Source organism: Rhinatrema bivittatum, chromosome 8, assembly GCF_901001135.1.
Source record: "Rhinatrema bivittatum chromosome 8, aRhiBiv1.1, whole genome shotgun sequence".
In the NCBI taxonomy this organism is placed as follows: domain Eukaryota; kingdom Metazoa; phylum Chordata; class Amphibia; order Gymnophiona; family Rhinatrematidae; genus Rhinatrema; species Rhinatrema bivittatum.
The window spans coordinates 186,344,496-186,558,319 of record NC_042622.1 but is presented as its reverse complement, the minus strand read 5'-3'; the positions used below and the strand labels follow the sequence as shown (position 1 = coordinate 186,558,319).

The window sequence follows — 213,824 nt, the reverse complement described above, 5'->3', positions numbered from 1 at the left end:
AAGCATCCAACTAAGCATGCACATAAAACCACCTCCCTAAGTATGCATGTTAAATAATCTCCTAAATATGCAGACTAAAAGCACTCTCCTACTTGTGAAGGTTAAGCACCACCAAGATATGCAGGCTAAAAGCACTCCCCTCAGTATGCATGTTAAAGCACCCCTTAAATATGAAGGCTAAAAGCACTCCCCTAAATATGCATGTTAAAGAACCTCCTAAATATGTAGGATAAAAGCACTCACCTAAGTATGCATGTTAAAGAACCTCCTAAATATGTAGGATAAAAGCACTCACCTAAGTATGCATGTTAAAACACTCCTTAACTAGGAAGGCTAAAAGCACTCCCCTAAGTTTGCATTTTAAAGCACGTCCTAAATATGCAAGCTAAAAGCACTCCCCTAAGTATGCATATTAAAGCACCTCCTAAATATATAGGATAAAATCACTCCCCTAAATATGCATGTTAATGTACCTCCTAAATATGCAAGCTAAAAGCACGCTCCTAAGTATGCATGTTAAGGCACCGCCTAAATATGCAAGCTAAAAGCACTTCCTGAAGAATGCATGTTAAGGCATCTCTTAAATATGTAGGATAAAAGCACTTCCCTAAGTATGCATGTTATACCACCTTCTAAGTATGCAAGCTAAAAGCACTCTCCTAAGTGGGTATGTTAAAGTACCTCCTAAGTATGTAGGATAAAAGCACTCCCCTAAGTATGCATTTTAAAGCACCCCCTAAATATGCAAGCTAAAAGCACTCCCTGAAGTATGCATGTTAAAGCACCTCCTAAATATGCAAGCTAAATGCACTCTCCTATGAATGCATTGTTACACTTTCCTCCTCCAGAGGGGAGGAGTTAGCAATCTGTTATTGCTCACCCTGCCAGGAGGGCGGAGCTAGCAATCTCTTCTGCTGTTCTCCTGAAAGGGGGAGGAGTTAGCAATCTGACATGTCCTGCTCCTCCAGAGGGGAGGAGTTAGCTATCTGTAGATCTGTTAGCGAACTGCTGTTAGATACTCCTGTAAGGAAGGAGGTAGCAATCTGTTATGGATCAACTCTCTCAGAGAAGAGGAGTTGGCAATCTTGTTCAATGATACTCTACTGAGGAGATGAGCTAACAAATAGGTATATTGTACTTCGCTACTGAGATAGCAATCTATCATGCCTCCACTATGGAGTAGCAATCTGTTATATATAGGCTGCTGGCAAGTCCCATAGAAAGAGAGGTTAGCTATCTATATAATACTTCCGTGAGCGGTGTTAGTGGTCTGTAGTGGTTGGCTCCCACAGAGTGACAATAGTGTAAGGAATGACCACTTAGAGGAAATGGTGAATCCCTGGGCCGATGGCAGATGACAGTGCCCCCAGGAGGAGATCCTGAGAGGAACCACCGGCTAGGCTAGAATATGAAATAACACAAATAGTTCTTTATTAGGCTGGAAGCTGGACCACCAGTGGTGGCAGTAATGAGTCGATGTGTTCGGCAAGGCTGAAGTCCTTCTGATACTGGAATATAATCACTGGGTTGTTGAGCTGTAGAGAGAGACTAGAAGGAGTGAGTAGACAGGGTATACTGGATACAAGATGGTACACTCACAATAGTAGATGTCTGCAATGATCTCTATGCCACAGAGAGTCTTCAGTATATTCAGGAACAGGAGCCGTAGGCGAGCACTGGTTCCTATAAACAATCTGTAATAAGAACTCACAATAGCTGTATATGAAATGGCTTCTAGAGTAGAAGAGAGTCTGTAAGGGATTCTAGGAACATGGGCCCTCGTGGAGTGAGTACCGGGTCCTATCTGTAATCTTGCCAATGTAACTCTCGATCTCCGTACCTGCGAAAATGTCTTGGATGGAAGGGAGTCTTCAGAGTTATAGGAATGTAGGCTCCTGTGGAGCGAATACCGATTCCTATCTACAATAGAACTCACTGTGTTCACTTCCAGGCAATGAGGAGTCTTCAGGAATGAAGGCCCTCGAGGAGCGAGTACCGGATCCCATCTTGGCAATCTGAAATCAAGAAGAGAGAGTGGAGCCCCCGTGGAGCGGGTACTCCTGGTAAGTTTGAAAAGGCCGAGCAGTGGAGAAGGATTCCCCTGGCTGACTCGGATCATTGTTGCAAGTAGCGTGGACTGCCAAAGCAAGTCCTGTTGGAGTTCCTTGCTAACTCGCCAGAGGTTAGCAAACAAAGACCTTTTAAAGTGAAAATAGATGTCGTCACTATGGGGGGACGCCCCCGAGGTTCGCTGGTACAAAGTCTGGAGCGCACGCCCTTATGTCATCAGGAACATGGTGGATCCGTAGCGTCAAGCCAGCCCTGGGACACCGGGACCAAGAGGCAGGGAGAAGCCGTGGCTGCATTTGTTCATCAGAGCCGAAGGGAGTCGCTTCCAAGGTAGAGAGGGTGGAGCGAGGGGCGAGAAGAGGCACAAACACAACATGCATGGTAAAGTACCTCCTAAATATGCAGGATAAAAGCACTCTCCTAAGTGTGTATGTTAAAGTACCCCCTAAATATGCAAGCTAAAAGCACTCCCTGAAGTATGCATGTTAAGGCACCTCCTAAATATGCAGGATAAAAGCACTCTCCTATGTATGCATATTAAAGCACCCCTTAAATATGCAAGCTAAAAGCACTCCCTGAAGTATGCATGTTAAAGCACTCCCTAAATATGCAGGCTAAAAGTACTTCCCTAAGTACACATGTTAAAACACATCCTAAATATACAAGCTAAAAACTCTCTCCTAAGTAGTCATGTTAAAGCACGTCCTACATATACAGGCTAAAAGCACTTCCATAAACAAATAAGCATGGGTGTAGCTTGCTTATTGTGGCAGTTACTACCCCTAACTAATTAAGCTAGTTATTTCACTTAGATACAGTTCCAACACTGCTCTCTACATTAAGGTGGGGGTGGAAGGGAAATAGAACCAAAAGGTTACTAAGAGCCAAGAGAAACAGATAAGTATGAGAAAAAAAAAAGTGCGAAAGCTTGCTGGGCAGACTGGATGGGCCGTTTGGTCTTCTTCTGCCGTCATTTCTATGTTTCATTTCATTTCTATAAGTTTGCATGTTAAAGCATCTGCTAAATATGCATGCTAAATGGACTCTCCTAAGTATGCATGTTAAAGTACCCCCTAAATATACAGGCAAAAAACACTCCCCTAATTATGCATTTTAAAGCAACAACTTAAGCATGCATGCTAAATGCACTTTAGTAAGAACACATGCTAAAATCCTCTCCCTAAGTATGCAAGCTAAAAGCACTCTCCTAAGTGGGCATGTTAAAGCACCCCCTAAGTATGTAGGATAAAAGCACTCCCTGAAGTATGCATGTTAAAGCACCCCCTAAATATGCAAGCTAAAAGCACTCCCTGAAGTATGCATGTTAAGGCACCTCCTAAAAGTTAAATGCACTCTCCTATCTATGCATGTTAAAGTACCTCCTAAATATGCAGGTTAAAAGCATTCTCCTATGTATGCATATTAAAGCACCCCCTAAATATGAAGGCTGAAAAGTACTTCCCTAAGTATACATGTTAAAACACATTCTAAATATACAAGCTAAAAACTCTCTCCTAAGTAGTCATGTTAAAGCACGTCCTACATATACAGGCTAAAAGCACTTCCATAAGTCTGCATGTTAAAGTACCCCCTAAATATGCAGGCAAAAAGCACTCTCTTAATTATGCATGTTAAAGCAACAACTTAAGCATGCACGCTAAATGCACCTTAGTAAGAACACATGCTAAAATCCTCCCCCTAAGTATGCATGCTAAAAGCATTTGTTTACTTTGCACCTGCCATTTGTGTAGGTTTCCCTTCCTCTTCCCTTCCTCTTCCCTTCTTTCTTCCCCCCCCCCCCCCCCCTCAACCTAAACAAGCCTCCAGGAACCTTCCTCCCAGTGCAGCCAATTTGAGGAGAACAATTTCTGGACTGACCAATGTACCTGGGTAAATCGCTATGTGTCCGAGGCAATTACATTGAAATTTTCTCTCCAGTTACTCCAATATCTTTTGTTGCCATTTAAAGACAGGCCTCCCTCTTACCAGATCGCCATCCGATGAGCTTTCCACTGGGTGACCACATTACACTATACAAATGGGCCAGACCTGTGCTTTTGATTTCCAGAATACAAAAAGGGAGTTGAAGTAACTCAAATTTGAAATTTGTGAGTGGTAGCGCTAATTGTCAAGGCATCAACCTTGTTTACTGTCCTTTCATACATCTTTCCTCTTTATTCATAATTCAATGATCTTAAAAAAAAAAAATCTATCTAAAGCGAAAATGCATCTTACATTAATCCATAATAGCATGCCATACTGGGTCAGACCAAAGGTACATCAAGCCCAGCATCCTGTTCCAACAGAGGCCAAACCAGGCCATAAGAACCTGGCAAGTACCCAAAAACTAAGTCTATCCCATGTTACTGTTGCTAGTAATAGCGGTGGCTATTTTCTAAGTCAACTTAATTAATAGCAGGTAATGGACTTCTCCTCCAAGAACTTATCCAATCCTTTTTTAAACACAGCTATACTAACTGCACTAACCACATCCTCTGACAACAAATTCCACAGTTTAATTGTGTGTTGAGTAAAAAAGAACTTTCTCCGATTAGTTTTAAATGTGCCCCATGCTAACTTCATGAAATGCCCCCTAGTCCTTCTATTCGGATAAGAATGTGTTGGGTATTCTAACTGCAAACTCTTAAGGGATCTCCTAAGGAAATTTAAGTATCAGGTTTTTAGGGGGATTTAAGTGTCTATGGAGGGAAAGGAGGTGGAGGCTAGGAGAGGAGACATTTATAAAGAAATGCCCTGATGACTACTTACCAGTAGAAATTCTTATGCTAACTCAACCCTTCTTTCTGTCTCTTACCATATGTCCAAGCAATACGCATGCATTTTTCTGTTTTCAGATTACTAATTTGACAGTTTCAAAACTCTGCTGGATCCCTTCACTCCATGAGCTCACAAAGGTCAATATTCAGTAAACTGGTGACTGAAAATATAGCCAGATAATGTTATCCAGCTACAATTAGGACTGCATTTTCCCCAAACAGACTCACCCAGTTAAGTTTATCTGGCTAGTGCTGAATATCAGATAACTTGTAACCATGCCCTCACAACCCCGTTTCCCACTGCCCTGCCTTATTTTATCTGAATACATTTAAGCTGGGTTATGACTTAACTAGGTACAATTTTGCCAGTGAGAAGGACAGGAATTTCAAATCTCAGGGTTTCTCTGGCTCACTTAAAAGATAGCCAAACAAACTTTTGAATATTGACCTCATTAAGCTTAGCATGAAATCTGCACTCAGGGCCACCAGTTACTACAGGCCATCAAACATTATGCTCAGCCTTCAGTTGCATTGATGATTTACCCTATATAAACCAGGCATGTGTCATCTATTTACAATGTATAGCTCACCCTACTACTTTAAAAAGTGCTCAAGGCATGTAACAATACAATTTTCATAATCATAAAATCAATAAACTAAACAAAATAAATAGCATTACAATATTTATTTATTTATTTAACGTATTTATATACCATTTACCAATACAAATATCGATCAAAACAGTTTACAGCAATTTACTTATAATCAAGGTTATTTAAAATAAAACTGAAATATAAATAAAAATTAAATATAAAATTAAATTAAAGTAAACATCTAAACAAAGTTTGAATAAAAATAAAAATACAATTAATGACATGATCAATAACATAAAAATGTTTTATGAACTAGGATAGTAATTAATTGGCTGCTACGTTACAAAACTAAAAGAAGGAAAAATGAAGAAGCAACTATGGTAATAAGGGTAGTAGTTAGGAAGAGCTAATTTCATGGCTATAAGATTATTAATTCATAGTTTCTATGTTCACAAATGCTTCCTTAAACAGATGAGTTTTTAAAGCTTTCTTAAACTCTTTTCGATTCGAAATTAGTCTCAAAGCGTCAGGCAAGGCATTCCACAGGATAGGGCCCACAACCGAAAACGCTCTTTGTCTTGTTATGTTTAAAACTGATCATAATAAAATATAAAAAAATCGCACACTTCAGTCATAAAATCATCAAAACCTGATAAGAGCTCATAAACAAGCACTAAAACCAGTAGAAAATGTGGCATTCTAGATAGCCTCAGTTCAATCCCCTCTCCATTCATTTTGTATAGAAAAGGGCCAACTCTGCCCCGTCCCCACTCACCAGCTTTGAAAGGCAGACAAGCCTTATGTCCCCACAACCATCTACCTTCACAAAAACAGGCCGATGCAGAAAGGTGCATTCAATTGAACGAACCTATCTGCCTGTACTTCAACATGCATTTTCTGCATGCAAAACTAACTACCAATGCAGCAAGGACATTTGCATGTTTGAAAAGGGAGTACTGCTTAGTGCCATCACACAGAAATCGCATGCAGATGAGGGCATTAAGCAATACTCCCCGATGCAGAGAGACTGCATCTGGCCAGAATACCGTTTTTAGCACTGGAAATTTAACTCCTGATCAGAGATGGAGCTAAATTTCCAGCACTATAAAAAAATAGTTTAAAAGTTTATAAAATGTTAATTAAAATGGTCAGAAACTCTCTGGGTAAGCGCCAGCAGGCAGCTGCCACCACGTAACCAGATAATCACTGCTTTATTCAGGTAAGTGATGGCAGCTGTCAGCACTTAGCCATAAATTCTGATTTCTCTGTCTATCTGGCAGCAAGAAGCAGCCTCCAGATAGCCAAATAAGTTAGCTCTTACATCTGCCACTGGTCACCGCTACTTAACCAGATAAGAACTTTATCAAGCTATGTGGTGGTGCTGGTAGCCTGTCAGGGATGCCTCCTCCCTTCCTGAGTTAAAATGTTCTTTTGGCCTGTGCCCAACGCACATTTTACAGGTTACATGCTTCTTTTAAGTCCCGCTGCATTAGCATATCATTAGTTTACTGCATTGGGAGTTAAAAAAAAAAAAAGGTCTGGGTGTTAAAAATGAGCGCTGAAGACCAGCACAGATTTTATTAGTGCCCAGATTACTGAATTGGCCTGTAAGTTTGGTGGAGCGATTACAAAGTTATAAGGGAGACACACACACCTACACACACACACACACACACAGACTGCAACACACACACACACACATATATACATATACATATATTCAGCAGCATCTGATAAGCCTGTTTGATTTGGACTGCGGCTAATATTACAAAACTGCCAGATCTGGGAGTAAAAACTCAGAAGTTCAGATTCATTGCTGTTGTCAAGGTTCAGACTTAACTGGACAAATGGCTGGATTTCAAAATCCTGTCATGCTAACCGGTCCCAAGATAGCCAGATAAGTTTTTATCCAGTCAAAAGTTTATCCTACTAGCTTGAGGCAGGGTGAGAGCATTCTGGAGTGGAGCCAGTTATCTGGCTAGGTTATAGCCGTATAAATGCTGATGTTCAGCATTTTCCACCTAACATAGCCAGTTAACTTTAGGTCTTCTGAAGAAGTGACCTAACGTTAGCCGGATAAACTTACCTGGCTAACTTTAAGATAACTGGGTATGTTCTGCAGTGTGGGTGTGCTGCTGAATATCCCAATAAAGTTAAGTTCCAGTTAACTTTGATGGTTGGACAGCAGCTGAAAATGGACTCCTTAATAAATAACAGCAATAAAAGTGCAGGCACAAATACTAAATCAGTGGTTTAAAAAGAGGATCCATAGGTTTGATAGAATAACTAGGTTTTCACCAGGCATCAAAACACTAGAAGATCCTTCATTTGACTAGCCAGTCACGTAGATTGCAGATTCAGGGCACAGTAGACATGTTCACTAGGCTTTTTTCCTCATCTCACCACAAGATGGCGCTAGCATATCTTACATGTAGAACGAAGCCGTTTACCTTTAATAATAGATTTAAGCCAAGCTCCTATGTCCCTTCAGTTAAGCTTCACAAGTAAAACCATCTCCAAGAGATTCTGAACAGTTTGAAAATGCTATCGGGAGGATTCCAAATAAATCTGACATCATCGCAAACAGAGCCGGGCAGTTTGAAAGGCACCAAGCAAGCACCCCTTCCTGCAACCCTTTGTGTTATTTCTTTAATATGCTCCTTGTTATACCTTTTGCTTAATTGTTAAGAACTTTGATTTTGATGGTTTTATTTTTGTAATCTCTTAGCCTCAGGTACAAAAATTTTAGATTGTAAGCCCTATTAGGGGATAGTGAATTACCTATTGTACCTTATTGTAAACCGATGTGATATCTCTTTTTGAAATGAACATCAGTATATAAAAATCATAAATAAATAAATAAATAAATGTACCTAATTTATTACATCACTATTACTACTGCTGTTTATCATTGTTTAAGCCCTACTGAACATATACAGTGCTGTACAGATATGCATAAGAGACAGTCCCTGCCCCACGGAGCTTATTCTCTAGTCAAGGCATGCATGACAAGCAAGCCTATGGGAGGCCTATTTATTGTAGAGAAGGGCTTAGGAGTTAAAAACAGCCTCATAGAGCTGAGTTGTTTTTTTTTAAAGTGGATTTGAATAGAGCCAAAGAGAGGCAGCAGGAAGAACTGAGTTATGAAGTTCATTCTAGGCATATGCTGCAGTGAGATGGAAAGCACAGAGTTGGGAGTTGGTATTGAAGGAGAAGGGTGCAGATAAGAGCAATTTATCTGATGAATGGAGTGTTCGAGAGGAAGGGTGTAGAGAGAGAATAGAAGATAGATGATGAGGAGCTTGGGTCTGAATGCATTTATAGGTTAAGCAAGAGAAGCTTGGACTATATGCAGAAGCGAACAGGGAGGCAATGTGCCAACTTAATGGATGGGGAAGTGATATCTCTTTCAGGAACACAAAGCCCAACTGGGCAGTGCTTGTCCTTATACAGCACTGGTCTCATGGACAATCATGGCCAGGCAAACAGAAGCAGAGAGAGAAGGCAAAAGACACGCTCTGTACTGACACAACATGACTTAAGTCAAACAGGAACTTTCCTATGAAACAGAGGAATTAACACCTCACCTGGACTGCCTTGTGAGATGTGATGGCAGATGCAACTTGAAGATCTTGCTGCTAAAATTAACCTGAGTATCAAAGAGACTCAGCAGCTTCCTGCACAAGGAGTAGGAATGAACCATCTGAAAAGGCCCTAAATTACCTCCTTAGCCAAGTCAGCAGGTCAAGATCCCATATGACAAAATGGGGAATCTCTACCAAACCTGAGACCTGCAGCTGGGGTGAGAAGAAGACCATGCAACACCTTTTGGTCTGCCCATTGCTTGAGGACAGCCCCTGCATGGTGCAGGATTTTGCCGAGGCCACCTCACGGGTGCTGAAAGGTGCTCACCGGTGGACAGAAATATGCCTTTGCTGGATGGACATAAGAAGAAGCATTCTGAAGAGTCAGCCTAAGAAGGTCAATGGGATGACTCTAGAAAGCAAAAGAGAACAGTACTGTACTAAAGGTAAGTAACTATTTTAACCAGCCAAAGACAGTGAGGAAAGAGGTAGTCCAGTATTTACCTACTGAAAAAGGAAAGCCCAGCTCTGGCTCCCTGATTCAAAAATTATAGAACTGGGCTTTAGGTCATGCAGCACGATTCACACTCTTGAAACTTTCAACGTATTTTATGCATGCGTACTTCCATTTGGGAAAACAGGAGCATGTTTCTCCTATTCTTAGCACTTAGAATGAATGCTGCTTTCCGACTGGCTGACTGCATTTGAATAAATGCATGAGATGGAGAGAAGACAGTTTTAAAACACTGTAAGTAGTCTTGACTGTGGAGCAAAAGATGTGATTTGACCAGCAAACCTTGCAAATGCAGCTACGATGTAAACAACAGAAGGCAATAGAGAACATTTAGTAATCCATAAGAACTTGCCTGGGTCAGCTGACCCTGAGCAAACCAGCCTGTAGCTGTTCTTCAGTGATCTATTGTGTTCAGAGTTTATGGGGAGGTTTTGTGATTAATCAGATAATTGCATTCCACTCGGATAAGGTGACCAGATGGCTCCCTGTTCAGCTTGACCATTTCTAACCAGTGCTGGGTTTTAACTCTCATCTCAGGGCATTCTGGGACTTGATGTCCTGCTGTTCACACTGAGATAACAGCACTAGGAACCTCGGAATGCCTAGAACTGGGCAAACATCTGATTCCCCTGAGCTACAGCAGTCCCTGAAAGAAGTCAGCACTTAGCAGACTGACGTGCTGCCAGAGGCTGTTACCAGTTCTGCTCCGTCCAGTCATCATTTGTTATAAAATAATTTACAAGGAGCTTCCAAGGGTCCCAGAGAGTCCCCTCCAGCACATCACTCACTGCTACCTTCTGTGCAATGCACAGTATTAAAAAAAAAAAAAAAAAAAAGTAACAAGTAGTACTTAGCATGTAAGAATGATTTTTACAAGTTGCTTTGTAAAGCTTCTCTTTTGTGATTTTCCTGCACTCTCGGGAGCAGGAACGTTTGGAACACATATACACTGGTCCGTACTAACTACACAAGCATAACATGTTTGATAAATGCCATTACACAATGGGGATGACATGAGTTATATACACCCCTGATGTGAAAAAACATTATGAGAGAAAGACAAGTGATTTTCCTGAGTGGGATGAATGAATATAACATAGATTTACCCACGCTACCACGATGTGCCATGACATGATAGTGGTCGGTCCTACCTTGGGGAAGGAGAAGACAGTATTAGGAGATGAAGAAGGATGCTGTATCTGGTACTGGTAGCAGCCACGAAGCAAAGTCCTTAGGGATTTGATGTTAACATCAGCAAAGAGTGATAGATATTAACATATCCTCTGCTGCCCAATCCAAGCCATCTTGGTATACAGGCAACCTGATAACCGAGAGTGCTCTACTACTGGCTCATTCTGACATTCTTCCTATGTGTCAGGCCGATACAGTAAACTGCGCGGGAGACCGGTGCTCCGAGGTGAGCGCCCGCTCTCCTGACGCGTGACTTTGTATTCAAATTAGGGCCCGTGCTAATAAGGAGGCGCTAGGGTCACTAGCGCGCCCCTAGCGCCTCTTTATTGGCAGAAGCGGCGGCAGTCAGCAGGTTTGACAGCCGACGCTTAATTTTACCAGCATCAGTTGTCGAACCCGCTGACAGCCACAGGTTCGGAAAACGGACGCCGGTAAAATTGAGTGTCCGTCTTTCAACCCGCGGACCGCGGGCAGATTTTTTTTTTTTCAGAAGATTTTATTTTTTATTTTTTGGGCCTCTAACTTAATATCGCTATGATATTAAGTCGGAGGGTGTACAGAAAAGCAGTTTTTTTCTGCTTTTCTGTACACTTACCCGGTGCCATCAATGGTTAATGCCTGCCTTTGGGCAGGCGTTAATTTCTGAAAGTAAAATGTGCGGCTTGGCCGCACATTTTGCTTTCTATATTGTGGGTGAATAGCTAATTTATTTATTTATTTATTTATTTAGAATTTTTTTTTTATACCGACATTCTTGATAAAAATATCAAATCATATCGGTTTCCAATGAAACAGAACAATTGCAGTTGTGGCGTTACATAGAACAAGTCGTCAAAAACATTAAATAACGGGTGAATATGAGTAAGATTATAAGTAATTATAAGTAAGCAATTCAAATAAACCACTATAACTATTATAACTGACAGTTAGTTATAAATAAAAAATAAAACATGTCATCTAGGCATTTGCATGTGATGAGCACTATTAGTTTCGGGGGAGTTGGCTGCGCGTTTTCCATGCGCTATTCCATGCGCTATTCCATGCGCTATTACCCCTTACTGTATAAGGGGTAAAAATAGCGGGTCGAAAACGTGCGGCCAAACGGGGGCTAACTGTGCGCTCAGCCAAGCACACCATACTGTAATGGCCTGACAAGTCTACAATAGTGTAATGTCCTGGAAGAGTGCAACCTGGTGTGCATTAATGCTACTCAAATTGGGATTATTAATGACATTCTTGATTTCATTTGCTTTTACATTTTTTTGGGCAGCGCCCAAAGTGATAGCATCTGCCCAAGACCTAACCGGTGTGCATTTAAAAGAAGCCTCACCAGCTAATTACAATGCAGCCATCATCACATCCTAGTTGATATTATCATGGGAATCCAGAACCTTCTGTGCTGTTTGCTATCATGACTTACAGCTTATTGCCACAAAAGGAAATCTCTCTTCATGGGATCTTTGCTGTGGTTCATCCATGGCAATAGGACAGGGTGGCCAATTCTGGACCTCAAGAGTCATAAACAGGCCAGGATTTTAAAATATCCATAATGAATATGTATGAGATAAAATTTACATACAACAAAGGCAGTGCATGCAAATCTATCTCATGCATATTCATTGTGGATAACCTGAAACTCAGACTTCTTTACGGTTCTTAAGGAGTGGAGTTGGCCACCCCTGAAACTGGAGATCTAATGCATGCTTATATAGTAGAAGCAGACAAGAGATATAATCCTGGGGAACTGCTGATGCATTCTATCCAAGGAAAGAGATCCTCAAATAATGAGAAAAATGCTCCCCCAGACCAGTGATGAAAACCTATGACACAACAAGTGCTCAAAGCAGGGCTTCCGGGCAGTTGATCAGAATTATTGATAGCAGCAAGACCTGCTTATGAATGCATGTGTTTGTTCCTAGTCAAAGGAAACAGAGTACAAAAAGCAAGCTTTAAAAAAAAATAAATCTCAAATCAACCATTTTATTTTGACATAACACCCTTCACTGAAAATATCCCCAAGTGTTTCACACTGGGCTTACAACATGCATAGCAGTGCTTCCAGCAATCCAGGCCTCTGCCAGCTACTTCTGCCAGTTTCTGCTACTTCACCATCACTCATAAGAGGGATGGGAAGGAACTTTCATGCCCTGGGCTGGAGTTGCCTGCTCGATGGTGATTTCTCGAGGATGATGCAGTTTCTCACGCGTTTTATGATTGAACTGTATCTGATCATGCCCGGTACCAATATTCTCATCCATTTCCTCCTGCTGCTCATTACTGGAGCTTGATGCAGAACATGGCTGGTGGACTCATTCTGATAGGCAATTTTTGTCTCAAGATCCTTGCTTTTCCAGCAGCTAAGCAAGAGTTAATCAGTTTAGTGTTATTATTTAAGACTGGAAACACCAGATTTATTTTTTTTTTGTTAAGTTTGAAAAGCTCCACAATTAGGGGCAGAAAAGCCCTGAATGAGGTGCAGAGGCATAGCTACATCTCACACCCATCCGCCGGAGGAGAAGTCTCCTTGATTCTTCCATGCTCGAATGAACTAACAGAAAGCTCAAGAAAGCTGAGCACAGCTTCCCTACTCTGAGGAACCCTCTTCCTGAAGAGGCCTTGGTAACCAGGATTTTGAGTAGACGCATTAGTTTGGTATCTACAGTCCACCTAATTGGGAGAACAGGAGGGAACGGGGAGCCCCCCTCACTTTATTCCTTTAAAATGTTCTCTTTCTGGGGTCCTGGTGTGCGTCATTTCCCATCATGGGGTCCTGAAGAGCTTTTTGTTTGCCATTTCCTGCAAGATCATTTGTTAAGAGAATATTTTGCTCTTTTCTCTGACATCATAGGCTCAGTAAAGTGCAAATTAAAAGAATGTATTTTGTCTTGTTTAAGACATGCCTGTTTGTTTGCAATCTACCCTTCTGTTGTCTTCGATAAACTGTTTTATAGTGCATGGGGGTGGGAAGGGACTTTCCCACGATTCAACTTGTGCTTCTTATTGTTTTTCGCTGCTTGATGCACATAAGGAACAAATGTACGTCAGGCGTTTGATGCTATGTTATTTTTATTGCTCTTCATACAGACGTTTAAGGATAAAATACTTAGAAACATCAGCCTTCAGATGTGAAATGGCTCCAAAGGGGGAAACAAATGACTCAGTGAACTGGCAAAGGGATGTAGAGCTTTTTGGTCAAACTCATCTCAGGTCAGGATTCCCAGAAAATTCGGCGAGTAATCTATGTGCAATGATCTGGAGACCTCAGTTCAGTTCACAATGAATAGAGGTCTGTCTAACCACAAAACCAGCATCCACAGCTAGTATCCTTGTTGGTAGCTTCAGCAGAGAAATCAAGGCTTGAACCGAGAGAAAACAATGAATTATTATCCCGTCATTTTTGAGCATGGAGATGCACTGAAAGATTAGTGTGAGGACACCTACTTTGAAAGAACCCTTGTTGTATTTGCTCTGTGGATAAATGGAAGAGCTCTCTACTGTTTCCCAGCCTTCATCACAGTGAGGTGGGTCCTGATCCAGTCATGCTGAGCAATCAGCTTTATTTCTGGGCTATGCACCTTGCTTTAGACAGCGTTGGAATGGACATTATTTGCCATTAATGTTGTACTTAACATAAGGATGGGCATCATCTCCCTTCTTATTTTACTTGGTATCACTTCTCAAATCCACACTCTTTCCACACCCCCTTATTTGCTTGGGCAATGAAAAATCCTGCTGAATTCATACAGTGAATTTTTGTGTCTAACTTCAAGGTAAAGCCAGTTCTGAGAAATAAAATGCAGTAAATATTGGGAGGGGGGGGGGGGATGGGTGGTGTTTACCAATCTCTCTTCTCCCCTCTTCTAAAAAACCTTGCATGCAGTGACCTTGTTATTATCATGATGTCTTCATTCCGAGAGCTGCATGCACTCCAAACTCTGCCTTGCTGCTGCTTTGCTTAGTGAGCATTCATTAGGGTGGTTACCAGGCTTTTAATACTTACTCAAGAAACAAACACGCTGGCTTATAGGTAAAGCTCCTGAGGGTACTCAAGGAAAGTAGCTTGGATGATGTTCCCTAGAGAAGGACTTGATTTACCCACAGTCAGGTTCCAAATGTTTCTTTTCTATATATACAGATGGGTAGGCACAGGCCTCTGGCTCCCTTGAAATTCTTGGTGCTGTGTCCCTAAGGAAGCTAACGTGTGCCGCATCCCCTCCTGCAGAAAGCTCCATTGCCAGATGCTGTTTGGTTTTAAGTAGGACAGCACTAAAAAGAGGCAGGCGGGATGGATCGTGTAGGAGTATTTACAAAATCCACCAGGCCGTCTGTTTCATTGCACAAAGCTCAGTTTAATTCAGGCTTTTAGCGTTACACATTTTCTCCACGCAGCCCTACTTTCTGTTATCTCATGATCTATTGATAGCAGCGGTGCACTACGGAACAGGCGGTTCCTGACAGGCACTCTGGCAAGAATTGTGCAAAAATAAATAACTCACTTATGCCTGGAAAAGAAAAGGATTTGGAGCCAAAGCAATATATTCCTCCTCCTCAGAAAAAAAAAAGAAAAGAAAATTTTATAAGTCTTGCAAACAAACTTTTATATTTGTCAGTAGACCGTGTCTGGGAAGGGGAGAGGGGATACTGTAAGTTTGAATAAATACAGAAAAGATTTAACATGGTGCACAGAATCCTTGCAGGGCAATTTGGCTGCATTATTTGGAGCCAATATAAACTCTGCTGCAACAATGTTCATAAAACTACAACACAAGGCAGCACAATATACTTTTGTTATTTGCTCGGATACGACCTGGCTGCTGGTAGCCTGATTGGGTGTACTGTCCTGAGAAGGTTATGCAACCTGGCTCTAGTGCTCGAGTACTACCAGCACACAGTCCTCCTCCTCCTCCTCCTCTTTAGGCTGCACCGGCAGGAGGCCACTGGCTGTGTGCTATGATGGGGTAGAATGGCAGAAGGCCGGCATCTTTGGGACAGTGTGACATAGTGCCTGGGGCATGGACTCTGCTTTACTCAGGAGTCCATTTCTTGGACTGTTCACAAAAAGCTGCAGGTCGTTCTGCAGTGGCAAGTAACCCAAAGGCCTGGGTTTCTTTCCTTGCCCTTCTTCCTTTGTCTTTCTTCTGTTTCAGGTGTAATATGCGTTCCCCTCAGAGTGGGCCTCCACTAGATGGGGGGGGGGGGGGGGAGGGGAGCGCTGTACCCCAGAGTTCAGCAAGAAGCCAGTGAATGCCACCTCCACCATGCCTTTTGCAACGTCTCCTCCTTGATTGCCTCAAGATCTCTGGCCCATGGATGAGCTGGAAGCACGGAACTTGTTCAAATAGTATTTTGTAATCTTTGACAGTGCTGCTGCTGTGACTGGCAAGAGAACCAAAGGTCATACTGGCGAATGCTAGCCAAGCCCTTCACTGTGTTATTTTAATGTAATGCCGTCTTTGTTTCAAACCTTGTCTAGTAGACCCACATAAGAAACGTGAGCCAACACCATCTGTTTGACATACTGCATGACAGCACAATAAAAGCAACATTTTGCTTTACAGAGCTTTAGTAGTACAGTGCAGTAAATCAAAAGGAAAGAGTCAAGCAAGAGAAGTAATTTAGACAAACTAGATGGACCCTCTGATCCCTACCATATTCTAAGTTTCCATGCTTGGGCATTCCCAACCTACTAAATAATAAAATCCAAAAAAGAAAGTTAAAACATTGTGAAAATAATTAAGAAAATCAAATACTAACTATACTGATAAAAACTCCATCTATAACAGCTGCATTTGCAGAATAACAAAAGAAAACAGATACATTATTTCTTACCCCACAGTGACTTGCAAACATCGATAAGGCTGTTCCCATTGGACATTACCAATAATATTACCAATGGCATATAAGGGATAGAAAATGCTCAAAGCATCCCTACTTGTATTCCATGCCAGTGGTCTTGGATTTGGGGACTTTCATCCTGCTTCACGGAAGAAATGTTGCTCACACTTAAAGTGCATTCTGCATCTGGCCACCCTGTCCAAATATTTACAAAAAAGCAATCTTGGTATTAAAGGGAGGGGATATCAACGGGCTTAGGCAGTAGCACGACTCCTTGCAATGTGGGTCCGGTAGGGTCCCGGGGCTTGGGTGTGCTCAGGCCTGGGTACTATGGCAAGACAGCCGCTGTGATGTACGAGTTCTATGCTGATTATAGAACTGTACTGAGGGATAGACTTCCCTCCAGCCATCAGGGCCAGCAAGGGATCCCTGAGCTGCCTGGGCATGCTCTTTAAATAGGAAGGTAAAATGGGGGAGGGGAGATAAAATAATGTTTAAAATGGGAGGGGGGGGGGGGGGGGGGAGAATCCATAGCATGGTTAGGGCACGTGGCTGAGAGGCAAGACTTTTCTTAGCACTGTCCCAACTTCTGCGTAACTTGCAGTAAGTTCCTGTTATGTGAAAGCCTGTTGCTCAACAGTTTATTAATAAAAAAAAGAAAGAAACTGCTCCTTCTCCATTCTCCACACTACAGAAACTGCTGTGGACAGCCCTAGCACTGGAATAGCAACAGGCTTTCACATAACGTGAACTTATTCCCAGCATTTTCAGCAGAATTGCCAATGAGGATGAGCAAGGGTGAGCAGACTACAATCTCAGTCTTTTACATAGACAGGGCCAAGAAATAAGCAACCAGAAAGTCTGAATGTAGCCGTGTCTGTGTTTTTCAGTGTCTGGTACTGCACATAAGAACAAATTATTATTGTTAGGCTGATACTCTGAGATGGACCTGACATTTCTGTCTTGGTGAGACTTACAAGATGAAACATAGAATACAGGGCAAGAGAAGCATTTAAGGCACTCGGAGGGAATTTCCCTATTTAAACTGAGATTTGCTGCTTAGTGATCTTATGGTGATGGGTGTTCTTTTAGTTATCAGGAAATGAAATCTGTTTAGCCTATTTAGAACTGCAATCAATTCCACCACCAAAAGCTCTATTAGAAATCTACATTAATATTCTGCAATAGCAGAAGAAATACCATGGTTATCACTAAAAAAGGTTAACTTTGCTTCACTTCCCCAAGACAAGATTATTCTCTTTTCTATTGATTGCACTGCAGCAAAACCAATACACTTAAAAAGCACAGCTCGTAAAACAAGAAACTACACATCATCTAACCCTGCGGACCCGGCTAGATTTGTACCTCCTCCAGCCATAAACAAATCAAACAAGCGAAAAAAAAACAAAACCCCAACAACTACAAATGGGGTATAAAGGGGATACAAAGAGGATGATGGCATGGTAGAATGGAATCAAAGCATTACTGGTTGTATTTCTATGCAAATATCGGTCCACTTTTGCCACTTGCAATTTTCCCATGGCAAACAGAATCTATTAATTGCTAACTATGGAGCAAGATTGTATCAACACATTGAGAAAATTACTCCCAATGTTTGATGATCTGTTGCTGACTTAGATAACATCAAATGGATAAAGGAGGAAGACCTAGAGGAAATGCGAAATGTGAGTTGTAAGTATTCTTCAAGTCTTGCAACTTGAAAACTGGATGGGCCAATTCTGCTCCAAACAGGCCTGATTTTCAGGACATCCACAATGAATATGGATGAGCTAGCCTTGCCTGCACTGCCACCATTGTATGCAAATCTATCTCATGCATATTCATTGTGGATATCCTGAAAACCAGACCTGCTCTTATTTTCATTATTTTTCAAGTACTGTTCAGGTTCCCAGATCCATTAAGGAGGCAATTTTGAAAAGCCTGCAGTGATGGAAATATACAAGGGTGCTGTTAGCACGTGTTATTGAGGCAATTTTCTACAAGAAAGGAGCTGGGTAGTTCCCCTAAGAAAATTTCCTATACAGAGGTGACAAAAGCACCTGCTAAGTGGGGAGAGGTGTTTTAGATACGTGCGAATTTATTTAATTCCCTGACCTAAACACACCCTTGGAAATTCCCCTTTATAACCACGTTAAAAGTGGTGTGCCATGAAAACTATCCCTTTCCTTAGCTGTATTGTGAAGGGGGATTTCTAGACTTTTATTTATTTATTTATAAAATTTTCTATACCGGTGTTTGGAACCGAGACCATCACATCGGTTTACATCTTTTACATCAGAAACATGAAAAAAATCTAAAACGTTCAGTACAAATAAAATTCAATCTAAGAACACAATAAGATACAAAATCCATAATAATGTTGACCTCAATCTGTCTCTACCATTGAGTAAAAAACAATCTAACAAAAATAACTAAAATAGCAGTAATAACAAAAAGACTAAAATTAACTAAAATAGCAGTAATAACAGAAATCGTTGGAGTTATTTAAAAGAGAGGAGAAAAGAACCATTTAATGATGCCTATATGACCCCAAGTTTGCTAGCCTATGCCCTCCTTAAAAGCTTGGTTAAAAAGCCACGTCTTCAACAATTTTCTAAAATCTTTGAGTTTTATTTCCAGTCTTAACTCTTGGGGCAGCATGTTCTATAGCTTCGATCCAGCCAGGGATATTGCTCTATCCCTTACAGAAGTTAATTTAGCAGGTGACACAGACGGTATAGATAACAGGCCTTTGCTCGCTGATCTTAGGTTGCGCTGTGGTGTGTGGAGCCGTATTGTGGCATTCAGCCATTCCGCCTTTTCTCCGTAGATTGTTTGTGTAGTAGACATAACGTTTTGTATTGTACTCTCTTCTGAACGGGAAGCCAATACAAGTCCATTAATATTGGGGTTATGTGATCTTTTTTGCTAGAACCAGTTAATATTCTTGCTGCGGAGTTTTGGAGTAATTGCAAAGGGCTGATAGTGGAATATGGTAGACCGAGGAGGAGAGAGTTGCAGTAGTTGATGCCGTTAAAGATAAGGGCTTGTAGAACAGTTCTAAAATCGCTCAAATTAAGCAGTGGTTTTAATTTTCTTAGTATTAATAATTTGTGGTAACCTTCTTTGGATTTTATGGCAATGTGGCTTTTGAAGTTGAGTTCTGGGTCTATGTAAACACCAAGGTCTCTTATTTTTGTACAGAGATTTATTTGAAGATTTTCATATTGAAAGTACTGCTTATTATCTATCATTTCTATATACTTTCTCTCCAAATCATGGGACTCAAAACGGTTTACAGAAACTTTCAACATATATCATTAGAACAAAAATATAAAAAATATACATTACAATATAAAAGCATGCTGGCCCACAGTGATGCTGTTAGAAAGACACTTCCACAGTGGGCACAACTGAATAACATGACCACCAAAACCGTGAGTTAACTTTGACTTCACCTCTGACCAAGGAGTTAAATTTCCATCGTTAAAAAATGTGTGCTGAGCAGTCCGACCTTTAATGCACATCACTGCATAGCTAACAGCTAACACCTTCATTAACATGAGTTATTTTTTTAAACTTCATTTTTATTGAGTTAACGGAAATTACAATTGCAAGCAATCATAACATAGAAAACAGGGGTAAAATCATATTAACTTCACAACAGCAACAACAAGCAATAGCTTCAAACGAGTACGCCAAATAATCTTCAAATTTTCCATTATTGCTGCAACAAATTAAAAAGGGAAAAAGAAAAGAAAACCCCCCAAAGCATCCATACTCACATCCATACACATTCACACCGAAACACCCACAACGCACAAAGAAAAGACGAGTGTTCACTGCTTCTCCAGATCAGCCAAAAGGGAAAAGGCGAAACAAATACCCTCCCCCCTTTTTTTTGGTATATTCTGTTTTTTTTTTTTGTTTTTACATTGGAATTTACTATTGGGGTACTCTATATAGCAAGCAAAACTTTGTACCATAAATCATAATAGCCCCTCCTGGAAGGAAAAGACCTCAATGAGGCAGCTTCCTTTTTCCGTATCATTTCCAGTTGCGCATGCTGTTGCATCCAACTTTTCCATTGGGCAAGTAGTGGGGCCTCTTCTGACGGCCAGCACAACAAAATAGCCTTTATTGCTAGGAGGAAAGCCACTGCTATAGGTTTTGTGCATCCGAAAGCAGAACAAAGCTGCCGTCCCAAATACACAAATATGCAGGTATCCCAGACCAAGGAATTTCACACCCAACAACCTGTTCCAAAACTATCACCTCATTCCAAAAAGGCTACAATTTTTAGCACCCTCTGAACCAATGACAAAAGTAACCCGAAAGGACCATACATTTTAAACAGAGATTAAAATCCCACAATTTAATTATCATTCCCGGGATTTTAAAGTTCGCGCAGAAAAGATCGACATAAATTAAAACCTATGCTAAGATTAGCGGGTTTATTATATCAGCTTCTCTATGAGGCACTCTTTGCTTCTATAAATACAAATTTAATGAGGATATCCCGGGAGCCCCACGTCGGCCCGAACTCACACGTAACTACGTCACAGCTTGGCGCAATATACCGCGACCGCGCTGAACCAACGCCGCACCCGTGACCTCCCCAAGATGGCTCCCCGCAAGCGCCGCCCTCCCTAAGATGGCAGCGACCGGCGCGCACGCCGTCACGCACAGTCTAGCTGTTTCTGAGACTATAACAGCGCATGCTCCAAGTGGCCTTAAGTGCAGTGAAATTCTTGAGGGGGGTAAAAAGACAGAAAAAAAATAAAAGCGAGAGGCGCCGGGCGACTGCGTTCGCTCTGAGCCATTTTTTCTTCTTACAGCTGTTTAACGGGGTGCCCTCCTCCCTCCCCAGCTGGGGCAGAGGAAGCGGGCTTTGTTTTCCGCGTTAACCCCCTCCCCCTCCCTTCCCTCTCCCTCTCCGGAAAAGTCCGTCTGTTTCTCCCTAAAGAAGATAATGACGGAGCTCCAGTCGGCGCTGTTACTGCGGAGACAGCTGGCAGGTAAGAGGGCAGGGGAGGGAGGGAGGGGGGGCCGTGACCTGGGGCGGCCGAGCTTGTCTGTGAAAGGAGGACTTGGAGGGAGGGAGGGAGGGGGGGGGGCGACTGGCTGCCTCAGCTCGGAGATCCCTTAACAAAAGGGAGACCTGGCGCTGAGGGAGCGCTCCGGAGTACCTCTCCCTCTTTCCCTCCATTCGGGGGTGCGTCCTGAACCTGTAACCCCCCCACACATACTTTTTTTTTTTAAATTTTACTTGTGCGTGTGTGTATATGCCGCTGCTCCGGGCAGTTGCGTTGGTTGCCAGGGCTCGAGCTCACACTCTTTGTGTGTGAGATTGGGTCCTGTGGCTCTCCTGTGTCCTGGGTTTGGGTGGGGGGAGGGGAGGGAAGTTGGGCTGAGGTGTTTATTCGGGGGTGGGGGAGGGTTAAGAGGAGGACAGTGGCTGCCCAGTGTTGCCCTCCTCCCCCCCCCCCCTCATGACTCGCCCTCGGGGCTTCCTCTGCCGGCTTTCTCTAGCCCTGACAGGGACGCGGAGACCAGCACGGTTCAGTTTAGCTTGGCCTGGTGCCCTCCCTCCCCCTGGCTCTGGAGGGCGCCGCGCGTGCGCACTGCGGGACTGCTCGCGCGCCGGCCTCACAATGCGGACCCATGTGCTGCCAGATTTAAAGCGAGACGAGGCGGCCTCCTGTTTTGGTCGCAGTGTGTGCACCGGTGGGGGGGCGGGAGGGTGCTTGCGCCTCCCTTCGGAACAGATCCAAGTAGTCAGCTGTTGGAACATGCCCGGCTGCGCTCCCCTTGTCACTGAAACCTTACCCTTCTGCCGGTCAGTTATCGGCCACGTGATGATAAGGTTAGTGTTGCACACCAGAATTTCTTGTTGTGCCGGGATAGTGACGATGGAAAGAAATGCATGGGGTAGTGCCTTAGAATAAGTGTTTTATTTACTTTTTTTTTCTAAGTAGGACTTATTCTTTGCCTTTGAACACAAATTGCCCAGTCGTATGTGTCTGAAAGGTGTTGGATCTTTTTACTGACTCATTTCTCTCGTGATATCAAATGATAGGAAGGACATTCAGTGTTTTTAACTTGCCTAGGCGCATTTTTTTGACGTTTCACAAACGTTTTAGTGATTTACACAAGGGAAGTTGCCTCTCAAATTTGCTACACTTTTTTTGATGGGGTTAATAAACGTGGATAAAGGTGAACCAGTAGATGTAGTGTGTTTGGATTTTCAGAAGGTATTTGACAAAGCCCCTCATGAGAGGCTTCTAAGAAAACTAAAGTCATAGGGTAGGGGTTGATGTTTTTTCGTGGCTTGTAAACTGGTTAAAGTCAGAAAACAGAATAGGATTAAATGGTCAGTTTTTTTGACAGTGGGAAAAGGTAAACAGTGGTGAACCTCAGTGATCTGTATTTGGACTGGTGTTTTTTTAATATATTTATAAATCTGGAAAGGGAGACGATGAAGTAAAATTATTCAGAGTAGTTAAATGGCATGCAGATTGGGATAAAGTGCAGGAGGACCTTGCAAGATTGGGCATCCAAATAGTAGATGAAACTTAATGTGGGCAAGTGCAAGGTGATGCTCATAGGCAAAAAAACCCCATGCTGTAGTTACACAATCGGGCTGATACAGTAAAATTTGTTGGAGAGCCGGCTCTCCGAGGCGAGCACCCACTCTCCCAACGTGCGCCCAGGTCACTCTCCTGGGCGCGCGATCAAGTATGCAAATGAGCACCTCCTTTTTGACAGGAGCGGCGGCTGTCAGCGGGTTTGACAGCCGATGCTCAATTTTACCGGCGTCTGTTCTCAAACCCACTGACAGCCACAGGTTCGGAAAACGGACGCCGGCATAATTGAGCATCCGTCTTCCGACCCGCCGGCCGATTTAAACTTTTTTTTTTTTGATTTTTTTTTTTAATTTTGGGGCCTCTGACTTTCCAGGTGCTGGCAGAAATTAATTCCAGCCTTTGGACAGGTGTTAATTTCTGAAAATAAAATGTGCGGCTTGGCTGCACATTTTACTTTCTATATCGCCTGGGAATAACTAATAGGGCCATCAACGTGCATTTGCATGTTGTGGGCGCTATTAGTTTCGGGGGGAGGGGTTGGCAGTGCGTTTTCGACTCACTATTACCCTTACTGTATAAGGAGTAAAAATAGCACGTCGAAAATGCGTGGCCAAACGCGGGCTAACAATGCGCTCCACCGGAGTGCACTGTACTGTATCGGCCTGTCAGTTTGGTTCCATGTTAGGAGTTACCACCCCGGAAAAAGATCAAGGTGTTATAGTGAACAATACATTGAAACTGTCAGCTCAGTTTGTTGCAGTGGTCAAAAAGCAAACAATGTTAGGAATTATTAGGAAAGGAATGGTGAATAAAACAGAATATCATAATGCCTCTGTATCACAGAATGGTGAGACCGTACCTTGAACACTGTGCAATTCTTGTCACCACATCTCAAAAAAGATATAGTTGTGCTACAAAAGGGTACAGAGAAGGGGAAATCAATCTGATAAAAGGGGATGGAATGACTTCCCTCTGAGGAAAGGCTAAAGAGGTTAGGGCTGTTCGGCTTGGAGAAGAGATGGTTTAGGAGGGATATGATAGAGATCTATAAAATCATGAGAAGACTAGAACAGGTAAATGTGAATCGATTATTTACTCTTTCAGTTAATACAAGGACTAGGGGGCACTTCATGAAGTTAGCAAGTAGCACATTTAAAACCAATTTTTTTTTTCACTCCGTGCACAATTAAGCTCTGAAATTCATTGCCAGAGGAGGATGTTAGGGCAATTTGTGTAATTGAATTTAAGAAAAAGGTTTGGATAAGTTCCTGAAGGAGAAGTCCATACTTAAATTACTATTAATGAAGTTGACTTAGAGAATAGTCACTGCTATTACCGGCATTAATAGTATGGGATCTATTTCTTGTTTGGGTACTTGCCAGGTACTTGTATTCTGGATTGGCCACTACTGGAAACAGAATGCTGAGCTTGATGGACTCTTGGTCTGACCCAGTATGGCAACTTCTTATGTTAGTTTTTGGACTGTCTGAAGGGGGATGTAGTAGGGATGTAATATTTAAGGCATTACTGTGAGATGCTTTTAACTGTGTAAACTCTAGTTGGAATCATGAGAAAATTCGCTAGCGGCAAATACTAGTATGGTGCCCTGTTAAGTAGTTTAACCTCATTTTGGGCCTAATTTACTAAACTTTATCCCATAGATATGGAATGGGGAAAAGGCTTCAGTAAATTAGGTGATTTGTGCTCTTGGAACAAATTATTAGAGATTCAAGCTATATAGCTGAACTGATCCCACTTTTAAACTTCTGATTTCTTTTGGGTTTTTTTTTTTTTTTTTAGCAGCTTCCACTGAAGAGTGCTCTATTGTGCTGTATTTTAATAATGCAAAGTTTTTTGGGTTTTTTTTTTCTCTTCCTTTTTAGGTGGCTGAGAAACCAAGTGAAACTATTTTTTATTTATTTATTTTTTTTAGTTCCATAGTTAACTGTTTAATGCTAACATAATTAAACAAAGTTTCTATTGAGATGGCTCAAAATTGTGTCTCTCTGTGTAAAAGACAGAAGTTCTAGTTCTTGTAAGCAGGAAGATAATTTTATTCTAAATCTAAAAAATTAGGTTGGTTTTGTGGGTGACATGCTGGATGAAAGAGGCACAAAATATTTCCTTTACTTCCTGGGATTTTAAAGGGCTTGGTTGTCATTCCTTGATTGTTACATTTTCAGTTACTTGGGGCCTAAATTTAAGGTTTTTCTCTTGTTTGTATTAATAGAAATACACTTGACAAATTAAGCTCTTTCTTTTTCAGTACTGAGTGTAAGCAGAAGGTTTAATTTTAATACAGTTTTATTGCAAGTATTTTAATTTCTAGACATACTAATAACTTCTTAACAAAACAGAAAGCAACTTGGAATGTTTTGCTTCAGTTAGCAGTTTGAATGTTTGAAAAGGTATAACTGCTTTGTGTTTTATCTACATAGGTAAATAGCCAGGGTAACCCACAAATGTTGAATTTTACTTTGAAGTAGTCAAAACTGACATCACTAAAATCCATTGGAGTGTGTTTACCACTCCCACCCTTGACCCTGTTAATCGCCCCTTCTCCATCCTGACCTTTCATCACATCAGTCCTGTCCTGGTCTCTTAAACTTCCACAGCTGCTTCCTCCCTGCTCCAGGCAGTGCAGAAGGCAGCCTTCACATTCCCCTGTGCCACCCCTGCCTTTGCCTCCTTGCTGCGAGCCCCCCCCTCCGGCATTGTTCTTTTGCCTCCGGTCTCATAGCTTTGCAAAAAATATGCTGGTGTATGCCTTTTGCAAAGTACATATGTGATGTTGCACAGGGCCTCATTGCATCCAAGCCATACCAGCATGGTACTCAATAGATGCCACCTCAAGTGTCTTACTGTATGTGGGGCAAATAATGAAGGGGAGACAATGAGCGGTATACACACTGGTAACAAACCATATGTGAGCAGTATAGCGCTAAAAGTTCTGGGATCCTTGTCAAAGTGATGATAATCAAGACTCAGTAAGGAGTATTTCTAAATCATTTATTCAAAGAAACAGTGTATGTGGAAACATGATTAGTTTGTGGTGGAACAATTGGACACTTTCAACCTTTTGCTTCTTATGCTCTCTTAATTCTGCAAGAGGATCTTGTGTACTGTGCCATTTAGTAACTGCCCGATATAGGCAATCTTCAATTTTTCATATGTTTATGCAGTGGTAATTCATATTTTAAAGCTGAGGCCTTTGAACAATTGTGGGTAGTTAGGGATGGGATAAGGCTCAGGTATTGGTGGAAAGTAGTTTGGAAGTCTCTGCTGTTTTTAGTTGTATCACTGCTTCATAGGAAAAATATCCAGGTGTGTGAATACTGTAAATAAAATAGTTGCCACTAACAGTGGATTTTCTGTACATGATCATACAGCTTAAATGTACCATTATTTTGAGTGACAATACAATAAAAATAAATACAAAAGAGATTCCACATTGTAAATTGCTGAGAGAAATTTTCTTTTCTTAGAAAGTGACCAGCAATTTACAGTGTGGGGTTTCTTTTGTATCCCTTATTTAGAGTTGCATTTATTTATGATTGTATCACATATTCAATATTTACCTAAAAAGTGTATATACTCAAACATTTTGTATTTGAGCATGTCTGAAACAGTTTGTTTACATTGTCGCTGAAAAACAGGTCAGAGAACGTGGCAAGACTTCTAACTTTGTAATATTCAAGATCATGACCCTTAATTGTCAGAAGAATAAAATATATCGTGCAGATAAACCTAAACAGCTCAGCATCTGGTGTTAGTCCTGAAAATTGTTGTCCTCATGGTAATAGAAAGTGGTTAATGCATAGAGGCTTATTTGGGTTTAAAGTAAGACACCACATATTGCATTTTAGAGAATTTGTGCAGTCTGTTTTGACTCAAAACATCTTGTACCATTACATTACAAAACAAATATAAAATAATTCAAAATATAATAAAATACATCTTTAACATAATACAGTCCCTAACCCAATTCCAGCTCCCTTCTGTCACAGCGTGCCAAAGAAAATCCCTCAAAACCTCACAAAATATAAGCAAGTTCCATACAATTTTAAATTAGTACTATCTCAAACACTCCTGTTCTTTTCAGCTCCTGGGTAGGGGGAGCTTAGACAGTCAACTGGTGTGTTGTGAGAGGAGGGTCACCACTCCCATTGCTGCTCAGCATGCTCGTAGATGTCATTGTTAAGGTAGGGGAAGTGTCACCCCTCCAATGCCAGCGTTGCGAGACTCCATGTTGCATGGAAGAAGGGCCCATGCAACAGAAGGAGTCGCTGACATTGTGCAGGCCGGTCCTGTCAGAAAGAAGAATGGGTCCTTTCATTTGGAGCTGAATCATCTCTGAAGTTCATCCGATAAACCAGTGGGAGTGCTGGAGAGAGTATGTATTTAAATGAACTGTTCCTCAGCTGGTGGAGGGGGAGAAATGTGTAGGGGATGGAGAGTAGAGAGTCTTGAGTGCGCCCACTAATCCAGCAAGGACTGAAGGGGGGGGGGATGAGTTGGGAGGGGGCACTATTGATATTTGCCCTAGAGCCAGCCCTGATTACCCCTTTGGAAGTGACTTGCATGCTGGCTGATGACTCCACGGGAGAGGTGGAGTTTGCCATTCCAGGGCTCCAAGCCTCCTGGCTGGCATGACCACCCCCTCTCCCAACTGAAAAGAAACTTAATGGTTTAAAAAGCCATTGTTTAAACAGAGGCACTCAAACTGGTTCTTGGACATTCCCTAGCTACTCAGGTTTTCAGGATATTCCCAGTGAATATGTGTATGAGATTTTCATACATTAAGTGTATATAGGTATCTCATGCATTTTCATTAGTTATAGCCTGGAAACACAACTGGGGGGGCATTAGCATCACTGGCTGAAAAAGCAAACTGCACCAGTTAACAGGCTATATTGCATGTTATGTACCTAGCAGTTTGATTTTTCACTGTTTTTTTTCTTTCTTACAAATCAGACTTTTTAAAAATGTTTTGCTGATTTCATAGACAGGCAAGAGATTAATGCAACTGCACTATATTGGTCAAATAAAATTTGGCTTGTAAAGTTGGGCCTGTTTAATGCTTGCTTCAGTTAATATAAAATATCACCTAATGTGTTCTAGAAAGTGGTGTCAGCTTCTTGGCCCTTAGATTAATGTAGGACTTTGCCATGTTGCTAGAGACCCTTACTACTTTTGTATTCCATCCTCTCTTTACATTCCTTTTTATCACCTCTATCATTTTCCTCCTACATTCCTTTCTTGTACACTGAGAAGAAAATTAAGTGGTGTTGGACTCTGCTTCTTCAAAGCTACATATTTTGAAAGTGTGAAAGGGTTTGTTGAAGATGAATCTGGATAACTTGTGATTTCAACAGTGTTCAGTATCTGTGGCTTTGATTTGTAATACATCTGTAATAAAAAAAAAAAAAATGGGATGTGTGATCTGTTACTGCATGAGTTAAACTTGATTTGATGATGCTAAATATGCTGCTCAACTCCCTTCATGTGGGCTATTAATACCTGGCATATGTGTGGTCTCATTTCTGTGTGTGTGGGGGTTTTTTTTTTTCCCCGTAAGGTATCATTGTACTAGTATACTCATTCCAAGACTCGCTAACTTTTCTGCTGTATTCTGCTTTTGTTTACTCTTTTCTGCAAAGACCAGAACTCTTCAATAGGTTTTACTTTAGAGTCCTAGAAAAAATGAAGAATCAAGCCAAAGTATGGAGAAGACTGCTGAGGGGGGAGATATGATAGCGGCCTATTAAATGAGTGGAGTGGAATAAGTAAATGTTAAGCGGTTGTTTACTCAAAGTACACTACTAGGGGACACAAAATGAATATTAGGTGATAAATTTCTTTTATTAGTTTTAAATGTTTTAGTAAAAAAAAAAATGTATAATTAAGCTTTTGAATTTGTTGCCAGAGGATATGGCGAAAGCTGTTAGTGTAGCTGCATTAAAAAAAAATTTTGGACAAGTCCCTGGAGAAAAAATCCATAAACAATTAAAGTGGGCTTGGAACCAATGTATCCTTTGGGATCCTGCCAGGTACTTGTGAGCTGCATTGGTCACTCTTAGAATCAGGATACTGGGCTTGATGGACCATTTGTTGTGACCTAGTATGGCAAATCTTATGATCTTAAGGTTATAGCAGTGAAATAAAATTATAAATGTATACAATAAAGTATAATTAAAAAAAAAACAACTTAATATTGCAATAAGGACTTCACTAAATTTAAAATATTTCAGCTTAACCATTGACATACATCTTAATTTTTCTTTCCTTTCTCTTTGGCTAAGTCACTAGGAGACCAAATGGTCACTTCTCATTATTCATTATGTTCTCTGTTTTTCCTTCCAGATTAAAATTGTGTGGCTAAGAGCTCTTCTGCCTGAGCTACCTTGAAAGCTGTTTGTTAGTGCTGTGATCCACTAGGTGACATAAAAAGTCACTCAAACTTGATACTGTGATTATTGCATGACCTTGTGCTAAAATTTCACTTCCCCAATGGTTCTTCAGTGCATTTCCCTGCAACCACCTATAAAACCATTTTTATAAGCACAAAATGTTGCTCCTCAGTGTGTCAAGTTACATCTTTTTAATATACCAATTATCGGGACGATACAGTAAATCCCGCGGGAGAGCTGGTGCTCCGAGGCGAGCGCCCGCTCTCCCAACGCGCACCCAGGCCACGCGCCTGGGCGCGCGATCAAGTATTTAAATGAGGGCCCGCAGTAAAAAGAGGCGCTAGGGACACTAGCGCGTCCCTAGCGCCTCCTTTTTGACAGGAGTGGCGGCTGTCAGCAGGTTTGACAGCCGACGCTCAAATTTACTGGTGTCTATTCTCAAGCCCGCTGACAGCTGCGGGTTCGGAAAACAGAGGCCGGCATAATTGAGCATCCGTCTTCCGACCCACGGGCACATTTAAAAATTTTAATTTTTTTATTTTTGGGGCCTCTGACTTAATATCGCTATGATATTAAGTCGGAGGGTGTACAGAAAAGCATTTTTTTCTGCTTTTCTGTACATTTTCCCCGTGCCGGCAGAAATTTAAAATGTGCAGCTTGGCTGCACATTTTACTTTCTGTATCGCGTAGGAATAACTAATAGGGCCATCAACATACATTTGCATGTTGCGGGTGCTATTAGTTTCAGGGGGTTGGCCGCTCGATTTCGATGCGTTATTACCCTTTACTGTACAAGGGTTAATAATAGCACGTCAAACGCGTGGCTAATCACGGGCTAACAGTGCGCTGCACCTGTATGTGAACTAAAATTCTTGACTTTGCCGCGTGCTTTGCACACATTGGGGGCTAGTCTTGACTTTTTGTTTACATGTTGGTTCAACCCTTCATCTAGCAACTTTGGGGCTACTATGGCAACACTGTGCCTGAACAGAGACTCAGCCTACCATTAAGGTGTTGTATACTATTTGTACAGAGACCATCTAGGTGGACTCTTTTATCAAATACTGTTATCTGTTTAAAAAGCCACAAAATATGAAGAGAAACCTACTCATCATGTAATGTGTAATATTTACAAAGTTCACGTCATCCTTGCCTTGCTTTGAAGTTTATATAAGTTCTGTAAGATTTCCTGCTGCTTTAGAGGTAGCCATGCTGGCAGAGGTCACAAACTATCACAGACCTGAGTATGGATTGAGTTTAAAAATATCCCATCAGTTAGATCTTCAAAATTCAAGTGTGTATTTAGTGCAATTTTTGATGCACTTACCAATATGGTTATTGCTAAGAAGGCAGTTTTTATTATGTCAAAGATACAAAATCAAGGACCAAAAACCTCATGTAAATTTTATTATGTTCCATTTATTTTAAATTTCTTGTTTGTGATGGGTAAGGGGATACACAATTATCCTTCCTGTGAATTCTTACTGCTTGGTACAAGGTCTTAAGTGCTCTAGAACTGGGTAATCTCCCTGTTGCAGTGGTAGACACATGCCCAGTTCTGTGTTTGTACAACCTCCTTTTGTTCTTAGCATATACAAAATAGCCTTTTTTTATGGTTCTAAAAGTAAAGTGATCCTGTCCGGTAGGAAATCCATACAAAGCAGGAAGTGAGACTAGTCATAATTGGCCCTTGAAAGTTAACAGTGATGACTCAAACTCCAAGCAGTACTTGTGAATCACATTGTAATGAGTGCACAGGACAGTTGGCTTTACAAAGAAATCCAGTTTCTCATGTCAGTTGTGAATAATAAGCATACAGCTTTGAAGCATGAGTAATAGGCTCTAGGGTCCCCAGCCTTCACCTGGGGAAACAAGGTGAAGTGTCTGTTTCTCAGTTTTCATCAGAATTAAAGGAAATGCTATTGCTTGGTTCACGGGGGGGGGGGGAGTTTGTATAAGTCCCCTGCCTGTAACATTCGTATGGTATAAAACTTCGTACATAGTGTTCCAGTTGCTTCTCAGAGGTGGATTCCCTGGCATCTTGTGCTATTTTTACATGTACAGCCACACAAAGTTAACCAGTCTCTAGTTTCATAATGTGAAAATCAACACTGTTTCCACCCTTCTTCTGAAACATGAGAATTATGTAACAGGCAGCCACCGAAGAAGATGGCCAGTCTGTAAAGTTTTTTGGCAAACTTATTGGGATGACAGGAGGTAGTTCTCTGGAGCCTGTTTGTCCCTTGCAGAGATCTGGTTATGGCTTGCTTTGCTCGGAGGCTGAAGTGCTTTCTTTGGTAGTTATTTGAGTTTTGTAAATAGCTGAGAGGAAAGCCAAACCCCAGTCCTCCTGTTTCAGACATTATTGCCAGTAATATACATTCTGCAGGTGAAACTTCACACTGCTATTTTGATTTCTCTCCTTATTAGAGGATAAGAAATAATCTTTTTCTTTTGACTAGAATACTTCCATTTATGTAGTGTGCCAAAATGCAACGCGGGTTACCTTCAGTCGTTTAGATGTACTAGAGTTGATGTATGCCTTTATGCTGAGGTTTGAAATTGGCAGTGCCTCGAAGTTACCACTGAGTATAATTTTCTTTTCTTTTTTCTTTTAAATCTGATAGCCCAGCATAGACCCTTTTGCTAAAATGGTTCCTTGACAAAGATGATGCATTACTCTTCACAGTTTTAAAGGTCTGGGGGGGAGAGAGAGGCATGTTCAAGCAAAATGCTCAGTTGGGTAAGACACGCCCCTGGCTCTAATTCAGGTAATGTCTGTCACACTGGAATAGCAATTGGGCTGTTCCACTGTAAGCTGTTCCCAGTGCCAGTACTCTTGAAATAAGAAACACCCTGACTTATTAATGAAACACTTACCTATGTACAATATGCAGATGCTTTGTAGTAAGCTAATACAACTTGCAAAGTGTTTTGTTTTTTTACATGATTGTGCAATTTTTATTTGACCAACTAGAGAGTTTAAAGGGGAATGTAAAGTACAACCACATCTGATACTTACTCTGTAGTATCAGAGTAAGTCTTCTGCCTCATGTAGGGCGTGGGGAGCATTTCTTGTAGCAGAGGCTTTGCATGATTTCCCGTCGCTAGCAGGCTGATTTAGCCATGCTATATGGGAGCGCGTCGCGATCCTGGTAGGCTGAGCTTCCTTCAGTGAGTCACAGAGTTTTAACAAATAATTCCGGAGATGGTTTTCAGGGGTGATGAGTCAGACGAACTGAACGAAATCACTGTGAACCTGGAAGATGTAGTAAGCCAGATTGACAAACTAAAGAGTAGCAAATCACCTGGACCGGATGGTATGCATCCTAGGGTTCTGAAGGAACTAAAAAATGAAATTTCTGATCTATTAGTTAAAATTTGTAACCTATCGTTAAAATCATCCATTATACCTGAAGACTTGAGGGTGGCCAATGTAACCCCAATATTTAAAAAAGGCTCCAGGGGCGATCCGGGTAACTATAGACCAGTGAGCCTGACTTCAGTGCCGGGAAAAATAGTGGAAACTATTCTCAAGAACAAAATTGTAAAGCATATAGAAAGACATGATTTAATGGAACATAGTCAACATGGATTTACCCAAGAGAAGTCTTGCATAACAAATCTGCTTCATTTTTTTGAAGGGGTTAATAAACATGTGGATAAAGGTGAACCGGTAGATGTAGTGTATTTGGATTTTCAGAAGGCGTTTGATAAAGTCCCTCATGAGAGGCTTCTATGAAAACTAAAAAGTCATGGGATAGGAGGCGATGTCCTTTCGTGGATTACAAGCTGGTTAAAAGACAGGAAACAGAGTAGGATTAAATGGTCAATTTTCTCAGTGGAAAAGGGTAAACAGTGGAGTGCCTCAGGGATCTATACTTGGACCGCTGCTTTTCAATATATATATAAATGATCTGGAAAGGAATACGACGAGTGAGGTAATCAAATTTTCAGATACAAAATTATTCAGAGTAGTTAAATCACAAGCAGACTGTGATACATTGCAGGAGGACCTTGCAAGACTTGAAGATTGGGCATCCAAATGGCAGATGAAATTTAATGTGGACAAGTGCAAGGTGTTGCATATAGGGAAAATAACCGTTGCTGTAGTTACACGATGTTAGGTTCCATATTAGGAGCTACCACCCAGGAAAAAGATCTAGGCATCATAGTGGATAATACTTTAAAATCATGAGCTCAGTGTGCTGCAGCAGTCAAAAAAGCAAATAGAATGTTAGGAATTAGGAAGGGAATGGTTAATAGAACGGAAAATGTCATAATGCCTCTATATCGCCCCATGGTGAGACCACACCTTGAATACTGTGTACAATTCTGGTCGCTGCATCTCAAAAAAGATATAGTTGCAATGGAGAAGGTACAGAGAAGGGCAACCAAAATGATAAAGGGGATGGAACGGCTTCCCTATGAGGAAAGGCTGAAGAGGTTAGGGCTGTTCAGCTTGGAGAAGAGACGGCTGAGGGAGGGATATGATAGAGGTCTTTAAGATCATGAGAGGTCTTGAACGAGTAGATGTGACTGTTATTTTCACTTTCGAATAATAGAAGGACTAGGGGGCATTCCATGAAGTTAGCAAGTAGCACATTTAAGACCTAATAGGAGAAAATTATTTTTCACTCAACGTACAATAAAGCTCTGGAATTTGTTGCCAGAGGATGTGGTTAGTGCAGTTAGTGTAGCTGGGTTCAAAAAAGGTTTGGATAAGTTCTTGGAGGAGAAGTCCATTAATGGCTATTAATCAATTATACTTAGGGAATAGCCACTGCTATTAATTGCATCAGTAGCATGGGATCTTCTTAGTGTTTGGGTAATTGCCAGGTTCTTGTGGTCTGGTTTTGGCCTCTGTTGGAAACAGGATGCTGGGCTTGATGGACCCTTGGTCTGACCCAGCATGGCAATTTCTTATGTTCTTATGTCCATTTTTCTGCGAGCCGAATACACGCAGGCTTTTTTTTCTCTCAGTGAAGTAAATATCTTCAGTCTGAATTTTTTCAATCTTTCCCTGCATAATGGAACCCAAACCGTCCGGGTTTAAATATTGCCAATGCAGGAAGATTGTCCCTCACGAACGGGCATAATTTATTGTTACTTGTGCCTTGGGCCCGATCACGACCAGGGATCTTGTCGTGATTGTGGCAGAATATCTCCGGTGCCATCGACACATAAGGGCTCTTTACACCATCTGCCTTCTAAAACTAAGACAGACTCCGGGTCCAGACACAAACACCGAAGGTCTAAAGGAAAACTGGCTTCATCCCCCGATGTACTCGGGCCGCTCCTCTCATTCCAAAGCAACCTTTTCGGATGTAGATGTGGAAGGTTTCTCTGACCTTCCGTCTCCTCCTTCATCTAAGGTGACTTCCAGTAGTGCATACTCAATATCTTAAGCATCCAAACGTAGAAGCCATTCACCGGCCTTACATCCACCTTCTAAAAGATCAAAACCTCCATCAGGTCTGTCTTCTCAAGAAATTCCACATCCCCGTCCACCTTCCGGGACAGGTCAAACCAGAACACCGCAGGGTGCACTAGCATCAAAAGCTGTCTACAATTTCTCAAGTGTTACCTATTTTCTTTCATGATCTAGAATCCATGGAAGTACCACAATCTCCACATAAGGATTCTCCACCACCAGCTTCTAAGGAAAATATACCTGAACCCCTAAAAGGAGTGGATATTCCAGAGTTTCCAGGCCTGGATCACCCCTATAGCCCCGAATCGCCAATTACATCGGCCTCGTCTCCCTCTTCCTCCACGGGTAATGCCGTCTGACCCTTACCAGAACCCTATTCGCCGCCTGCGGATCTCTCATACTCTAAATTTATTGAGAAAATGGGAACATTCCTCAATGTGGAGACCGGAAAAGTGGCTGACCCACGCTCAGAGACACTCTGTATACTCAAAATATTTGACATGCCACACGAATCCACTGCGCTACCACCTCATGCAGTTCTTCAGAGAATTCTTGAAAAGAAGTGGAAAGCCCCCTTTTCCACTCCTTCAACATCTAGAAAAATGGACTTAAAATTCCGAATGCGAAACTCAGCAGTTTATAGCTCAGCTTCCACAACTCAATTGTAGTGGAGTCTGCAATGTCCAAGACAAAGCATCCAAAATTACATGCCAACACTCTGCCAGGTAAAGACACAGATATCTGGATGAGTTTGGGCGGAAGACTTACCATGCTGCAATGCTGTCATCAAAGATAAGTACTCGCCAATTTTATATGATGCAGTATTTATTTGAGGCGCTGCAAAAGTTAAGACCCCTCTGCACAGCAGATGACCATTCCTTACCGCAACCCTTCACAGATTTGGAGGAAGGCCTGCATCATTTACTACGTTCTATATTCGAAAACTTCGAGACATCTGCCAGGACATCGTCCGCGGCAATTGCAGCTCGCCGCATAGCTTGGTTGAGAGCTAGCGCTATACGGGACGATGTCCATGAAAAACTAGCAATCCTCCCGTGCAAACCTGAAAATTTGTTTGGAGACCAATTTGCAGAGATGGCTTCAAAGTTGAAAGAATAGAACTTAGCGGTACTTTCTTTAACTTCACCAACTGACTTCCATTCTTTGTCAAAAAGATATAACCCCTCGTATCGTCATAAAATGTACCCAAAGGGTCAGTTTTGCTCTTAGCCTCTTATAGGCCACCACTATTCACTCCATTGAGATCTTCTCAGTCTTCGCTCCCATGTCAATGTTCTCGGCAGCAGCATCCTGCTAAACAAGCTACAGCACCCCCACAAAAACAGCCTCCGGCTTTTTGAGGGAGGCGACGCCATCCTCACCGCTACCAGTTGGTGGATGCTTACAATTCTTCCACAAACATTGGGAATCCATCACTTCAGATCAGTGGGTACTACAAATTATAAAGGAGGGTTACCAGTTAAATTTCATAACCAATCCCCTTCTGCCGCATATACCACCTCTACAGGGGTTCCAACATCAGATACCCTCATTACAAATAGAGGTCTCAGAACTCCTTCTAAACAAATCCATTCAGCTTCTTCCATCTCATCAAATGGATCAGGGATTCTACTCCCAATATTTCCTTATTCCCAAGAAATCAGGAGGTTTTCGGCCCATTCTCAATCTTCGAGATCTAAACAAACATTCAGAAAGAAAAATTCAAAATAACCTCTCTCAAACATTCTTCCTCTTCTACAAAAGAACAATTGGATGTGTTCCATCGATCTGAAGGATGCTTACTAACACATTCCCATGCACCTGTCCTCCTGGCGTTTCCTATGTTTGAGTCCAGAACACTCATTACCAATACAAGGTCCTTCCGTTCGGCCTTTCCTCGGCACCCAGGGGGGTGCACAAAGTGCCTAGCGGTGGTGGTGGCTCACCTAAGACTACAGTCAATCCAAATTTTTCCTTACCTGGACAACTGGCTTCTAGTAGCCTCAGACCCACTTATGCTCCAGACCCATACAACCCACCACATTGCAATGCCTCCAGAATTTGGGATTCAACATCAATTACGAAAAATTCCATCTCCAACCCACACAACTTCTACAGTTTATTGGAGCAGTGATACACACTGTGCACAACAGAGCTCTCACCCTCTCCAACCTAGCACAACATATATGCACCTGCAATCATGCTCTTCTGCACGACGTGTTCTTCAATTACTCGGCCACATGGCCGCTTCGATCCATGTAGTCCCGCACACGAGACTCCGTATGAGACAACTTCAATGGGGCCTCCAGCGTCAGTGGTGCCAGTACCAACAGTCTTTAACAGAAAGAGTCCACATTATGGCGACAATGAAAATGGACATTCTATGGTGGCTCTTCCATTCCAATCTCTCCATTGGTTCCCCACGGATGCCTCCCGGAAAGGGTGGGGAGCACACTTGACCACCCTAAAGACTCAAGGGTTGTGGCCCCCAGGGAATCAACACTACATATAAATCTTCTAGAACTTTGAGCAATTTGGAAAGCACTTCAAACCTTCTCAGCTCAAGTAGTGGGAAAGCTCATGTTTTATATGGACTCATGATTTATACGGACAATCAAGTTGCTATGTTCTACATAAACAAAGAAGGTGGGTCAGATTCATGGACCCTTTGCTGAGAAGCTCTCTGGATTCTTCGTTGGGCGGAGTCCATGCAGATATCTCTTCAAGCAACCTACTTGCCGGGATTGGACAACACCATAGCGGACCACCTCAGCAGGATTTTCCATCCACACGAGTGGATGCTCAATCCAAAAGTGGCAGCATATCTCTTCCAGGAATGGGGCTATCCCACTCTTGACTTATTTGTGACGGAGGACAATCGACGAGTCCCCCGCTTTTGTTCAATTTATCCAAGCACGCCTCTTATGTGCCAGATGCGTTTCTCATTCCATGGACGGAAGGTCTGCTTTACGCTTACCCTCCAATTCCACTAATTTCCAGGACAATTAAAAAATGTATACAAGACGTATCGGACATGATTTTAGTAGCGCCAGTGTGGCCAAGACAACCGTGGTATCCATATCTACTCTGGCTATCCATAGCCCGCCTAATTCCTCTGGAATCCCACCCAAACCTTCTCACACAGGAAGGAGGAAATCTACGCCACCCAATGCACCACTCCCTTCACTTGACAGCATGGAGATTGAGAGGCAAATATTAAGTCACCTGGCACTTACAACTCTTGTTGACGATGTCCTTATAGCTTCCAGAAAAGCCTCCACCAGGCGTAATTACAAGGAAAATGGTTTCGTTATTCGCAATGGTGAGCTCATGCAAACTTGATCCTTTCTCCACAACCGTAGCAGAGTTACTTCAATATCTACATCACCTCTACGACTCTGGTCTTGCCACTGCATCTGTACGGGTACATAGTGCGATTTCAGCTTTCCAGGATACAGATAGAGGTCTTCCGATTTCACCCCCCCCCCCCCCCAATTCTCCAGATTCATGCATAGCCTAATCCACTCCATCCACCAACAATGAAACTTCCAGTTCCCTGGGACTTAAATGTCATTCTGGAGCAGTTAATGTCCCCCCCTTCTAACCTCTGGACACCTCACACATTAAATACTTGAGTTGGAAAACAGTGTTCTTGGTGGCGGTTACATCTGCAAGGAGAGTCAGTGAGCTTCAAGCGCTAGTTCACTACCCTCCATATCTAGAGTTCTTCCATGACAAAGTCACTCTTCGACCTCATCCAACCTTTCTACCAAAAGTAATCTCTCCGTTCCATTTAATAATAATAGATATTTGTAAGGCTGCAACATGGTCCTCCTTACATTTACGTTGCACTACTGCCTACAGCTACAAACCACCTCAGATGCTGCACTAGGTTCAGCAGTCTTGCCTAACCTTCCACAATAAGACTGTCTACCTTTACAGGGATGGATGTCCTACGCCAAAGTAGACAAACCTGGACACCATCTATAGGTTGGGACTCCCATACAGCATGGCCTAAATCAGCCTGCTATCGATGGGGGGAAAAAGCAAGTTTGCTTACCATAAATGGTGTTTCCGTAGGTAGGTAGATGATTTAGCCATGCGTTCCCACCCTCCTCCCTAGACGGTCAAAAAAAAAAAAGGGGGGGGGGACATTTGCAAATGCATTCCATCTTGGATACAAAGAGACTGAAGGGAAGATGGCTGATTTGCGTGGGAACACATTGCGCAGCTGCACAGAGTTAAACTCTGTGACTCACTGAGGGAAGCTCCGCCTACCAGGATCGCGAAGCGCTCCCATACAGCATGGCTAAATCTGCTATCTACGGAAACACCGTTTACGGTAAGCAAACTTGCTTTTCTTTCTAGCTCAGTCTGTTTTCACAGGCCAAGTTTGAACTGAAGCACCATGTAAATCCTATAGTAGATTCAAATCTTTGGACTCAAATTAGTTTTTCCCTCTCCTTTCTAGTCAGTTGGCTTGATATATTGTGTTCTCTTCCCAAACAAATAGGAAAATCCCTTTGCATCTAGCTATAAATGTACCCTAGTAATTTTGATGACTTGAAAACTGGAGGGCCAGTTGCAGCTCAGAGGGCTGGGCTCCCCTTTCCCTCCACACATTTCAGGAACATGTATTTGGTGGGGCATGGGATTTTTATTTTCTCTTTAGAATACCAGTCTTGCTGAGAAGAAGTGCAGGTGTCACGTAGACAAGGAACCTTCAATAATCCAGTTCTGGAAGTGATACTCTGCACTGTATTGGACATGCTGGCTCCAGAGTAATTGCAGCATAATAAAGGGAATTGAAGAGCCAGACTATTATAATAGTGTCACTGGTAGGAACACTCTGTCCTCAGAAAATATGCCACTTATAGGCACCAACCTTTTTGATACCTTTATTCAGCACTTGCCCTGGAGCATATATGGCACAAATGCTTGTCACTCTTTCTGACCTCTGTATATTAGACATAAGCTTTTAAAACATCAGCACTTGATTTTTCTAAAGTGCCACAGTTAACAACAAAATTGTTTTGAACTGTTAAAACAGCAGAGGATTGTGAAAACCTGCAGAAGGACCTACAGATTAGGAGATTGGGCTTCTAAATGGCAGATGCAATCTAAAAGTACACAAAAGTAAAGTAATGCATGTAGGGAAAAATAATCCCAACTAGATGTACACAATGTTAAGTTCTGTATTGGGAATCACCACCCAGGAAAAGGACCTCTTCAGTCTTTGGACGGTGCCTTGACATCTTCAGCTGTATTCAGTGGTTGTCAAAAAAGGCAAATATAATGTTAGACTATTCCTTTCCAAATAATTCCTTTCTCTATAATGCTTTGTACAGATCAATGGTTTAACTGAATCTCAAGTATTGTGTGTCGTTCTGGTCACCCCATCTCAAAAAAGACATAGCGGACATAGAAAAAATACAGAGAAGAACAACAAAAGGGGATGGAAAAGCTTCCTTATGGAGAGAGGCTATACAGGTTAGGGTTCTTTAGCTTGGAAAAGACTGAGAGGGTATATGACTGAGATTTATGAAATCATGAGTGGGGTGCACAGGTAAATATTCAAAAGGGTAAATAACCATACCCTAACACTAAGACTAGCGGACACTCCATGAAACTAGCAACCAGCAGATTTAAAACAAATCGTAGGAAGTATTTTATCACTTGGAGCATAGTTAAGCTAAGGAATCTGTTGTCAAAGCAGCTAACATAGTGGGGTTCAAAAGAGGATTGGACAAGTTCCTGAAGGAAAAGACCATAAATGGTTATTAGCCAGGCAGACTTTGGGAAAGCAGGCACTTACACCTGGGAATGAGAGACAAGAAATAGGTCAACTATTGGGGATCTGATGGGTATTTGTGACCCAGACTGGCCCATGAAAAACAGGATGCAGGGTTCAATGGACCTTGGTCTGATCCAGCATGGCATCTATGTAGCTGTTGAAAGAAATAACCCAGCAGATAGTAAAAGTGTTGATGTTTACAGCCCACTTGTGTACATTTTTTAAATAAAGGTCAGACTCCTGTTTAATAGTCATAGTTTGTCATTTTCTATCTTGACTGATACACACTTGATTTCCTTTACCCTATTACTCCATTTCTTCCACCCCCCAAAAAAAAAAACCAAACCAAAAACTTATTTAACCAAGAGCTATTGCTAAACTTTCAGAAGAAATGGAAATCTTGTATGATTTGAAATATTAGAATTAAAATTTGCACATAGGGCCGACTCAGTGGTAATGCTGCACACTGCCATGCAGAGGACCTGTTAAATTCCAGAGCTGGTGCTTCTGCTCACTGTCAAGCCGCTACAGTAAAAGTCACAGGCGAGCGCCCAGGCCACTCCTGTGCACGTGATTTAGTATTCAAATGAGGGCCCGCGGTAAAGAGGCGCTAGGGACACTAGAGGGTCCCTAGCGCCTATTTTTTGACAGGAGCGGCGGCTGTCAGCAAGTTTGACAGCTGATGCTCAATTTTGCCGGCGTCTGTTCTCAAACCCGCTGACAAACACGGGTTCGGAAACTGGACGCCGGCAAAATTGAGCGTCTGGTTTTCAAGCCGCGGGCTGATTTAAAATTTTTTTTTTTTTTAATTTAAAACCATTTTTTACTTTTGGGACCTCTGACTTAATATCGCCATGATATAAGTCGGAGGGTGCACAGAAAAGCAGTTTTTTCTGCTTTTCTGTACTTTCCCGGTGCCGGCAGAAATTAACGCCTACCTTTGGGTAGGCGCTAATTTCTGAAAGTAAAATGTGCAGCTTGGCTGCACATTTTACTTACTGAATCGTGTGGGAATAACTAATAGGGCCATCAACATGCATTTGCATGTTGCGGGCGCTATTAGTTTTGGGGGGGGGGGGGGGTTAGCGCGAAGACGTGCTGCTATTACCCCTTACTGTATAAGGGGTAAAGCTAGCGTGTTGAAAACGTGCGTCCAAACGCGGGTTAACAGTGCGCTGTGCTGGAGCGCACTGTACTGTATCGGCCTGTGGGCCAGCCAGGGCTTGGGAAGCCCTAGAAGTGGAGGAGGAAACTTCCAGCCTCCCCTCCCCCGCCCCCCCCCCTCTCCTCCCAAAAAAAGAAAAACATCAATCTTAAAGGGTGGTTAAGATTTTTGTTTCTCCTTTAATATTTTTGTAGCTTCTGAAACAGATGCATGCATTTTTTCTTTCTGGGTTGCTAAAATAACACTGGTGACTGGAATTTTTGAATATATTTTAATGGTAGTGATCTACCAAGAAGTACTATTTGTGGTAGCAGTGTACCAGTGTAATATTCAGTGTAGCTGCCGAGGCCTATGGGATTCAACTATTTGGTGGAAGGTGAGCAACTTGGATTTTTAGAGAAGGCAGTTGCATGCAAAATAGCAGGCCAAAGGGTAACATCAAAGATCAGCAATGTCATATTATACACTTTATGCTTTCTTTCTGGAAAAGCAGCTGGTACTTGCATGCGGAATGCTTGTTTTTTGTGTGTGTGTGTGGTGTTTCAGGACCACAGGGCAGATCAAGCAGGTGAAGGAAAAAAGTGTCCGTACTCTGTACTGGCACATTCCTCTGGGGGGGGAGCATGATGGTGGAGGGGAGAGGAGAAAACAAGTGTTTGATTTTATAAAACAATGTTTTTTAAAATATTCAGTGAAGTATGACTGAAATGGTTAAAGCATAAGAAAAATTGTTCAAGCATTTGGGTTGACTGCCTAGAGCCTGTTGTATAAAATCCTAATATATGGATTATCCATTAAGCCCCAACTTATTTTTCAAGTATGCAATACTGCTTGTTGTGAGCATCCTCTTGCATGACATCTGGTACCACGTATAAATCTGCAGCAGTAACCTCACAATGGATGTTCTCCTAAAGTACCAGAGGGGAGAGAGAATCCACCAGTTCTTGTTAACACTACAATGAGGGACCAACTCTGCCAGGATTAAACATTATATCATTAGAAATCGGAATGCTTACATTAAGATATTAGCTTTCAAATTTGTAGCTGAGCAGATGTGGTAGGCCTGATTGACAAACTGAAGAGTAGTAAATCACCTGGACCAGATGGTATACACCCCGGGGTTCTGAAGGAACTAAAAAATGAAATTTCAAACTTTATTAGTAAAAATTTGTAACCTATCATTAAAATCATCCATTGTACCTGAAGACTGGAGGGTGGCTAATGTAACCCCAATATTTAAAAAGGGCTTCAGGGGCGATCCGGGAAACTACAGACCAGTTAGCTTGACTTCAGGTGCCGGGAAAAATAGTAGAAAGTGTTCTAAATATCAAAATCACAGAACATTTAGAAAGACATGGTTTAATGGAACAAAGTCAGCATGGCTTTACCCAAGGCAAATCTTGCTTCACAAATCTTCACTTTTTTGAAGGGGTTAATAAACATGTAGATAAAGGTGAAACGGTAGATAGATGTGCATTTGGATTTTCAGAAGGCATTTGACAAAGTCCCTCATGAGAGGCTTCTAGGAAAAGTAAAAACTCATGGGATAGGTGACTATGTCCTTTTCGTGGATTACAAACTGGTTAAAAGTCAGAAAACAGAGTAGGATTAAATGGACAATTTTTTCAGTGGAGGGAAGTGGGCAGTGGAGTGCCTCAGGGATCTGTACTGGGACCCATGCTTTTCAATATATTTATAAATGATCTGGAACGGAATACGACAAGGTAATCAGATTTGCAGATACAAAATTATTCAGAGTAACTAAATCACAAGTGGAGTGTGATAAATTGCAGGAAGAACTTGTGAGATGGGAAAGTTGGGCATCCAAATGGCAGATGAAATTTAGTGTGGATAAGTGCAAGGTGTGATGCGCATAGGGAAAAATAATCCATGCAATAGTTATATAATGTTAGGTTCCATATTAGGAACTACCACCCAGGAAAGAGATCTAGGTGTCATAGTGAATAATACATTGAAATCGTCAGCTCAGTGTGCTGTGGCAGTCAAAAAAGCAAACAATGTGGGGAATTATTAGAAAGGGAATGGTGAATAAAACGGAAAAAGTTATAATACCTCTGTATCGCTCCATGGTGAGACCACACCTCGAATACTGTGTACAGTTCTGGTCGCCGCATCTCAAAGATATAGTTGCGATGGATAAGGTACAGAAAAGGGCAACCAAAATGATAAAGGGGATAGAACAAATTCCCTATGAGGAAAGACTAAAGAGGTTAGGACTGTTCAGCATGGAGAAGAGAAGCTGAGGGGGGATATGATAGAGGTGTTTAAAATCCATGAGAGGTCTAGAATGGGTAAAAGTGAATCGGTTATTTACTCTTTCAAATAGGACTAGGGGCACTCCATGAAGTTAGCATGTAGCACATTTAAAACTAATCGGAGAAAGTTCTTTTTCACTCAACGCACAATTAAACTCTGGAATTTGTTGCCAGAGGATGTGGTTAGTGCAGTTAATGTAGCTGGGTTTAAAAAGGATTGGATAAGTTCTTGGAGGAGAAGTCCATTACCTGCGATTAAGGTGACTTAGAAAATAGCCACTGCTATTACTAGCATCAGTAGCATGGGATAGACTTCGTTTTTGGGTACTTGCCAGGTTCTTATGGCCTGGATTGGCCACTGTTGTAAACCGGATGCTGGGTTTGATGGACTCTTAGTCTGATCCAGTATGGCATGTTCTTAAATGTAATTTTAGCTGGACTTTGACAGGTATTTTCAGCAGAAATCAAGTGGAGATATTCAAGTCGATGGCAATAATAGTGCACAAATTTTATTGACATTCATTCTGGGATGAATGAATCATGGGTATAAATCTTTGGATGGTGAGATTTAAATTATTTCAGCTGAGGATTACAGTTTGAGGAGTTAAGTGAAATCTCCAGATTGGTAGTGCAGAAATTCTCCTAGGACAAGCAGGATGGTAGTCCTCACAATGGTGACATTGGATGGAGCCTGGCACAGAAAACTTATGTCAGTTTCTGAAACTTTGACTGAGCGTGCTCAGCATGCCCTAATCCATGTGTCCACATGGGATCCCTCTTCAGTCTCCTTTTTTTTTTTTTTTTGGAAATTGCCTTTAAAATAACCCCGAACAGGATGGTGAAGTTTTTTTTCCATGTAAATTTATCAATCACGGGTCCCTCTCGATTCCCTCTAGTTTCCCCAGTTAGGTTTTTGAGCGGTTTGGTAAATCTTTTTGCTTCCGTTTGCCCTCATGTGGCAACGGTGCCTCTGTGCCCACCTGCATCGACTGTCTGCTGTCAGTCTTTTGTTTTTCCCTTTTCTTTAGTTTGTCTTGGTCTTGTCCAATTTCTGTTGGGGTCCCCAGTGTCCAAGGACCATGTAATCACTGGCCCCCACGAGGCTTGTGTCCTCTGCCTGGGGGCAATGCACGACATCTGGAGTTGCTGCATGTGCACCCAGATATGACTCTCTCTAAGGGACATCACGCTCAGCTCGATAAGATGGAGAAAATATTCAAGTGGAGGAAGTGTGAGGCATCGGCGGAGTTGTCTGCCTCATCAATGCCATCGGCTGATAGGAGTGCTAGGGATCATCCCCTGCCGGTCTCTTTCAAATCGAGGACGTCGGGCTTGTCAACCTCTGCTCCATGGAAAGACCGGGCCGAACACAGAGGGGAAGCCAAGGAAGCATCAGCACCTGTCACCCTTGATGCATTGTGCCGGGCTCAGGAAGGCACCGGCTCCTTCCCTGATATCTCAAAGCGACCCCCACTGAGGAGTGCCCATCCTCGCTTGGTGCCGGGGGCCCGCAATGGCCTCCACTGATTTCTGGTGCCAGTCGCCAATCCACTTTGGGGCTCCAAGGAAGATCTGGCCACTCTTCCTGCCTCCCAGTCAGTTTTGGAAACTGCAACATTCGAGAGAGTTGGAGCGCAGGGTCCAGCAGGCATTGCAGGGCATTGAACCGGCAGCACCAGTGGTGCTGGCACTCACTCTGCTGAAACTGCTGTTGGAATGACTCAACATGCTTATCGATTTGTTACCAATCCAGTTGGCATCTGTTCCCGGGAGGCCATCGATGCCTGGCAGGACACTGATACTTCCCCCGACTGATATGGTGCTCATTGCTGGTTCCTCAGAGATGGAAGCTCCATCGAGGTCAGCAGACACAGAGGCCTGTAGGCCCTTGTCAGTTTTGCCGGGGCCACCACTGATGCCACATCCCCTGTAGGCTACAGTGAGGATGAGGCCATGTATGTCTGCTGGGGGGATGACACTGCAAAATCTTCCTCCAAGGACTTGGAAGGTCTCCTTTCAGGACAGTTTCCTCCAGAGGACCCAACCTTTGCAGGTTTTGTATGGGTGATGGCAGAGGTCATCCCTTTTCAGTTAATGACAGAGGAGGATGCCAGGCATAAGATGCAGGAGTTCCTTCAGTTCATGGAGGCCCCTAAAGAGATCGTGGCGGTCCCAGTGCATCTTTAGGGAGTTGCTGCTGAGTATATAGGAGCACCCCCTCACAGTACCTCCCATTAACAGGAAGGTAGATAGGGTTTACCTTGACATACAGGCTACTGAATGCCTATGTCCCCACTGGCAAGGATCATAGAGTGGTGGATGCGCTCAGAAGGAAAATATTCCAAGGAGCCATTATTATTGCCCACCTTGCCTCTTAACAGCTCTATATGAGCCAATACTCTCGCAGCCTCTGGATTAAGTGCAAGAGATGGCTGAACAACTGCCTCAACAGCAGCAAGAACCCCTTCTTATTGCTAGTGCTTTAGGGCCTGGAGTATGGAAAACACAAAGTTCATTCTACCTGCAATGTTTTCGAGACAGCAGTGAAGAGTCTCTGCAGCAGGAATCTGTGCCTGCAGAATGGTATAGCTGCGGGCCTCGGATCTCTGACCGGAGGTACAGGAAAGACTTGCTGACCTGCTGTACACAGGAGAGAATCTCTTTGGAGATAAGGTGAGGGACGTGGACGGTGACCCAATTGCAGGATCACCATAGGGCTCTCCACCAGAACTTCAGAACCCCTCCTCAGCCAGGAGGTCTGAGAGGCAGGGTCAGAGGAAGTCTTTCTGCCTCCAGAGAAAGTACTGTCCTCAGCTCCTTGCTTTCATTTGCAGACGGTGAGGTTACAGGGCCGTCTGAAGTAACCGAGCTCCCAAGCCCCAGCCGGTTCTCCAGCCAAATCCTGGGACAGGGTTTTGACTGGATTGTAGGGGAGTATAAACCAGCTACCTGTGCTTAAGACACTAGACCACCCCCCCTCCCCCCAAGGCTATGGTTCTTTGCAGGTAGCCCAGTATAACCTCTGACCAGCGGGTCTCATCCATCATCATCATCTCAACCTATTGGTTGTCCTGCCAAATTGCTGCCCCCCCCCCTTGCAAGCTTTGTGGGCCAGTAGTGCATCAGGAGGTACTATTTTGGGAGCGCTGTGCCCTCTTAACAAGGGCAGTCAAGCCTGTCCCACCAGGACAGACAGCAGGGATTCTATTCCCGGTATTTCCTGATTCTAAAGAGAACAGGGCTGACTCTAGACCTGAGGGCCATGAACTTTTCTTTTTTGAAAACTCTGTTCAAGATGATTTCCCTGGGCATCCTGATTCTCCTCCTGCAAAAAGGGGACTGGCTATGCTCCTTTGATGCATACACCCACATCGCGATCTTCCCGGGTCACAGGAAGTATCTGATTTGTGGTGGGAAAACAGCACTTCCAGTACAGAGTGTTGCCGTTTGGGCTAGCATCAGCCCCACATGTCTTTACAAAATGTCTGGCCATGGTGGGGGCGCACCTCCACAAACTGGGAGTGCATGTTTTCCCTTACTTGGACGATTGGTTGGTTAAGCACCTCCCAGGCAGGGACAGTTCGATCCTTGTGCTTGACCATCCGGGTGTTGGAGTCACTAGGGTTCTTCATTAACTACCTGAAGTCCCATCTCAGCCAGTCACCTCAGTTGGACCTCATAGGAGCCCTGCTAGACATGGCACAGGCAAAAGCCTTCCTGCTGCGATCCAGTGCAGTCAAACTTAGTGTCCATAGCAGCAGTGATTCAACAGAGCCTGCAGGTTTCAGCTCGGGAAATGTTGAAGCCGTTGGGCACATGGCTGCAACTGTCCATTTCACTCCCTTAACACGTTTACACAGAGTCCAATGGACTCCTATAGAGTCCATCTTAGTGAGGTTGGCACATACCACCATGGTGTAGGTGGTACACCCATCTCTGTCCAGCCTATAGTTTATATGTTTCATGTGGGGCCTGCTTCAGTTGAAGCCTCCCCAAAGGTCTCCCACTGTGTCTTAGGACCTCAACAATGTGTTAGCTGATGAAAACTCTTTTTGAGCCTCAGCACTCCTATGACCTGAAGTACCTGACCTGGAAGGTCATGTCTGTCTGGTGGCAGTTACTTCATTGCACAGGTTTAGTGAACTCCAGGCCTTATTGACTTATCTACCTTATACTAAACTTTATCATAAGGGTGGTCTTGCATACACACCATAAGTTCCTGCCTAAGCTAGTGACTGACTTCCATCTTAAGCAGTCAATCATCCTGCCAGCTTTCTTTCCCAGTCCCCATTTCCCCCCAAGGAAAATGAGCCCTGCACAGTTTAGATTGCAAGAGAGCCTTAGCCTTCTATCTAGAGCGGACAGAAGCCCATAGACAGTCCACCCAACACTTCATTTTCTTTGATAGGAATAGCTTGGGAGTTGCCATTGCCAAACATACATTATCCTATTGGCTAGCAAGACTGCATCTCCTTCTGTTATGCCCAGGCGGGACTGCATCTTGGGGGTTATGTCAAGGCTCATTCTGTCAGAGCCATGGCAATGTCTGTGGCCCACTTGTGAGTAGTTTCTGTGGGGCTGTGACGTGTAGTTCTCTGCACACATTCACATCTCATTACTGTCCAGATAGGGATGGCTGACGTGACAGGTTCAGCCAGTCTGTCCTTCATAATCTTTTTGAGGTATAGAACCCAACTCTCCCTGCCTAGGTCCCGTTGTTTGGGTTCAGGCTATCTCCCCCTCTGTTACCAACAGCACTGTGGTGGTTGTGCCTGTTGGCACCTGGTTGGTGCTTGTTGGTTCCAGTTTGTGTTGAGGAGCAGCCTTTAGCTAGGAATTCACCCACGTGTGAGGACTACCATCCTGCTTGTCCTAGGAGAAAGCAGAGTTGCTTACCTGTTACAGGTTTTCTCCTAGGTCAGCACAAAACTGTGCGTGCCTGAACAGAGCCTCCATAGACAACCCAGCGACCGGTAAGCCACCCTGCTGCCTCGCCTGAAGCCGGAACGTCGCTCCCTCGCCCCGGACCCACCTCGCAGCAAGAGATGGATCCCGTGGTGACCTCCCCCCCCCCCCCCCCCCTCCCCTCAGCAGAGGACACCAGCATGACCGCGTCATCGACCCCGAGGAGGTCAAAAGCTGCCGCTCCTACCTGTAGGTGCCACACGCTGAAGGAGCACGACCAAGGGGCCTGCCCCTTGGTTTTGCCCCTTAGTTTTTCCTCGCCTTCATCTTCATCCGAATATCCTTTGAGACTGGCTGTCCTACCAGGCAAGTCCTTTTCATACCTGCCTGCTTGCACCGCCGAGGATCGCTCACCACTAAGGCCTGCACCACTGTGTCCCTGCCGAAGCTCCACACAGCTGGCGTAGGCCCACCGGGGTCCGGTGCCGCCGCGACTGCTTCTGAGGACCACCCACACTGTGACGTCATGACTCGGCAACCAGATGGCCCTTTAAAAAACCGGCTGTCCTACAAGGCCTCACTCGCCTTGTGTTGTGCGCCCAAGGAGTGCGACTAAGAAGTTAGCCCCCTGGGCGCGCCCCATTAGTGACGACCCTTATCGGCACCCTGGAAACCACAAAACTCTCTCTCCTGCTGTTCCTCGAGCCCTTTGCACACCCATCAGGGTAAAGGGCTTCCAGACCTCGCACCGACCAACCCACGATCACAGCCGGATGCCGTGACCCGCCTCCTCACAGCCGACAAGATAGTCTACCTCTGACCTTAGCATCTCACTTAACTTGCTCAATCCCTCCTCCACTCTCAACCATCATTCCTCAAACTCTCTTAATCTATTTACCTATCCCCCTTGAGCTCTACTCCCCATCTTCCTTCATACACCCTGCTCAGACACCTCTGTCTCGCCCGCTCCCCCCCCCCCCCGTTATCACATTACTGCTACGCCACACCACCATGCCAGACCCACTTCCACCTGGCAGACAATATACTAGTGCACCCCATTCCCATCCTAAAAAAGCGCACCCCCAAACTCACAAAATCCATCATAATTTCCCCCCCCCACCATCCTAGATCCCTACTGCCCATCATGCTATCCCCCCCCCCTTACTCAATTCCTTGGTCTTACAGCCTTCTCACTCTTACTTTTCAACACGCAATCCATTGTCCAAAAAAACACCTATTCTCAATGATATTCTATGCGACGCCAACCCCAACATCTGCGCTATAATGGAAATCTGGCTCAAAAAATCAGATACAGTCCTCCTAAACCAACTCCCCACACACACTTATGACATCTTTTCACTCCCCAGGCCAAAAAAAAGGAGGCGGCCTGCTTCTCACAGCCAAGAAAGAGCTAAAATTTTCCTCACAGCCTGTCATCACTGCACCCAAACTCGAAATTGGGCTCTTCCAATCCCCACATCTTCAACTATGCCTTATCTATGCCCTCTTTCCCTCCTTGAAAACAACCCTTCCCCTCTCATCAAATTTATCACTGAAACATAGACTTTGATAATCCAGTGATTATTCTCGGCGATTTTAAATTCCATGTAGTCTCCATCCCCCTCTCCCCCACATGCGATGCTATGGGATTCAAGCAACTTGTCACATCTCCTACGCACAAAGCAGGTCACTCCCTCGACCTAATTTTCACAAACCCCTATATTCTATCTGACACACCTCACTGCACCCCTGTTCCCTGGTCCGACTGCGCCCTCATAAAAACCATCCTATCAGTAAAGAAGGAACCCATACCCAACCACAAACAGCAGCACCAACCAATACAGAAAATCATGCAGCAGAGACAAACTAATTTCTTCCCTCACTAACACCCTAGAGAAACTTGATCTTACTGATACCGAATCTGCACTCAGCTCCTGGAACAAGCTCACCTCCAACATTGGTGGTTAGGGGGCAGATGGAGTCAGCAAAGTTCTTAACCCCACCAACACAAAAAAACCATGGTACACACCCGAACTTAAAACTCAAACTCTACCTATGAGCTCATGAAAAGAAATGATGCAAAGACCCCTCCCCCTCCCTCCTTGCTACATGCAAATCCTCACTGCACAACTACCGTACAACTATCCTCAAAATAAAGCGTGATTTCTATGTCCTTAGAATCCACAACCTACAATACAATGCCAAACCCTTTTCTCGTACGTATCTGACCTCACCAAATCTCCCACACCCACCATTCCTGAGGATGTCTCCAAAACAAAATTCTTCAATGACAAAATCTCTAAACTCATGCTGCGTCTTCCCCCTAACCCCTCTCCAAGAAACTACGCGATTCCTTGAACACATTTGAACCCACCTCCCCTTCAGAGGTAGAATAACTATTAAAGAATATGAAACCCGCTTTACACCCATCCGACACGTTCCCTACTAAACTGCTACTATCCATCCCCGATACCATAGCACAACCCTTAGCCAATATAATCAATTGCTCCCCCCCCCAAAAAAAAAAAAGCCATTGTCAAACCCATCCTTAAGAAGCCTAACCTTGACTCAGCTGACCTCTCCAACTTTCAACCAATCTCAAACCTACCCTTGCAAAAATACTTGAAAAAGTTGTAAACATCCAACTGTCTGACTACCTGGAAAAACACATCCTCTCCCCATCCCAATTTGGTTTTTGCAAATTCCACAGCACAGAAACACTACTAATATTCCTCAGACACCCTCCTAAAAGGACTAGACAAAGGCCACTCTTACATCCTCGCCTTGCTGGATATATCATCTGCATTTGACACCATAAACCACAACACCCTACTAAACCAGCTCTCTGAAATTGGCATCTTAGGAACACCCCTCAGCTGGTTCAAATCATACCTTAACAGAAACTACAAAGTCAAAATAGGTAATAGAGAATTTATTACCATTAACCTATCCAGAGGCATTCCCCAAGGCTCCTCACTCTCCTCCACACTCTTTAACATCTACCTTCTCCCCCTCTACTGACTACTATCAGACCTAGGACTCACCCATTTCATTTATGTGGACGATGTCCAAATACTCATCCCCATCACAGACTCTCTACCAAACGCTCTCTCCACTATCAAGCTCTTCTCTCTAACCTTAACCTCGCATGTAACACATCCAAAACAGAACTCCTCATCATTTCATCCCAACACAACACTATGACCACCTCTGACATAAAAGTGTGCCCCCCATCACAATACCCATATCGCAACACGTATGTGACCTAGGAGTCACCATAGACAATCTCCTAAACTTCAAAAAATTCATCAGCTCAGCCATGAGAGTGCTATTTCAAACTAAACACTCTCAAGAAACTTAAACCACTATTAACACTTCAACGATTTCCACATGGTCTTACAAGCCATTATATTCTCCAAACTGGACTACTGCAATGCCCTACTATTAGGCCTCCCCAAAGCTTTCACTAAACCCCTCCAAATGCTCCAAAACACCACAGCTAGAATCCTAACCAACACTCGCAAGAAAGATCACATCGCCCCCTTACTCAAAGACCTCCATTGGCTCCCAATCTCCTTCAGAATTCTCCATAAAACCCTACACAACCAGGACATACACTGGCTCAATGACTCCTTACAGTTCCACACCCCCAGCAGACCTATCTGATCCACATACAAAGGAACCCTGCGCATTCCATCTTGCAACCTCACTCATCTCATCTCCACGAAAGAAGGTGCATTATCCGTTGCTGGGCCCTCTATCTGGAATTCCATTCCCCCTGATCTGCGCCAAGAACATTGCACTCAGAAATTAAAAAAAAAAAAAGCTAAAGGCCTGGCTTTTCAAACAGGCTTTTGCATAATTCCAACCTCTCGCCTCTCCCTGCATACCTTATGTCAATTTTCTCCCTCTGCCTTTGCTCCCTCCCCCCCTCTTTTTTTGCCTGCCCCTCCTCACTGCTACCTGCTCCCCTAAGCAAGTGTAAATAATACAACCTTATTGCCTCTTGTAAAATTGTGAATAGTACAACCCTGTTGATTTATATTCAGTGCTGTTACCTGTCTAATTCGTCCTGCTCCTATTTTAACTCTACCGGTTCTATGTATCTCTTTACTTTGTTAAACCGTTATGTGTAAACCGATATGATGTGAAAACGAATACCGGCATATAAAAATTTGAAATAAAGAAATAAAACCCGCCCGCCACCCCATGGTGTTAGGTTTCTACTAATTTTTTTTTTTGTAATTCTATGTTATGAGACTGAAGAGGGACCTCCGTGGATTAGGACATGCTAGGTATGTTCAAAGTTGCAGAAACTTTGACATAAGTTTTCTGTGCTGGGCTCCATCTGATGTCACCCATGTGTGAGGACCAACATCCTGCTATCCTAGGAGAACATCTGTTACAGGTAAACAACTCTGCTTTATCAGCTGCTAAGGATTTGGCATCATTTGTTTCTAATTCATGAGAGAAGAGGGCAGTTAAAACATAGGTACACAATTTTCCTGTCTCTAGTCTATTTTTAGTTCTATATAGCAACCTTCAAGAATCTGAAGCAGTTTACAATTAACAAAATGCAATTATTACAGCATAATTCACTATGGCGTGGTATTTCATACTGCATATTTATGATCTTCAGTCTGTAGCTTGTAAATGCTTCAATCCCATTCACAAACGCACAGCTTTTAGGCTTTAATTTCTTCCATAATCCATTCACTAAATCACTTTATGCCCTTTATTTCAGTATTCCTCTTGCTTGACGAATAGTTTGTGGTGACAGGTTTTAGCTGGTATTGGTAGTGTAACTTGTAGTGAATTGTTTAAACTCTAATAGTATAGTTCCAGAGCACTTGTGTGCATGTGTGTAAAACAAAGTTGGAAGCTATATTTACTCTTCATTTGACCATGACATTTCTAAATTGACCTTTAAACTCTGAGGACCAAAATCACTCAATGCATATATTTCTAGTGTAGGTAGCTTCATCCATCTAATGTATAATTGCTTCTTTTTTTCTTTTCATTGGTTCCTGCTTGAGAGGAAATCAGAAAAGTTTCTTGGCTGACTCAAGTTTCTGGAATGCTCAATCCTTTTATTGCTTTGAATTATAACACAATACAATCCCAAAATGAATTTTTTTTTAATGAAAAATTGTTTGCCTTTTTATTTGAAACATCAAACTCAGTGTAAATCTGCCCAGGTACTGATTTTATGTGCTCATGCTAATTTTATTCTGGTTCTGGAGCCAGAAAATGCACCACATCGGGGTATTTTTGTTCGTTTTTTTTTTTTAAACCATTATTGTGAACCAGTACTCTGAATTTTTGTGTAGGTCTGTTCAAATTTAAGTGATCTTCAAATAATGGTTCTGATTCCAATTCAAGAAAACATTTTGATTTTTGGTTGTTTGACTCCCTGACTAAAATACCATAAGGGAGATGGGGTTAAAACAAACTCCAGAATCACTATTTAGCCTCCCTAAATATGAAGTTTTTCCATAGAGCTTCGGATTGTTTAATTTTTAAATAACCGTGAGTTGCTCCTTTGCCATTTGCTTGCAATTCAGAGAGCAGCCATGTTACCAATATGTGATTTTTTTTTTCACCTACACTAGAAGCAACTGGTTAGGGGGCTCCGAGGCAGAGGAGAGGAGGTTACAGCAGCTTACCTGGACCGGTGAACTTGGTGAGACCAGATAATAAGATCAGCTGTGTCCCAAGCTTAGTGCCGACGTCATCTTCCAGGGTCAGCAGGCCCTTTAAAGCCCGTGGCAGAGCAGCGCACAGCTGCTGCCGGTGCGCTTCCTAAGCCACGCGCGCCAAAGAGGCGCGTGGCTTAGGAAGCCACCTTTGACCGAATTTGATACGCCTGAAGATTGTGTGGGTGTTTTTTTTTTTTTTTTTTTATGGGCCAGAAACAAAAGGCTAGAATAGTTACCTCATCTCCAGCCACACCGAGGTTAGGCCCTATGGACGCCCATGTTAATAGGCTAGAAATGCCATGAGTGGGACGGTGTTAGAGACATATCAGATGTCTCGTTGAGTCCGGGCAATGGCCCAACCCCACCCGCAACCTCCAGGTGCATCAGCGAGAGGAGGATTATCTGGAAGTGATTCGAGAATTAAATTCTCCAATGATGAACTTTGCATTAACATCTTGCCTCAGTACATAACTTCATGAGGCAGAAAAAGGAATCATCGCTGGCATGAATGGGGACTCTGGAGGGTATTCGTCAAATTAGACTCAAATTTGTCACAAGTTAATACTTTTCTATTTTCCTTGGTGAATGTCAATAGACTTTCTATTGAGGATAATGGGCAAAGATTGAGTTAGACAGTTTTAACTAAAGATTCTATGAAAATGCAAAATGTACAACATACTGAGAATATGCATGTAACAGTTTGATGTTACACAGTTAGAAAATATTGAGAACTTGATAAGGATTTAAGATTCGTTAATTTCCCAATAACAAGATTATCTCCATTAGAAATGTTTGAAGTTTTTACGGGAGAATTTAGTGTATAAAGATCATGAAATTCCATCTATCTAAAAAATCTTCTGTTTCTCTCCCCAGCCTAATAACATCTCAGGCAGGGTAGAGGAGAATAGCCCAGGGTTAACTACTTTTCTTGAAGAGTCAATTGATGTTATAAATAGAAGAGCAACATTGTTTCTTTTTCTTTGGAAAAAGAGGAGTTGGTGTTTTGAAAAATGTTTTTAAAAACAAGGATCTACTTTTCTGTGGCCAGAAAGTGTTTGTATTTCCGGATGTCTCTAGCCTTACCCAGGCCTGAAGAAGGCAGTTTTTAGCCCTGAAAAATAAAACCCTAGAAATATTATTTGAAATTTCCCTGTAGATGTTTTGTTAATTTTCAGGGTAAGAAGTTGCCACCCCACCTTGAAACTTTCCTAAAAAATAAAGCTGAGGTAAATTTGAGCCAAAGAGTACCAGATGAAGGCCTGTAAGGAATTTGTTAGCCCCTTCCTCTCTGATTGCTATAAACTCAAGTTTTTCCTTATGAAGGGCCCCCATGATTATATGGTTTTGTAAGTTGATAATGACTATTAGGTACTTCCTTTACTTGGAATTATGTAAACTTAAATACAAGATTACTTTTATTATGTGATGTAACATGATTTTTTGTTAAAATATCGAAAATCCTTAATAAAGAGAAAATTAACCATTGCTTTTTTTTTTTTTTTTATGATAACAGTTTCTCAAATGACATCACTACATGAATCGGCCTTATATCACTATGTAATATAAACTTTCTTCCAAACCTGACTGGTCCCAAGCTTATAGGAGATTGCAGTGGAGCAGCTTGAATTGTAAAACTCTTTATGCTAAAGGGATGGATTGTGAGAGCCCGAGTTGGATGTTGGGCTTCTGCTTCTCAGGTCATCGGTGTCTAGGAATTTTGCATGCAGAGAAGGCATATTCCATCTCTCAGGAAGGACTTATTGTGCAACAGTAATATTGATTGATTGGATATTGGTAGTTTATGCTTACTGACTCTTTTTTTTTTTTTTTTTTTTTTTTGTGATCAGTGGACCTTGACAGTAGTTTGGCTAGAGGTGAGAATTAAAATATAGTTTTGTGTGTTTTGTTTTTTTTTTTGGGGGGGGGGGGGGAAGAATAGGACGCGGGCCTGTTCTGATTGAAGTGGAAGCCAAAGGAAGAGAAGGAATGTGCTTGACAGAGGAAAAATGACTATCCTGCAGAGGAAGTATTTATGCTAAACATTCATACTTGCTATATGCACTTTTGATCAGAGAAGTGCACTCTTTAAAAATGTGGAGATGGGTACGTGGCATACAGGGAATTTACCCTTGTTTCCTGTGCACATGGATCCCACTCCCGCCTCAATTACCTACTTATCACTAGTTCCACTTTTTCAACAATTACTCGGGGTGAAATTGGACCCTTAGCGGTTTCCTATCACGCTATGTTAAGGCTGGACTTAGAGGGTTTCCGTTCTTGTGGTGTGCCCTTTCTGTGGTGGTTCCTAGATATCTATATGTGGATACCCGATTTAGAGTTTCTTCACAAGAAATGGAAGGGATATGAATAGTATAAGGCCCACTTGTTTCCCAGAAGACCTGCTGTCTTCTGGGAAACAAGGCCATTTTACAGCTACCCAGAGGAGGAATTTGTCAATGCAGGTCTTGCTTTTGGAAAATCTGTTATGGAGGGTGAAATGTATTTATGAAGCTTAGGTGACACCAGCCAGTAAAATGAGATTTCTGGAAGTACAAACTGCACTTAACTCCCTCTTACACCAGCGAGCTCAGAAATCGTTGTTTATATTACAAGGCAAGATTTTTACCAACATGGCCACAAATCAGGCAGGTTGTTGGTTAATTTAACAAAACATTGGGAGAGGAAAAAGTATATTAGGGATCTGACAACAGGATTGGGTGTGATTAAGAACTCTTCTAAATATCAGTGCCCTCTTTTGCCTGTTTACCAACAGTTGTATTAGCAACTCTTCTGTGGTGGTCAGGGATATGGCTGATTATTTACAAAAGGTTAACTTGCCTAAACTGTCTGCCCATCAGCGAGATAAGCTAAATGCTGGCTGAGATACAGAGGGTCATTTTCCAAGTGCCATTTTTTTAAGGCCCCTGGTCCTGATGGCTACTCTGGGGAATTTTTTAAAATAATGGGTGATAGTATCTTGTAGTCCATGAGGAACACGTTGGAGGACCTTATAATACAAGGCCTTTTCCCATGGTCGCTGAATTTGGCCCACATAATGTTCCTACCCAAGCCAGGACGTGACCTGCTATTGCCTGGGTCTTATTGTCCTATCTCTTTGCTAAACTTTGAAACCAAATTATTGGCAAATATTATGACAGGTTACTTAGTTGTATGTCTGGTCTTATTGGAGACTCTCAAGTGGGATTTGTTAAAGGGCGGAACTCTGATCATTGTGCAGAAGGTTTTTTCTTTAATGGAAATTAATAAGGAGAGTAAGTTTGTCTTCTCTCCTTCTCAGTTTTGATGCTGAGAAGGCTTTTGACCGCATTAACTGGCAATTTTTGTTGGAGGTGCTGTGGGCATTGAGGGTTTATTTTTGGGCAGTTATACAGTTGCTATATAACCGGCAAACAGCATCCATTCTGGTTAATGGGGTCCCCTCAAAGTTTTGAGCTTTACAGGGGTATCCTACAGGGATGCCCCCTCTCAATCTTACTGTTCCTTCTTTCTCTAGAACCCTTACTGATTATGATTAGGAATAATATGGCTATTTAAGGGTACCTCAATGAGTAAAGGGGATGAACATATGTTTAAACTTATCTGCATTTGCCAATGATATAATGGTCCATGTTACAGAAATTCACACTTCTCTGCCAGCCCTTTTGGGGGAGTTCCAGACATATGGGATGTTATCAGGATTTAAACTCAATTTAGATAAGACGGCAGCTTTGCCAATGCTTGATGAGGTGAAACAGCTCTGTGGGTCCTGATTTCCCTTTCGCTGGGTATCTGATTCCTTCAGAATTCTAAGAATCACTTTGCACAAAGACCTGTTTAGGATACAAAAAAAAAATTTTAAATCAGTATTTCACCATACGTCCTTCCTATAAGACTCTTGGATGGATTTGCCATTGTTGCTGATGGGAAGGATAAATCTATACCAAATGTTGATTCTCCCAAAGTGGTTATACCTAATGCAAACTTTGCCTTGCTGTCTGACGTGAGGGGAGGTCATTGGGATAGAGAGGCAAATGTAACACTTTGTATGGCGCAGAGCTCAACCTCTGCTACACCTGAACTGGTTAATGGGACCACACCAACATGGTGCTTTGGGCTTAGCCAATATGAGGTATTTTAATGTAGCGTGCAACCTGTACCATGTGGGGGATTGGTTGATGGGGACAGCTTTTTTTTTTTTTTTTCCCCCACTCCTTTACCCATTGAGTTGTTTCTGGTCGCTCCCCAGGAGTTGCGCTTCCTTTTGCATGGGTCTCACTTGACCTTGCCACCTGATCTTCAATGTAGTGTTCTCAGTCAACATAAATGAGAGCCTATATTTATTTAACAACAATACAAATCATCAATATTTAAATACCTAACACTACATGCATATCCCGCATTCACACCACATATGTATAACCACCCCTCAAAACACTTCTAAGTAATATTCATATAATCCATCACATGTAAATTGAACATACCAATACAAAATGAAGGCATAAGAGTTCTCATGCAAACTCAAAAAGAGCAATATACAAAACAACAATGTAAATGGAGCATTCAGCTGCCTAATACAGATATCAAAGTTCTTATACAAGCTCAAAAAATACAATGTACAATCTTTTTTTTGCTTTTTTTTTTTTTTTTCAAATCATTCCATCACTTGCTATCTTCCTCAATTATGCCACCACTTCTATTGTATCTTTTTTTTTTTTTCAATCATTCTCATTAGTGTAATCATAAATGTTGCATCTCTTTCCCCTTTATTCTGGATTATTCAGCCTCTGCCATTCGGCTTGTTTATTCAGCCTCTGCCATTGGTATTGTAGTCTTACTAAGTAGATTATCGTATTTCTTATTTTTTTACTTCTATCTGGGAATATTGATTTTGAACCGGGTTCTTCCTCTCGACCCTTCCGGGATTGGGTGCAAAAGGGTATCTGTCTAGTTAAAAACGTTCTCACTGAGGAGGGCTTCATTATGTCCTTTGCTGAGGTGTGATCAACTAGACCAGTGGTTCTCAACCCTGTCCTGGGGACCCCCCCCCCCCCCAGCCAGTCGGGTTTTCAGGCTATCCACAATGAATATGCATGAGAGAAAATTTGCATGTTATGGAGGCAGTGTATGCAAATTTTCTCCCATGCATATTCATTGTGGATATCCTGAAAACCCGACTGGCTGGGGGGGGGGGGGTCCCCAGGACAGGGTTGAGAACCACTGAATTAGGCAAACACTTGAAGAAATGACAATCTTAAATTATGCCACAACCTTGGGTCTTTTGGATTTGACAGTCTTGCGGGGGGAACAGCAGGGTACACAATTGGATTTGTTTGACGAGGATGACCCAGATCGTCACTCTTTTTGGTACAAATAGGGATTTCTCAATCAGGAACTGGGTCTCGAGAAAGTGGTGTTGAGATGGACCCAGGAGTTAAGTATTGCTATTGCTGGAGAGTTTCCATGTCCCACTGCGGGAGACTCAATTTAGATTCCTGCTTCGGGCATTTTACGCCCAGTCTCAGGCATTTAAATATAATTCAGTGCCTTCAGCTCAGTTTGAAATGCCAGCAAACGAATGGAACACTGGGGCATAGTTTTTGGGATTGCATCCACATCCAGGTTTTTTGGGGGGGAAGTGCAGGCTTTGCAGTTGTGAATGTGACATTAGCTTGGGATGTTAGTGTTTTTATTTGATTTATGTTCTTATGCTTTCCCCAACTGATATATCAAACTGTGGTACTGGAAAGTGCTCTTACTAGCCAAGAAATGTATATTACAAAATGGACAGTTAGTGACCCGCCTACTATTGGGCAACTAAAACTTAAAATTTTTTATACCTGTCAGTTGGAAAAATGTCGAGCAAATGGAGCTCCATTGAAAGCATAGATTTTTCTTGCAAATATAGATCTCAAATTTTCAATATGTATCTCCTCAAGCACAAAGTCTACTTTTAAATGATTTGTCTTCATGAGCTACTTATCTAGATGTCTGTCTCTTATGTGAATTGGTTCAATATTTTTCTATCCTCTAAGTGCTATGTTGGGCTCTAGGGGTGGGATGGAGGGGGTTTATTTTGATTGGTTTGTTGAATAATTACCGCCGGATGTTGCAGAGTACACGCATCCTAGCTATTGTGAACTGTTTAAATTTTCAATAAACAGATTTAAACATAAAAATGTGGAATCTTGTTATATTTCAGTCTATACTGTCATCTGTAAAAGCTGTAGTTCCATGAAGATCAGTGGTTTGACGGACTGTGGCCTAATAGTATTGCAGTATAATCTGTTTGTATATAGTGCCTTATGTTGTATTACAACCTACAGGTGCATAAACCATATGCTAATACTAATCTTCCATTGGATCACACCTAACTGTTATGTATCTGCCGGATGGGCGGAGACATCAGATGAGTTAGTAATCTCTGTGTGAGCTCCTCTGGAGGGAGGAGCTAGCACTCTGTTATGGTTAAACTCCTATGAAGGGGAGGAGTTAGCAATCTTGTTAGGAAAGCTCTGTGTTAGAGCTAGGAGTAGCAATCTGTTGTGGACTAGCTCCAGAAGGAGGTTGTTAGCAAACTATTATGAATCTGCTAGGGAGTTAGCAATCTATTAAGGATCTGCTTCTGAAGACTCCTGGTAGGAAAGGAGTAGCCATCTGTTACCAGCGGAGTGCTTGGAGAGGACACTCAGCTGTAGAGGAATGTAAATATGTGAATCCTTGGGCCGATGGCAGATGACAGCACCCCCAGGAGGATATCCTGAGAGGGACCACCAGCTAGGCTTGAGTATGGAGACAGACACAGAACTCTTTTATTAGACAGGACAGTAGAACCACCAGAGGTGGCAGTAGTGAGTTGCTACGCCCGGCAGGGCTGAAGTCCTCAGGTACTGGAACCACAATCCCAGAGTGGCTGAGCATTGTCTGTATCTGTGATAGCTTCCAGGCAGTAGAGAATCTTCAGTGGGTTCAGGAACATGGGCCCTCGAGGAGCGAGTACCGGTTCCTATTGGCAATCTGAAATAGAGAAAAGAGAGCGAGGCCCACGAGGAGTGGGTATCCCTGGTAAGTCCGAGGAGGCAGAGTAGCATAGGTAACGAAACCCTTCTTTGCTAACTCAATCCGTTAGCAATTTCTGAGACCTTTCATATTGGAAGCGGATGATGTCAGTTCAGAGGGACGCCCCCGAGGTTCGTGCCCTTGCTGGTACATCATTCGGAGTGCGCACCCTACGTCATCAGGAACATGGCGGATCCACAGCGTCGTGCCGCTCCGGGGACGCCAGAGGAAGACGGCAAGAAGACGCCGCGGCAGCAAACTGTCCATCAGACCACTGTGGCGACTCCCTCCGGGCAAGGAGAGCGGAGTGAGGGCGTTGAGCAGCGATGGACGCAACACTAACCAGTTAAACTTCTGCTTGGCATTGATACAAATCTTGATATACAGGTCACGGTTGGTAATATTTACTAAATTTGCGTGTGATGGTGTTTGTGAGCTGACCTAGGAACATGCAGTTGTGACTGTGGCTGCTATTATGCATCTTGAAAAGCAGCCATCTCCTGCTAAACCATTGTTTGCTTGCACTTGTGATCAGAATGTTCGTAATTTCAGAGGGAACAGCCTGTTTTCATCCCTTCTACAAGGATATATATTTTTCAGCAGTGACTTTTTGCATGTCAGAATACTGCTTTGGAACTACTGTCTTGGAAAGGATAAAGTCCTAAGACATGTGAGTGTTCATTTGGTAATTGAATATGTATTGCTCTCTTTATATAGATGCATGTGCACTATGCTTGGAAGAAGTCTGAGTACTAAACTGTTTGGGTTATACACAAAGATCTGTAAATTACTTTACTTTTCTTTATGTAAAGTAGTACATTGCAGAATTCATCTGTAATTCTGCTTGTATTAGCTGAAAGTAGGTTCACTGCAGTAGTCTTATAAATAACCTGTGAAATTTTCTAGGAGTGGAATGACTCATTTTTCCTACCAAACTGGTTGATTGCAATAGCCTAGTCTGATATGTTCAACACATTCCAGTGGAGGTGTGGTGCTCATACTGTTGTACTGAACTTCTACTATGATTATCATTCAAACCCTTGCAATATTTGTATCCAGGCAATTTGAAAAATTAAGGTGTAGTGGGCTTCGATTTTTTTTTTTTTTTTTTTTTTTTAAAGGCATAATTTTCCTGATGTCAGAAGTAGGAGATGCTTCAGATTTTTGTAATGGGGGAAACTGGAGAACAGAATAAGGTCCAATACCTGGTTATTTGTATATGAAGCAGAATTGCGGATTTTGAGTTTGCCTTTGTCTTCATTCCTTTTTCACTGGAGTTCCATCAGGCCTAATTCCCAGTATTTTGCCCCCCCTCCCTCCCCACCCAAGAGGCATTGATTTCTATGCTGAAGGGATAACTCCTTTAGTTTCTGCTGTTGCTCTTATCTCCTTCAGGGGCTTTAAGTATTAATTCACCAGTACTCCCAGCTCTGGTAAGTCTGAATTGCTCACAGGCCGGTGAAGCGCACTGTTAGCCCACAATTGGCCGTGCGTTTTCAACGTGCTATTTTTACCCCTTGTACAGTAAGGGATAATAGCACGTCGAAAATGTGCTGCCAAACCCCCCCCCCCCCCCCCCCCCGAAACTAATAGCGCCCGCAATATGCAAATGCATTTTGATGGGCTTATTAGTTATTCCCATGCCATACAGAAAGTAAAATGTGCAGCCACACATTTTACTTTCAGAAATTAACGCCTGCCCAAAGGCTGGCGTTAATTTCTGCCGGCACCGGGAATGTTTACAGAAAAGCAGAAAACTGCTCTTCTGTACACCCTCTGATAATATCATAGCAATATTAAGTCGGAGGCCCCAAAATTAAAAAAAAAAAAAAAAAATTAAAAAATTAAAAATAAAAATCGGCCCACGGGTCGGAAGATGGACGCTCAGTTTAGCCGGCGTCCATTTTCTCAACCCGTGGCTGTCAGTGGGTTTGAGAACAGACGCTGGTAAAATTGAGTGTCTGCTGTCAAATCCACTGACAGCCGCCGCTTCTGTCAAAACGGAGGCGCTAGGGATGCGCTAGTGTCCCTAGCATCTCCTTTTACCGCGGGCCCTCATTTAAATACTTGATCGCGCACCCAGAAGAGTGGCCTGGGCGCGCGTTGGGAGAGCAGCACTCTCCTGTGGGTTTTACTGTATCGGCCTGTCAGTGAGGGAGAGCATTAACCACTAGACCATTGGGCCTGGGCCTAACTGACATTCATGAGTTGCCATTGTCATCTGGTAGCATGTTGACATTTTTGGCAGTGATTGGGATAGTACTTCAACAATTTTTCCTTTCCTTTTGGGTGAAAGGGAGAGCTGTGCACTAAATTCATCTTGAAATAGTTCTTTATTGTGGCTTACCTCAAAATACATTGTCTGTTTCAAATTAGTCAAAAGTCTAAGCCTGCTTATTAACTGGGACACAAATTTGAGAAAGCATTGCTTTGCTCCTTAAGGCAGTATGTTGATGAATTCAGTATAAAACAGCAGTTATTCACAACCTCCTAAATAACATCTCTTCACTGTGGATCAACTCAATGTTGTGAATTCACACCCAAGTTTGTATTCTCCATTCTTATAGCCAGTGCTTACTTGATGTTCTCTCTCCAACGGTGGCCCAACTGAGACGCGTGCTCATTCTCTATTTTTGGCACGCACTGTGGGAATTCAATACTTTCCAGTATATTTCCTATGAAGGATACGAACACATTTAGAAAACTCTTAAAAACTTATCTGTTGGTTAAGCCCTGATTAATATCCTATTGCAGTTGGCTTTAATATCACATTTGACTGTATTGTACAAGTCAAGGTACTTGTCTCCAATGATGATATTATCATACGTACATTTTCTGTTTGGTTTTTTTTATTGTATGTTTTATTTGACTTATGTTGTATTCTGCTCTGGACCTTTTGGAGGGGTGGGTAACAGAGATGCCAAATTTAGTACTAGATACTCAATTTTGGTCAGGCCTACGGTGAGCTAACCATTCTGACACAGGAATGCAGTCTGTTTATTCCTTATTTCTTAGAAGTAGTAAAAGGTTGCCATTACAATTCTTGTATTTAAAATGTCTTTCCAAACAGCTCATGGAACATAAAGCATGATAGGAGTAGCTGTTTAGTGGTTAGAGCAGCGGTCTTCAAACCAGGTTAAAATGCTCCTTGTGGCCTTTGGCAGTTATTTTTGCCTTAAGATGCAAATTGTAAGCTGTCTGGAGACTGGGAAACACCTATGATACCTGAATGTAATCTGCTTTGAAGTGCAGACACACAAAGAATACAAGTAAAAAAAAAAATATATATATAGTAAATCAAAATACATGCACATGAACAAATGAAAACAGATAAGATAATGCAGAATACAATAAGAATGGGGTAAGTTGTTGGACAAAAAACAGAAAATAAGCAAGAGATGACAAACAGTAAAAATGAAAAGATACTGGTTTAGGTAACTTAAGAACCAAAGAGGGAATAAAAAATCAAAAAATATCCTTTGAGGAGTATCTTCTTTTTTTTTTTTTTTCTTTACATGGTGCTTCAGTTTTGTGTGGGTTTTTTTTTTTTTAAGTTCAGAATGCTTAAGAGGTACATCACCACGAAAATATCATCTTTAGAGATATAGTATAATGAGATGGACTAGTAAGTCTTCAGATGCTTTGTTTGGTTATGCATAAAAATGTCTGTAAGAGAACCAAAATACTGATTCATGGACAGAAGCAGTCCAGTGAATGCTGATCTTAGATTTTATGCTCTAGGCTTGGCAGTTGACATACTGTTGCAGCTTTCTCCACCCACACTCCTCCTGCCATTCTGCTTGCTGCTACTTCTGTCTCCTTCTGTTCAGTGGCTGTAGTTTAGTACACACACCTTTTCATGCTGTACAATTATTGAGGTACACTTTTTTTTTTTTTTTTTAATATTTTTGACTGGGTATCTTCCATGTGCTCTTTCAGCTTTATCCAAACTGGTCCCTTCTGGGGCAGTGGCATCAATGAACCTTCATTTGTGGGGCTTTTCACTCCTGCCATTGATGTTTGATCTTTGCCGCAACAATCCTTGGTAGTATTTAATATATCTAATATATTTGTAAGATGTGACATTATGTGTTTGTATGTTGTATTGTCCTATAATATTTTATGTATGTGTTGATGTAATCCGCACCAAACAGATGTCTGCAGTTTGTGGAATATAAGACTCTAAATAGTAACCTGGTAGGCGGGCATCTTGCCTCTGGTCAGTAAAGATCTCATGTCTTTCTGCCTCTGTCATCTCTGCATAGGCAAAAGCTTGGGCATTACACTGCTGGATGACTGACACAATGCACCTTGTTGAGCAGCAGAAATATTAAGTACTGCATAACTAATGGATCATACAACAGTTACATGTCGTTGAGCCATTGGTGAAACCTTGCTTGTGCAGGCCTTTGACCAACCAATTCCAGTGTAGTCCTTGGGGCAGCACTATGTATGTTAAAACTAATCTGGACTTGGTTGATCAAAGTTGGAGTGCACAGGTGGCGGGGGGAATTTTCCAGTCGCACTGCATCTGCAGTCTTGTCTGTTCTGGAGACAATCCAAGTGACTTCAGAGACAAAGAACTTGCTTTCTGTACTTTATTTTGGGCCTTTATTTCTGTGGAGCAGTGAAGGATCAGTGGATGTCATGGACAGGTGGTAGCTCTTTTTTTTTTTTTTTTTTTTTTTTTTTTTTTTTTTTTTTTAATAGGTATAAGAATTTTCTGATACTTTCTGCTTTTTTAAAAAAAATTAAGCTGTAGGTAATACTTTTTTTTAATTTGACTATTTACTAAATTAAAGCTGAAATTTTAAAAGCATGCACAAGTCAGGCTGGCGCACACTGGCTGAATTTTAAGCCAGCCCAGATATATGCTGTGCACATATCCCAAAAGTTTTCAAAAAGGGGTGGGGTGAGGGCATGGTCTAGGTGACTTGGCCAAGAGGTGTGCATGTAAATTGTGTGCCTGGGAGCATGCCCAGGTCCAGTGGTTCATAAGTTTTTACTTCTGTGGAGTAAGTGTAAGTTTAAAAAAAACAAAACAAAAACTAGCCATACTGAGATGCTTTAAGGGTTTGGGGTAACTGGGGTGGGGGAGTGAAGGCTATTACACTAGGGGGGTTTGGAGGAGCTAGCTGTTAACTGAGCAAACTGGTGGATGAACTGGTGAAACTAGCAATCGCATGGGTGTGCGCCCCTTATAAAATCCCCAAACTTAAGGGGTGGAAGCGGAATTTGCTTGTCCACTTAATTAGGCACATGTGCATGCGGATAGGCTATTTTATAGGACAAGTGCATATATGTTCGTAAATTATAAAATGGCTGCATATCTGGGCATATACTGACACATATGTGCCAAAGAGAACCCATGCACCAGATTGAAAGTTACCATCCCTGTGACTAGCTTTCAAGAGCTCTGCTTCTTTCATCAGGTCAGTGCTGCAACCACAACTGTACCGCTTTTATTCAAAAAATGTAAAAAACAAAAATCTTGTTTTCAATTGATTAGCATATTTCCAAATGCCTGAAAAAGATCTGGTTGTAGCACAGCAGAGAACAGAATAATCAGAACTTGTGGGCCTCAATCTCTGGATTTGCCATTTTCTTAGCGTTCAGACAAGTGAATCCAGAACCAGTAGGTTATGCACCTCTACCAGCAAATGGAGACGGAGCAAAGTTGACATCAATGTGTATATGTATATATATATCCCTGCAGTGAGACATCAGCCCGCCAGTATTCTCAATCTCCAGCAGATGGTGGACATGCATCTCCCTACTGGGGATTGCTTAAAAAATTTTTTTTTCCAAAGGAGAACAGAATTATTTGCCCCACTTTCCTGTGGTGAGACTTTTATGGTCCCTCCCTCAGTTGAGAATTCCTAATGAGATTTCTTTGGATCCTTCTGAGTGCTTTGGTCTAGTAGATGTTTTTCAGTCAGCGTGGACTTAGCTGTGTGTGTGTGTGTATTTAAAAAAAAAAAAAAAAAACCCCAGCTGAAAGGCAAGCAGGTGCAGAAGTCCAAGTGTAGCAGTGAAGGTCCTTACCCTCTCCCCCTCCAGCCGGAGACCAGATTTATACTGAGCTGGGACAGGCTGAGCTCGAGTAAAGGGGTAATTTAAAAAAAACAAACTTAGAGGAAGGGGGGAGTTAAGTAGGGATTCCTCTTCCCTACCCGGTCTCCATGCTTGGCGTGCTGATCAGACGGTCATTCACGCCTCTGGGAGAGCTTAAGGGACATGGACAGCTTGGCGGGTTGAGCAGCATTGTTTGGCTAGGCCTTGCTGTTAGGCTTGTCTTGTTCGCTGCGTGGTAGGCGGCAGCACTTTTTTGCGCATTTTTCTGCACACAAGACTGCCCTCTTCAGCTCAGTCAATTTGTGCTTGGGTGTCTGGTCGGATGCTCAGTTGTGTGTATGCGCAGACACACTCTTCTTTCTGCGCACTGAGCGTTCTTGTGGGAGCTTAGTTTGTGTGCTTATCAAGGCATTTTTGAGCGCCTAGAGTGTAGCTTTGTTTTGTTTTGTTTTTAAGCACCAACATAGCTGGGCGCACTTATCAGATGCCTGCTAGGGCATTTTGACAGAATGGTGCCCATTGCAAAGAATCCTAAGTGCCTTGCCCTATGTTGCTTGTCATATTCGGGTATCCCAGCCTGGCATTCCCTCTAACTTGTCAGCGCTGTTTGGAGGCTCAGGAAGAATTACCTCCATCTGATTTTACTAAGCATGGTTCTTCCCAGCCTGGTGTGGGAATGCAGAAAGATGCCAGAGGTGTCTCCTGATTTTGGGACTCTCCTATCAGGTTCATCAGCAGGGGACATTAGTTCAGTTGGCACAGGTCCGATGCCCCCTGACATTGGCATGGATCCCTCTGCCTTTTCTGGGATAGAATTTTTTTTCAAGGATTGCAGTCCTTTCTTTAAGCGCAGTCTTCGGCCTCTGCCAATGTTGGCAAGTCAGGATTCCATGCTGCAGATTCCTGCACACTTGGTGCTGTGGGTAAGCATTAGAGTAAGCCTAGATCTGCTGTGGGCCTCCCCGACGGGGACCCAGATGGCACGGATGATGAAGCCAATACTTTCTCCCTGGAAGATGGGGGAATTCCTTGGGGTTTGCAGCCATATAGAACTATGTTGCGTTTCTTTCTTAGAACATAAGAAATTGCCATACTGGTTCAGACCAAGGGTCCATCAAGCCCAGCATCCTGTTTCCAATAGTGGACAATCCAGGCTACAAGTATCTGGCAAGTACCCAAAAACTAAGTATATCCCATGCTAGTAATAGCAGTGGCTATTTTCTAAGTCAACTTGATTGTAAGCCCTCTGAGGATAGGAAAATACCTACAGTACCTGAATGTGAAAAGTGGTATATAAATCTAAATAAAATAGAAAAATTAAAAAAAAAAAGCAGGTAATGGCCTTCTCCTCCAAGAGCTTATCCAAGCCTTCTTTTTTTTTATTCGTTTTTATATACTGACATTCGTAGGAAACATCATATCTGTTTGCAGTAAATATCAATGCACATTTAAAATACAATGAGTTACAAAATTATAATCTTAAAATCATAAAATACATAAAATTCTTAAACATCTAAAAACTATAAAATGCATAAGATTGTTTAAAATAACATCAAAAACCAATACAATAAATTGCTAAATCCAGTAATTTTTTTATAATTATCTTTATTGAATTTCTAATTTAATTACGATAAAATAAAGAAAATACAATTTGTTGCTAACCAAAATACAAATGGTAATACTTACATACCAAAAAGATATATAATACACAAATTGTATACCCTATAATCATGGGGAGAAACAAGAAAATATTAATACAATAACATCTGTTAACAGAAGAAAGGAGAACAATACCTGGGTTTTATCTAATTTTTAGTACCAATCCCCACAGTTACCTCCAAAACAGAAAAAAGACATACAAGCCCTAAACTGCCAATCCTCTCTCAGCATTCTTATTAATTATAAAAGTTTCCAGATGCAAAGGATCATTAAACATAAACTTATTAGAATGTAAAGTTATAAAGCATCTGCATGCAAACTAAGAAAAAAGGATGCTCCTAGGGCAAGAACCTTATTTTTTAATTTAATTTATTTAGGTTTATATTCCGCTTTTCACACTTTTTTTTTTTTTTTTTTTTTTTTTTTTAGCGCTTCAAAGTGGATTACATTCAGGTACTTCTCCTACGTACCTGCATAGGATGGGGAGACATCGGGGAAATATATCTTTTGCCCACAAAAGGAGATACTTAAACAAGGATATTTGTAAAATACCAAATCTTTATCATGCTCTGCTCTACTTACTAGATCTAGCAATTCCTCAAGGAATGTTGAAATTTCCAGGGCTTTCTGATGGAGTAGGCTGATTAACCTGATCTGACCTCTTTTTCCTGGGTAGATAACACTTTTGAAATATCAGGAATTTCAGCTTCTGAATATAATACCTCCTTTAAATATTTTTTTTAAACATTTCAGTTAGATAACTTAGTATAAGGAAAATTAATGAAGCGTAAATTCTTAACTCTAGCAAGATTTTCTAAAGCCTCAATCTCATTATGAAGTAGTAAGCTATCCTTAATATGCTCTGACTCTGCATTTAACAACAAAGGAATTTGTAAATTCATAGAAAATGTGTTTTCCAAATCTTGTATTCTTCTCCTGAGCTAGGATAGAAGATTTAGTCTCAGACAGACATAAAAGAATTAAACTGAGAACTAGACTGAGTCACATCCTTATCCAATTTAGAAATCAACTTCCGAAGATCAACAGGAGTAACATTTGATGGAATCTTATCCTCCAAAGGCGTTAAGGTATTAACCCTAAAATCTTCTATACCAGGATTATCAAGACCCTTAGTAGCAGAAGAAATAGTGAAACTAAATGTCTGTTGATCCAAACTTGGAACTTCACCCACCATTGTTCTCAAATTTGGGGGAGCTCCATTCTTTCATCCTCTGATGGAGGTATTGATGGGTTGGGGAGGGAGTCTATTAAGAACAGGACTCAAGGAAGCTCCTGTTGAGCTTTCACAGAGTCACTAGTGGACAACTCGCCTAACCGATGAAGGAGATTGTCCATCAGGCCTCAAATTACTGCTGGAAATGATGTAAAGATCTTGGATTTTCTTTTCTTTCCCATTAGGGTAAGCTACGTGCAGACTGCTTGTGCCGTAGGCCTAGAGTTCTTGAGTCGAAAGGACTTGTCAATTACATCAGCGCTGATGTCAGCCAAGGAGGTGGAGCATCACTGTGGTTGAAATCGGGCAAAAAGCTCACAGCGGCCCCGGGTCTCAAACACAGGCGTTTCCTCCAGGATCTCCCCCAAACCTTTTTTAAACCCAGCTACACTAACTGCACTAACCACATCCCCTGGCAACAAATTCTAGAGTTTTTAATTGTGTGAGTGAGAGAATTTTCTCCGATTACTTTTAAATGTGCTACATACTAACTTCATGGAGTGCCCCCTAGTCCTTCTATTATCCGAAAGAGTAAATAACCGATTCACATTTATCAGTTCTAGACTTCTCATGATTTTAAACATCTCTATCTTATCCCCCCTCAGCCATCTCTTTTCCAAGCTGAACAGCCCTAACCTCTTTAGTCTTTTCTCATAGGGGAGCAGATCCATCCCCTTTATCATTTTGGTCACCCTTCTCTGTACCTTCTGCATCGCAACTATATCCTTCTTGAGATGCGGCGATCAGGATTGCACGCAGTATTCAAGGTACGGTTTACCATGGAGCGATAGAGAGGCATTATGACATCCTCCATTTTATTCACTATTCCCTTCCTAATAATTCCTAATATTTGCTTTTTTTGACTGCCACAGCACACTGAGAAGACTATTTCAATATATCATCCACTATGATGCTTAGAACTCTTTCCTGGGTGGTAGCTCCTAATATGGAACCTAACATTGTGTAATTACAGCATGGGCTATTTTTCCCTATGTACATCAACTTACACTTATCCACATTAAATTTCATCTGCCATTTGGATGCCCAATTTTCTAGTCCCGAGGTCCTCCTGCAATTTATCACAATCCACTTGTGATTTAACTACTCTGAATAATTTTGCATCATCTGCAAATTTGATTACCTCACTTGTTGTATTCCTTTCCAGATCATTTATAAATATATTGAAAAGCACAGATCCTTGAGACACTCCACTGTGCACCCTTTTCCACTGAGAAAATTGTCCATTTAATCCTACTGTTTCCTGTCTTTTAACCATTGTAATCCACGAAAGGACATTGCCACCTATCCCATGACTTTTTAGTTTTCTTAGAAGCCTCTCATAAGGGACTTTGTCAAATACACGACATCTACCGGTTCACCTTTATCCACATGTTTGTTTAACCCCTTCAAAAAAGTGAAGCAGACTTGAGGCAAGACTTGCCTTGAGTAAAGCCATGCTGACTTTGTTCCATTAAACCATGTCTTTCTATGTGTTCTGTGATTTTGATCTTTAGAACACTTGCCACTATTTTCCTGGCACTGAAGTCAGGCTGAACTGGTCTGTAGTTTCCCAAATCGCTCCTGGAGCCCTTTTTAAACATTGGTGTTACATTAGCCACCCTCCAGTCTTCAGGTACAATGGATGATTTTAATGATAGGTTACAAATTTTTACTAATAGATCTGAAACTTCATTTTTGAGTTCCTTCAGAACCTTGGTGTGTATACCATCTGGTCCAAGTGATTGATTACTCTTCAGTTTGTCAATCAGGGCTACCATGTTTTCTAGGTTCAGTCCATCTGAATCATTACCAATGAAAACCTACTTTGGAACGGATATCTCCCCAACAATCCTCTTCAGTAAACACCAAAGCAAAGAAATTGTTTAAACTTTCTGTAATGGCCTTATCTCTAAGTGCCTCTTTAACCCCTTGATCATCTAATGGTCCAACTGACTCTGTCGCAGACTTTCTGCTTTTGGATATATTTTAAAAAGTTTTTACTGTGAGTTTTTGCCTCTACGGCCAACTTCTTTTCAAATTCTCTCTTAGCCTGTCTTATCAATGTCTTACATTTAACTTGCCAGCACTTATGCTTTATCCTATTTTCTTCTGTTGTATCCTTCTCATTTTTGAATGAAGATCTTTTGGCTAAAAGCCTCTTTCATCTCACTTTTTAGCCATGCTGGCAATCGTTTTGCCTTCCTTCCACTTTTTCTTAATATGTGGAATACATCTGAACTGTGCTTCTAGGATGGTTTTTTTTTTTTTTTTTTTTAAACTATGTCCACCTCTTGCACACTTTTTTACCTTTGTAGTTGCTCCTTTCAGTTTTTTTAAAAATTATTTTTCTCATTTTATCAGTTTCCCTTTTTGAAAGTTTAGCGCTAGAGCCGTAGATTACTGTCCCCCTTCCTGTCGTTTAATTCAACTTTGATCATATCACTATTGCCAAGCGGCCCCACCACTGTTACCTCTCACCAAATCCTATGCTCCACTAAGAATTAGATCCAAGATTGCTCATCAGTTCCAGCACCAATTGCTCCATAAAACTGTCATTTCTTCCATTCAGGATCTTTATCTCTCTAGCAGTCAATATTGGGGTAATTGAAATCTCCCATTACTGCACTACCAATTTGGTTAGCTTCCATAATTTCTCTTAGCATTTCACTGTCCATCTCACCTTCTTGACCAGGTGGACGGTAGTATACTCCTATCATTATAGTCTTCCCCAACACACAAGGGATTTCTACCCATAAAGAGTAGATTGTGTATTTAGTCTCATGCAGGATCTTTCTCCTGTTGGACTCTGTTCCATCCCAGTCATAATGCACCACCCTGCCTCCCAGATGCTCCTCTCTCATTGTGATATAATTTGTACCCCGGTGTAGCACTGTCCCATTGATTATCCTCCTTCCACCATGTCTGAGATGCCAATTAAGTCGGTCATTCACTGCTATACATTCTAATTCTCGCAACTTCTTAGACTTCTGGCATTAGCATACAAACATTTCAAAGTGTGTTTTGTTTGTATTTTCATTCTGCTTTCTAATTGATAGGGATAAATTGGAATATTTTAGCTCAGGTGAATTTTTAATTACAGGCAGTTGGATTACTTTTCTTATTAATGCAACCTCACTGTTGGGATGCCCTAATTCTAATGCGTTATTAGTGTCCTTTGAAGATACCTCCCTCTGAACCATGCGCTGCTGAGCGACTGTCTGCTTTCCCCTTTTTCTAGTTTAAAAGCTGCTCTATCTCCTTTTTAAAGGTTAGTGCCAGCAGTCTGGTTCCACCCTGGTTAAGGTGGAGCCCATCCCTTTGGTAAAGACTCCCCCCCCCCCCCCCTCCTTTCCCAAAAGGTTCCCCATTTCCTTACAAAACTGAATTACCAGCTGATTTCCCAGACATTGAAGATGCTGGGAGTTCTGGGAACTGAATCTGTCTGTCTGAGCCAAAGAAAGATCCCATTTTGATTTCTTTGTGTAAAGCCTCTTGTTGTCTCCCTATTATTGAGGCCATTCAAGAATCGATTGATCTTGAATGGGGTGTCCCAGAAGCTAATTTTAGAGGATGAGTCTTTGGAAGGACTGTACCCCCTGGATCCAGCTGTGAGAGAGCAATTGTGCTTTCCAAAGGTGGATGCACTTGTGTGTACAGTTACCAAGCGGATGACTATCGCTGTAGAAGGGGAGCATTCTTGAAGGATGCACTGGATAGGAGAATTGAGGCTAACCTTAGGCTTTTGAAGTAATGACAATGAATGTGCAGTTAGCGTCCTGTTTGTTCCCTGGTTGCTCGCTCTTGTTTACTTCTCTCTCAGGAGGTCGATGAATCTGTGTGAATTCTAGGACAGTGATGGAACCAGTGGCTTCCTTTTTGGCAGTTGTGGGCTGCAGTTTGTTCTGCGCTTCGGTAATAGTGACTAGGCATCAGCTATGGCTAAGAAATTGGCTGATAGAACCTTGAAGTCTAACCTTACGAAGTTGCCCTTTAAAGGCTTGCTCTTGTTTGAGAGTGAATTTGAGAAATTGGCCAATAAGTGGGGTGAATCCCAGATTCTTTCATTACTAGAGAATAAGAAACGGGCACCACACTCCTTTCAGCAAGAGAGGTCGTACTAGAGGGTTCAGACTTTTTCGACCCTACAGAGGAAGGTAGGTAGGTCTCAGTCCTTTCATCTCAGGCAACCCAGACTGGGTACAGGGTCAGGTAATGGAGCACCCCGAGCCTCCCAATGAAGGTGTGCCGACCCACCCCTGGGAACAGGAGATAGGAAGTTGATTTTTTTTTTAATCGGAGGTGGGTTGAGATCACATCAGACCAGTGGGTTCTGATGATAGATGGCTGTGTGTCTTTTGCAGTGTTCCTCAGGATGTGTTCATGGTGTCTCCCTCCTAGTCTCCGCAGAAGAGAGAGACAGTGGAGTGAACATTGTCAAAACTCCTCTGCCTGCGGGCTGTGCTTTCAGTACCCACGTCTCAAGAAAATTTGAGCCAATGTACCATTTATTTCATTGTGCCCAAGAAGGAGGGCTCTTTTCATCTCATCCTGGATCTCAAAAGGGTCAACCGTCATCTGCTTGTGACTTTTTTTTTTGCATGGAAACCTTGTGCTCGGCAATGATGGCAGAACAGTCAGGAGTTCCTGACGTCTCTGGATTTGTCTAAGGCATACCTACAAATTCCCATCCAGCTAGAGCATCAGCTATTACTACATTTCATGGTTTTGGGCTGTTATCAGTTTTGAGCACTACCTTTGGTTTGGCCACCGCACCCAGAACTTTTCCAAGGCTATGGTGGTGGTGGCAGTGCAGAGTTGAGAGAGAATGGGATCCTGGTATAGCTGTACTCGCACCACTAGCTGATTTCTCTTTTTTATAAAAAAGAGCTCTGGTTCCCCTGCAAGGTAGCTCCTTGTTGCAGGAGGGAGGTTGCTCTTGGCCAGATTCACCATCCAATCTTCAGCTATCAGTCGCTAGGGTATCTTGGTGTTCAGTTCAGCACAAAACGGGGCAGGGTGTTCCTGCTGTAGGGCCGTATTCAGAAGCTGATGGCGCAGATGTGTCGATTGATGAACACAATACGCCCAATAATGTGGTCCTTATCTACAGATGCTCAGATCGATGGCGGCAACCCTGGAGGTGGTGCCGTGGACGAGGGCGCATATGCATCCTCTTCAATGCATTCTGCTGTCTTAGTCCTGAGGCTGTGGGTTCCATTTGATTTGGCTTCACCGGCCAATGGAGGTCTACACTCAACTGCCGTGGTGGTTAAAAGTGGATCATCTGAGGGGCTTTCCCTAAGATCACCAGACTGGCTAGTACTCACGACAGATATGAGCCTCCAGGGTTGGGGAGCGCACTGTCAGGACGCTGGAGTGCAGAAGTCTCTCTGGAACATCAATCGGCTAGAAGCCTGTGCGGTCTGGTTGGCATGCTTATGGTTCGGTGACAGATTACAGGGTTGAGTGATCCAGATAATGTTGGGCAATGCAACGACAGTGGCTTGAATTAGTCAGCAGGGAGGAACCAAGAGCCAGTGAGTGTCACAGGAAATAGCTCAAATTATGGAATGGGCAGAAGTGCATCTTCAGGAGATCTCAGTCTCGCACATTGCAGCAAAAGACAATGTAAGAGCCGATTTTTGTCAGCAGACAGACTGGATCCAGGAGAATGGGAATTGTCAAATGAGGCATATCGGCTAATAGTGGATCGCTGCAGTCTTCATTTCTGGACCTGCTGGTGACTTCTCACAAGGTGAAGATGTTTCTTCAGTCGCAGGAGAGATCCAAAATCTTTGGGCATTAATGCCCTTGTGCTGGAGTGGCTAGAGGGCAAGCTGCTGTATGCTTTTTCCTGTGGCCCATGTTGGGCAGAATGATTCAGAAGATTGAAAATCACAGTGGGATGGTGGCTTCTGGTGGCACCAGATTGGCCCAGGAGACCATGGTATGCAGACCTAAAGGTTCCACGTGGACTCTCCACTCCGATTTCTGGCACAGATAGATCTGCTATGGCAGGAGCCTGTTCTTCACAAAGATCTAACTCTATTTTGTCTTACAGTTTGGTGCTTGAGAGGGCTTGGTTGCTGAAGCATGGATATTCTACTGTGGTAATTGTCACCTTGCTATGAGCAAGAAAGTTCTCTACTTCCTTTGCCTATGTGCAGGTTTGGCAAGTTTTTGGAGGCTTGGTGTGAAGATCAAGGGGTTCTTCCTCATTCGGTTAAGATCCCATCCATTTTGGAATCTTTGCAGGATGGATTGAATAAAGGGTTGTCCCTTAATTCATTAAAGGTACAGTTGGTGGCTCTTGCCTGTTTCCGAGGTCAGGTGAATAGTGGACCCTTGTCGCCTCCTCTAGATGTGGCCTGTTTCTTGAAAGGCGTGAAGCATCTTAGTCCTACTTTGTGGAGTCTTGATCTACTTTTGGATTTATTTTTTTTTTTAGTGGGCTCTACTTTTCAGCTTATGCGTAAACTTTCATTGAGGTTGCTGATCTTAAATTGTTTAGCAATTTGTTCTTCACGTCTTACCGGGAGCAGTTTCTACAAGTGACTCCAGGGGTGATACAGCTGCATACTGTTCCTTCCATTTTGCCAAAAGTAATCTCTGATTTCTACTTGAATCAGTCCATTTCCTTGTCGTGTCTGGACAGAGAAAGAGATGCAGAGGACTATCTCCTGTTACGGACCTAGGATGACAAGAGGTATGTGAGGTATCTGGAGGTTTCTAAACCTCCCAGGAAGACAGATCACCTGTTTGTTTTTTCCATGGTGGAAGTAAACAGGGCAAACCAGCACTGCTGGATTAAGGAGGTAGTCGCGTCCGCGTATGTGGATGCTGAGCAACTGTTACCTGGTCAGGTTAGGGTGCGTTCCACTAGGGCTCAAGCAATGTCATGGGTGGAGGTTAGATTGTGGTCTCTTGTCAACATTTGCTGAGTTGCAATGTGGTCCTCCTTTACACACATCTTCCATTATCGCCTAGATGTGCAGATCCAGGAAGATGCAGCCTTCGCATGTGTGGTTTTAACTGGAAGTAGCTTTTGGTACATCCCATTAGTTCTGGATTCACCTATCTGAATGCTAAGAGGAGAAATTTATTACTTTAACTGAATTTCCTTTTCTATAGTACAGACCTTCCCACCCTTGGTTGCCGAATGGTTGTGCTATGGTCCTCTTGCGTGGCTGCATGTTCCAGGGAGTACTGGTAAGTGTCAATCCACTCTCTGGGCTAGTGTTATTGCACTCCTTGTCTGAGCTCAGTGATTGTCTGTTAATCAGGTTTTCACCTGTATGGCAACCTAGCACAAAATGTAATCAAATGTTCTTTAAGTATAATGCAGTATGGGTATGTATTAAAAGAAAAAATTATTTAGCTCACTCCTTTTTCATTGGTAGCTCAAAGCAGGATACATTCAAGCACTGTAGGTATTTCCCTGTCTCCAGAGGGCTTACAATCTAACTTTATACCTGAGGCAACACAGGGTGAAGTGATTTGCCTAGGATTACAAGGAACATCAGGATCTGAACCCTGGGTTACTTGGTTCTCAGCCTGCTACTCTATTCCAGTAGATGTCTATATATGCTCTTAGCCAATACTTTAAATGAAATCTATTCACAAGTTGCATGTTTGACCAAGGGTAAGCTAACAGGCTTACATAAATTTGTTGGAATACTTTTTAAATAGGGGAAAGGAGAAACTTACAAGGCTGGATATAAATTTTCTGTTTGGGAGCCAAAAAGCCTGTTTTTGGTATGGCCCCTAGCACTTTATTTTCCAAAATAATGGGTATTCAATATATTGACAGTCCTGGGCTCCTAGAAAAAAATATTTTAAAACTAGTCTTTATTGCTGTACTTTTTCTTCTGTACTAGTTTAGCATAAAATACACAGGGATTTTACATCCATAATATAATAATACCAGCTTCTATAGAATATTAACTGCTGAACGTTAACATCAAAAGCTAAGTATGCAGATAACAGTGATACAGTGTATTCAGACTCTGTGGGTTGCACATGCCCTTTGGTAGGGGGCATTTAGAAACTGTACCTTTTTTTTAATAAAGATTTGAATCGGTGTGTGTGTGTTCTGTAAAAGCAGTCTGTCAACTTGGCCTCACCAAAAAATGTGAATATGCTGTGCTTATTTGGCTCTCTAGTTTTTTTAAAACTGTACTTCAGCCTGTCTCCCAAAATGTAGGATATAATTCTCTCCTGCTGATGTGGAATTACTAAAATGTGCACTATATTTACCCCGTGGGAAAAATAATTATCATTTTTTCATTCTTTTAGTGTAGGACTGCAGGAAGCATTTGGGTTGCCAGCTTTGGGTTGACCAAGTGGAAATTGTTTTAAAGCAAAAATATTGACTGTTGAGACAGGCTAGATCATTAAGATTCTCTTTATCATGGTGGATGTGGGTTTATTTTTTTCCCCAAGTATCAGCATATCTCGACTGCACCTTCCATGTGAATCTTTGTAAATTGGAGTTGCTTTGTGTTGACTCGCATCAGATCCCCATACAGACAGCGCACAGATCCATTAATATAGCATAAGTGATGGAGAGGATAAGTGCAGCAATGAATTTTCATAATGAGGGGTAGTTGTCAATAAGAAAAGGTGCATGCTTCTTGCCTGATAGTTTCTCCTGCCCTTGTGGGCATCTAGTGTGATTGGAACTGACTGGTGCCAGAAACCTTCTTTTGCATCCACCTGGGAGAGTGCAGCTCCCCTGTTTTTCAAATTGTTCTTCCAACACTTAGCCCAGTCGCTGCCACAGTCCTTAGCTGGGCTCTCTGAAACTCTGCCATTAGGTCTCATTGTTATACAATGACTGGACCTATGAATACCTCTCCTCCCCAAGACTGTGAATGCTACCTCTACAGCATTCCTGGCTGCATGGAAGTGAGCTGCCAGGCTCAAAAGGTGCACGTTTTTCTTTTCTTTTCTTTTTTTTTTCTTTTTTTTTTTTTTTAAGTACAATTAAGAAATATCAATACAAAAATAAACAGGCTTAGGAATAAGATGAAGCATATGTGTATAATAGAAAGACAATAGAGCAAAAAACCTCTTACAACCCACTTATGTACTGAATAACAAGAAAGAGAAGATAAATTAACACACACTAAATTAGAGGCTCACTTCCCTTGTCTCTGTCCCTAACAGGCAAGTGGTGCAGCCTTTGTGTTGCCCCCACAAGGAGTTGGCGTAAGGTTTGAGGAAGTCTCTTTGGGGTATGAGGATGAAACTGCTTTTAGTTGTGTTCTAATTGATTGGGGTTGGGGCTTTTTCCCATTGATAGCAGGGCTGAATTAGCCAGGCTGTCATGGGAACTGTCATTCAGGGCCCAGGAGGTAGAGCTTTTCTAAGCAGAGGTTAGAGCTTTGCTCTCTGCGGCTGCGCGTGGGTTCTCGAGCAGGAGAAACAGAATCTCCTCAGTCTGTTTTTCCATGTGTGGGATTGCACACGGAGCTATTTTTTTTTTTGTTTGAGAGGAAAAATGTCCAAAAAAAACCAGAGCAGGCCATCGGGGTTTAAAAACCCTGCTGATGTGGAAAAGATCATGTCCATTTCTGATGGACATGATCGATGTTACCGCTGCCTGGGACCCGACCATAATCAGGGAGCATGTGAGCATTGTGGCCTCATGTCACCAAGGGCCCAGAGGCAGCGTGCCCAGAAGATCAAAGAACTTCAGAGCGGCTTTGGAGGATCCTATGCCCCTCCGTCTGAGGCACACTCTTCTCTGGGGCCTTCCAAACAGGCCCCAGTACTTAAGAGAGCCTCCTTGTTGGATCCCAAGATCTCCAGGCCTAGAGACGACGTGGGTCCCACAGGTAAAAGAAAAGGCAGAGACCCTCACAGGTCTAAGAAGGGCCAGACAAAATCTGTACCGGAGCGAAAATCGCACCCCGCACAGGCAGCGCATAGCAGACCCCATACAAAAGGGTTCACGGACGCAGACACATACATCGAACAGAACGACTCATCCAACACAGAAAGAGGCTCCCACGGCACAGAGGTCAACGCACTCAACACTGCAATTGGCGCTGAAACCGGCGCACAGGACTCCGATGCTGACATCATTTAAGCCGGCGCACTCTGCGAGGCTGGCGCAGAAATTGGCACAAGAGCCGAAGCATTCGGCACAGAAGAGAGCATATTTGCCTCACAGTATATTCAATGCATTCGGCCTCGGAGGGCTCAACGCCAGCACATTCTCGTCAGCCACCACCATCAGAGTCCCAGGCCACTTATAATACACATCGATGACTGTCACCGGAGGATGGGACCAGTTGTCCGAAGGACAATAATACATCTCCAAAGGAATGCCGACATCGAAATGCTGACATAAGACATAGGAATGGAGCTGGAAACGGACAAAGAGAATTAGCTAGTCCACATCTCTCACATCGCTCCAGTTCATCACATGGTAAACTAACACTGAGGGCCACTTCTGGTTCGAGGAAGAGTGGGTGCACATAACCTCTTCTTCCACATCTTCTCTGAGATCATCGGCAGTCAGTTCGCGTCCTTTGGAGTATGATCTACCAGAGCCATTGCCTAAGAAAAGGAAAGTCACGAGAGAGATCCTGCCAACTGAGAAGGGATCTGTACACCCAGACTCGGGCATAGGCTCAGCAGTGCCACCTCCAAAATTGAGTCTCCCGCAAATGCCCCCACAAACACAACAGGCATTTTCGCAGTTGACTGAATCACTGCCCGATTTCCTCGAGACTCTGCAAACTACTTTCACTCTACCTCATGTCTTCTTGAGTTCTCTGGAAACTCCACAGGCCATGAGAGAACCATCACCTCAAACGCTACAGCCTACATCAGACTCCCAGGCCTCTTTCACCCAGGGACTCTGATTCCCCCTCAATCCTCGCCAAGTTCTTCCACCGAGTATCCGTCAGACCCACCAGAAGAACCGCAGGAGCCGTACTCGCCACCTGAGGATTTGTCCTATCCAAAATTCTTGGACAAAATGGGAGCTATACTACACTTGGATATCCAGAAACTCCCTGATCCAAGAGCTGAAACAGGCTTATTGAAAATATTCGATGTTCCCAGTGAGCAGACCTCCTTACCTCCTCATGAAGTACTTGAGAAATCCTGGGAAACTCAGTTCACACTCCCCTCAGTATCGAGGAAAATGGATTTAAAGTTCCGAATGCGTAAGTCCTCTTACTACACTTTGCCGCAGTTGCCCCACGCGTCCATTGTGGTTGAGTCTGCCATGCAGCAGACTAAAAAATCTAAACTGCATGCCTCTAACCCACCTAGTCGAGACAATCATTACTTAGACGAATTCGCAAAAAGAACATACCAGAATGCCATGCTAGCCGCTCGCATACAACACCATCAGTTCTACCTGGTGCAATACCTTTATGAATATATTCAAGCAACTAAAGATATGCTCACCTCCACTGTGGACCCGATTCCACAACCAATCCAAGACATGGAAGAGGGTACCAGGCATCTGCTTCGCACTATTTGAGGGCTTTGAAACCTCTTCCAGGGCTTCAGCTGCGGCCATTGCAGCTCGGAGGTTGGTGTGGCTCTGAGCAAATGCAATAAGGGAGGACCTCCATGAAAAACTGGCCAATCCAGGAGACCAGGGTTCAAGTCCTGCTGTCCTTGGGCAAGTCACTTTACCCTCCATTGCCTCAGGTACAAAAACTTAGATTGTAAGCCCTCTGGGGATAGAGAAATACCTACAGTACCTGAATGTAAACCGGTATGATATCTCAATTGAGATCGAATGTCGGTATATAAAAATAAATCTACCATACACTGGCGGCAATTTATTCGGTGACCGCTTTCAGGAGATGGTTACTAAATTAAAGGATCAGGTGGTGGCTGTACAGTCCTTAACTGCTCCAACCAGTTGTTCATCCTCTCGTCGCCAGCAGTTTTCCTGCCGACCCTACAGGTCGTATTAGCCTTATAGGCTTGCATCATACCAACCATATCAACGACCGCAACAGCATCAACCACAAAACAGGAGCGGCAAACCAAGAACCCAATGGCAACAACACCAACAGCCAGCAGCCTCAACAAAACTGGCCCTTTTTTTTTTTTTTTTTTTTTTTAGACGTACGGCCGCCACCACTACATCAAGTGCCCCTGGGAAGGATCACAGCTCACTTTCCGGCATGGGAAGTGATAACATCTGATCGCTGGATTCTAGAAATTGTACAGAGGGGCTATCAACTCCAATTTGTAACAAAACCCTCAGTGTTCCCACAGTAAGAATGTCACATTCCCAACTTGGAGAAGAGGTATCATTACTCCATCAATGGGCAATCCGACTTATTCCAACGAATGCCAGGACACAGGTTTCTATTCCCCGCATTTCCTCATTCCCAAGAAATCTGGTGGCCTTCATCCAATTCTGGATCTCCACGACTTAAACGTCTCAAGGAGAAATTCAAGATGGTATCCCTCAAATCCACTCTACGACTCCTTCAACCCAACAATTGGATGTGCTCAATAGATCTCAAGGATGCTTAGACCCACATCCCTATCCATCCATCCTCGTAGTGATACCTATGATTCAGATACAAGAATCATCACTACCAATACAGTTTTTCCGTTTGGCCTATCGGCAGCTCCCAGGGTTTTCACCAAATGTGTGGTGGTGGCATATCTCCAACAGGGAATGAGAATCCCTGCCTGGACGATTGGCTTCTAGTAGCCTTGACCCCCGATGCGCTGACCAAGCACCTTCGACAGGTGATAGTGCTTTGACAAGTTGGAACTCGTGATCAACTACCAGAAATCAACCTTGTGCCCAACTCAAGTTCTACAGTTCATAGGAGCTTGCTTAGATACCACACACAGCAGAGAGTTCCTGCTGAAGGACAGGAAACTGGAAATGTCTGCTCCTACGCTCCCTCAAGGTTACGCACAAGCCTTCAGCACGGCAAATTCTGACTATCTTAGGTCACTTGGTAGCCATATTTACGGTGCCCAACACAGAATTGCATATGCATAGTCTTCAGTGGGGGTTGAAACGACAATGGAAATACTCAACTGTTAACGACACGTCACTTCCGAGATGTTAAAGGGCATAGACTGGAGGCTCAACAAGTCAGCACTGTCCAAAGGGGCGTTGTTCAGTCTTCCTCCACATAACGCTGTGCTTACCACTGATGCCTCTCACAAGGGATGGGGAGCACATTTGGATCTCTTGGAGACACAAGGACTGTGGTCTCGACAGGAGCAGAACTTACAAATCAACTTGCTAGAACTCAGAGCAATCCGAAACGCCTTGCAAGCATTCCTATGTCACCTGCAAGGCTGCAGGGTCATGATCTACATGGACAAGCAAGTAGCAATGTTCTACATAAACAAGGAGGGTCCGGTTCATGGTCCCTATGCAAGGAAGCGCTTCTAATCTTCGATCAAGCACATCGACACTCGATCCAATTATAGGCAACATACCTTCCGGGAGTTGTCAATACCAGAACGGACAGATTAAACTGAATATTCCATCCTCACGAATGGTCACTCAACCAACAAGTGGCTCAAGAAATATTTGCCCAATGGGGAGTTCCAACGATAGACCTCTTTGCTACAGAGACGAACGCACAAGTTTCTTGTTTCTGCTCGATATGACCCAGTCAAAACAGAATGGCGCAGGATGCCTTTCTAATTCCTTGGACAGAGGGCCTAATGTACACCTTTCCAACCATACCTCTCATTACAAGGACAATACAACAATGCATAGCGGATGCAGCTCAACTAATACTAATAGCTCCAGCTTGGCCCAGATAGCCTTGGTACAACTACCTCTTACAACTCTCCATACAGGAACCAATATGATTACCAAATCGACTGGATCTTCTAGTACAACAAGGAGGAACCCTTCTCCACCCACTCCATTCGTCCCTTCATTTAGCAGTGTGGAGATTGAGTGGTTCCTCCTGACGGAATGGGGCATATCCATTGCAGCCCAAGTTGTCATATTGGAATCTAGAAAACCTTCAACTAGACGGAACTACAGTTTTAAATGGAAGCGTTACTCCATCTGATGCACATCCAAGGGAATTCACCCATTAGACTGTTCACCGGAATTGCTTCTAGACTACCTACATACGTTTATATGCATCTGGCTTAGCAATGTCCTCAGAGTTCATCTTAGTGCCGTAGCAGCGTACCGTAGACCGCATAGTGGTCAACCGATTTTCTACTCGCCCTTTATCTCGATTTCTCAAAGGTCTATTGCATCTTCAACCACTGATCTCAAAGCCACAGATTCCATGGAACCTGAACGCCGTCTTGGAGCAACTCATGCTCTACCCATTTGAATCAATGGAATCAGCCCACGTAAAATACCTCACCTGGAAAGTTGTCTTCCTCATGGTAGTAACATCTGCTCGAAGAATTAGCGAACTTCAGGCTCTGGTGCATTATGCTCCATACCTACAGTTTTACCATCACAAGGCAGTTCTCAGGACTCATCCTGCCTTTCTACCGAAGGTAGTGTCACAGTTCCACTTGAATCATCAATCAATAGAACTGCCAACATTCTTCCCTAAACCACATCACAATGATAGGGAACGTTTGTTACATATGCTGGACTGCAAACTAGCATTGGCCTATTATAAGGAAATGACACAATCTGACTCCTGTGTCTGTTATTCGCCTTTCAATCCAAACGCACCAGGTTTACCGGTGGCCAAGCGAACACTCTCAAGCTGGATTGCACAGTGTATTCAATTCTGCTATGAAAAACAAAAATTGCCTCTAACTTCCCATCCAAATGCTCATCAAGTCAGGGCAGTAGCTGCATCAGTAGCGCATCTCAGACAGGTACAACCCGTGGACATTTGCAAAGCAGCTACATGGTCCTCTCTACACACTTTCACGTCTCACTATTGCCTAGATCAGCAGACAGCTGACTACGCCAAGCTAGGGCAAGCAGTTCTGCAGTCTTTCAACATGACCATGTTGACTACCACCATGACTAGATCACGCAGGGACAGTAATACTTAAAACAAGAAAATAAGTAATACTTAAAACAAGAAAAAGCAGGTTTGCTTACCATAAACGGTGTTTCCATAGATAGGATGAATTAGCCATGCTGACCCTCCCTGGTAGTCTACCTTCTTTCTACGTCACGCACACTTAATTACAGACTGAGGAGATTCTGTTTCTCCTGCGTGGGAACCCATGCGCAGCCGCAGAGAGCAAAGCTCTAACCTCTGCTTAGGAAGCTCGTCTCCTAGGCCCTGAATGACAGTTCCCATGACAGCATGGCTAATTCATTCTGCTGTCTACGGAAACACTGTTTACGGTAAGCAAACCTACTTTTATGCTGTGTAGTATACAGACATGCGCAACTCCCAAGTCCCTCCCCCCCCCCCAGTCCAAAGCTATAAATTACATTTCCTGCTCTGTGTCATTTTTTGGTGGGGGCTATTTTGTCCCTGCATGTACGTCTAAATTCTTTTGGTCCACTCTCCCTAATCCTAATACACCAAGAAACAAGCAAGCCAATATTTCAGACAATCTTGATAATACTGCTTTGTGGTCTTTATGGGAATGCATGGTGACGGTTGAAATTTGTGGTGGTCTATTGGCAACTGCTTGCTTGTAAATGTTTTCCATTAGCCTACTTGGCCAGTAGCTGCAGGGGATAAGCAGAAAGTACATGTGCTGGTGCAGCCAAGGCATGGAGAGATGGGATGAATGACATTTGCTTGAGCTATAGGTGAGGGAGCGTGTCAGAGATGCTGACTGGTCAACCATATTAGTGGTTTGGAAAGGAGAGTTGTGTGCAATCCACTTTTTTTTTTTTTTTTTTAATTTTCTGCTACATAACCGCTCCCTCATTTTACTACTCTGGGCAAATAAGTTTATGTAGTGATCCAGTTTCAAAAATCTCTGAAAACTTTAAAAAGAGAACCTATATTATGAGACTTCATGTAACTGCATACATCTCTGCTGCTACCAAAAATCATCCAGAAGTTTTCAAAATAATTTGAACTGAAAGAAATGTATAGTAAGAAAGTGAGCCCTAGAATTATAAACTCTTGATTGGGCTAGTCTCTTGTAGCCTTATTTAGAATTAGAACTGCGTGGCTTTCCTACTTGGACCCATGAGCACTATATTCTGCCATGACCAAATGCATATCCCAGCTGCTGGTCAAGAAACCTTAGCGTCTTTTAGTTTTAAACTTTCCTGTGAAAGAAGAAATAAGAACATAAGTTGCAATACTGGGTCCATCAAGCCCAGTATCCTGTTTCCAACAGTGACCAATCCAGGATACAAGTACCTGGCAAATACCCAAACAGTAAATAGATCCCAGTTTATTAATGCCATTAATAAGCAGTGGCTATTCCCTAAGTCAGTTTAATGGTTTATGGACTTCTTCTCCAGGAACTTATCTAAACCTTTTTTTAAACCCAGCTATGCTACCTGCCCTTAACCACATCTGGCAATGAATTCCAGAGCTTAATATTGCACTCAGTAAGAATTTACTCTGATTTTGTTTTAAATGTGCTACTTGCTAAATTTATGGAGTGCCCCCTAGTTCCTTGTATTATTTGAGAATAAATGATCCAATTCATTTACCCGTTTTAGTCCTCATTTTATAGACCTATCATATCCTACCCTCAGCTGTCTCTTCTTCAAACTGAGCTGCCCTAACCTCTTTAGCCTTCCCCCATAGGGAGGCTGTTCCATCCCCTCTACCACTTTGGTCACCTTTCTCTGAACCTTTTCCAATGCAACTATATCTTTTTCTGAGAAGCGATGATCAGAATTGCACACAGAACTCAGTGTGGTTTCACCATGGAGTGATACAAAGGTATTATGACATTTGTTTTATTTGTTATTCCTTCCTAACATTGTATTTGCTTTTTTGACTGCTGTAGCACTCTAAGCTGAGGCTTTCAATGTATTGTTCATTAAGATGCCCAGATCTTTTTCCTGGGTGATAACTCTTAATATGGAATCTTACATTTGTGTAACTACAACATAGGGAAAAATAACCCATGTGCATCACTTTGCACTTGTCCAGGTTAAATTTCATCTGCCATTAGGATGCCTAGTTTTCCAGTCCCACAAGGTCCTCCTACATTTTATCACAATCCATTTGTGATAAAACTCTAAATTGTCATCTGCAAATATGATCACCTCCCTTGTTCCCCTTTCTAGATCATTTATAAATATATTAAACACCAGTCCAAGTACAGATCCCTGAGGCACTCACTGTTTATCCTTCTCCACTGAAAATAACTGACCATTTAATCCTACTCTAGCCAGTTTGCAGTCCACAAATGACATTGCTTCGTATCCCATGGCTTTTAAACTTTCTTAGGAATCTCTCATGGGGGATTTTGTCAAACACCTTCTGAACATCCAAATACACTAAATCCATTGGCTCACCTTTATCCCCTTCCAAAAAAAATGTGGCAGATTTGTGAGGCAAGACTTTCCTTTGGTAAATCCATGCTGGCTGTGTCCCATTAAACAATGTCTGCCTATATGTTCTGTCACTTTATTTATTTTTAGAGTAGCTTATGATTTTTCTTGGCACTGAAGTCATGCTCACCAGTTTATAGTTCTCCCAGATCATCCCTGGAGCCCTCTTTAAATATTGGGGTTACATTGACTGGTCTTCAGGTACAATGGCTGATTTTAATGATAGGTTAAAAATTACTAGTAATAGATCTGAAATTTCATTTTTTAGTTCTTTCAGAACACTGGGATGTATACCATCTGGTCTGGGTGATTTGCTACTCTTTAGTTTGTCTGGCCTACATCTTCCAGGTTCACTGATTTGGTTCAGTTCATCTGACTTATCACCCTTGTAAACATTTTCCAGAACAGTCATCTCCCCAACATCCTCATTGGTAAATACCAAAGCAAGGTCATTGCAGAGACACATTCTTTATCTTCCCTAAGTGCCTCTTTAAACCCTGATCATCTAACTGTCCAACAGTCTCAATCACTGGCTTCCTACTTCCGATGTTTTTTTTCTTATGACTGTCTGCCTTTACAGCCAGCTTCTTTTCAAATTCTTAGCTTGTCTTAATGTTTTACATTTTAACTTGCTAATGCTTTTGCTTTTTCCTATTTTCTTCTTATAAATCCTTCCAATTTTCAGAGGAAGTTATTTTGACTAAAATAGCCTCTTGCCTTGCCTTTTAACCATGCCAGCAGTCATTTGGCCTTCCATCTAACTTTTTTTAACATGAGGAATATATCTGGACTGTGCTTCTAAATTTTTAAACTGTCCATGCTTGTACACTCTTAACCTTTTGTAGCTGCACCTTTTTCATTTTTTTTTCTATTTGTCTCATCTTATTGGTCTCCCTTTTGAAGGTTTAGTACTAAAGCTGTAGATTTACTTATTGTCCCCAAATTTTGTGTTCCACTAAGAAGTAGATCTAAAATGGCTCCCTCTCTGGTCAGTTCATGAGCCAATTGCTCCATGAAGCAGTAATTTATTCCATCGAGGAATTTTACCTCTCTAGCATGTTAGTCTGTTGCTTGTATTCCAGCTAGATTTTCATTCTGGTTCTTCTTTCTCGCCTATCCTTGCTGTTGCAGCAATAATGGAGTTGGATAAAAAACTTTGCATCCATGTTGGTGTAGTTTCATTTTGACAAAAATAAAACATTTCTTGGAATGACATCCAGGGCTCTCTGCACCCTGAACTTGGATGTCATGTGTAGGAAGGTTTCTAAAACATTGTGGTGCTCTTCAGACATGCCCATCAGAGAAGTTACCTTGAATGACTAGCGGTATTGCTGAAACATTAAGAGACTGCCTTTTAGCCCAGCCTATAGTCATGGGCATTGAAGGCAATGACAACATAAATTAGCCGTCAGCCTAGAAATGTTTTTATTTTTCATGAAATGTAGATTGTCTCCCTAATATTTTTGAGTGGTGTCTTAGCCACACCAAATTTTCAAGATGTCAGGAGAAGCATGAAGACTAAAGTCATCTTTGGAGGAGAAAGAGAATTAGGGCAATTGTTCCAGGACTCAGATGTTGGTGGGAGGGCCATGCTGCTGCACTAGCCTTGCCGCCGCCCCCCCCCCCCCCCCCCCCCCCAGTAGTAGGTATTACTTCTCAGGGGCACCAGTGGGCCAGAAATTGCAATGAATTGTTAGGCAGAGGCTTCTGGTCCCAGGCTAGGAGATAGTGCCCCTCCCACAACCTTGCTGGCAGAATCACTTCAGCCTTGATGAGAATGGACAAGTGTGGCTCCCCCTTCCATCAAGATCCACACATGCACAGACTACAGACACAAATGTGCATATGTCCTAGAAAGTAGATTCTTTAATTCCGGGGGAAACTTTTGTTTTGTGTGTTTACCATTCCCACTGCTCCATAGTGTGCCCATGTAGATCAAGGAACCTTCACTGGCCCAGGGGCTATAGGAGTGCTTCCTTAAAGACTTTCCTTGAGTGCAACTAGTTTGACAACAGCAATTGCCTTCCCTCTGTCTCTAGGTCTGAGCACACATGCTTATGCCTGACTGACTCTGGATGGGGGAGTTCTGAACCTGGATCCCTGCACGTAGTCATTGTCCCGGTCCATAATTTTATAACACAAAATAATTTGTTTAGACTCTGTAGTAATCAGTAATGAAAACCTTCTTGCTGTTTTAAGCCTCATTGAAACAGCAACATTTCATTTAACTTTTTCCTATTGTGCATGCATATCTTTATATAGCTGTGCAACATCAAGAATGCAGATTTAAATACAATCTAACATACCACAGAAAGAAAAGGAAAATAGTACGATTGCATTTCTCTGACTGCATGCATAGTTATAGGAGTATAAATGGCTTCGCCGTTGGGCCTCAAAGTTGTAAATGAGGCAATGTATAAGTGGTCAATTCATATCTCTACTGATCTCATGCTTCAGGGCATGTGCTGTTAACAGTTGGGTTTTTTGTTTAAGTGGTGTAGAGCAGGTGTGTGAGGCTGTATATCACTCCCCAAGTGTCTTAAAAAAAAAAAAAATCATAACGAGAAAGCTAAAGCAGAGCATGTCATATATTCCCACATGTTACAGGTATTGCATCAGGATTTCAATATAAGGAAGGCAAGGTCATGTTTGTTTTGTTGCTGAGGCTGTGGAGGGGGCAAAAATTGGTTTGCTTGATTTAAGTAGAAATATTATGAGAAAATGACACTTAACATCAGCCATCCCTGCAGTTCAGTGTAGTTCTACAGTTTAAATGAAATGGCATTAAGAGGTAAATAGAAATATACTTACAGTAAAACATTTTTCTACTTCAGTTGTCTCAAGACATTGGAACACTGGACCCTTATTTATTGCTTGCTTACACTTATAAATGTGACTATCCAGCCCAGGGCTCTAGGTGATTCAGAGCCTGAGTTTGGTTCCGTACTTTCATCGTTGGAATTTAATCCTCTAGCAAAAGTTGTTTGGTTTTTTTTTTTTTTTTTTTGCATTCTACTTTCTGAGGGGGGGGGGAAGGCTTGTGAGGTCACTCTATGTGGGCCAATAACTTCTTTTTTTTTTTCCCCTCCTGTCCACACCAGATTTTCAGGACATGTTAGGGGGGACATGAGGACTTGAGGTGGGAGTCCTGCATCTGCGCATGACCTGGAAAGTAGGCTGCTTAGTTCTTGGTAGAATTTCTTGAAATGTTAGCATGGGAGTATGAGCAGTAAGTTTTTTTTCTTAAGGGGGTGTGTAATTTCTTTTGCTAGTAAAATTTCCCTGCAGTAGTACCTCCTTCCCCACTTTATTTTAAAATAAGCTTAGTGGGTGGGGAGCATGGGTGTGAGCACTTTATGAAAGTGTAAATTTTATATAAGCCCTCTGCCCTAGATCTGGGACACATCTTAGCATTTGGCATTAATGCATTGACTATAGATAGGATGTCAAAAGATTTTTATTTTAAAAATAATTCTGGAGGCTTTCAGAATCTTCAAACATTTAATTTTTTTTATTTATTATTTGGAGTTACTTGCCTTTTTCAATAAGAAATTCACTGTCTTTATTTGTGAACTGACTGGTGAAAAGGATGGGGAGGCAAAACACCCAAATGTGTTGAGCTAGCTGCATAGATGTTACTGTATACAGTTTGATAGAAATATAAAAAATGAATTCATTTATGTATAGACTCCCATCAGCTTTTCTTTAATTAAACCACAAACAGCTGAATGATTTTCATGCAATTTTTTGGTATTTGCTGGAAATTCCATGTATGTGAAAACTGATTCTGTATGTAAACTAGGTGGAGACATGTTTTATTAATATTCTCTTTGCACGCCATCCCAAAGAAATACATTGATGCATCCAGTAATTGAGCAAGCAGCAAATAGGCAAAAAAAAAAAAAAAAGATACAAGGTAAACTGCTAAAGTTGAATGTCTACATAATGAAAAGCTGCTATTTTGGTATCTTGGGTCCACGAAAACCAATGCAGAAAATCAGTGTGCTAGCAATTTCATGATGTAGTTTTATCATGTAGAATCTTAGTAGGCTATGATACATGAGAATTAAAAAAAAATAAAAAGTACCAGAGTTTTTTCAAGACTCCATAAGTATTTATTTACCATTTAGTCTGAGCCAAATTTTATTAAATAGTTAAAACAGTCTGCTGTAGGGGACAGGCAGGAGTGAGTCAGGGACAGGGTGGACCTCGGCACTTCCTGTTCATGCTTTCCAAGCCTCGATCTTGGTTCATCCAATATCGTGCCACCTTCCTGCACAGTGCTCTCTGCCAACAAAGTGCCACCATCCCTTGCTGTATTGTTTAAACAGTTAACTTGTTAAATGATATTTACATCCTTTAGTCCTATCATCTTGATCCTTGAAAAAGGGACCCATGTGGTGTCAGTTTCATACAGTGCAACATCTGATTTTTTATTTTTTTTTGGGCTCTTCATTTTCAATGAAAGTAAAGAATTTTTTAATTGAAGGAAAATCAATTTAACAAAATCAATTTTTATTGGGTTTTCTCCCCACTCTGATTTTGTAACATTCAATGCTCAGAATTTTTTGTTTGGTCCTGCAGAGTTCATGAGTGGCTTGGGCTTCCACTTCATCCCCTGCCCCATCACAAAAGTGGCTGAGAGGCATTTTAATTTTGTCCACCAAAGTAAACCCTGATATTTACCCAGAAACATGTTTTGTACTGATTTTTCTCTAATTTTTGATTATAAATGAAAATTCCATGGAAAACTTTAGAATAAAATGAAAATGAGTATTGATTTCCTTCTCGCTCCAATAAAATATCTGAGTCTAGGAAGATTCCAGTTTCCCTCTAGGATCTATGCAGCTCTTCATTACTGTTGAAATACAAAAGGAATATGGTAGCATAAGGAAAGCTATTTTAAGTGTTGATTTGCTACCTGATTGTTTTGAACATTAGGCGTATGTAAGCCAGATACCCCTTTACTGCCTTGTCTTGCATTCTTTAGTATTCCAGAGCTTTTTAATAGCTGCAACAGATGAAGGTAGTAGGTGCTAGCAGAAGATAGGCAGGCCTGGATTTGCCAGTAAGCACACTAGGCCTGTCTAGGGCATCAAAAATCAGGGGGCAGTATGCTGGTTGAAGATTTATTGCCTCCCAGCTGGCCTGAATCTAACTCATTCTCAGAGGACAAGCAGGATGGTAGTCCTCACACATCAGGGTGTCTTCCTCGGATGGAGCCTGACATGGGACTTTGATCTAAGAATCTAGAACTTTCAAACATGCCCTACTGAGCATGTGCAGCTGTAGTTATCACCCTGCCCCCTAAGAAGAGTCCCTCAGTTTTTGTTTTTTTCCACACAGCTGTAGAGTTGCAGTAGCTGTGTCTCATGCTTTCTCTCTCCTTTCAGTTTTTGTAAGTGGATTTTTTTTTTTTTAGGGCTGCAATTGTTTTCTTTCCCTTACCTTATGTTAGTTTTATTTCTTTTCCTTTAGTCTTCCTCCGTCTGCCAGCCGCATGGTAGGCTTTAGTCACTGTGCAGTCTGGCTGTCTATTTCTATCCCTTATTAAAGAAAAGAAAATAGTGCACCGGCAGTTTAGGATCTGTTTTCTCTCTTTGCTCAGTCTCTTTTTCTACCTTTGTCAGGTGCTGGCAGGACTGACTGAATGCAGTCCATGGGTGATCTCTGTAGGCCACTGAGCCTGGGGACTCGTCTGAGTTCTACCCGGGCAGGAGTTCAATCTTTTTTCACCAATCAATCAGTATTGATTGAGGTGCAAACAGTACAGATGTTGAGGACCATCCTGTTCCTGTGGGGAGGAGAGCTCATCCTCTCCATATTCTAAGGAATTTGTCTCCTTGGGCAGGAGCCCTGGATGATGCAGCCTCCCCACCTGCTTGCTGATGATAGCAGTGCAGTTTCTTTGAGAGAGGATGAGCAGGAGCCTCGGCAAGCAGCTTGCTGCTGCACCTTTAGTGCCATGCCCAGTAATTATTGCCTGTGCATATCTGTGACCAGTACATCCTTTGATCTCTGGCATCAGTCAGGACCGCATTAGGGACCAGGACTGCCAGAGCTCCATGGTCACCCCTGATGCTGTCGGTGTCTGGATGTCTTCTGTCATTGGGGTGCGTCATCACCCTAGAATGCCGTAAGGGCCTTTTGTGCTGTAGGCATCCGTGGATGTGGAGACTATATGCACTGGAGTAATTGAGCGCCTTGGACCCTGATGTGGCAGAGTAGCAGCACTGCCCTCTAGTGTCAGGGATCAGGTCTGCCATCAAACACCATGGTTCACCCTCAGTACCATCGGAGCCACCCTCGATGTTGATGCTCTTGCTGTCATCAGTGCCCTTGATCCCATTGAATGGCCGCTTCCAATGCCGTCTAGGTGCATGGCTACCTCCAATGCTGCAGTCATTCTTAGGGCCATCCTGGTGCTGTGGCTGCCATGGAGGCCATTGGGTGTGTTGGTCACCAGTGTCTTTAGTTGCCGCTCTCGACAATGTCTAGCACCACCAATGAAGCACTGAGATAGCTATTAAGCGCCCTGGTTATCCCTGAAGCTGTTGACCGCCAGGGCTCTTGAGAACCTCTGAGTGCCACTGAAGCCCTCTAGCAACAGGCATTTCAAACTTGAATAGATCAAGCACAGGGGTTGCCATTTACTCAAGGCTTTCTGGTATGCCAAGGCATCCAGGCGCAGTGATTCAGTGTCCTCTAGACTCCTTTGCGGTGTCCTGATAGGGCACTGAGGAACATTGTGCTGTCCTATCGCTGGCCTACGGCTGTTGGGCACCATGGATGCAGATTATCTCGGGAGCCCTGAAACTCTGGGATCAGGGGTCATTGGAGGCCCCGCCTGGATTCGTGCACCATCTGTTAGCCTTGCTAATGTTCATTATCAGCCATAGCCACTGGTGAGGAAGACATTGAGCTTGCAGTATCGACATCAGACAGATAGGTGAGCTGAGGGGAACAGTCGATGTTGACGGTCATCTGTTCCTCTGGGCACTGATGATGAGGCGTGTGGGGGCTGCAGATCCTTTATCTACAGATGCCCCTGGCATCTTTGGTTCCACCTGTCCATTGATGCCTTCGGGCTGTTGAGATCTGCGGGTGCCGGGGATGGCACTATATACCGTCAGACTGATAAAGATTCAGTCAAACACTGTCGAAGCCCTGGATGCAGCACTTGGTGCCCTTGATGTGATCTATTGTTGGTGAGCATGAAAGTGCTATGTGCACAGTCACCACTGTGGGCACCAGTGGACAAGGTAGGATGCTGCAGAACACAACCACATAGCACCATGGACACCGTTGGTTGCCATGGACTTCGCTGTTGTCGTTCCATGGCGGAAATAGCGGTGAGCCATTCCTGACGCAGCTTCAAGGGGTGGTGTCCAGCCTTTTGAAGTGTTAGGTACTGGAGGGGAGACTCCATAAAATACCCAGAGCCCTAGTGGTACTGAGGATGCCCTAGTCACACTGCTCCTATGCACTCCCCTGGGAGTTACTGTGACAGTGGAGTGTAGCATGCGCAGTCAGGTATGACAAGGCATCTACTCCAAGCGCCTCAGGTGCCCTATCTGTGCAGTTCTCAGCCATGTCAGGGTTCTGCCATTGTCGCATCAAGGTCTCAGCCTCCTAATTGTTGCGTCAGTTGGTCTCAGGCGGCTTCGACCTCTGTGCCTCACCTTTCTTCCTTCTCTCTCTCTTCAAGCCTTAGGAAGATGGCTGCTGCCACGACTTCATGCCGCTCTCTCCGGTGTCCCTGGATTGGCAACGGTGTTCACCATGATTTTCCTGAGGGCCTCCCACATCTTTATCCACGTCATGGCAGGAACCTCGGGAGTGTCCCCTCCGAGTGATGTCATCACATCCTGGTATTTAGCCTGCCCTTCGTTTGCTAACAAACTGAGTTAGCAAGGATTGGATTGCCTCCGGTCTAAGCTGCTCTGCCACTTTCCAGCTGCCACAGGAAGCTCTCTGCCCTTTGGGGTATTTCTCCACTAACCTAGGCACTCTCTCCTCGATGGCCCTTCTGCTCTATTTCAGGTACCTATCTTGGGATACCGGGTACTCGCTCCTCAAGGGCCTGCTCTCCCTAATCTGGTGCCTGCCACTGAACTTCTTTGCCTGCCAGGACCTTCAACAAATACAGCTCTGCTTCAGTGAGTAATAACCATTTCAGTCTCTCATCTTCAGCTTCAGCGCTCTGTGTCCACATCCAGGACCTGTTCCTGCTACGCCGCGCTGCCTATCACCTACTCGAGTGTGAGACTGGTCTCCTCTGCTGAGGACCCCAGACTACTTCATTGGGTTACCTTCACTGCTGCCCGCACCCCGGGCAGTACCATCGAGCTGTACAATAAATACAACTTCTCTGTGTCTGCATGTAAAGAGTCTAGCCTAGTACTGCAGTTCCTCATGGGGCTCCTCCCCGTGGGAGTGGCCATCTCCGCAGTACCCAAGAATTCACTTCCACCACCTCAAACCCTAACACTAATCAGTTCTGCACCACAAAGTTGTGGTGAACACTGGTGAGAGAGATGTCATCACACACTCTGTGATTTTGCCTTTTGGCAATGCACAGCCACCAATTCTAGCAAGTTGTGCACTGTCCTTGCACCTTGGGATTCTACCCACAAGCACAGCAAGTGGGGGCATAGGTATGCCGCCATCCATAGGATGGGATACCACTGAGTATTGGTTAGCGTGCTTTTACAGTGGAGGGATCTATTCTCCAGTTGTCCTCTACTATATGGAGGGTGGCTGTTTCCCTTATGGCAAGCAGCTACTAGGAATGTCCTAGCACTGTATTTCTGGTCAAACCCTAAGGGGAGTAGATACCAGGAGGGTAGTGTGGGGAGTCATATTCCTCAGAAGAGGGACTATGCCTTTCGACCCCCTTCAGTGTCACAAATCCCCTTTGTAGGGAAGCCCCTGGGGCTCCATCTCTAGCAGGCTGATCGCTGAACCAGAGCCATGATTCTTTGAATCCTAGCATCTCCTTGTAGACCAGGGCTGGGGGACAGCAGTGGTGGCTATCTGACCATTTTTGCTGGGGCCTTTTTGTTGATTACCGTGGAGGCCTTCCCCATCCAAGGGGTGGCTGCCAGTGGCAGATAGGTCACTTCTGAACCTCAGCAATCGGTGATTTGTGTCTCAACTCTCAACTGGAAAGTTGACAAGCTTTTCATGATTGGGAGACCCTGATTCCCATTGCTTTCCTGCCCCTTCTGGAAGAAGGGGATTCGACTGGGTTCCAGGGCACTTCTTATGGGTTTCCCTCTAGATACCTGGTTGTCCACCCCTGCAAGGGGTGTCCCTTGTTCTCAGTTTCCCAGAGAAGGCATGTCACTGCTTCTGACTGGTGGTTGCTCTCTGTTCCTTGTGGGATCCAAGAGCCAGTTGAGTGGTAGTACACTTCTTAGGTCATCCTAAGGCACAGCAGGTCTATTTCATGAGGGAGCCTTTCCAGAGTAGTTCCCTTGTGAAGATTAGGGGTTTCTCTTGACCCAGGAGTCTGCTTTGATACCTGCTGAGCTCAATGGGTGTTTTTTGCTAAGGACCAATATTGCCAGTTATTCTTGCCTGCAGAACCCTACCTCAGTGATGAGTGTTTTTCCTGTCGACAGCAGGGCTGAATTAGCCATGCTGTCAATCAGGCCCGAGAGGCAGAGCTTCAAAGTAGATTTCAGAGGTTTGTCTCTGAGGCTTGTGTGTGAGTTCCCGCGCAGGAAAGCAGAACCACCTCAGTCTGTTTTTTTCACGCGCGGGAACGCATGCAAAGCTTCAGTCTCCTCAGACTTTGCTATTTTTGTCAGATTTTTCAGTGTTTTTTCTTCAATTTTTGTGGTAAAAGACAGATGATGCAAAGACCTTCCGGCATCAAGCTCTGCTCCTGCGGGAAAATGTCCATAACAGATGGACATGACCGATGTTACCGGTGTCTGGGCCCCAAACCACCGGCAGGAGTCTTGAAAACACTGCGGTAGAATGTCTGAGAGCCTGCAGACAGAGAGCCAAGATGATGCAGGCTTTGAGAGCAGCAGGGGCAGGATCTTATGCCCCTCCCCCTCGGAAGCTCACTCTTCCTCGGGGCCAGTAAAATCGACACCCATACAGGTGCATAGGGCAGCGTCATTGGAGCCAACCGCCTCCAGGCCTGGGGTGGGGACGGCGCAAAGATCAAAAAACCCGGCACCAGACATCCAGAGCAAGTAGCTGTGTCGGAGCATAGACATCAGTGCCCATGAGTCGTCTAGCAGCAGGGATCAGACTCCCTCGACACACAAGCAGTCCCACACCAAGACTAAGAATCCGACACACAAAGCGTCACGCCATCACAGCTCGGGCTCGACGCAACAGGAGTCTGCATTGACGAGTGCTGAGCCGGCGCAGGCGCTGTTTGCGTCGAGCACACAATCATCGCACCCGAAGCAAGGCCCGACCCCTGATGCCAAAAGCGTTGGCGCCGATGCGCTTGGAACCCGACCCAATGCTCCATCAGCCATCTATGACGCAATTCAAGAGCTCTTCAAAGCAGACATCAGGGCATTCATCGGTGCAGGCTCGAAGAGGTCGGCGCAGTCGGAGCCACAAGCATCCAAGCGGAGAAAGACCATATCCCACTGTAGGTCTTTGCAGGAACCCCCCACAATCCACCATAGTCGGATCCATACCATCGACTCTTCCATAATAGAATCCCCAGCACTCTGCAGGGTCTGCATCCTCATCTGCACATGACTCCGTCGCAGGATCTGACGCTGAGTGGGTGAGGGTAGTTTCTCACTTGTCTACGTCAACAACTTCCTCTATACAAGTTTATTCCGATTTGTCTTCCACTGCTAGGCACCGTGCATCGACTCTTAATTTGCAAGAGCCGTTGTTAAGAGTTCGCTCGTTGCTTCCTTCCTTATCTAAAAATGTCAGTCTAGCACCTGACGCAGATATATTGTTGGCAGCATTACCTCCGCAAGGCAAATCTAGGTCGGAGAAGAAGAAAATCATACCGCCTCAAACTAGACAAGCATTCACACAGCTTTCAGAGGCCCTATCAGGACTTTTTGAGAGTATGCAATCCACCTTTGATCTAACCGCCTCATCCCAGAGTACGGGAGTTCCGTTGCCTGAACCCACGCAGGTTCCATCACCTGATAGACTGCTATCTCTGGTACCTGGCCCATGTTCCCCTCTGCCACTGCAACAACGGCAAACCCGGGAAATCCATCAACAGCCACTTACCCCACCTTCTCCACCCACATCTCCCGATACGTCCACGGGATATCCTTCAGTCCCACCAGATGAGCCTGCAGAACCCTACTCCCTGCTGGAGGATTTGGCATACCTGAAATTTTTGGAGAAACTCTGATCCATTCTTAATCTTTAAGTGCAAAAACTTCCGGATCCCAGGGCAGAAACACTGGATCTTTTAAAGATATTTGATCTTCCATCAGAGCCCACATCCCTTTCCTCTCATTGTCTTGGATAGTGTGCTGGAGAAGACATGGGAGACTCCGTATATGATTCCGGCAGTCTCCCGTAAGACCGATCTCAAGTTTAAAATGAAGCAGTCTGCCTACTATTCAGTGAATCAGTTACCACACACGTCCATTGTGGTAGAGTCGGCGATGCACCGAGCTAAAAAGACACGATTGCACTCCGCCACTCCTCCCGGGAAGGAACATCGCTACTTGGATTAGTTCACTCACCGTTCTTCTTGGGCAACTGTTGACTGCAAGAATTAATAATCATCAGTTCTACATAGTGCAGAACATAAGAAATTGCCATGCTGGGTCAGACCAAGGGTCCATCAAGCCCAGCATCCTGTTTCCAACAGAGGCCAAACCAGACCACAAGAACCTGGCAATTACCCAAACACTAAGAAGATCCCATGCTACTGATGCAATTAATAGCAGTGGCTATTCCCTAAGTAAACTTGATGAATAGCTGTTAATTGTTTACAAAGACTCAAACACCTTCCAGCTCCTGATCTGTCTCCATCCCTTCCTCAACCTCTCCTAGATATGGAGAAGGGAATTCACCATTTGTTGCGCACTGTATATGAGGTGTTCGAAACGTCATCACGAGCATCAGCCTCTGCAATTGTGGCACGTCGAATGGCATGGCTAAGAGCCAGTGCCATAAGGGAGGATGTGCACGATAAACTGGTGAACTTGCCTTGTAAAGGGGACCATCTTTTCGGGAGCCACTTCCAGGAGACAGTGGCTTAGCTGAAGGAGCAATCAGTTGCGGTACAATCACTGATGCATCCTCAATCCTATTTTACATCCTCCAGACGCTATTATGCTCCATCTTGTCAACAGTCATTCCAGCGGAGACCAATACCGGCCATATACGTCTTACAGGCCCCAACCATACCAACTGCTGCAAAGGGGGCCACAGCTACAGAACCGAAGGGGTTGCCCTCGAGCTCCGAGAACTGACAGCCACCTGCTTCTGCCCCCAAACGTCCTTCCCGAGTCACTCAACCACCACCATCGCCACAGTTCACAGCGGGAAGAATCACCTCATATATATCCAGGAGTGGAAGAAGATAACTACCGACCATTGGGTTCTGGATATAGTCCAGCATGGTTACCAACTTCAATTTATAACATGGCCTCCACTCCCATCCATATTCACCAGGGGGATGATATTGAATCAAGCACAACTGGCCGTGAAATTATCATCCCTATTACGACTAAGGGCAATATATCTCGTCTTCCCAAACTACAGGGTTCTACTCCCCCATATTCTCTAATTCCCAAGAAGTCAGGCAATCTACGCCCCATCCTGGATCTTCGCGAGCTCAACAAATATCTGGTCAAAGAAAAATTCAAGATTTCCCTCAAATCTATTCTTCCTCTACTGCAGCACAATGATTGGATGTGTTCAGTAGATCTGAAGGATGCGTATACGCATATTCCCATCCACCAGTCTTATTGGCATTACCTATCCTTCCAGTTCAAAACTCAACACTACCAATACAAGGTTCTGCCGTTTGGACTTTCAGCAGCACCCAGAGTTTTCACAAAGTGCAAAGGCGGTGGTGGTGGCATTCCTTTGACAGAAGGGTATCAAGATATTTCCATACCTGGACAATTGGCTAATAGTAGCCTCCCGGAAACTCTACGTGTTCATCTACAGGACCCCATCACTTGTGTAAACAAGTTGGGTCTCATAAACTACGAGAAATCCAACCTCACACCCACACAATTGATACAATTCATAGGAGCTCGGCTGGACTCGACCAGGAACGGAGCTTTTCTCCTGGAAGAGAGAGAAGTCATTATACGGCAGCTCCTACAGTCACTTCAGCTCACTCATTCACCTTCGGCGCACCAAGTTCTGATAGTGATAGGACACATGGCTACAGCCATTCATACCGTACCAAATACCAGACTACACATGCGCCGTCTACAGTGGGGGGCTAAAGTGGCAATGGCATCAACATTCTCAACGGTTAACATGGAAGTTTGTCCTTAACCCAGGAGATGTTGAAGGTCATACATTGGTGGCTGAACATGACCACGCTCACCAAAGGCGCCCCGTTCAACCTTTTCCACACAATGCAGTACTAACCACAGACGTCTCACACAAGGGCTGGGGGGCGTACCTCGACCACCTGGAGAGACCAGGCCTGTGGTCCTTGGCCGAACAACATTTCCAGATCAATCTGCTGGAACTCAGTGATACGGTACGCCTTACAGACCTTTTGTCTCCCACCTGCAGGGCCGATGGGTCATGGTATAGCCGGACAATCAAGTGGCCATGTTCTATATAAACAAACAAGGAGGGTGCAGTTCTTGGAACCTTTGCAGCAAAGCGATAATCATTCTAGAATGGGCAGCCCGAAATTCCATGCAACTACAGGCAACATGTCTACCTGGAGTGGCCAACACTTGAGCAGACAAATTAAGTCTGATATTTCATCCCCATGAATGGTCCCTTCATCCACAAGTGACGCAACAGATTTTTGCAACATGGGTAGTTCAGACCCTAGATCTCTTCAGTATGGAATTCAACTGAAAAGTCGCATGCTTCTGTTCAATATGGCCCAGCAGTCAAAGGACAGCACAGGACGCTTTCCTCATTCCTTGGACAGAGAAACTGCTAAACGCTTTTCCCCCCGATTCCACTGATAATCAGGACAATTCAAAAGTGCATGCGGGATGGAGCACAACTCATTCTCATTGCGCCCGTATGGCCAAGGCAACTGTGGTACACACACCTCCTACAGCTCTCCATAGACAACCCAAACCTACTACCCGATCGAGAGGATCTCTTGTCTCAAGATGAGGGAATCCTCCTTCACCTGATGCATTCCTCCCTCCACCTAACAGCATGGAGATTGTCTGGGTCCTCTTAGCGGAACAGGGAATATCATGTGAGGTCCAAGAAATCCTCATAGCATCATGGAAACCTTCGACCAGAAGGAATTACTCCTTCAAGTGGAAAAAGTACTCTGGTGCGGTTCAGAGGGCATCGATCCATTACTCTGTCCAGCCTGAACTCTTATTGAACTACCTTCACAAGTTATACGTGGCAGGCCTTGCCATAGCATCTGTCAGAGTCCATCTCAGTGCCATTGTGGCCTTCCACAGATCACATCAAGGTCAACAGACATCTGTACACACGATATCTCGTTTCATTAAAGGTCTCGCACATTTAAGGCAGCCTGTCTCAAACCGCTGGTGGCGTGGGATCTGAACATCATCTTAGAACAGCTTATGCTTTTTCCATTTGAACCCATGGACTCCGCTCACCTTAAATACCTTACGTGGAAGGTCGTCTTCCTGGTAGCAGTCACGTCAGCTTGTAGAGTAGGTGAGTTACAGGCTCTAGTTCACTATAGTCCTTACCTTCAGTTCTACCATCACAAGGTAATCCTCAGGACTCATCCATCCTTCTTGCTGAAGGTGGTCTCTCAATTTCACCTGAATCAATCAATAGAACTGCCTACTTTCTGTCCTAAACCGCATCATAATGACAGAGAGAAACTTTTGCACACGCTAGACTGCAAAAGAGCATTAGCCCATTACAAGCAACGGACCACTTCCCCATCAAGAGTCTGTTATTTGTTTCCTTCAATCCGAATGCCCCCAGCTTACCAGTGGCGAAACGTACTATTTCCAGCTGGATTGCTCAATGTATCCAGTTTTGTCACCAGAAACAAAATTCTCACCTCTGCTCCTCCCAAGGCTCACCAAGTGAGGGCAGTGGCCGCCTCAGTAGCAAACCTCAGACATGTCCAACCATTGGACATATGCAAGGCGGCTACATGGTCATCACTTCACACATTCACGTCCCACTATTGCCTGGACCAGCACACAGCTGAAGATGCTAAGTTGGGACGCGCGATTCTACATTCACTAAAGCACTAAGGACCATAGTCGACTGCCACCTGGCTAGATCACGCCTACAAAACCAATGCAACTTCAGACTACAGTGTGATCGGGAGCTTAGGACTCCCATTTCAGCATGGCTAATTGAGCCCTGCTATTGATGGGGGGAAAAAGCAAGTTTGCTTACTGTAAACAGTGTTTCCGTAGATAGGATGAATTAGCCATGCTGACCCACCCACCTCTCTGTGCAGTCAACACCACTCTGTGTTCTTCTTACACTTGCTTTCTTACAGACTGAGGAGATTCTGCTTTCCTGCGCGGGAACTCTCGTAGCCTTAGACAAACATCTGAAATCTACTTTGAAGCTCTGCCTCCCGGGCCTGATTGACAGTTCCCATGACAGCTTGGCTAATTCATCCTGCTATCAACGGAAACACCGTTTACGGTAAGCAAACTTGCTTTTACTCCATCTAATTGGCAAGTATGTCTTTCAACCTATCGTTATATCCATTGCTGAAAGAGTTGGAGGACAAGGGAACCTGCAACAGAGGTGCCTCTGTTTGGTTGCAGTGGCTTGCAAGCTATACTTCTCCATTTTAGGAATAATCTGATTGTTCCATTTACTGGACTGTGTACTTCATTAGGGGAAGTATATGCTATCATGGCTGAGGTATTACTACCTAAGCCAGGTTTGGGGCAATCTGTTCCAAGATCGCCCTTGCCCTGCCTTGCCCTGGTATCCTTACAGTTTCCAGGCCAGTGAAGAAATCCTATTCAACAGTATTTGCACTTGTGGCACCCCGGATTCCTGTTTTAGTGAAGTGTTCCCAGATTTCTTCCCTGTGGAATTTGCTCTTCCAGCTGTTCCAAGCAGGCTGAGGGCTCCATCTAGGTGGATAACTCCCTACTGGAATCGGCAGTGAGTTATTCGCTTGGGGTTGTTATACAACTTAGCAACTTATGCTTACCCCAACGGTCTACCTACTTGTGTTCTTTGCTCCTTCCAACTTTGAGTTGGAATTTCTGGGGGGAGTTGGGGGAAAGCTAAGGCATTCATGGTGTATCTTAGTGTATACCTGCAGGGAAAGAGACACCACTTTTCCCTATATTTTTGCCAAGCTCTGGCCAATATTGCCTTTAGCTTTTCTCGCTTCACTGGGTTGTCCAAAGTGCCTTCCTGCTCACCTGAACTGTCCTGTAGACAGGATGAATAGCCCTGCCCTTGTCAGGATGCAGTGTAGCTGAGCTTCAGGTCTAACTTATCTCCCTGCTCGGGAGTTTGGGCTAGTGATCCCATTCGGGATTGCCTTTCATACTCAAATCTTAATGCTTTCCTGCTGGTCAGCTGTGTCTGGTGATTTGGCATGTAGGATCTGTCACAGACTCTCCCATTGTTGCTGATTTGGTTTTTTGCCTATTAGCCAAACATGGGCCGACTTCTGCAGAGACATTCTGTCCTTTGGATGTCAGTAGACCACAGTTTCTTTCTTTGGTGTGTTCTAGTCCCAGTTGGCTTTTCGGTTGTCTTGTAACACTGAAGAAAACTCTACAGCTTTCATCCAAGAGTCATCCTCTTGTTTACCTCTATACATTTTCCTGATCCAAGAGGTTCTAGACCTACTGTCAGTGTTCACTGATCTGAAACTCTGCTTGTAATGTTTTCCATGATGCGGAGTATGTTTCTTGCTGGCACTTGCATCACTCCCCTGCCTTAGGCGCCTCTGCAATGCATTGGGGTTTTGTCTGGCTTTTCTATGATTTTCTTTCTGTAGAACCCAACTCTTCCCACCTAGACCCCTTTGTGAGTCGGCTGCCTCACAGGCAAAAGGGAGAGAGGTGATACTTTCATCAGAGCAAAGTTTCCCCTTTTGCTCTGCTCAGACAGCCTATAGCTTGGGATTCACCCATATGTGAGGACTACCATCCTGCTTGTCCTCTGAGAAAGAGTTGCTTACCTGTAACAGGTGTTCTCAGAGGAGCACAGGATTTGGTGAGAGAGGTATGGGGCCGCTTGGCAATAATCATAATATGATCAAATTTGAATTAATGACTGGAAGAGGAACAATATGCAAATACACGGCTCTCGTGCTAAACTTTCAAAAGGGAAACTTTGATAAAATGAGAAAAATAGTTAGAAAAAAACTGAAAAGAGCAGCTCAAAAGTAAAAGGTATGCAAGAGGTGTGGTCATTGTTAAAATAAAATACCATTCTAGAAGCACTGTCCAGATGTATTCCACACATTAAGAAGGGTGGAAAGAAGGCAAACTATTACCAGCATGGTTAAAAGGGGAGGTGAAAGAAGCTATTTTAGCTTGCCTATATATTTTAACTTTTTTATATTTTATATTTTGCCTATATATTTTAACCTATTTTAACTTGCCTATATATATATTATATATATTCATTATAACTTTAACTCTGTTTAAACTGTTCACCTGATTTTTCAATGTACGCGTTGTTATAAATGTAAACCGGAGTGAAGGCCTCTACCAATACTTCGGTATATAAAAGACATATAAATAAATAAATAAATAAAAGATCTTCATTCAAAAATTGGGAGAAGGATCCAACAGAAGAGAATAGGATAATACATAAACACTGGCAAGTTAAATGTAAGACATTGATAAGACAGGCTAAGAGAATTTGAAAAGAAGTTGGCCGTAGAGGCAAAAACTTTTAAAAATATATCTGAAGCAGAAAGCCTGTGAGGGAGTCAGTTGGGCCGTTAGATGATCGGGGGGTTAAAGGGGCACTTAGAGAAGATAAGGCCATCGTGGAAAGATTAAATGATTTCTTTGCTTTAGTGTTTACTGAAGAGGATGTTGGGGGAGGTACCCGTACTGGAGAAGGTTTTCATGGGTAATGATTCAGATGGACTGAATCAAATCACGGTGAACCTAGAAGATGTGGTAGATATGATTGACAAACTGAAGAGTAATAAATCACCTGGACCGGATGGTATATACCCCAGAGTTCTGAAGGAACTATAAAAATTGAAATTTCAGACCTATTAGTAAAAATTTGTAACCTATCATTAAAATCATCCATTGTACCTGAAGACTGGAGGATAGCTAATGTAACCCCAATATTTAAAAAGGGCTCCAGGGGCAATCCGGGAAACTACAGACCGGTTAGCCTGACTTCAGTGCCAGGAAAAATAGTGGAAAGTGTTCTAAACATCAAAATCACAGAACATATAGAAAGACATGGTTTAATGGAACAAAGTCGGCATGGCTTTACCCAAGGTAAATCTTGCCTCACAAATCTGCTTCACTTTTTTGAAGGAGTTAATAAACATTTATTTATTTAAACATTTTTATATACCAGCATTAGTTGTGGACATCATGTCGGTTTACAGTAAACAGGTTAAGTTTGGAAAATTACATTTTAACAGGGAAGTCAAACTGGGAGAGGGGGTGGTAACGAAAGGCAGCTGAGAAGACAGGATAACAAAACGAGGTAACAGCCTCGTTTTGTTATCCTGTCATTATATGTTATATGTCGTTATCGTTATGATAAAGGTGAACCAGTAGATATAGTATACTTAGATTTTCGGAAGGCATGTGACAAGTTCCTCATGAGAGGCTTCTAGGAAAGTAAAGGTCATGGGATAGGTGGCGATGTCCTTTCGTGGATTGCAAACTGGCTAAAAGACAGGAAACAGAGTAGGATTAAATGGACAATTTTCTCAGTGGAAGGGAGTGGGCAGTGGAGTGCCTCAGGGATCTTTATTGGGACCCTTACTCTTCAATCAACTAGATAAATGAGGCTTGACCGACGTGTCGCAAATGTGCAGTAGAGAGCCGCTCTATTGCGTATGCGCGGCACAAAGAACTCTGCCCGATGTGCCGCGAGAGAGCATGTCTGTCTGAGCGGCATACACGGCGTTTTGCGGCAGCGGCGGTATGTGAGCATCTGTCTGGCCAGCAACAGAGAGCGGCGGATGCGGCGTGGAGGAGCAGCAGCGGTGAAAGCTGAGTGACGGGCGGGCAAGCAACGAGCACGGTGGTCAGGTGTGCGCGCGATCACTGCTCCAAGAAAAGGCTCCTCAGACGTGTTAACAGCCTGAGCCTGGTCCTCCGTTGCCGGGGGAGGGAGTAGGAAGTAGGGATGGCGACGGAGGGACAGGCTCAGGCTGTTACAATGCTGCAGTTCCGTCAGCAAATGCCTCCTCCTTTAGCCTGGTCCCTCCCAGCCGGCCCTGTAGAAAAGAAAAAGAGGGGGTGGAGGAGGGCTGAGGGAGAGGGAAGGGGTTGTGGATGAGGTGATAGGGGAAGGATAGGGAAGATGAGAGGGGATGGAAGGAAAAGGATGAGTGAGTAAGTGGGAAGGGTAAGAAGTTGTGCAGAAGAGAAAAAGAGGGGGTGTGGATGAGTGGGGAGGGAGGGGGGAGGTGAGAGTGAGGGAAAGGGGGGTGAGTGACTGAGGTGAATGAGCGAGGGGAAGGGGGGAGTGAGGGAAAAGAAATGTAGACAGGTGCAGTGTCCGAAATTGCACTGAAATTTTTTTTTAATGTAGCTCGTTGTTACGGGCTTAATGGCTAGTATATTTATAAATGATCTGGAAAGAAATACGAGTGAGATAATCAAATTTGCAGTTGATACAAAATTGTTCAGAGTAGTTAAATCACAAGCAGATTGTGATAAATTGCAGGAAGACCTTGTGAGACTGGAAAATTGGGCATCCAAATGGCAGATGAAATTTAATGTGGATAAGTGCAAGGTGATGAATATAGGGAAAAATAACCCATGCTATAGTTACACTGTCGGGTCGATACAGTAAAGCGCAGCTACGGTTGCCTGTTTTTTAACCCGCTTTGGACGCGTGCTTTGAGCGCATAAGGCAGACCCGCGATTCAGTAACTGCTTTTACGTGTCCTTATCGCTTGCCAACAAAGACGCATATCCCTTTCCGCCCGCCGCATGTATATATGATATGTTAATGATTGGATTAGCTATTCCCTCCGATACAGTAATGTGCACCCAAATTATCGCCTTTTTAACCAGCTTATTTACCGTGTCTTTAACCTGAATATTTACTGCCTACCCTGACCCTGGCGTTAGTGTGTTCAGTCAGCTTCGTACTGGACAGTGCCACGGACAACATCTTATATTGGCTCTGGCGATATTTTTCATTCAGTTGAGAAGCAGAATGAGAAATGCTCTGAGAAATGCTCGGCAGATTGGAGAGGCCAACAGGGGAGCCCAGCAGCAAGGAGAACCCAACCAACCAGAGAACCCAGCAGCAAGACCAGAGGAGGTATGTGTTCTGTTTGGGTTCAACTGTACCATCCATCTCTGGGCGTCTCTGAGGCTCCAGACATGGACACCTATACGGACGCCGGAAAGATGGGAGGCACGCCAGGCCTTCATCCGGCGTCTGCTAGGCGTCCTGAGGCTCCGGGAGTCCAGCAGAGGCATGGACGCCTCTACGGAGCCTTCCTCCTGCGTCTAGAATTAGGCATCCCCGAGGCTGCTGATTGTAGTAGAAGCTGAAATATGAACGCATAGTTCATTTAAGAAAACAAACTTGATAATACAGTATTGTGTTCAGTTCTGGAGACCGTATCTCCGAAGAGACAGAGACAAGATGGAGGCGGTCCAGAGAAGGGTGACCAAAAAGGTGGAAGGTCTTCATCAAATGACTTATGAGGAGAGATTGAAGAATCTAAATATGTACACCCTGGAGGAAAGGAGGAGCAGAGGTGATATGATACAGACTTTCAGATACTTGAAAGGTTTTAATGATCCAAAGGCAACGACAAACCTTTACCATAAGAAAAAAATCAGCAGAACCAGGGGTCACGATTTGAAGCTCCAGGGAGGAAGATTCAGAACCAATGTCAGGAAGTATTTCTTCACGGAGAGGGTGGTGGATGCCTGGAATGCCCTTCCGAAGGAAGTGGTGAAGACCAGAACTGTGAAGGACTTCAAAGGGGCGTGGGATAAACACTGTGGATCCATAAAATCAAGAGGCCGTCAATAAAGAGTGGGTGGCTAGCCAGAATGACGGCTACTGCCTGGAGACAATACCCTTATTCAATAAACATACACATGGTTACTGTGACTCCAACATCACTCTAAGCTACAACAGCAAGAGGAAATGTGGAAAAAAGGATTCGCACTCACAAAGCGGGGAGTAGCTGGCTTGTTACGGCGGTTACTACCCCAAACCAAATAAGCCTGATACTTCACTTTCAATGCATATCCAGCATAGCTCTCTGCTTCAACGGCAGGGGAGAAGAAAAACCGATACTTCACGCATATCCAGCATAGCTCTCTGCTTCAACGGCAGGGGAGAAGAAAAACTGATACTTCACGCATATCCAGCATGGCTCCCTGCTTCAACGGCAGGGGAGAAGAAAAACTGATACTTCACGCATATCCAGCATGGCTCTCTGCTTCAACGGCAGGGGAGAAGAAAAACTGATACTTCACGCATATCCAGCATGGCTCTCTGCTTCAACGGCAGGGGAGAAGAAAAACTGATACTTCACGCATATCCAGCATGGCTCTCTGCTTCAACGGCAGGGGAGAAGAAAAACTGATACTTCACGCGTATCCAGCATGGCTCTCTGCTTCAACGGCAGGGGAGAAGAAAAAACTGATACTTCACGCATATCCAGCAGAGCTCTCTGCTTCAACGGCAGGGGAGAAGAAAAAGGATTCGCACTCACAAAGCGGGGAGTAGCTGGCTTGTTACGGCGGTTACTACCCCAAACCAAATAAGCCTGATACTTCACTTTCAATGCATATCCTGCTTCAACGGCAGGGGAGAAGAAAAACTGATACTTCACGCATATCCAGCATGGCTCTCTGCTTCAACGGCAGGGGAGGTGAAAAACTGATACTACAAGCATATCCAGCATAGCTCCCTGCTTCAACGGCAGGGGAGAAGAAAAACAACCAATAAGGGCTGAATGGCACGGTCTGGGTAAAGCAGATGGGCATGGGTGTAGCTTGCTTATTGCGGCGGTTACTTCCCCTACTACCCATAACTAATCAAGCTTGATATTTCACTTGGTTGCAGCTCCATCACTGCTCTCTACATTAATGGTGGGGGTGGAAGGGAAATAGAACCAAAGAGCTAAGAGAAACAGATAAGTATGAGAAAAAAATGTGAAGCTTGCTGGGCAGACTGGATGGGCCGTTTGGTCTTCTTCTGCCTTCATTTCTATGTTTCTATGTTTCTATAAGTGTTGCAGATCATGTATGTACTATTAAATAATTTATATGTGCTGCTAGTCAAACTATGTACACCAGAGAATCCACAGTGTGGCATATCCATGTATGTGCTGTTAAACGATTGGAAGGCAGCGGGGCCTCCTATCATGGATGCCCGGATACAGGCGGGAAGGTCCATGAACGGAAACCCCGACCTTGGGTGTCTGGCTGGATGCTCAGGGCAGTGGCCCTGGTGTCCATGTGAGGTCTGTAGAAAAGAACCATCTACTCACCTGGTGGAATGACATTTCAAATGACATTTGGAATGACAGGTACCAGTGCACCCTGGATACTGTATAGGCGCTGTATACCGCTCTATATAGTAAAATGGATTGCGAACGCCTACCGCTTCATTGACGTGCTTTGGATGCTCGTTTACCACCGCTTGGATTTGCGTCTAATTTGAATACTGAATCGAGCGGCTTGTGAACCAAAATGTGCACGTGTCAAACGAGCGGGCGCCCGGCACAGCCGCACTTTTTCTTACGCGTCCTTACTGTATCGGCCCGAATGTTAGGTTCCATATTAGGTGCTACAACCCAAGAAAGATCTAGGCGTCATAGTGGATAACACATTGAAATCATCAGTTCAGTGTGCTGCGGCAGTCAAAAAAGCAAATGTTGGGAATTATTAGATAGGGGATGGTGAATAAAACGGAAAATGTCATAATGCCTCTGTATCGCTACATGGTGAGACCGCACCTTGAATACTGTGTAAAATTCTGGTTGCCGCATCTCAAAAAAGATATAATTGCGATGGAGAAGGTACAGAGAAGGGCTACCAAAATAAGGGAAATGGAACGGCTCCCCTATGAGGAAAGACTAAAGAGGTTAGGACTTTTCAGCTTGGAGAAGAGACGGCTGAGGGGGGATATGATAGAGGTGTTTAAAATCATGAGAGGTCTAGAACGGGTAGATGTGAATCAGTTAATTACTCTTTTGGATAATAGACTAGGGGGCACTCCATGAAGTTAGCATGTGGCACATTTAAAACTAATCTGAGAGAGTTCTTTTTTACTCGACGCACAATTAAACTCTGGAATTTGTTGCCAGAGGATGTGGTTACTGCAGTTAGAATAGCTGTGTTTAAAAAAGGATTGAATAAGTTCTTGGAGGAGAAGTCCATTACTTGCTATTAATTAAGTTGACTTAGAAAATAGCCACTGCTATTACTAGCAACGGTAACATGAAATAGACTTAGTTGTTGGATTGTTGCCAGGTTCTTATGGCCTGGATTGGCCACTGTTGGAAACAGGATGCTGGCCTTGATGGACCCTTGGTCTGACCCAGTATGGCATGTTCTTATGTTCTTACAGCAGGATATTAGTCCTCATGAAACCCATCTGCCTCTCCTGTGTATTTGATTTCTACATGTATTAGCTATATTATGAACTGAGTGACTGCTTAGGGGGCAGGGTGACGACTATAGCTGCACATGCTCAGTAGGGCATGTTTGAAAGTTCTAGATTTTTTTTAGATCAAAGTTCTGTGCTCCATCTGATGTCACCCCATGTGAGGACTAGCATCCTGCTGTCCTCGGAGAACACCTGTTACAGGTAAGTATCAATGTTAAGTCCCACTTGAAACTGTAGTATTGCTAAAGAGACTCCTAAACTGGAAAACAGTTTTAATATTGATCTTAGTCCACTAATGCTGTATGAAAGGGTGTTCAAAACAAATTGTACTGCTTATATTCCACCCCCCCCCCCACCCCCCACACACACAATATGCATACTTTATTCTGTGACCACTGAATAAGAATGAAAACATCTCATGTGGATAGCTTTTGTTAAATGTATCATTCAGGATAAAACAGTGCTTCCTATAAACAGAACATGTTTGCATGAAATATTATTGGGAGGCACAAGTTGGCAAGTTCAGATGCCAAGCACAGCTGTTGCCTCCAGCTCACACGTTTCTTCAGCTGAGTCAGACTTGTTTATTTTGGTGGTAAGGTTGCAATTGGGACTGTTCGCGTTAAAAAAAAAAAATAAATAAAAATAAATAAATAAAAAATATATGTATGTGTGTGTTTCACTGTAAAAGTTAACTAAAATAAAACTGGTTTACAAACAAATCTGGGGTTAAACACTGGCAAAATGTATGCTGATGTGAACTAAAAAAAAAAAAGAATGGTTCAGTCTGCATAGTTAACTATGCAGACTGCATAGTTAACTATGCAGTCTGAACCATTCATTTTTGTTTAATTCACATTTTGCCAGTGTTTAACCCCAGATTTGTTTGTAAACCAGTTTTATTTTAGTTAACTTTTACAGTGAAACAAACATTAAAACTTGTACATTAAAAAAAAGCAAAAAAAAACCCCAACCCTCTAATGCATGATCATTTAATGCTGTGGCATGTTGTGCCATTTTCCTTCAATTCAGTGACTTATGAGCAGAAGGTGGACTTGAGTGTGTAATGGCACATCATCCTACCCACCTGAAAAACTCACCAAATGGACATGTTCTTTTCAAGAGTGTCTGATTGTACAATGTGCATTTTAAACCATTTTGTGTGGTTCTTTAGTTCATGAAATATGATATATGTAACTAAGAACAATCCCTGAATGCCAGGAGATATTAAAAAAAAAAAAAAAAAAAGGTGAGGGACTTTCAAATTTTATTTCTCACAGGACAAGCAGGATGGTAGTCCTCGCATATGGGTGACATCACAGGATGGAGCCCAATCACGGAACACTTTTGTCAAAGTTTCTAGAACTTTGACTGGCACCTACTGGGCATGCCCAGCATGGTACTAACCCTGCAGCCTGCAGGCATCCCCCTTCAGTCTTCTTTTTTCCACGCAGCAGTAGCCACGTGGTTAAGGAGATTCCTGACAGGAATTTTCCTCATGGAATTACTAAAAACTTTCTCACCCCACAGGGGTCCCTCCTTCAACTTTTTCAAGCCACGGTACTCCGGTAAGTTGGTTTTTTTTTACCCATTTTCGGTCGATTCCTGTCGCGTTTGGCCCTCGCGGCCACCGCGGCTTAAATATTTCAAGGCCATGGCGTCTGGGTTCCGTTGTTGTTGCCCGGATTGTAACCGCACCATGTCCATAACAGACCCTCATAAGGTCTATGTAATGTCTCAGATGTGAGCACGATGTCCTGACCTGTACCAAATGTGCCCTAATGACACCAAAAGGTCGCAAGGCCAGAATGGAGAAGATGGAACTTCTCTTCCATGCTCAAACCCGACGCAGTCTATTGCATCGACAATAGTCAGAACAGGCACCGTCCACTTCGCGCCAGTATCGACCACCAGCCGGTGACCGTCCGGCTTCGACTTCTCAGCCTTTAACTCCCTCTACTCCCCCTCAGGACCAGAGGGATCGTAGAGACACATCACCATCGATATCGGAAGTCTCAGACCAACAAGGGAGCGAAATCATCGACCTTGCCATCGTCCGAGCCGTCGTCGCAGTAACCCCGTCCACAAAAGGCACTGACCTTTTCTGCGACCGGGTCACAGAGGCAACCCTCACCCAGACGGGTATCGGGAGCCGCGACTCCGCCTTTAACGGTGGTCCCTCTGGCTATGCCTCTGCCTCCTTCTCCCCTTCCAGAGCTGGGGCTGATTGCTTCAGGTTTCCATGAAGAACTAGACCAGATGGTTCAGGAGGCCATCGACAAGGCGATGCATCGACTACAAATTCCTCCGGCACAGACACCGGTCCCAGTCGTGAAGCCGACCACTGACCCAATTCCGGCAGCGTTGGCCCCGCTGCTCTCGGATGGAAGTACATATTGCCGCTTTTCCACCAATGGATCCCGGGTCGCCGATGGCTCCAGTGCCCTTCCTGTTTGTCATCGGTAGGAGAAACACCGTTCCGCATCTCTCCATTGGGAGTCTTACTGATGCCTCAGCCATCAATGCCGATGCGTCAGACTCCACCGATCCATCCATCGATGCCCTCTATGCCTTCATCGGTGCCTCCAGTTCTTCCTTCGATTCCTTCAGAGCCTAGACTTGGACCTTCAGGAATTCCGCCCCGTCCCCCTCTGGTTCCTAGAGGGGCAGATGCTGATCCTGATACCTGGACTGATGATTCTTCACCAGACACAGATGACTTGCCTTCTCCTACTGAAAGCAGGAAGCGTTCTCCTACAGAGGACCTTTCTTTCATAAATTTTGTGAAAGAGATGTCTGAATTGGTTCCCTTCCAGTTGCAGACCGAACAAGATTCCTATTCACCAGGCTCTTCTGGATCTCCTCAAGAAGAACTGGGAACACCCTGGCTTTGTTGCTCCAGTCAACAGGAAGGCTGACACCACTTATTTGGTACAATCAGCCCTAGGCTTTCAAAAACCTCAGTTGGATCCTCAATCTGTGGTTGTAGAATCGGACCAAAAGAGGGCAAGGAGATCGAAACCCCACTCTTCCTTTCTCCCAGGCAAGGAGCAGAAATTTCTAGATGCCATTGGTCGCCGTGTCTTCAGGGCTCAATGCTCATCTCCCAAATTGCCTCTTATCAGCTCTATATGACCCAATACAACAGCGTCTTAATTAAGTAGATACAAGAATTGACAGACTCCCTGCCTCAACAGTTCCAAGAACAACTTCAAACCCTAGTGAACAAGGGCTTTGAGGCAGGCAAGCATGAGATAAGATCATCTTACGATACCCTGGTAGCAGTGTCAAAGATATCTGCAGCTGCTGTTTCGGCAAGAAGATGGGCCTGGCTCAAGTCTTCGGACCTTCACCCTGAAGTACAGGACAGATTATCCGACCTGCCCTGTGTAGGAGACAATCTGTCTGGCGAGCAGATTCAACGGACGGTGGTGGAACTCAAGGACCATCATGAGACCCTGAGACAGCTATCTGATGCCTTCTGAGTATTCCTCAAAACAGCCTCTCCGAATGGACGCTAAGAAGTCATTCTTCCGTCCGAAGAAATCCTACCCACCACCATCTAGAACTCGTTCTACGAGACCTTTCCAAAAAAAACCAGTCTCGTCAACTACGAAAACAAAAGCCTCAAGCAGCTCCTCAGCCGGGCCCTGCTTTCGGTTTTTGACTCCTGCATAGGGAGCAGCAGCCAGCCTCCACTGCCACAGATGCCAGTGGGAGGTCGATTGTGCCATTTCAACAACAGGTGGCACTCAACTCAGACCAGTGGCTCCTGGTGATAATTGCTCAAGGTTATCTGAACTTTCTCTCCATTCCACTGGATTCCCCACCTCTACAGACATGGAGAACATCCAACCACACCATCCTCCTGGAACAGGATTGTCTCCCTCCTTCTCCAGGCCAAAGCAATAGAACCAGTACCCTACTCTCAGCACGGCCTAGGGTTCTATTCCCGGTACTTTCTAATCCCCAAAAAATCGGGAGGCGTTCGTCCAATTCTGGACCTACATGCCCTCAACAAGTACCTCCATCGAGAAAAGTTCAAAATGGTTACCTTGGGTTCTCTTCTTCCTCTTTTGCAAAGAGGAGACTGGCTCTGCTCTCTAGACATCCAGGACGCATACACACATATTGCGATAACTCCATCTCATCGCAGGTAACTGAGATTTCGTCTGCACCACGCGTCTTCACAAAATGCCTCGTAGTGGTTGCACCCTTCCTCAGGATTCAAGGTGTTCACGTTTACCCCTATCTAGACGATTGGTTGATCAGGGCTCCCACTCAGCAAACGTCTGTTGTCCCTACATCTTACTCTTCATACTCTGATTTCGCTAGGATTTCTCGTCAACTATGACACATCCTACTTGGTCCCATCTCAAACTTTATCGTTCATAGGGGCAGACCTTGCAAGCAAAAGCTTCTCTGCCTCGACAACGAGCTCTCTCTAGTCTCTCTCGCACACCAGCTACAGTCGCAGCACCGCACGACTGCGCGCCTCTTCCTCATCCTGCTGGGACACATGGTGTCCTCAGTTCAGGTTACTCCAATGGCCTGCTTGGCCATGAGAGTCATGCAGTGGACTCTAAGGTCACAATGGACTCAATCCATTCAGCCCCTGTCGACCATTGTCCACATTACAGACTCACTCCGTCAGTCTCTAGCTTGGTGGAAAAATCACATCAATCTACGCCAAGGCTTGCCCTTCCATGCTCCAGACCCTCAAATAATTCTTACCACAAATGCTTCCAACCTCAGCTGGGGAGCCCATGTGGCCGAACTGCAGACACAAGGATCTTGGTCTCCGGAGGATGCCAAACACCAAATAAATTTCCTGGAACTTTCAGCAATCAGATATGCTCTCAGGGTATTTCAGGATCGCCTGTTCAATCAAGTCATCCTGATTCAGACAGACAACCAGGTGGCCATGTGGTACATCAACAAACAGGGAGGGATGGGCTCCTACCTTCTGTGTCAGGAAGCTGCAAGGATATGGGCGGAAGCCCTCTCTCACTCGATGTACCTCAGGGCCACTACTTGCCGGGAGTGGACAATGTGTTGGCAGACAAGCTGAGTCGCACCTTTCAGCCGCACGAGTGGTCTCTCAACCCCTTATTGGCGAACTCTATCTTCCAACAATGGGGTTACTCTCATATAGATCTTTGTGACATTTCAAAACCGCAAAGTAGAGAACTTTTGCTCTCTCACTCGCAGCCAACACTCTCAGCCAAGAGATGCGTTCTCCCTCTCATAGGCAACCGGTCTCCTATATGTATTCCCTCTACTTCCACTTCTCTCGAAGATTCTCATGAAGTTATGTCAGGACAAGGGAACCACGATCCTGATAACACCTCACTGGCCATGCCAAATGTGGTTTCCAATACTTCAGGATCTCTCCATTCGCAGGCACGTTCCCTTGGGAATGTGCCTGCCCCTTGTCCCTGATGGCCTGGATGTTGAAAGGTTAATTCTTCAGCCACTTATCCTTTCAGAACCAGTTTCCCGTGTCCTGATTGCTTCGCGGAAGCCTTCCACGAGAAAATCCTACCTTTACAAATGGAACAGATTTAAGTCATGGTGCTCTTCTCAATCCCTTGACCCCTTTACCTGTCCCACCACGAAGTTTCTAGACTATCTCTGGCACTTGTCAGAATCAGGTCTAAAAACTTCCTCCATCAGAATGCATGTCAGTGCGGTAGCCACTTTCCATAAAGGTATCGGGGACATTCCTATTTCAGTACAGCCCCTTGTAACACGTTTTCTGAAGGGCTTGCTCCACCTCAAGCCTCCACTGTGTCCCCCGGCCTCTTCTTGGGACCTCAACCTGGTTTAGGGTCGGCTCATGAAACCACCATTCGAGCCTCTCCATTCCTGTGATCTTCGCTATCTCACATGGAAAGTGATTTTCCTTTTGGCAATCACTTCTGCTCGCAGAGTTAGTGAGTTACAGGCTCTAGTTACCTATTCACTTTACACTAAACTTCTGCAGGACCGGGCAGTACTCCGCACTCACCCTACGTTTTTACCTAAGGTAGTATCGGAGTTTCATCTCAATCAATCCATTATACTACCTACCTCTTTTCCCAGCCCCATTCCAATCCAGGAGAGCAGGCTCTGCATACCCTTGACTGTAAACGGGCTCTAGCATTCTGCCTAGACCGTACAGCTGCCCACAGGAAAAGCACTCAATTGTTTCTCTTTCCATTCCATCAAATTAGGGCAGCCTGTGGGTAAGCAGACTCTCTCTCCTCTTGGTTAGCGGACTGCATATCCTTTTGCTATCAGCAAGTGGCCATGGCCCTCACAGAGTGTTGGCACACTCTGTGAGGGCCATGACGACTTCAGTAGCACACCTACGCTCGTTGCCGCTTCCTGACATTTGCAGGGCTGCCACCTGGAGTTCTCTCCATACCTTTACAGCCCATTGTTGCTTAGACTGTCTTGCGCAACCTATTTACAACTTGACGTACCAATACCCTTCCGCCTGCCAGGGTTCAGGATGCCCTCCGCCAAATTCCACCCCAGTCCTAGTGCCTTTGCACAACTGAGTACATTTGGTGCATATTAGGACATCCTCAGCTCTGTACTCACCCATATGTGAGGACTACCATCCTGCTTGTCCTGTGAGAAAGCAAATGTTGCTTACCTATAACAGGTGTTCTCACAGGACAGCAGGATGTTAGTCCTCACAAAACCCGCTCGCCACCTCGCAGTGTTGGGTTCGTTACGTTTCTTCTTTTATTTTTCGGCACTTCCTGTAGCTTTTAAACAAGACTGAAAGGGGATGGCTGTAGGGTTAGTGCCATGCTGGGCATGCCCAGTAGATGCCAATCAAAGTTCTAGAAACTTTGACAAAAGTGTTCTGTGATTGGGCTCCATCCTGTGATGTCACCCATATGTGAGGACTAACATCCTGCTGTCCTGTGAGAACACCTGTTACAGGTAAGCAACATTTGCTATCTGTACGTTTTATTTCAGCACAGCTGACTTTGGGAGTCAGGTTGAAATGCCTCTTTTAAAAACAATTTGCGTGTGCATGGAATATTATGGCAGATCAGACCTGTAAGGCCCATCTGTTCTGCCTGCAGCAGTTTTCATAGTCACACTTGATCTCTGGCTTTCCATTCACATTGCTTATTATCCCATCCCTTTACATATGTTGCCACAGGGAGGGTTATTTTCAAAAGCATTTCTGTGGGTAAAACTGAATTAACTGCAGAAATGCAATTTTTCTAAAATTGCCCAAAATGCAGATAAACTCAAGTGCATGTGTCCGGTTTGGATTGAGTGGAGGCACTACCTTGGATCACGCTGGGGAAGGGTTTGGATTTGCGCAAGTAATTGTGAAAATTAAAATTTGTGCATTGAATGGCAGGTAGATTGAAAATTGGTGTAACTTATGCACAATGTTACAAAATCGCCCTCAAATGTACAGCATTTAACATTTCTACATTGAGACTTGAATTTCAGGGTGATAGCAGGTATGAAACTATAAGACTATAAATCTGGCATCAGTACAGTGTGTATATATGTGCGATTGCTGATGGTTAGGCATTTGTGAGCTCTAATCCAGTCAAGGTCGTGTTGAACACACAATTCAGTCGGTAGAACACAATCTGAATGTAATATACTATATAAGGACAGTGACACATCTATTCTGAATATACAGATCTATAATTTGTGGAACTGATTTTGGGATTAAAATTTAAGATATGAGTCCAGTGTGCTACAAAGATGGTCAAGCTGCTGTGATCCTGTATTGTAATCTACCTGCGTACAGAAATGTGCTGCTGCATTTTGACAGCTAATACAAAATTGAAGGATGTTTTTGTTTCTTTTGAGCTTTGATTACTGTTTATTCTTTTGACTTGGTTTGTTTCTGTCCAGATATTTGTTATAACTTAGAATATTGATAAATTACAAATAAGGGCATTTCCTATCCCAAGATTTTGAAGATTCTAAATTTTAACACCCTTACAGTCAAAATTGGCTGAAAAAAAAATTGCAAATAGTTTAAGTTCCTTGGAAATATTCCAGAAGTGGCTTATTGTCAAATTTAATATTAAAGAGGCTTCAGAAGACAGTGTTACAAGTAGAACTTGTGTTGCATATAAACAACCAAATAAGAGAGCCCAAAGCCAGGGAAGGGTTGAAAAATTAATATAGTTAGGAATCATTGCATATAAACAGCCACACTTAGATAATTCAAAATATAGGCTTTCCCTATTTCTTGACTTGTTGCGTTGTCTTTCTGTTTCTGATTTTTTTTTCTCCAGTTTTGAAGAACGACATTTGTATATCTGCATCCCCTTTATAATTTAAAGTCTTCCGTGTCACCACTATTTACTCAAGCTAACTTTGGAAAAGAAATCTCAAATTCAGCACTTTACGTAAAACTTGATTTATGTAAATCATCTTATGCAAGCTATGCATTTTTGAGTTACCTCACTTTTTACCTCCTGATCTATTTGTATAATTTAACTTCTAATACATTAAACTGTTTTTCAGAATGTGGGTAAAGAAAAATGCATGCTAAAATTTTTGCTCACATTTTTTATTACATCACTCCTTTGGTAACAATCTGATCTTGTCATGACAAATTCCATGGTTCTATACTTTTTTTTTTTTTTTTTTGTTCCAAATGGCTTTGTTCTGTATCAAAGTTGCACTTGGAAGCTGACCAGGTTACCTAGTCTGTTGCACATGAATTTAGAATTTACCGAATCATCTGAGATTGATTTCAGTATCTAGATTGGATGGATGATCTGCAATGATATGAATACAAAAAACCCAACTCTCATGTTCAGTCTATCAGTTTGTTTTTAAATTTGTTTATTAAAAAATGTATAACCCGTGCAGTACATGGCGGTTTACGATAACACAAGCATAGGAAACATTTTAATTCAGTTTTTAGCTTAACCTTTTAATTGCCTAGTCCTCTCTATCTTTTTAAAATGATTTACAATTGGGTTTTTTTTTAATTTTTTATTTATTGAATTTTCAATACATGACAAAGAAACCTTTGTACAGAAATTAATGAAAGTTTACAAATAAGCAATATATTTCAGATTATTTAAATTATTCACCAATCGAAACAATTCTTTCAAATATTTCAAAGTAATATTGGAGAGAGAGAATTTAGGAAAACATCAGGAGCTTAAAGGAAAACTAATCAAAGAAAGAACTCCCAATTATCCATTACCCTTTCGTTTAATTCGCGAGAATATATCTTAATTCGTGGGGGTGACTACTCTGGCGTTTAGAAACTCCCTTAGTTATTCAGGGTTATAGAAAACAAAGACATTACCAGAGTATTTTATCACGCATTTTGCCGGATATCTTAAAAGAAATTCTGCCCCGATCGCTCTAGCTTCCGGGCGCATTGAAAGAAAAACTTTTCTGCGTGTCTGAGTGATTCTTGATAGATCTGGAAATATCCGGGTTAACCCCCCCATATACTCAATATTTAATGCTTTGAAGTAATATCTCATAAGTGCCTTATCTAATTCAGAAAGGAAAGACACAAACAAAACTGATCTTTCTGTAACTTCAAATCCAGTGCTTTCTAAGTATTCAGATAAATTATCCCTTTCTCCAACATTCCCTATTGGGGATATCTGAATTTGATTTTGTCTTTGTTTTAAATATAGGATCTTCTTCACGGCTGGTGTTTGTTCATCTGGAATCTTTAGGATCTCTTTTAAGTATCTTTTAAATGTTATCAATGGAATTTCTCCCAACACTTTGGGGAAATTCAGGATCCTAACATTCAGCTGCCTTAAATAATTTTCTACAGTCTCTAGACGACGAGTAGAGACTGCTTGTTCTTTAATGCATCCAATGTTCAAATCAGAAAGCTGTTTTAAATCATTTTTTATTTGAAGCAGTTCGTTCGCTTTATTTTCATTCTTAATTTGATTTTTTCCAGGGCATCCATTCTAAGGGTCTGCTCATCCGTTTTTTTTGTGTAATCATTAACGACCCGAGTCATCCCCACGATTAGGTCCCAAAGGGACTCCATAGTTGTTACTGCCGGTTTTTTTACCTCTAAGGAGAATTTCGAACTTCCACTTGCCTCCTTCTCCCCTCCTCCAGTTGCAGGCGAAAACCTTTCTCTCCCGGTGTTATCAGGGGGCAACGCAGGATTCGTGGAGTCTGTAGGGCAAGGAGTCGAGTTCTCTAACTCCAACGGGATGCCAAGCAGCCCACCATGCTGAGACGCTCCCGTGACTTCATCCACTGGCGTCTCAGCCCGCTCTGGAGTCCTTGGAGGGGTCATCCTCAGCAGCTCTCGCGGCTCTGGGGGGGTCAGCGATATTTCCCCAAGCGGCGACAAAACTCCTGCTTCCGTTCCGCTAGCGGGGCTCGCGGCCCCTGTCTGAGAAATGGGGGTCGCGTACTGTAAAATCGCTCGTTGACCGGCTGAAAGTGTAGGTACAGGTAGGTACACTCTCACTTTGCCCTTTCTTTTATGCGGCATTGTGATTACTGCGGAAATATAATTAATCTCAGGAAAATATTGCAGAGCGTTCAGCCTAGCGACCGTTCAGGGAGCCATCTTGAATCTCTCTCCCCAAAATGATTTACAATTGTATGAAAATTCTTTGATTTCTCCAACATGCACATTAACGAAGGCTGATAAGAATACCATTAAAACTTTAGTTAATTGCATTACTTTTCTCTGTGTGCTATGATGGGTCCAGGATATGAATGTGTTTTCCTATATAAACTTAAGTATCAAATCTTACTAGTCTGTGTATTTGCTTTACTAGTTCTCAAATTTTGCCAGTTCCTGGTCAAAGAAGAGCAAGATTTAATGCTTGTATATCTAATAGCATTATAGAAATTAGGGGGAACCCTTACATTTTTTTTGTTTAAAATGACATAGTGCATTCAGAAAGTTATTCAGACCCCTTCTCTTTTTCACATTTTGTTACATTACAGCCTTATTTTAAAATGGCTAATGTGTTTTTCTCTCCTCAAACTACACACAATACCCCAAAATGACAAAGCAGAATCAAGTTTATAGAAGTTTGTGCAAATTAATAAAAGAAAACGGAAATAATCACATTTACATAAGTATTCAGACCCTTTGCTCAGTTGAATCCTGTTTCCATTGATCATCCTTGATGTTTAATGATATGTAAGGTCCTACAGTTGACAGTGCATGTCAGAGCTAAATCACAGCCATGAAGTCGAAGGAACTGTATCTGCAGCGCTGGCGGAAACACTAAGCGAGCTAGACCTGGGCCATTAGGGGGGGTGAAAGCAGCAGCAGCAAAGAGGAGTGAGGATTCAAATCTCCACTTCTCTTTACTTCCACTCGCGAGAGGTAGGAACTGGGGCTGTGACGGGGGCGGGGAGGTGACTGTGCAATGCAGAAGGTGCCTAGGGTACCTAATCCCCTTGCATCGGCCCTGATTGTCTGTCTGTAGATCTCCAAGCCAGGATTGTCTCAAAGCACATATTTAGGGAAGGGTACAAAAACAAATTGCTGCAGCATTGAAGGTCCAGAAGAACACTGTGGCCTCTATTCTTAAATGGAAGAAGTTCAGTACCACCAGGACTCAGCCTAGAGCTGGACGCCCGCCCAAACTGAGCACTTGGGGGAGAAGGGCCTTGGTCAAGGAAGTGACCAAGAACCCAATGGACACTCTGACAGAGCTCCAGAGTTCTACTGTGGAGATGGGAGAAACTTCCAAAAGAGCTGTCTCTGCAGCACTCCACCAATCTAGGCCTTTATGGTAGAGTGGCCAGACAGAAGCCACTCCTCAGTAAAAGGCACATGACAGCCCCCTTGATATTTGCCAAAAGGCACTTAAAAGACACTCAGAACAAGAGAAACTAGATACTCTGGTCTGATGAAACCAAGGTTGAACTCTTTGGCCAGAATGCCAAGCATCATGTCTGGAGGAAACCAGGCACCACTCATCTAGCAAGTACCATAGAAATAATGGCAGGCAAGAACCAAATGGTCTATCCAGTCTGCCCAGCAAGCTTATGGTAGTATCTGTTATGCAGTACAGTTTACCCCCATGCTTAATGGCTTCCCAGACTGTAAAAGTCAGGGCCCTCCTGTTACTGTTTGAATCCAATTCCCCATTTTCCCTTGCCATTGAAGCAGAGAGCAATGTTTGAGTTGCATCAAAGTATCATACTTTATTGGTTAAGGGTAGTAACTGTCACATCAGCAAGTTACCCCCAAACTTACTAGTATACCATCCCAACAGTGAAGCATGGTAGTTAGTGGCAGCATCATGCTGTGAAGATGTTTTTCAGCTGCAGGAACTAGAAAAGTCGGGATTGAGGGGAAGATGAATGGAGCAAAGTAGAGAGATCCTTGACAACCAGTTCCAGAACATTCTTGGCCTCAAAATTGGGGTAATGATTCACCTTCCAACAAGACAATGACCCTAAGTACACAGTTAAGACAACACAGGAGTGGCTTTGCCACAAGTCTGTGAATACCCTTGAGTGGCCCAGCTAGAGTCCGGACTTGACCCTGATCAAACATCTCTGGAGAGACCTGAAAATAGTTGTGCATCGACACTACCCATCCAACCTGACAGAGCTTGAGAAGGTCTACAGAGAAGAATGGGAGAAAATCTTCAAATCCAGGTGTGCCAAGATTGCAGCATCACACTAAAGAAGACTTGAGGCTGTAATCACTGCAAAAGGTGCCGCCTCAAAGTACTGAGTAAAGGGTCTGAATACTTATGTAAAAATGATATTTCAGGTGACTTTTTTTTTTAAATTTGCAGAATTTTCTACAAACCTGATTTTGCTTTGTCATTATGGGATATTAAGATTGGGGGGGGGGGGGGGGAATGCATATGCATCTTAGAATAAGGCTGTAACTTAGGGTAGGAATGATCTGTTGCTCTTGACCCTGTGTTGATAGGTAAAAAAATAAATAAAATAAAGGTACCAGAAGCCCTGAGGCTAGTACCATCTTTCTGTGTCCTGCTGGGTCAATATATAAAGATGGTGTTGGCTTGGAGGTCTGCCAGTACTATCTTTATATATTGACCTGGCACGGCAGGAGCAACTGGGGATCCTTTATACCTCATTTGGAAGTCTCCACACTGTAGATGTGGGGTGGGGGTTTGGCGGAGTGAAAAGATAAGCCCTGTGGATAGGGGAAGGGCTGGAGGAACTTTTCAGTTATTTTAAATTTTGCTGGCACTGCCTTGTTTTGGAGATGAGACTGTGCAAACAAAACAAACTATCAGTTTTGTTTTGTTTTCAAAACAAAATGAAATGAAACCCTTGTTGTGACTTTGTTAGGGGTTTGCTTTTCTTTGATTTCTAAAAGAAATGTGGCAATAGTACGAGAGCTTCATAGTCTGAGAACTAAACGTTTTGTGTATTTAACACATTGTTTTCTTGTCACAGAGCTCAACAAGAATCCAGTGGAAGGGTTTTCAGCAGGCTTGATAGATGACAATGATCTGTATCGATGGGAAGTGCTTATTATTGGTCCTCCAGATACCTTATAGTAAGTACCAACATTTAAAAAAAAAAATTTCCCAAAAAGCCAAGTGTGCATGGAATAATACTATAGTTAAACCCGACGTTTTTGGTAGTTTCTTGCCCAACTTGTTCCACCTTCAAATCCACATCTGATAGTATCTAAACTAGCACTGATGTACTCTTGCCATCTAAAGATTTTACAAAACACATACAGGTGATCAAGAAGTACATGCCCATAAATGTCACATAGCAAATTTAACACTGATTTCAATAATTTTACATAGAAAAGAGAGGAATGAGATGGAACATTAATTTGCTAGCACTAGGTAGTCTAATGACTGCTTTTCTAGGACCAGACGGATGAAAACTTGCTTCAGTTTATCAGGAAGCATTCCTGCTTGGAGGGAAAGATTCAAAATGAGCGACAAAACTATGGATGTAATTATATTGTGTTTAGTAATCCGGTCATGCATTGGTCCAATAATAGGAAGAGCTGTTCATGATAGAAATGATTTGTGTGATTTCCTCTGTGCAGTTCATGGGTGAGAGAAGAGAAGGTGGTGATAATGCCAAGGGTTAGATGAGGAGGAAAATGGAGAGAAGAGTGAAAGCAGCAGTGATAGGCCAGATATCTCTCATTAGATGTTCTTCTTTTGTACTTTAACCCATACCCTGTTTATGTACTGATGAGCTCTAGCACTCCTGATCTTATGGATGTTTCACAGTGTTTTTTCACTATTTGTTTTGGAATCAATTGCTGTTTCATGGTGCATTATTGCTGTTAAATATTTTGGTTTGTAATTCGCTGAGATTTGTGGATCAGTGGAATATAAATTGTTTAGATAAATACAAAAATCTAGTTTCCTAGCATGTAGCAGATGGACTCAGGACCAATGGGTATAGTGTACTCCTGAGAGCAGTTGGAGACAGATCAGATTTCAATCTGACGTCAGCCCTAGTACATATACCCCTGCAGGAAGTGCAGCTCTTCAGTATTTTCAGTCTCCATAGCAGTTAGGGACTACCTACACGCTCTCACAGCGTTAGAACAAATTCAACAGAGAAAATCCAAATTCAGAAGAAAACCTACCTCTACAGATGAGCCCCGCTCTCCTGCAGTGACACCCTCTGGTCCCTCCCCCAGGTGAGAATTCCCGAGGTGATTTCCATGGGCCCTCTGAGGTAAGCCTCGGTCCAGTGGCCGATCCGCAGCGGGGACCTAGCCCCCAATCTCGGGCGCGGCCGAGAGGCAGCAAGTGCATTCTCGAGCGCGGCGGTGAAGGTATTTGCCCTCTCCCCCCGCAGCCGGAGACCGCCTGGAACGAAACCGGGAAGCGCCGAGGACAAGGTAAGGTAGAAATCTTCTTCATAGACTCTGGTCTCCGAGGTTCGAGGAGTCACGCAGGTCGCCGGCTGGGACCAGTGCCGCTGGGTTGATCCGCCCTAGCAGGGCCAGTCCCCGGTTAGATCCAAGGGTTATCCCACGTGGAGACCCTCAGAGGTGGTCGCCATATTGCCCGCGTGGTCGCCATCACCATCTTGGCCCTATTCGTCGCTCTGTCCGCCGTCTCATTCCGGGCGCACAAGGCTAGCTAGGCGCACAAAATACATGTGCGCATAAAGCTACACGCACAAGTGCCGTGCACATAAGATATACGCGCATCGCATGTTTACTAGGCTGGGCATATAGCTGCAACTTGGGCGCACACCTGCGCGCACACAACCCGCACGCACATCTTAGATGCACCGGAGCGCATAAGGATTTACGCACCTATATCCATGGCACTACCGGAAACGAGATCAAGGCCTCTGCCCAGCATGCCACATCAGAGCTGCACAAAACGAAGAGGCCAACACCCTGTGCGTTCAGTGCGAGGAGGCCCTGGGAGATCCATCCAGGGCTGAGTACCCTGGACCTAGCAAATTCCAGCGGGACACCCCTTCAAACGGGGACCCCCAGGGACACAGCGCCCCTTAGCTTGGACCCAGCATCTATCTCGTGGGTGGAATTCTTCAAAGTTCTACACACCTTCGTTCACATGCAGACGGAGCCTCCGGCTAAACAGCCAGAGCCTCCACCAGAAGACCTTTATGCCCCAGGCCCATCTAGGCCCAGACAAATGTTTCCACCGCCCAGAAGCCCCACCTATGGGGCCACGGACAACTCTGAAAAGGAATCAGAGCCCCTAGAAGAGGGGGAACTTCCCCCTGGGGACAGAGCTTCACTGAACCATGAGACGCTTCTTCACCAAGGACGAGCTCCCAGACCTGGTCACCCACAGCCTGAAGGAGCTTGCTATCCCGGGCACAAGTGCTTCGGGGGAGCCTAAGACGAATCCCCTACTAGAGGGACTCCGCCAGACCTCTCGCCATTTCCCTCTGTTACAAGCCGCCCAGCAGCTAATTGACCTGGAATGGAGTGCTCCAGAGTCCACATTCAAAGGGGGAAGAGCTATGGTAGCCATGTACCCCCTGGACCCGGCGGCCAAAGACCGTCTGACATGCCCAAAAGTGGATGCCATGCTCTGCGCGGTCTCGAAGCGCACTACTATCCCAGTGGAGGGAGGTGCAGCGCTCAAAGATGCTCATGACAGACATCTGGAATCCATCCTTAAACAGTCCTTTGACATCTCTGCTATGATGTCTCTGCTGTCTCTACAAATAGCGGCCTGCTGCACCGTGGTGATACATGCCTGCCTATCACAGACCAGGAGCAACACCCCTGGGGAAGCCATGGAACAAGCAGTATCATTCCTTGCGGATGCTGCTTCCGATCTGGTGCACACAGCGGCCAGAGGGAGTGTCATCAGCTGTGACAGCCCTATTCTACCACAGATGGGTCGAGAGAACTTCGGACAAGTGGGTCCTAACCATCATTCGAGAGGGGTACTACATGGATTTCCTACAAACACCTCCGGACAAGTTCGTGGAATCCCCCTGCCACGACCCCTTCAAGAGGGTGGCAGTGGAAACTACACTGTCCAGACTACTGGCCCTCGAGGCCATAACCCCAGTACTCCCACAAGAAATAAATACCAGGCATTATTCCATTTATTTTATCGTCCCCAAGAAAGAAGGGACGTTCAGGCCCATCCTAGACCTCAAGTCGGTCAACCGCCACCTGAGGATTCCCCGCTTCTGCATGGAAACCCTACGCTCTGTAATAAGGGCGATACAACCGGGAGAGTTTCTCACATCCCTGGATCTTTGGGAAGCCTACCTACACATCCTGATCCATCAGGAACATCAGCGCTTCCTACGCTTCAAAATCCTGGACCGTCACTACCAGTTCCGGGCACTACCCTTCGGGTTAGCCAGAGCACTCCGGACGTTCACCAAGATCATGGTGGTGGCGGCGGCGGCAAATCTGAGGAAGGAAGGAATCCTCGTACACCCTTACCTAGACAATTGACTGATCAGGGCGAAATCCCCAGAGGAAAGTCAACAAGCAACCAACAGAGTCAAAACCCTACTGGAGAGCCTTGGATGGGTGGTCAACACAAACAAGAGTTGTCTGCAGCCCTCATAGTCTCTAGAATACCAAGGAGTCTGATTCGACACCAAAGAAGACAAGGTCAGCCTGACTCCCACAAGGAGATGAAAACTGAGGAACCGGTTACAAATCCTGCTGAGCTAACCTCGCCCCACAGCATGGGATTACCTGCAAGTCCTCGGTCTGATGGCATCCACACTGAAAGTAGTGCCATGGGCGTGAACTCACATGAGACCCCTACAGCGCTCACTTCTATCGCGATGGAATCCACTGTCTCAGAACTATGTGCACGTCTACCACTCCCGGGCAGAGTTCGGACCCAGCTATGATGATGGCTGCAGGTCAGCCACCTGAGCCAGGGAACAAGACTATCTTCTCCAACCTGGACCCTGCTCACCACAGACGCCAGCCTACAAGGATGGGGAGTACACTGCGAGGAGCTTAACCGCCCAAGGGCAGTGGAACGCAGAAGAGTTGAGATGGAACATCAACCACCTAGAAGCATGGGCAGTCAGACTAGCCTGCCTACGGTTCATCCACAGACTCCGGGACAAAGCGGTCAGAGTAATGTCGGACAACGCCACAACAGTGGCCTACATCAACAGTCAGGGGGGAACCAGAAGCCAACAGGTGTCTCTGGAAATAGACCCCCTAATGTCGTGGGCAGAAGTAAATCTCCAGGAGATCTCAGCCGCCTCATCGCCGGGAAAGACAACATCACGGCAGACTACCTCAGCAGAGAAAATCTAGACCCAGGAGAATGGAAGCTGTCGACCGCAGCGTTCCAAATGATAGTGAACCGGTGGGGAACACCAGACATGGATCTTCTGGCAAACTGGTCCAACGCCCAAGTACCCAGGTACTTCAGCCGCAGGCGGGAATCTCAGTCCCAGGGGATCGATGCCCTGCTACAGACCTGGTCACAGGGGACTCTATTATACGCCTTCTCGCCATGGCCCCTATTGGGCGCAATCATTCACAAGATAGAGCTACACAGGGGACTAGTACTTCTGATGGCCCCGGACTGGCCAAGAAGACTGTGGTACGCAGACATGAGAAGACTACTGGCAGGAACCCCCCTGCTGCTGCCTCCACACAGACCTGCTTCAACAAGGGCCGATCCTCCACAAGGATCCAGCTCAATTCTCTCTTATGGCCTGGCCATTGAGAGGGCTTGTCTGAGAGAGCGGATACTCGGGGGCTGTAATAGACACCCTACTCCGAGCACACAAATTCTCCACATCTTTAACATACATAAGGATTTGGAGAGTATTCGAAGCCTGGTGCGTAGACCACGACATCATACCACGCTCAATTAAAGTTCCCGCGATCTTGGAATTCCTACAGAACGGACTACAGAAGGGTCTGTCCACCCCTAAAGTGGCCAGTATCTCTTTGGAATCTCAACCTGGTCCTGGATTTTCTAGCAGGAGCCTCCTTCAGGCCCCTCCATGGACTGTCTCTCCGACTATTAACTTTGAAGACAGCATTCCTGCTGGCAGTTTGTTCAGCCTGCCGCATTTCAGAACTACAAGCACTGTCCTGCCGTGAGCCATTCCTCAGGCTCACCCCAGGAACCATCCAGCTACGCACGGTCCCTTCGTTCCTTCCCAAAGTGGTGTCACACTTCCATCTCAACCAAACCACCTCGCTACCATCGCCGGATGAGTTTAAGAATTCGGAAGAAGCTCGTAGTCTACGCCACCTCAACATCGGCAGACTCCTATCCAGATACCTGGAAATGTTGGAACCCGTACGAAAAACGGACCACCTATTCGTCCTTCACAGCGGGAAGCGGCCTCGCAGACAACCATAGCCCACTGGATCAAGGAAGTCATCAAGGTGGCCTACATAGAAGCAGGTAAGCCGCCGCCTCTACAAGTCAAGGCCCATTCTACTAGAGCCCAGGCAGTGTCCTGGGCAGAAACCAGAATGTTGTCACCCGCCGAGATTTGCAGGGCGGCGACATGGTCCTCCATCCACACTTGCTCTAGGTTCTACTGCCTGGATGTTCAGGCTTGGGAGGACATGGCATTTGCAAGGGAGTACTAAGTGGGTCACGGGCAGCCTCCCACCCGGTTCGGGAGTAGCTTTTATACATCCCATTGATCCTGAGTCCATCTGCTACACGCTAGGAAATGGAGAAATTACTTACCTGATAATTTAGTTTTCCTTAGTGTAGACAGATGGACTGAGCATCCCACCCTTGGCTACAGTTACTCATGAAATTTTGAATGATACAAGGGTAAGCCATGCTTTCCATCACTTAGGACACCCATCCTACCAGGTGTCGACGCTTTCCGGTTGAGGGCACTGGGGGTCTCCAGCTATAGCCAATTCAACCAGATCAAGTTAACCAAGTTATGAAGTTAACCAAGTTATGAAGTTAACCAAGTTATGAAGTTAACCAAGTTATGAAGTTAACCAAGTTAAATCAAATTAGTCAGTCACACATATATCCAAAATGCTTTTCGAGGAGAATACTGAAGAGCTGCACTTCCTGCAGGGGTATATGTACCAAGGCTGACATCAGATTGAAATCTGATCCATCTCCAACTGCTATCAGGAGTACACTATACCCATTGGTCCTGAGTCCATCTGTACACTAAGGAAAACGAAATTATCAGGTAAGTAATTTCTCCATTATTTAATGGCCTCCAAAAATAAAAACTAATGCCACAGTTATGCAAAAATTGTAAAAGTCACTGGTATCTTAAATTTTAAAATATTAGTGTGTTAAATACATATCTAAAGCACTGAGTGGGGTGTGTTTACCTTTTCTCCCTTTCACCCTCTTTAACTCCGCCCCTGTTTAGGAATGTTGCAATCTTCTTAATCAAAAAGCAGTATACTTTAAAGTGTACTTTCAAAGAAGTGACACTTGTATCCATTTGTACAAATTGTGTTCAAAGTAGATCACTTTCCTTTGTTTACTAGGTCTCCTGATAGTACATGGTCTGTTGGTGTGCACAAAATGTATGATGTAGCTGATTTTTGCATTATTCTGGTCTTAAGCTTGTTGGTTACTAAAATAAGCAAAGTATGAACAGCTATGATATAAACTTTTTGTCCTCAGAACAAAATGCCAGGACTCAAAGACCCTGACCCTTCGTGTGTGGTTCATATTTCAAATTGTCAGATACATCCAGATTTAAGTTTCAAATATAAGATTACTAAAAGCTTGTATTGTGCTTCATGCAAGGGTGGAAATTTTTATTTTAGAAAACTTAAGCACCAGCCAGTATTTTAGTAACCCTGGGAGGATGTTCTTTATAAATGTCATGTTTTCTTTTACTGCTTTTTCTTCAGATTCTTTGCTCTTCTCTTCCTCTCCCAATATTTTTCTCCCCTACTTCTTCTGTTCACTGGCCATTACTGCTACTGTTCTTCCTGGCCTTGGCTTTGGTCCCAGTTTCTCTGTCTAGTGGCAGGCATCAAATTTTAGGTGCTTGGATGAACTGGCACCTGGTGTGGTTTGGTTCCCCCCCACCTGCCCCTACCATGCCTTTCACAGTTGTGTTATCCAGTTGTCATGTTGATGGTGCCACCCTGGTTGTTTTTGGAATCCTAGATCCTGCTCTTCTTACAAGGGAACTTGTCAACAAAATAAAGCAACAATATTAGACATGGATCTTCATATAAATGTGCTGTTGAGGAGGAAGCATATTGCTGACCTGGTGGCTGAGCAACAGTGCTGTGTGCTATTATGTGGAGAATTTGTGTTTAATTCTGGGGTCAGGTTTTCCATTCCATGAGCTGGTTGGGGATGCGGTAGAGATAGTATTCACAGCTCCTAGGGGGAGTGAATCTTGGCCATTGCTCAACAGTAACAGTGATACCTACTGGCTAGACTTAACCTTTTAGATCCTGCTCATTGAAGGAATTATTTCCTGATACCCCTTTTTATATATCTTAGTTAACTAGACCCAAATATGGTATAAAAAATTTGCAAGTAATTTAAAAGTATATGAGAGAATGTTCCACTTGTGGAACATTGGTACCTAAAAGGTTAAGGTGCACACATGTATGGGGATCCAGATACTAATAGATGTGTGTATGTAAATAAACGGGCATTTCCCTGTACATACCAGGATCATTCCAGACGGTGGGTTATGTTCCATGTCCAGCAGATGGAGTCAAACACAAAATTCCCAGGGGAGGAACCATATAACCATGCCTCCCCTGTAACAGCTCTCAGTAACGTTCTGACTCCAGCAGATGTGAGCAGGGGACTTGTGGTCCCCAGCTTGTTAGCTTAGGGCTACCTCCTCAGGGGGATCAAGTTTAAAAAAATAAATAGGAAGTTTTAAATTTACAGTTTAGGTCACTTTGCTAAGACTCCTCTTACAGCAGGGGGAGAACTCTCCGCTGGTGCTGGCTCATCGCTCTCTAGCCTGGTGACTTGCTGACAGGCTGTTGCCTGTTTTCTTTCTTTTCTCATTTTCCTCACTGAGGGCTCAGTTGGGGTAAGTGTATTTTTGTTTCATCTTCTTTTTCAGCAGAAGACTGCAATTTTTTGGACTCCGTTCGGCTCTCTGAGGTGAAAGTCGGTAGCGCCGGCCTCTCCCTCCTGACCCAGGTTTTCTCCCCTCCCTTTTGGGGAGCGACCGACGTCCCGACCTGTGGCCCCGCGAAGCACCATTCCCCGGGACCGCCTGCTGTCGGGAGGTTAATTCCCCGTCAGTTCTTCAGGTCGGTGGGGGACCGCAGCAAGCGTCAGTTGCCGGGTTGGCGCTCATTTTAGGCGCGAGCCACCTGTAGAGCCTCCCCCCCCCCTTCTCCCTGCGGCGATGCAGTCCGCGGCGCCTTGTGAGGGCTCCGACAGGGCCGGATTATTTTCTGAAGAGGGTCTGTGCTCAGGCTGTTTCCCCGAGGGGGAATGTGCGCCAGCTGCTAACAAGGACGTTCGAGCCGCAGACCGCGTGGGAAGGAAGCGCCAGGCCCCGTTCCCTCTCAACGCGGGAATGGCGGCCATTTTGTTGCAAGATTCTGATGCCGCGCTTTCTGAGGAGGACACGGATAATCCGTTCCCCACTTCTAGGCCCGTTTTGGACCCTTACTCTGAGTCCAATCCTGGTAGGCAGAGGGGGGATCCCCCGGTGGGTGATCCCTCAGGATGCCAGGCCTTTTCCCCTGAATTCATAGTCCTGATGCACAGGGCTTTTCTTCAGAGCAGAGACACAACCTTCGGGACCTGGGGACCCTTTCCCCCCAAGATACCATGTCTTACCCCCCTCCTGGGTGGGACCCTCCCTCAGGCTCGCCCCCCTGTAGTAGGCGGGGGAGTGGGGACATCTCGTGGCCCTACCGGGACACCATCGATAATACAGACTTCGGGGAAAGGATAATCCCAGGACCCTGACGTGGACGACCCCACCTTGGCGGCCCAGGTGGAGGGCAACGACCCTAGGGTCATCCGCATCTTCCAAGCGGCAGAGTTAGATGACCTCATTCCCTACATCCTCCAGGAAATGGATATTGATCCCCCTCCGGAACCGGTGGGGCCTGACCCGGCTCTCAAGAAGGGGGACCCCCTCCTAGCAGGACTGCGGCCTCTAGCAAAGTCTTTTCCCACTCATCACAAGATCTTATAGTTGATCACTCGGGAATGGGATTCCCCGGAGGCCAACCTTAGGGTCGGTAGAGCCATGGAAAAATTGTATCCTCTGCTGGCCGATTTTTTGGAAATTCTCAAAGTTTCCGCCGTAGATTCTGCGGTATCAGCGGTCACAAAGCATACCACTATTCCTGTCACCGGAGGGACGGCGTTGAAGGATATGCAGGATCGGAAGCTGGAGGTTTACCTCAAGCGTATCTTTGAGGTCTCTGCCTTAGGGATGCGGGCGGCTATCTGCAGTTCCCTCGCACAGCGAGCGGGTCTTCGGTGGGTGCAGCAGCTTCTCACCTCCCAGTCCTTACCAGACGCTGAGGCTCACCAGGCGGACAGACTGGAAGCCGTGGTTGCCTATGGAGCGGATGCTTTATATGATCTTTTAAGGGTCCTAGCCCGAACCATGGTGGCGGCGGTCTCAGTGCGTCGGCTCCTTTGGCTTTGCAATTGGTCGGCTGATGCCTCTTCCAAGACACGTTTGGGGTCCCTTCCTTTTAAGGGTAGGTATCTTTTTGGTGAAGACTTGGATCAGATCATCAAGTCCCTTAATGAGAACGCGGTGCACAAGTTGCTTGAAGATCGACCCCGTTCGTCAAGATCATATAATTACTCCAGAAACCGTTATCGTAACCAGCGGAGAGCGCGTCCTCAGAGGCAACAGCCACCTCGGGCTCCCTCTTCTCGTTCGCACTCCTGGAATCGGCCCTTTCGTGGGCACCGCCAGGGTAAGGAAGCGCAGGGTGCTGGTACATCCGCTAAATCTACCCAATGATGCCAGACGGACCCGCGAGGTGGTCCCTCGACTGGGGGGGTCGCCTTGCTCTCTTCTACGAAGAGTGGGTCCAAATCACGTCGGATCAATGGGTTCTGGATATTCTAAGACGCGGTTACGCTTTGGATTTTGTTTGCGCTCCTCGGGACCGGTTCCTGTTTTCCCCTTGTGGGTCCTTAATCAAACAGGGAGCCGTGCGGCAGACCCTCTATCGTCTCCTTCAATTGGGGGCCATAGTGCCGGTGCCAGCCGCCGAACTGGGCTGGGGGCATTATTCAATCTACTTTGTGGTTCCCAAGAAGGAAGGTACTTTTCGTCCTATCCTGGACCTCAAGCAGGTCAACTGGTCCCGCAGAGTCCCTCGTTTCCGCATGGAGACACTCCGTTCAGTGTTAGCGGCAGTTCATCTGGGAGAATTCTTGGCTTCGTTGGATCTCACGGAGGCGTATCTCCACATACCAATTTGTCAAGCTCATCAGCGTTACCTACGCTTCAAAATTTTGGGTCAACACTTCCAATTTCGTGCTCTTCCCTTTGGCCTGGCCACAGCTCCACGGGTTTTCACGAAGATCATGGTGGTAGTGGCGGCAACCTTGCGCAAGGAAGGCATCCTTGTGCATCCTTACCTAGACGATTGGCTTATCCGTGCAAAGTCACGAGCGCAGTGTATCCTCGCAGTCGACAGTGGTACAACTTCTCCTATCTCTGGGATGGATTGTCAACTTCACCAAGAGCAGCCTGGTCCCGTCCCAGTCGTTGGATTTTCTGGGAGCTCACTTCAACACCAAGAATGCCAGGGTTTTTCTGCATCCGGACAGAGCTCATTCTCTGCGTCAGCAGATTCAAGGATTTATGGCGCTCGAGATGCCCACTGCCTGGGACTACCTGCAGGTACTGGGGACCATGCCTCGAACATCGATCTGGTTCCTTGGGCATTTGCACATCTGAGGCCTCTGCAGAGATCCCTACTCTCCCGGTGGCAGCCGGTGTCGAGAGATTTCCAGGCAATCCTTCCGATTCCGAGAGGAACCTTCATCAGTCTCCATTGGTGGCTGGAACCGCGGCACCTAGCTCAGGGGGTGTTGCTGGAGGACCCGGATTGGGTGATTATCACCACGGACGCCAGCCTCACAGGCTGAGGAGTGGTCTGTCGGGACAGCTCAATCCAGGGTCGATGGACGGAGGAACAGTCGAAGTGGCCCATCAACCGCTTGGAGACCAGGGCGGTCCGTCTGGCGTTACAGGGTTTCCTCCCCATAGTTTGCCATCAAGCAGTCAGGGTGCTATTGGACAATGCGACTACAGTGACGTACATCAATCGCCAGGGAGGCACGAGAAGTCGGTTGGTCTCTCTGGAAACCGACAAATTGATGGAGTGGGCAGAGCTTCACCTCCAACGACTAGCGGCCTCGCATATAGCGGGAGTGGACAACGTACAGGCGGACTTTCTCAGCCGACAAAACTTGGATCCCGGAGAGTGGGAGCTCTCTCAGCAGGCGATGCGGATAATAGTACGGCGATGGGGGACACCGCACATAGACCTAATGGCAATCGCCGGAAATGCAAAGGCCGCCCGCTTCTTCAGCCGCAAGCGGGAGCACGGCGCCGAGGGCATGGATGCGCTGGTCCTGCCCTGGCCGCGCCACTGTCTCCTATATGTCTTCCCACCGTGGCCCCTCGTGGGCAAGGTCATCCGCAGGATAGAGGCACACCAAGGGCCGGTGATCCTTGTGGCACCAGTGGCCCCGACGACCGTGTTTCGCGGATCTGCGCAATTTGACGGTGGAGGGTCCCCTTCGTCTCGGTCAGCTGCCACGTCTTCTACGCCAGGGACCAATATTTTTCAAGGAGGCAGATCGCTTCTGTCTTGTGGCCTGGCTTTTGAGAGGCGTCAGTTGAGGAGGTGCGGTTATCCGGAGCCGGTTATTTCAACGCTACTGAAAGCACGTAAGATGTCCACCTCTGTTACCTATGTTCGAGTCTGGAAGGTCTTTGAGGATTGGTGTGCAACGAATGGCATTCTTCCCATGCAGGCCTCAGTGCCACAAATCCTTTCCTTCTTGCAGGCAGGTTTGGATTTGGGTCTTCCTTACCATTCTCTTCGGGTTCAGGTGGCGGCCTTGGGGGCTTTTCTTCGCAGAGGAAATAAGGAGTTTCTGTCCTCGCATTCGGACGTCTCCCGTTTCCTTAAAGGAGTGAAACACTTGAAGCCTCCGATTCGCCCACCTTGTCCGTCGTGGAATCTGAATCTGGTGCTCTGAGTCCTCTGTGGTTTGCCGTTCGAACCTCTAAGCTCTGCTACCATCAAGGACGTCACTCTCAAGACCATTTTTCTCGTGGCAATCAGTTCAGCAAGACGTATTTCCTAGCTGCAGGCCCTATCCTGTCGTGAACCATACCTTCGTTTCACGCCTGAAGGGGTTTCGCTGAGGACGGTTCCTTCTTTTCTCCCTAAAGTGGTTTCGGCATTCCACCTCAACCAATCGGTAGAATTACCATCTTTTGCCTCTTCTGAGTCTGGAGACCTGCGTAGACTGGATGTACGGCGGTCTCTGGTACGCTATCTGGAGGTGACTAATGATTTTTGGCTCTCCGATCATCTGTTTATCCTCTGGTCCGGACCCCGGAAGGGTTGCATGGCCTCCAAACAATCTATAGCGCGGTGGTTGAAGGAGCGATCATAGCGGCGTACCTTGGCGTAGGTAAGTCCCCTCCGCTGGTTGTCAAGGCTCATTCTCTTAGAGCCCAGGCGACATCTTGGGCGGAGAGCTCCTCCGTCTCCACACAGGAGATTTGTAGGGCGGCCACCTGGAAGTCGATCCATACTTTTGCGAAACATTATCGCCTGGACGTCGGTGCTCCGGGCGGTCAGCTTGGAGACAAGGTAATACGAGCAGGGCTGTCTGCGGCCCACCCGTGATGGGAAAGCTTTGGTACATCCCACTGTCTGGAATGATCCTGGCATGTACAGGGAAAAGAAAATTATTCCTTACCTGCTAATTTTCGTTCCTCTAATACCATGGATCATTCCAGACACCCTCCTTTGGTTTGGGGGTTTGCTTGTGGGACATCCCTGCCTACCTGTCTTAACAATCTTTTACTCTGTATTTCGAATACTGCGCGTCTTTTTTGTTCACGCACTGCTGTTCGCAAGTTCACTGTTCAGAATTTAGTTGCTGTTTATTTGGACAGTGGTTATTTCAATTCCTCCTTTGATTACTTGATCCCTCTGTTTTTAGTCTCTCTCTTTTGGGCTTTGTTAGTCTAGTTACTGAGAGCTGTTACAGGGGAGGTGTGGTTATATGGTTCCTCCCCTGGGAATTTTGTGTTCTGACTCCATCTGCTGGACATGGAACATAACCCACCGTCTGGAATGATCCATGGTATTACAGGAACGAAAATTAGCAGGTAAGGAATAATTTTCTTGTATGCATATATAAATATCCAAAAAAGCCTCAGACAATGAAGAATTGTCACTTGCCAACAGAGATTGTACATGATATAACTTGAGCGTATTACTGCTGTCAACAATTTTGAGTGCATCTGTTTCAATTGAAATATCTTCTTTGATTGCTTATTCAGAGTGCTTGCTGGAATAACCATGTCTTAAGTGCTTTCTTAAACATACCCTGATTTGGCATGATCTGTACATATTCAAGCATTGCATTCCAAAGTGTGGGCCCAGCCACAGAGAATCCCTGGTATCTAACCCCACCCAGATGGGCTTAATGAGCGATAAGAATTTCGAGAGATCCTTGCTGGCTGATCAAAGTGCATGAGAGAAAATTATAAATATGTAATCTTGGCTAAGGTACATTCACATTAAGTTTATGGATCAGAAAGATTAGTGTTGAGTCTAATTCTCCATTGGATGGATAACCAATGGTAGTACTAGTTATATGCCTATGCACGCTTCAACCAGTCAATATACAGGCAGTGGATTTGTAATGATCTGAGTGTGCTATCAGGAAGACCAAGTAATGAGGTATATATATTGGTGGTAGAGAGAGAATATTTTGATATAGGAGCTGGAAAAGGCTCTTTTAATATGTTGTTGCCTGTGGGAAGATGGACTTGATTTTTGGTGTTAATTTCAGCAATGAAATAATGCACAAAAGTTAAATATGACTTTTTGGACCAACAATTATAACGTTGCACTGATCTTCAGATAATACATTTTGGTATAAATAAGTACTTGGAATATGGTTTATTACCATAAAAGTATTTCTAATTATATGGCAGTATAAACATAGCTGTATTTTTTTAATTAAATATATGGTGAGTATTAATTTAAACATGGTTTTCCTGGCGTGTAGCCAGATGGACTCAGAACGAATGGGTATAGTATGCTCGTGCTAGCAGTTGGAGACGGATCTGACGTCAGCACGGGTATATATACCCCCACAGGAAGCGTAGCAACTCAGTAATTTCAGTCTCCAAAGCAGTTTGGAGAGCCTGCACGCTCGCTGAGCGTGTTTCCAATCTACTTTCTACTTTCTTCTTACTAAAATTTCTACTGCAACATCGAGCCCCGCACTCCTGCGGTGATACCCTTGGGGTCCCTCCCCCAGTAGAGTTTCCCGGGGTGATTTCCGTGATCCCCCGGAGGTTTAAGACCTCAGTCCGGTGGCCGAATCGTGGCAGGGACGTAGCCCCTGGGCGAGGCTCGGGCGTGGTGAGCGAGGCGCCTCGGTCCCGGCGTGTACGAGGCAGCGGGTGCATATCCTCAAACGTGGCGGTGAAGGTACTTGCCCTCTCCCACCGCAGCCGGAGACAGCCCGGGTTCCAGCCGGGAAGCGCCGAGGATCAGGTAAGGCGTACATCTCTTACTTCTGGTCTCCGAGGAATCGAGGATCGGCGGCGTGGCCTGTAGGCGGCACGCCGTGGAGGGCGCCATTTTGTGGCCTTGTTCAGGTATTGAGCGCCCGTGATAGGCGCCTGTCTATGACTAAGCGCATATTATATACATCATTGTGCATATATTGCTGACCGCTTATTGCTGAGAGCATATTGAATACCATTGAGCGTGTATTGCTAACCGCTTATTGCTGAGAGCATATTGAATATCATTGAGCGTATATTGCTGACCACATATTATTGTGCGCCTGTTATATTAAGCGTCTATTGCTGCCGCATATTGTGCGCCTGTTATATTAAGCGTCTATTGCTGCCGCATATCATTAAGCGCATACTTTTCAATGGAGCAGAACGCCTCAGCGTCTTCAGCGGGGGCGCCTCCTGCCTCCGGCATTAAAGCCCTCGGCCTCTGCTCCGCATGCCAGCTTCGAGCCACGCACAGTGAAGAGCCAGACTCCCTATGTGCCCAATGTGAGGAGGCCGTGGGACCCTCGGGCCAGGACCAGTCTCAACCACGATTTGCTGACAGTTCCCCAGGGGCTACCCCGGATTTTGCGGGCAGTCTCGACCAATCTGGAATCCCGGGGGATCTTGTACCCCGGCGATTAGAGACCGCTTCGATTTCCTGGGTGGATCTCTTTAAGGGGATTCATGCCTTTGTACAGATGCAAACGGCTTCCCGTCCAGGCCCTGCGATTCCTGCTGTTCCTGCTGTGGCTGCGACTGCGGCGGCTGCTGCGGCTGCTGCTGCGGTTGCGGCTCCAGCGGATCCTGTTCCTGGACCCTCACGCCCTTATCGTGAGCGGGACCTCCTGCCGCTAGACAGTCCAGATCAGTCTGACCAGGAGGTTTCACCGGACTAATCAGAATTCCCGGACGAGGGGGAACTTCCCCCAGGGATTGAGCCATATAGAACCATGAGGCGGTTCTTCCCTAAAGAGGATCTCTCCGACCTGGTGTCTCAGTGCCTGGCGGAGTTGGATATTACAGGTCCCAGCGCTACGGTACCCTCGGCGCAGAACCCCCTGCTGGAAGGTCTTCGTCCTACAGCCTGCCATTTTCCATTTTTGCAAGCAGCACAACAACTGATAGATTTAGAATGGGCTGCACCAGCGGCCTCATTCAAAGGGGGTCGGGCCCTGACAGGCATGTACCCACTGGCACCAGCTATCCAGGAGCTGCTGGCGTGCCCTCAGGTGGACGCCTTGATTAGCGCTGTGGTCAAGCGCACTACCATTCCAGTTGAAGGGGGGGGGGGGGGGGCGGCCCTCAAGGAGCCTCATGACCGGCGACTGGATGCCATTCTGAAACAGACTTTTGAGGTGGCAGCTCTATCTTTGCGGATCGCAACCTGCTGCACAGTGGTGACGCGTTCCTGTTTGTCACAGGTCAGGAACAACGCTCCAGCAGCAGACTTGGAGTCAGCTCTCTCGTTCCTCACGGATGCTGCATCAGACCTGGTCCGGACCACAGCCAAGGGGATCTCATCCTCTGTAGCCGCCAGGAGGCAGCTCTGGATCCGGAAATGGTCAGCCGATGCGCCTTCAAAGACACGCCTCACCAGATTGCCCTTTAAGGGCTCTTTCCTGTTTGGCAGTGACCGTGATAAACTGGCCAGCACATGGGGCAACTCTCCAGTACCTCGACTGCCGGAAGATCGGTTCAGAAGGAACCAGTGCGCTTTTCCAAGGCCCTCCAGGGGTAGAAGCTCCCAGCGCTTCATTCCCTACAGGAGTCGCTACCAGGCACCTCGTCCTCCGGCCCGGAATAAGTCCTTTCGGACCAAGCAGCGCAAGAGGGGAGCAGGCCCGGGCTCAGGTCCCGGCCGCGCCGCACAATGAGAATCCGCCGATTCATCTGGGGGACGGAGCCATAGGGGGCAGGTTAACCCTCTTCTACCCCAGATGGGTCGAGATTATGTCGGACCAGTGGGTCCTCGCCATCATCCGAGAGGGGTATTATTTGGACTTTCATCACCTCCCTCCAGACAAGTTTGTGGAACCTTCATGTCCCATACACAAGAAGGGCAGCATTGGAAGCTACCCTGGCGAGGCTCCTGTCCTTGAAAGCTATCATCCCAGTACCTGCATGGGAAGTGAATTCTGGACACTATTCCATTTATTTCATGGTGCCCAAGAAAGGGGGCACCTTTCGGCCCGTACTGGACCTCAAGTCAGTCAATTGATACTTAAGGGTCCCGAGGTTTTGCATGGAAACTCTGCGCTCCGTCAAGACCGCAGTACAGCCAGGAGAATTCCTCACAGCCTTAGACTTGTCGGAAGCCTACCTGCATATCCCAATCCATCCAGATCATCAGCGCTACCTACGCTTCAAGGTTCTAGGACGCCATTTCCAATTCCGGGCTCTGCCCTTCGGGTTGGCCACGTCACTGCGGACCTTCACCAAGGTGGTCGTAGTGGTAGCAGTGGCACTCAGACGGGAAGGAATTCTGGTCCATCCCTACCTATACGATTGGCTGATCAGGGCGAAATCACGAGAGGAGAGCCATCGGACAACCGACAGTGATCGCCCTTCTGGAAAGCTTGGGCTGGGTAATCAACCTCAGCAAGAGTTGCCTACAGCCTTCCCAGTCGCTGGAATACCTGGGAGTACAGTTCGACACCCAGGCAGACACAGTCAGTCTCACTACCAAGAGAAGGTTAAAACTTCAGACGCGTATCCGGTACTTGATGGGAGCCAGTCGGCCCATAGCTTGGGATTATCTGCAGGTTCTCTGTCTCATGGCATCCACCCTGGAAGTGGTACCTTGGGCAAGGGCCCATATGAGACCTCTGCAACGCTCCCTGCTCTCTCGCTGGAGCCCCCGTTTCCGGAACTATTCCACGCACCTACCTCTGCCTGCCAGAGTACGGACCCAGTTACGGTGGTGGTTGCAGTCCAACCACACGAGCAGGGGATCGAAGATGTCCTCCCCCACGTGGACTCTGCTTACCACAGATGCCAGTCTGAGCGGCTGGGGAGCACACTGCGAAGGACTCACCGCACAAGGACGGTGGAACAGAGAAGAGTCAGCGTGGAACATCAACCGTCTAGAGGCTCGGGCAGTCAGATTGGCATGCCTTCGATTTGCTCACAGACTGAAGAACAGAGCAGTCAGAGTGATGTCCGACAACGCCACCACGGTGGCCTACATCAACAGTCAGGGCGGAACCAGAAGCCGACAAGTATCTCTGGAGATCGCCCCATTGATGGCTTGGGCAGAGGCGAATCTTCAGGACATCTCCGCCGTCCACATTGCCGGGAAGGACAACACCACGGCAGACTTCCGCAGCAGAGAGAGCCTAAATCCGGGAGAGTGGCAGCTGTCACCCACAGCCTTCCAGATGATTGTGGATCACTGGGGGATTCCGGACATGGATTTACTGGCGGACAAGTCCAATGCTCAAGTACCCAGATACTTCAGCCGCAAGCGCGATCCGTTCTCACATGGAATCGATGCCCTGGTTCAGCCATGGCCTCCAGGGACTCTGCTATATGCTTTTCCTCCGTGGCCTCTGCTGGGCGCCATCATCCACAAGATTCAGAAACACCGGGGCCTAGTTCTTCTAGTGGCACCAGACTGGCCAAGAAGACCCTGGTACGCGGACATGAGAAGACTACTGGCAGGGGAGCCTCTTCCCCTGCCTCCTCTCCGGGATCTTCTACGTCAAGGTCCCATCCTTCACGAGGATCCAGCTCAATTCTCTCTTACGGTCTGGCCATTGAGAGGGCTAGACTGAAGAAAAGAGGTTACTCAGAGCCCGTGATAGATACACTCCTCCGAGCTCGCAAGTTTTCCACATCCCTCACCTACGTAAGGATCTGGAGAGTATTCGAAGCATGGTGCGACACTCATGGCACCAATCCACATGCGACCACAATCCCTATTGTTGGATTTCCTGCAAGATGGACTTCAGAAGGGTCTCTCCCTCAGCTCCATCAAGGTTCAGGTGGCTGCGCTGTCTTGCTACGGTCCCAGGAGGGATGGCAAGACCATTGCCAAGCACCCAGATGTTTTTCATTTCCTGAAAGGAGTCAAGCATATTCGTCCGCCACTGAAGTGGCCTGTGCCCTTATGGAACCTCAAACTTGTTTTGGATTTCCTCGCGGGATCCACCTTCAGACCCCTTCGGGGCCTGTCTCTCCGTTCTCTAACCTTGAAGATGGTGTTCTTGCTGGCGGTGTGCTCAGCACGCCGCATCTCAGAGCTACAAGCACTGTCCTGCCGAGACCCATTTCTCAGAATCACTCCTGAGGCTATCCATCTTTGTACGGTTCCCTCCTTTCTACCTAAAGTGGTTTCACAGTTTCATCTTAACCAAACCATATCCTTGCCTACCATGGCGGGTTTGAAGAAATCTGAAGAAGGGCGTTTATTACACCATCTCGACATTGGCAGATTGCTGCCCAGATATCTGGAAGTGACACAAGAAGTACGAAAGACGGACCATCTGTTCGTCCTGCACAGCGGGAAGAAACAAGGTGAAGCGGCCTCGCGGCCCACCATCGCCCGCTGGATTAAAGAAGTTATCCGAGCAGCTTACGTAGAGGCTGGGAAGTCTCCGCCTCTACAGGTCAAGGCTCATTCTACCAGAGCACAAGCTGCATCCTGGGCAGAATCCAGGATGCTGTCGCCTGCAGAAATATGTAAAGCGGCGACATGGTCCTCCCTCCATACCTTCTCCAGGTTCTACCGTCTGGATGTCCAGGCCAGGGAGGACACAGCATTTGCGAGGGCGGTACTACATGGTCCTCAGGCAGCTTCCCGCCCTGGCTGGGAGTAAAGCTTTTGTACATCCCATTCGTTCTGAGTCCATCTGGCTACACGCCAGGAAATGTTGAGATTACTTACCTGATAATCTCCTTTTCCTTAGTGTAGACAGATGGACTCTGCATCCCGCCCAGCTGCCTGTGTACATGGGTTTCACTGATTCAAGGTAAGCCATGTCATTTGTGTACATAAGAGCGTCACCTTTTGCCAGGTGTCGACTCCTTCCGGTTGGGAATGCTGGTGGTCTCCAGCTACTATCAATCGGTCAGGGGAATCCTGTTTCACTATTTCACTGAGCGTCAGTACACACATCCATAACAGCTTTTGCAAGGAAGATTACTGAGTTGCTACGCTTCCTGTGGGGGTATATATACCCGTGCTGACGTCAGATCCGTCTCCAACTGCTAGCACGAGCATACTATACCCATTCGTTCTGAGTCCATCTGTCTACACTAAGGAAAAGGAGATTATCAGGTAAGTAATCTCAACATTTTCTTTTTTTATTAGACTTAGTCTGAGGCATAGATTATGCACATCTGTAAAAACCATTTAAATATCCTCAAATATCACTGACTTACAGAATAGCTGAAAATTTGTATAAATTTTGTATAAATCTTTTAGATTGAAAAAATTTGCAAGTAATGGCATCATCTGGCTATCTGTGTGGTAGAGCATATGCAAGTATCACTAGACTATATACCAGGATATTAAAGCTGTACTCTGATACCAAGGAATGTGCAAGTTGTGCCAAATTGTCCTGTTGCACTATAAATGGAGCCTAACTTCACAGGGATCTTTTTGCAGCACCAGTTGAATCCTTTATTAAAATTATTCTAGGCTATAAACCTTAGATTTCAGGGTTTTTAAATTGAAGTTTCAAAATTATTTGAAGAAACATTGACCATGCTAGAATGGTTCTGGATTTTTTTCTGAAATAGGTAATCCATATATTTGAGTAAAAAAAAAATAAAAAAAATATATAAAATAAAAAAAAAAAATAAATAAATATAAATATAAATATAAATATATATATATATATATATATATATATATATATATATATATATATATCCTGTAGAACACGTGCTCTGCTCTTTAAAGTGGGAGGCTTGTAATGGGGGTGAGGAGGACTCTTCCTTTGGCATTAGTGGAGCTTTTAGGGATGTGCAGAGCAAAAGTATATGTCCATATGTCCAAAGGGGGTCCCATTTGCGGTCAATATGGACATAAAAAAAATTAAATGAGTTGGGTATATGTCCATATGTGCAAAAAAAAAAATTTAAACCTCCTCACCCTCCTTAATCCCCCCCACCAGACTTACCACAACTCCCTGGTGATCGAGCGAGGAGTGAGGACGTCATTTCTGCAATCCTTGGCGAGAAGCATGTGACGTCGGCGGCACGTCGAGTGACGCCGGCGTCACTTGATTCCCGGCAAGTTCGCGCCGGAAGGTTCGTTCGGCCCAAAAAGAACTTTTGGCCAGCTTGGGGGGGTCAGGAGGCCCCCCCAAGCTGGCCAAAAGTTCTTTTTGGGCCGAACGAGCCTTCCGGCGCGAACTCGCCGGGAATCACGTGGCGCCGACGTCACGTGATTCCCGGCGAGTTCGCGCCGGAAGGCTCGTTCGGCCCAAAAGGAACTTTTGGCCAGCTTGGGGGGGTCAGGAGGTCCCCCCAAGCTGGCCAAAAGTTCTTTTGGGCCGAACGAGCCTTCCGGCGCGAACTCGCCGGGAATCACGTGGCGCCGCGTCACTCGACGTGCCGCCGACGTCACATGCTTCTCGCCAAGGATTGCAGAAATGACGTCCTCGCTCGATCACCAGGGAGTTGTGGTAAGTCTGGTGGGGGGGATTAAGGAGGGTGAGGGGGTTTAAATTTTTAATGTGGCTCAATCGCGATTTCCAACATATATCCAACATAGCTATGTTGGATATATGTGGGAAATCCGATCGTATATGTCGAATCCTTTTTTTAAGTTAAAAAAAAAATATGAGTAGCGTTTTACATATGCGGTCAATACGAATGCACATCCCTAGGAGCTATATCCTTGGTACAAGTTGATACACAGGGCAGGTGAGCGGGGGCTGGGGGAAAGTTTGCCGCCTACCCTTACCCCTGCCTCTAACGCACGCAGCATGTATACGATATGTAAATGAACGAATTAGCTATTTAATGAACGAATTAGCTATTCCCCTCCGATACTGTGACGCGCGCTCCGATTATCTCCTTTGTAACCCGCTATTTTGCCGCGTCCTTAACCTGTTAGTTTACCGCCTACCCTCTACCTGTTCGAACGGCTACGTACCGGACTGCACCATGGACGACCTCCATATATACTAACATTTGGAGCGGGCGGGTGGGCGCCCATTTGATCCAGGCGGCGGCGGGAGCCGGCGGGCGTGCATTCATCCAGGCGGAGGGAGCCGGCAGCGAAAGCGGCCTCCGGCAGCCCCCGCCGGCAGTGAATGAATGCACGCCTGTGTAGCCCGTGTGATTTCAGCGCTCAAGGCAGTCACATGCCGTGATGTCACGCCTTGAGCGTATTTATATATAACACTTTATTCCCTTTTGTTTTAATTTTCGCCCTGCGCCTTGCTCTATGGGGGGAGGGGGGGGGAACCATCCACTTCCTGGTGCCTGTCATTTCAAATGTCATTTGAAATGACAGGTACCAGCGCACCCAGGATACTGTATAGGCGCTGTATTAAGCGCCTATACAGTAAAATGGGTTGCGCGGGCCTAACGCTTCGCAGACGCGGCTTGCATTTGTAAGTAATTTACATAGAGTATCGAGCGGTATGTGAAGAGGACTGTGCGTGCGGGGAACGAGGGTGCGCCCGGCACTGCCGCACTCTTTCTACCGCGGCCTTAGAGTATCGACCTGTATAGTTGCCAAATAGATATACATTTTATACCATTCTGATTGTTCATTAAGTCCATGCAGTTTGCTGATGAGCATAAAAATCCAGAATTGTTTGCGTAAATTAAGATTGGCTTGAGGGTGACCGCCCATGTTTCCAGGACATGTTCAACACTGTCCACCATAAGTTATTAATGTCTCAGAGGACCAGCAGGAAGGTAGTCCTCTTACATGGATAACATCAGATGGAGCCCCAATGTGAGAAACTTATGTCAGTTTCTAGAACTTTGACCAGGCACACTGAGCATGCCCATCATGCCTTATAACACATGTCCATGCAGGGTCCCTCTAGTCTTTTTTTTTTTTTTTTTTTTTCATGGAGCTGTAAGCCTTGTGATGTGAGTGAGCTCACTTTGGCTGTTTTTGCCTTGGGTGAAAATTTTTGCTTTTCTTAGTGTCCAGTCAGATGAATCCATAGCTAGTGGGTTATGGTTATGCCCCTCTACCAGCAGATGGAGATGGAGCAAATTGACGTCACAGTATGTGTATGTGCTGTTGCTCATAGTTTTCAGTTCGTTTTTTGTTTTGTTGGAAATGGCCACATCTGGTATTTGGTAATGCCTGAACCTGAAGACCATGTCCATCATAGATCCGTATAAGATGTGTCCTCTGCCTGGGGGCATCACATGATGTCCAGTTTTGCTGTTTATGCACCCGGATGACCCCAGGGACTTCGGCTTCAACTCAACAAGATGGAGCAGGTCTTTGGGTTGAAAACGTCCAAGCCATCAGCATCTGCAGCATCGGTATCAAAGGACCAAGGAGCCACACTGAGGCACTGACATTGGTGGGACAGTCTGTTCTGCCGATGCTGTTGGCAGATAGAGGCGCCAGAGACAGACTTAGTTTATCTTCTCCAGGCCAAGGTCATTGGGTTTCTCGTCATTGGCCTTGGCACTGGGGAAGGATTGGGCAATGCACCAAGGGAAGCTGAAGAAGCATCAGCACCTGTCCCTGTCAATGCATCCCTGTACCCAGCACCATGCACTGGATTTTGCCATGATGCCTCCAGAGCGCCCCCCCCCCCCCCCCCCCCGAGAGGTGTGCCAGGGGTTCACGACTCTCTCCAACTGTCCTGATGCCAGTCACCGATCCATCTCAAGGATCTGAGGAGGATCTGGCCACCTCTCCTTCCTCCCGTCAGTGTTAGCATTGGCAATCTTTGAGGAGGAACTGGAGCACCGAGTCCAATTAGTGGTGGACTGGGTGCTGCATGGCTTCATTCCTGTGGCACCAATGGTACTGGACCCAGTGCCACCTGCCTTGTACCACTTCTGGAAAAGCTTACCATGCTCATTGGTGTGTTACAGACCCAGCTGGCATCTGTTCCCAGGACAGCATCAGTGCCAGGAGGGGCAAAGAGGCCTCCCCTACTGATAAAGTGGTCATCGCCGAGGAGGAGGAAGCTCCACCAGGCCTGGCAGAGATGCAGAGGCCTGCTGCTCCCGTCCAGTTTTATCCATACCTGCACCTCTGGACAAAGGCAGAGCACCTAGGGATCTATGACCCCTGGGGAGATGTTTTGGAGTCCTTCTCCAGAGGAGTGAAGGAAGTCTCCGCCTGAGGACTTCACCCTCACAAAACATGCAAAGGTTATGGCGGAATCCATCCCTTTTCAGTTATTAATGGAGGAGAATGGCATGCACAAAATACTTGAGATCCTCTGGTTTGTGGAGCCTCTTAAGGGAATCATGGTGGTACCAGTACATAAGATTCTTAAGGAGTTGCTGCTGAGGATATGGGAACACCCCCTCACAGTGCCTCCCATAAATAAGGCAGACGGGGTCAACCTAGTCCAGAAGGATGCTGGATTCAACAAGCATCAGCTGCCCCATCAGTCGGTGGGGGTCAAATCCACTCTCAAGGGCCAAGTGCTCTGACTCGTTCCTTGGTGCCCCTGGAGAAAGACCATAGAGCGATAGATGCACTTGGAAGGTATTTCAAGGTGCCATGCTCATTGCCAGTATTGGGGCCTATCAGCTCTACATGAGCCAGTACTTGTGGGACATCTGGAAGCAGATGCAGGAGGTGGCTGAGCAGTTGCCTCAAGAGTAGCAAGATACCCTCATGATGTTGGTGCATAAGGGCTTGGAGTGCAGAAAACACACGGTCTGTACAACCTATGATGTTTTTGAGACAGCATAGAAAGACTCTGCAGTGGGAATAGTTGCCCACAAAATGGCATGGCTGCAGGCCTCTGATCTCCGACCAGAGGTACAGGAATGATTCGCTGATATGATTTGTACTGGGGAGAATCTCTTTGGAGATAAGGTGAGGAATGCTGTGGCCCAAATTCAGGACCACCATGAAACCCTCCAGCAACTCTCCACCAGCACTCCATACTAGTCGTCCTCTTCTAAGAGGCTGATGAGACAGAGGCCAAGGAAGTCTTTTCACCAAAGGAAGTACGGTCTTCTGCCTCCTCACTCCATCTACACCATTAGGGCTCATGTGGCAGTCCTAGTAGCAGAGAGTTCCCAAGCCCCAGCCAGATCCTCAGTCAACTCTGGGGACGGGGTTTGGACTGGGGTCATAGGGAACATAGACCAGTTCCCCTCATTCAGGATAATGAACCCTCTGGTTGGGGGCAGATTGCAGTTCTCTGCAAACCAGTGGCCCAGTATATCCTCGGACCAGTGGGTTCTGTCCATTGTCAAAGGGTAATAATTGATCTATAGTCTGTCCCACCAAATTGCCCTCTGAGCCCATCTTGGGACCGGTAGCACATCAGGAGGTACTACAAGCAGAGCTCTCCTTCCTCTTAATGGCAAGAGCGGTCGAGCTGGCAGGGTGCAAAGAATGGGGATTCTACTCCAGGTACTTTCTGATTCCAAAGAGAACAGGAAGACTCCGTCCCATCTTAGACCTAAGGGCCTTGAGCAAGTTTCTAATAAATGTTCAAGATGACTTGCTTGGGCATCTTGTTTCCCCTTTTTCAAAAAGGGGACTGGCTATGTTTCCTCAACCTAAAGGAGAGACACACTCCTATCGAGATCTTCCTCAGTCACAGGAAATTGTTATAAATCTGCTGCTCGGAGTTAGCAATCTGTTATCGAGCTCCTCCTGTAGAGGGAGGAGTTAGCAATCTGTCAATCCCTGCTGCTAGGAATATCAATCTATAGGAACTGCTTCCCAGGGGCGGAGTTAGAATCTGTAATACCTTATCCCACCACGGAGAGATGTTGGCAATCTGTTATAAGCCCGCCAGGGAGTTAGCAATTGGTTATGGATCACCCCGCCAAGAGGAAGAGCTAACAATTGTTAATACTCCGTAAGCAGAGTTAGTGTTCTGTAGTGGGTTGGCTTCCCACAGAGTGGCAGTCATATAATACTGCTCTAGTAGTATAAGGAATGAACACTTGAGATTAATTGGTGAATCCCTGGGCTGATGGCAGATGACAGCACTCTCAAGAGGATGTCCTGAGAGGGACCACTGGCTAGGCTGGAATATGGAGACAAACTCAGTTCTTTATTAGACTGGAAGTAGAACCATCAGAGGTGGCAGTAGTGAGCTGATGTGCCCGGCAGGGCTGAAGTCCTTCTGGTACTGGAATTGCGGTCTCTGGATTGCTGAGCTGTAGAGAGAGACTATAGATAGTGAGTAGCCAGGGTATGCTGGATACATAAACAGTAGTAGATGATACACTCACAATTGTAGATATCTATAATGGCCTCTAAGCAACAGAGTCTTCAGTATTCAGGAACAGGAGCAGTAGGCGAGTGTTGGTTCCTATATGCAATCTGGAATGAGAACTCACAATATCTGTGTATGAGATGGCTTATGGAATAGAAGATAATCTTTGGAGGGTTTTAGGAACATAGGCCCTTGTGGAGCGAGTACCGGTTCCTATCTGCAATCTATAATAGTAATGCACAGATATAGGTATATGATAATAGTAGCTTCTGATATAGAGAGTAGAAGGGATTTAGACATGGGCCCTCATGAGGCGAGTACAGTTATTAATAATGATTCACGATTTCCGTACCTGCATAACGTCGTAGACTGAAGGGAGTCTTCGGAGATTAGGAATATAGGCCCTCGTGGAGCGAGTACCGATTCCTATCTGTAATAGAACTCACTGTGTTCTAGTCTGCGATCGCTTCCAGGTAGTAAGGAGTCTTCTGAGCATTCAGGGACGTAGGCCCTCGAGCGAGTACCGGATCCCGTCTTAGCAATCTGAAATCAAGAAGAGAGAGAGCGCGGGGCCCCCGAGGAGTGGGGGCCCTGCTCTGCCTCCACCATCTAAGTAAGATAGTGGAGGCAGAGCAGCGGAGGATGAAGCGGGTCGGAATGATCCCCGCAATCAAACCCCTTGCTAACTCAATTTGTAGCTGCAAGTAAAGACCTTTTAAACTGGAAGCGGATGACGTCACTACAGGGGGATGTCATCGAGGTTTGCGCCCTTGCCGGTACAAACTCTGGAGCGCGTGCCCTTATGTCATCAGGAACATGGCGGATCTGCAGCGTCAGCCCAGCCCAGGGATTCCAGGAAGTATGGCGAGGAGAAACCACTGCAGCATCTGTCCGTCGGACCCGAAGGGAGTCTCCTCTAAGGTAAAGAGGGTGGAGCGAGGGCGAGAACAGGCACGAACGCAACAGAAATATCTGATTTGTGGTGGGAAAAGAGCACTTCCAGTACTGGGTGTTGCTGTTCAGGCTTGCATCAGCCCCACGAGTCTTCACAAAATGCTTCGCCGTGGTGGTGGCGCACCTCTGCAGGCTGGGAATGCATGATTTCCCATATCTGGATGATTTGACTGGTCAAGTGCATGTCTCAGGCAGGGACCACCAGATTTGACCGGGTGTTGGAGTCACTAGGGTTCATTCTCAACTACCCAAAGTCCTGTTTCAGCCCATCACTTCAATTTGACTTCATAGGAGCCCTGCTAAACAGCTCAGGCCAAAGCCTTCCTGCCTCGCCAGAAGGCCGTCACCTTGGCGACCATCACAGCAGAGATCCAACAGAGCCAGTAGGTGTCAGCCTGGAACATATTGAGGCTGTTGGGCCATATGAACTGTCCATGTCACTCCCTTGGCACATTTATGCATGCGTAGAGCCCAGTGGATGCTGAGGTTGCAGTGGCACCAGGCCACTCAGAGCCTCCAGGATTGCATCAGTCACCATGTCTCTCCAGGACTCATTGTCCTGGTGGCAGGTACTTTCAAATCTGGAATTGGGTATTTCTTTTCAAAGTCTCCCTACCCAAATTATCCTAACCACGGATGCATCCAACCTGGGGTGGGGAGCTCATGTAGATCGGCTCAGCACAGAGGGCCTTTAGTCTGCTCAGGAGCACTCTTGTCAAATCAACTTCCTGGAGTTTTGGGCAATCAGGTACGCACTGTGGACTTTTGGAGATCGGCTGTCCAACAAAGTTGTCCTGATTCAAACTGACAACCAGGTAGTCATGTGGTATGTCATCAAGCAAGGAGGCACAGGATCATACCTCCTGTGTCGAAGCAGTCTAGATCTAGTCATAGCCCTGTCCCACAGGATGGGGCTCAGGGCCATTTACCTGGCTGGGACAGAGAATGTGATAAGTTAAGTCAAGCCTTTAGACCCCATGAGTGATCCTTGGACTGGGGGTAGCAAATCAGATATTCCACCTCTGGGGGAGTCTGGACATCTGTTCGTGTCCCTCTGCAACAGGAAGGTGCCTCTATTTTGCTCCCTGTACAGGTAGCAAACCAGCCTCGGACACTCTTGCCCATCATTGGGGCAAGGGTCTTCTCTATGCAAATCTTCAGATTCCCTTAGTGGCGAAGACTCTCTTGAAGCTTCACGAGGTCAAGGGGAACTATGATCCTCATAGCCCTTCATTGGCCAAGACAGATCCGGTTTCCACTCCTCTGGGATTGTCCATCTGGAGGCATCTGGGGATTTCCCCAGATCTCATCATGCAAGATCAAGCCAGGCTGTGGCATCCCAACCTCCAGGCCCTGTTGCTCACAGCCTGGATGTTGAGAGGTTAATCCTATAGCCGTTTGATCTTTCAGAGGAAGTGTCTCAGGTCCTGGTGGCTTCTAGAAAGCCTTTCACTAGAAAGTCCTATGGACTGAAGTAGAGGAGGTGTTCTGTATGGTGTGAGCAGAAAGCCCTAGATCGTTCTACTTCCGTACACAAAAACTGTTTGACTACCTTCTACACCTGTCTGAAGCTGGCTTAAAGACCAATTCTGTTCACCTCCGTGCAGTTGGTGCATACCACCAAGATGTGATGGTACGCCTATCTCTGTACAACCTATAGCTGTATGTTTCATGCAGGGCTTGCTTCAATTGAAGCCTTCCCTAAGGCCTCTCGCTGTATCTTGGGACTTTAACATGGTGTTAGCTAGGTTGATGAAATCTCTTGTAGCGCCACTGCGCACCTGTAACCTGAAGTACCTGACCTGGAAGGTCATATTTTTGGTGGTGGTCACCTCCAGGTCAGCAAGCTCCAGGCCTTAGTGACTTATCCACATTACACTAAGTTTTATCATGACAGGGTGGTCTTGCGTATGCACCCTAAGTTTCTGCCTAAAGTGGTGATGGACGTCCATCTTAACCATTCAGTTATCCTGCCAACATTCTTTCCTAGGCCCCATTCGCACCAAGGTGAACGAGCACTGCACAGTTTGGACTGCAAGTGAGCCTTAACCATCTTTCTGGTGCGGACAGAAGCTCATAGACAGTCCACCCAACTTTTTTTTTTTTTTTAATTTCTTTTGATAAGAATAGGTTGGGTGTTGCCTTTGTCAAACAGACACTATCCATCTGGCTAGTAGATTGCATCTACTTCTGTTATGCCCAGGTGGGACTCCATCTTGGTCATATTAGTGCTCATTCTGCTAGAGCTGTGGCAGCGTGTGTGGCCCACTTGTGTGTGGCAGTTCCCATGGAGATCTGCAAGGCTGCAATGTGGAATGGTCGCTGCAAATCAGATATAGTTGCAGTGGAGAAACTGTAGAGAAGGGTGAACAAAATAAGGGGCATGGAACAGCTCCCCTATGAGGAAAGGCTAAAGAAGTTAGGGCTGTTCAGTTTGGGGAAGAGACGACTCAGTGGGGATATGATAGAGGTCATAAAAGGACTTGAACAGGCTAATGTAAATCTGTTACTCTCTCAGATAATAGGACTAGAGGATACTCCATGAAGTTAGCAAGTAGCTCATTTAAAACAAATTGAAGAAAATTATTTTTCACTCAGCACATAGTTAAGCTCTGGAATTAATTACCAAAGGATGTGGTTATGGCAGTTAGTGTAACTGGGTTTAAAAAAGATTTGGGTAAGTTCCTAGAGGAAAAATCCATAAACTGCTATTAATAAGGAGTTGTAGCTTGAGATCTATTTAATGTTTGGGTACTTGCCAGGAACTTGTGACCTGGATTGGCCACTGTTGGAAACAGGATGCTGGGCTTGATGGACCCTTGGTGTGACATGTTATGTTTATGTTGACACATTCATATCTCATTACTGTCTAGATAGGGATTGCTAACTCAACAGTAGGTTCAGCCAGTCTGTCCTTCAGAACCTGTTTGAGGTGGGAGAACGTAACTTTTCCGCCTAGATTCCATTGTTTGGGTTCAGGCTATCACCCCCTCTGTTACCAACAGCACCAATAGTTGCCTGCCCGTTGGTACCTGGTTGGGTGTCTGTTGGTTCCCTTTTGTGTTGGAGCAGCCTGTAGCTAGAGATTCACCCATATATGAGGACTACAATCCTGCTTGTCCTCAAAGTAGAGTTGCTTATCTGTAACAGGTGTTCTTTGGGGACAGCAGGATGTTAATTCTCACGAAACCTGCTCCGTATCCTGTGGAGTTGGATTTCTCCTATTTGTTTTAATCATAATTCTTTCTATGTTACAAGACTGGAGAGGGACCCTGCATGGACACATGGTATAGGGCAGGGGTCGGGAACCCATGGCTCGCGAGCCAGATATGGCTCTTTTGAGGGCTGCATCTGGCTCGCAGACAGTCACCACACTTTCCCGCTGACCCAGCTGCTCCCTGGTCCTCCTCCGCCCGGGCTTAAAATGCTGTCAGCCCGGGCGGAACGCGGCAGGACAGTTGGAGTCAGCGGCACCGGCGTGCTCTCTTCTTCCCCCCCACGGCCCGGAAGAGGAAGTGGAGTGTATCGGGTGCGTGCGCGGCAAGAAGAGGCCACGCTGGTGCGCTCGGCATCGGCCCGAAGAAAAGAAGACTGTGCAGCGCGGCTCGGAGGAAAATGAAGAGGTTCAACCGCAGCCGATGGGACTCCGCCTCCGCGAGGGCTGAAAATGAAGAGGTTAGCGTTGGGAGGAGGCTGCTGCTGCCGCGAGTTCCCGGGATGGGGGTGGGAGTGGGGGAGAGAGTGAATGAGCGAGCAAACACAGCTTGCTCACTCATTCACTCTCTCTCTCCCCCACCCCGGGAACTCGCGGCAGCAGCAGCCTCCTCCCAACGCTAACCTCTTCATTTTCAGCCCTCGCGGAGGCGGAGTCCCATCGGCCGCGGTTGAAGATCTTCATTTTCCTCCGAGCCGCGCTGCAGTCTTCTTTTCTTCGGGCCGATGCCGAGCGCACCAGCGTGGCCTCTTCTTGCCGCGCACGCACCCGATACTCTCCACTTCCTCTTCCGGGCCGCGGGGGGGGGGCTGTGTGTGTGTGAGAGAGAGAGATTGCATGTATGTGAATGATTGAGAGCCTGTACATGTGAAAGAGAGTATGTCTGTGATTGAGAGCCTGCCTGTGAGAGAGAGAGCATGAATGTAAGTTTACCATTGGGAACCTGTATGTGTAAGTTTGTGATTGAAAACCTGTTTGTGTGAAAGAGTATGTGTGTATGATTGAGATCCTTTGTGTGTGAGAGAAATCATGTGTATGTATGATTAAGAGCCTGTGTGTATAAGTAAGAGAGAGATCATGTGTGTCTGTGTGTGATTGAGAGCTGGTTTAGGTGAGGGAGCATGTGAGTATGTGATTGAGAGCCTGTGTGTAAATGAGAGAAAAAGACAGCATGTATTTATGTGATTGAAAGCCTGTGTGTGTGTGTGCAAGCGTGAAAAGATAGATAGCATGTGTGTAAATGTGTAATTAAGAGCCTATATAAGTGAGAGAGAAAAAACATGGGTATATGTGAGTACTGAGAGCATGTGTGTATAGGTGTGACATTGAGAGCCAGTGTGAGAGAGAGCGCTGGTATGTGACTTGAGAGAGGAGAAAGTTCCAAGCAAACCACCCCAACTCCTGCTAATTCAGAACAATCTCAGGACACCTGGATATCAAACGTTCCCAGGTAGGCAGAGCAAAAAATTTTTGTATCCTTATTATTTTTCATTACTGGGTCTTTGTGTGTGCTATTTTGAAATATTTTGTTGGTATCTGGAAATGTTTTATATGAGTTTTTAATTATTGGATATTCCACTCATCAGCTGTTTCGAAATATGTTCTTTTTGTTAGTACAGTTTTACTGCTGATTTTATATTTCTTGATTTGTTTTATAAGGATGAGTGATGTTTCTTTTTTCCTTTGTTACACTGCATACAGAGACTCTGGCTTGTTGCAGTTTCCAATTCAGTTTTTCTGCATGCTTCTTGTTATGCGTTTTGGTCTCTTTATTCTATGTTAAGTGAGGGACAGCACGTGATTCAGGTGAGGTTTTCTGCTGGCGTGAAGTTTCTGTGTAGGACTCTATAGCAGCCTGACTTGGTCCGTTTTCCTAATAGGAGATGTATTGGTGTCTTAAGGCCTGGTGTAATATTTTCAGAGACTTATTGTACTTTAAAAGTGTGATCTTACATAAAATGCACACATTTACTTGTATTTAGTTTTAAACATTTTGTATGGCTCTCATGGAATTACATTTTAAAATATGTGGCGTTTATGGCTCTCTCAGCCAAAAAGGTTCCTGACCCCTGGTATAGGGCATCTGGGCATGCTCAGTGTGCCTAGTCAAAGTTCTAGAGACTTTGACACTTTTCCGCATCGGGGCTTCATCTGATGTCACCCACGTGTGAGTACTAACATCCTGCTGTCCTCAGAACACCTGTTACTGGTAAGCAACTCTGCTTTTTATTTTAAAAAATGTATTAGCACTATCTATAATTCTATGTGGCACACAAAATCAAAATAAGTTTACACAAACTGATACAGGTATGGTGTTCAGTAAGGCATTTTCATATTGTGCGCTTGGTACGCCCAATATATACCCACTTGCATGGACACTGGATCAAATATACTACCCAAGTAGTGTTAGCCGGATGTTTAAATTCACCATTGTGCCTGTAGTAGGCTGAATCCACTCATGACCCTGTACCACCAAGGCACAAAACGGGCACCATTTATATGATGTCCTGGGGTTGCAAGGACATTCTTATGCCAACTCAGGGCATCCAGAATGCACATCACTGAATTTTTCGCTCCATAAGATGCACTTTTTTCCCCCAAAAATGGGGGTAAATGTCTGTGCATCTTATGGAGCGAATATTAAGCCCCCCCCCCCCCCAGGTCCCTGGTGGTCCAGCGGGGGTCCTGGAGCGATCTTCTGCACTCGGGCTGTCGGCTGCCAGTATTCAAAATGGCACCAATAACCTTTTCCCTTACTATGTCACAGGGGCTACCGATGCCATTGGTTGGCCCCTGTCACATGGTAGGAGCACAAGATGGCGCCGGCAGTCCATTGCTCCTACCATGTGATAGGGGCCGACCGGAAGCCCCTGTGACATAGAAAGGGCAAAGGCTATTGGTGCCATTTTGAATACTGGTGGCCGATGGCCCGAGTGCAGGAGATCGATCCTGGACCCCCCTCTGGACCACCAGGGACTTTTGGCAAGTCTTGGGTGGGGGGTTGTTTTTTTGTTTTAATATTCTCTCCATAAGATGGACAGACATTTTCCCCCCACTTTTAGGGGAAAAAAATTGCGTCTTATGGAGCAAAAAATATGGTAGCTTTTGATCCAATGTCCGACTTGGTGTGTATTGGGCATACTACGCATGTAATAGGAGTACACCTTACTGAACAGCGTAGTTGTATCAATACATGTAATTTACAGATTCTTCTGGTGTCTCACTATATTGATAGGGACCTTTGTATTCCGTTGTTATTGTATTTTGCCTGGGAATTTCAATGTGATGGTAAAAATCAATGGAAAAAATTATGATGCAGGAAAAAAAACAATAGAAAAGTCATTTTCCACTCTTAAAATCACATTGAAATCCCCAGGAAAAAAAAATGAGGCCCTTATATTGAGCACCACCACACATTTAATGACTTATGGTGGACAGTGTTGGAACATTTCCTGAAACAGGGGGCAGTGAATCTCAAGCCAATCTTAATTTATGCAATTCTGGATTTTTATGCTTAACTCTTAAACTGCATGGACTTAATGAACAATAAGAATGGTATACAATTATTTAGATCTATTGGGTAGCTATCCATTTGTGGGCTATCTTTAGAGATGGGATTGACAGATTAATATACAATGAATCGGACATTCTTGGTTGTGTGACTTTTTCTGGTTTCTAAACACACAAAGCATTTCCTCTTTCAGACTCAATTATAGGAAGAAAGTGTGAGATGGATATTGAAGGACTAAGTGCCCTATGATGCATGTGACCACAGCATTGCAGTAATCCTCCTGATGCAGAGGCTATTAAAACTCAGCAGATTTTGATGATTCTTGAAAAATATATTGGGAGTGGAATTATGGCTGTTTGAAAAATATTTTGTCTGCAATTTTTTAAAAAAATCTTTGCCATAAAAACAAAGGACTATTGGGGTTTGCACAAACTGACTCGAACTATATAACCTTTTGCTTCATCAGAGCTGCCACTGGTTGGTAGTGATATATATGGTCCTCCAGAAAAAAACAGAATAAGTTCCATCCAGTAATACTTATTAGATAGTATGAGGTATTTCTGGGAGTCTTTTTCTATTAGGGGTTGTCTTCTCCCCCCCCCCCCCCCCCCTCCCCCAAAGACAGGCTGATCCAGTTCTGGTTTTACTTCACTGTATGCAGAAACTTGTAGTCTTAAGGTTTTTGAGCCCAGCAGATTCCTCCTGCTTCTTTGTGCTTATAGCTTAATTGGAACTTTGTATTGGGATCTAGTACCATAAACCTTCATCTTGTAGCTACCTGGGGATTGTTCTCCTGTCTTCTCTCTCCCAGTTAGCTTACCACGGAACATTGCTGTACAGTCCTCGGTTGGGGTCCATACAGCAGGGCTCCTTCTGCAATTGTGGGCCCTAAATCTGGCCACTAAGTGGGATGCCCCTACCCCACCCCAAGGGGATGGAGGACTGCCTTCTCATTCCCTGCTTGTCCAGGGATCCTGATGACCTCATGTGGAAGTCAAATCTAGCCAAGTTTAAAAAAAAAAAACAAAACGCAAATCCAGAATGGTGCTTTTACTTGACATTTAGAAGACGTGCAAAAAAAAAAATTGTTTTGCACCAGAGGTGTGTAGTGCACGCAGCACACGTGTCCTTGTGGCTGAGGATTTCATTGCAGCTATTTTTTGGTCATTTAAGGTGAAATATGACCTTTACGAAATCTCAGGTATACAAGCAGGCCCAGATTTGGAGCCAAAATTTTGATAGGTGCTGGAGCTTTGCTGCTATTGCTGTGCTTCCATCAGGGCCTGCCTCCCAGCCACTTACCTAAAGCACTGCGGTTACAATCCCACAGCAGCGGAAGCAGCAGCAACCTAGAAAAAATTCAGCGTGGTGCCTATAGCTACATGCTCATTGCCCTGCCTCTCACACAGGTTTTCATAGTAACAGGAAGCCCAGGTGGGAGGAGGGGACAGGGCCTTGAGTGTTGGGCTGCAGGCCCCATGCTGAATTTTTTCTAGGTTGTTGCTGCCACCACCACTGCAGGATCAGAACAGCAAGGTAAGCAGTTAAGAGTTGACACTAGCATTTCAGGAGAGGGGGATGGGAAGGGGGGGGGGGCCTCCCTCCCCCCTCCATGGTGCCTATGGGCGCCAGCAGTGGAAATCCAGTCCTGTATACAGGTGAGCCCTTATGGTAGCTGTTGCAATACTTTGAAATGTAGACATGCTTTTTTGCTATATTTTAAACATTATGTAGATCCATTTTAGGAAGGATAAATTAGTACCAGATTTGATCTTAGACTCTCAGCTTCTCATTTCAGTACTCCCTAGGAATTAACATACAAATAGTAACTTTTGTTCTCTGCTCCCCAGCGAAGGTGGTGTGTTCAAAGCACATCTCACTTTTCCAAAAGACTATCCCCTCAGGCCGCCCAAGATGAAATTCATCACAGAAATTTGGCATCCAAATGGTAAGAAATGTAATTTACTAGTTTCCTGTGTGGTGGTGGGGTTGTGTGTTTTTTTGTTTTTTGTTTTTTTTTAGGTATAGATCTAATTTTGGAATATTTTAAACTGGCTGCTGCGAATCTTGACAACTAGGTCATCCGTTTTTGGCAAATCAGCAGTAGCATGCCAAGGAAACCTTCATTGCTTTTGCTTTAAAAATGAGACAACTTTTATAAAAGGTTTGGTTATGGAGGATTTGCTTATACTTGTTTATAGCAGCTGTGTTGGTGCAATAAGGTTTCACAGGGTGTGTATTGTTTGCAATTAAACATCTCAAGTGTCTTGTGAGGCAGGAGGCCAAAGAAAGTGACTTCAGCTACCTGAGAATCTTAATTATACAACAGTATGCTCTCTGAAAAGCATTATTACTTGAATACAACAGAGCTATCATATAATAGTATTTCTTTTGTGTTTTTTTTTTTTTTTTGCTGTCAGCATTCTGAGAAGTGAATGTAAGGTTTATTCCATACCTATATAATTAGTGCTACAATCACATGATTTGTAACCATTATGGCTCATGTTACTTGCAAAATTCCATTTTGGAATTTAAAAAAAATCCTCCCCAATTTGAGAATTTCAAAAATGTATAAAATATTTGCATCTATAGTGTAATCACAACAGCAAGTACAAATGAGGTATTTGATTTAAAATACCATCTTTACATTCCTTTGTAGAGCTGTCCCAGTTTTGTCCTGTAACAGTTAGAAAGAGGTCAACTAACAAGTCATAGGTGATGACTCTCAAAAGCTAGTCATAAATATATTACTTGTGAAGGGGAAGATAGATCAAGTGGGACTTAGGCAGTGCAACAGGAATTAATTTGATCAGATTAGAAGGGCCTTGACTTCCTTATCTGCTATCGTTATCACTTTCTATATTAAGTTGGTCCAGTTTGAAGGAGTTGCCTACAAGTTATTTGGGACATACAGAAATAAAGGTCAGTGTACTAATATGGCAGTTGGCAAGCACAATATTTATCTTGTAATCGGTTCAATTTTCCCAAATCTTTCAGCAGCTCAGTTGTTACAACTGATTTGTCACCTTTAATTCCTTTTGTGAGTAGAAAATCTGTTAAAACAGCAATGTTTAAATTAATGTAGAAAGTGCAGTGGTTTTATAGTTTGCTTTCATTGTGGTCACACTCAGCTGTATATGGGGAGTTTTTATTTTATAGTAAATTTCATAGGTAACCTCTGGTTCGGAGTATAAAAGCCTATAGCTGAGTTGCCCCTTTTGAGATATTTGTTAGGATAACACTGCTGATAACTCCAGATACAGCATTTCAGTCCAGTCCTGCTCCTTCTAAATTATCTCCCAGTTTTAGGAGTCAGATTTTTATGTTGCTGCATGTGTTAGGTGAATTAAAATCATTTTGAGGGTGTTCAGTCGGTAACATTGAGACTATTTTGTATTCGGTTGACTCTACATGTCTTCCATCCCTTTCAGGATCACTTTTCTTATATGTTAGTCGCTATGGTTGAAGCCTTGCCAGTTGGCACTGCCATTCAGGTTCTAAACCTGTGCTAATTCAACTGTTAACATGTTACTGTGTGTCTAATAGATGCATGGTTTCCTATAAGCACTGCCACCAGCATTGGCCATGAGCACAGTTTAGCTCAGAGTGCAAGATACAAGTATTTAGACCATAGAAAGCAATGCTGTCTGTAAAGTCTGCACTTGTATGGATTCCTCACTTTCTGTAACAGATTCTGGCAGTGGGAAAAACATTTAAACGTTTTTGTAAGAACATGAAGTAAAGCTAACAGGTGCTGTTTCTTTGTCTTTGTAGTTGACAAGAATGGAGATGTATGTATTTCTATTCTTCATGAGCCCGGGGAGGATAAGTATGGCTATGAAAAACCTGAAGAGCGCTGGCTCCCCATTCACACAGTGGAAACCATAATGATCAGCGTCATTTCTATGCTGGCAGATCCTAACGGAGACTCGCCTGCGAACGTCGATGCAGCGGTAAGATAGCTCTTGCTATTGAAGGATTTTCTTTTCATTCTTTAAGCAAATGTTGACTCAGCTAGGTTCTTTTTCAATTGGATATGCTGAAGCATGGTATTGCAGTAAAAAAAATTATGAAATGTGATTACAGAATTTGCCATAGAATATAATGCAGCTATCAAACTGATTTATCGCTAGCGCACGTTTTAGCAGTATCGTAACCAATAATGGATGTTCACGCTGTGTTTTCACACATTCTGAACAGTCAGTAAGCCATATTTAACAGGGTCTATATTGCAAAGCAACCGTTTAGCTTTGAAATATAAGTACAAGCATTGATCTGTAATCCCTACCCCTTTGAGACCCAAGTTAGGTTGGATACCCTGATCCTTGCCTGTAAGGAGTGACACAAATCAATGGGGGAGTAGAGGATTGTTGGGCAGGGTCACTTATCTGAATCCTTTTTTCCTTATCTGTCATTGAGACAATCGCTGAAATAGTTATTTAGGTTAGTCATTTACTTGGCAGTGGGATAGTAATAGATGACTTAATTCCAATTTATTTTGTAAATTTTTTACAATTTGCGTGGTACAAAAGTAATGTGGTTGGAAGTTACTAAAACTGAAATCAAACATTTAAGATGTTTGTTTGAAAGTCTCTGTAAATACTATCAAATTTTATGTAGTATGATTCCCCAGTATATCAGAGCCCACAATAGTGTCTATGCATTATCTTATTCATGGCTCTGAAGCAGAAAGCGACAGTAGGGGTTTTTCACTCTGTAACCACCTCCATCCCTTTTTCTTATGGCTCAGAAGACTCTCGCTACGTTTTTTGGGACACAGACTGGCACGGTGGGGGAGACTGCAGTGGGGAACAGCTGGGGCAGTCTGGGCTCAAATCTGTCGCTTTATCCCTGGAGTGCCAAGGTCCACCATGCCCAGAGGATAGCTCCTGCCTACTGCAAGTGATGGCGTTGAGACTTTGGCTGTGCAGAGAGAGGATGGCGTGGATGCTGCTCCTTGGGCTTTGGAGTTGCTGGATGGGCACAGTCCAGGAGGTGAATGCAATGGTTACTATCTCTTTAGAGCAGGTTCTTGTTTTTTTGGATGTGGTGCCTCCCTGCAAGTTTAGAGAGTCCCAGTAGTGATGCTTGACCCTCTGATCTGACCTGGTGAACACAAATAGTTCTATAGCCTCTTGCCAATAATATTCAGGCTCATTTATTAAAGTTAAATAGATTTGATAAGCAGTGGAAACCATCATGAGAGTTTATTACACAGGAAAGTAGAAATCCTGGAGAATTATTCTTGGCGTTTGAAGTTAAGAATTTAGATTTTTATCTTGTTCTGGTGGTTTTTACTTGAGATTTGCTCAAGCAATATTTTTCCCAAGTATTAATTTTGATGTTTGTGTTTTCCCTCTAACAAATTATATTTTCCTATTTGGGAGTAAAACTGTTTTCCTAGCATGTAGACAGATGGACTCAGGACCAGTGGGTTATGCTCCCCTGCCAGCAGATGAAGATGGGACAAGCTGACGTCACAGTACATATATTCCTGCAGTGACGCCAGCCTGCCAGTATTCTGTCTCCAGCAGATGGTGGACGTGCATCTCCGTGTGGGGATTGCTTCAGATTTAGGAAGGAGAATTTTAAATTAAGGAAAAGCCCTGCTCTCCTGTGGTGATACCAGATGGTCCTTCCCCCAGTTGAGAATTCCTGAGGTGATACCTACAGTACCTGAATGTAAACCGATGTGATATGTCAATTCGAATGTTGGTATATAAATAAATTTAAATAAAATAAGGTGATTTCCATGGTCCCTCAAATGTGTGTCTTGGTCAGGTAGCTGGGTATACCAGCGTGGACTTAGCTGATTGTACAGCTTAAAGGCAGTGGGTGCAGCAGGTTGAGTGTGGCGGTGATGGCAGATGCCCTCTCCCCACGCATGCGGAGACCATCTCTGTAGTCAGCTGGTAAGGGCTGAGCTCAGGTAAGTGGTTTCTTTTTTTTTTTTTTTTAAAGGGGATTTTTTACCTTAAACAGAGGGGTTTATAGGATTTCCTCCGGTCTCCATGCTTAGTGCGCCATTCCGATGTCCATACCTGCTTCTGTGGAGGGGTAAGGGGAACTGAGCAGCCCTGGTGGGCTAGGCCCTGAAGTTAGGCCTTTTGCCTGGGCACAGTGTGGTGGCCTATGTGCTTTGCTGCCCTCTGCAGGATATCTATGTGCAGTGTTTTGGCTCTACACATGCATTGTTGGCTCAATTTTGGGCACGCCTTTGCATGCACAAGTTTTAAGCATAGTGGTTCATTCAAGCTTTGGTGCACAAGTTGTGCGTGTGTTTTGCAGCGCTTACTTTTGAGACTCCTAATTTTTGTGTGCATAATTTTTTGAGTGAGAGCCATTTGGACACATTCACAGTCGCCTTGCACTGATGGTGCCAGTGAACAAGAAACCTAAGCGCCTTTTTTTCTTTTGCCTGTCATGTTCAGGCTTCTCAGCCTGACCTGTCTAACGTGTCAGCACTGTTTGTTTGCTTTTCTATACCGACGTTCGTTGGAACATCATATCGGTTTACAATAAAGTATATAAAACAAATTATAAAAAAGTTAATGTTACATCAAAAATATTAAAAGGCAGTTAATTAACAATACAATAAAAATTATAAAAGTGAGATTAAATGAAAGTAGATAAAATTTAAGCTATATAAAGGAGGCTCTGCTTTAAGGCTTAGAAATCAATATACGAAGCTGAGAGGAGTGCGAGTGGATATGTGTAGGCTTGCTGGAACAGCCAGGTCTTTAACTTTTTAAAAAAAATACGAGACTTAGGCTCTAGTCTCAGTTCTTGCGGTATGGAGTTCTATATGTGGGGGTCTGCTAGAGATAGCGTCTGATCTCTCATGGATGTGAGATGTGCTAATTTTGGTGAAGGTATTGGTAAGGTCCCATTGCTGGCTGAGCGAGTGATTCTTTGTGGGGTCTGGAAATGAAGGGAGGCACTGAGTCATTCTACGTTTTCATTATATAGTGTTTTATGGATTAATGTTGGACTTTTAAAGAGAATCCTGTGTGATATTGGGAGCCAGTGAAGATCTTTCAATATTGGAGTTATGTGGTCATTTTTCTGAGTATTGATAAGCACTCTGGCAATGTTTTGCAATAGTTGAAGGGGTCTTATTGTAGATGCTGGGAGACCTAAAAATACAGTATTGCAATAATCTGTTTTCAAAAAGATTACTGCCTGAACGGTTCTAAAGTCATTCAGATGGACAAGAGGTCTTAGTTTTTTTAATACATGTAATTTATAGTAGCAGTCCTTTATAGTTGTGCTTATAAATTTTAGATATGCAGGGAGAGTTATCTTCCACGGACCTCGCTAAGCCTGGATCCTCCCATCCTGATGATGGTTTGGTTTCGACACTGGAGGTATGCCATTCCTTGGTACTCCCTTGATTGGCTTCTCTGCTGGCGATGATAGTTCAGTGGGCCCCGCTCCTGTTCCTTCTGGGTATGGACTGGATTCAGCTACTCTTTCTTGGGTGGATTTTTTTCAGGATTTATATGAACATAAGAAATTGCCATGCTGGGTCAGACCAAGGGTCCATCAAGCCCAGCATCCTGTTTTCAACAGAGGCCAAAACCAGGCCACAAGAACCTGGCAATTACCCAAAGCCTTTCTTCAGGTGCAGTCCTCAGCTTCACCCAATCCTGTCAGTCGGACCCTCAGCCGGTGGCCCCTCCCTCTTCCAATCCTATGGCTAAGCTCCGGGGCATGCCTCTGTTTGCGGGGATTCCCGACAGGAGCCCAGATGGCACTGATGAGGCAGATCCAGATTCCCTTGAAGATGGAGAAATTCCTCTGGAGCTGGAACCGTATCAGACATGTTACTGTTCTTTCATAGAGATGAACTGCTGGGCCTGATTTCCCAGACTTTGAAGAGGCTGGGTCATCCGGGTATGGATTCCTTCTCTGAGCAGAAGAAGAATCCTATTTTGATTTCCCTGCATAAAGCTTCTTTTTTTTTCCCTGATATGGACACCATTCAGGAATTAATGGATTTTGAATGGGATACCCCAGAGGCAAATTTCAAAGGGGATAGGATATTGGAAGGCCTGTACCCCCTGGATCCTGCTGTGAGAGAGTGTTTGCATTTTCCCAAAGTGGATGCGCTGGTCTTTGCTTTCTCTAAGCAGACGACTATTCCCATGGAGAGAGGAGTGTTCTTGATGGATGTGCATGATAGGAGATTGAGGCTATCCTTAAGCAAGCCTTTGAGGCAGTGGTGATGACTTTGCAGATAGCTTCCAGTTGCATCCTTGTGTCACAATCTTGTCTGCTTCTTTCTCAAGAAGTTGATGATGCTGGAATGACTTTCAGAGCGGTGATGGAACCCGCTGCCACCTTTTTAGCGGGTACAGGCTGCAATTTGGTCCATACCTCGGCCAGAGGAGTGGCTTTGGTGGTGGCAGACAGGCGTCAACTATGGTTGCAAAATTAGTCAGCTGACACAGCCTCCAAAGCTAATCTTACGAAAATGCATTTAAAGGCTTGCCCTTGTTTGGGAGCAAGTTGGAGAAACTGGCCAGTAAGTAGGGCGAATCACCATTTCCTTGGCTGCCTGAGGATAAGAAGCAAGTGTAGTGCCCCTTTTTGCGAGGGGGTCATCTCCAGGGTTCCCAGTGATTTTGTCCTTACAGAGGTAGGTCTCAGTTCTTTTGACCCAGACAGCCCAAGAGGAGAAAGCTCAGGTGATTGGGTCTTCCTGAGCTTACCAAATAAAGTTTGCCAACCCACCTTCGGAAACAAGATAAGAGGCACCCCCTATCAGAAGTGGGTCAAGATAACATCTGAGGTGATAGGATATGTGCTGGAATGTTGCAGTATTCCTCTGGGCATGTTCATGGTGTCTCCTTGCCACTCCCTACAGACTAAGCAGGCAGTGGAGTTGATGCTTCTAAGGCTCCTCAGGCTGAGGGCTGTGTTTCCTGTGCCCACATCTCAAAGTATGGGGCAATATTCCATTTATTTTGTTGTGCCCAAGAAGGAGGGTTCCTTTCATCCCATTCTAGATCTCAAGTGTCAAGCATCATTTAAGAGTATCTCATTTTCGCATGGAAAATGTGCGCACTGTGGTAATGGCTGTGCAGTCAGAATTTCTAACCTTCCTAGATCTGTCACAGGCCTACTTCATATTTCCATCCATTTGGAACCGTTTTCTGCATTTTGCGGTGTTCGGGCACCATTATCAGTTTCAAGCACTGCCTTTTGGTCTAACCATCATCCCCAAAACGTTTTACAAGGTTATGGTGGTAGTAGCGGCGGCATTGAGAAGAAAAGGGATCCTGGTGCACCCATACTTGGACGACTGGCTGATTCGAGCCAAGTCTCAGGAAGAGAGCCGCCTGTGATCTCCTTGTTGTAGGAGTTTGGTTGGGTGGTGAACCTGGTCAAGAGGAGTCTTCAGCCATCTCAGTCAGAATATCTGGGGAAAGTTTTCCTGCCAGAACTTCGTATTCAGTATATCAGTTGGTGCACACTATATACACCCGACAGTGTGGTCCTATCTACAGCTGCTCGGCTTGATGGTGGCAACCCTGGAAGTGGTGCCATGGGCGAGGGCGCATCTGCGTCCTCTTCAGCGCTCACTGTTGTTTCGTTGGAACCCGCAGTCTTAGGACTATTTGGTTCGGCTCCACATATTGATGGAAATCTTCTCTCGCCTCCAGTGGTGGTTGTAGGAGGCTCATCTGAGAAAAGGAGTTTCCTTGTCCTCCCTGACCTGGTTGGTACTCTCAACAGATGCGAGTCTCCAGGGTTGAGCTCACTGTCAAGTGCTGATGGCCCAAGAGCATTGGAATGCCAAAGAGTCCCTCTGGAACATCAATCGCCTGGAAGCCTGGGCTATCTGGTTGGCATGCTTGCAGTTCAGCTGCAGGGTCAAGCGGTCCACGTGATGTCTGACTATGGCCTACATAAATTGCCAGGGAGGAACCAAGAGCCAGCAAGTGTTGCAGGAAATAGACCATTGGGTGGAAGGACATCTACAGATTGTGGCCTCCATCCTGAGCCATGTGACTTACTACGTCTCTTGGTTTCAACAGAGACCAAACGTTGTACCACCAGAGCCTCAGCCACTCTTCACGAACTATGGAATTATGAACCTCTGAGTATCCAAAATTTATAATCTCCTAATTTCTAATCTTGTTATGTTCTTGGTTATTTGCCGCCTCCTACTCTTTTTTTTTCCGGTTACCTATGCCTCCAAGTTTATCCACCTTGTTGATTGTAACTTTGCTCCTTTTGTTAAATGATTGTTTATTGTTAAAGTTTCTTTCCCCGTTCTATGTAAACCGATTTGATATGGTTATTACCATGAAGGTCGGTATAAGAAAAGTGTGAAATAAATAAATAAATATTGCAGGAAAAGACAAGAGCAGACTCTCAGCAGAGGGAATCTGGACTTGGAAGAATGGGTGTTGTCAGCTGAGACATTTCAACCAGTAGTGGATCACTGGGGCCTTCTGTTCCTAGACCTGCTAGTGACTTCTTGCTATGTGAAGGTTCCTTGATTCTTCAGTCACAAGAGAGATCAGTGGTCCCTGGGCATAGATGCTCTCGTACAGGTCTGGCCGGAAGACAAGTTGCTTTATACCTTTCCTCTGTGGCCCTTGTTGGGCAGGGTAATTTGCAAGATCGAAGGCCACAGGGGGCTGGTACTCCTAGTGGCACCAGATTGGCCCAGGCAGCCATGGTATGCAGATCTCTGAAGACTCCTGGAGGAGATTTCCCCCCCCCCCCCCCTTTCATCGTTCGCCACACATGGATCTGTTGCAGCAGGGACTAGTTCTTCATGAGGATCCGACTCTGATCCGGCTTACGGTTTGGCCCTTGAGTGGGCTCGCCTGTTGAAGCATGGATATTCATTTTTTTTTAACATTTATTTATTGAGTTTTTCTGTAATAAACATAAGAACAGTGAAAATGTAATAAGATCAATACACAATCCAATAATACCTATAAACTAGTACATAGAAAACCCTGAGGCCCGTACTTGCATGTATGTGACCTGCACATAATGTTACATAAGAACATAAGAAATTGCCATGCTGGGTCCATCAAGCCCAGCATCCTGTTTCCAACAGAGGCCAAAACCAGGCCACAAGAACCTGGCAATTACCCAAACACTAAGAAGATCCCATGCTACTGATGCAATTAATAGCAGTGGCTGTTCCCTAAGTAAAATTGATTAATAGCCATTAATGGACTTCTCCTCCAAGAACTTATCCAAACCTTTTTTGAACCCAGCTACACTAACTGCACTAACCACATCCTCTGGCAACAAATTCCAGAGCTTTATTGTGCGTTGAGTGAAAGAATTTTCTCCGATTTAGTCTTAAATGTGCTACTTGCTAACTTCATGGAATGCCCCCTAGTCCTTCTATTATTCGAAAGTGAAAATAACCGAGTCACATCTACTCGTTCAAGACCTCTCATGATCTTAAAGACCTCTATCATATCCCCCCTCAGCCGTCTCTTCTCCAAGCTGAACAGCCCTAACCTCTTCAGCCTTTCCTCATAGGGAAGCTGTTCCATCCCCTTTATCATTTTGGTTGCCCTTCTCTGTACCTGCTCCATCGCAACTATATCTTTTTTGAGATGCGGCGACCAGAATTGTACACAGTATTCAAGGTGTGGTCTCACCATGGAGTGATATAGAGGCATTATGACATTTTCCGTTCTATTAGCCATTCCCTTCCTAATAATTCCTAACATTCTATTTGCTTTTTTGACTGCTGCAGCACACTGAGCTGACGATTTTAAAGTATTATCCACTATGATGCCTAGATCTTTTTCCTAGGTGAAGGTTCCATATTAGGAGCTAAACATCGTGTAACTACAGCAAGGGTTATTTTTCCCTATATGCAACACCTTGCACTTGTCCACATTAAATTTCATCTGCCATTTGGATGCCCAATCTTCAAGTCTTGCAAGGTCCTCCTGCAATGTATCACAGTCTGCTTGTGATTTTAACTACTCTGAATAATTTTGTATCATCTGCAAATTTGATAACCTCACTCATCGTATTCCTTTCCAGATCATTTATATATATATATATATATATATATATATATATATATATATATATATATATATATATATAAGCACCGGTCCAAGTACAGATCCCTGAGGCACTCCACTGTTTACCCTTTTCCACTGAGAAAATTGACCATTTAATCCTACTCTCTGTTTTCCTGTCTTTTAACCAGCTTGTAATCCACGAAAGGACATCGCCTCCTATCCCATGACTTTTTAGTTTTCGTAGAAGCCTCTCATGAGGGACTTTGTCAAACGCCTTCTGAAAATCCAAATACACTACATCTACCGGTTCACCTTTATCCACATGTTTATTAACTCCTTCAAAAAAATGAAGCAGATTTGTTAGGCAAGACTTCCTGAGCTTTTCAAGGAGTCTTCTGTATGATCCTCCGTTTGCCCTCTCTTCCCCCCCCCCCCCCCCCCCCCCCAACTGTTCCTGAAAATCCATGTTGTCAAGTTAGGCTGTCTTCCTATGATAATGATGTCGAAACTGGCATGATACTAGTCCCAGCATGAAGTACAAGTGTTCTTAGTCCGTGGCTGCAAGTCCCAAGTTTCAGTTCGAAAGGTCCAAAATTTTGCTTCTAGCCTGCTCCTGGAGAGATAGTAAATATGCATTCCAAATGTCCAGAAACCTCTCGTATCTTTGCGGAAGCTGAGGTTTTTGCCGATAGTTGCTCATAGATAACCAACTTATGAAGTTGTAGTCGCCATTGTATGAAAGACGGGCTTTCTTTGCTGAGCCATTGCATTAGGATTACATGAATTTGCCAATAGAAAACTTTTGATCAGGAAGAAACACTGGGCCTGTGACTGAAGTGTTGGCATACATAGAAACATAGAAATGATGGCAGAAGAAGACCAAACAGCCCATCCAGTCTGCCCAGCAAGTTTCGTACTTTTTTTTTTTTCTCATACTTATGTTACTCTTGGCTCTTAGTAACCTTTTGGTTCTATTTCCTTCCACCCCCACCATTAATGTAGAGAGCAGTGTTGGAGCTGCATCTCTGATCTCGGAGCTACTAGTAGGTTGCCAATCTCCAAAGGCTTAGACCAGTCTCACAATAGGTCAGCCGGTATGAAGGTATGCGTGTCTCCGACCCAGTCTCTAATATGGCACTTCAGATTGGTTACGTTATATAAATGGTTATCAGGGCAAACCAAGCCCCCTTCTTGAAGAGGTCTCATCAGTGTCACCAGGCTTATTCTCGCTTTTTTATTTCGCCAGAGAAATCCCCGCAGTGCCTTATATAGTTCGGTGATCTGATGCTTTCGAATCCAGAGGGGTAGCATGTGCATAACATACAACCATTTTGGCAATTCAATCATTTTAAATAATTGTATTCTCCCGGATAGAGATAGGTAAGTTCGCCCAGTCCTTTAATTTCTGTTGAGTCTTGATGAGTAAAGGATTGATATTAACCTCATACAGATGACATATATCTAGGGGGATATGAATGCCCAAGTATTTCATTTCTGAGGTTACCCATTTTAATGGAAACTCCCCCAGCCAATTCTTGTGGACCTGACCAGTAACATCTATTGCTTCCGATTTATCTGTTTATTTTTAAACAGGAGAATTGTCCAAATTGCGCCTGTAGATCTAACACCTTGAGTAATGAAATACAAAAACCAGCACATCATCAGCAAATGCTGCAATTTTGAATTGAGAATTCCCCACCTGGAAACCTGCTATGTCTGGGTGTGCATCTATGGCCCGAAATAAGGGATCTAATGAAAGGATGTAGAGTAGCGGAGATAATGGGCATCCCTGCCTGACTTCCCTATGAAGCTCAAAGGGAGCAGATATCAATCCATTGGTTACAGTATGGACTGTGGATGTTGATAAAGCTGTGAGATACTTTGCAATATACTCCCTTGAAACCCATATTTCTTTAATACTGAAAAGAGGTAATCCCAGGCCACCCGGTCAAATGCTTTTTCAGCATCAAATCCCACAGCTAAGGCCAGGAGATTCTGGGTTTGGCAATGCATCATTGCCATCCAAAGGCTGAGTATGTCGACTAGCTTTCCTGCTTTTTACAAACCCTACTTGGCTATCTGACATTAACTGCGGCAATACTCCACTAATCCTCGTGGCCAGTATCCTAGCAAACAATTTCACATCGTAGTTCAAAAGGGAGATAGGTCTGTATGAAGCGGGACTGAGTGGATCTTTACCACTCTTTGGGAGGACTGTAATGTAAGCGGTGGTGGCTTCTTTAGGGAACCCATTTAAAATAATTGTAGAAAAAGTTCCGTAAGGGGTCTCCCACTTCGACTTTTAATAATTTATAGACGTCAGCATTTAGACCATCTGGACCAGCAGCCTTATGGGACTGACTAGCTTCAATCCCTTCCCAAATTTCTTGGTTGGTGATGGGCGTGTTCAGGGTGTGTAACTATTCTTGCATCAGCTGAGGGAGGGAGATATTGCTAAAAAAAACCTAGCTTCCTCTGTGGACGCTTGTGGGTGTGACTCTGCTTTAAATAAAACTTCATAAAATTTCCAGAAGAGTTCACATATTTTGGGACCTGATGTATGCCTATTTCCTTAGGTATCTTTAAGGGCCGCAATAAAGGCCATTCCTCTGTGTGCCCTGACCTGGTTCACTAAAAGGTTACCCATGTACAGGCCTATCCAGTACCGAGCGGTAGGAAGAGCTGCGTTAGTGCCTATGGCACCCGCGGTTACCGCCCGCACAGTGCAGCTCACCTACCGCTCTATCCTGAACACTAATTATATGTAAATGTAAACCGCGTCCGTAATGCCTTAGTCCCGCGCAACCCATTTTACTGGATAGAGCGCCTATACAGTATCCTGGGTGCGCGGGCCTAAGGCTTCACGCCACGCTGGTATCTGTCATTTCAAATGTCACGTCACGTCTTGAGCGGCCAATTGTACGCTTCCCCCCGTGCAGGCGGCCATCTTCGTCGGGAGGAGCTACGATCGCATGTGTTCCTGATGATGGCTTCAGAAAAGTAAGTTGGCAGGCGTCCAAAAGCGACTTACTTTTGGGATCTGTCAAGATCCCAAAAGTAAGTCACTTTTGAAAAAAAACCAAAATTGCTTTTGGTTTTTTTTTGCTTCGCCGCTGTCTTCGCCGCTGTCAGTGTCTCCCCCCTCCTCTCGGAGCAGGGCGCGAAAAGCGGCGAAGCAAAAAAAACAAAACGAAAAGTCGCTTTGCCGTTGCAGTCTCCGTGGCAGCCCCAGTCCGGACATCGGAGGGGGGCTGCAATGTTTTTTTCGCTTTTTTTTTTGGCTTCGGGAGCAGGGGAGAGGACTGGGGCTGCCACGGAGACCGGCACCCATGATCGCGGCCGGGGCAGGTGAGCGGGGGCTGGGGGAAAGCTTGTCATCTACCCTTACCCCTGCCTCTACCGCAGGGGTCAGGGTAGGCGGTAAGTTTGCAGGTTAAACGCGCGACAAAACGGCAGGGAAAACTAGCGATAGTCGGGGCGCGGGTTACAGGATGCTAGGGAATAGCTAATTCGCTTGTTTGCATGCAATATCGAGCTAATTCGCTCGTTTGCATGCAATTTACATGCCGCGGGCGGAAGGGGTTGCCCGAGGAATTTAGGACACGGTAGGAGTATATTAAAGGGGATTCGGGATCGCAGGAAGGGCTAACGCGGCTGGAACGTGAGTAAAAAGCGGCTTAGGAGCAGGGTAAACGCGGCCGCACTACAGGATAGGCCTGTTTGTTACCAAATCGATATAGTTGATATGAACGACAGAGTAGATCATGCTGTGTTCTATGGTGGATGTAACAGTTTAAAGTGTACAGCAGATCCCTGTGCTCCTGTTTAGATTTGGCAGTAGGTTGTGCTATTAGCCTTCGATTTGCTTTTTGAACTGCCAGCCCCAAGTCTATAATCTGCTTGCTAGCCATCTTTTTCTGTCTTAAGGACATATGCTGTTGTTTCCCCTCTCATCGTGTGGGGTTATCTTGATGTTGCGAGTTATGGTGGACATATTCTTTCCGTTTGTCCTGAATATAGGTTTGGAAGCCTTTATCCTCTGACAAGTGAGCCGGGAAGCGCCACAGTGGCTGGTCCTGTTTTTGTTGTTGTCGTCCGTCCCCCCCCCCACCATCCCCCCCCTAAACTCACATCTGCCCATATCATTGCATGATTGGAGCACTCCATTGGCTCAATCTCCGCCATCCCGATCTTATTGAAGCCCTGTGGGGAAACAAGTATATAACCCAGTCGGGACATAGAAATGTGGGCCCGTGCTATATGTGTGTAATCTCTCAATTCAGGGTGCAGAATTCTCCAGGGGTCCACTAAGTGTAATTGCTGACATAGATACGGGATTCCCTTGCACATACTAAACCTCTGTCTAGGTCCAGGGTTTGACCTATCAAGCTCTGGGTCCTCACTTGATTAAAGTCCCCAGCCAGAAACAGCAGGCCCTGAGAATGAAGAGTGATGATTTGGGTTAATGTCATAAAAAAAACTATGCTGATAGGAATTTGGTGCGTATACACTACACAATGTGACTTCCACTCCAAATAATTTCCCCACTACCAAGACATAGCGCCTCTTATCGGAGATGGTCTGGGCCCCTTTGAAGACAGTATTTTTACTGATCAGTGTCGCTACACTGGCTTCCTTGTGTGACGCTGGGGAATAATACACTTGAGCCACCCAGTCTCTGGCCAATTTTTGGCTTTCTGCCACCGTTATGTGCGTCTCCTGCAAAAACGCTATGTTTGCCTCATGCCTTCGTAGCGATTGGAACACTTTTGCCCGTTTCACTGGTGAGTTAAGTCCAGCCACATTCCAAGATACATAACGCAGCTTTTCAGCCATATTCAGTCGTATAAGTGATTAATGCACAACATCAAGCATCTACAATTTGTAATGCCAAGGCATACCCCCCCCCCCAGCCTAGGGGCACTGCCTGTCTGCGCCTGTGTTTGTCTCCAGATTGTGACTTGGGATCAAATGACATAGTATCCTATCTAGAAATGACGATATGCCTCCCCCCCCCCCCCCCCCTCTTTGTCCCCAACATATCTCCAGTAACCCACTGGTATCCTCCATAGAAGGGAGGTATGGGACCACCTGATTAAACCCTACCGGCTCCCCCACTGGACAATGAGATATCTTGAGTCCAGCTTCTCGTGTATAAACTGTTTCACAGCTTCAACAGAATCAAGTCCCATTATATTCCATACGCAACCTGGCGGGAAATTGAAGTGTGAATTTCAGTTTGTTTGGAAAGATCCGCACAAATGGGAGATAATTCCTTGTGTTTAGCTGATACCTCAGCTGAATAATCTTGAAAAATCATTATTTTGCTGCCTTCGTAAGCCAGATGTGTACAACGGCGGTATGCTTGCATTATGGCTGTTTTTTATGGCAAAAATTCAGAAAGCGGGCAATTACTACCCTGGGCTTGGTGGCCTCCAATTTCCTGATCCCCAATCTGTGTGCTCTTTCTACAGTCACATTACCCGCCAACTCAGCCAAGCCTGGCTCTTGTAGCAACCAGGTTTCCAAGAGCTTTGCTAGCTCTCTGTCCAGTATTGCTTCTGGAATCCCTACTAACCTTAAGTTGTTCCTCCTGGATCTATTTTCAAGATCCTCAACTTTTTTTCTTCCAGGGTAGTAACTTTTTTTTTTTTTTTTTTTTGCAGACTGTCCTGTTTCTGTAACATGTGCTGTGTCTCCGTTTCTACGTCGGCAAGCCGTTGCTGCGTTTCTGCGACCTGATTTTTTTTATCTCCTGCAGCGTTTCGTTCTCCAGGGTAATTTTGTTAGCAAGGTCGGAGAATCGCGGTTCTAAGGCCTTTACAACTGCCTGAGTCACTTCCCCGACTAAATTGGGCTTGACAGTCGGCGCGCCCGGACTCTGAGGTCCAGCAGCCGTCTTGGCATCCGGGCACCGACTCACTTTTTCTTTTCGCTGTGGCTTAGCTGCCATCTCGGGGTCGCACTTGTGACAAACAGATCTAGGGTAGTCTGGAGTGACCCTGGATCGGTTAGGGCTGCTACGTTGCACGATGTATGCCCGGGAGACATGGCGGGGGAGCTGGGAGCACGGTAAGCCTGCTGCCTACCTGCTCATCAGGTCATGGATATTCTTATGCAGTAATTGCCACCTTACTCCGTGCTCAGTTCTCCACTTTCTTAGCTATGGGGCAGATTTTAAAAGCCCTGCGTGCAGGGGACTTGCGCGCCTATGCTGCATAGGCTGCCAGCACACGCAAAGCCCTGGGGCTTTGCTTGGGGGCGTGTCGGGCGGCGCGGCATTCGGGGGCATTCCGGGGGCGGGGTCCTGGGCATGGTGCCGGCCCAGGGGCGTTCCGAGGACGTGGCCAAGGCCTCCGAACCAGCCCTCGGGCCGGGGAATGGTGCCCGGCGCGCGCGCAAGTTACGCCTGCCTCAAGCAAGCGTAACTTTCTTAACAAAGGTGTGTGGGGGGGGGGGGGGATTTAGTTAGGGCTGGGGGGGGTGGAAAAAAAGTTCCCTCCGAGGCCGCTCTGATTTCGGAGCGGCCTCGGAGGGAATGGAGGCAGGCTGCTTGGCTCGGCGCGCGCAGGTTGCATAATTGTGCACCCCCCTGCGCACCATCCCTGGATTTTATAACATGCGCGTGGAAGCGTGCGCGTATTATAAAATCGGGCATAGATTTGTTCGCGCCGGGTTGCACGAACAAACTTACGCCCGCGCATAACTTTAAAAATCTACCCCTATGTGTGGGTTTGGAGAATATTTGAGGCTTGGTGTGAGAAGCAAGGTATTCTTCCTCATTCAGTTAAGATCCTGATCATTCTGGATTTTTGGAAGGATGGGTTGAATAAAGGATTGGCCTTTAATTCCTTGAAGATACAGGTTGTGGCTTTTGCCTATTTCAGAGGCCTGGTGATTGGTGATTCCTTATTTTCTCATCCTGATATGGTCTGTCAGGGATGTGGAGGAGTATCGCCTCCTGCGTCCCTTTAGATGTTAAGAGACTTGTTTAGTATCTGCAGGTTTCTGAACTGTTCCAGAAGATGGATCCACCTGTTCATCCTCCATTGTGGAAGGAAGCAGGGTGAACCAGCTTTGCAGGCAACAATAGCTCGCTGGATTAAGGAGTATGGATTAAGGCCGTGTATGTGAATGCAGAAAAGCTGTAGCCTACTCAGGTTAGGGCTCATTCCACTAAGGCTCAGGCAGTGTCATGGGCGAAGGTTAAATTCTCCTGTCAATATCTACCAAGCTGCAACAGTCATCCTTGCATACTTTTTTCCGGTTTTACCTTCTGATGTGCAGGCCTGGGAGGATGCAGCCTCTGCACGTGCAGTATTAATTGGACTGTGAGCAGCCTCCCACCCCTGTTCACGAGTAGCTTTGGTACATCCTGCTGGTCCTGAGTCAATCTGTCTACCCGCTAGGAAATGGAGAAATTACTTACCTGATAATTTTGTTTTCCTTAGTGTAGACAAATGGACTCAGCTTCCCACCCTTGGCTGCTGAATACTTTGTCTCAACAGTCCTCCTGTGGGGCTCTGGGTCCCAAGGGATTACTGGTAAGTGTTCATCCAGTCCCTAGATTGGGGTACCTACGTTTTTACTTGAGTTCAGTGCTTTTTGTTGGTTGAGTATAGTTATGGTTGCCTGTTTTTAATAAAGTGTTTTGCTAGTCTGTCCACAGTATAAAGAGAATGCTGGCAGGCTGGGTTCATCGCAGGAGTATATATACTGTGATGTCAGCTTCCTCAGTCTTCTGCTAGCAGGTGAGCATAACACACTGGTCCTGAGCCTATCTGACTACACTAAGGAAAATGAAATTATCGGGTAAGTAATTTCTCCATTCTTTGATCAGCAATCTCAAGTGCTTTCAGTCTGGTATGGCTACACCTATAAAGTCATTTTCAAAGAGTTACTTTGCTCATTTCCTTTCGCCTTTGAACATGGGGTGACCTTGGTATATTGTGTGTGTGTGTGTGTTTTTTTGTTTTTTTTTCCCAGAAGGCTAAGGAGTTGTTAATGACTCAAAGTTTTGAATTTTTTTCTGACTTTTCTTGATTGCCAGAATCTTTCTTGCTTTACGCCAAGACACTTGCCATATGAGGGAGCTTTTTTCTCAAGTATCCTTGCAAATGTTTGGTTAGATTTGGTAACATGGATTATATTTTCTTTGATCCGGAACAACTGAGGATTTTTTCTTAGATGGAAAGAGGTCCTCTGTTTCATAGAAGATGGAGTAGGGCGATGGAGAAGGTACAGAGAAGGGCGACCAAAATGATAAAGGGAATGGAACAGTTCCCCTATGAGGAAAGACTAAAGAGGTTAGGACTTTTCAGCTTGGAGAAGAGATGGCTGAAGGGGGATATGATAGAGTTGTTTAAAATCATGAGAGGTCTAAAACGGGTAAATGTGAATTGGTTATTCACTCTTTCGGATAATAAAAGGACTAGGGGGCACTCTATGAAGTTAGCATGGGGCACATTTAAAACTAATCAGAGAAAGTTCTTTTTCACTCAACGCACGACTCTGGAATTTGTTGCCAGAGGATGTGGTTAGTGCAGTTAGTATAGCTGTGTTTAAAAAAGGATTGGATAAGTTCTTGGAGGAGAAGTCCATTACCTGCTATTAATTAAGTTGACTTAGAAAATAGCCACTGCTATTACTAGCAACAGTAACATGGAATAGACTTAGTTTTTGTGTAATTGCCAGGTTCTTGTGGCCTGGTTTGGCCTCTGTTGGAAACAGGATGCTGGATGTGATGGACACTTGGTCTGACTCAGTATGGCATGTTCTCATGTTTTCATGTTCCAGCTGATTAATTTGGAAGCTGACAAGAACAAGCTCTCTGAGGTTTTTTAAAATGTTTTACTTCCTCCTCCTCTCCTCCCCTTTTTTTTTTTTGCTGTTAACTCTCTCAATGGATTTACTTTCTTTTTTCTTTTTTTGTATGGTTACTACAAGACAATACTTGTAACAATAAAGAAAAGTTTATAAAAAAATATTTTAAAAATGTTATGCTCAGTTTGTATTGATGAAAAAGTTAGTTTTCTTCCAGTAAATATGAATATAAACAATTAAAATGACCTATGAATAGTTTTTCTTGATCGCAATTGCTCAACCACCTTGAGTTTGAACTTATTTCAAGGATGGCAGTATCAAAGTATAACCTAACAAGGTGTATAAATTCACTGTGCAAGTGGATGGCAACATTCATTGTCACTGATGCAGGGCATTTTCTAGAAAGCTGGGGGGAGGGGGGATAATGTAAAAGTCTGATCAAGATCACTGTCCTAGGCCTCACTGAGGAAAGAATCTTAAAGCCACACATCTACATTGATAAAGGGAAATAAATTTAAGTGCCAGAAGGTTTTTCAAGATGTTGAAGGACCAAAAAACAATCAACCGAGGAAGCCTGTTCAGGAATAAAAATCGCACTTTCAGAGGGGGAGTAATGCATCCAGTATTGTCCATATGGGTAAAGGGCTAAGGGGGGGTCCTGTGCAATCATTACTGGGATCGGAAGTCCATGCATACCAGGAAAAGCTGGCTAGGCTTTTCCAGCTTTCTCTAGGGAAATGCTCCGCTTCAGCACTGTCAGATGACATCACCCACTTGTGTACTGATCATCGTGTGCTCTGGAGAAAATCCTTGCCAACTAAGCAACTTAATTTTATTAGAAGTTGGAATAATCTTTTAGTAAATATGATTTTGGTTTGAAACTGCCTACTGTGGCAAGTTCATTAAAGGTTACTGTGATACTCCTAGATCAAACAGGATGTTAGTCCTCACAGATGTGTGACATCAGATGGAGCCCGGCACGGAAGACTTTTGTCAGTTTCTAGAAGCTTTTTTTTTTTTATTTTATATTTATGCAATTTTACAATTATTTCAAGAACAAATCTTGTACAGAAAGAAGAGAATACCTTGTAATCAATACAGATACTGTTTTTTTACACAATATCATCTGACAATTAGTCAAAGAAAAAACCTTTTATAGTTTCTCTTCTTGAGATCCACAAAGGGAGAGGTGGATCTTTACCAAACCTAAAGGAAAAAAAATAGTACTTAACAATTTCAAGAAATATCCAGATGATTACAGCACACTACTTATGAGGGACTAGGGGCCTCTTCACGAGGTACTTCTTCTGTTACTACTGGAGTCTTGCCCACTAAGAATTGAGTTAACTGGGGTGGATCAAAAAAGACATAAGTATTTTGTAAATATTTTACCACGCATTTGCATGGAAATTTAAGGAAATATCTTGCCCCAATTAGTAAAACCTGAGGTCTCAAAAGTAGGAATATTTTCCTCCTCCTCTGTGTCTCACAAGACAGGTCAGGGAAGGCTCTGACAAAAAGACCAAGAAATCTTTCATTCCTATGCTTTATACTCAATCTTAACAGCTATCCCTGTCTGAGGCAAAAGTCACTATCAATGTTGCCGGAATAGCCATTTCTGTATCTGATGTTTCCAAAAGTGCTGTTATATCAAGAGGTTGATCAATCACAGGTGCCATAGTCTCTAATTCACCACCTTGGTTTGCTGCCTCTACTCTAGGCTTCAATAAATAAAATGATTTCAATATCAATTGACTTTGATCTTCTGAAATTTTCAATATTTCAGACATATATTTATTAAAAACTTCCATTGACGATCTCATTGGTAATTGAGGAAAGTTTATATATCTTAAATTTTGTCTGTTTGCATAGTTCTCTAAATTTTCTATCTTTTGAACAATAGTTTTATTGTCTCTCATGAGCATTGATTGTGTTTGCTGAATCATTTTTATCTCAGTCCCGATAGTAGCAGTTTGTTCTAATTCCACATTTGACTTCTCAAACACTTTCAATTTCTTTTCATGCCTTCTCAATTGTTCAGTTACTGGAGTTAACTGTTGTAGTATATTAGTTCTCATCTCATTTATGGCTTCCCACAAAGTCTCAAAAGAAAAGACAATAGGTCTTACCATAGATGGTATTTCTATCGTGGAGAAAGAAACAGCAGCAACTGAAGCTTCTCCTCCTGAGGCTCCTCTTTCATCACCGCTTTGTCCCAGATCTTCTACGGGGCTAGATGCTGCCGATGGCACCACTCCAGACCTCGCTGAGAAAATCTCCTGCACACTTCGGTCCGGAGTATCTTCCCCTGGATATGGCGCTTCTCTCTCGGCAGCTGGATTAAGCGGTGGAGTCCTCTCTGCGGGACTCAAAGGTGATTATGGAGCCAGGCAGAGAGGGGAGCTCTGATTCCCCTCCCCCACTCTGCAACTGCTGGTCTCCCGCAATTCTGACGCTGCGTTTGACATGGGCGTCCATCGGGCCATTCGAAGCACTCGTCGTAGGCTCAGCGGGGTAAGGAGTCCTCGGCTTGCGCTTCCTTCCCAAAACCAAGGTAAAAATTTCGCAAGAAAAGAGATTATTTTGCAATCACACGAGGACGCTCTGAACACAGCTACTCATCCGGTGGCCATCTTGGATCCGCCAGTTTCTAGAAGCTTTGACTAGTACATTGAGCATGCCCAGCATACCACTATCTGCACGTCCACATGAGGTTCCCCTTCAGTCTTTTTCCATGGTGTAGTTACCTTGTGGTTTGTAGAGCTCTGCTTCATTCTATTTTTTGTGCTCTTTTCGGGAATTTTTTTTCCCGTTCCATCGACTAGTTCCCCTTCGCGGTCAGTGCTTCTCTGGTAGGTAAAAACATTTTTCCTCCTTTTTCGCAGGCGATTCCCAGACTCCCGCTTCTCGGTGGCCCCCCAGGCATCGACCGCGCACTGGTTGTTTTTTTTTTCATGGCATCAACTGGCTTTTGTTGGTGGCCGCGTACCATGTCAATCACAGATCCGTATGAGGTTTGTATCCTCTGCCTGGGGGCCTCGCACGACATCCAAGGGTGTCAGCTGTGTGACCAGATGCAAACCCAAGAGCTCTCATGCTCATCACAATAAGATGGAGAAACTTTTTTTGATTTTAAAAAGTCCATTCCTTCAACACCCTAGTTGGAGTCCCCAACACCCAGGGGTTGAGGGGAGCTGCTAGATACTCTCCCTCACCATTCCCCCAGCGAAGTCTTCTACAGATCGAGGGAATGGTGATTTTTCCTCCATTATCTCGCCAGTTTCCAGCACATCAGGATCCTCTGCTTCCTAGGGAAAGACTGGGCCGAGCACAGTGGGAGATCTCGTAAGCATAGACACAGATTGTCATCCACCCACTGCTCCGGTTCCAGTGCGATGCCGGTGGCTGCCGCACCACCACCAAAGCGACCCTGTGGTAAGGAGGCCCCATCCTCCGATAAACCCGGGAGTCCCAGGCGTTCCCCGCTGACATTGGTGCTGGGCACCATGCCTCCTCGGAGAACAGAGGAAGCACCGGAGATGCCTCGTCCCCCTCTCTGTCCTAGCTTCATCAGTCTTTCAGGAGGAGCTGGACCGCAGAGCTATGCGGAGTGTTGAGCCACCTCCGCCACTGGTCCTTCTGCCATCTATTTTGGCACCCCTGCTCAAGCATCTGGATGATGTCCTTGGCATCCTCTCAACGTAACTTATGCCCAAGGGACCCTTGGTGCCCCAGCGGCCACTGTTGCCTCCATCAGGAGCAATCCCCATCATTGGGTCCTCTAAGGAGGAAGATGCGACCAGTGCCGTGGCCCCGACGCTGCAGTTTCCCCAAGCTTTTACCCGTGCCCTCAGTTCCCCCATTATTGGCAGGACCACAGATTCACGCAGTGCCTTTGAGGCCCTCAGAGCCCAGGGCCAGGGATTTCCTCAGGCATCACCTGCACAGGTCCCGCGAGGGCCTCAGTGAGGAAGAAAGGCCCTTATGACTCGTAGGGGGATGACTCTTCAGTCTTTATCCAAAATCTCAGATGAGCTCATTTCAGAGCCTTCCCCACTGGAGGAAAGGCCACTGGGCTCCCCCGGAGGACATCTCCTTTGTGGGGTTTGTTAGGGCCATGGCCGAGGCTATCCCCTTCCAGCTTCTCACGGAGGAGGATGTGCGATATAAGATGTTGGAGGTACTCTAATTTGTTAAGGCTCCTAACGAGATAATGGCTGTTCCCATTCATGACATCTTTAAGGAGCTCCTCCTTAGAATGTGGGAACACCCGATCTCCATCTCTCCAGTGACTTGGAAGGTGGATGCCACCTACCTGGTGCAGCAAGCATTGGGTTTGAGAGGCGGCATCTCCCTCACCAGTCTGCATTTGTGGAGTCTGCTCTCAAAAAGGCCAGACGCTCCTGCACCCATGCCTCTGCCCCTCTGGGGCAGGAACATAGGGAACTGGATGCTTTGGGTAGGAAGATTTTTCAGGGCACCATGCTAATCGCCTGTAGCATCTCCTACCAGTTGTACATGACCCAGTACAACTGAAAGCTGTGGAAGCAGGTCCAGGAGCTTGCAGAAGGCCTCCCCGAGCAGCAACAGAAGTCACTTTCTGCCATTGTCCAGTTGAGTCTGGAAGCTGGGAAACATGAAGTGAGGTCCATCTACAATGTTTTGGTACCCATAGGATGGCCTGGCTACAGGCTTTCGACCTCTGTCCAGAGGTGCAGGAGAAGCTGGCTGACCTCCCATGTACAGGCGATAACCTTTTTGGGGATAAAGTCAGAGATGCAGTAGCTCAGTTGAAGGATCACCAAAAAACCCAACAATTCTCCACTAGTGCTTCAGACCCACTCTCCTCTGCCAGGAAATCTTCGACTAAGCTCCAGGAAGTCCTTTTACAGTCAATGGAAATATTATCCCCCCGCCTCTCAGACTCGCACACCCTGTGCTAGCTCCAGGGGCCGTTCCCGTCAGCAGCATGCACCTAGGCCCCAGCTGTCTCCCCAACAGCCCCGGAAATTTTTGACTGGCAATGAGGGAGCACAGGTCAGCAGGATGTACCTCTGGCGCTGGATCCCCCAGTGGGAATCGGGCTTCTTCAGTTTGCCCACCATTGGGGAACCATCACGTTGGACCAATGGGTCCTCACTATAGTTAGTCAGGGGGACTATCTCAATTTCAGAAGGATTCCAGAGAACTCTCCCCCATATCCATCATGGGGTTTGTCCGAACAGCAGCTCATACTTAGTACATAACTATCCACCCTTCTCACAGCAGGAGTAATAGATCCTGTTCCTTGCTCTCAGGAGGGCCGGGGGTTCTATTCACAGTATTTCCTTATGTTGAAAAGGACTAGGGGTTTGCGACCCATTCTCATACTCGGGGTATTGAACAAATTTCTCGCAAGAGAAAAGATCAAGATGGTTTCTGTGGGCACTCTGATTTCCCTTCTCCAAAAAGGAGACTGGCTCTGCTCCCTTGATCAAGGGCGCCTACGCCCACATTGCCATCTTACCCGGGCACAGGAAAGTATCTGCACTTCATAGTAGGGAAAGGCTCGCTGCCTTTTGGTTTGGCCTCAGCCCCTCGAGTCTTCACCAAATGCCTGGCAGTGGTGGCCACGCATCTGATGCTGTGCAGTGCATATCTTCCCATATCTAGATTACTGGTTAGTCAAATGTGACTCATGCATGGGGGCAATGGATGCTTTAACCCTGACGATGCAGACACTGCAGTCCTTGTCCTTGAGTTTTGTTATCAACTTCCCAAAATCTCACCTCTGCCCATCTCCTAGGCAGGAGCCAGGCTGGACACAGTGCAGGCGAAAGTGTTCTTACCACGTGACTGGGCCCTTGCCCTAGCTTCATTGGTGACTTTCATGCGCAGCAATCTGAATGTAATTGCCCATCTTCTGTTTCGCTTGTTGGGTCACATGATGGCCTCTGTCCTCATTACTCCGCTGGCCCGTCTTTGAATGTGCATAGCGCAATGGATGTTACGGTCCCAATGGCATCAGGCATCCCAGGATCTCGAGGCCTGTGTCTCCATCACACCACCTCTGAGGATCTCTGTCCTGGTGGGAAAGTCTCTCCAATTTGGAACAGGGGATCCCCTTCTAAGCCCAGGTAGTCCTTACTACCAGTGCCTCTCCTCAGGGCTGGGGATCCCATGTGGACAGCCTCCACATTCAAGGTTATTGGACTACTCAGGAAGCTCTCTGCCAGATAAAATTACCAAGAGCTTTGGGAGATTAGTTATGCTCTCTGGGCATTCCGGGACTGGTTGTCACACAAGGAAGTCCTGATTTGGACAGACAACCAAGTCGCGATGTGGTATATCAACAAACAGGGAGGCATGGGGTCATTCCTCCACTGTCAGGTAGTGCAGCTCTGGGCTTGGGCCCTGTTGCGGGGGATGTCGCAGGTGACGTACCTACCCGGGACTATGAATGTGCTGGCGGACCATCTAAACCACTCCTTCTTTTTTTTTTTTTTTTTCCCCAGCCACATGAGTAGTCCCTGAATTCGGTGGCAGCCCAAATTTTCCACTGGTGGGGAATCCCAGATGTCTACCTTTTCACCTCCCCATACAACTTCAAGGCGAGCAACTTTTGCTCCCTGTTCGCATGGGACAGTCATCTGGCCTCAGACACCACCTCCCTTCACTGGAAGAAGGGCCTCCTGTACATGTATCCACCTCTCCCACTCCTCTCAAAGACTCTTCTAAAACTTCAACAGGACCCAGGGGACCATGATACTTGTGGCACCCTATTGGCCCTGGCAGGTCTGGTTCCCTTTTCGGGATCAGTCAATCAGGGATCTCAGACTGGGGACAGCGCCTGATCTGATTACTTTGAACCAGTGCGCATTGCACCATCCGAACCTCAGGGCATTTGCCTTGACGGTGTGGATGTTGGGTGCCTAGTCCTTCAGCCCCTGCATCTCTCAGAAAATGTCTCCTAGCTGGTGATATCTAGAAAGCCCTCCACCAGGAAGTCCTACAGTTGAAAATGGAAAAAGTTCTCCACCTGGTGTGAGGGCATGGCTTAGATCCATTCACATGCCCCCTCCCTGAGTTTTTGGACTATTTGTGGCACCTTTCCGAGTCTGGGCTTCAGACCTGCTCAGTCAGGGTTCATCTCAGTGCTGTTAGTGCGTACCATCGGGGTGTCGCTGGCACTTCCATCTCTGAACATCCTTTAGTGGGTCACTTTATGAGAAGTCAGATTTAACTAAAGCCCCCTCTATGGTCTCCTGTTGTGTCCTGGGACCTCAACGTTGTCCTAGCACAACTCGTGTGTCCTCCCTTCGAGCCTCTATGCTCCTGCGACCCAAAGTTCCACACCTGAAAGTTTATATTTCTAGTGGCGATCACTTCGGCTCAGTCAGTGAGCTTCAGGCCTTGGTCACGTACCCGCCATACAAGAAGTTTTTTTTTCATGATCGTGTGGTCTTGCATACACACCCCAAGTTCCTGCCTAAGATTGACTGACTTTTACAACAATCAGTCCATTGTCTTGCCCACCTTCTTTCCAAGGTCTCATTCCCACCCGGGGGAATAGCCTCTTCATACTTTGAATTGCAAAAGGGCTTTCTATTTGGAACGCACAGCAGCTTACAGGCAATTCACTCAGCTTTGTGTCTTTCGACAATAACAGGCTGGGAGTTTTGGTGGATAAACAGACTCTATCTAATTAGCTGGTGGACTGCATTGCCTTCTGCTGTGTATAAGCAGGCCTTCAGCTTGGAGGCCGAATCAAAGCTCACTCTGAGGGCCTTGGCTACGTCAGTAGCCCATTTGTGGGAGGTGTCAGTCACCATTTGCCAAGCAGTGACGTAGTGTTCCCTACACACATTTGCTGCCCATTACTGTTTGGACAAGGATGGTTAACAGGACAGTGCATTTGGCCATTCTGTCCTCCACAATATCTTTCAGGTTTAGACCAAATTCTTCCTACTTAAGGCCCCTGTTTGGAACCAGGCAGTCTCCCTGCTGACCAAAGACACCGCAGTTGTACCCATTAGCACCTTGTTCGGTGACTGTTGGTCTTAATTGTGGCCAGAAGCAGCCTGGGGCTTGGTATTCACCCATCTGTGAGGGCTACCATCCTGCTTGTCCTAGGAGAAAGTGCAGTTGATTACCTCTAACGTATTCTCCTCCTAGGACAGCAGGATCGTAGTCCTCGGGAAACCCTCCCGCCACCCCACGGGGTTGGGTCATGTGTTTTGTTTTTCGCTCGTATTTTTGGCTATGTTATGAGACTGAAGGAGGACCACGCGTGGATAGTGTAATGCTGGGCATGGTCAGTATGCCAGTCAAAGCTTCTAGAAACTAACAAAAGTTTTCCATGCCGGGCTCCATCTGATATCACCCATCTGTGAGAATGGGTGTCCTAGGAGAACACCTGTTATAGGTAAGCAACTGTGCTTTTTTAATTCTTAGAATTTTATGCTGCTATATTTTCTCCCAGGACAAGCAGGATGGTAGTCCTCACATGTGGGTGACGTCACTGGACGGAGCCCTATCACGGAAAACTTTTCTGTCAAAGTTTCTAGAACTTTTGACTGGCACACTGAGCATACCATAATCCCTGTAGCCACAGGGGTCTCCCTTCAGTCTTTTATTTTTTTTTCCACGCTGCAGTTTGCCTCGCAGTTAGGAGTTCAATTTTCTCACAATTTTCCTCACGGAAAAAACTTGAAGATTACTTAATTAAAAAGTTCCCTCAAAGGGGTCTCCCATCATGATAGTGTTTTTCATCGCTCGGTGAGTAAAGTTCACTGTCCCCGGTCAGCTCCTGCTCCCACCTTTTTTTCAGTGTCCACAGGCCATCGACCGTTCTTGGGCCTCAACCGCTGCCATTATGGCAACTGGTTTCAGAAAATGTCCGGAGTGCCCCCGTACCATGTTGATTACCGACCCACATGATGTCTGTGTGCTGTGCATCTGCTCATCACATGACGTTTCTCACTGCTCAAGTTGTGCCCAGATGACTCCGAAGGGTAGGTGGGCTCGCCTCGACAAGATGGAGACCCTGTTTAAAAACAAGTTGAGTCCATCAACGTCCACCCAATCATCACTGGCAGGAGCATTGAAGAAATTAGTCATCAAACCTCACTGGGAGCACCAGGGCAGTGGTGACCGTCCGTCACAGACTCAGTCTAAGGCATCTATATCATCTTCCTTGGTGCTGGGAAAGACCAGACTGAGCACCAAGTGAAGCACAGACACCAGCACCAACGTGAGTCTACTCCTGGTGCCAACACAGACACCGCATCGGCCTGAATGGCTATCGAGCCGCTTGCGAAGAGGACACGGGTAGAGGAGCCTTTAACACCCTCTCCACCTGAAAAACCAAGGCAATCCCCACCAATATCGGTGCCAGGTACTGAGCCCCCACAACTCCCTGTGGAGGTGCCAGTAGCGCCTAGCCTGCCACCCCCTGTAGCTGCGATTATCTACACCAGCTTTCAGGGAGGAACTGGACTGTTTTATCCGCCAGGCAGTGCTCGATGCTATGAGACCTACAGCCATCGATGCTGGCCCCCATACCGGCACAGACACTGGAGCCATCGATATTTGCACCATTGCTGACCAAACTGGATACACTTATCGGTGCCCTTCCAACACAACCTGGGCCACCAATGCCAGAGCAACCCGCAAAGTCTCTGAAAGCCTTGATTCCCATTCCGGGGTCCTCCGACAAAAGCATGGATTCCAGTCCCCTTTCACTGATACCGGGACCGATGCCTGGTCCATCAGGGCTCTCTGGACTGAGAGGCCCTAGTTTCCCATCGATGCCTCCTGTGCTGCCGAAACCCACATCGGTGCCACAGTATCTTCCATCGAGGCCATCGAAGGATCCATCTGTGCCAACGCGTCCTACCGTACCAGCCTTCTTCCCTCCTTCAGGATCTCAACTAGAGACCTTTTCTGACACATGGGAAGATGTTGACACAGACACATCCACAAAGGATATCTTATCAGAACCATCTCCTCCGGAAGAAAGGAGAAAATCTCCCCCAGAAGATCTCTCCTTTGCCAATTTTGTTAGGGAGATGTCAGAGACCATTCCCTTTGATCTGATTACAGAGGACACATGCCATAAAACATTGGAAGTTCTCCAATTTGTTGATGCTCCAAAAGAGGTCATGGCTATCCCTATACACAAAGTGCTAGTGGATCTGCAACATCGTCTCTAGAGCATCCTTGTGGTGTTCAGCCAGTAAATAAGAGGACAGATGCAACTTATCTGGTCCAGCATATTCTGGATTCCAAAAACCACAACTACCCCATCAGTCTGTGGTAGTTGAGTCTGCATAAAAGAAGGCCAGAAGACTGCGACCACACTCTTCAACACCTCCTGGCAAGGACCAAAAATTCCTTTATCTTGGATCGCAAGATATTTCAAGGTTCCATGCTAGTGTCACGAATAGCTGCATACCAACTTTACGTAATACAGTATCAAAGGAATCTCTGGAAGCAGGTTCAGGAAATAGCTGACTCTCTTCCCCAACAGCAAGATGGCCTTTCTGTAGTATGAGGCTGGGAAACAGGTTCGTGCTGCTTACGACTCCTTTGAAACAGCTTCTCGCATGTCAGCGACAGGAATCAGCGCCAGGAGGTGAGCCTGGCTAAAAGCCTCTGACTTGAGTCCTGAAGTCCAAGACAGACTTGCCGATTTTGCCATGTACCGGTGAAAACCTATTCGGCGACAAGATGCAGTGGCTCAATTAAAACCATAATGAGACCCTGTGGCAGTTATCCACAGTGACTACCGAGGCCCCTTCTTCTGTGAGAAGATTTCACTAGAAGGGACCCTAGAAAACTATTTTATTGCCCATGCAGATACTACCCACCTGCATCTCAAGTGAGGCCAACTAGGCCATCTGAGAGCACATTCTCGATAGTCCAAGGCATCCAGGCCTCAGCCTCCACCGCAAGCAGGCCAAGCCTTTGGATTCTGAAACCTATCTAGAGAACAGCAGCTGCTCCTCAAATCCAGATCCACATCTGCCAGTAGGAGGTCGAATTCACCATTTCATAACCAACTGGCTCAACATTACCACAGACCAATGGGTGATATCCATCATAACCCAGGGATACCATCTAAACTTCCTCATGGTACCCCCAGACTCATGACCCAATCCACTGTGGATACACAAAGATCACACAAGTCTCCTAGAGTCAGAAGTGTCCACCCTTCTGGGCGCCAGGGCTGTGGAACAGCACAGCAGGGCAGAGGGTTCTACTCCCGCAATTTTCTCATTCCAAAGAAATCAGGCGGCTTCCGCCCCATCTTAGACCTCCACAATCTCAACAAATTTTTACAAAGAAAAATTCAGGATGGTGGTGTTGGGCACCATGCTTCCCCCTTCTGCAAAAAGGTGGTTGGCTCTGTTCTCTGTTTCTTCAAGATGCTTACGCTCACATTCCAATATTCCCACATCACCGCAAATACCTGCATTTCCTAGTGGGACATCAACACTTTCAGTACCGGGTCCTGCCTTTCAGACTTGCCTCGGCACCCCGTGTATTTACAAAATGCCTAGCAGTGGCTGCAGCCCATCTACGCAAGAAAAAAACACATCTTTCCTTACCTGGATGACTGGCTCATCAAGAGCCAATCCAAGCAAGGAGCTCTTGACGCTCTCAAACTCACTATCAATCTTACACTGGTTAGGATTTCTCATCAACTACCAAAAGTCCCACATGACTCCATCTCACCTCCTTTCTTTCATCAGAGCAGATTTGGACACCACAGTCGCAAAGGCCTTCCTGCCCAGTGACCACACAGACACACTCTCCAGACTAACTACATCTCTGAGCACAAAGAAACAGCCTCAGCCCATCAATTCTTAACGTTGCTGGGTCACATGGCTTCCACGGTCCTCGTCACTCCTATGGCCATGAGAATAACTCAGTGGACTTTGAAATTTCAGTGGCTCCAAGCCAGTCAACCACTTTAATCCCAGATTCAGGTAACCCACCAGTTATGTTTATCGCTTCTCTGGTGGACGAACAAAGCCAACTTGCTAACAGGTCTACCCTTTCAGCAACCAGTTCCGCAAGTAACTTTAACCACAGATGCATCCAACTTGGGTTGGGGAGCCCATATGAACAACCTTCAAACTCAAGGTACTTGGCCACAGCTCGAAGCAGCGTTTCAGATAAACTTCCTAGAGCTTCGAGCTATACGTTATGCTCTATATGCATTCAAGGACTGCCTTTCACACAAGACTGTTCTCATACAAACGGTCAACACCTAGGCAATGTGGTACTTGAAACAAGCAGGGCGCAACAAGCTCTTATCTCCTCTGCCAAGAAGCCATGCAGATCTGGGCCTGGGCCCGGGCCCTTGCACGCTCCATGTATCTCTGGGCCACTTATCTGGCAGGCATACAGAATGTAGTAGCAGATCGCCTCAGACAACAGTTCCATCCCCACAAGTGGTCTCTGGATCCTGTGGTAATGAACTGAATCTTCCAACGCTGGGGTCAACCAACAATAGACCTCTTTGCATCCGAACTGAATCACAAAGTGGGCAGATTCTGCTCCCTGCACAGACAACCAAACCAGTTAGCCATGGACTCCTTCACTCGCCCCTGGAACACAAGTCTCCTATACGCATATCCCCCCGATACTCATGAAGCTGCAACAGGACAAAGGGTCAGTGATACTCATAGCCCTGTATTGGCCTCAACAAGTATGGTTCCCCATGCTTCTCAACCTCTCGATCAGAGAACCCATTTGCCTGGGCACAGCACCCACTCTCATAACTCAGAACCCAAGGCATGTTATGCCATCCAAACCGTCAGACCCTATCCCTCACAGCCTGGATGTTTTTAAAGCTTGTTCCTGCAACCGCTCAACATTTCAAATGAGGTCTCTCAAGTGCTTGTAGCCTCACGAAAGCCTTCCACATGAAAATCCTATCATTCTAAGTGCAATAGATTTACCATATGGTGCATGGAAAAAGGTATAGACCCTTTTTCCTGCCCCACTCCATCTCTATTAAACTATCTCTGGCACCTTTCAGACTCTGGTCTCCAGATTTCTTTGGTGAGGGTACACCTGAGTGCCATCTCAGCTTACCACAAAGGAGTTACGGATGCCCAGGTAACAGCGCAACCCCTTGTGAGTAGGTTTGAGGGGCCTACTACAACTCAAGCCCCCTCTACGGCCACCAGTCACTGAATGGGACCTGAATGTAGTACTTACAAGACTCATGCGTTCCCCATTTGAGCCTTTTCACTCCTGCGATGTTAAATTTCTTACATGGAAAGTTCTCTTCCTAGTAGCCATTACATCTGCTTGAAGCACTTGTCACATACTCACCCTATACAAAGTTCCTACATGACTGAGTGGTCCTCCATACTCACCCTAAATTCCTTCCTAAGGTGGTTACTGACTTCCACTTGAAACAGTGTATAGTCTTTCCCACATTTTTCCCAAGGCCCCACTCTCATCAGGGCGAGAGGGTTTTACACACTTTGGACTGTAAACGTGCACTTGCATTATACCTAGACCGCACTGCAGTCCATAGGAAATCCACCCAACTCTTTGTTTCTTTTGATAAAAACAAACCATGAGTTGCAGTGGGCAAACAAACTCTCTCCAACTGGCTAGCAGACTGTATCGAATTCTGCTATGACAAAGCAGGCCTTCCTCTCCAGGGACGAGTGAAGACGCACTCAGTAAGAGCCATGGCAACGTCAGTAGCACACTATCGTTCAGTACCGATTTGCTGAGATCTGTAAATCTGCAACATGGAGCTCTCTTCACACTTTTGTAGCACATTGCTGCCTGGACAAGAAAGGATGCCAAGACACTGCCTTGGGCCAATCCGTCTTGAACTTATTTCCAGTATAATCCTAACTCCTTCTACATCCAATCTGCTGTGATTTTCAGGCTGCCTCATTTTTCCCAACAGTACACCAGTTGTACCTGTTGCACAAGTTGTACGCTGTTGGTCCAAACAAATATGAGTCAGCCTGTAGCTTGCCAATCACCCACATGTGAGGACTACCATCCTGCTTGTCCTGGGAAAAAACAAAATTGCTTACCTGTAACAGGTGTTCTCACAGGATAGCAGGATGTAATCCTCATGAAACCCACCCACCACCCCGCGGAGTTGTCCGAAAATTTATTTTTTTTCGCTCACACCTTTTGCTACAAACGAGACTGAAGGGAGACCCCTGTGGCTACAGGGATTATGGCATGCTGGGCATGCTCAGTGTGCCAGTCCAAAAGTTCTAGAAACTGACAGAAAAGTTTTCCGTGATAGGGCTCCGTCCAGTGATGTCGCCCACATGTGAGGACTACATCCTGCTGTCCTGGGAGAACACCTGTTACAGGTAAGCAACTCTGCTTTCTCAAAGGATACTTAAAGTATGTGCAGAAAATAGTGTTATGGTGGAAGATATGGCGAGCAAACGAATCTGATTGGAAAGAGTAACAGAATTGCTTGTAGATCTTTCAACCAGAAGCCTGTTTCATTATAACTGTTTTTAGTACATTTTATGCTTTCTATGACATGTTTTTCAATTCGATTATTCTGATTTATATTGCTTATTGTGGTTTACCTGTCAAAATGCTTTATGTAATTTAGATAGGTTTATTTTGATGTTGTGTGTATGTCGAAGGCTCCTCTTGAGCTATTGTTGGGAAGGCAGGAAATAAATCTAAAAAGATCTGAACATAATGTATAAATACTGACTCTTTGAACTCTAGCACCATCTAGAGAGAGAAGATGGAACATATGAATGTCATCTGTGCCCTACCCTTTGTTGCTGGAATATAATTGAAAAATTAATTTTTACAGAAACTTGAAAAGCTGTTTTGGTTCAAGAAAGCTGTTCTGTGTAGTACACATTATGAGGTTTGCCTAATGCCTTTATTTCTTCCATGCTATGGTTTTAAGTGGATGTAAACAGGAAAGCTTATTTAAAGGGGAGGTAGATTAATTTGCGGGACAAAATCCTTCATTACCTGAACAGCATGTAGGCTGGACATATGGTTTCGGACATTTTCAGAATAGGAGAGCTGTTTCATTCAGGTCTTTGATTACCGGATGCTTCTGTTAGAGATGCATATACTTTTGCATATGCTTTCTTGTGCTAGTCAGACTAGCAAATAGCATATGATGCATCTTGATACTATATTTCTGAGGATCTAGAATATGTAGTTAACAGCAGGTCCCAGCGAGATGTCCTTGACTTACAATATTGATACTTCTTCTGTGTGTTAATGAGACTGGGGAGCCGTAAAAGCGCATTCCAGCTTAAAGCTACTTTTTCAAGTCTGTTTCTTTGACTTTACAGAAAGAATGGAGGGAAGACAGGAACGGAGAATTCAAAAGGAAAGTTGCCCGTTGTGTAAGAAAAAGCCAAGAGACTGCATTTGAGTGACATTAATTCAGCTGTTAGTAGCTACACTTTTTCAGGGTAAGCACATGAACACATTTGGAAAGTTTCTCTAGTGTGTGGTTATTATTGTGCAATGAATGCTTCACAGGATCTTAAACATTTTTCCTCCTCACAACTGTAATATCCCCTGCAACTTTTTAAGCATATTCAGAAATATGGTGTTTTTCTTTTTCCCCTGTGGTTTGGTTTCTGCCATCCCTTACCCTTCCCAAATAGTGCAAACCCAGATCATTTTGGGAAGTGGTTCTCAGCCCAGTTCATGATTAAATGCCTCCCACCCCAGTCAGTCCGGTTTCTAGGATATCTGCAATGAATATGCCTGAAAGATACATTTATACATGCTGCCTCTATTGTATACAAACCTATCTTGGGCATATTCATTGTGGAAGTCCTGGAAACCAGACTGCCTATAGAAGGAGCTCCAGGATTGAGTTAAGAACCACTGGCTTTAGGAGATCTTCAGCGGTGTAAAGTCTTGGGGGTGAGGGGGGGGGGCACCTTCAAGCTACACCCTCAGAGCTGTTGTGTTGTAGGGGGAGCCACTGTAATGGTAGCCATCTTTCCTTCCTGGGCCCAAGTATATTGCTTCTGTGGGATCCCCTGCATTGCAAGTGCTAAGGCCTGAACCACAGGGCTGGCCTACTTACATATGCTATTTAATCTAATTACCAAAAGGTAGAACTTATTTCATAGTTTTACCACCTTTTATAATATGGGAGCATTCACAACTAAAAGATGGTGTGAAAATGTAGTAGACTGCCAGTGGTTTCCTCTTACATTTGAATCAGGTTGAAAGTACATTCTCCTAGGGCAAACAGAATAATAGTCCTCACACATGGGTGACATCATCAGATGGAGCCTGGCATGGAAAACTTATGTCAAATTTTCTGGAATTTTGACTAGGTACACTGAGCATGCCCTAATCCACCGATCACACGGTGTCCCTCTTCATTCTCTTTTTCCACGGAGCTATTGCTTCACGGTTTCTGAGTTCTTGTTAACTTTCTAATGTTTTGGAAAACTTTCACTGATTTTTGTCGGTGTCTATCGGGGGTTTTTCCCAATCGCAGCTCCCTCTCCGTTCCCTCTCACTTCCAGTTAGGTTTTTCATTGGTTCGATAAATTTTCTTTGTATCTGCTCTTCTGTGGCGGTGGTGCTTCAGTGCCCGCTGGTGTCTGTCGCTTGGTTACCTGCCACCTTCGTTGTCGTTTTTTTCACCCTTTAGTTCACCTCGCCATGGCCTCGTCAGTGTTTCGTTGATACCACCAGTGCTTGAGGACCATGTCCATCACTGATCCACACGAGGTATGCATCCTCTGCCTGGGAGCATTGCACGATATTCGGGGGTGCTACATATGCAACCAAATGACCCCTAAAGGTCGTCTCACTCACCTAGACAAGGGGGCAAGGAAATCCCAGCTATCTACTTCTGCATTCCTGGCATCAAAGCCGAAGGACCACAGAGACACACCAATGGACGTTGATGCCATCGGCAGATAGGGTTGCCAGAGACCGGCCCCTGTCGATCTCTTTGAGGTTCAGGACATCGGGTTTGTTGTCTTTGACCTTGGCACCAGGGAAAGACCAGGCCGAGCACCAAGGAAGCATTGGCACCAGTCACCCTCCATGCACAGTGCTAGGTTCAGGTTGGCACCGGGTCTTGCTGCAATGCTCCAGCAAGGAGTGCCTTTCCTCCATCAATGCCAGGGATCCAAGGCGGTCTCCACTGGTCTAGGTATCTGTCACTGATCCACCTCGACGATCCAAGAAAACTCTGGCCACCCTTCCTACCTCCCAGTCCGTTTCGAGGAGCAGTTGGAGTGCTGAGTCCAGCTTGCGGTCGACCAAGCGTTCTGGGACATTGAGCCAGTGGCACAGACAGTATCTGTGCCCATGCCCAGGCTCTTCCTGCTGGAACTGCTGCTGGAGCATCTCATTGTGCTCATGTTACCAACCTAGCTTGTGCCAGTTCCCGGGGAACAGATGCCTCCCCCTGACCGATGTGGTGGTCACCGGTTCAAAGGAGGAAGAAGCCCCATTGGTGCTGGCCCTGTAGCCTGTAGGCTTTGGGTCTGGCATTGGTGCCATCTGTCCCTAGACCTCTGGACAAAGGCCAAGCACCTAGGACCCCCAGCGGATTACAGCAAGGATGAGGTGCCTTATGACCCCTAGGAGGATGACACTGTGGAATCCTCCTCAGAAGACAGTCTCCCCTCAGAGCCTTCTCCTCCAGAGGAGTGATGGTGGTCTTCCCCTGAGGATCTGACCTTCACAGGCTTTGTGCGGGCAATAGCGGAAGCCATCCTGTTTGGGTTAATGACAGAGGAGGATGCCTGGCACAAAATGTTGGAGATCCTCCAGTTTGTGGAGGCTCCTAAAGAGATTGTGGTGGTCCCGGTGCATGAGATCTTTAAGGAGTTGAGGATTTGGGAGCATCCCTTCTTGGTTCCTCCTGTTAACAGGAAGGCTGACTGGGTTTACATCATCCAACAGGCTACTGGATTCAACAAGAGCCAGTTGGCACACCAATCTGTAGTGGTTGAATCTGCTCTCAAGACAGCCACGTGCTCCTGGACCCATGCCTCGGCACCCCTAAGGAAAGAGCATAGAGCGTTGGATGCCCTTGGGAGGAAAGGTTTTTTTGTTTTTCCAGGGGGTTTTGCTCATTGCCCGGATTGCCTCCTACCTGCTCTACATTGGCCATTACTCACAACCTCTGGAAACAGGTGCAGGAGGTGGCTGAGCAGCTACCATTTACAGCAGCAAGACACCTTGTCACTGGTGTGTCAGGGCCTGGAGTGTGGAAAACACGAGGTGCACGCCACCTACAATGTTTTTGAGATGGCAGCGAGAGTCTCTGAAGCAGGAATCAGCGTATAGGAAAGGCTTGTTGACCTGTCGTGTACAAGGGAGAGTCTTTTTAGGGATAAGGTGAGGGACACTGTGGCCTAGCTGCAGGATCACAAACAACTCTCCACTAGCACTTCAGACCAGCCAGGTCAGCAAGGTATGGCCTGAGGAAGTCTTTCTACCGCCAGAGGAAGTAGTATCCTCCGGCCCCTCGCTCACCTTCCCAGAAGGTGAGCTTTCACGGCTGTCCCAGGTAGCAGTGGGCTCCCAAGCCACAGCTGGCGCCCCGGCCAAATCCCGGGATGCAGTTTTGACTGGACCATTTATTTATTTATTTATAACTTTTTTTTATACCGAAGTTCAATTAACGGAGTTAATTATCATTCCGGTTTACATTACAACAAAACATTGACAGAAACAAAAGTTGTCTTACATAGAACAAAGGAGGAGATAACTTGGGCGCAACTTAAACAAATTAGTACATAAGGGAAACTTAAACAAATTGGTAAATTATAGAGAGGGAGGAATGGCCTGAAAGAAGGGGGTGTGGAAGGAAGAGGGGTTATTACAATTTTAAAGGGAGATCAAGAGCGAGATAGCAAAATGGCAAGCTGGGGCGATGAGGCGGATGGGATTAGGAACCTAAGCTTGGGATGATAGGTTCCATGATAAAGTGGTGAACGGCAAGAGATTATGGGAAAGCTTGTGTGAACAATAGTCTTAAGTCTCTTCTTGAAAATAAGTGGGCATTGTTCCCACTTATCATAGGGAGCTTCAGCCAGCCACCTGTACCCAAGACTCTGGACTCCCTGGTCAAGGGCAGGCTATGGTTCTACACAAACCAGTGGCCCAATATAACATCAGAGTGGGTTCTGTCCATCACCCACCCACCAAATTCTCCTCCTTGCCCTTTTTGGGGGCCGTTGTGCATCAGGAGGTACTCATTCAGGAGCTCTCTGCCCTCTTAGTGACAAGAGGGTCGAGCCTGTCCCACCAGGGCAAAGAGGGCAGGGATTCTGCTCCCGGTTCTTCCTGATTCCAAAGAGAACAGGGGGGACTCCGTCCCATCAGAGACCTGAGGGCCTTGAACAAGTTTCTCAGAAAAGAAAAGTTCAAGATGGTTTCCCTGCATACCCTGATTACCCTCCTACAAAAAGGCAACTGGCTATACTCACTCTATTTATCGATGCCTACACTCACATAGAGGGCTTTCCAGTTCACAGGAAGTATCGCAGATTTGTGGTGGGAAAACAGCACTTCCAGTACAGTGTGTTGCCATTTGGGCTAGTGTCTGCCCCATGTGTCTTTACTAAACGTCTGGCTGTGGTGGGGCTCACCTCCACAGACTGGGAATGCATGTTTTCCCTTATATGGACGATTGGCTGGTCAAGAGCGCCTCTCGGGCAGGAGCAGATCTGTCCTTGCACTTGACCATCCAGATGCTGGAGTCACTAGGGTTCGTCATAGATTACCCAAAGGCTCATCTTAGTCCATCTCAACTGGAATTTATAGGAGCCCTTTTAGATATGGCTTAGGCAGAGGCCTTCCTGCTGCATGCCAGGGCGGTCACCTTGGCATCCTTAGCGGAGGTGATTGAACAGAGCCAGCAGGTATTAGTCTGGCACATGTTGAAGCTGCTGGGCCAAATGGCCGTGATAGTCTGTCACTTCTTGGCACATTTGCACATGTGCAGAGCCCAATGGTCCTTAAGGTCGCAGTGGCGCCAGGTCATCTAGAACCTTCAGGACCGCATCACATTGTCTCTGTCCGGGACTCCTTATCCTGGTGATGTGTCCTTTCCAATTTGGAGTAGGGAATATCTTTCTAGAATCACCCTACCCAAACTTTCCTTACCACAGATGCGTCCACCCTGGGGTGGGGTCCCCATGTAGAGGGGCTCCACACCCCAGGGTCTGTGGTCTGCTCAGGAAGTAGTGTCAAATCAACTTCCTGGAGTTCTGGGCGATCAGGTACACTCTATGGACTTTCAGGGATCGGCTTCCAACAAAATTGTCCTGATTCAAATAGACAACCAAGTTGCCATGTGGTATGTCAACAAGCAGGGAGGTACGGGGTTGTTCCTCCTGTGTCAGGAGATGGTACATATCTGGTCCTGGGCTCTGTCCCACGGGATGGTGCTCCGGACCATATATCTGGCCAGAATGGAGAACAGCATAGCGGACAGACTGAGTCGGACCATCAGACCCCATGAGTGGTCATTCAACCAGGGGGTAGCGAACCGGATCTTCCGCTTCCGGGAGAACCAGGACGTGGACTTGTTTGCATCCCCCTACAACAGGAAGGTAACTCAGTTCTGTTCCCTATTCAGGTTGGACAGCAAACCAGCCTCGGATGCCTTTGCCCATCAATTGGGGCAAGGGTCTTCTGTACTCGTATCCTCCACGCCCTCTGGTTTTGAAGACTCTTCTGATTCTCTGACAGGACCTGGGGACCATGATCCTTATAGCTCCTCATTGGCCGAGACAGATCTGGTTCCCTCTCCTACGGGAGTTGTCCTTCCGGGAACCAATCAGCCTGGGGACTTCCCCAGATCTCATCATTCAGGATCAGGCAGGCTGTGGCATCCCAACTTCCAGGCCCTGTTGCTCACAGCCTAGATGTTGAGAGGCTGACCCTGCAGCTGCTTGATCTCTCTAAAGATGTGTTTCTGGTCGTGGTAGCTTCTCAAAAGTCTTCTACTAGGAAGTCCTACGGACTGAAGTGGAGGTTTTCCATGTGGTGTGAGCAAAAGGCCCTAGATCCTTGCTCCTATTCCACGGCTGGCTTAAAAACCAACTCTGTTAGGGTTCATCTGAGTGCTACTGGAGCATACCACAAAGGTGTAGTTGGTGCACTCATCTCTGAGCAGCCCATAGTTATATGCTTCATGCAGGGCCTGCTTCAATTAAGGCCTCCTGCTGAGCCTTGGGACCTCAATGTGGTGCTCCTTGAACTGGTGAAAGCAGCTTTTGAGCCACTGTGCACTTGTGACGTGAGGTATCTGACCTAGAAAGTCAAATTTTTGGTGGCAGTCACTTCAGCACGCAGAGTTGGTGAGCTCCAGGCCTTAGTTACTTATCCACCTCATACCAAGTTTTATCATTACAGGGTTGTTTTGCGCACACATTGTAAGTTCATGCCTAAGGTGGTGATGGAGTTCCATCTGAACCAGTCCATCGACCTGCCAACTTTCTTTCGCAGGCCCCATTCACACCAAGACAAGCGAGCACTGCGGTTTGGATTGCAAGAGAGCCTTAGCCTTCTACCTGGAATGGACAGAAGCCCATACAGTCCACCCAACCTTTCATTCCTTTTGATAGGAATAGGTTGGGACTTACCATTGCCATATAGGCAATATAGAATTGGTTAGCAGATTGCATCTCCTGTTATACCCAGGCGGGACTGCATCTTGAGGGTCATGTTCAAGGCTCATTCTGTCAGAGCCTTGGCAACGTTGGTGGCCCACTTGCGAGCAGTTCCTGTGAAGGAAATCTGCAAGGCCACGATATGGAGTTCTCTCCACATATTTGCATCACATTACTGTCTGGATAGGGATGGCTGACGTGACAGTAGGTTCAGCCAGTCTGTTCTCCAGAACCTGTTTGAGGTGTAGAACCCAATGCTCTCTACCTAGATCCCATTGTTTAGGTTCAGGCTGTCTCCCCTTCTGTTACCAACAGCACCTGGTTGTTGCTTGTTGGTCCCTTTTTGTGTTGGGGAGCAGCCTATAGCTAGGGATTCACCCATGTGTGAGGACTACCATCCTGCTTGTCCTAGGAGAAAGAATTGCTTACAGGTGTTCTCCTAGGACAGTCCTCACAAAACCCCGCCCACCACCCTGCAGAGTTGGGATTCTCCTATGGCTTTTCATTATATTTTTATCGTAATTCTGTTAAGAGTCTGAAGGGGGACCTCGACGTGGCTGCATGGATTAGGGCATGCTGGGCATGCTCAGTGTGCCTAGTCAAAGTTCAGAAACTTTGACATAAGTTTTCCGTGCTGTGCTCCATCCAATAATGTCGCCCATGTGTGAGGACTAACATCTTGCTGTCGTAGAAGAACACATGTTACAGGTAAGCAACTGTGCTTTCCATAGAAGTACATGGTTTCCCAAAAGCTCCCTGCTGTATCTGAGCTGTGTGCCTAAGGAATGTTCTTATTTAGATAGCTGTAGTACAATATTTCCATGGCAGGAAAATTAAACAATGCCTTCAGGTGAGATTACTGAAGCTGAGGGTATGTGTGAACTTGCAGGAGACACAGATTAATGATTTTTAGGAGCTATTAGGAAAAAGTCTTCTCTCCCACATCCCCCATTTCTGCTAGCTCTGGCTAATTTTCAGAGGGATGTCAATTCACCACTTGCTGTTTGCAGAGCAATGTTTAGTATGTTTTGTACAGTTACAGAAAACATTTTAAATTCAAATGGATCAAAACCTTCCTAATAGTCTGTGGATAAAGTACAAAAGATTTAATGAAATCTAGTTTTTAATGTTCACTTCATGCATCTGACAAAAGTGGATTCTATTGAAAACTCATGCCTCAATAAATTGGTTAATCTGTAAGGTGCCACCCACCTCTTGTCATTTTTGCTACCCCAGACTAATGCAGCTATTCCTCTGTAGGTTTTTGAGTCAACACCACTTTGATAAACAGAACAAAAGGTTAGTCACACAAGATGCCTGGTTTCTAGTGGCAGAATGAGTAGTCAGTAGCAAGAGTTGGCAAATTCTGCAACAGATTTGTCAACATTGTGGCAGGTTTGCATAATTAATATGCACAAATACCACTTTTACTAAAACTGTTCACATTGTTCTAGATGTGACATGTAAAGAGATCCCTTGTAGCACACTACTTACTCCCTCTCATGCCAGCACTGTGATTATCAGAAGTTGGACCCACTCTGCTAATCTCATCTGTTGAAAATGTTGTGCCACCACTCAAGGAGCAGTGCACTGGCTGGGCAGAGGAGCCAAGGTTATGCCGGGACCAAATTTTGGGTAGTATGTAGCTATATGGCAGTTGATTACTCAGTTATTTGAACTATGTCAAAGGTTAATTCTTTTTTCTATTCAGCACAAAATTGAGTGAAACTAGTGCTAGGAAGGGCAATTTTCAAAAATATTTCTGAAAGTAAAACAGCATTTTATGTTCCAAAATGGATTCTCTGAAAATTGCCTACCCTAGCTACGCATAAAAGTGTGCACAGTGCCAGGATGTGTGCAATTTTGCATGCAGAAGTGGCAAGGAGAGGTTGGTACATACATGTACCAATACAAATAGGTGCAGGTCTCTGTAACTTTCACCAGCTCAGTTTTGAATGGGAAAGATTTTTTTCCTTTTTGAAAATTAATGTAAAGTCTGCAGGTATTGTGCGGGTTGAAAAATTTCCTCTAAATTTAAAAATGAACATATGAATGCTACGTGGAGACTTGATTTGTTGCAGAAGGGATGTGCCAAAGGTTGAGCATCTTGGAATTTCATGCTTGGGATTTGGGACAAATGATTCTTCAAACTTCTGAGGTGAATGAACAACTTTGGGACTTCAGCCAGCATAGACGTCTCGAAAATAGTGCCTCAGCTGCCCAAGACAGTTTGTATAGATGTCCTACCACTGTAAATACTGTGCAAACTATCTATCTGTGTGTGAGGGGTTAGCTATAAGCCTATACAAAATGTGCAATCTATTGGAGTATCAAACTTCAAATTATAAATGTTTCTTGATCCAAGACTAGTGCATGCTGGTGTCAGTATTAAACTTTTCTGGAGCTGGAGCCCTGCAAAGGCTTGTAAAGCACAAACCTTTTGAAAGAACTGAACGTGAATAATGCACTGTTAAAACTTTCAGAATTCTAAGGTTCTAGTAGCGAGGCAGTTCTATAATGAGGTAGGGTGAGGTGGCCACTTCAGGTATCAAACTTTGGAAGCGGCAAAAACTGTTCCCCCAAACTCTTTTAGCGGCTGCCTTACCCTGCCGCCAAAACAACAAAAGACCTGCCCAGAATTCCCCCCTGTGCAGCCAGAGTCTCCTTCTTTTAGAGGTGTACTGGGGGGGGGGGGGGGGGGTGTGCACGAGGAGTGATCCGCCCTGGGTGCTAACGGGGAGGGGCGCCATTGCTGCAGTCTCACACAGAAGTAATGTGCTGGTGGGGTTCCTACTCCCTGCCAGCAAGAGAGGCCCTGCTGTGCTGCAGGCCTTTCCTGGAGCTGGCAGCAGATGAGGCCCTGCCATGCCTCGAGCAGAGCTTGTCCTGCTGGCAGCGAAGATGAAGGCCCTGGTGAGAGTGAGTGTGTAGAGGGGTGTGTGTCTCTGTATGAGAGGAGGTGTGAGCATGTGTGAGGTTGCCAGGAGGGGGGTATGAAAGAGCATGTGTGAGGGTGCCTGCGGGGAGGAGTATGAGAGCATGTGTGAGGGTGCTTGAGTGTGGGTGCCAGAGAGAAAGCCAAGGGGGGAGGGTGGCACCATCTCATCCCATCCCTTGCTTCAGACAGCAGATTGCTACATGTTTCAATCCTGTCACCATTGCTGTGGGTAGTTTGTGGCTGTGTTAGTTAAAACTCAAACATTGGTTTAGGAGACAGAGATATGACTAATTTTTAGTGTCTTGTTAATGATGTGAACCTAGTGATATTTGTGATTCAGTTTCCACTGAGGGTTGGTTTATTGTGATAGTGTTGCCAGTACTGGGGATCATGTCAGAAGGGCAGGTGCCTATGTTCATTGTGTGGTATAACCAATGTATTTTTTTTCTCCAGTACACAGTGGTGCTCAACTTCTGTCACTGGAATGTGTGTAGCAGTGTCTTTCTATATGTGCTCACTCCTAAGCAATAACTAAATAAAATTTTAAGTCTGAGATCACTAGAGCAGAGCAGGTAACTAATTTGATGGTACTAAACTTGATTTGGGTTTTGCTGCTAAACTATGCAATCATAAAAGGATCTTTTAATCCAAAGTCCAGTTTAAAAAAAAAAAAGTTTGGCAGGTCAGTTGAAATATACAGTGACTTGAATATGCATTTGGCAAAAGGCATTTATTTTTTTAAAAAAAAAAAAAAGTGTTTTCATGATGGATAAATAAGTTGGTAATTTTATTTTTTTTTCTTTATTATAGGTCTCCAATTGAGAAACATGGCACTGTTTTTCCTGCACTCTACCCACCTTTTTGCTGGACTTATGTTGCAACAAGTTGGCAAACACTGGCTGGCACTGGGCTGCAATAAAACATGCCAGTTATCAATGCTGACAAGAGCCTAACAAGTGCCAACTTAAAAAAAAAATTACGCATTTCAAATTCTAATGAACTGCTTTAACCTTCAGGAAGAATTGTAAAGACCTGTACATAGCACAACATGATCTGGATAATATATATACTGTTCATGTACCTCCACAAATGCCCATTGTACCAAATGATGCTTTCTTGTAGTTAGGATAAGAATCGTGTAAATTCTCAAGCAAAAAATACACAAAAAAAAGATTTTAGCAGTTTTTTCTTTCCCTGTTCATTAATTTCCTTATCAGTTATTTAAAATTTCCATACCGCATGTCCAATTTAAATCAAGTAAGATTAAACTTTCTACTTTATTTTCCTGTAGCAAAATATTCGAGGCTTTCATTTATAAGAAAAAAAAAAAAGCTTCACTTGTTTAAACTACGTATTTTTGGGTTTGGGAATGAGCATTGCCCATGCCACCCCAAAAAAGTATTCAGATGTGTGGAAATATGTCAGCAGTTACTTGAGTTTATCGATGGATTTGGAGTTTAATGTTGCAAGGTGCTTTCTTAAACATAAAACCAATTTCACACGTCTTTCTGCTTGGGTGTAGCAATAACACTTTTGGCTGCAGAGAGCACCCTAGGAATTTGCTTTATTTAATAGACTGATCAGCATTTAGCTCTTGTGCGGTCAGCAGACGAATTTAAGCTTAACATGATCTTCTTTCTTACTCTCCCTTTGCCTCCTACTTCTTGCCTGGTGTTGAAACTGAATAAGCAAAGCATGCAGAGCTGTAGGTTTTCAAAGAGTAACTTCTGGGCTTGGTATTGAAAATGCTGGTGATTTTTTTTTTTCCCCTCCATTTTCTTTTCTGTGACCCTCCGTTTATAATTGTTTTAATGCTACTACAGTTTTTCCTCACCCGTTGTACAAAGAAGAAAAAATGGTGATGTATATTTTCATGTAATTTTTGATTTTGGAATTCTGTCACCTTCTGTAGTGAGTTCTTCCAAAATATAATTTTTTCCAATATTTTGTGTGTTTTTATTAAAGATCTTAAAATATAGCTCGGTGAGCTTTCTGTACACTGAAATGTTTCAGCAGAACACGTGCCAAGTAGTATTAATTTGTAACAATGAAACATTGTCCAAATTAAAAATTCTGCAGGTTTCATTGCTACAGTCCTGGGAGAAGCCCTGTGAACAAGTGCATAATACATCTTGCATAATGGTGTCGGTCACTTATGGCATTCTATATAATATGGAGAAATTGGCTTAATTGCATATGATGGCTGCTTTCAATATGCACAAATTATTTCTGAATCTGTTATGGTAATCAGCCATACAAGTGGGTGACATCTGTCTGTGCTGTGAGGAAAGATCACTCTGTTTTCATGGCTCCAAAAAAATTTTTTTTAAGTTGTAAACATGCGAGTTCAGCTTAGTGTCTGCTCTATTTCCAATGGCAGAGAAGAAACTGGGCTTCAAAAGATGTCCCAGATGCTCCTACAAGATGTCTTTATCAGATCTCCAGGCCTACTGCCTCAGTTTTTTTGGAACCATTGCATGATGTCCCCAACTATGCTGTTTGTGCCCAATTTCTCCCAGAGTCATAAACTTCAGGGGTCACTCACTCAATTTTTGAGTTCTCCTCAAAATTCTGGATGAGTGAAAAGCAAACATTCTTCAGCTGAAGAAGCAGTACCTAAACCAAAAAGACTGGACTTCTCTTACACTAAGTACCATGATGCGGAAATCTTAGCATAAACAATTTCTCCTTCCCTTCTCCCCATTAAAGAGGGCAAACTCTCTCTGGTCTTTGGTGCCAAGAAGGGCCTTGTCTATGCTGACTGATTAGCACAAAAACTTAAGATGCCTTTACTTGTCGGTGCAACAGTTGTGCTGGTACCATTGACTAGTCAAGAAATCATATCCTTGTTGGCACCAAAACAGATACCAGTGCTGACCAATTTAAAAACTTAATTTATTTGGAAGATAAAACTATGCCAACTTTTAGTTCTGGAATCGGGTAGCGTTTTCTATGACTATTCCTCCTAGTACAGAGCACAATCCCCTTCAAGAGGAAAATGTGGCATGACTTTTTGTCAAAAATTGCTTTCCTAACATTCCTGGTTCTCAACCTCTTCTGTCTCCAGTTTGGAAATCTATAGCCCAGTAATCTGAAACTGAATTTTCTATTCCATCATATCAAGTCAAATAAGATGTCATGCAGCCTGGTCTGTAATTTAAGTATCAGCCTTAACATTCGTCCAAGAATAGGATATCCAAAGAACCTCCTGTAACAGAGGTAAACATCTCTAGTCCTTGAGTGCTGCAAGCCAGTTGTGTTTTCAGGATAATCACAATGAATATTCATAAGATGAATGTTTATATAATGGAGACAGTGCATACAAATACTTCTCAAGATTATTTGGATATCTTGAAAAGCTGATTGGTTTGTAACACTTGAATGATTACCCTTATATTGCTAGACTGTCGAGGGATTGTAATCATCATGGTTTTCTCATTCTGATGCTGAATCTACCACCCTCCTCAGACCCCTCACCTCAACTTTCCAGAAGTACATCTCCAGTTTTTCTTCAAAAAATGGCCAAAATGATTCCATTTACGTTATAGGAGAGAGAACTTAGGGTAGATATAATTAGTGTCCTGAAATATATCGAAGCTCCAAGACAACTAATGGCAGTTCTAGTTCCTAGAGTTCTACACAACCTCCAAGCAAAAATGTGGCAAATGCCTTTAAGTTGGATCTTAAATGCAAGGTGTAACCTTGTCCTGGTCATCAAAAGGTACAACTCACATGTCAGTGGTAGAACATTTTGCTTTCTTCCACATGAATTCCAAAACTCTTTCTACGACTCCCAGTAAGGATGTCAAATTACTGACCAATATGGCAAAAAAAACAAAAAACCAAAAAAAAATTTCCAGCCAGCTATGTTAACATCCAGAAAAGTTGCCCATCAGCTCTATGTGGTACAACATAGAGCTGATGGGCAACAAAAGCTGTAAGACACAACCCAGCAACTTCAAACTGACCATGGAGTTTTCTAATCTGAATAAGATGCTTTGCCTCTTATAATGTTGAACATCTTACAATACTTCCTCTAGACCTTTTCTAGTAGTCATTAAAGGCTAGCAAGGCTGCAAGCATTGGGTCTTTGAGGATGTTTAAAAGATTCTCCCCCTGTGCATGGAGCACTGGCCAATTTCTTATGAAGGCACTGTAAAATAAATAGTAATCTTATTCAAGATTGTTGCATTCTCCTTATGCTGTCAACAGCTACAATGGAGCAACTATTTCTCGTAGGGCAAGCAGGATGGTAGTCCTCGCACATGGGAGACATCAGATGGAGCCTGGCACAGAAAACATTTGTCAAAGGTCTAGAAACTTTGACACACTGAGCATGCCACTATCCATAAGTCCACACAGGGTCCCCCCTTTAGTCTCTCTTTCCACAAAGCTTTCAACACGTGACTGGAGCTTGTGTTCTTTTTGTGGAAAACTGTTTTGTTCCTGTTTTTCTCTGATCACACCAGGCTCCTCTTCTACCTGGTGTTAGTTACTAGGCATCGCAGTAAGTTCATTTTTTTGTTGTTTTTTTATTTTTTACATTTGTGGTCTAATCTCAACGGTGCTGCTTCCCAGTGGGGGCTGGTCATCGACCAAGTGCTGGATTCTTTTTCCCATGACACTGGTTTTCACCAATGTCCCCAGTGCCCCCAGACTGTCCATCACAGACCCCCATGAGGTCTGTATTTTGTGCCTGGGGACATCGCAGATGTTCGGGAGTGCACTTTCTGTGCCCAGTTGACTCCCAAGGGCAGTTGTGTGTGTCTCAACAAAATGGATAAACTGGTACCAAAATGTCTGAACACTTGACTTCGGCATTGGCGATATCTATGCCCCAGGGAGGTGAAGTCTGTGACCCTGGATCCTGTTATTTTCCCCTCTGCCGGGTTCTCTGGTGGAACTGGGCACAGGGGATCGTCCACTTTGTCTTCTCGTTCCAGGTCTGGATCCTTTCCATCTCCCTCGGCTCCAGGGAAGGACCGGACCTAGTATCATGAGAAGTCAAGTCAAAGCACCACCATCGATCGTCATCTTCCCATGACTCCAAGCTTGGGAAGGCGCCAGCATCAACCAAGCTGCCCCTGAAGCAGCCCCAGCCTGAAGCAGCATCACCCTCTATAGAGGCTGAAGGCCTGAGGCAATCCCAACAGATTCCGGTGATGGACACAATCCCCCTCGGGGCTCTGATGGGGATCTTGTTTTGCTGCCGCCTCCTCAAGCTATCTTGTCTTCATAAGCATTTGAGGAGTTGGAGTGCCATGTGTGGTTGGTGGTCAGCAGAGCTCTACAAGGCATGAGCCGCCAGTCCAATCGGACCAACACTGTCACTGGAGCCTGTTCCATCAGTGCTTGCAACTTTGCTAGAGTGGCTGGATTTACTACGCAGCATACTGCTGACTCAGCCTCTCCCAGTGCCCTGGACACCTTCGATGCCACAAGGGGCACCGGAGTAGCTGTCTGAGGAAAGACAGTCAGGGGTCATTGGCCCTGCTCCCGTGGAAGGCCCCTCCCCCCCCCCCCCCCCCCCCCCAAATGGCAGTGACCCTCTCGAGTCCTTCAGGTTCGGTGCCTTTGGGTCCCCTGATTTCTTCCGTGCTTCTCGTGTCTGCGGTGCCTTTGGTGCTGGTGCACTTCTTGGTGCCCATGGGGCTGCTGGTGCCAGCACACATACCTTTGGGGTCTCAGCCTTGGGGGGGGGGGTGTCATGGCTCCCCCTCTGCTATCCCTAGGCGTGCCGAGTGAGGAAGATACCCCCTATGACCCTTGGGAGGATGAGGCATCCCCGACCTCTTTGGCGGACTCCGAGGATTTGCCCTCTGAGCAGTCTCCTCCGGAGGAAAGGTGTAAATCTCTACCAGAAGACTTGACAATCCATACAAAGCCGGTGAATATGGTGTAATCGGTGCCATTCCAGGTCTTGACTGAGCAGGACTCCAGACATAAAATGCTGGAGGTCCTCCAATTTTTGGGTGCCTCCAAGGAGGTGGTAGTACCGGTGCATGACATATTTAAGGATCTGTTCATCCAACTGTGGGAGTACCCCATTTCAGTTCCTCGTTAACCGAAAGATCAATGTGGCTTATTTAATGAAACCCACCATGGGGCTTGAGCACCATCAACCTCCGCATTAGTCAGTGGTAATGGAATCCACCCTAAAAAAGGTGAAAAGAACATGAACCCATGCTTCTGCTCCTCCAAGTCGCAATCACAGGGCTCTGGATGCTCTAGGAAGGAAAGTCTTCCAGGGGTCCATGCTGGCAGCCTGGATTGCATGTTACCAGCTGTATATGAGCCAATTCTCCAGAAACCTTTGGAAACTGGTTCAAGATCTGGTGGCAAGCCTGCTGCAACAGCTTCAAGAGGACTTCCTGAAAGTATTTCAGCAGGGTTTGGAGTGTGACAGACATGAGGTCCAGTCTGCTTATGTTTTTGAAATGGTGACAAGGGTGGCTGCTGCAGGCATAGGAACTCTGCGCATGGTCTAGCTTTGGGCCTCAGACCTCCAGCCAGACGTGCATGAGCATATTGCGTATGTACCCTGTACTGGTGAAAATCTCTTTGGAGATAAAATCAAGGAGGCAGTAGCATAGCTGAAAGACTATCACACAACCTTCCAGCATCTGTCTGCCAGCACCTCAGTCCTCTGGCAAGAAGTCATCGAGGCAGAGCTTAAGGTGTCTCTCTTACTGCCTGAGGAAATATCCTCCAGTGGGTAGGGCGAGGTCTCGGGGGAGACCTGTGCCTAGGAGAGAGCCCTACTATGGGGTTTTGACTGGTTGAGAGGGAGTTTAAGCCAGCTACCGGTGCTATAACAAACAACCCCACCCCAGTCTGAGTCCACTTGCAGTTTTTTGCAGACCATTGGCTGATTGTCACCTTGGCCCAATGGGTCCTATCTGTCATTTGTCAGGGAATTTCTGAAGGGTACCCCTCATGGGGTTTTTCAGTGACCCACCAAATACTTTGAATGGAGCTCTCTGCCCTTTTAACAGCTCGAGTTGTTGAACTGGTTCTGTCAAGTCACTGAGGCAGCGGATTTTACTATAGGTATTTCCTGATTCCCAAGAAAACAGGAGGCCTCTGTCCTATCCTGGACCTAAGGGCTTTGAAGAAGTTCCTCATAAGGGAAAAGTTAAAAATGGTTTTGCTGGGTGCTCTAATCCCTCTACTAAGAAGGGGGGCTGACTTTGCTCCCTTGACCTAAAGGATGCCTACACTTACATTGCAATCTGTCACAGCCATCGGAAGTATCTCTGATTTGTGGTGAAACTAGCATTTTCAGTATCACGTCCTATCCTTCAGCATAGCATATGTGCACCTCCTGTCTTCACAAAGTGCCTAGCGGTAGTGGCTGCTTCTCTTCGAAGGCAGCGGGTGCAGATTTTCCCCTACCTGGACAATTGCAGTGCCCCGGCCCGGTGGTGCTTTTGATAAGCCAGTCTCTTCAATATGCCATCCAGGAGGGCCTGGGTTTTCTGATCAACTACCTGAAGTCCCATCTGGTTCCATCCCTACAGCTAGATTTCATTGGAGCCAGGTTTGGCACAAGATGAGCCAGAGCTTTTTTTTCTTTTTGTCCTGGGACCAGGCATGGGCCCTGGTGTCCCTGACAGGGGCTATCTCTCAGTCGCCAAGCCTCTGCCCATGAGATGTCATATGGTGGCGACAGTCCATGTTACACCCTTTGCTCAGCTGCATATGCACATCGTACAGTGGACTCTGCGGTCCCAGTGGCGTCTGGCGACCTAGGACCTTCAGGTGCACATCACTGTCACCCTGCCACTTCGAGAGTCCTTATCATGGTGGGAGATCCAGTCCAATTTGGAGGTAGGAATACCATAAGAACATGCCATACTGGGTCAGACCAAAGGGTTCATCAAGCCCAGCATCCTGTTTCGAACAGTGGCCAATCCAGGCCATAAGAACCTGGCAAGTACCCAAAAACTAAGTTTATTCCATGTTACCGTTGCTAGTAATAGCAGTAATTATTATCTAAGTCAACTTAATAGCAGGTAATGGACTTCTCCTCCAAGAACTTATCCAATCCTTTTTTAAACACAGCTATACTAACTGCACTAACCACATCTTCTGGCAACAAATTCCAGAGTTTAATTGTGCATGGAGTGAAAAAGAACTTTCTCCGATTAGTTTTAAATGTGCCACATGCTAACTTCATGGAGTGCCCCCTAGTCTTTCTATTATCCGAAAGAGTAAAAAACCGATTTACATCTACCTGATATAGACCTTTCATGATTTTAAACACCTCTATCATATCCTCCCTCAGCCGTCTCTTCTCCAAGCTGAAAAGTCCTAACCTCTTTAGTCTTTCCCCATATTGTTCCATTCCCCTTATCATTTTGGTAGCTCTTCTCTGTACCTTCTCATTGCAATTATATCTTTCGGGTTTCTCCTCCTCAAGTCATCCTCACTACAGATGCCTCCCCTGTGGGTTGGGGAGCCCATGTTGTGGATCTCTGTACCCAGTGTGGGTGGTCCACATAGGAAGAGCGATATCAGATAAACTTCCAGGAGCTCTGTGTGATCCAGTATGCTTTTATAGGTGTTCCTGGACTGCCTAACCAGGTGGCAATGTGGCATCTCTGAACAAGCAGGGGGAGGCACAGGGTTGTTCTTCCTCTGTCAAGAAGCGGTCCAGATCTTGTCCTAGCCTCTGTCCCAGAGTATCCTCCTTCATGCTATGTACCTACTGGGAACTGAGAATGTGGCAGCAGACATTGAGTCACTTGTTCTGCCCCCCACAAATGGTCCCTAAAGCAGGAGGTTGCAGATCTGATCTTCCACTGCTTGGGGATTCTGGATTTGGATCTCTTTGCTTCACCTTGCAACAAGGTGGAGCAGTTCTGCTTCCTGTTCAGGGGTGATGGCAAGCAGGCATTGGATACCTTTGCTCACCATTGGGGTTCTGGTGTACTGTATGTGTACTCTCCGCTTCTGCTGGTGATGACTCTCCTGTAGCTCCAACAGGAG

The 213,824-nt window shown here is 45.0% G+C and overlaps 1 protein-coding gene across 2 annotated transcripts; it reads left to right on the top strand.

The window, feature by feature from the left end:
• The first annotated feature begins 21,203 nt into the window (after positions 1 to 21,203).
• UBE2G1 (ubiquitin conjugating enzyme E2 G1) lies at positions 21,204 to 206,777 on the top strand. 2 transcript variants are annotated; one of them, XM_029612570.1, is made up of 7 exons: positions 21,204 to 21,582; positions 103,930 to 104,081; positions 125,607 to 125,709; positions 161,268 to 161,365; positions 163,192 to 163,370; positions 195,575 to 195,697; positions 205,644 to 206,777. In XM_029612570.1, the coding sequence occupies exons 2-6, from the start codon at positions 104,033 to 104,035 to the stop codon at positions 195,659 to 195,661; spliced, it is 516 nt and encodes a 171-aa protein (XP_029468430.1). In that variant the 5' UTR covers positions 21,204 to 21,582; positions 103,930 to 104,032; the 3' UTR covers positions 195,662 to 195,697; positions 205,644 to 206,777. The 2 variants fall into 2 exon arrangements, with proteins under 2 accessions (XP_029468430.1, XP_029468431.1); XM_029612571.1 differs by lacking the exon at positions 103,930 to 104,081 and having other exon boundaries at positions 21,212 to 21,582.
• Positions 206,778 to 213,824: the final 7,047 nt, after the last annotated feature.

What these genes read in the sequence shown, in the direction of transcription:
- UBE2G1 (XM_029612570.1), top strand. Translation starts at nt 104,033, where the DNA reads ATGACAGCTTGGCTAATTCATCCTGCTATCAACGGAAACACCGTTTAC. An exon ending in CAACGGAAACACCGTTTACG is followed by an intron (nt 104,082 to 125,606) that starts GTAAGCAAACTT and finishes TTCTTGTCACAG; the next exon opens with AGCTCAACAAGAATCCAGTG. An exon ending in GGTCCTCCAGATACCTTATA is followed by an intron (nt 125,710 to 161,267) that starts GTAAGTACCAAC and finishes TCTGCTCCCCAG; the next exon opens with CGAAGGTGGTGTGTTCAAAG.